This window comes from Rhamphochromis longiceps, linkage group LG5, assembly GCF_057381845.1.
Source record: "Rhamphochromis longiceps isolate RC_006_pf linkage group LG5, R_longiceps_female_GT1.1, whole genome shotgun sequence".
Taxonomy (NCBI): Eukaryota; Metazoa; Chordata; class Actinopteri; order Cichliformes; family Cichlidae; genus Rhamphochromis; species Rhamphochromis longiceps.
In genome coordinates this window covers 32637107-32925464 of record NC_140561.1, presented here as the reverse complement: position 1 = coordinate 32925464, position 288358 = coordinate 32637107, and the positions used below count along the sequence as shown (strand labels likewise).

The window sequence follows — 288358 nt, the reverse complement described above, 5'->3', positions numbered from 1 at the left end:
TCATTAGTTTTCCCAGCTCAGGCCATTCCTTAGTTCTGTCCTTACCACCCTTGCTTTTTGTTTGTACTTCACTCATTGTAAATAAACGCTCACTCGCATCACAGCCTTTGCCTGCATTTTGGCTCCTTTATTCATAAACACCACCGCTTGCCCCGCAAACCGCGACATTTTCTCCGTAAACACGAGAGATGATTGTGTGGGAAAATTCACCAACCACCATACCACATTCAAAGCCACTTAAATCACCCTTGTTCCCCATTCTGATGGTCAATTTGTACATCAGGAGGTGTTCTGGAACATGTCTACAGGTTTACATGGACTGAGTTGCTCCAGTATGATTGGCTGATTAAATATTTGAGTTAATGAGCAATTGTACCTAACAAAGTTGGTGAGTCCTCTGCTCTGAAATGTCAGAAAAGTCAGACTGGGTGTGTGTTATCAATTTTACTTTCATTTATTTTTCATTTATTTTGTTTGGATCTGGAGTGGTCTGGAGATCACAGCCCTGCGACAGAGCAGAGACCTGTCCAGGGTCCACTGGACGGATGGATGGATGCATTATTAATGAATTGCACGAAACACAGTGATACAAAACCATGTGTGACTTTCTCAAAATAAGTGCAAATTTTAATTTGGATGACTCTCGGAGGACATGTCATACATGTGCTGAGCCTTGTAAAACATCACATGCAAAAGATTTCCTCAAAAAAGTGCCAGCCCCCCCCAAAAAGTAAAAGTTTAATAAAGTGTGAACCAATCCCTAATGCCAGCCTAATTTTTGGCAGTGATAAAATTAAACTGAAGGAGTGTTTTGAAAGTTTAACATTAGGCTTTAGTTTTAAAATGTTTATGATGAAAATGATTATTAAGCTCGAAACTGATATAGATAGATACTGTCCAGTGCCTGCCAATATTTTGTCCTTCCAGGAGAACACGAATGATAAAACTCCCCCAAACAAACAGGGAGTACAGACTTCCTGTGGGCTTTACTGTACCAATTAAAGCAGTATTCTTCTGGGAGAAAACACATTAACCAAACAAAGTTAGACATGACTGCCTGTACCTTGGTCTACAAGCTGTGTACGACTTTATAGGCAGACTTACGAATAAATTAATGCCTCCTTCAGATATTGCTGAGAAGCTAAGGTGAGGTGTGACTGTCTGAATCTCTATCAGGTGTTATGGCCATGAATATCTCATGTGAAACATTTTCCAAGCATAAGACGGTTACCATAGAGGCATACCATTTACATTAGAGTTTGCATGGTCGTTTGATTATGCAACCACAGGCTTTGATTGCGACATACTGGAAAAGAATAGAAAAAAGAGGGGTGGGTGGGGGGTTTGGACAGGGAAAGGGTGAGCTTAGCGGAATACATCTTGAAGTAGAAATGAAATGCATGAAGAAAACTGTAATAATCTACACAACAAAATGACTCACAAAGCATAAAATAACCAGGATGTGACTAATAGCAAACAAATGTTTGGGAGAATTGTATGAGTCAACTGATTGAAGGGAATTCCACAGAATCTGTGCTGGAAAAGTATTGTGTAAAGTTGAAACTGGTGACCCAAGCTTTGTCCAGTCGCAGTTACCTAAGTATTACATTTTTATATCTGTCCAACATGCTCATAATGTGACTCAAGATCATCAAATTTCAGAAAATTGTTAGAAAAAAAGGTTTGGGAGCACACTGTGTCTTTTAAACTCTAACCAGTGTGGTAAGACCCAACCCCAGATGTGTAGTAAAAACTTAAAGACATCAAATAAAAGCTTTGAAACTTTAGGCTACGGTGTGTTCACACCGAACGCGATGGATGCGAATAAAACGCCCCAAACGCCCCTAATTTGACGCGTGTACATTCGCGTCTCAACGCGTGTCCAAGAAAAATCCATCGCGCGTCAAAATATCATATTTTGACGCGCGTGAACCGGAAATGTGGGAGGAATGTGGGAGGGAGTTGTGCCAGACCTGGTTTTGCAAGATGGCAGCTATCGAGCTAGCGCTTGAAGAGAGAGTCTCCCTTCTCTATGTACTGTGGAGAGCAGAGCAGCAGCGTAAAAGACGTTCTCGCCATACCTGGGTCCATCAGGTCCTCCAGAGGCATGAGCAGTTTGGTGAGTTTCACCACTTGCTCCAGGAGCTGCGCCTGGATGACGGCCGATTCCAGCGCTATCACCGTCGGCCAGTTTGAGGACCTGCTTTCCCTCGTCGGTCCCAGCATTGCCCGCCTAGACACCAACTACAGACGCTCAATCCCACCTGCAGAGCGCCTGTCCGTCTGCCTGAGGTTAGTAAAACTATTTAATACGGTAGTCCTTTATTGATATCTGTGCTAATATGCTAATCCATCCAGTTATACACTGCTAACATGGATGTGCTATGCTAACAGTGAATGCTGTCGGTGTTTACTGAAAGCAAACTGTGGTACAGAGACGACTCTTTATAATATTTCTAGTGATACTCAGAAGGTCTCATCAAGTCCCGATTTAATTCGATTTATGCTGTTATCAGTGTTTGAATGATAGCATGGCTGTGGTGTCACATCAATGTATGCGCTCGGTGTTTGCTGATATCAAACTGTAGCATTAGGACCACTGAGTTAACCTTTGTAGTGATACTCACTCCTTTTTATTTAGACCTGGTTTAATTCTGGGATAGTTGAATATTTGTATATAATCCCTGCAGCTGTCAGACTCTATAGCAGGGGTCACAGCCTTTATTAAAACAGAGTTAGATAAAACTGTGAACAGTTTGGTTCATCTCTAGTTACATGCTTCTATCTTGATAAGCTGTCTTATCACAGATTAATTTTTCAAAAATATTAATGATTTAAGCAAGGTAGGGCTACATGTCAACACACAACTCTTTATTTCTATTAATGTTTTACTTCATTCCTACCTGATTGACATGTTTAGGAATTATGAGTGATTGGCTCACTGTAGTTGTGAAAGTTGCTACCAATCAAATTATGATATGTTAAAGTTAAAACAAAACACAACTGTTTTAGATATTATCTAATATACATTTTGTAATTATCCTTATAATTACAAAAGGTTTTATGTAAGATTCATGTTTTGTGATTTAAATCTGACATCACAAAAGTATTTTGGAATTTGAATAATGTATTTTGTAACTGCAGCACACATAATACTAATTTTGAACAATTTTGTCCAGGTTCCTTGTCACCGGGGACTCCTTCAGGACCATCGCGTTCAGTTTCAGAGTCGGTGTGTCCACGGTGAGCCAGATCACCCCCCAGGCAGCGACGTCCATCTGGGACTGTCTAGTGGACGACTTCATGGCTGTGCCTTCACCTGGAGACTGGCGCTCCATCACAGAGGGATTCCAGGAGCGCTGGAACTTTCCTCTGTGCTGTGCAGCTCTGGATGGGAAGCACATCCAGACAAAGGCACCCCATATATCATATAGGAGACACACACATTGATATACACTAAATATTCATTTCATTTCTTTTTTGTGGTGCCCAAATTGATGCACCTGCTTGATTTTGTTTAAACAATTATTGCACACTTTCTGTAAATCCAGTAAACTTCTTTTCACTTCTCAAATATCACTGTGTGTGTCTCCTCTATGATATTTAACTGACATTTTTTATTGTAACAACCAACGATTTATACAGGAAAATAATGGCTATTAACAATGTTGCCCAAACTTCTGCATCCCACTGTATCAGTATATTTTGTCATTAGTATAATATGAAATAAAGTCTACATGTGTCAAGTCGTGTGCCAACATTTGCTGTGTAGTAGAACTGAGACATTAGTCATTATAAACATTTATTTAAAATAATATTAAAAGTCTCAAACAGAAAAACATTAAACATAAATATATAAAATATAAGAATTTACAGAGAGACAGGAATAAAAAGGACCAGCTGCTCTCCAGAGCAGGAACAAGGCTGAGGAGGAAATGCTCCATTGGAGACTGGTGTGGCCTCTTCAGGGACTCCAGGATGGCCAGCTCCACCGCCGATGGACTGTCCTGGGACCCGTCCCTCATCTGCCTCGGAGCCGTCCTCCTCTGTGGGCCTGTAAAACAGCACAAAACACAAAGAAATGAGAAGGCTGCTACTAGATTTTAATTTCAACATTGAAAAAAAAAAAAAAAACAATAACAGGATATAATCAGATTGGTTGTAGATATTTAGTAAAGGTGATCACAAGGGAATCCCACCGACTAAAAAGGTATCAGTGCTTGCTGTACATATCTGTGGGTGCAGCAGCAGGAGCTCAGGGACTGGGGATGCTCTGCTGCAGAATCAGTTGGTTCTATCAATACAGTATTAAATGTTAACAGGTTGGATATAATAATCGTAGAGTAGACAGTGGTCCCTCATTTATTGCAGGGGTTCTCAGAATAACTAGCCCCTGGTCACAGTTCTCACAATTGATTCTCAAAGTGCAAACCTATGTAGATTGCAAAACGTAAAAGTATTATTATGCCGCGGTTTGTCTTCATCTGCCCGCCACTTTCGTGCGCCTTTTTCCCTCACGGTGCAGGTGTCTATTTCCGAATGAGGCTCATAGTTATGGGTGTTTTTGTGCTGTTTTTTCTATTGGACGCGATGGTTATCAAAACCAAACGTGATAAATTTGGCAAGCGCAGGAGATTTGTCAATCAGGCTGCAGAATGCAATGCTGTACTGTGCAATAAAAAATCAGCGAAAAAGCAAAGCAGTGACGGATGAACAGCGGGACCACTGTGTGCTGTTTATTAATAAACAATAAAATATATTCCTAAATGATAACATGCATAAAAGCAGAACGGTATTTGTACGTCAGTGGGAAAATAGCGGTGGCTTGCTAGCTTTTGTGCGGCTTCCCCGGGTCAGTGAAAACTTTCAAAAGAGAAATGAATGAACTTACCAGGTTGCCCGATCTCTTCACATATCTTCCTCCAAGCTCGGTCCTTTTTATTCCTGTCTCGGTACTGAAAGCAGCTGGTGTTGTACAGCTCCGAGTTGTTTGCTACCGCATTGATTAGCCTTCCCCTCCATTGAAGTATGAAAGGCTTTGGCTGGATCTGCCCCTTTGACCTAGGTAACAGCCACGTCACCAGGCTCCTGATTGGTTGTCGCGGCGCGATTTGACGCTGGAGTTCAGATTTTTCCAACTCGAGCGGTAGACGCGAAACGCGCGTATGCACAAAGTGCAACACAAAAACTCACGCGCGTGGTTTTATTCGCGCGTCAAACGCGCCAGACGCGCTACACTGACGCGCGTTTCACGCGTTTTGGCGTTTTCGCGACGCAAATCTGCTTCCGAATTTTCGCGGGACCCGCAATCGCGCGTCATCGCGCCTTTCCATTGACTTTACATGTAAACCTGACGCTCTATTCGCGTCCATCGCGTTCGGTGTGAACACACCGGTTAAATAACTCTATATTGAAAAGCTGAATGCTCCTGTCATTATTTTAGATAGGGTATTGATTTACTTTCATAAGCCAAGATTATTGTATTTTTCAAGCACCTTCCAACAACAGAATACAAAGTGCTTCATGTAAGACATCAAGAAAAAATATGAAAGAAATGGAAGTGAATATAAAAAAGGCAATTTAAAAAGACACATCACTGTTTTTCCCCCATATTGAACTTTTGGTTTGTATGCTTCATCTCTGCTCTGATGTTCTTTTCTCGTACATTTCCTCAGAGCACAGCTTTCAAGTGAAGGAGAGTTGATCTCTTTTGTAGTCTCCTGGCTCCCCCCCCTCTGCCCTCTCCTTTTAGTCCTCCGTCACCTCCCCCACCCACTGTCTTGACTCTCCTACACAGCTGCATGCATAAGTTGATCCAAACAGTGAACGTAGTGCTATTCCCCTCCCCAGACCTTAAAAAACGGTGGGAGAGAGGACGCCAAGCCAAGCCTTAATGAGCTTCTTATGCCAGGAAACAGTCACTGCAATAGATTAACCAGGGCAATTCAGAAATCTGAGAGACTTCGGGCACTTACTTTTACAGATGGAAACAGTTAACAAACCTCTAAAAATGCACAAAAAGAGCAGAGTTTACAGCATAAACAGAGTCACATGTCTTCCAGTACACCAAGCCTACATAACAAGCCAAGGGATCATGAGTCAAAACTTGGCTGAACTAAAACTGTCATAACTCACCTTGTCTGACTGAAAAACAGCTATGCCTTAGTAGTTTCATTATTAGATAAGCTAACCTTTTGGTCTGCTCCAGATTTATATTAACAATCCTTTGGATTTTCTACATGGGATTAAGTAAAACAGGGAAGTTTCATTTTAATCTTTCACGTGACAATTTATGCACACTTGTCAGATGGAAGTACCAGATGTGTCTTTAACCAGCAAACTGAAGTCAGCAAGGTGGTTTTACCTGTGTTTTTATAAGGACTCAGCATTGATCTGTTCTGTTAGATGAGAAACTCACAGGAGATTCTTAAGGCAGGAAAATCAATCATCCAGCTCTCGCTCTACCACAGTTCTCCTATTGAGTAATGACACGTCTTGATAACAATCTGGAATGGTAGCTTTTAGATTTGTTGCTGTGGAGATGGCTTTTACTGCACGTCATACTTTGCCTGACCTCCTTAAACTCTCGTATTCATCTGAAAATTACTTGCCAAGTAGAGTTAGTATCCAATTAACCTGATTGGTGCATCCAAATGGTTTCTCCCACAGGCTTCTCCTGTTGATAATGCTCCCAATTAAAATAGAATTTGAAGCCTTTTCCTTGTTACATGGAAATGAACAGAAGGTCCCATTAGTCGTCAATTACAGATGGCTCCTAGTTGTTTATTCAGTACAGCAGCACATGAGTGGCTGCTTCAAACAGAGGGCTCTTTGATGGATGTTAATGAGAGACAGTTGGCATCCACGTATTTCTGACCAAACCTTGAAAGTTAATCATTATATATACAATCTTCCTTTCACTGGGTGGAAGCCACAGCAAAGCAAACCTGGTCTATAGCTTTCTGTTGATTAAACTCTAAAAGATGTCCGCTTCTATTTAACCTTTAGACCAAAGACATTTCTGGTGGATACTGACAGATTATGAGAAATCTTTACTTATTCGCATCAGTCCCATTCCTAAAACTCATCTCATCCAGCTCATAGAAGGACACAAATGTGCTGCTCATTCAAGTGTAATCCCATACTACTGAATCCAAACTTCCTATTAGTCCATCTGGCTATAAAATGAGATTAATTGGGAGAGAAAGAGAGAGAGGTTGGATTGGCAGATTTTCTTTCTCTAAATTGTATTTTCATGTTTTCCCTCAAAGATAACATACAGTATGATAAATCTAACAAGACAAAAAGACATATTTTGAGGGCATTAACAAGAAACAGAAAGGTACATAAACAAATCGTCACTCTCATTTCTAATAAGTAATTTTCTCATTGTTCTAAATGGCGTTTTAACCAGTGTAGACTGTTACATGAACATTTTGTAGTACACTATCATCATGCCCACCTCAGAAGTTGTGTGAAAATGATCTCTTTGCATGCATAGATACATATTATAATGAAGCTTATGTGTAAATTCAATAAGGCTGATCTGTAATCAGTCATCTGCCTGCTTTCCTGGGTGTTAGGCTGCTTTTCTGTTCTCTAAACGGTATCGCTGTCAATCTCAGTATTGTCATCATTACTCCATGTTCGGGATTAAACAATTATCAAACGCACAGGTGAAGAAATGACACTCAGACACTTTGACAGTTAACGTGCACGGGTGAAGACTCAGAGAGACTCACACCGAGTCGCAGGCGTTTCCTTTATTTAACAAGCATAGCAGTTCCTGTTTTTCATGTTCGTGTGTGGGTGCTGTTTGTGAGTCAACTTCTGCAAAACTCAGCTTTGTGTGTAAATCTCATGTGGTCTTATCATATGGCTTATATGGCTTACAGTTTACTGTTTAGAAGCTGGGCTGCAGCTTCTAAATATGAACACTATTATTATGAAGCAAAGCATAAAAACATTTCCCCATAACACTCCATTAGTCCAATCATCTTCTTGCCCGCCTTCTTTGGGCCAATCAGCCTCCACTTTGCATAGTTTAGATCCGTGATCACCATCACGCTCCCTTTCAGGCTTTCATTTGTATAACCCTACTCCTCCCCATCTCCACCTCACAGGCATCTCTGTCAGAGCTTGATCCTGGCCTCAGTCTTCATCTTCACCGCCAGTGTCTAGACTATGGGGGTGGGGGGGATTCTGTTTTGCCATGATGGGTCATCGAAGTCTAATCGACAAATACATTAATTTCTCTATCTCAGTAAATCATGTTCGATTGTTCCGAGTGATCTCTCGTTATTGGACTGTGATTGTGAATAGTTTTATACACTTAACAGTGATCAGTTACTAAAACATGAACCGATAAAGACAAAAACATCAGAGAAGGTAGTATAAATTAATTTCCATCCCTCCATTTTCTTAATCAGACAATTAGGTGGGTTGTGTGGGGCTGATGCCTATCGCTGCTGTCTTAAAGCCAGAGGTGATGGTACACAGGGGGAAACAGGGCAAACACCTAGAAACAGCCAACCTTTCATACTCGCACCATGGCTAAATCACAAAAACATATGTAACTGATCTTATTTTCTACAAAAATCTAATTTCACACTGCGCTGCTTAAAAAAGTTTAAGGACAAACAGTTATCAAGCAGAAAAGAAAATCTTATTTATCTACAGTAAAAGACATTTTATCCAGATGGCCAAATTACACAAAATTATTTTAGCTGTAATGCAGGTTTATTTTAGAAATAAGTTCTGCACCAGACTATAATCACCAGTGTTGGGCAAGTTACTTTGAAAAGGTAATTAATTATAGTTACTAGTTACTTCTTCAAAAAAGTAACTGAGTTAGTAACTGAGTTACAATATTCTAAAAGTAATTAATTACTTGAAAAGTAACTATTGCGTTGCTTTAAAAAAATGTTTAAGCCTCTGGGGTCCAGGGTATAATTGGCCATTTTTAACTACTTTTGATTTTCCCTCTACATTTTACCTTTAAAAACCGATTTACTTTGCCTTGTTTGGTATCATCCTTTTCAGCACAACCTCACGTGTCTGAATTTACAGTTATGTTTTCATTTTGACATACTGTATTAACACAATTGATCTAAAATCAGAAAAAAAACCCATAAAATCAGAGTAGAAAAAGTTATATTTTTTTACTGTAACAACCACAAACATGTTTAATGAATCATATTTCATAACTTTAAATGCGAATATAAATTGTCAATTTTAAAATCCTATGCACAAGTTTTGCAAACAACAAAGTTATTTGCATCCATTTACCCTTCACCTTGATTTTTTAAATAACCATTTCAAACTATTTACAGAACAATCAGCTGTTCTGCATTCAATAAGATGCCACACAAATTATTTGTGCCACTCCAAAAACATAATTTCTGTCCACTATAAAGGAGCCTGATACCTGCAGGTCTGACAGCAGCAGGTGTATCACTCCTTTTTCTACCTGGAGACAGCAGTCGCCTCATTGTTCTGACACACAACGCAAAACTATCCACAACACTACACACTAACTACTCAAGACAACACATGAACTACACACCCCAAAAACGCTAAACGTCACAAATCTCTCACATCTCAAAACTCTCTCTCTCGCCGTCACTCCTAAAACTTCCCCTGGTTTTTTTTGTTGTTGTTGTTTTTTTTGCTCATAAGCAGAGAGTGCTTGCTAGCGCAGCTGCTTAAAGCTGTAGCGTCCAGATTAGTTATATAGTTAGCTACTTCCGTGCAACTGATATAAAATGCGGTGAGCTGAACACAGCTTCAAGCGTCTGTTTGTTGAAAAATAGTAACGGACCGCATTTTCTTGTTAGTAACTGTAAAGGTGTTGTAACGATAGGAATAGTAATTAGTTAGATTACTGAAAAAAGTAACGCCTTTAGTAACGCCGTTACTTGTAACGCCGTTATTCCCATCACTGATAATCACCCACCTGTGCAAGTAATTTTTAAATGTTTTTTTTAAACAATATCAACCATATGGTGGTTTTAGATGAAATAGTCAGTTAACTTCACTCTGTTATGACTGTAAATGTATATAATTTCAAAGCAATGATTGTAAAAGCTTTCTGGCTCTAAAGGAGGATTTTGGTGTTTATTTGATTTGCGGTTTGCATAAGTTTGAACACAAAAAAACCTCTGTCTCAGTTTTCTGGATGTGTGTATGTTCCTATCTCAGATCTATATACAGTCACGAGAGAATGAAAAAAACCCTTTAATCACTGAAAAGTCTGCAGGAAAGGACTGTTTGCGTTGGTGGGTCAAATGTCTATCAGTGCATGCTTATGTTTTTCTTTCTGTGTGTGTTTGTGTGTTATGGCTGTGAAATTTAGCGGGCCAAAAGTAAAAAAGATTGAACGGTTGTTCAGTACATTCACTGGCTAAAATTTGTTTGTCCTTTCAGTTGCCTGAGCAAAATGTTGGTGTAAAAATCCCAAAAGAAAAATGTTTCCAAAATAAAGGCGCTTATTGTTTTAATAATCTAACGCAAAATTACATTAGGAAATGTTTTTAGTTTAGTGCTGCCAGCGCTGTGTTTGGAAAAAGTAGACTTAGTTTTATGCTCTTGTCTTAGAAACACAACATAATGAATCTTGCGCATTCTTTAAGCTCTGTTTCAGTGAAAACAAGCGTAAGATTCTCTAACCCTCATCGATTCTGGATGTCCCAGTACTGGGATCGCTTCATATCTTTCATAATATTGCAAAAAAATAACATTTTGAAATTGTTGCCAAAAGATGGCACATTTACCGAATACCTAATAACAGTAATGAACGTTGGCGGGGGCTTTAATTGCAGTTTAGAATTTGTTTTTTATAGGATGGAAGTAAAAATATCTATTTTTGCCAGGGCTTTTCATATCTGACTATGGTTTAATTTTCTGTATATCAAAAGTATCTCTTTTTCATTGAGCCATGATTGTTTCTTTTGGCCTTAAATTTTAATAGAAGAACATAAACATAAAAGCTATACTCTGAGGTCTGTTGTCATCTCTGTATTGTAAAAGAAACATACTTTTGTTCATTATAATATTTATTCACTAAAAAATAAAATTATCTGGTGTTTTAGCATGCGAAAACTCCCAAATACAAAATGTGCTTGATTACAATATCTCAAATATTTGTGAATCAAACTGCTCTTGTTTGCTTGCCTACTGACTATAAATTGTAATGTACATGTAATTAGATAAACAGATCCTTAGTCCATAGGTTTGAATGAAGCTGAAAGAGGCTGAAATGACAGTAGATTCAATGTATGTGGAAAAACTGAGATATATCTTTGTAATTGCAACCCTTTTATAGGCAGATCTGCTCTTACCTTGTTTTGAAAGTCGATTGACGTGTAAATAATAAATAACCTGAGGGTATTAGTACTTTCAATACAACAGACATTGGAGTCTTTGATTGTGTAGATTAGTATGCAAGAGACAAACATCTTCCTTTTATAATGTGTGTTGGTGCTGCTGTAAATATTTACACCTTCTGAGGTGCATCTGAGGACTGACTACAAGTCAGTGTCAATTAATTTATAATAATTATAATGATATGTGGGTTGACTTTTAAACAAGCAAGACTCGTTTATCAGATCAGAGGTAAAATATTAGTGCAGTATTCTTGAAATTAAGTGTACTTAAGTCATTCTTTATTCCAACTGATTGTTTCATCCAAGATCAAATGGTCAAACATTAAACTGTGATATATTAAACTAAATATTTATCAGGCTACGGATGCTGTGACTCTACGGTCACGCTTTTCTCATAATTTGTAGACAGCTAGGTGTACAAATGTTTGGATAATGGCAACTTTTTTGGGGATTTTGGCTCTGTACAGACGTACCACTATTTTTCGGAGAGTTTAACAAACAAATTGAATGAACTGTTTTGGAATTTTTGAAAATTTGATTCCCCATTTTCAAAGAGTCAAATGTAAGAGCAGTTTCACGGTCAGGTCAGTCTCTCATTATTTCATGACAAGTGTGACAGATAAAAGATCTGAAGGTGATTCCAACTGTTCAACTTGCATTTTGTAGCTGTTCAGTTCAACTCTTAATATAAGGTCAAAAGAAATGTTGATTCAAGCGAAGGAAGCCATCATTGGCCTCAAAAAGCAAAATAAACCCAATATAGAGAAAACAACAACTTCAGGGGTGGTCACATCAACACTCTGGTACATTCTCAAAAACAAGGAATGTACTGGCCAAACATCCTGGAAGATGACAGAAGACAACTAAAACAACTTCATAACATTTAACCAAGTCAAATAAACTTGGCAAAGTAGCCGTATCATGGTCAAAGTCTCCAATCAAGAAACATTTTCATTAATAGAAATACAGAGTGTTTACAACAAGATGGAAACCACTTTCTACACTTAACAACACAAAGGCCAGATTAGACTTTGTTAAAAAGCATCTAAGAAAATCTTTGGTGAGATGAAAGCAAGATTAAATTGTACCAGCATGATGGGAAGAGAAAAGTATGGGAAATGAGAAAAACAGGTCATGCTCTGAAGAATACCACATCTTTTAATCACGATATGGGGAATGTTATCATGAAAGTGGCCACTTTCATGAGTAATCACATATAAGTTTTTACTATTTCTTTTCCATATGGGATGGCATGGGCATGTATGGACGTGAGTGGAACCAGGTCACTATAGGTGTTTTTGATAATGTGTGCTGATAGAAGTAGCAGGATGATACAGGGCTATACATGTTATATATACATAGATTCAGCCAAATACTGCAAAGCTGTAATGGTGCAAATGGATTATGATGCAAAGCATACTGTGGGTATCAAAACATCTACAATTCCTGCAAAGTCTGCAGTTTAATCACTAATAAAAATATGCATTACATGGAACCCTATCATGATTGACTTCACAATATCATGACGTGCAATAAGAGCAATAAGATAACGCAGCTTTCCTCTGTTCCTGTTTGAGTACTGCAATGTTATCAAATTTATGATACAGAGTGACTGCACACTCATCTGAAGCCCTTCACTGCCTTTAGGTTAAATATCTGATAGCAGGAAAAACTTCAAACATGCAAAATGTCCCAGAATTTTGCCTTTCAGCATAAATAGACTCTGAACACTAAAAGAACTAAAAGTCTTCTGCTCAGCTAATAAAGAGATTTAGTTTTATGGGGGAAAGTTAGAAACATCCTTATTGTAAATCATGGAACAGATTTGACATAATGAGATGGCATGTTGAATATTGATCAAAGTGTGTTAGCAATTACTTCTTTTATTTTGAAAAATCTTATGCTGGTGTCATATAGAGACAAAGACCTGATGTTGCGGAATGTTGACGTAACATTTGATGCTCCAGGCAGCATTCAAGTCAGGACTCACAAAATTCCACAACCGCGCACTTTCTTTTATGTGCTCATCTCCTGGTACACAGATTTAATCCAGAAAACATCCAATTCTAAATAAATTAAAGTCGGCTCAGTCATGCTGTATCAAAGGAAACTATGTGCTGAGCATGTAGGGTGATTTAGCAATGACATGCCCTGTGATTCTGACACTGAGCATAAAGCCCTTCACCAAAGAAGTCTTGCCAACCCTCACTATGCTGAGCACGTAGCATGCATCTATTGAGAGCAATAGTCAGCTCAGAGTGCTCAGAGCTTGGTGGTGTTTTCAACCTCAAAAATAAAGCTGTAAGGAATGGATTAAACTCCTTTCACATGCAGCTGCAGTTGTTATCATAATCTCGTGTTCACGAAAGTGCAATGCAAGTCCTCATCCACCTCTAGTACTTGCTTGCTTTTATCCGCTTCTCTTGGGAATCAACTCTATGTGTGGATGAATGCTAAACTTGCCCATCAGGTGTAGAGGAGTATGGTTTGAGGAGGCTGAGGAGGAGGAGGCTTGCTTTAGTGCTACCAGATACCTGCTGAAATTATTAAATTTAACGTTGGAGCAAAAAAACAACAACAAAAAAATTGGGATGTGTAAAAGTTTGATTTATCTGTTCAGACCAACGTAAATGTTGAAAACAAGACTGATCTTCAATGCTGGGTTTGGTTCAAACTGGTGACTTAATTCATGATTTAGGGCAGCGGTCTCCAACCTTTTTTGCACCACGGACCGGTTTATGCCCGACAATATTTTCACGGACCGGCCTTTAATGTGTCGCAGATAAATACAACAAAATAAAACTAGTACCGGTACCGAAAAAAAGAAGATTTATTCATAACACACGTGAAAAGACCCAGGAAAACCGAGTTAACGATAAAAACGATAACAAAATAACGCTGAAAACCGATAAAAACCCTGAAAACCATACATTTCACACCTGAGCCTCAACTCTCGCGGTCCGGTACCAAACGACTCACAGACCGGTACCGGTCCGAGTCCCGGGGGTTGGGGACCGCTGATTTAGGGTACCGGTCGGTCCTTCAAAGAGGACACCTGATTGGAGGTGGGGATTCAGAGTTGTGAAAATCCAAAATGCAACTCTCACAAATTCCTCACAGGAGACTATTGGCTCAAACGGGATCCACTGGCTGTGGGGGCCTCGCCTGTGTTGACTGTGCATGTTCTCTCACAGTCCAAACACGTGTCAATATTTAGCAACTATAAATTTGCGATTTGAAGCTTTCCGTATCTGTGTTGACCCCGACAAAGACTGTCAACATCCCCTTTCTGTGTAAGTTTGTAGTGGAATGAGCTCCAGCAGCTCAACTATGAACAAGATAAGAAATACAGGCGTGGGATAGACTGTTTCTTTCATCCATGTACAGTGTTAGGAAGGTTACTTTCAAAATGTATTCCACTACAGATTACAGAATACATGCCCCAAAATGTATTTTGTAACGTATTCCGTTACGTTATTCAATGAGAGTAACGTATTCTGAATACTTTGGATTACTTAATATATTATCGTGCTTTTTACAACTACATGAATGTACTATTGCTGTGATTTATTACTATTATTGAAGGTCCGCGGCTCCGAACCGTAGTAAAGGGACCTCTGGCTAATCTGTCGGGTTCCATGTCGGGGTCCATACAGGTGGATTTCTCTCAACCTGGAAACCTGAGTACAGCGGCAAAAGGATAGATTAACAGAATTGGGACGACAGACAGGCCAAGCTTTGGCTCAAAAAAGAAAAAAGACACAAGAAGCCATTGATTGTTTATTGGTTAAATGCGTTTCATGTCACCCAGAGGGCATTTGTGTAGATTTAGGGGACAAGGTCTAGAGCAGTTTGGTTATGAAAACAATGTCTGTGCGTGATGTCTGTTTATGGCTTAAGGCCTCGACTGGATTCTTTACTGTGCTTCACACAGACTGATAAGGAGCAGTGGTACAGAGTGAAAATGATGAATTAACGGTGTGAGTTTTATTTCGGAGCACCACATTTTTGTGATTGAGATTTAATTGAAGGAGAAACACACTGAAAAAAAAAAAGAAAAAAAAGGGGCCTGCCCTTACGTTAAATGCACGTAAGCATTTCGCGTGTATTTAACACAATTGCCTCAGGCTTTAAAGATCTGTACGAAATTCTGGTTTCCAGTGTGAGAGAAAAAGTCATGCAGTTATTAGAGCTAGGTTAATTGATCATTCTAAATTATCTGTGAATGTAAGTGTAAATGGTTGTTTGTTTCTACACTCAAAAAAGTCAACTAAGGCAGTTGTTTGATTAATTCAATAGACATTTGTCTATTTAACATGAACATATTGAGTTTAGGTTTTTAAATCATTATCAGTTGTTGGTTTAACATAAAATAACAAAAAGTTTAATGAACTAGATTTGCATTCTTCAGTTCAATTAAATGTAATTATTTTAAATCAACAACTCTAAAACCGATGCCTAGTGCGCATGCTCAAACTTCCCAAAAGTGAAGAGGCGGGAACGCGGAGAAGTTATATGTGTTCAGTGGACTGCCATTTCCCTCTGCGGAATCTTCCACAATACAGGTAAGTAATAAATAACTCAAAATATCTTAGTCAAACGAAGTTGTTTTGTCCATTAATTGTTTAACAATGTTTTTAATTCCAAATGTGTAAGTTGTCATTAGACAGCGGGAGTGGAGCAAATACAGTGAAAATCTGGTATTAGACGGTGCCAATCGGTACCGTCTAATACCTGATTTATAATCCGCTCTGGGTATATTTATACTATTATTAGCATTTCCACTTCATTGTTTTTCTTTTTTTTTTTTTTACCCGTTTTTGCAGTTAGTCTTATAGTGTTTTTAGCGGTTATTGATATGTTTAATTCAATATTTAACACGTTTGTAATTCACTTTCAAAGTAAATGAAGTTAGCTAAAGCTAGTATGGTTGTCTCATTGAACTTCTACCTAGCTCTGTTAGCATTCACTTTGGTTTTAAATGACGGTTATTGCAAGACATGGTCTTTGTTCACTTTTTTTTATTATCATTTGCATTTTTTCTTTCTTTCTTTCTTTCTTTCTTTCTTTCTTTCTTTCTTTCTTTCTCTCTCCTTTTATTTTAACCTCTGGGTGGTCTTGGGTCGATTTGTGGCTATTTTCAAATTTTGATTACCTGCCATTTGCACTGTGTTGAATGGAATATAGCGAAAGTCTGCAAAAAAAAGTTTGGTCACATTTACTGTTAAAATTTCAGTATGACTTCCGGAAATTAGCTTCAGTGGCTAAGCTACAGACAAACTTACACTATTGGTCTTAGTGGTCGATTTGTGCCCCATTGAAACCCATTATAAACGCTATTTTTCACGGCAAAAAAATGACGGTCAAATCGATCGTGATCGGTTATGTTTCCGTTTCCGTTTGCAGTACTGGCCTTAGAGTTGTAATTTTTTTATTTGTCCACCGGGTGGCGCCCTTGCTCCACATTTGACCCCGGGCTGGAAAACAGCGGGCTGCTTAAACAGACCTGCGGGAAACGAAGCCTCATTTCCGGCGTGCAGCAGCGGCTTCGCCCGCTGATCGGGCGGGACCATTTTCGGCCCCTAGGACCGTTTGAGGGTGCTTTTTTTTTTTTTTTTTTTAATCAACAGGAAATGACGTATTTGTTGTGACGTGGTACCGGACGTGTGTGTTGGAAAAAGGGGTCCGACGCAACATGCCCCGGTCATCGTCGGGAGTTAACCCGGGAGGATGCACTGATTTCGGCCTAGAGGAGGAGCATTTGCCGCCTGGAGACCATTTTCTGGTCCTGGAAAAAAAAAAAAAAGGCGATCGAAATGAAGGTTGGTGCCAATCTTTAGTCCATCTAAAGGCCTAATTATAATAACAATCAAATATTACTTCAAATGTTTTTTTTTTTAAATATTTCGTTTTGTTTTGGGGGGCTAAAAAAACGGTGCGCTCATGTAATTAAACTGCGATTAAAAGGGTTAAAATCCGCGAAATGTAATTAAAACTTGACATGAATATTTCAAGGAGAAGTAGGTCTAAAAGATTGGCTAATTTAAAGTGGAAAAAAATATTAATATATAAATTTTTTATAGCACTTTTTATGGCGTGGTCGATTTGTGGCTCTAAGACCAATAGTGTATGCATTTTTCTAGGACCTCCCAGAGGTTAAGCATTCGGCCTCTCACAGTAATGCAAGTTAAACTAGCATGTGCGATTTGCTAAATATTAGCTGTGTCCAAATTCAGGGGCTGCATCCTTCGAATTGACTTGATGCTAGTGCATGGGAAAAAGAGCATAAACACGAGGTCAGAGGAAAAGGCAATGGCGGATAGTTATGAAAATTGCCTGTGGGACCTTTACCGCAACTACCAGCATCTTTATTGCATAGTGTGAAACACTGCTATTACATTTGGCAACAGATTGGATATTTATCTGTGAATTTTATATTGCAAGAGGTATTTATATGTATTTGTATTTTTTTTATACATTTGCAACAAAGTAAAAAAAAATCCACTGTGGAATTTTTATAAAATAATTTTTTCTGTTTTCTTTACCATAGTAACACCACAAAGAAAGCTGACCCCTTTTTCTGATTGTTTGTGCCTCCTCTTTAATACATGGTAAGCCTTTTACCATCATATATTTTTTATGATAGTTTTATGATTTAATCAAAGTGAAAAAAAGGTGCCAATAAAACTATCCTTAAAACTGCTTTTCTTTTTTTCTTTCAGTGACTTGTATGTGGCAGTGCAAGCGTTGTTCCATCAGGGAGAGTAGTAGGTACAATTATTGAAACACTGTACAGGGCTCGCAAAATGGCTAGCCCGACGTCCCAGGGCTAGCGATTTTTCCAGTCGGGCTACCAAAATCTATCTCTGCCCTGCCCGTCGGGCTGTCATAAGAAGGAAAAATATATGTCAATGCTTCTGCATTCTTTCGGAAATGTAGCTGGGTAATTATGTCATTGGCATCGGTGAGCCACTGTCAATATGTGACATATTGAAATCGCGTTTGAATTTGCGCTTGTTTTTTGCTTTCACTTTGCAATCGCGCGACCTGTGTATAGAGAGCGACAGCACTGATCTGTGAGTGATGATAATTTGTGCACCAATTCCTCTGACATCGTCTTATCAATCGTTAGCTTACTATGCAAACATGACAAGTGAAATCTCCCGCAGCTTAAACATGTGAGAGGTTGATCGCGCAGACAATCGCTGAGTGTTATGTGAGTGCGTGTGTAAAAGCAGCAGGATATTAATTGTAGTTCTGCTTAGCCAAATAAGACAGGTCAGGGTGAAGAAGTGACAGCCAAAGAAAAGCTTACCACAAAACGGAAAAGTTATGACAAATCAGACTATAAGGCAAAAAGAAAGTGCAGCTTTATGGTTTCATGGACAAAAGAATTTCTGTGGCTGCAACATGATGAGCTAAATAACCAGGGCTGCACATAAGTGGTCCGCAGGTGCGCATTCGCTGTCAAAATAAAAAACGCGCACAAGATAAGAAGTTGCAACGCGTGTTTGCATACATAAGATTTTCTGGAGGAGGACATATTTGTTTAGAACTCTTAAATATGTTGAAGAAGCTCCTTTAAGCAATTACTTTGGTTTTCCTCCACCTCCAAAGAAATGTCAGAAGGAGTCCGAACCACAAAAGAAGCGCGAAAGTGATTGCAGGAGGTGAGCTGGCTTCAAACAAATGATGAACACACAGATGTGGTGCAGAATGTGCCGTGAAAATCCCACTCTAGCGGACAAAAACAGTGCCTTTTATATGGATGCAAACGTGCGTTGCAACTTCTTATCTGTTGCGCGTCTTTTATTTTGACAGCGAATGCGCACATGCGGACCACTTATGTGCACCCGTGTAAATAACATAATGTTCTGCCGGGTGTGTTGTTGGTTTTCCCTCGATTTCTGAGTCGACAAGCGCCTTTGTTACTGGGACCAGTCATTTTAAGAAAGGCCCCCATTAGAAATGGATTATTGCTCAGTCTGCAATATCTTTCCCAGAACAAACACCAATTGCAAATAATATACTAAAAATAAACCTGAAAAATCTGTTTAGAACAGCATACTGTGTTGCAAAGAGTGAACTACCACTGGTGCAATTTAGCAGTCTTTGCAAACTTCAAAAAGCAAATGGCCTAGATCTTGGTTCCACTTGCCTCTTACTTGTGACTTTAGTGGAAATTTCAAATTTAGTATCTGACACAGACTGATTCATGTCCTACACAGACAGCACTGATGTCTGCATGGTCTTCTAAAAGCAGCTTTAGTCAGCTTAGATGTGAAGTGAGTGAAATATACAGTTGCGTTTTTAATCAATGTATTTGTTCTCTATTGCAGATTGAGAAGGAGTTTCTGCGAATCACCACAAAGCCTCTGCTATCTACTTTCTTTGCCGAGCTTGACCAATACGCGCCACGCTTAATGGAAATCTTTCTGACCAAAGGAGGGACACGTGGAAAGAAAATAAGAGGTCTCATGCTTGCCATCTCCAAGGTTTGTATTAGGATTGAGTAGACTTTGTCATAGGCAGCAAAAATAACTTTTATTTGGAGATGAAGTTGTCAATTTTGTTTCGGCTTAACAATTGGTACATGCCAGGTTCTAACCTAAAGAATAATTATGCAAGTTAACTGATTACCCTAGCTTTAAGAAAAACAGACTGGTTTTGGCTCATATTATCTCCTCCTCCTCTCCAGCATGACAACATCCATACCAGACGAGCATGCATCTTGAAGTCTTTGTGCATCCACCTAAACGAAGACTATGAGAAGTTAATAAAGGAGTACTTGGTGAGCCATTGTGACAGCATGTTGTCTGTAACATTCTCATACAAATTGTGACGTTGCCTCAAATGCAAATCATTAAAATTAAAATTTTGAGATTAGCAACAAGACACCTGGTATTGGGGAAAGGATGTCTTGAATACCAAACAGTATTAAGCGTTGCAATAAAGAATTTCTGGAATTTGGTATTGGAAGGAAAGAAATTTATGCCTACTTAAACTTGATACACAAACATACAATGCATTTAACATGCATCAAGACTATATTGCTTTTGAATCTGTACTTGGATTAAAACAAGTCCTGTTGTTTTTTCATTGTTATGGTCATCAGTATTTGTAAATAGAAATGTCTATGAACTTTGAGCTGTTTAGTACTAACACTTCTATACCTGTTTTATTTTAGCAGCTGAGTTAGCCTTTTCTCGAGTCCTGTCCCCCTAAGTTACTCTTGCTACGTCCGACAAACAAATGGTTTCCTCTGCGCACCAATGGGTACCCGAATGTGCGAGCAGACATGCTTCATAATGTTCGGTACATTTACCTGGGAATGGGGCCATACACACTGTTTAATCCATTCACGTTGTTTTTGACTTTGTGAATGGAAAGAACACAACTCCTCCAGACACAATCTCTCGGCATATCGGTGGGCACACCGCTTCTCCATCTTGCTTGAGGTTAATGTTTGTCAGACACAGTAACGGTTGCTATAATGTGTAATTGGACAATGGCCCTTTCGGGGGAGGGGCCGGTGAGAGGTCAATTATGCCACCTCTTTTGACATGAGAGGTGTATTTTATAATTTATGTATTGGAGTAATTACTAACAACTACTTTAGTGGTGTAATTTTCTGTTTATTACTTTGACTACTTGGATTTTATGAACAGCATAGAAACAGTTGTTTAAACAATCTCTTAAATTTTACTTTGTTGTCTTATACTTTTTCATGTAGGATACGGACAGCGAGGCAAAAAGCTGCATGGAGCAAACTGTGATGGGGGTGTACGTCATCCAGAAGGAGGGTGCTGAACCTGAAGATGACCCAGAGGACGTTGGTGTCGTGATTGAGGGTGTGGAGGCTAACACTGATTTGGGTAACATTGCACAAGCATGTGCTCTGTTGTTTGGACTCATATACCGTTTGAACCTGAGCTACCCACCAGAACTTAAATGCACCTTTGAAGTCCTCCAGAAGATACTTTTAAATCTTGATGGACAAAAGCTGTCTTCAAAGGTACAGTTTCTGAAAAACAAGCTTATGGGGTGAGAGCACTTGAAAATGACTGATAGGTCTTGAATGGTTCATTGGTGCAATGGTGATTTCCAATATATAATGTTAATATTTGAGTTGTTTATATTTTTTTTCTTTCATTTAAAACATTTTTTTTTAAGTTTTTGGATTCTCTCTGTTGGGCAATTCACCTTTTATACAGCACTGCAGATGATTTTTGTTTGTCCTTATATAGATGGCTCAAAATGGATCAGAAGTACTGACAGAAGTACTATGTTGTGTTTATGTATCAAGGTCCTGTAAAGTTTAAGACCACTGCCACCTGTTAAGTTCACTGTATTATTGTTTCCATTTTGCTTGCTAGCATGTTTTAAAACACAGCAAAACTATATTGCTAGCTGTGGAGGACTGCAACCAAAATTAAAAAAATAAATACAGAAATATAAAAATTGGTCAAACTAATAATTATTTCAATGAGATACACCAAACAAATATAGATTTTCATCACCTATGGAATTTTTTGTTGTTGTTGTATTGCCCCCAAAATATTTCTAATTATTTTTATTTTATTTTTCCAAATTCACACAATTCGATTTTGTCACGTTTTAACTTGCCAAGTGGGAGATGTATTTTTATCTTTTAGTTTAATTTTTTAAAATGCAGTCGATATATTGAGCAAATTTTGCATCTGTTTTTAGTTGTGGAAGCTTTGGTTCCAACATATTACCTATGTAAATAAGTATTCTAACATTTTACCTTTTGAAGTATATGCTTGCAGGTGTACAAAAATGGTAAGCTTTTATATTGTCCACTAAATCCAGTTAATAAAGATAATGTTATCATAATCTGATTGTGACTTTTTTTGTAAAGTAGTGGGTTTCTAAATGTGTAACAAATGTAAACAAATCTAATTGAAATAATTTGGTTGAAATGAGTGAGATCATTGCCTTGATTAACAAAGTAGTTGTTGAAACAACAAGATTTAATTCTGTTTTCCTAAACTTTTTAAATTGTGTAGAATGAATTAAAACAAATTTCACTCTACATACTTACATTGATTTGAAGTGATTTATTTAAGTATAGTATGTTGATCCAACGTAATCTGATTACATTAAACCACCAAATGCTAAATGTGTTGGTTTGACATGATCGAAAAGGGTTTATTGTACTTGGTTAAATTGTGTGCAAAAAGGGTGCCATGATTAAATTGTGTTCATCCAACAACAGATTTTTTTGAGTGTATGTGATAGACTGGTGACCTGTCCAGGGTGTACCCTGCCTGGTAACCTATCACTTCAGGGTTATTTCCCAGCCCTGCTGCAACCAGGATAAAGATAGGTGGATGGTAGTTGTTGTAGATCCATTCAATTTTTATGGTAACCAGGATCTAGACTTTGTTGAACCGTATGTAATATGAAGACAACATGTGGTATTTAAGTGACCAAGTAGTATTTGGATAAAAGTTATTGAATAGTGTTGAAATAAAATGACAGAATGGTGAAGGATTAAAATATTCCAGGAGCTCAACTTACTCCATCTGAACATGTTTCAATTGTGTTTTATGAACACAAAATGCACAGGTTTACTGAATATGAAAAGGTTGTGTTGATTTAACTCAGTTGTTTAAGTTTCTGCCAAAGCAAAACATTTGTGTGCAACCAGTGTCCACTATTGAATCAAGTAAATCCAACATGTTTTTTTTTCAGTGCAAAAAGGAGTTACAGTACCTGTATTCCTACACAATATTGTCCAGGGAGGGAGAAAAAGTTTCTGGTGACGTTTTGGTTGATTTTGGGGTTTTGCTTAACACTAGGTTTATTTTATTAGTGAGGTTTGGATTGTTTTCTTTCTCTAAGAGAGAGAAAGATGGTTTTATGCTTGGACATGTTTGCAACGGGCCCCGTTTTTTGTTACAGTGCACTGAAATAAGAACATCTGAGAGGTGTGATCCACTGGTGGTGATATTTTGGTATTTTGTGAGTTCCTGATTTAACAAATCAGCTCTTTAATCCAGGCCTGAGAGATTGAACTTTAAAGCGCTATAAAATATTCTTACTGGAAACAGTCGCAAAGTGTTTTTCTCCATGATTATAATGGGCTCTGGAGAAATTCACTTATATGGGACATTGATCACATGAGAAGTCCTGAGCCTAAAAGGATTGCAGCGAGTCAATCCAGTCCAAAAAAACAAGGAACTGTTTTCCTTTAAAATTATGACGTCATCTTGCTGGTGATGGATGCTCCAATAGGTTGCGCGTGAGACTCCATTATCAGCAATATCTGGTATGAATGTGTGTGGATGTATGCATGTGACTGGACTGTGATGGACTGACGACTAAAAGTTTTAACTGACTTGATACTGAGACAAAAACGGTGCCGACTTTAGGATTAGTAAATGTCCACAAACAATTCACCCAGCCTGTAGAAGAAGGGTGGATGTTTTGTCTTGCTTTGTTTTGTTTTTACAGGAACAGAAGGATGACAGAGACTAAAGGGGGAGACTGTAGCTTCACATGAGTGTGAACTGCAGACTTAACCCTTTGGTTGCTAATTTTGAGTTACTGATGTTTGCATTAAGAATTTTTTTATTATTATTAGCTGTTTTAATTAAGGTATCACATTATATTGTTGGGAATGTTAAATGCTAGAGTGAAGAAAAGCTTTGATTTCACTCATGACTGAACATGTTATTATTAACCATAGCAGGCCACTGTAAAGAGTCAATTAACTTTTATAGAGGAAAAAAGCCAAAAAAACTCTATTAATATCTATGGATAACAGGGAGATGGTAGACTTGTCACATTCAAAATGGAGATATGTAATAATAAACACTGGTCCCCATCATTTAGGTGCTTTCTTGAAATAGTCAGCAATTTAAAAGTAGGATAGAACCGACAGGGGCATGTGCTGAGAGGTGGTGCTGCACAAGAACAAGAGCAAAATAAAGAAAAATTATTGTGTTTAGCTTTGATAAATTAAAATTAAAATGTGCCATTACACTCAGAGGATCAATATGAAATTCAATATATGCTAATTTTGTATGAAGTACATGACTGATAGCTGTTCTGTCTTGAGCTTTTGTTTTTACAGCACCCACTTGACCACACCAACAGTTTCTCACCACCAAAAGGGGGTACTTGCAAAGAATAGGGAGGAATATCATCAGAAGTGGGAAAGGTAAGCCCCGATGGGGGTGATAACACCATTAATTTCACGTATGGTCAAATTCTTGAAATTTGACCCCAAACATGAAAAATTCTTCAAACATTTAGAGACAGAGTGGAGTTCTAGATAAACATAATGTAGCAAACCACATAGGGATGGAGCGTTGGAATCAATAAGATGGTGAAATAACACGCAGGAAAAATGTTGATCATGTTGATTATGTTTATTCCAGTGTGCAGAGATTGGCTAATCTGACCAGGAAATGTTATAAAATGGATTGTCGGAACAGTCAGCGTTAAAGTCACCTTTGACAGTCCAGACTAAGATGGCGTTGGACATCTTCAGGGCGGAAAAGGGTTGGTGTGACCAAGGTGTGGTTTGGCTTGTTGTATGTATACAGGGAGTGCAGAATTATTAGGCAAATGAGTATTTTGTCCACATCATCCTCTTCATGCATGTTGTCTTACTCCAAGCTGTATAGGCTCGAAAGCCTACTACCAATTAAGCATATTAGGTGATGTGCATCTCTGTAATGAGAAGGGGTGTGGTCTAATGACATCAACACCCTATATCAGGTGTGCATAATTATTAGGTAACTTCCTTTCCTTTGGCAAAACGGGTCAAAAGAAGGACTTGACAGGCTCAGAAAAGTCAAAAATAGTGAGATATCTTGCAGAGGGATGCAGCAGTCTCAAAATTGCAAAGCTTCTGAAGCGTGATCATCGAACAATCAAGCGTTTCATTCAAAATAGTCAACAGGGTCGCAAGAAGCGTGTGGAAAAACCAAGGCGCAAAATAACTGCCCATGAACTGAGAAAAGTCAAGCGTGCAGCTGCCAAGATGCCACTTGCCACCAGTTTGGCCATATTTCAGAGCTGCAACATCACTGGAGTGCCCAAAAGCACAAGGTGTGCAATACTCAGAGACATGGCCAAGGTAAGAAAGGCTGAAAGACGACCACCACTGAACAAGACACACAAGCTGAAACGTCAAGACTGGGCCAAGAAATATCTCAAGACTGATTTTTCTAAGGTTTTATGGACTGATGAAATGAGAGTGAGTCTTGATGGGCCAGATGGATGGGCCCGTGGCTGGATTGGTAAAGGGCAGAGAGCTCCAGTCCGACTCAGACGCCAGTAAGGTGGAGGTGGAGTACTGGTTTGGGCTGGTATCATCAAAGATGAGCTTGTGGGGCCTTTTCTGGTTGAGGATGGAGTCAAGCTCAACTCCCAGTCCTACTGCCAGTTTCTGGAAGACACCTTCTTCAAGCAGTGGTACAGGAAGAAGTCTGCATCCTTCAAGAAAAACATGATTTTCATGCAGGACAATGCTCCATCACACGCGTCCAAGTACTCCACAGCGTGGCTGGCAAGAAAGGGTATAAAAGAAGAAAAACTAATGACATGGCCACCTTGTTCACCTGATCTGAACCCCATTGAGAACCTGTGGTCCATCATCAAATGTGAGATTTACAAGGAGGGAAAACAGTACACCTCTCTGAACAGTGTCTGGGAGGCTGTGGTGCTGCTGCACGCAATGTTGATGGTGAACAGATCAAAACACTGACAGAATCCTTGGATGGCAGGCTTTTGAGTGTCCTTGCAAAGAAAGGTGGCTATATTGGTCGCTGATTTGTTTTTGTTTTGTTTTTGAATGTCAGAAATGTATATTTGTGAATGTGGAGATGTTGGTTTCACTGGTAAAAATAAATAATTGAAATGGGTATATATTTGTTTTTTGTTAAGTTGCCTAATAATTATGCACAGTAATAGTCACCTGCACACACAGATATCCCCCTAAAATAGCTAAAACTAAAAACAAACTAAAAACTACTTCCAAAAACATTCAGCTTTGATATTAATGAGTTTTTTGGGTTCATTGAGAACATGGTTGTTGTTCAATAATAAAATTATTCCTCAAAAACACAACTTGCCTAATAATTCTGCACTCCCTGTATTTCAAGATGATATGGCTCTGGATGGACCAGTTAGAATTAGAATTAGAATTCAACTTTATTGTCATTGCACATGCACAGGTACAGGGCAACGAAATGCAGTTTGCATCCATCCAGAAGTGCTTTAGTGATATAGATATATTACAATATATATTAGCAATAATATAGATATGTGAGTATATTACCAGTGCATGGAAGGAGGACAGACTCATTAAATGAGGAGAAGGAATTTTCTGGGATTGAAGATCCTCTGGGTGAGTGGTTGACTAAAAGCATGCATAAAATAAAAGCTATTTTTTGTTATTGATTGGTAATAGATTTATAATTGGCCACATTTACAGCTGTATTGACTTGTTGTGGACGCAGTCTACTTCATGTTCAAGCACTCTAATTAACTGATTGAACATAGAGACATTAAAGGAAGAATATGCAGCGCCACCCTGTCAGATGCCAGTGACGGTGGGGCTCAGTGATGAATCGGGTGAGCTGCATTCATGGATGAATCAAAACATAGATTCCCCTGCTGTGGTCAGTGAGGGCAAAACAGGGGGAAATAAAATTTAAAAGAGGCATTTATAAACGTTTATGTGTGAAGTTTATAAACGGGATAAGAAGGGGGTGTTTTACTGTTATTTTAGCATCAGCATTATTGTTACATCAGAATCATATAACAAGCATTGCATTAAACATTTATTGAAGCTATTGACATTACATTAACATTTGTATTACAGTAATTGTTATAACCTCAGGTTAATCTTCTATTTACAGGTGTCAGAATAGTCATATGATCTTTCATTGCAGGTGTAACCATGATCATCTTTATACATATTGCAGTTTGTTGCTCATTATAGAGTTGTGCTCAAGTTAATAAGGGTTAAAAGCTACAGTCAGCGCGATGTCTGGCTGATCTATGGAGTGGAGTGACTTCGAGCATAGAAGGCCGGACGCGCTTACATAACACTGATATCATGTTATTCTTTGTGATCTTTTATTCAGTTATATCGTTTGTTAAGTTTTAATTAGTGGCAGTTAATTAAACAACATTCATTTTATATTACATACCTGATTCAGAGCATTACACACAGATCAACTTAACAATCTGCAAAACCTTGTAGCTGCAATGTTGTGTCTCCATAAGGGACAGTTGGCTCCAGGAGATAGGTGGGAGTCAGTGCCTGTCCTCGAGAAGGAGAGAATGTTCCTTTGCTGTGTCAAAAGTAGTCAACAAGTTCATATTGAAGTGAAGTTCATATTAATACAGGTTTTGTTTCTTGGCAATTCTGCGGACGTAGGCTCTGGGCGGAGCCAGGAGTTGAACAGATCTAACATGACAATTAAATTGATTTCATTCCCTGGCACAGGATGACAGGACTGGAGCAATGACACTGGATGGGAGAAGGACTCATACTTTCTGAGATACGAGGTCACTAACCTTTTCTTTTAATTTTCTAGCTCCGTTGAATTGACACAAGGTACCGAAGCATTCGGGCACGCACATCCAGACTGTGCAACAGCTTTTTTCCACAAGCCATCCGTCTCCTCAGCAAAAAGGGACTGACTGATAAACACGCACACACACACATACACTAACATTATCACTCAGCTTAACTCAAATACCTCAAAACATTGAGACTGGACTGACTAACCAACACAAGCGCAAACACACTGACCTACACCACCAAACCATCGCACACACCAACCTGTAAATGCTCTTTTGCACAATATTATTACTAGATATATATATATATATATATATATATATATATATATATATAGATATATATATATATATATATATATATAGATATATATATATATATATATATATATAGATATATATATATATATATATATATATAGATATATATATATATATATATATATATAGATATATATATATATATATATATATATAGATATATATATATATATATATATATAGATATATATATATTTTTTTTTTTTTTGCACTAACTTGTCTTGTAGCACCTTGGTTCCTGGAGGAACGTTGTTTCGCCTCACTGTGTATTTTTAAACTGTATATGGTTGAAGTGACAATAAAGTTGAACTTGAACTTGAACTTGAACATGGGAATGTATCAAAAAGGGGGGAAGTTGAGTTTTAACATCAAACAAGGGTTATATGAACATTTTTATGACTTCATTTGTGTTTTTGATAACTTAGGTATGGTAAAACTTAAGCTAATAATGACCCAAAAGGTTTCCAGGCTTTTTTAGAGAACCAGTGAGAAGCATAAATCATTATTTCCATGTTTAAGCGTTAATCATTGAAATGAACTGAATAGCGTTTAGAAGATGAAATGCCTGTGTTCATGAGAACCTGAGTACCACACTGGAGAGGAAACCGTGGGACGGTAGGCGGAAGGAAACACATGATTTTTGTGAAAAGGGGGAGGCACATGTTAGAATTAAAAATGGCTAATTTGTTTTTGATGTCTTTTGTTAAAAGCTCCTCGGACAGAGGTTCTAGTCTGAGTACGTCTGAAGGGTATAAGGTAGCACCAAAATAAAGCTGTGGGAGAACTGGGGAGTGATGAGAGTGTCATCTGTACCTACTATTGTTGTTGTAATAATAGTTACACCAAAATAAAGCTGTGGGAGAACTGGGGAGTGATGAGAGTGTCATCTGTACCTACTATTGTTGTTGTAATAATAGTTACACCAAAATAAAGCTGTGGGAGAACTGGGGAGTGATGAGAGTGTCATCTGTACCTACTATTGTTGTTGTAATAATAGTTTTTCTTGCATCTGAACTGCGCAAACACAGAGGTCATCTCACATATGGTCCACCCAACAGGGGGACAAAGGGCCTCAGGGGTAAGAAGAAATGAACCCGGCAACACTGGATTGCAGGGTGTAGGTGAGCTCTTTATTCTAAAGAGCTCAACAGGGGGAGTGTGGGATTATAATATTATTTTATGCCATGTTAGACCCCTAATTAAAGATTGTGAATTAGTATGTAGTTTTAGTTTGCATTATTCTCCTGAATTAGAAGAAGGTGATAACTATTACATTTGTTAAACTGTATTACATTAGACTGCTGATTTATTGTGAATGAATGATATTGTTTTATGATGCATTATACTGCTGAGTTATAAGAAATACTGTTCGCAGAAAGTCATCGCCTTATTTGTCTGATTAGAAGAGAACAGAACATACTGGAGTTTTCTGCCCCATCTCAGCAGGAGCAGATAAACAGGGAGCCAAGGTCGTAGCTTAGGCGCCGTGTGAGAGAAAGAATGTGAATGTTTAGGCTTTTATGACTAGGTGGGGGCCACTAGAGGCTATAAGAGTTTGATCAATGCTCCACCATTTTGAGATCTGATGCTGTCTGCGTACGGTGTCCATCTCCCACGCGTGTGATCATTAAAATCATCGTTTGACTCAACCCGGCCGGACCAGTGTTGTTATTTTGGTTTGCACACTTGAGGTTACTTTGGCACTGTGAACCATGCAATGTAAAGGCAGGCACATCCTTGTGCACACTGGATGTGTTTTTTAAAGTCTTTTAAGTAGGTTTAAGAGTTTGTTGCTATGGAGACTATTACAACATGCTCTTACCTTGGATTGTGTTTATTAGCTCATAATTAATTGGTATTTTTATATATTTTGAGGCATTATTTCACAATGACAGTTTGCAAAAGATGCTGGCCATCCTATCTCTGTGGACTAGAAGATCTTAGTCAGAACTTTTTCCAACTTCAAATTACTGTTATTATTTGTAATTAAAGATATGGTTAGCTCTTGTGCTGAACAAATTATAATATTTGCAGGACTCACCTCCTCCAGGTTGCCTGCTCAGGAGGACGGACAACAAAAGAGGTCAGACCATCTTTCTGTTTTCTTTGCAGTAGGAGAAGCTATTTACTTTTTCTTATCTAAATAGATTTTACAATATAGTTGCTTATAGGTTTGGTTGGTTTTGATGTGTGCTGGCATTGATTTCTGTTTCATAAAGCCCTTTCAGAGGTCTACTTGTCACCATGTAAAGCAGGAAACTGCATGGGCTTGAAGGAGGGCCTGATAGCTGGTGTACTTTAAACTAGCTGCAGTGGCAATGAGCAAAGTTTGAGAGAGAGCTGATTTCTGTGATGTGTACAGGCTGAAAGAATGCAGAAGGTGCAATACTGACACTTGCTGGAAAATAAATATATGCATGGAATATGCTAACAGGTCAGCAGCATAAGGTAAAAATAGTTTGGTGATGTGTGCCCTCTGGTGGACGTTGAGTTATTTAGAGCTGCTGCTTTATGTGAACTGCATTATATTCAGTCCTCAGCAGTGTTGGTCAAGTTACTTGAAAAAAGTAATCAATAACTAATTACTGATTACTTCCCCCAAACGCAATTTCATTGTTCTTTGACAATGACAATAAATAAATACTTGACTTGACTTGACTTAAAGTAACCCTGTTACTTTACTGATTACTTATTTTCAAAAGTAATTAATTACTTAGTTACTTTTTAAAAACACGATTTACAACCTGAATAGGTAATAAAGCGATAGATCTTTCAGCCCAATTCTACTTTTTCTGCATAATCCATCATACAAAATGTAATCAAATGGAAAAGTCTCTTTTTAAAACTTGTTTTGTTAGTTTTAATCTTTTAACTTTATGCATGAAGCAAAAAGTTAATAACATGCACCATTCTCTGACTGGAATAAATTTGTTTAACATTTAAACCTATTTTCTGCACATTCCAGCACATAAAATATTTTTTTGTGTTTATATTCACTCTTTCAAATAGATGCAAGTAAAACACAGCAGAAAATAAATAAAATCAAAGACTAGCGGTGCTTTTGCTCTATTTTCACCTGTAAAGCAGGAGTGGGGTAGGCGGAGGTTTACCCTGGTGCAGGTGTGCCGCAGCGGTCAGTGGAAGAATCTGCGAGTTTCTCTGTGAATTTCCCATTATGTCGTAGCGCACTCCCGGTGCTTGCTTGGAAGTTTAGGGGTTTTTTTCGCTGTAAAAAGAAGTTTTCTTTCCACGCACAACGGACGCTAATGTTTTTGTCCCTTTTTATGGTATCAAACTCAAAGTAAGCTCAGTACTTCCACGCTTTAAATGCTGCATGCTCATACTCTCCCGCACTCGATATATTATCCATTGTTGATCTGCACACAGCTGGTGTCGCGATTGTCGCACTCGCTTACGTCACTGTCATGAGACATTCTCGCAAAAACATCACGGTTTTAGTAACGCAGTAACGCAGCGTTCCTACGGGAAAGTAACGGTAATCGAATTACCGTTTTTGCAATAATAATACCTTACTTTACTCGTTACTTGAAAAAAAGTAATCGGATAACGCGTTACCGCCCATCTCTGGTCCTCAGTTAAACAATTCACTGTTAAACTGTCATAAAACAGTGAAAGAAAAATGAACAGATGGATAGGAGAAGCGTTATTAACTGAAACACTAATTTTCAAGTTTAAGCCTCAAACAACCAGGCTATTCTTTAGAAAGAAAAATGGTATAATTATGCATAAAATATGAAGTACATTCCTCAATATTCGGATGTAATTAATTGTATTTCTTAATAATTGGCATGCAAAAAAGCATGAACTGTTTTTATCAGCCTTTGGGCTTTCTTTATCTGCCTTGAGGCTTCTGCAGCAGCCATGGTTGACTTCTAAACATAACAATGTAATGTTTGTAACATGTCTATATGCACAACATGTAAAACCTTGAAGGAGATGGGCCACAGAAGCACAAGGCCACATTTTTAAGTTAAGAACAGAAAACTGAGGCACAGGCTCACTAGACTTGGACAACATATATTTGGCAAAAATGTTGCATTCTCTGAAGAGTCTCAATATGTGCTGAAACATTTGGATTATAGTGTCAGAGTTTGGCATAAGTAACATGAAAACATGAATTCCTCCAGCCTTGTATCAACGGTTTAAACTGTTGGTGGAGGTTTTATGGTGTAGGAGATATTTTTGGCACTCTTTGGGGCCCACAGAGTATTGTTGTGTACTGTACAGTGTACTGCTGATCTGTGGGACCATGTCTTCTCCGGCAGAATGAAACACCATTTCACAAAGCTCAAACTAGGGCTGGGTATCGTCACTGATTTCTAGAATCGATTCAATTCCAATTCACAAGGTCCCGAATCGATTCGATCCACGATTCGATTTAATTCGATTCGATTCGATTCGATTTGAATCTGGGAAATTTTGACAGTCAGAAATATTATAATTCAGATCAGTACATTTACATATTTTTGTATCTATTAAAAGGAAGCTGACACACGCAAGACTTTATCAAAGGTGTGAGCATCACAGTAGAGGCCTTTGTGTCAAAGTAGCTGAAGATAAAACACAGAAAAACATGAAGTTGATTTTCCTGGCCTGGGATTTTATAAAAATAATCTGCAGTACATCAAAAACGAAAGAAAACCATTAATCAACACATGAACATTACCTCTGAAGTTACAGCGGTTTTAAAAAGTTTAAATTTGTTCAATATTGAACGGCAGAAATTAGGTTTACTTTTCGGAAGTAAGTAAAAGGGGAAAAAAAAAACGTCGGCCGACAGCGCTGTAAACAACGGTAGACTTGTGCGTAACAAGCAAGCGAATAATGCAGAAAAGAGAGAGAGAGAGAGAGAGAAAGAGAGAGAGAGAGAGCTGTGCATGAAGTGTGATTTTTATCCTGAAAAGTCAGCAAAAGTCAGAGGGAATTCATGACGATGTTTATGTGAAGCATAGTTTGGATCTTCTTTTGCTGCTGGTTCGGTCAATATTGTTTGGAGAGAGATAAAACTAACAGCCATATGATCAGCGCAAAAAGGGCGTAAACACCCAGCGCGGACCCGCGGATCAGAATCAGCGAGCTGTCGGCTTTCAGCCCCGACCGTCAGCTGAGAAAGGCAACATCTCACTGATTCTGATCCGCGGGTCCGCGCTGTGTGTTTACGTCTTTGTGCAGGAGCCATGTACCTGCTCTCATTTACTGTCTTAGCTGTTTGGTGGTTGTTGAAATTTTGTGATCTTTCGCCTGAGATTCTGGCATTTCGGGCAAAATAAATTAATATTAAAAAAATCGATTCAGGATTTTAATGAATCGATTTTACGTTATCCAAGCCAGAATCGATTTTAATCGATAAATCGATTATAAAAACCCACCCCTAGCTCAAACCATCTCAAACTGGTTTCTTGAGTATGACAGTGAGTTCCTTGCACTCAAATGCCCTCCACGGTCACCAGATCTCAATCTAATAGAGCACCTTTGTATTGTGGAACAACTGTGTGATGCTATCCTGGTACTAACAAGTCATCAGCTTTAGACATTTGGGATTTTTTTGACTAAACCTTTTTATAGGCTCGTCTACTTTTACCTTGTTTTTAAAATGTAGACAGATAAGTGCACACAAACTGCACAAACCAATGAATAGCTGGGTTATACATGACTCATTAAAGGTAAAATCAAAGTTTTAGCTTTTTCATTTGATAAATGTTAGGGCTCTGGTAACCTTAGTAAATGAGTAATCACCTTTAATAGGCAGGTTAACACTGCTGAAAAAGTTAATTCTTCATTTGCTTTAGCCTGGTGTTACTTCCAGCAGACAATATGGAGATATAGTTCACATACAGCCTCAACACATCTCAGTTTTCCTTCTCTTCCCTGTCATGCATTCATAGATGTCAAAGTGGCATAACTGGTAATTCAACATCTATCTAGTGCTGTTGTAGAGCAGTGAGCACAAAAGGAGTAACATTTTTCATGTGGCAGGTAATTTTGCTTACTTCTTATGTCCTAATTAATCCAAATGTGCGAAACACCTGTTTACATACTGTTGAATTTAGTTGTCTAAATCCACAAACAGCATGTGCAGAGAAACTTATTTATAAATGAATATTTCCCCTGCTCTGCTGCACCCTATCAACCCAACCAGCCCACCCATGGGCTTCCCTCTCCTGACAGTAGGCAATATTAGAGGGTTATCTTTTGAGCAAACTTGTGTAGCATTTTTTTTTTTTAAAGAACAGAGGGCTACTTTAATCTATAGTGGAAGTGTGACAAAACGCGCTTAGAAAAATAAACCTGAGGGACTTAGACATTAAAGCCTATGGAAGACGAACGCAAAAAGACGAGGGCTCGTCCGGGATTTGAACCCGGGACCTCTCGCACCCTAAGCGAGAATCATACCCCTAGACCAACGAGCCACGTGATATCAATTCAAAGGGACACCAAATGAAACACTAGGGTTTAACAGCTGGTCAACGTTGCCAGAGTACAGCTGACGTACACTGAATTCTTGCGGATGTGTAAAACAACCGAACAGAAACGCGTCTTTTTTAAAAATAACGCAATCCTGCCTGATACAGAATATATTTCTATGTGAAAAATCAGCCCGTTTCTACGACACTTCCAAGGTTTCGTTCACTGGCGGCTGTTTTCAAAGTTAAATGATTTGTTTTTCTCCTTAAAGACATAAATACGGAGCTATAGGGTGAGATGAACACCAGCTTTCTCTTTAGCCTTATGAATAATTCGTGTTTTAACGTTCAATGACACTTATTCGTCGGATTCGCGTTGGTTTATTGTTTAAGTCAGTTATTTGATCACAAACCGCTCGTTGTAATGTTAGTGAAACACCGCGAGAGGGCGCCAAATGTCGTCAAAAAGAAGAAGGAGCAGAAGAGCCGAACGAGACAAGAGCATTCGCTCCTTTTTATTTCCTTTTTCGCTTAGATCCCGTTGAACAGGTGAGACTTCCTTAACAAGTGAGGGTCTGTCATTGTTTCTCTTTTAAAATAACACATATTTAAATTAACGATTTTTGTGATGATCTTTCATTTTCTTGTTATTAGCCAGGATATGCTCTTAACTTCCTCTAATTATAATTTCATATAATTTTCCCAGATTTCATATCAATTCTGCATCTGCAGCAAGTTTATATATCCTCGTCATGAACATGAATGTCATGGTAATTTTAATGATTTCTTTGAATTGCTCTTTTCTGAGCATGCTGAAAGATTGTGCTGCATACATATTATTTTACTTTTAAAAACAATAATTGGATTTGAATTTATTTTGCATTGTTTCAAATACACACAGCCAAAAGGATACATATAGGCTCAAATGTATATACTTTTCACTTAAATCTTTTGATAAGTGGTGCTCATGGCTCTACAATATCTTTCAACCTGACATGGCCAAGGCCTGAATTCCAACGCGTTGCCGTGACAGGATGTCACCTGTGCAGCGAGCCCAGTCACTAGTTATCAATCTCAACTGGTAGTTTCCCTTTGCCAGCATAAAAACGATTTGTTTGACATGACTCACTGGTTTCATCAATATTCAGAACACTGGGAAAATCTAAGGAACTCAGTGAATTCAATTGTCCGTAAGTGTAAGTTATCTGAATGTGTTAATACATAAAAAGATAACCATCTGGCCACAATAACCTTTTGCTGCCATTGGTAGTGGTACACCTGCACATTGCAAAAATTGGAAGGAATAATAGAGGATAAGGACTTACCAGAAGTTTGACATATGTATGTATCCGTCTGTTTGTATCTACTCAACCCAGCACATACTGCAATGTGATACTACAATAACAGACTTGAAATACATTATGGACTACAATATTTGTCACCGTTCATTTGTAAATGGCATGTAATATTGTAGGTTTCAACTTTATTTCCACTGAAACATCAGTGCAACCACACAGACATGCAGTAACTGTTAAGGCTGGTCACCGTGATCAAAGCAGCCCATTAAAGTGATCCATTAAACTAATTATTGGAGGTTTTAAAGATCAGTGGATTCAACTAAAAACCTGTCCAGACAACAGAGCAGCTTTAAATGATTAAAAATGGGTGTTTCTCTAATGACTGATGAGAGTGTGTGTGTGACAGCTGTGATGGCTGCAAAACACAGGGGCCGGAGAGCATTTCACGAATCAGGTCGTGCATATTGATGTCTGAAGTGCAGTGATGCACATTCCCTGCTGCTGTTACATAAATTAGCTGCACTACTGGCTAGTCTGTTGGATACATTTTCATCGTGTCATATCAGACACATGGTAGATCCTGGCAAAATCAGTCGCGGGCAACAAACAAAAGCAAACAGATCGTGTATTTGAAGAATTACATTAAAAGGGTGTTACCAGTTTGGTTAAGTGGACGAGTTTAGTTGAAGCCAAATGATTTGTCTAACAAATAAAACATTTTTGAATATGACCCCTTCAGCTCACTCACTTTAGACTTGCTTTCATTAGACTTGCTTAATACCCTTTACTTTTATCCCAGTTCAGTGGCTTTGAAGCATCATTCTTCTTTTGTGTGCATGCAGGTTTGTGTCTGTAAATATATATATTCAGTTAAAAACATTCTTTCATCAATCCAAAGGATTTGATTATTATAAAATTGCCTTAAGGAGTTTTAAAAGTTTAACAGATTTGTGGCCTTAGTAACAAAGGATTGTATCTACCAAAGCATAAAAAATGGTAAATCCGATTTTTGTCACTTTAATCCAAAATCAAGTACTTTGACCACTAAGACCTGCTGGGATTAAGTGAAGTTGTGGTTTGGTGTGTCCGTGGATGCTTGTACATAGAAATGTTTGTCCATTTTGTTTCTGTCTGTCATAACAAAACAAAAAAAAAGGAAAAAAGAAAGAAATACACTATATTACCAAAAGTTTTTACTCACCCATCCTAAATTATTAAAGTCCCAATCACTTTCATAGCCACAGGTGTATAAAATCAAGAACCTAAGCATGCAGACTGCTTCTATGAACATTTGTGAAAGAATGGGTCACTCTCAGAGCTCCATGAAATCCAACGTGGTACCATGACAGGATGTCACCTTGTGAAATTTCCTTGCTACTAAACATTCCACAGTAAACTGTTAGTGGCATTACAAAAAAATGGAAGCAACTGGGAAAGACTACAACTCAGCCATGACGTAGTATGTGTCATGTAAAATCACAAAGTGGGGTCAGCAGATGGTGAATTGCATAGTGTGTAAAGGCCACAAGCTTTCTGCAGAGTCAATCAATAATGACCTCCAAACTTCACGCAGCCTTTAGATTAGCTCAAGAACGCTACCACTGGACTCTACAACAGTGAAGACTTGTTTTTTAGGAGTAAGGAACTCTACGTAGCATACCAAAGCATACAAAAACATTTCGGACTTTGTAAGACCAATTTGGGGACAGCTCCACTTCTGACATTACTACAAAACAAAACAAAAAAAACACAAACAAGCTCCGTATGGACATGGATGAGCAAGTTAGGTGTGGAAGAACTTGACTGGCCTGTGCAGAGTCCTGTCCTCAACCAGAGAGAACACCTTTGGGATGAATGCCGAGAGAATACTTATACAATATAGTGTACACAGAAGCAAAAGCTTCAATATTGCACTTACCCCTCATATATAATACAATATTTAGCCAACCAAAAATGGACAATGTGACCAAAAGCCCCCCATCAAAAAACAGTATGTCATAATTACATTAACATAAAAATAATTGGTTCTTCTCAACCGGAACAAATCTTGGATGCCTGGAGGTAATTGTTTTTTACTTTTTACATAATCGAAATAACTGTAAAATCTCTTAATAATAAAAAACACAAATTTTAATGTATTCATCCAAATGAACAGTGGGGTAGTGAAATGATAATAATTTGCTGTCAATACTATTTTTAGTTCTTTATCTCGTAATAAAAATATTAAGTTGGTGATCATTCTATATGCATTTCCGAATACTTCTGCCCAATGGGTCAAATATGGAACTATGAGTGTGCAGTCTGTCTTACTCATTTATATTTCTAACCTTTCCAATAATTTGTCAATGGTGTCAAATGCTTAAGTCCAGACATATTAATTTATTTTCATTCTTTGTAAGGTCACTTGGGTTCCTGTCTAGTGTTACAGTGTGAGTGTCTTTGGTGTAACGGAGGCCCTGTGCCATGTGTGGTGCGGAGTTCAGTGCACACTGTCCTGCTGTTACAGTATTATTTTTGTTTTGTCCGTTCCTCTGAAATATAGATTATGGCTCTCTATATCCAGCTAACCTGTTTCTCTTTGATTATTGTTGGGTGTTTTAATTGTCACAGCTAGTTTTGTTCCTAGATTTACAAAGAACTCTTTGATTGCCGTGTTCCAGTATTTGCAATGAAATTAGAATATCAGAATATTTCAAACTCTCCCGGTGTTCTGTATGCCTTACCTGTATTTGTAGTAAACTATTATGTGTTCTTTTGCTTATGATGATCTTAGTATCCATGTTAATTTATTTTTATACTTTTCATATTCATTTTTAGACTCTTTTGTTCTAATTTTAAAGAATTCTTTAGACCATAAAGTTTTCTTTCTGCAGTTTTTATTGTATGAGTCAGTTATTATTTCCCCCAAGTTTTCTATACCTCATTTGCATCTTCTGAACAAGCTGCTCCAGGCTTGTTTAATCATATCAGCTTTAACTATGTCTAATACATCTTGTTATCCTGCTAGTTCTGACGTCTTTCTCAATGATATTTCTATTTTCTACATCTAAAAAAATGGCAGATGATCATTTATATCATTCATGGTTATACCCCTGAGAATTTTCTCAACTACATCATATGAGAATATATTATCTATGACAGCATCGTTTACTTCTATCCTAGTTGGATGTGAAATTGTAGGAAACAAACTTATGCAAAACATTATGTTATTAAATTCTTCAGCTTGTGTGTGTCCTTAATGATTGAGTAAATCATCATCGAATCGCCAGAGAAAAAGAGCATCTTATTATTGCATATAATGTCACATAAACCTATAATTTTGTCTATAAAAACTTGCACACAAGCTCCAGGGGATCTGTATATACAGCTTAGCATTGTTTTACTTCTCCAGCTTAAGTTCTGCAGTTACACATTCCACCAGATTTCCATTAAATATCCTTTTTATCAACAGTTTTGCTTTGCAATGAATTTATATATAACACAACCCCTCTTCCCCTTACATTAATTAACAGTTAACAGTTCTGAATACTTGAAAACTTCTTGCTGAGACTCCATGACTCCCAGATGTAGAAGAACAATGGATGATGACACCTTAGAGACTCTCAGGGGAGGTGTGTGTCTAGCTGACGGCAGCCTCAATATCCACATCCATCGCAGGCGGGGTTGGCACATATCTCACACTCATTCATATTTATAACCACTAGACAGTGCAAGAAAAAACATAACAACAACTTCAGCGATTATTTTAATAATCCCAATTAGAAAAAAACATTCCTTATTTTACCCAATGGCCTGCTTTCCATTTTGAAAAATTACTCCTAATAGTGATAATTGGATGTTATTACAGCAACAAGTGTCTTTTCTGATGACTTTTCTGCAAAGCCTGGTGTTATCCTTCCAGGCATTTTGTGGTGCAGCACTTGCTGGATGTGTCTATTACAATGTGAAAACATTGGATTCTATGAATCCATTTGAGCAACTCAACTAAACTTTATGCTTGTTGTCTGTGTCTTTAATCTTGAGTCCTACAGAGTGTTTGTCTGAGTAATAAAACTAAAGATTAGATGGAAGAGCCTGTGCGTAATTGTTTGCTGTTTAAATTTGGCAAAAGGATACTGAGACTGGCTCAGCAACTGGAGTTCAGGTGGTTGAGCAAGTCATTCATATAAAAGGGAAAGGCTAATGTGTGGGAACACATAAAACATCCAGCAAAACCAGCATACAACAAAGCCTAAAAACAGGGGGAAACAACTAACCAACAAACTGTCACGCAACATTTCACATGCAGATTGACATATGAGCTTTAGAGGTGCTCCAAGACATATTTTGATATATTAAATAGTGAATTTGCCACTGCTTCGAGTGTGTGGGAAACTAATTGGCTTCTCTAGTTAAAATGCCAGTGACATTCTCATGTAACAATGCATGCAACAAATACCATCTACCATTCCCACAATAATAGTAGTAAAGGTGTATTAACCCTCTGAGTCTAATAGCAAACAAATGTTACATTTGCAAAAAGGTTTGAAGGAAAGCATCTTGTCTGTTTCAGGAAATTTTGCTTACACATTCTGTAAAATTAATGGCAACATATGGCATCTATGACAACTGGAATTTGTCCATTTTTGGACTGAAACTTATTATGCTTAATTGAGCTTGGGACCAGCTATTATAGATTGAATAGAGAGTTGGTAAACAAACTGATTTACAGACTAAAACACTGTTATTGCTTTTGTCCTTAAAAAATGATTGCAATATATTACACAAGACTGCTGTTGCATAATAACACATAACACACTGTTTGTTTTTGGTTTGGGATCTTGCTTTAAGTCATTAACACTGGTTGCTCAGAGTGTGCCCAATGAGCTACTTGCATAATTTCTTATGCATGCAATACCCTTTGCAGTAAGCTGTGGAGAAATAACGATGTGACAGGAACACACTGTAATACCGTAATGTGTTTGTGACCAAAATAATCTGATCTCCCTTTGGGCTCTCCTTACTTAGACTTGAGAAAACGGCTACTTCTTCATCCTTTTGGCACACTGGTCGAAACACCTGCGGCACAAGAGGGTTGGCACACACAGTCTTGAAAGTGTGTGCGTCAGAGTGAGAACCAAGATTTTCATCTAATTCCATGATTTTCTTGAGCTGCTTCACAGCCTCCAGTGGGAAGCTTTTGTCTCCAACCTGTGGGGAGAGGGACAAGAAGTTTCCATCTGGGCCAGTAAAAGTTTTGTTAATGTCGTGTCAAAAATTTTCATTGTATTCGCAGAGATTAATCAGAGGAAAGGACAGGACAGTCATGTCATGTGTACTTTTGAAGGACACACTGAACATAAGTGGGTTGAGTGATTTCCTTGAAGTTAATGTTTTATGTAAGAAGATAGCCTGAATATATCAACCATAAGCTACTGTGCCAGAAATGCATCGAAATATACAAAAAACACCAAAGAGACTTTAAAAATGAGCCTTGGATCTATAATACTTCCAAAAACAAATGATACTTACTCTGACCCATAGTCCTTGAGGTACACCGCACACACATCCCACCAAAAAAAGAGCAAAGAGGACTCTCATTTTTCAAGATGATGTGAAGATGCCTTTCGATTTATGATTTTCTTCTGTGGTTGATGATGTTGAGACACTAGAGCTGGAAAAGGTGAACCGACCAAGAAACAGTGAAATGGAAAGACTTTTATAGATATTTTCAAAAATTAGGGAGGAGACTTGTAAACACAATACAAACAATGGGTGGGGGACAGTAGCAGGTGGGAGAGTCTGAACTACACTTTTTTGCCATTATAAAGTGATAAAATGAAGGCATTCGACAACCAGTTGTGAGTTCAAGCATGTTGGATCTGCTTTTTCCTTTATAAACACCGTCATGTAATCTGTTTATAACAACTACCTGTGTTATTACCTCCGTCGGCACAATATTTTATGTTTTGTGACTTTTCACACCACGCATCTGATATCTCAGTACCAGCTAATAAATCTCATCCCTCATCAGTGCTGTCTGATAAAGAAGCAGCTATGTATGTACACATGTGTAAATTACGACATTTTACAAACTGGCAACAGATGGGAATCACTGGAAAACAGATAAGCATATTTGATCTGAAACGGCACTGTTTTGAAGTCTGGCAGTCAAATCTGTGAGAGTCTGAGAGACAATTCTGAGAGCTGCCATCAACAATGAATTATAACTGTCTTTGTAAACTTTATTTCATAAAATCAAACCTATATCTAGTTTTATATGTTTTACTTTTGCTGAATTAAAAGCTTAAACCTTTTCTACTTTTTATTACCTTGAGAAAGATCACAGTTTGAAGGCTTAAGATTGAACTGTATGTGATTGGGGACGACCCATGAGTGAGAACCCAAAAAGTCGAATGTTATTCATGTTCATTGATCAATGCTCATGGCAATTTACATATTAATGATTGAGAAAATGACCTCACAGCCCACTGTTGGCCAGTGGTGCTAGTTTGTAGTCATTGTGCAAATGTACTGTTTAAAAGGTTGGGGGAGCCTGCAGTCAGCTGAGATTGAAGAAGTCACTTGGATGAGTGAAGAAATGTTTCCCCCAGTGAAAATGCTACCTCCAGATGAACAGAATCAGCTTTTTGGGATTTCCTTACCTGGACGATTGAGCATGCATTGAGAGACTAAATGAATAAAAGCAGTGCATCAAAGTTAAAGTCCTTGAAACAGCTTATTAAAAGAAGCTGAAATTCTCTATTCAGCAAAATCTGTCTTGGTTTGACTTTGATACTCTAGAAGCCAATTAAAACTCCTAATGAGCAAATATGCTTCTAAGTATAAGGGGAAAAAAATACAAAGTTCACAAAATAAATTAAATACAATTTTTTAGCATTACAAAAAAATACATAAAAAATAAAATATAAATCAAGGAAAATCAAAAGAAGTCAATGCACATTTGATTCAGTGTTAATATTTGTTAGATAATTTGATATTTAGCAGCAAAAAAGAAAATCCAGGATGGCTCAAAACGTGCAGAAAAGCAGATGTTTTCATTTAAGTTTTATTTAATGTATGATTAGGGATTAAAAGAGAAGCCATCAATAAATTTGTTGTAAAGGGGCTTTTAGGGCAATATTTAAATTACAGCTAAATTAATGTAAAATTAGGATTTGAAGACAAAACAGGCTTTACAGTTCTGACAAAGCATCTTGGATGAGAAAAGTCTTCATGAAGTTTACAGAACTATAGGTGGTTTTTTCTCTTTAAGAATTACCTGATCAGTCGAATGTTGCCCTTTTTAATGTTTTTGAGGAAAAAAAATAAAACAACAAACAAAAGGGAACAAAAGGATGCCACATCAAGCTACATAAGGATGAATTCAAAGACACTGAAAATCAAAGTGAGAAATTGATGCGGCAGGCTCATCCATTTTACTAAAATTTCTTTGCATGAACTCAAAAATTGTAATTAGTTTTTAAGAGCCAGGGGGCCTGTCAGCGGTATCAGTTTCTTGATCCTCCAAGAACTGTCCGGGACGAGACAACAGACACCCAGCATTGCAGCAGAAACCTGAGAAAGAAGAGGCACAAGAGGAGGAATCATCATGGAATGACAGTCACGCTATGTAGCACCAGCAGATAGAGGAATGGCTGACATCCAGAAATCCTACCAGTGGCTGGACAAAGCTGGACTGAAAGACAGCACAGAGGCACTAATCATGGCAGCACAAGAACAAGCTCTGAGCACAAGATCCATAGAGGCTGGGGTCTATCACACCAAGCAAGACCCCAGGTGAAGGCTGTGTAAAGATGCCCCTGAGACAATCCAGCACATAACAGCAGGGTGCAAGATGCTAACAGGCAGGGCATACATGGAACGCCATAACCAAGTGGCCAGCGTAGTACACAGAGACATCTGTGCCAAGTATGTCCTGAAAGTTCAGAGATCAAAATGGGACATGCCACCTAAGGTGGTCAAGAATGCTGAGCTAAGATCCTGTGAGACTTCCAAATACAGATAGACAAACTGGTGATGGCTAACCAACTAGAAACGCAGAGGAAGATGTAGTGATACTGAGCGATAGGAACTCAAGAAGCTGCAGGAATACCAAGGGCTGAAGAAGTCGAGAAGATTTGGAGGGTGAAGGCAACAGTGGTCCCAGTGGTAATCGGAGCAGTCGGTGCAGTGACCCCCAAGCTAGGCAAGTGGCTCTCGCAGTTGCTAGGACCAACATTCGAGATTTCTGTCCAGAAGAGCGCAGTCCTAGGAACAGCAGTTTTTAATGCAACAAGCTGCAACAAACATTGTTAAAATATATATGAAAGCACATCTTGTAACCATGGCCCGTCTGCAACTGCATACACTTCAGGAATTCTCTGAATCCTGTTCTATAATCCATGTTTCATTGCAAAACTGTGCAGCATTTTAAAATAATGTCAAAACAAATAAAAATACATTTCTGGGGTCATAAGAAAACTGTGCATTTTAATTCCATGGTTCATGAATTGTCCGGGGCAGACCCAGGACACGCTGGAGAGATTATATCTCTCGGCTGGCCTGGGAACGCCTTGGTGTTCCCCCGGATAAGCTGGAGGAGGTGGCTGGGGAGAGGGAGGTCTGGGCCTCTTTGCTTAGGCTGCTGCCCCCGCGACCCGGCCTCGGATAAAGCGGATGAGGATGGATGGATGAATGGTTCATGAAGTATGAAACTTTGCATTCTCCAAATTCATAGTAGGAAACTTAAAAATGTCACAAAAGCAATCGGACACTTGAAGGTTAAACTACACCCACATGCACAGACTTGGCTAGAACCATTAAGTAACCAGCCAAGCATTGTTGGGAAAATCAATAAAGAATGTGGTAACTTTTCATTGATTTTTCACACTCAATAAGTATTATATAACTGCTTTCTGGCTGGAGCACATACAGCAATAGGTAAAAACGGTCAAATATCAAAGCAAAAATGCTTTTGATGATAAATCCCATGACTAGTTTTAGCTTATTATTGAACTCTTTCCCTGTCTTTTAATCGGCAGCTGTTTGACTTGCTAACAGTTTTTCAGGATTGTTAGCAAGTAGGCTGATTTCATTTTATGTGCATTTCCTACCAACTAACCACAGATTGACTCCTTTATTTTAAGATGATTATTAGATTTTAGCTTGGTTTTACACAGTTCCCAGTTTTCTTTATGGAAGTTAAAAAGAAAACAAACACTGAACCTAGTTATATGTATCCACAATTTTTAAACATCAAGTCCTCATGCTCTGAAGCTGCTCTCACCCCTGCAAACAGGCTCAGTGAGAGGGATGGGAGCTAATGTATTAATTGCAAATCTGAAACAAATCCAATGCACTCGTTTTAAGTGAGCTTTCCAGCTTTCATGAGAGACAAACAAAGTTGTAATCGTGTCCCATGCATCAGTGCTTTAATACAACTTCTCATTTAATGTGCTGAAATTTTTATGTAAATATTCATAGATGTGAGTAATATTGCAATCATGACTTATGAAGGAAACTGACCGAGTTAGTCAGACATTACGTTGACAAGTTCAAATGTCATCTGATTAATGGATGGGAGTGCTTGTCTAAGAGGAGATTTATTATGTTTTTTTCCTCTGAAGTAGTAACCTCACTTTTAACAAGGCACAGATCTTAACTGCGTGCAGTCACATAAAAGGATAGACACACATAAGATTATAACATACTGTCCAATGGCAAACACTGCAGTCTCACCTATTGTCATGAATCTAGGAATAACAGACTCAAACAGATTCATGAATCCGGTAATACTTGTGGGCTTATTCCATAATTAAAAGTGGCTTGTGTGTCAAACCTGCTGATGCAGCCCTCCAACACTTCAGATCAAACCATAGCCTTTATCCATAAATTAAAATAGGCCTGGCTCCCAAGGAAACTAATGCTAAATACAGAATCGCCATATGAAACATTATAACCAAACCAAATGCGTGGGTGCACAGTGCAGTAAAGGCTGTAAATTGTCAGAACAGAGCTTCCAAACCTGATCATCATCTGTGTTAGTTAACAGAGTAAGAAGACTAGCAGCATTTATCAAAGACGCCACACACCCTTGCTACTCACTGTTTACACCAACAATTAGTGTGTGATCTTATTAAGTAAACAGCTTTACCCCAAGAGTTAGAGCCTCAATCACACCCGTGTGTGAATAGGGAACAGACCAAAGGATCTGCAAGTGCGCGCACACACACACACACACACAAGCAAATATCAAGAACTGTGACCCTCCCCCGTCACTGGCTGTTATCACAGAGTTCACTGAGTACTGTTGTAAATAAGTAAATTAAAGTAAATAATGCTACTAAAGAAGTGCCTCTTGTCTTTTTAAAAATAGCTTATATATAGCTATTTTAAAAAAAAACTAATTTTTGTTGTGCATTTACAAAAGAGAGCAAAGATTAGTGAACGGAGAAAAATACAATAATTTTTTCACCTATAAAGCCCCAAAACCCAGAATCCGCCTTCGTAGCAACTCATTACTAGTTCATTATTGTGCAGGTGGCAGGGCTGGTATGCTCAAGAGTTCACTGGTGTCCTGAACTGAGAGCATGTCTGTTTAACGAGGTAGTTTGGCGGCATAAATTAAATTATTCACACTACTGAATGCTGATAGGGTGCATATTTGAGTCTGAAATGAAGGTGAATGGTGCTTGAGCAGATGTTGTGTTACATCCTGATGTAGAATTGGGTGAAAGGAAATTAAATGTTAGAAAAATTGCCTGTGCATTAGTTTTGAAGTGTTTACCGGACCTGTCAGCAAACGCAAATAACCTACAAGTACATGCTCCTTGAATATATTAAAACTGCTTAATATATTTACAAATGTCAATGTGGATGAAAAATACACCTGTGAGACAAATTAAAACAAAAAAACAAACCTTTATTGAGGCGATAATCCAAAGGGCAGCCAGTATCAAAGTCCAGTTAAACCAATAGAAGCCACACGAGGGCCAGTAAATGTGAACAAGCAGTACAACATGACATATAACTGAGGGGAGACAGAGGCTATAAATACACAAGTAATTAGGAAAAACACCAGGGTATACTACCGAAACTAATCAGTAAAAACACACAAATTAGGTAAAATTAAATATAGTGAACACGAGACACGACCCAAACTGACTCAGATTTATCGAAAGAAACTTCAAACCTCTGCAAAAGGATCAACACAGCACCAACGGGGTTCGTACCAGCACTGACAAACAGGCAAAATAATAACAGCTCCTCTATAGCCATACAGATACAGTGAAAATGAAAGTGTTTTTGAATTTTATTTTCTGTAAATCATTTGATTTATTTAATAAATTAAATATTATATTTTAGAGGCCGTTCTAATCTGATATTCCATTCTAGGCAAATTGACAGCAAATAAAACTAAGTACACTTTTAAAACTTTTTTTAAAATTCATTTTTATTTGAATTCTATTCAATTTTATTTATATAGCGCCTAATCACAACAACAGTTGCCTCAAGGCGCTTTCTATTGTAAGGTAGACCCTACAATAGTACAGAACCCAACAATCATATGACCCCCTGTGAGCAAGCACTTTGGCGACAGTGGGAAGGAAAAACTCCCTTTTAACAGGAAGAAACCTCCAGCAGAACCAGGCTCAGGGAGGGGCGGCCATCTGCTGCGACCGGTTGGAGTGAGAGAAGGAAGACGGAATAAAGGACAGAAAAATGTTATAATGTAATGTGGTGAAATTATTATCAACCAGGTGGTTCATGAGACAATTATTTTAAAGTAGTCTGGTTTTAACATTAACAATGAAGAATTATAATAAAAATGTAATGCATCTAGGCTACGTCCACATGTACCCAGGTATTTTTGAAAACGCAGCTTTTTAGATGCAGGTGTCAGGTAAACTTTAACGTGCTCGTGAGAAAACCCTAGAGAAGAAATTAGGTCTCTTCAATGGGGCATTTCTTTTGAAACTTTTGACAATCACGTTTTCAATATTGTCTTGGCCATTAAACATTAACTCCAGGACAGTGTTTGGATTTTTCCACTTTTGCCGGAGTTCATTGTACACTTTCACACTGACTTCTTCAGTGTTCTCTAAGGACATTTTAAGCTTTTGGGACAAAATTTTAGCCCAAATCCTGTGGGTAAACCTGTTCATGATGGCTTTATCTGCACCTGGAGGCAATTTCCCTGCCTCATTTGCGTTGCTTATAGCGTGCAGAACCAAATCTTTAGTGAAGCTTTCAACAACTTTTACGTACTCTTCTCGGTTTTTATATATAGTGAGTACTCTTTTTGGTAAGGCCAACAGGTGTTTTGTAAATGTTGGGACAGTAATATCGTCAAGCCGTTCGCTCAGATATAAAATCAAATACTTCTCCCTGCAGTTATGTGCTTTGCAAAGATTGGTGAAAATGTCCTTGTTGATATTGGTCAGCCTTTTTGGAGATAGATCCAAATCCCTCTCGTCAATCTGAGGCCAGATTTTTTCAAGCAGACGATCGCTGATAGAGTCGGAGTTGTGGCACCGTGTGAAGTCCTTGTATTTAGACGAGGCTTTGCCTGCGGCCTCTGAAACTACCAACTGAATAACTTTGTAAACACACATCTTTTCTTCAGACAGATAATCAGATGCCAGAGTGACATCATAAGAACCAAAATCTGAATCAGACTTACGGACTGACCTATGTAGTGTTTTCTTCACAGGCTTTTCCAGGGGGGAAGCTTCTATGTTGTCCAAGTCTTTTGTATCAGCTGAGTAGTTTTTCTTCGGTTCTACTGTGGCTGCGGTGAGGGTTTGAGGAGGAAACCTCTGGGATGACACAGACGCTTCTTCCTCAGATGACTCACAGCTGAAACCTATTAAAATATCTGGATATATGCAAGGTGGTGCAGGTACACGATGCAGTGTTAGAATTTCTCTGTTTTCACTGTCATCTGTGGATGTTTCATCAAGACTGCTCTCCTCTGCAGTCAAATGCAGCTTGAGGTTTTTTGAGTCTGAAGAGTCCTCCAGTCCTGGAGTTTCTGTTTCTTCATTATCACCGTGGTCATCTACAGAAATTTCTTTCAGGATGCTGTCCTTTGCTCCTGTTTCTTCTGTTTTCTCAGGGGACTCTGTGTGCACTGAGTGAAGAGAAGGCTCATTATTCTGCGTGGACACTGCATCTCCCTTCTTCACGGTTGTGTCCATTGCATCCACTAACATGGAACAAAGTTTCAACATGTCTTTCAGCAAAGTGGAAGGCAGCTCAGTGTTGCAGTACTCTGGGTTGAACTGCAGAGATTGCCACTGTGGTACAATTGTACCAAAAAAGTGGTCACTTAAGGACTTCCATGTTTCCACTGAGGTGTTACTGTGTGGAGTTGTCATGTTTAAGTTTGTATTACTATTTCTCTGACTCTGAAATGTAGAAGAGGAAATAAATTGTTGGCTGGTTGGAGTTGGACTAGGCATGTGTGCTCTTTGTAAACCAAATGCTTGAGAGTCTGGACGGCTCCTTTATATAGGTTTAAGCCCCGCCCACGTTCGGCTGCAGCCACTGTGACGTCATCCACTTTCCTTTGAAGTTGAACCTTCAAAGGTTTGGGGGCGGGGTTTAAGCTAATCTCTGACACAGCTGCATGACATTTAAATGGCATAAACTATTAATTTAAATTACCCATTGTAAATGTTGTTCTTAAAGCAGACTGGTTAATAATAATTTCACCACATGATATTTTCAAATTATTTTGTATTTGCTTAAATAAATGCATAATTCAAAGACTGTAATTTTTCATTGTATATCAAATTACAGTTGGACATTTTAGGTGTTCCCTAAATTTTAATGTAGGCATCAGGAAATAGATATTTTTTATTTTGCTTCTTTTTATTCAGATTCAAGCTGAGTACGATTAAAAGTTGTTGGGGTTTGTTTTTACTTAGACTGAAGTTTGTATTCCTATCTACTGATATTAATTCATTGTTATCTTAATATAGCTTAAGGTGGGGTGCATGCATACCCATATGGAAACGATATATATATACATCTTATAAAGTCTGTATCTGTCTTGTGTGAAACTTGTATGAAAAGCATACAAGAGTGAAAACAGATATAAGATCCCTTGAAAAATTATATACATGAAACTTGTATATTTTGGATACTTACTAAAACAATATATGAAAGTAATGAGAAAGTGGCCACCTTCATGAGTGAATCGCATAAGCCTTATATGATTCACTATATGAAGTAGGCCACATCTTATGCAAGTCTTTTATAAGTTTTTTCTATTTCTTTTCCATATGGGTATACTTGAGCTTGTATGTATACTTTTTACCCTGTGTGAATAAATTCAAACTTCTGCACCCAATTCTTCCTTTTTAAAGTCATTAAAATGTATACTGTAAAGTTAGAGAAATCATTAAAAGCCCCAAACTACAATATAATATTCATAATCATTATAAGAGCCTCTAAACTTCTCGCCACATCTGTATGAAACTCCTGGCACCATTTTTGGTGATCCCAGCATCTGTTGACAAATTTGGGGCAGACATCATAGTAATTTAACCTTAGTTATGGTTCATACTAGGTTTTGCAATATTATTTTATAATTTTACACATTTGACTTTCTTATATATTTCATTATTTTACTATCACTTACCACAGACCAAAATAAAACCGGGAATAACACAGCATGGGCTCATCTAACATTGAAACTGCACGAAAGTACAGAAGTGCAGGAAAACTTAAACTTAATTACAAATTATGAAAGAAACTGCAACCAAAGTAGAGAATAAAATAACAGAAAAATTAACAGAACGCAGAAATAAAAATTACAAGAACAAATTGCACAAAACACATAATAAACACAACTAAAATGTTAAACTCAGAATGGACCTGTATAAATGAAACTGAATTGTATTGAATAGAATGCAGGGTTGAAAGCTCAGAACCAACAAATGTCTTACATAAAGCCACTTTCAGGTCAAGTCAGTTTTATTTGTAAGAAATATTTCAGAGGCTTCACAAGAACAAAACATAGTAAAAAACACGCCTCTCACTGTTCTCTATGGGTACTCCTGCTCCCTCCTACAGTCCAAGGACTTTTAGGCAAATTAATCTGGCTGAATGTGAACGTGAATGGTTCAAGACTGTAGACCCTTACTGTCACCCTTCAGAAAATGGTTGGATTGCACCAATATAATAAAATGGAGAAATAAGCAAACAAACCAAAATACTTAAAATACACAAAATGTGTGCAGTAGAGTTTTGAATAAGGTGTATATTCTCTTGATGACTCTGCAGTGGTTGGATTCATCAGCAGGGATGATGAGACAGAGTACCGGGCTGTGGTCGACTCCTTTGTCACGTGGTGTGAGCAGAATCATCTGCAGCTCAACGTGGCAAAGACCAAGGAACTGATCGTGGACTTCAGGAAGACCAGGAAACACTTGACCCCTGTTTCAATCCAGCGGGTCAATATTGACATTGTGGATGACTATAAATACCTCGGCGTATACATTGACAATAAACTGGGCTAAAAACACCACAGCACTTTACAGGAAGGGCCAGAGTCGTCTCTATTTTTTGAGGTCCTTCAACAGTGGTCGGACAATGCTCAGGATTTTCTACGAGTCTGTTGTGGCCAGTGCGATCCTCTATGCCGCTGCATGCTGAGGGAGCAGATTGAGGGTTGCTGATGCTAACAGACTCAATAAACTGAGGCCAGCAATGTTGTGGGGATGGAGCTGGTCTCTCTTAAGGTGGTGTCGGAGAGGCGGATGCTGTCCAAGATAAAGACAATGTTGGATAACACCTCCCACCCACTCCATGACATGCTGGCTAGCCACAGGACCATGTTCAGTGGGAGACTGAGATTACCAAAAAGCACCACTGAACGACACAGGAAATCATTCCTGCCTGTGGCCATGTCCCTGTACAACTCATCCATCTAAAACACTGTATACTGCAATAGCTCCACCCTTTTTGCACATGCTCTTCTTTCTTATTCAGATATTTATCAATAAGTGACTTATATGTATGTATATATTGTAGTCTTACTTCTTGTAGTGTCTGTCTTTGTTACTGTTTGTACTGGAGCACTGTAACCAACATAATTTGATCAATAAAGTATTCTGATGCTGATTCTGATTTTAGGGTATTCCAGGAAAAACAGCATTGAAATTAATGCCTGAGCAGGTTTTTTAGAATGGCACACACACAAAAATGGCCATGTGTTAATATCGGTTGAGGTGTTATGATGGTGTGCAGTTTGTAGAAATGCAGAAGTCTTTATACTTCTCTGCTTGTGAAGTGATGGTGTATGAATCTTCTGAGTTCCTGCTGCATTCATTAAGGCTGTTGGCTATTTAATGGGCTGTAATGCTTTGTATCATGGTTTATTTAATATAAACAAGCCCTTAAACACAAGCAGAGGTCACCGTCGGCCTCTCCAGCTTTTCGTTAGCACTATTGATTTGTAGCACTTTTAAGCTAACTTTATGATTTAACTACAGCCCATGCACTCACGGTTTACAGACACCAAATATTTGAATTCTTCAGATAAAATAACTTTAACTGAGATTTCAACACGTATGTGAGGTTTAAGATCAGGCATTTTCCATAGCGACTTATTCAAAATATACAGCACCATTAGAGTATGTACAAATTTGACATGAGGACAAAAAGTACAGTGTAAGTTTCCTGTTTTAGGAACAGCATCATATATTAATGCTGATGCTGATCAGGGAAACACAAAGACTTTAGACACTACTGAAAAACTTTAGACCGTCCTACTCTCTCTGCAGGTGTCCGAGGGATCTTCCAGAACATTAAAACTGCCTAGTAAAAGAAATGTGGAAATCACTTTAGTTTGTTAGCAGATCAACGTGAAATTAATTTATTGCACGGGTATTCTAGGTGTATGCTCTGTGTTATTGCAGCTGCAATTCCAGCAGTGTAAAACATACTAAGCAGCAGATTAAAGTTTTTAAAGCATTCATACATTTTTCTGAATAATAGACATTTCCCTAACAATGCGATATACAGTTTGCAGTTCATTCAGTGTCTTTTAGTAAGATGAGGCTTAAATATTTGCGCATATAAAACATATTTCCCCAGGAGAGAAACTTAAAATGTGCCATGAATAAAAGAGAAAATGTGGTTTTTCTAGATGATTTGAAACCAAAACTCATACCATAACCTGCTCCCAATCAGTTTATGTGTACAGCATCAGTCACCATGATTATGCTGAACACAAAAGGCCCCTTTTTACTTGGCATTTAGCCAGGTACAAAAGAGCCAATTCCATGACACAGAAAACTCTGATTTTCAGCTCCCCGAAGCTTGCTAAGCCATGAATTGTGCTTCTCAAAAAAACTCACATGAAACCTCAATACAGATGGCAAAACAGAAAAGATGAAATTAGGTACAAACTGGAAACTATTATCATTATCATTTTAGAATAATAATGAAATCCATGTAACGATCAAGAACTTAAAAACTTCGAATACTAGAATAATATTCCCAAAACAGAAACCCAAACTCAAATATACTCACAAAACCCTCAAAATTCAGATACATAAAAGCTCTGGGTCCATGTCATCTGTGATGACGAATTTCCTGCTATAATATTGCATGAAATGAAATCACTTTTTTGTGTGCACACAGGTTCTGTTTACATTTATTGCTCCTCCACTTCCCTGTACACTTGACTGAAATAAATTACATCATGCCCTAGATCAAGTATTTAAAGATCTAGATGGGGATTTTAAAGGGGAGTCTACATAATGCTGGATGTCTCAGTAAGTAAGTGTTATAAAATGTTACAAGCCATTTTCAAAATATATATATATATATTGGCCAGTTGCGATTACACAGTGTAATGGTTCAGTTCCACAGGCAGTGTTGCCAACTCCTCAGTAAGGAAACCATCTATTGGCTGTCCTAAAAGTAGCGAAAAGTCGCTAAATAACGTCATCACCTAATTTGCATAATTGGTCATGCTAATGTATTTGTAACCTACGTTGTAGGAGAGAAAAATAACATCGTGGAAGAGACATAAAGTGAGCTAAAAACGTCCTAAATGCATTTAGAATTTATTTAAAACTACAAATTAAATTTCTTTTAGCAATTATTGTTTTATTTTTAATGTCACAATTCCAACCCTGCTCCAAAAGTGACTGGTGGAGTTACTTTGTGTGTGTGTGTGTGTGTGTGTGTGTGTGTGTGTGTGTGTGTGTGTTTATAAGTAGTTTTAAACCTTGTGACCCACAAAACAACATAACTGTCACGGACCCAGCTCTGGAGGACTCGGGGTCCGTGAGCAGTTTTGACTGTTGATGTTATTGTTGTTATTATTTTTTATTTTGGTGATGTGTGTGTTTTTCTGCACTGTGCTGTGTTAGTCTGTGTCCCACTCATATGTATAGGCAGGGTATGGGTGTGTATGTCTGCGGGTGTGGCTGGAGGATGGAGCTCAGCCACCTGCAGGCCTGAGGGGTGTGGCCCTGCGGAAGGACTGGCCACACCTGAAGTTCATGCCACACCTGTTGGTGATCAGGGCTCGTCGGGGGAGCTACTTAGGAGAGAGTTGGAGCTCCCACCGGCGCGGGATCATTGAGTTATCTTACCAAGTCAGTGTGTGTTAGCTTAGGTCTGTGCTGTGCGTATATGCCCGCCGAGGGTTAGTGTTGACGGCTGCGTCTCTGGTTTCCCTACAGGAGGAGGAGTGGTCCGGAGAGGCAGCACGCACGGGGGTGCGGAAACACAACAGCGGGGAGCACGAGCACAGATATCGGAGGGAAGCACGCACACGGGGTTCGAGGGAGCAACGGGGAGTTATTGTATTTACAGCCTTTTCACTGTAAATAAAGAGCACTGTTTGCATCGCAGAGTCTGCGTTTTGGGTCCTCCTTTCCCCACATCCCCACGGTCTGCCAGCCAGACCATGACAATAACAGTAAAAGAAGAACTGACTACGTTACAGTCAGTACGGGAGTATCGGCTTTGCTCATGCGCGATTCATTTGCAGTTTGGACGCATAGATGGGAACATCTCCTGCCCTGATAGCAGCTGGGGGAGGGTTGCTGATAATTGGTGCCCACTGCAGCACCTGCTGCTTGTTGAGAGTAAGAGCGATATGCGCTTTCACGTCAAAAAGTCGTCATAAATGAGTCTCCAATAACACCAGAAAAAGACGCCAGATTTGTCGCTAGTCGCTTTTTAGAAAAAAAGTCGCAACACTGTTCACAGAAAGGGCATCTAGCATTAAACTGTGCTGTAGTGATGCCCTGTGACGAGGAAAGCGCTGAAAGTAGCTTTGGTAGTCAAATTTCCATTTAAAATATGGGTCAGATGTTGTTACAACTAACAACATGAAAATAATATTTTTGCTACCTTACCTACTAGTGTGTTAATAAGAATGGCAATAGCATATTTGCATTTGTAGAATAGACCACAATGTACACGTCATCTATCAATGAAGGCTTTTTATTCCAAACAATAATAATAAAAAGAAAACATTTCTTTAAATATGAATATAAAGCAAGGCAAGATGGAAATGTAACAAACGAAAAATCCAAAACAAAATGCATGCCAAAGAATTTTGCAGAAAAATAAAATAGTAAATATGCTATATTATGCTAAGTAACAGTTTGCAAAACATTCCCCATTTTGTCAGATTCTTTTTTTCTTTTTGAGATATTTTTAGTCTAAATTTTTCAGGCATCCAATGGGCCAGAGTCAAAAATGCAGAGATAAAGCCATTGGTTCATCATTGCATGTGGTTAAAAGTCGAATTTCCTTAAAACATTTTAGCAGGGGATGAAAAATTAATCACAAGTAAGCAGGATGTTTCTGGCTTGCTTTGTTTGTTTAGCAACCAGTGCAGGCAGCAAATGCGCAGATCTCACAGATGTCCAAGGGTACAGCAGCTAAAATGAAGACAAGAAATGGAAGCAGATAAGGTACACTGCTGAGTCATCTATATTTAATATTTATGACCTAAGATGTTATGATTCAGGCAAACTGAATTTATAAATGCCTTACATAATCTGACAAGGGAAGCAGATGCTCCTCTCTGCCTGCAGAGTGGCAGAAACTCCTGTGGGAGCATGGGGTCAGCACAGAGGGACATGGTGTTAGCCTTCAGTCTTGGGTTTTGTTGTCCTGTCATACCGTTACTCTCCGACATCTCTTGAAGCCGCTTGACAGCTTCCATTGAGAAAGACAGTCCGTTCTCCTGAAAGAGAAGCAATTGCAGTTACAAAGGCCCTGCAACTTCATCTAAAGCTTCAGAGTCTACACAGTTTCAGTATGATTTGTAATCCATGAAAGTCCAGAACAAAAGTTAGTTTAATTTCCCAAAATTTGAGCTTCACTCTCTCTACTAATGAGCAGAAAATTGCCATTGTTCAAGCCTGCAATCTCATCATGAACACATCAGTCATGCAATGATGCTAAGGAAGGCACTTACTTCAACTTGCACAGCCTCAGAGGTCCAGCCCAGAGCCAGGACGACGAGAGCGGTGATGGCAAATGTGGCTTTCATGGTGACAGTAGACAGCAGTTTGTCTTGCAGTCTTTTTGCGTCTTATTGTAGATGTGCTCAGCAGGTGCTCAGTTTGATGTTTCTGATTTCCCTGTGCCTACAAGCCTCCTTTTATACAATTCTACCCAGCAGCCCCATTATCATGTGACCAGATATGCTGCAAATGAGAGCAACGTTTTTCTCACGGGTTAATAATTAGTGAGATTAGAGTTAGTGTTTTACAAGGCTGTAAAGAGAAATTCATAAATCCTACTTTGAGCTCATCGTCTCTCTGATTAGATTTATGGATCTCTGGCTCATGTGTGCTGCATCTTGGGTTGGTTAAAGAATTATCTTGAATTCCTCGGACGATAGTGACTCACAGACCCATTGTTAGAAATTGATCCAAATAATGGGCTTTGTTTAATGTGGAAAAATGTCAGACAAACAGTTTTTATATTTAAATAGGCCTCCCCCCACATAACGCGTTGTTTATTACAGAAAAGGTTTATTTATGTCAGTGTCAGTACTTTTCTTTCATATCTTTGATTTTCTTATCAACAAAAACACACCCAAAAGCACTTAACTGTAGTGATGGGATTTCCGGCTCTTTTTAGAGATCCGGCTCTTTCGGTTCGGCTCACTAAAAAGAGCCGGCTCTTTCGGCTCCGAACCGGCTCTTCAGGTTGTTTTGTTGCTTTAATTAATTTATTATTAACAATAATATAAAATTATGCACAAAAGGAATTACTAACGTAAAAACAAGTGGTTTTATTTATATATGTTTATATATAAATATATGCGGTGGCCCCTAGAGACAAAACACGTATAAACTCCAAAACACATTTCTAGCATGAACTGAACTTCCAAAGCAGAGCTACTAGATCACTTAAATCACACAATTGAAAGCATGTGTGTATTGTTTGTGTATTTATACACAGGCACTCATATATATATTCAAATAATTTAAAAAAAAGTTCATTTACCTGTTATTACCACACACCAAATCCGGTCGTTGGTACTTGCTGGCTTGTGTAGCCACAAGATAACAAAGGCTCAACACTGTGCCCAGCATCCTGGAGCACTTCTGTTGTCTTTTGTACGTGTTTTGAGTTTTTATGTGCTTCTGAGCTTTTATATGCTTCTGAGTTTTTACGTGCTTCGGAGTTTGTACGTGTTTTTACGTGTTTTGGAGTTTGTACATGCTTCAGAGTTCGTACGTGATTTGAAGTTTGTATGTGCTTTGTCTCTAGGGGCCACCGTAAATATACTTTTATTTATTCACTCCACATAAAATGTAATAAATAAATCATCTAATACAAAAATCAACTATTCACATTTCAAGTTTTAACTATTTAAATTTTCAGCTTTTTCCTTTCACAAATTTAAAGTGAAAAGAACACAAAACACTGCAAACCACAACACAATTAAATATAAATTATAATATGAAAACTAAAAGAACATGCATATTCTCTGTCATATGGACCTGCATGAATAAACTTTCTCAATCCTTTATCATCTGCAACCGAAAATAGTTGTGGATGATTACTATACCTTTCTAATGTTGTTGTCCCTGCCTCTCTTTCTCTCTCTCTGGCTCTGTTCCTGTGCTACTGAGTGTAACTACCGCCCCTCCCCCCTCTGCCCAGCGTAAAGCACAAGGCTCGCGTGCAGAGTGAAGCGGGAAAAAAGTGCGAGAGAGAGGCTGAGAGAAAGAAAAAAAAAAAAACCCACGTGACGGCTCGCGATAAGGAGCCGGCTCGCGTCGTTCACGTCAAAGAGCCGGCTCTAAGAGCCATTTCGTTCGCGAACGACCCATCACTACTTAACTGGACTACAGCTATAAGCAAATAGTGTTCTCTCCTATGTGAGGTGTGTACAGAGATCTTATTAGCCCCTGGCTGAGAATACTCACTGAATACTAGTGCAAAAAAATTGACTGCTTTTCCTGCTTCTGCTGCAGAAAACAGCTGAACAGAGTTCAGTTTTATTTATTTATTTATTTGTCCTTGACAAGCCTGCCCTGACTTGAATTAATCATCATTAAAAGTGCATGGTCATGCTTTCTAAAAGGATTTTTTGACATGGTGCGATCAGGGTTGGTATAACATAAGTCGAAAAAGGCTTCAGGCGGTACAGAAAAGTTTGTACCTCACTTGTTTATCTATGGAAGTATTTCTCTACAGGCTATAGTGTGCATCAGGATCTCTAAGAAACATCTGACCCTCCATTAATAAAACAAAAAAGAGATGCAAGTAAAGTTAATTGACTTGCTTTGGAATGGCACCAAATGTGCAATCACGTACACGGCAGTGGGTGTGGCAGCCCAGAGACACAGCTGGCAGGATTTTAATAAGTTCATTAAAAACAATTTTTTTACCCGTAGCATGAAGGATCAATCTACCCAGTGAACAGACCTGCTGTGGCGCAGTGCATCTCAAATATATTTTGGTCATCTTTAGTTTGAGTCTGAGCGATTTATCAGGTGATTTCAGCTAGAGCAGGAAAATGAAGTTATTTTATTTGTTTTTTAATTATCACTCACTTCCCTGAAGAAATCTAATCTAATAACAAATATATTATGTAGCTCATTTCTTTACTGTCCCTTATTACACCTGTAACGTGAACCTGCTGCATTTCTGGCTCTGTGTTAAATTTTATATATATATATATATATATATATATATATATATATATATATATATATATATATATATATGTATACTGGTGCTATAATTGGACCTTAAGATGAAGCAACTTTTTGTCTTCTAGCTCTTTCATTGCTTACATGACCAAAATTATTCTCTAAATTGTTTGAGTCACAGCTGTAAGCTTTAATTTGCATTGGAAAAGACCATGGTGTACATGCATTTTGTCCATGACGAGCAGGTAAAAAATTAACAGTAACATTAACAATTTAACCTAATGAGCTCAGAAAGAAAGTTACTGGACTTCTTTAAGGTAATCTGTGAGTATTTCTTCTGGGTAATTTTTAAAATGCTTGTATTTGTTTTAATTGAATTGCCCAAATCACCAAAACATGCTTATCCTCTGCAGGATAAAAAAAAATCTTTACGGCCATTTAGCGAATTAAACTATTTTTCTTCCAGCTGTTGGAAATTGTCTTAGAGAAGAAGAGAACAGCAGTGGCTGTTGCTAATTGTCCTGCTGTTTTTTTACATTACAGGGCATTTATCTGTTGGTGAAGCAGATACTGCTTACAACTGGGAACTGAATACTTTGACGTGGAGAATCTAGTCGGCTAAGTAGCTAAAGGGGGTTGCTTCAGCCGCCTTGGTGATAATGAAACAGGTGCACTAGAGGGGCAACAAATCAGGAATGGCATTAAAGCTCAAGGCCACTGACATATCTTCCTTCCATATTTTTCCTACTGAGTGTTTCTTTAATGTTTTGAGCACTGTACTTTATTTCTTCCTTACCGGAGGGGAAAGTCACCGTTTTGTCTTTACTCCTGTGAATTCAGTGGTCTTCAGGTTTCTTTATTACTGAATTGACTTTTACAACAGTCCGCTCTATTGTTTATGACATCTCGCCTTATTTGATTTATAGCCACACTCAGACTGGTGTTTTATCCACTTCTGTTTTCACAGCTTGGTGATTGCCTCCAGTCAAACTGCTGTCTTTGCACTTTATTGAAGTGAGTTTATCTTACTGCTGAGCAGTCACACACGTTTAATAGCAGAGGAGAATGAATACTCATTCATGCTAATTTATGGTGTTTTCGTGGGTAAATAATTTTTACCCACGAAAACACCCACTTCACACCACGGTTGACCAGCTCTTCAGCTTATGACAGTAGTCTTTTCCTTCTCTACATTAAAGTGCTGCAGTTTGACAAAAGCTGTTATAAGAAATAGTTTTCATTGAGGATGTCCTGCCCTTAACCCTCAAATGAAGGTACTTTGAGCCGCTCCCAAATTCCCTAGGGGTTCCCACAGCGGATGGATCTGTCTGCTTTGATTTGGCACAGGTTTTATCCTGGATACCTTTCCTGATACGCCTGTTCCATTTTTTCAGCTTTAGGGCTGGCACTAGGAGAACACTAGCTTTTTACTGGCTTGAGTTTGTGTATCCTCAAACTAGGGTTCTTCTGCCTGTAAGGCAAATGTGATAACCTTGGTGGAGCCATGCTGTAACCCTTAACTGACCAAACTTATTTTATCAACTAACATTATTGTGTAAATTAATCTAATAGATTACATAATAAATTAAATTCAAAATCACATATTACACATTAATTATAAATTATATCGTGTTTCTAAATTAATATCTTTTTTTTTTCAATAATACTTGAATTAAATTAATTAAAAAAGTTGAGGTGTCTATGAGGGAATTCTGTTTTTTCAACAGAACAGTAAAAATGAGAACAACATAGAGGAAACCACCCAGGGCAGAATCAAACCCAGGCCCCTGCTGTAGCCTTTGGCATTGACCACCTGCTCAACCTGCTTCACTGACCTGTAACTGTACTGGCACGGAACCTATGAAACATTTTTAAGATAAAAAAAATGTTACAATGGCACATAAAAATATGCCTAATGTGTATATTCAATGTTATCACTCACTTCCCATTGCTGGTAAATAAGTTTGCGTTTTATGTTTTTGTTTTTTTCTCAGGTGTGCCACATTTGGTGTCACTGACATGCTGGAAAATAAAGTTAGGAAAGAGTGAAAAGCAGCCTGGAGGCCAGTGTCACGGTGGTTTAGTTTTTATATATTTCAAACTCGACTGAACAATGTCTGAGTGCTGCTTGAAAGGAGACAGTCAGGGATTTTTGGCTGAAATGACAAAGGATCACAGGTGTTACTGATGGAGGCGACAGCTTCATCACGCCTCATGGCATGGTGTTAAAAGGCAGGCGAAGATTAGTCTGCCCATCTAGAATATAATTTTTCCATCACTGCTGATTGGAATTGGAGCTGAGGAATGTTTGTGAAAACTGGAGAGTCATTAAAGAAAAAGCCAGATATTAGTAGGTGTGTGTGTTTCTTTGTTTCTATGTGTGTGTGTGAAAAGGGTGTTAGGAAGGACGTTAGGATGTTATCTGTCTGAATGTGTCAACAATTGTGACATACAGGAAACCTGTACTATATGCCATTCACACAGTTTATGATGGCACTGACTCAAGCCAATTGAGTCACTGTATGATGTAAGCAGGGGTAATGATAACTGGGAATGTTGTGGTTCGGCACTATATATATAAAATCTAATTAAAATGTAAAATTATGCCTATGTCATCATTTAAAGGCTGAGTTAGTCAGTTTTTGCATTGCCTTTATCATACAGCCAGTGTAGAAGGGTGGTACTAGTACATGAGGCTAAGCCCGCACTGTTAATCAATAATCTTCACTTCAGACAGGAAAGGATTCTTTTCAGTCCAACGGGCTGCCACGTAAGGCTGTCTGGCGGAAATGTGTGGGCAGTACAGTGGGTTGTAAAAATATTGGGATAAATCGATACATGTTAATAATTTAATAGTGCTGAAGCATTATTATGGGCTGATTTGATGTGACAAAGTGTTGAGTAATAGGTTAGAGTTGGTGAATTTAACTGGGTCTGGCATTTTACTGCACAAAGTGACCTCTGTTAATCGCAAATAAAATAAACAGACCAGACTAAGAGGCCCAGTTAAGAACTGGTCAAAACCTTTTTTTGCATCACTATTTGTCCAAGCTTGTCAAAACAAACAGTTTTCTGTTTGCAAAAAGTGAATAATAGCCTCCAAGTCATGGGAAAGGGCAATTATTCACACTAATGGCAGCAGTTTAGGGTGGAGAGAGTAAATCATCAGCCTGAGAGTGAATAGAATCTCTTCAAGTAGAGTGACTTCTCAACATTTCACACTCAAGTGGGTCAATTAAACTATCCGTCAAACTTCTGCAGGCTGCTAAGATGTATTTGTGGACGTTAAGACTAAAAACACCCCAGCATGAAAGTAAACAAACAAATAAATACACAATAAAGGCTCTCATCAATGCAGGACAAGAACAGGGCCTAAGCACCAGAGCCATATTGATAGAAGTCTGCTCACTCTTTTCTACCAGTACCAACTTGCTTTTACCCGACTCAAGGCGCTTCTCTACTCGGTTTTAGACGTTTTTCATTATAATTGAGTGCCACTTAAAATGTACATTAAGTCAAGGTCATTACAGCAATACAGCTGAAAGTCCTGTGACATCATTTGTATGCGACACAATAACACAGCACAACAATGTACAACATTGTACCTGCTGCTTTGTCACACTCAGGGACTTTGCTGTAATTGATGCCCATTCTGTTCTGTGCCCTAGCAGGAGGTCCAGTTGTTGCTTTTCCTGCCATAAACTTTACCATTTTCTAACTTGGAACAAATATTTATGTGTCTAAACTACTACTGACTCTTTATGATTATGATTTATGTTTTTAGGGCTGTAAAACATTTTGAAATCATGTCATCCAAGCATATGGTCATTGAAGAAATTTTATGTCGAGAAATCCAAACGTGCCACGGTTACTGCATTTCTTTACTGTTGGATAACGAACCTTTGCCCTTTTTACGCATTGTTGCAGCTAAATGCAATTTATTATCTCAAAATAACTCTGACTCATTTATCCTTTATCACAACAACATCAAGATAAAAGCATTCTGACTGTTTATCACTGTGACTTATCAGTGTGGGTGTGACTGAAGGTAAGACACTGCTAATTTGAAAAGTACTTTACTTTTGTGTTTGAAGAGGTTTGAGTACATTATAACAGTTACTGCACCCATACACAGTAATCATTTGCTCTCTGTTGTTAAGTAGTTAATAGTAAACTGGTAACATACTAAACTGAACGCTTGATAATATTTTTATTTTTTTCAGTTTCCATGTTGTTGTTTAAGCTAAAAAACAACATGTTTATTATAGGATACTCTCAGAGTAAAGGTTCAAAATATTAGCTCAGAAAGTATTCAGACTTTTAACTTTGTTATATTGTAATAGGGTCTATAATGTATCCATGATCAGTAATCTATAATGGCAAAGTGGACTTTGACTTCATGGCTTCATCTGGTTCTGACATACAGGACGCGTGAAAATATCGTTTTCTACCAGTGGAGTCCAATCAAGAAATAACAACATTGCAGTCATATTGAATAATAGTAAACTAAACTGACAACTAAAATTTAATCTACTATGCAATACTTTCTGGTGTAATTGACTATAATAGATTGTATGTTAATCTTGTGATAACAATAACTGAAATGTTCAATTTAACAATTCACAATAACAGTTACCTCAGTTGGCATTTTATACTCTAAAGAGCCAACAATTTTAGAGAGAAACCCCAGCAATCGGGGAGCGCGGTGGCGTGGTGCATAAAGTAGCACTGTTGCCTCACAGCAAGAAGGTCCTGAGTTCACCTCCGCTGTCTGTCTGGTGCCTTTCTGTGTAGAGTTTGCATGTTCTCGCTGTGTTTGTGTGGGTTCTCTCTGGGTCCTCTGTCTTCCTCCCACAGTCCAAAGACATGCAGTTAGTGGGGTTAGGTGAATTAGTAATTCTAAATTCCCCATAGGTGTGAATGTGAGTGAGAATGGTTGTCTGTCTCTCTGTGCTAGTAGTGCGACAGATTGGCGACCTGTCCAGGGTGTACCCCTCTTCTCGTCCTATAGTAGCTAGGATACTGTAGGCTCCAGCCCTCCTGCAACCCTCATAAGGATAAGTGGAAGAGAATGGATGGCTGAATGAAAACCCAGGCAAAAATACAGCCTCATATATCTTGTACTTGGTGACAGGGGGAAGGCGACAGTCTTCTGCTGCTTAAAAAAAGAAGAAGAAGAAGACTATAGGAAGCTAGCTGTTTTCCTTTGTTTCTGTCATGAATCGCTGTGCGGCAGGCAGGAGTTGGACCCAAAGTGCAGGACTCACAGACTCAGGGAGGTGAACTCAAAACTCAGCTTTATTTGCTGGCAGGGAAAAAACATACAAACTAATCTAAACTGGGAACTTGGAAAACTCACAGAGCGACACACAGGGAGATCCACACAGCAAGAGGGACGACGCGACACTGACTCAGAGAAACACAGGGTTTAAATACACTGGGAAGTAACGAGGGGAATGAGACACAGAAGGAGGGCACAGCTGGGAGAAATCAGGACTGACGAGACAAGCAAAGCAGGACGCATTCACATGAGACACGGACCATCAAAGTAAAACAGGAAGTATCACACAGAGACGCGAACTTGACAGTGGAGACAGCAACTAAGAAATACAGAGACATAAACCATAAGGCAGAGGTCTAAGAACCAAAATACACAGGGAAATACTCAGCTGGGAACACAAGAGACTAGACTAGAGAGAGTAACAAAAAACCAACCATGAGAACATAATGCACAATGCAGAGTGACAGAAAACAAGAAACTCATACATGCAAAGACACACAATTACACAGAACAGAGGGGACACAGAGAGACATGAAGGGCAAGGGATCAAAACTAGAAGCCATAGAATAAATCACACACAAGTACAATAATACAAAAATCACAAAGAACTAAAAACGCTGGGTCAGGAGACCCAGGACCGTGACAGTTTCCAGTCTACATACCGAGGTAAAGTGCCCATCAGCTGGGTGTGGTGTGACTGGATTCCAACAAACTAAGTTTCAAATACTATACATGTTCAGAACAACATGGGATTTATTACTAATTAGGTAGGTAGGTGGTTAGATATCTAAGACAGGAATCAAACACACAAATACTGCAGGTTTAAGAAGATAAGATAAACCTTTATTAGTCCCACATGTGGGCAATGTTTTAAAAGTAGTAGTGTTTTGATCAGAAAGTACAAGTTAAGAGCAGTAAAAATTAAGAACAAAAATAATAGAATAGAATAAGATAAAAGAAGAATAACATACTATACAAAGTAGAATGAAATACTTGTTATATTGAGAAGATTGCACTTGGTACTAATGCACGTTAGGAAGACAGGGCGAAAGTTGTGTATGTGATATGTGTGTTTGTCTGTCTGCACGTGTGTGGTCATCTGCAGAGACTTATCCTTAAGCTGTGACATCAGTGCAATGCAAAAAAATGACCTTTAATGGCCACATGGTAGTCTTTGCACACTTATTTGTTTTTTATAGCAATAACTGTAACTGTACAATAACATATTTCAGTGTTTTGTTTTAGGTTTTAGGAGGTTTTAGGTGAAGGAGGATACCTACTTGGCCTTTCTGTCTGTAATTCAATATTTACTTCCCATTTATTGTGGAAAGAAAAGCGAAAAAAAAAACACCTAGATCTCTTCCTTTATTTAGACAATGTAAAGTTTTATAGACATTTCAGTCTTACCATTGAAAAAATGGGTTTAATATATAAACTCAATGAACCTGGATACACATAATCAATCAAGATACAGGATATAATCTAGGAGTCGTGATTCAGGTGAAAGCGGTCTTTCTTATCTGAGCCTTTGGGTTTTAAAAGTGGACTCTTTCTGACGCATCTAAAGTTGTAAACTGAATGAAGAATAACCATCAAACATTATTATGTCACAGCATAGCCAATAAAAAGATAACGAACTACACCCTGAAATGCCAAAACACTTGAAAAACCAATGGATCATATTTCATCTGGTGGCCTAATAATAGAAATGCAATTGTAGAAATGTCAAGTGAATACAAACAAAATGATTCCGTGACTGGCCTGACAGAAGCAGAGCCGGTCATATTACTGATCTGTAAAAAACAAATATTCATTCTAGTTTTTAATGTTATACAGTTTGCAGCAGTGAAAGCGACTATGTCTAACGAATGCTGCAGAGCTACATAGTTAAATGTAATTCAAAGGGCTGCATCAGATTAATTTCGAAAACAGCTTGAATGTACAATATTCACTATACACTTATTAGTTACACCTGTACTTAATACCTAGTACCTGGTCGGACCCCCTTTTCCTTTTAGACCTGTCTTGAGTCTTTGTGGCAACAAGGTCGTCAAACCATTCCTCAAAGATTTTGGCCCATATCAACATGATAGCATCACACAGTAGCTGCAGATTTGTCAGCTTCACATGTGTAATGTGAATTTCATGTTCCACCACATCCCAGTGATGCTATATTGGATATGTCATGTTCACGAAACCAGTTTGAGATATTGTGAGCTTTGTGGCATGGCATGATATCCATGCCATCCAATTATTCATTGCACTAACATTAGCATTATGTCATTTGTCATAATTACTTGTACTGATAGTTGTGTTATTTTATTTTATCTGCACTCATTTTTTCCTCTTGCTGCATTGAGCATGTTTACGACAAAAGAGATTCCCTCGGGATAAATAAAGCTTTTCTTATCTTATCTTATCCTGCTGGAAGCAGTCATCAGTTGATGGGTGCAATGTGATCATGAAACGATGGACAGCAATAACATTCCGGTAGGCTGTGGAATTTAAATGATGCTCAATAATAAGGGACTTAATGTGTGCAAAGAAAATACAGATCACAACAGTTCACTACAAAAAGCCTGAACTTACAAGGCAGGATGAATCACTGGTTGCGAACTGTACCATCTGAAAGCCATACCAGAAACCAAGATTCATTAGACCAGGAAACATTTGTCTAGTCGTCTGTTCTCCAATTTTGGTGAGCCAGTGCAAATTATAGCCTCGGTTTCCTGTTCTTACTTGACAGGCGTGGCACCCTTTGTGGACCTCTGCTGCTCTAGCACATCTATTTCCTCAACATGGCATTTTTGTCCAGATAACTCTCGCTATTTTTTTTCTAATTTATTTTTTGTTTTGGCATTATTTTTGACCTCACAGGCTTATAAGGTCAATAAGCCAAGGGGGTTCCATTTCAGTGCAACACCATCAGGAGTAGAATGACTCATAAAAAACAGTCTGAAAACCCAGACAGACTCCATTCATTAACTATGAGCTGAATCAGTCACACTCATTAAATTGAAACTCTTTTTATTACACAATGTGAAGCAGGCGCTGTGTAATTGTAATTAAACTGACAAAATCTCTCATTGTAGCGATTAGTACATTCAGTGCTACTGCAGATTTACTTTATTTTGTGCTTTTGCATTATTTTCTTGATATATATTAATCTGTCCACAACAACACAGCATTTTACAGGAGGAACTTGGATATTAGGAGAGTGTCAAGTAAGAAGAAGTAAGAAGAAAGTAAGAAGTACAGGGAAAAAATAAAGTTATAGCTGTATAAATAATCCTCAACAAATATAATAGATTTTGTTCCCAACCTGCCGTCTGTATCAACTTTGAAGGTCATTTCATAAAAGTTAATTCTATTCTGGAGACTCATTGCTAATGATATGTCTCCTGCTTTAATTTATACCCCTCTAGAGTCAGCAGTGACAGCTTTGCTGCAAAGCTATAAATGGACTCAACCGCTTCCTGCAGACTATCCTTGTGGAAATTCATCAGGAGTGTCAGATTTACGCATGACTCATTTAATTGTTTATGTTATTCTAGCTAGTACTGTGACTACTACCAAATTCTCTCCTCGTATAGCTCCTTCAAAAGGCTAACATTTCATAAGAGTGTTGAACAAATATTACTCAAAAGTCCTGCTCCTCTCTTTAATAGTAGAGCTTACATAGAGACTGGGTCTTGGAACTATACCTGTCCAGAAGGCTGTCAAATACAACATTTAGACAGATGATTAAAATAGCAGGTATGGTAGTAAATGCAATAGTGGCCACTAAATAAGGCAAGGTAGGAAATATTAAAACAAATCTACATTGGAAGAAAATCTCATTATTGTGAGTAAGCCAAACACAGTTACAATACATTACAATTTGTTTAACAAAGGCATCTTTTTACATGTTACATATTACTTGTATATTTCTACAAATCAGGCTAAGCACACACTCCTTATATTATTGTCTTTATTACTCCCGTTATTGTTTGTATTATTCCAGCTATCGTCTATATTGCCTCTCCTGTAAGGTCAGGGTTCAGTGTAAAAGTCTGAGTCTGAGTGGCAACGCTTAAGAGTCAAAATTGTAGAGAGTAGCAGACTGTTTCCAGCCATTGTTTAATTAGCTTATACTGCCACAATCACATGCAAAGTGAAATCTCTAAAAAGCAATAAATGTATAATAATTAATAAATTACATGTAGTGTGCGTGGCGTAACATCACAGAAGATTTCTGGACTGAACCTCCTGGTCGCCTGGGACCCTTCTGTGTGGATTTTGCTTGCTGTGGTTCCTGCAGGTCCTTGGTCTTTGCCTTCATTGTTCAAAGGCAAGCACATTAGGTTAAATGGTGATTTTAAGTTAGCTTTAAGTGTGGATATAATAGTATGTGGTTGTCTGCCTCTGCAATGGACTGGGGATCTGTCCACCATCTACCCCACTCTCACCCTGTCAGATTTGGAATAAGTGCCTGCCTCTCAATGAACTTAAGTTGGATAAGCAGTTATACAAACTGATTATCGGATTCATACAATACAAATCAAGAAATGATTGTCAAAGCGCAAAATAAAGTAAATCTGCAATAACACCAAACACACTAATACTTACAATGAGATGTTGTCACTATAATAAAAACTACACTGTGTGTACTTCACATTGTGTAATAAAGAGTTTGAATTTAATGAGTGTGTGACTTACAAAGTACATTGGTTTTTCATTTCAGACTCAGGAAATGATAGGTAGCATGCAAAAACTGCAAAATAGGTCAGTCTTGCATAAAATGCTTTTTGTTTTCAGGCTTTTTATTCTGAATCACTGAATAATGGTACCCATTTTACCACAGTTGACCTTTGTGAGCCTGATTCAAATAAATAAATAAATGGGAGGAAAGAAAACAGAGACTACTGTAATTAAAGTTAGATAATGGATAAAGGGTTTAAACTGGCTTTCATGTCATTTCAAGATTTACAAAGGAAAAAAGAACTGAGTTGATTTGTCCAAAAATGTATTTCTTTATTAATTTCTTATAATTGGCCACTTGCACACATGCATTTGAATTCAGTGTTAATGTTATCTTATCTATATTTGGAATGAAAAAAAGAGACACCCATATTTTGCACACAACAATCAGTCAATGGAGTGCTTATCTAAAAAGACACCACTGCAGCTGCACGTCCATCATGGTGACACTCATACTCGGACTGCAGTGTATTTTTCTTTTGGTATATTTTATTGATGTTTTGATACAAATACTTTACTAATCAGGGACAAACATACCATACTGGTTTCTGATTCTGCTGTTTTCATAAACAGAACCACTCTTGAAGGAAGGTCCTCTTTTGTGGAATGAATTAGCCTGAGGGTGGAAAATATAGAATAGAGATACACAGAAAAGGTTTGCAAGTCTTTGCTGACATTTCAGTTACATATTGATTATCTTGAGGACTTTATTGGCCCTAATTATCATTCAGTACAACAGTTATGAGCTGATTAAATTCTGGTTCCCAAACAAGTAAGCAATACATGAAAGAAAATGATACTGACCATACTAAGCAATAACAGCATAATAAACTGATGCCAGTAACGATGTTATGTTCTAGTCAAGGGAATAATTAATGTGAAAGTGGGATTTTTCAGAAACGTTCAAGGTCACAAATTTCAAAACTCAATTTCACATGGATCATATATGCTGTCCCTGGAGTCTCAAATAAATAGTGGTTGCAGGTTGGAAACAGATGTTCAGTTGCAATAGTCTAATTTTACTGCTGTGAATTTACTACTCTCTTACTAAGGAACATTTTCTGTTAATATACATGTATAAATCAATCCCACTTTAAAATAATTTGACACTTTTCCACTCGACTGTAATGGATCAGGCTAAAAATATCAAGACTTTAAGTTGAGACCAAATAACTGCATAGCTAAGTCTTATCAGAATCAACTCTACTTGGTCCCAGTTAACACACATTTCTATGCTGACACTAAACTGTAGTAATATTGTACATGTGAACATCATAGTTACCAAAACATTAACATGTTTACAGCAGAAGTATATAATAAATTACATTTTAGCATGATTTAAATGCTATTTTTTAATTAGCATTTGTTTATTATTCTTTAATTTTAGTACAGTAGCTCTGACATGGTCTTTTTTTTTTTATTTGATTATTTGTCAGAATTACTGTCTTGTTGAAATGTGTCCAATAAGCCTAAATAAAATCTGTTCGAGCAGCCATTGTAAGTTGGATAGATCTTAAGCCATGTAGGTTGATCAAATTCTATGACTGTCATATTTTATGTGTTTAATGTGTCAAGTGCTGTCAGCTTAGAAGTGATTATGTTCTGTCATGTGTTACCACGGTTACTGCCATAAATGCACCAAAGGTATTCGTTGGACACGGTGTCAGGTTTCATGGAGATGAGTGCGAAGACTCAAATGCTGATATGGAAAAGCAGATGGTAAACTGAAAGTGAGCCAACAAAAAGCAAAACATAAATACAAAAGAAAAACCAGGAACAAACAGCTGGAAAAAGAGCAGGGAGAAATCAGGAGTAATAAGACAGTGGAAGCAAAAGTAAATACGTGAGACAAAGACTATTAAAATAAGACAGGAAACACATCAGGGACAAAAACCCAGACTCTAGACACACAAACTTGATGCAGGAAGAGAATAATAAACACATAAAAGACATGAGAGGGCAGACAGAGAGAGAGAGAGAGTGTGAGACACGCATACACACACACAGAGTGAGACATGACGGGCTGGGGAGTCCAAAGGTAAACAAGCACAGAGACATGCCATGACAGGCTTAACATATATAGATACCAAGGGAAGAACCACAGAGACAAGAGTGAGAGAAGAGGAAGTAAACTCATAACACTAAAGTCATTTATGACTGACCTAGAGATCTCAAATAATATAGTAGGGAACTAACACTGAAAAGAAAAACTCATAAACACAAGGGATCAAACACAATGAATAGAATCAAGGAACAAGTTCACTTCTCAAAATCAAAGCAACAATGAATTAATAAGATTCAAAAGGTCCAACAACACGAAACACTGGCCTTAAAAACCAAATGACATTCAAATTGTGTGATTATTTGATGCAGAGGCCAAGGTCTTATCTGAGGATAAAACAGCCACACATCTCTACTTAAAGTTTTCTCATGTGATGCAACTAATAGCAATGATTAAACATGTTTTACACTGGAGATATGTGCTCTTTTTAGGCAGCCTGTGGGGTTTTTTTGGGGTTTTTTGGTAAATCATGACTTCAAAGCCTCTTTGATTTACATCTGCAGTGCACTGTTAAGAGCAACTATGGAAAAAACGTTGTGCAGCAAAAGGCCAGTCATGTTTACATGACAACGCTAAGGGGAAGTGCTCTAAGAAAACATGTGAAAGCTACATCATGTAAGATGAATGGCCCTGCTGTATGTTTACTGAATCATGTTGGATGAAGTTTTGTACATTTATTACTCTTTGCGGACATAAAGTCTATGTTTAAACTAGATGTCACTTTACACCTTGTCTCATGTTGCCTACGCTTGTTAATCAATGACAGAATTTCTTTCTAAAAGAAAACTAGGCTACATCTTATTTTACTTGTTAAGATTCAGTGTAGTTGTGTGAATGAATATAAGTCAAACAGTCTTAAAAGCAGCTACAGCAGACTGCATTCAAACACATACGTCAGATGTTTAACACAAAACAAATATCATTTTATGACATCAGTTATATTATGTCACTGTAGTAAAACTGGTTGCATTTCCCTGCATTAGTTCCAAAAGTTATTTTTGGTCAAGCCATGAGAAACCAAGATGTGGCTAAAGGGGACCATGACCTCTTGGCATCCCATACAATAACAGAGGAACCAATTGAATAGTTATGCACACAATCAGAACAATAGTTACATCTTTTTATTCAGATTTTATTTCTTTATTTTTCCAGAAACCTATCTCTATCATCAATGTCCTCACACTGCATTTTCCCACCTCAACAAAGTGTTTAAGTTGTAACTATTTTAAGAACTTTAACAACAATTAAATAATGAAAAACTTTAGCACCTCTTCCAAGCTTTTATTCATTTGAGAGTTATTTGACAAAGTATATATGAAACCTTATGGTTTATTCCACTTCTACATGGAATAAATCAGTTTCCATACTGCACAAATTTAAGTAATTGTCTCACTCTTACCACCTTCATAAAAGTGGGGTAGTTAACCCGAGAAGTCGAGTGATGAGATCTACATCAGTACACACTCTAGCATAAAATTGCAGTGATGATTGGAGGTTACAGCAGGCCAATCAAACTTATAAAGGGGAAATCAGTTCCTTCAAAATTAGAAAACCATTACTTTGTAGAGAAAATAGCAGAAAGGCTTAAATCAAGGGACACCATTATATCAATAATCTTGCATTAACTAACTGATTGATTGATTGATTGATTGATTGATTGATTGATTGATTGATTGATTGATTGATTGATTGATTGATTGATTGATTGATTGAGTGTCAAAAATACAACTAGTGAACCTATTAACAAATGTGCCTATCTGCAAAAACATTACATTTTCACAGTTTCATTTTGAGCTACCTTGCCAATAGACCTGCTCTATTTTGGTCTCCACATATACCTGAGGGAAATTTCTGGCTCTTTAGCTTCTAAATGCACACAATTTAGTTGTGAATTTTCTCTGCCTTTGCCATGATGGGTTTAATACTGGGCTCTGAACTTTATTGTTGCGCAGCTGGAAACAGGGCTATGAGAAAACCAAAAACAATAAAATTGCAAGCCAGAAACACTGTGTGGAACTGAGGGGAAATGCAGAGTGAGTGTCGCCACAAACAACTTAACTGTTTGTATAAAGATGTAAATTAGTGCAGAGTATTTTACAACTGCAATTCCAAAAAACACTGGAATGCAGTGTAAAACTGAAATAAAAACAGAATACAATTAATTATACTGTGTAGCATCAATCTTCTTTTAACCACAGTCTATAAATGTCTGAGAAGCGAAGAGACCAGCTGCTAAACTACTGGGAAAGGAAGGTTTTCCCATTCTCATTGTCTCATATAAGATTATAGCTATGTTTTCAGTCGGTGAAAGGTCTGGATTGCACAGGCAGGAAGTTCACCAATCTGACTCTTCTACTACAGTGTTTCCCAACCACTGTGGGACATAGGTGTGCCATGAGAAATGATCAGGTGTGCCGTGGAAGATTATCTGGTTCCACCTGATTAGTACACTATGCGACCGGCATGAGTAACGGGCAGAACAACTTCCACTAGAGGGCAGTACAACTACCTGCTCTAATTAAATGGGTTGCCAACTGCCAGTAAAACAGAGGAAGACAAGAAGAAATTACATATGCTGTGAGCGAGACAAGGCAGCCGTAATAGCAACAGATAAATATTTGAAAATTTTTCAAACCTGGGTCCAACCTAGATGAAGGCCCTAGCATGAGTAGTGGTCAGAAGAAGGCAAAAAGGGTATACTGGGGACAAACCCATGTGGTGCGAGGGGAAAAATGATCAATATGCTTTTTTTTAAACATTTTTGTTTGGTGGTGTGCCATGTGATTTTTCTAATGTGATATATGTGCCTTGGCTCCAAAAGGTTGGGAAACACTGTTCTACTACAAAGCCACACTGTTGTAATGCAGAATGCATTACAGTTACATTGTCTTGCTGAACTATGAAAGACTTGATCTGGATGGGAGCATATGTTTGAAATCTGTATGGCTCTTTGGGCACTGACAGTGTGCTCCCACACTTGTCGATTGAACAGGCACTAATGCGCCTGCACATCATCAGAGATCCAGTCTTTTAAACTAAGCGCTGATAGCAAGCTGGATGGTTGCTCTCCTCTAGTCTGGAGGATGGGACATCCATGTTTTCCAAAAAGAACTTGACCACAGAACAGTTTTCCACTTAGATGCGATGCTTTTCCACATGGTAAATGAGAAACTGAGAAACTCAGCCTCTCTAAGATGCTCTCATTTTACCCAACCATGTTGTTAACCTGTCGCCAATTACTTGGAAATTGTTCCTCCAGCCATTTCTTTTTATTACCATTTAATTTTTCAGCCTTTTTCAGTCGACATTTGTCATGAAACTGTAAAATGTCTTTGTTTAAACATGCTATCTTTTCTATTATGGGTTTATGAGATTTGCAAATCATTGCCTGTTAGTTACATTTAGCACAGCGTCCCAACTTTTGGGGAATTGTAGCTGCAAAAGAGCATGTAAGAGCACCCAGATTTCCAGAGTTTTTTTGTTGGACACTTCGACACCACCTTGTTAACTGCTGCATGATAATAACTAATATATATTTAGTTATAGATATCACACAGCTGTCATGCTTTCCAAACATCCGCAGTTGCTTTTGTGGAGGTGTATCCAGTCAATATTACAACCTGAACGTGCTGTGCCCTCTGTTGGCAACTTCAAGTGTCAAGGGCAACAATTGTTTTTCTCTCCAGCTGGGATATCATCTGAGAGACCACTCAAATCCTGTGAGACAATTGAAATAGGTGCACCTAGATTAGTGGATGAAAAGGAAAAAAACATGTTATTATCTCACATGGCACTGAAAATAATTGGAAATGATTGCAGTATGCATGAAAGAAGAATATTTTTTATTTGTTTCTTTTATTGTGGTGAAGTTTTTTTTAGTGTAGCATCTTTTCAGCTAGAAATAATAGCAGTGATTCAGTGCTTTATCAAAGGCTATAGACGACATCATCTGGCTCTTGTTATGATGTGACTGTGTAGAAAAAACACTGTGCTTTGTGTAGAACATTGCCTTTTATGAAAATTATAATGAATTTTTTAAGGTTGAATTGAATACTTATTTGTGCTGTAATTGTTCATTCACATGTTATCTGTAGCTTCATCTTCTTTATTTTAAGTTGAGCCAAAACAAATATATATTTTTAATAACTATTAGATTATAGCTGAATTACAAATACAGAGTACGAGTGTTGGGTGAGGTTTCATAAAAGGATTTGGCTTGGTATTTCTGTGCCATCTGCCATCAGCGATATTATTCAGGAAGGGCTTTTGGTGGAATTCTTTACTTACATTAAGGGTTGCACTTTTCCCCAGGTGCCCCCATTTGTTGTACAAGTGATCCAGAAATATTACATTGCACTAAGTTGCAGTGTGGTATTTTAAAACCTTATATATTTAGGATTGTGCTTGGTACAGAAGTGTAATAATGAAGCTAGATCTTCAAGTTCCTCATCCCTGCAAGTGGTGCAAATTACATTCTTGTTATAACAATATGTCAGACGGATAATTTAAAAGTTGTCACCAAGAGATAATCACTGCAGGTCTCCAGGAGCTTTCCAGCTGAAACCACATGACTATTGTTGTTTTTTGGACTTTTTCTGATTGACCATCTGAGTGCTCTGAAGTGTGGCCACAGCAGGCAGCTGTTTTGAACAAAAAACGTATAAAAGCACTCAAGACTGACTAGCAGACAGACAAAATTACCGACTGGCAAGTCAGCACATGTGGAGCACAGACAAATGGCACAGACAAGCAATTTTATTGTGTGTACTTTGAGCAAAGAGAGTGTGTCACCACATGGAATAATAGAGAAAGCCATACAGGGACTGAATAAGAATCACAATTTCCTGCATACGACTTAAAAGAATAATAGTCTTTAAGGATCAAATGAAATTGAAGTAAGAAGGTCATTCAGTGGATTACAGTGTAGCTGAAATATTTATACATAGCATTGCAGCATTTAGTCTATTTAAAATGGACACCAAAAAGTTGACAGAGCAGATTAGTGCACATTCTGTTTTGGTGATGGTGGTAATCCTTCGTTCCAAACTGAGAACAGAAAAGCCTGATGTATTATGTATGAATGGATGCTTCTGAATTGATTGAGCTTGTGCATATAACCTTGCTGTCAGAAAGAGCTGCAAGCAGACCCAAAAGAGCAGACTGAATCTATCATTTCTTCCATCTAACTTTAAATGCTTACATTTATTCATGAAAACAGCTTTGACTTTATTTCACAGCATATATTCATACAAGCATATATTTACCTGATTATCCAGTATGTGCAGCAGAGGTACTGTGCCACAGGTTGCATCTGATGTGTTTTCATCCAAGAGTATTTGCCAGAAGCCATTGGCATCACTGCAATACAGACAAGCTATCCTTTCATGCGTCAATGCAGCAGTCATGGCATTATTGTAAACTGGGAGTTACTGTCTCAGTCCTGTATTAGAGTGTGTGTGTGTGTGTGTGTGTGTGTGTGTGTGTGTGTGTGTGTGTGTGTGTGTGTGTGTGTGTGTGTGTGTGTGCGCGTGTGTGTGTGTGTGTGTGTGTGTGTGTGTGTGTGTGTGTGTGTGTGGATGGCAGGCAATTTCCCCTAAGCAATCACTAAAGAACTAATATCCTGTATTATGGAATGTTAATTTTAAGTTAAGTGCAAGATGAGTGCATGAGTCCTTACTCTACAACAGGGGTGGCCAACCCGCGGCTCTCGAGCCGCATGCGGCTCTTTGCCTGGTTTCATGCGGCTCTTACGTTCATATCAAAGTTTGTGTTTTGGGGTTTTTTTGTGTTGTTGTTTTAAAATGTGCACGTTCGCTTCGCTTGAGTTCAATACGGTATTTTCATTAAATGGCCATGTGTGTGAGATGAAAATACCGCAAAGTTTCCCAGTAGGAGCAAGTTTGCCCTTAAAATGGCAAGGAAAAAATACACAGCAAAAAGAAAATATGAAGATGAACACAGGATGTTTTTAACAGAGTGGGAGAGTTTATATTTTTTTGTTGAACGCAATGGCAAGCCATTCTGCCTTATATGTCAGACGTCATTAGCGCATTTCAAAGCTTCAAATCTTCAGCGCCACTTCAGCTCACTCCATGCTAACATCGACCAGAACCATCGACCCAAAAGGGACTGAACTTCGCAAGCACGAGTTGGCCACTTTGAAAAGTCAGCACATACAGTTTTTCCAAAAATTTACGAAGCGGTCAGAGACCTTAACACTCGCATCCTATCAGCTGGCTTGGAACATTGCACGGGCTAAAAAGCCATACGATGAAGGGGAGTTCGTTAAAAAATGCCTCAGTGACGTTGTTGAAATCTTGTCTCCTGAAAACGACAAATTAAAACGCATGGTATCAGACGTCCAACTGTCCCGCCACACTGTTGAACACAGAATATCGGACATTAACACGGCTATTGAAACACAGTTGCACTCTGACCTTCAAGCATGTGAGTATTTTAGTGTCGCATTGGATGAGAGTTGTGATATACAAGACAAGCCTCAGTGGGCAATATTTGCACAGTCTGTGTCAAACGATTGTGTGATCAAAGAACTCCTGGATATTGTGCCATTAAAAGACAGAACCCGTGGCACAGATGTGAAAGAAACCATGATGGCTGCATTAGAAAAAGCAAATCTGCCCATAACGAAATGAACTGCAATAGCCACGGATGGAGCACCAGCCATGATGGGATCTGTGAACGGGCTTGTGGGGCTGTGCAAAGCTGACCGAACTATTCCTGACTTTTGGAATTTCCACTGCATCATCCACATGGAGCAACTCGTGTCTAAATCATTGAATTTAGATAACGTCATGAAGCCTGTGATGGAAATCGTCAACTATATCCGCACACATGTGCTTAACCACAGTCAATTCAAGAATCTCATTGCTGAGCTGGACCAAGGGCTTCCAGGTGACCTGCCGCTGCACTGCGAGGTGGCTGTCAAAAGGCCAGGTACTCTCTCACTTCTTTGAGCTTTTGGATGCCATGAAACTGTTTATGGAAGAGAAGGACAAGGACTATCCCGTGCTCTCGGACCTCAAGTGGATTATGGATCTGGCCTTTTTGGTCGACATGCTGTGTCACTTGGACAGACATAACCTGACCCTGCAGGGTAAGTTAAAAATGCTGCCTGACCTGGTGCAAAGTGTGTTTGCGTTTGTCAACAAACTGAAGCTGTTCAAGACACATATTCAAAAGGGAGATTTAACGCATTTTCCCACTCTGCTAAAAGCCAAGCGGGCAAGTCACCAGCGCTGCCCTGAGTAAGCAAAGAGCCAGATATGCAACGCTGATTGAAAACTTGCACGAAAGCTTTGTGACCGGGTTCCATGATCTACAATTGAAAAGGCCACAGATTACGTTCCTCGTCGACCCATTGAATGCAGAGACCGGCTGTTTGAAAGTCTCGCTAGTCACAGATAAAGCTGCGGCTGAGTTGGAGATGATCGATCTTTGTGAGGAGGACCAATTGAAACCTGCTTTAAGGGAAGGGACCATTGAGTTCTGGAAAAAGTATGCCAATGGAAAAATACCCCAATGTCAAACGGGCTGCGCTTAAGATACTGTCAATGTTTGGGTCAACATACAAGGCAAGGAATGCCAGAAGTCCCATTAAACAACATGCATTGTAAAAGTAAATGCTATTGTAGATTATTATATTTTTGTTTGTGGACTTGGTTGAACTGAGAGTTTGTGTGTGTGAGACAGTGCACACAATTGTTGAAAATGACTGGCCTGTGGTTTTAGTACTGTAGGAGTCATTATCATATTAGTGTGTGTGTGTGTGTGTGTGTGTGTGTGTGTGTGTGTGTGTGTGTGTGTGTGTGTGTGTGAGAGAGAGAGAGAGAGAGAGAGAGACAGAGAGAGAGGGAGGAAAGGATGGGTGATGTTCATGTGTGCCCATGTGTAGGATGTGGCTCTTTGCGGTAACACAGTAAAAAAAAAGTGGCTCTTGGTCTCTGACTGGTTGGCCACCCCTGCTCTACAAGTTTGCAAAAAGTGTAATAATTTGTTAAACTTACATTATTTTTGCTGCCTGATAATATAAATTATCAGCCACCAATCTATGAATCATTCAAGAATAAAAAAGGCGCTGAACTTCAGTGATGCACCAGTGTTGTGCCCTCACATAAGAGGGAATTTAGCAAAGAACCAATTTGACATATTATCTGTAGGCACTTTGTTACTAGCAGCCATTCACAAAAAACTAATTCCCCTCATAATGTGTTAAAACTGCAAAAAATGCAAAAAAATATGATACAATTTGACACGACATAATAGTATTTTTTCATGAACACGATGGTTCCCAAAGACCTATTAACCAAAAAGAAGAAGTGACAGACCTAAAAAAGCTATTAATAGCAGGTGTCTGAAAGTCATGTCCTTAAGAAAAAGGATGAGGTGCATCTGGCCCTTAAACTGATTTAGTTTACTACTGTTAACTAAAGATTAATCAGAAATAATCTCAGCCAGGGGGTGGCTGTCAACAAGCCATTCTTATAAAAGGAAACGGGGAGAAAAAGCTGAGTTATGGTAAATTTGCAAGAACTGGTTTGAAAATCTGTGGCAAAAGGCCTTTTGGAGTAAAATTGAAAAAATGAGAAAGTTTTGTTTCAACCCATCATCAGTAGCTACAGAGGAGGGCAGGAGAGATGCAATAGTGAGTGTCTACAGTTATCTACAGGGTGGGGGAGGCTCTGCTGTATTTTGGCTCTGCATTTCAGCCAGTGGTGTTGGGATCTTGTCAAAATTGATGAATAGCATCAGATTCTGATCCACTTTGCAGTACCACCTGGAAAGCATCTGACTGAAAGTGGCTTCACTTTTCAGCATGATCTCAAACACTCTGCCAATGCAAGTGGATAGAAGAAACACACAATGGAACACTATCAGTCATTGACTGGCCTCCCCAGAATCCAGACCTCAACATTATTGAAGCAGTGTCATCATCTTGACATCTTGACTTGATATTAAAAGTACTACTTCCCTTCACTTTCCCCTTTTCACTCCAAGTGTGTTCAGATGCCACAAGTTTGTCTGCTCTCCTCTGTAGTTTGTGTTTTGTCTTGCTTATTTTCAGCTTTGGTCTGCTGGTGATTACTGTGTGATGGGTCCTACCACCTGCCTCACGTTACTCATCATCATAAAAACAGAAAGTCTCCACAAAATTATAGTTGTACACAAAACTCAACCAGACAGATGGGTTTAGTAATAACTTATAAATCACTAAACATCGCACATACCAGCTTTAATTATGATGATTTATTTAATTACAGCCACATTACAAATAAGTCAGGAGTGTGAGAATGAAAATTAGATACTGTGTGCTTTGTAGTATCTTCCAGACACTATTTGAAACCTAATTTTCAGATGTACTTCTGTTAGATGCGCTGAGGAAAGTATTTTACCCACAGGCACTTAAAATTCTGCCCGACATGCTTTTAAACATTTTGTACTTCCACACAGTTTGACCACAGGACAAACAACTCAGTCTCCACCGAGGTATAAACATAGGCCTAGGCATTGTGAAATAATTGTTTTGGACGGCCTTCATAAGACGGCGGGTGTTCTATAATAATAATAATAATAATGGATTGCATTTATATAGCGCTTTTCGGGACCCCTCAAAGCACTTTACAATACCACTATTCATTCACTCTCACATTCATACACTGGTGTATTCTATAATAATGACATTTTACTTTAATTATTTAGTCAAAATGTCACTTAACGCATCAGGAGGCTGTTTACAACATTAAAGCTAACAGGGCAGGATTGCTTGCTGGACAAGTTCAAAACTCAAAAAGTCCTTACAACTTTTCTATGCAACCTTCACACTTAAGGCTGGGTCATGGCGTCTGAGAGCTGATACCTAAGACATGCTGTTGAACCATGTCACAAATCAGTTGTTGTTGTTTTTTTTCCAGCTGAATAGGAAGGTGGACTTTGAAAAGCAGGCTCCCATAGCATGGGAGAAGAAGAAAAAGTGACAGAAAAAAACATCACTGGCTTTCAAGAGGAATCACTGCAGCAAGCAAAAACGGTTTAAATGCCCATTTAAGCACTTCACTCAGCAACATAAAAACAGTAGAGTGGCAAGAGTGACATGTCCCCATGAAAATTAAGCCAGGTCAGTTGTTATTTTTATAGGTGATTTTCATGACCACAAAAAAAAATTAGTTGGTCTAAGTGTTTATTTTAGAAAAGCAAAGCTGTGCTAACAAACTACTAAATATGTGTAACAAAATAAAGGAGTAAAGGAGCTGCAAAGATTTATACCTTTACACATGATTAAATTCTATTTTCACAGCAGGAGTTAAAGAAAAAATGTTAGAAATACGATTTAAAAACGTTACAGTAAGTTATGTAGGCTTCTATTTAAATCTAGCCTTGATATAAGCACACAGACCCTCTCTCTGTTTCAATTTAAGTTCATCTTACAGGAAAATGTCATCTCACTGGATCACAGATGTTATGTATAAAGCTTTGGGGTCTGAAGATTGAAACCAGTGCAAAAAGTGCTTTAAACCTCTATTCTTTCTAATGGAAACTCTTTGGGTTATGAAAAAGGTATGTCTGAATAGAAATCTACAGAGAAAATCACACTTTTCCACGCTTGTCTATGACCTCAATTTTGTGTATTACTTTAAGGTCTCAACTGGTAGTTTCAGGTGCTATTAAATACAACATCTTGCTGTGCATTAAAATGAAAATGATGATCGCCACTAGAGTCAAAAATAAGGATAAAGAAGGGAATGCTCCACAGCACACAAGTCACTACCATATAAGCATGTACTCGCCCTCTGTTTTTGGGTTGCTTTAGCTTCCTCCTCCTGTCCAAATATATGTATGCTGATTACAAATTGGCTGTAGGTGTAGTTGTTCGCATGAATGGTTGACTGTCTTTCCATGTTAGCTCTGTAATGGCCTGACTTTTACCCAATGTCAGACAGGGTTCTGCCCCCATTTGACTGACGGAGGCTAACAAGTTTTATAGCATGGGAATACGAGACTGGATCCAAATCCAGTTCTACTTTGATTTGCTTCTTCAACTCACACCTGTGCTTCAGTAAAAATAAGCTGCACTTTCCATGAAGGATGGCTCATGTAATAGTAAATTAGGTGAGCTATAAGAAGAATGTGCCTCGGGTTTACATTACAGCTGGTGAGCATAGAGGAACAATCCACTGAGAGAAAAGAAAAAGACGTGACTGCACTTCTGAATGAGGAACTCCAAACTGAGCTTGCCAGCTGAAACCCCTCACATAGTTCTAAACCATGGAAAATAAATCAAGTCCAGAACACATGTACAGATGCACTAACACAGCTTGGATAAGCCCCAGTGAGATATTCATTGGCTCTTGTATCCACATTAATTCAATTTTTTACTTAACAAAGACAACAAATCAAAGGATTTTCTTAGTTTCATGAGACAAAGTTGAACAACCTGATTTCTTTAGTATTTTTACATTTTAACTATGATTTTTATTACTATTATTGTTATCATTTCTAGCCAGGCTTTCCTTAAAGTGGGCAGAGTTGAATGACAATAAGGAAACATGAACTACTATCATTTTCACTGGCTCTCACTTTTTTGTTCCTTATTTATGCAGTCCTCTATGAAAGAAGGGATCTTTTGTATCTGCTTGGAGCTTTATGCGAACTCATCTCTTTACAGTGGACCATTATGCAGAAATTTCAATTATATGCAATCCATAGACTCAATGACGCAATCCTGAAACATAATTGTTCCTGCTGAAACAACCCCCTCTGCTGTCTCAAAAAATGCACCGTTAACCCTTAAGTGCAAAAACAGAAGAAACCTTTAACAGTTATATTTCTTAATTCTAATGCCATAGAGTGCTACAGTAGATTATTACTTCCAGTGGCTGGATTATTAAGTGTAAAATTATAGGTCAGCCCCTTTCTTGGCGTTTTTTTTTATGAATGAAAGCTTACGCACGCCCTTTATGATTCAACCCTAATAGGCTAACCTAAATAAATAAATGAAGCAGATGTATGGTCCCAGAAAACGCCCCCCCCCCCCATCCGCTCTCTCTTTCTCTCTCCCTCCCTCTCTCTCTGTGTGATGGGAACGTGGCTGCAGCGCATTTACAGTCTCCTCCCCTGTGGATCCTCCAAGTATCTCCTCTCCCCTCAACCACCGACCAGAAGCGTGTCAAACAACTTTTCATTCAGCATTAGGCTGATATATGTATATATCTATATTTCAATTTGCTTCGTTTTTGCGCTATTTGATTCGTCATTCTCAATCATGAACGCACAGAGAGCGGATAGTCAGAAACGACTTGCAGATGAGCAGAACCAAGGTGAGAATTTAATTCTACTTTTACATTGAACTGTTGTTTTAGTTTTTGGGAAACTGTTTAGTTGTCTGCATCTAGTCTGCTTTTGATTTTTTTTTTTCACTAGTGCTTGTAAGTATTTTAAAATGCGCAATTAAGTCCGTTCAACTTAAATATCCAGTTATTAATAAAAAAAAATTGCAACACGATTTAAAGACATTAAACACAATTTCATTGGAATCTTTTGTTAACTGCAGGCTGGTTATATTTCCTAATTGACATGTCAGATAAATATAATGTTCAACTCTATTTAACGTTAATTCTCATAATGCTGTCCATACCATATTAGTCCAATAACCTTGGAGTTGCCGAGTAATACATGAGATTTGGCCACATAATTAACCTTTGAGATGAAGTCATTAGCATCTCTCAGTGCAGAGTGGTAATTATCCCAAACAGTCATCCGCTGATGAGAAAGAGTTTAGTAATATTATTTTGCCACTAAAAGCAATGCTCTCCTGTCCACGAGGGAATCTGCAATCTGTAAAAAATGTATGATTTTTTTCTACCTATGCAGAAATGACAGAAAATGTTCTTTTTCTATAAGTCTGTGGAATTTCAGTTCTTTACTGCTACTGCTATTTAAAATAGAAGCAACAAAGTCTCCTTTAACAAAATGATGCAAATACAAACAAGGATGTGTCATACCTAGTTAACAAGCTTAAAGTTTCCTTTATTTGTTTCGAATGATATGCCACTGACATCATCACACTAATTAGTTTATTCACTGAAAAATCTTGGTTCACACACTCCTTGATGCATCTTAAGAAACATCTGTTGTTTGTTTTAGACATAAAGGATGCCAAAAACCGAGAGAGACAGAGAAGATAATAGAATAATAGAAAATGCATGAGCGAAACAGAAACTGCATTAGGTTAATAGTTTTCCCACCCAGAATGAAAAAAATTCTGCTGTTGTCATCTAATTGACTTTAATCTGATGAAGTTTTGATTCAAACTGATGGTCCCTTGAGGTTCTCTGAGGCAAAATGGAAATGTTTGCTTTTTCAGAAATATTATGGACAAAATCACTCAGGAATCCCCCAAAATGGCAACAATAATAACTGCCAAGCTTTTAGGTTAGATAAAATTAGGTCTCATGTTGTGGGAATTTATGCATTTGTCGAGAAGTTATTCATTAAACAAGATGAAGAAATATTAAGCTTACGTTTGACCCCAATAAGCAGCATCAAAGAGCTCTTAAACAGAAAAAAACCCCTCTTCTGATCACGGCACTGTCTGTTTTATCTTCTTATTTTTCTTTTAATAGCAACACCCCAGCACTGAATACCCCAAGAAACCAGCAGAGGATGTTTTGACTCCTTCATTTGTGCCTCCAGCCTTCCTCTCAACAATGGACCTCTTTTTGCAGGGATCCTCTTTAAACTTATCAAAACTGCTCCACAATATCAGCATTCCTGTCAGTGCCTCTGGGAATTATACTAACAACCAGTTCACAGAGGTCAACCTCTTTGAAATCCTGGGTCCGAAACGCTCTCCCTTTTTCTTCCAAGTGACCAGTGTTTACCTTCTCATCTTTCTCATTGGCTTGTCTGGAAATCTGCTCACATGTGCAGTGATTGCAAAGCACAAAAAAATGCGTAATCCTACAAACTTTTACCTTGTGAGCCTGGCTGTATCGGATCTTCTCGTGCTTTTGTTTGGGATGCCCTTGGAGATTTATGACCTGTGGCAGAACTATCCATTCCCCTTTGGTGAGGGTGGCTGCTACTTCAAAACGTTCCTGTTTGAAACTGTGTGCTTTGCCTCCATCCTTAATGTCACAGCTCTGAGTGTGGAGAGGTACATAGCTGTGGTATATCCACTCAAAACACGATACCTGTCGACTAACCAGCACGCTAAACGGGTCATCACCATTGTGTGGGTGGTTTCGATGATCTGTGCCATCCCCAACACCTCACTGCACGGCATCTTCTACCTGCCAGAGAGAATGGAGGAGTCAGCTATTTGCACTGTGCTGAAACCTTTGTGGATCTATAACCTGGTCATGCAAATCACAACTGTCTGCTTCTATTTTATACCCATGATGGTTATTAGCATGCTGTACTTAGTCATGGGCCTTCATTTGGGGAGAGAAAGGCGCCAGTCCAGTTGGAACCTGGGAAAGAATTGTTGCAGCACTCGAAGGAAGATGAGAGTGGAGAATGGCCGAAGGAGACAGGTCATCAAAATGCTCTGTGAGTTTTTTTTCTCTCTCTTCAAAAGGCAAGCATTGCTCTGTCATGCTGCTCTGACTTGAAAGCATATCTCCTCTAATCTGTATTGTCACTGCCAAGGCATGATCCCATAGACAAAACATGACGAAAACAGAGAGTAAATAATGACACAGGATTATCAGCAGTTTGGATGGATCATTAAGATTCGGAAGGGCTTCCTTTTGAGTCGCATCTCCTAATTCTGCAACTTGACAAGATTACACGTTAGTGTAAGACCCTTTTGCTGTAGCTATTTGTTTTTTTACATTGAGGAATTTCCCATTACATCCATCTAAAGATTCTCACACTACGAATGGCAAAAATAATAACTGGCAAAAAATAGCATTAGGAGTCAATCTGAAAACCTATTTTCTGAACCAACTGGCAATTATTGCAAAGAGTAAATTATCAGAATATCCATTATGAACACAATTAGCAGCGTGATAGTGGTAATGTCACAGGAAATGTCTGCATTTAAGCTTTTGTCATAGCTCCTCTCAGGAGTTTAGAGTGGATGTTGGTGATGCTATTCTCATTGTATTTGTACAGCCAGTCATAATTTCACAGCATAGAGATTAGTCGTTACTTTTTTTTTATTATGTTTTTATTTAAAAACCTGCAACAAACAAACAATATATCATGAATTTCTAACTGATATTGCAGTCACAAATATCTAATATTTCAAGAAAAGGCCTAAAGGTGAATTTTAAACTGCTTCTTTAGCTAACACACTGGTGATTTATTTAATGAAACGCTGGAAACTAAAATTATACCCTGACCTTTTCTGTACTTTTTGAGATCCGTGCTGATATTTGAGAGTTAAATAAAAGCATATAACCAAGTTTATAGCCATCATAACAACAAAAAAACATCTAACTGCCCCCAGCTGCATACAAAATACCAGCAACACTTAAAAATAAAGACATTTCCTTATTCTTATCTTTGCATCTGTAGAGCTGCATATTGCAAGAAGATATTTACCTCATATGTAGCACATTCCGTCTGAGAGTTATTTTTCCCAGAGCTCTAAAAGCCAAATAAATTGTAGTAAAATTGTGGAGTTTTCTTCAAAACTACTAAAAGTTGTGTTTACGTTCAATGTTACTCTCCAAGGTGTGAAATGTAAATTCATGAGGCTTAATGGAAGTGCTGAACGCATGGCTTTTTCTTCTAAAACATAACAGCTTCCTCTGCCTTTGTAGGCTCCGTGCAACACATCTCTCTGTGCAGTTATGTTCTGTGCAACTGCATGAGAGTTGCATGTTCCTAAACCTTATTTTCACAGTGCGGCCATTTAGCTCACAAACCAGACCAAACAGGAGCCTACAAGCTGACAAATTCATATAATGTCAGCAGCAATGACAGAATAACAGTAATTTAAACCCTTGGGCAAGAACATGCTATTCTTTCAAGTTTTGCTAATGCAATGTGTGCAATGGCATGACACTGACTGAACACACCAGAATACCTAACTCTAGTCCATCCATATACAGCTGTTTTAAATGAAAATGAGAAGAAGAAAATCTCCACAAACCTGTGTACTCCTTATAGAAACGTTTGTCTCAGTTTGTTTAAACAGGTTTTCAAATAAAGTTGAGGAGATAAATCATTTTATGGCTGGATCGCTAACAACTGATAAGAACTCATAAACCGCAGAGTGGATTTTTATAAAGGACCACAAGCCAACAAGTTTAATTTTAACATTCAAATCTGTTCTGCAAAAATAAATGTATTCATCATCTTTCTCTCCAGCAATCGTGGTGGCAGTGTTTGGAGTCTGCTGGGCACCCTTTCACATCGAGCGTCTTCTGTGGAGCTCTATCAGCCAGTGGACCGACTTGATGCACAACATTTATCAATATGTCCACATCCTGTCGGGCGTCTTCTTCTACCTCAGCTCTGCAGTCAACCCTATCATCTACAGCCTGCTCTCCACGCGGTTCAGAGAGTGTTTTCGAGAACTTGTTTGTTCCCAGGGGGAGGACAATAACTCTGTCAGAGACTCCCCTCCTTTTCCTAAAATTTTGCTGGATCCCTCCGTTGCAAGTTCAAGGGGTCAGGCCGAGGGGAAGGACTCTAATGCTTTCATCCCTTTGCTGTCCCCTAATATGACACTGAGTATGGACACTGAAATCCTCACATGTGCTTGTACAGACACAACGTGCAAGACCTCTGTATTCTGACATTTTATTTGAACAAGCTAGAAAGCAGCTGGTGCAGAAATATTGTAAACTGACAGGTTAACATTTTGGATCTTAGGTTTATTTGTTTCCAGAATTTGCTGACATGATGCTGTATGATGAATACTGCCAGAAGAAAATGAGCTTAGCTTAGAACGGAGACTTGAAACAAATGAGGACAAGTAGTCTGTGTCATAATGTAATGAAACTGTCTCATCTGCTTGTCTCTGACCCTTTTATTAACATTGGCTCATCTCAAAAGTAAAAAAAAGGTTCTAGTTGATGAGCCATGTAAATCCAAAAGTTGCTTTCATGTTGTATTTTAGTGCAAAGAGAGATCATTTGGAAGAAAATAACAAAATCTACTGCAAAATCATGACACTGGAAATGTATGAATTTTTGGCAGTTAGGCTGATGAGACTATGGAGCATGATGTTATTGGGGACTGGGACTGGACCCCCTGATGTTTAGTGATGGTGGAGGAAAAATATGGTTGACAGGATAGGAGGTTGAATGTGAAAGAAACCCCCCTTTTTTTAAATATCAAGATACCGTTAAAAATACATTGTAAAGGTAAAGGGCATATATTTGTTTTTTAAATCTTTGAGAGCCAAGCTAACCGTCCCCCTATATTTACAGTCTTTAGTTGCTTAGCTTTCCTGTAGCTCCAGTATCATATTTAGCAGTAGTATTATGGATATTCTCATATAATCCTAGCAAAGGATGTGGATAAGCATAATTTCCAGTATGTTTTGCTATTTTCTTAAACTTATCACATGTCACTAAAAAGCTTGGATGTAAAATGATTATTTATCCTTTGTTTGAAGCTTTGAATCATATTTGACAACAGTGCCTTCACATTTTACCTGCTGTCTTATTTTTTAACTGCTGTATGCCTTATGTCAGAAAGTGGAAAATCAGATCGATCTGAGCCAAATGATTACATGTTGTAATTGATATGTTGTACCTGAAAATTAACGTGATGCTAATTTGCAAAAAGAAGTAGTATATGTCTCTGTGTTTCAGTGGGACAAAGAATGTGATAATTTATTGTGAGCTGTTGCTAATGTTTTTGGGGTTTTTTCTCTTGTTGCATGGCCAGCCGGTAAGCTGTTGTTCACTGTGATTGCAAAAATGAAAACTGATTATGGCTATTGTGCAATGGCTAATTCAAAAGCAAAATAAATATTAAGCAGTCTATACATAGCTGTCACATGCTTGAACTATGTAAATACTGGAAACACATGCTGTCATTTTGATTACGGAACCATGAAACTGAAGAGTTTATTCATCACCGTGATTGCATTATGAAATGTCTTTTTCCACAAGAGTTTATAGACCTAGTGTGGTTTGAATCAAAATAATAAGCTAGGACAGATTGACTGGTTGAATGTATTGTGTCTTTAGAGTCACTAGTAAGTTGTCCTACTGCCCTTGTGTTGCTGGCCTAAATATGTGGTAGTCTTCACCAATCCCACCACATATTACAGGCTGTATACCCACCTCACTTAGCAATAGAATATGTTATTCTTACCTTTTTGCTTATTATTTAGGTATCCTTGAACCAGTTATCTCTTTTAGGCCCATTGGCCTCGCTGTTGGCTTTCCAGCAGGTGGTTTTCTACACTTTTTTGTTATGAATGATTACTGTTGAAGCAGGGGCACTGCATACACGCACACACACACACACACACACACACACACACACACACACACACACACACACACACACACACACACACGCACACACACACACACCTCTAAATATACTGACAGCTGTTATTATGGTTGAGAATTTTCAGCATATTGGCCAATCCTTTGAGCAATGGTTGAGAATTGATGCATGGTATAATACGTGTTTTGTTTTTTTGTTTTTTGTTTTAATTTTCCACTACACCGCACGAGTCAAATTATATTTTATGCTTTCCACTATTGATCAGAATAAGCTTTAATCAGTCAGCTGTGACAACATTGAATTGAATAGCAGAATGGCAGTTCTGCAAGCCACAGCAGGATGAAATGGATACAGTAGGGAGATTTGCATTCACATTCGCTCACTTTCACTCATTGGACTGGATGCTTGAACACTAAACAACATTTTCAATACAGATTTCATTTCCATAAAATTCTCAGACATGCTGTCTAATACAAAACAAAATATCGGCCTTTGCATTATACGTTACTTTTGTTCTCTTGAATGTGTTATCTTCTCGCAGCATTCAGAGTGGAGTATTCATATTCATATTGGTGTTAGAGGTCGGTATGAATGAGTCCATTTTCAGGGATTATACAGAAAAGAGTCACACAGGCACCCAGAAGTGTTCCTGTCCTTAATCGCCTCTTATTGTGGAGCAAAAACAATTTGTACCTTAGTGACATGTCGGTGCTTGTTTGTTGCTTTTAACCCAGCAGTTTCAAATCTGTGGCAATATACCTATTTAATAGGTGACATTCCAGTTTGCCATTTAAATGTTCTACTTCTACCTGCCATGAGTAAAGTAACACAAACACATTGTTTTCCAGAGAAAGATGAATATGTATGAGTGACATATTTCATCCAACTTCAATCACAGTTTAAGAGTTGAATATAGAATGAATGTAACTCTTCATGTAAATGGCCACAATAAGAGTTGTTCTCCAGTTCTGTCTGATGAAAACTCAAGAAAAGAAAGACACTACGATGTGAAATTCAAATGAAGCACAGGAAAAAAACACAAGCACTCCCACCACAGTGCGAATTGTTTAGTTCTCAAGTGTAATGAAGGGCCAGCGTGAGAAGGATATTCATATGCATTGTTCAGAAGTGAATTTAATACATTTTCTCTGAAGGACATTATACAGCTGGATGAACATGTCATGCTTATCTGTGCTCTCTGTATATCAAAAGCAATATCATGTCTTTGACCTCTAGAATAATCGCAACATCTCACTTCAGTCTTTTGATATTTTATAATGTCTATTTACATCCCCTTACACATCCCAAGGACACAACGTTTGTCTTTAGGCCACAACACGGTTGCAATTCAGCTGGAGAAGGATGGCCTACGGGGTATTCTGACCACGTTATATGTGTTCAGCCCTGGTGCATCAAAACCTGGAGATAAACCCTGCTTATTAAACACGTAGAAGTTAAATAATTGGCCATCTTGAGCTTCCAGGGACACTGAAGCGGTGCCGACTCGCAAAACACAGGGGTACTCTTTTTCAAACACCACTTTAAACACACGATCAACCAGGTAGTTAAGTTTTATTGTCCTGTACTTCTCTGGTATGAGCTCTTCAATCTGAGGACCAAACTGCTGCATGATAAGGACTCCGTCTGGCCCTACTTTGATCTCATAGAAAGTGATGTTGCTGTAAGTGAAAAATCCAATGTAATGATCAGGGTTTGGAGGAGCAACAAGGACCTTTTTGGCCTCCCTGAAGGCTCTCTCTATGGCTGGGACAATGTGGTTGTAGGCCTTTGTGACCACATCCTGTTTCTGAGATCGGCTGCCTGCCATTAGCACCACTAGGCCAAGCTTCAGTCTGGGAACCAGAGAAAAGGTGGCAGAGTAGCCATCCAAATCCCCATCTTTACGCAACAGTTCATAGCCCATCAGCTCATTCACCTCCCATGGCGTTCCAGTACGGTTAGCAAAATAATCCTTATCGCACCTAAAGAGTGGGGTCAGCATAATCTTCAAAGAGTCTGGCTCCAGCAGCTTGCGATGATACGCACCCAGCAGCATCATGGCAAGCTTGGCCAAATCTGCAGCTGTTGAGAACATCTGACCAGAAGGCCGATACCAGCCGAGGTCATAGAGTGGGGCTGGTTTTCCATTTGAGTACACTCCAACAGCCAATTGGCTCTGCATCCCTGGGGTGAGGTCAAAGCTGGTGTCTTCCATCCCCAGCCGGTCCAGGATGTTCTCTGTGATCCATCGCTGGTAGTCAACTCCGGCCACTCGCTCTGCCATCACATGAGCGAGTAGTGAGAAGGCAAGGTTACTGTAGTGACATCTGCAAGAACAAATATAAAAAGCATTGGGAGAATGAAGAAGAATACATGATAATTCACGTTTAAATATCACCATACTTGAAATATTCCATGTAATTTAAGTGAGCGCGCTCTTTGGACAGAAAATGCAGGAAGCCTAGCACATAAAAATCCCATTCACTAGCAGAGAACGCAATATAGACTGCAGCATGGAGCTAGCAGGTTAAAGACCGATTTACTCAAATATTAACTCTTGTTTGTTTCATCGGGACAAATATTAAAGAATAAAAATGACACGTTGCTTCCAAATCATATTTGATGGACTATTTCTTAGTTGAGCTCAGGTCCCTGCAGGTTTAATACAAACACAATGTGGTGCTGGAGATATTAAAATATCACTTGAAAACACTTGTTTACTCAAAGGTCAAATATTTTACTAATCAGTGTAATATGTAGAGACAGGTACAGTATGTGGAAAGACCTGAGCTAATTAAACTTGACATTTAATTATACATCCTCCCCAGGTAAAATCTAAGTAGCATCAAGAGGGATTATTGTAATTACAGTTTTTGTCATTACGAAGCAGAATGTAGTTCTAATGTAAGAAATAAGTAACAGAATAATATTTGTACACTGCAGGAACACTTATTTGCTTGGTTAGAATTTCCCCATGAAAACACTGATGTCACCACAATGAAAGAAATCATACTTGGTGCCTGGATCCGCGACGAGGACATCATCTTGTAGAAGATTGATTGCAGATTGAGTTTTTCCTTTCCAAAGCAAATTTGTAGCTCGGAGCCTCCTGGGCAGGCCTGGATTAAACAACAGCAAAACAGTGTTAAATTTAAAAAAATAAATAAAATGAAAAGTAAAATTTGTAAATAAAAAAACAAAAACAAAGGGTGAATTGCATTAGTATACTTTAGCCTTCTCAAACACATATCATCACTTTATATTTCACTCTAATAGTTATTTCATTTACCTTATAACAGCACTTTCTTTGTACGTGATATATTTGACCAGTTGTCTATAAAGGTTTATGATGTTCAGCCACTCTGACTTGTTGACAAATTGTGAGACATGGTTGGATATTTAAAGACCTATTATCCTTCCTTGCAATAGATGAGCGTCTCATATTTTAATTCTTTACACAGACAGAAGTGTTACTTATTGAAAACTTCTTCAGATAAACCGTTTCCTGCTTAGGCATGTTCATTACAACTCTTATCTGAAGTCTTATCTGAATAAATGTTACAAGTCTAAACAGCACCTGAGGGTTGGATATTTTTTTTACTGCAAGTAGTGCAAGCGCCTTTAAATGTCTGCTTTACTTATGCATATCAATGAAAGTGAAAAGATCATAGATGTTTAACATTAAATTAGAAGAACAGTAGGAAGGGATTTTAAATGGCTTTAAATGACAAAATGGTAAATGGTCTGTATTTGTATAGTGCCTTACTAGTCCCTAAGGACCCCAAAGTGCTTTACACATCCACCCATTCACACACACATTCACACACTGGTGATAGCAAGCTACATTGTAACCACAGCCACCCTGGGGCGCACTGACAGAGGCGAGGCTGCCGGACACTGGCGCCACCGGGCCCTCTGACCACCACCAGTAGGCAACGGGTGAAGTGTCTTGCCCAAGGACACAACGATCAAGACTGTCGGAGCCGAGTCTCAAACCGGCAGCCTCCCTATTACAAGGCGAACTCCCAACTCTTGAGCTACGATCGCCTCCGCCATAAAAAGGGAGGTCAAACCAGCTACATTGTTTTTGTCCTTCATTCATTAATTGTTTGTCAGAATATGTCAGAAAATTGGCAACTTTCTAAAGACACCTTCATATTACTGAGGGGTCTGAACCACTCTTCAAAATCCAGACGGACTGAATTTATTGTGCTGTGGAAAAGCACCAAATTCTTCATTGTGACACAGTAATAGTAGGTTTACTGCCACTTGGCTCATCAGTTCATGAATCATTTGCTTCAGCTCAAAATCAATCCATAAAGCATCATTAGTCTCCAGAAATATTATTGCCAAATAAATAAATGGATATTGTCGCAGGAATCAAGCATGTAGCAAGAGCTTTCCTAGAAACCTCTTTCGTCTCTTTGTTCCCTTCTATTGTTCCAGCTTGATTATAAATTCAACCTTGAAGTGGCAACAGCTAATTTTCTTTGCTTTAGCTTTTGATGTTAACTGCAAGCTAATGGCTCTTGGGATTCTTTCTTCCTCTGAAAGGAAATTATCTCAAGAGGTTTTCCATCAAAAACTTGTTTCTTGAGGCACATACTCTCAAAGTTGGTCTCATTTTGTTTTTCTGATATTTTTGATAGGAAACTGGAAGAGGCGGAAGAGAGATAGAAAAAGAATAGCAGACCTTTGATAAACATTCTCTCAAAGGAGAGGGCGAGACAATATTTCTGCAAGTTGGACCACTGGCAAAATCAGCCTCCTTATTAGGCCGGTATGGAAAACCATACAGTCATGTATATGCTAATCAGGCATAACATTATGACCACTGACAGGCGAAGTGAATAACACTAATTATCTCTTCATCACCTGTTAGTGGGTGGAAGATATTAGGGAGTAAGTGAATATTTTGTCCTAAGAGTTGATGTGTTAGAAGCAGCAAAAATATGTAACTGAAAGGATTGCGAGTGAAATTGTGATGGCTGGTTCCGGGCACCTATAAAACCATCAAAATTGATCCAAGGAAGGAACAGTGGTGAACCAGCGACAGGTTCATGAGGGGCCAAGGTCCATTAACACACATCGGGAACAAAAACTGTCACCTGTTGCCTGATCCAACAGACGAGCTACTTTAGCTTAAATTGCTGAAAAGTTCATGCTAGTTGGTATCTAGCTGTGGCTGCTTTGACTAGGATAACGTGCCCCTGCCATGAAGCAAAAATGGTTTAGGAAAGGTTTGAGAAGCACAACAATGAGTTTGAGGTGTTGACTTGGTCTCCAAATTCCCCAGGTGTCAGTCCAATGGAGCATCTGTACGATGTGCTGGACAAACAAGTCCAGCCCACGGAGGCCCCACTCAGAGCTTGCAGCACCCTCAATGATCTGTTGCTAACATTTTCGTGCCAAATACCACATCACATTTTCAGGGGTCTAGAAGAGTCCATGCCGTGGCAGGTCAGGGCTGTTTTGGTGTCACAATAGTAGCTGGTTGAAATTATTTAAAGTTCAATCAGATATTTAACACATGAATTATAGATATAGATAAATTTGTGATTTATAAATTTCTGTTTATTAGCTGACAAAAACCTGTTTCATGCAAACCCAAAAGTCAACTGCCGCTTTGCTGAAGCATTTTGTTTTCTTTTAACAAGAAAAGGCTAAAATTCAGTGTTATTTTAAGGTCATAGGGATATAGTATAAATATGTACCCGAGAGCTGGCTAGCCATCCTCCGTAGAGTGACTGAAGACGAGCGGATCTGAACTTCTCCACTGTCGAGAAATATCAGGCCATCTGTCACATATTTCAACTCGGAGTCTCGCATCTTCCCCAGAGGGTTTTTGATGGTGAAGTTCTCCACATATTTCTCCAGAGGGTCATCAAGAGAGCCAATCTTCCCGTCCTCCCACAGCTTGTACAGCATCAGCGTTGGAAAAAGTTTTGATAAACTTGCAATTCTAAAAGAGAGATAACAAAGCAATATGATATGATTTTATTGTAGCAAAAGATAACTAAGGTTGAAAAGGTTTTTTTAATCACACACTGAGGCATATTGTTTGTATTCCTCCTTGGTTTCCTTTTCCCTTCCCTGGCTTATATTCAGGTTTTTTGTTTTTTTTTAAGATAGCGACACTAAACATTCCCCCAGGATGAACATGCAATAACTGCTATATTCTGCATTTGCTGCAGTATCACCCATCCATCCATTTTCTTCTGCTTATCCAATTCAGGGCTGTGGGGGAGCTGGTGCCAATCCCAGTTATCAAATTCACTTTATTACTGAGTGAAATTTATATGGATTGTTACTATTAAAGCAGCTATTCAGGTGTGGATTTAGCTTATTATTCTTTGTTCTTTTTTGCTGAAACTGCCTGTGTAGAAGGCTTTTCTAAGCTTTGAGGTGAATAACTAAAGCAAATACTAACGAGAGTGCAGGATGCACTTTATTGACAGGGTAGGGTAAACAGGGTAACCTAGAGGGCTATCTAGGCAACCGGAGACTGGAATTTCTGCAAGCAGCCAACCATCAACCACAAAGTGATGTGCCATGAGCAAATCACTCCTTGTGTGGATAAGGAGTGACTAAACATATTTTTCCAAAATGTTGAGCTATCCTTTCAAAAACCGACTGATCAGTCCAAGCTGTGTGCACAGAAGTTTGAATTTTGAATTCATTTACACTGATATGTGGGTTTGGGATTTTATTTAATAAATTCCTGAAATGAATTTGCAATTTAAAGTATATTCTGACTGAGATGTTTTAATGACTTTGGTCATACTGATAATAATATAATAAAATAGTTGGTTTAAATAGTTAATAGTTTAAGAAAATCTAACTGTTAATTAAACAAACTATACTTCAAAGTACACTAATACAAATTTCTCCAGTCAGTGAAGTGGTGTTAAAGCCAAAACAGCCTGTTGAAAAAATTTAAATTCTCCATATTTGGGGCTTATTTCCTTGAACCTCATACCTAAAAACAAAACAACAAACAAAAAAAATAAAAAATAAAGTGCCAAAATACATAAAGTGCAAAACATAATTGGAGAAAACAGGGGCTCAAAGAAAAAGGAAATCTGTCCCTTCAGGCAGATGCTGCCAAAGGTACAAAATCTTCTTCAGCACCATGATCATAGCCAAATAATGGTGATGGACACAGTGTGCAAGAGCAGCAGAGGGAGAAAGCAAGATGACAGCGAGTTATGAAGGAGAGAAAAGTGATAAAGCACCCATTTATCTACTGGAAATCTACACTATTTATTATAGATTTTTTATTATTAATGTATAAGGAAGATTTAATGTTGTAATTGAGGTTGACCTCTTATGTAGAGTCCTTGGAACCTTTTTGAAATTCTTGGCATTCTTTTTAAGGATTCATTCAAGGAATTTGCAGCATTCTTTCAGACTTACCCTTTGTTATCTCTCTGGAGTACACAGAGAGATAACAAAGGGTAAGGTAAGGTAATTATTTTAGGAGTAGAGTATAACATTTTCTAATGCTGTATTCTGAAATTATTTATTATGTGTCCTCTGTTGTAATCTCCTTTGATTCATGAAGTAGTCCAGTAATTCCACTGGTAGTAGGATATTCAGTGCAGTATTATGTTGGTGAGACAACAACATTTTCAGTGGCATTATTTTAGTTATTTTTTCTCATATCCATCCCCAACTATCACTGTTTGTTTAGACCAAACTCGTCCTCAAATCTGAACAACTGAAAAAAGGTCAATTTTTTTAACCATCTTTTATTTTTCTTTCCAGTTTTTCTTCTTTGATTTTAGTTTGCCCTTGTGCTTTATCACGTATCTTTTTTTCTTGGGTTTCTTCAGTAAACCAGTGCATCTGTCACGGGCTGGGTCTGTGACCCAGCATTTTGAGTTCAGTTTTTATTTTTGACGTATGTTATTGAAGATATGTTAAATTCTGGTTGTTGCTATAATTAATTAGGATCTGATTTTCCTTGTACTTTGCTATTCATTGTTTATGTTAAGTTAATTTAGATATTACCTCCTAAATTGCTCTGTTTTAGTTCTTTGCTTTTTAGAGCCATTTGTGTGTTCGCCCCCTGTGGTTAGGCCTTTCTTGTTGGTTCATATCTTAAGCTGTCATATTTCATGTCTGTGTGGTTCATATTGTCAACCATGTTTCTTGTCTGCGTCCCGTCCCGTCATGTTTCCTGTTTATTTTTAAAGTCTCGTTTCCATGTTCTATGTGCTTAGTTTACACTTTCCCTATCGTGTCATTATGATTTATTGTGCCGGCTGTTTCCTCATGTGTTTCCACTTCCCATGATCACCCCTTGTGTGTACTTAGTCTGTGTGTTTCCCTTCAGTCTTTGTCGGATCGTGCTATTTTTCCCATGTCAAGTCACAGTTCAAAGATCATAGTTAATGTCATAGTTCACAGTCATAGTAGTCACCGTCATCATAGCTTCCTTGTTAGTTCATAGCCTTAGTCTTAGCACCATAGTTGATTCATAGTTTTCTTTGTGAAGTCAGAGTTTCCCAGTCTTTTTGGGCTCTAGTTTGTTTTCACTTTCTTTTATGTTCCACGTATATTAGCCTGAAATAAAGGCTCGCCTTTTGTTGGAACAGTCTGTCTCCTTGCCTGTGTCTGCTCCTGGGTCCTCCTCACACACTCCACGGCGGTGCAATCTATATACGTCTTTTTCTCGGTAACTTTTGCATTGCTATATATGATCACACTCCTACCTCCATTCTACACTGTCCGTGCTACGCATTCACTGAGGTAGTTCACAGTGTGAGCCCCATTTTTTCTTGGTGTCACCCATAAAAACAAACAAACAACCAAATATTTTTTTTATTAAAAAATAATTTTTATTTAATTTAATTTAATATGATTAACTTATCAAACTTCTTTAGAAAACGCATGAAGTTGTGTGCAAAAGACCAACTGAGATTTATTACATGCAGGTCGGAGTTACGCATTTTTCTTCACACTATCTAAGCTGTCACAGAAACTCTGATTTCCACTGGTGACTGCCGTGCCAAATCTAAAGCACTGCCTGTCGAGCTACAGATTGCACTGTCTGTGGTGTCATTTTAGGAAGACGGCGTCTTCAGCTTTGATTAGTCGCACTGTGGCTTATTTTGTACCACCTGATTACCGTTGCATCTGTGTTTTCACTCATTTCTACTTGATCACTGATCTTTTTGTACACTCTCAACTTTAAGACATCTTGCAATTAGAGTTTTTTCACATCTTTTGGTATTTCGTTTCAATGTGGGTTAATTTTTTGAAACTGTGGATAGAAGAAGTCCATCAGCACAAAACTGAAGAGCAATTTGGCTCAGTGGAAAGCATGGGTGTACACTGATTTTAAATACATTTCTGGTAATTCATTAGAAAATAAACTGTACTTGTGTATTCGACTAGCTCTTAGTATTTTTCTAACTGAGTGATAACTAAAAATTGGGCTTTGTTATGTAAATAAAGAGAAAACTTCTTAAGTGTGAGACAATAACCTTTTATCATGTAATGATTTTTCTAGCATTGGGTTTTTAAGAGAAAGACTGCTTTACAAACTTGAACACTGGGGTTTCAGATTACAGCATGTATTGGGCAAAGAGGGTCTGATGAAAGACCTTTGACATTTCTATAGTTAAAACGAAGGACGCCAGCTTAGCAACTTAAAGTCCGATTTGGAGGCTTTCATTGATTGACTCATCTGTCTTTCTCAAATCAAATAAGTGTTAGAGTCCAATTTTAGATACACTGGCATTCTGGAAAATGGTCAATTACTTTAGTTAAACCTGACAAATTGTGACCACCTTTGGATGAAATCCCAAGAGGATAAATTGTGATAGCTTTGGAAGTAGATCTTCGCATCATCCTTAGCTGTTAATGCCAATTTTGAAGGTTCTCCCCTTGTGGGTTCTCTCAGGGTACTCCAGCTTCATAGTCCAAAGATTATTGCTTATCAAATTAATTGGTTACTCTGTGAGTTAGCGCTGTGATAAACTGACAGCCTGTCCAGGATTCACCCTGTGTCTCCACCTATGACAGTTGGGGATATGCCCCATCTTCCCCTCATAAGTGGTTAAGAAAATGGGTGGATTGAAGTTAGCTAATCATCTCATCTGATTAGCTGCTTTTACTACTAAGTACAGCTGAATTAAGCATTCTAAAAGTGCTGTAAAACTTTAAATTCTCACCCTCAGCACTGGCATAGATATTAAACAGGTCTGATGAAAAACGTTCAAGTAAAATAAATAATAATAATAATAATAATACATTTTATTTAAATAGCGCCTTTCAAAGCACCCAAGGACACTGTACAACAGATAAAAACTGGAAATATACACAATGATAAAAATAGAAGATAAAAGTTAAAACATACAGAAATTTAAGAATAGGCAATTTTAAACAGATGAGTTTTGAGGGTGGACTTAAAAAGAGAGAATAAACTAATATTTCTGAGGTCCGGGGGTAGGGAATTCCAAAGTCGAGGGGCAGAGCAGCTAAAGGCCCTCCCTCCCATTGTGATCAGACGAGCAGAGGGAACAGAGAGAGAAAGAGAAGATGAAGATCTGAGGCAGCGGGATGGGAGCTTCATCTGTAATAAGTCAGAGAGGTACGGTGGAGAGAGAGAATGAATAGCCTTGAATGTATACAGAATTATTTTAAAATGGATGCGAAATTTGACCGGGAGCCAGTGAAGTTGCTTCAGGATTGGGGAGATGTGGTGGGTAGAAGAAGTCCTAGTAATAATACGGGCAGCAGAGTTCTGGACACGTTGGAGCTTGTTGATAGATTTTTGTGTAAGGCCAAATAATAATGAGTTGCAGTAGTCAATTCTAGAGATAACAAGATTATGGATGAGAATGGCGGTGGCGTGAGGTGTGAGGAAGGGGCGGAGGCGATTAATGTTACGGAGTTGGAAATATGCTGCACGTGTAATATTATTGATATGTGAGTTAAAAGATAATGTGCTATCGAGAATGACACCCAAGCTTTTCACAGAGGGAGAGATAGGGACCAGCGAGTTATTGATGGTGAGAGAGAAATTGTTAATTCTGGATAGCAGTCGTTTAGTGCCAACCAGAAGAAGTTCCGATTTATTGCTGTTGAGTTTAAGAAAGTTGGAGGAGAACCAAGAATTAAGTTCAGCTAGACAGAGGATGAGGGAGGGTGGAGGAAGAGTAGAGTCAGGTTTGGTAGAGAGATAGAGCTGGGTGTCATCGGCGTAGCAGTGGAACTGAATATTATATTTACGAAAAATATGTCAGAGTGGAAGAAGGTAGATGATGAAAAGAAGGGGCCCGAGGACAGATCCCTGGGGCACCCCAGTGGATAAAGGAGAAAGCTGAGAAGTGAAGGATTTTAATTGAATGAACTGAGTGCGGTCAGATAGGTATGATTTAAACCAGGCTAGTGGAGTGTGAGAGAGACCAATAGAAGCTAATCTGCTAAGGAGAATGGGATGAGAGATGGTGTCAAAAGCTGCACTCAGATCAAGAAGGATAAGGATGGAGAGGAGACCAGAATCAGCTGCTATAAGAAGGTCGTTTGTTATTTTTATAAGAGCAGTTTCAGTGCTATGTAGAGGACGAAAGCCAGACTGGAACTGTTCGTAAAGGTTATTATCAGTTAGGTGAAGATGGACTTGTGAAGCAACTATTTTTTCAAGGATTTTTGAGAGAAATGGTAGATTGGAGATAGGACGAAAATTATTAAAGTTGTTGGGATCTAGACCAGTTTTTTTCAGAATTGGGGTAATAGCAGCAACTTTGAAGGAAGCAGGAACAGTTCCAGTGGTGAGTGAAGAGTGAATAATAGCAGATATGAGGGGAAGGAGAGGGAGTAAGCAGGCTTTGACGAGGACAGTGGGGATAGGATCGAGCTGGCAGGTAGAAGGCTTTGATTTATGGATGAGATCAGCAATATCAGCTAAGGATGGAAGTTGAAAAACAGAGAGGAAGTGAGAAGGGGGAGAAGTTAGGACAGAGAAGCTACATTGAGCATTAGGGTCCAGGTCTAAGTGTATTTTATGAATTTTATCAATAAAGAATAGCATTAGAGCATCACAGAAGTTAGATGAATAGAGATGAGCAGGGAGAGAATCAGGTGGCCTGTTAAAAGAGTTGAATAGTGAGAAAAGGGTCTTGGTAGAGTTCTCACTTGAGCAGACAATAGCAGAGTAATAAGCAGATGTGGTTTGACTAATACATTCCTGGTAAAACAGAACGTGGTTATTAAACATATCCTTATGAATAGTAAGGCCAGTTTTCTTATAGAGACGTTCAAGCTGTCGGCCTTTAGCTTTCAGTAGCCGGAGTTCAGGGGTGTACCAGGGTGCAGAGCGAGAAAAAAGTACAGTTCTGGTTTTTTGTGGAGCCAGGGAATTTAGAATACTACTAAGGCTATGATTATAAAAAAGTACCAGGTCCTCTTGAATAGCTAAGTTGTTAGAAGACAAGCAGCTAGAAAAAGCAGAGGAAAGGATATCAAGATTTATATTCTTGATATTCCGGAAAGAGATAATACGGGGATTGTTAATTACAGAGAGGGTCATGTGAACATTAAAGGAGAGAAGTAGATGGTCCGAAATTAGCAGTTCGTCAGCTGTACAGATGGAGGGGGTAAGTCCAGAACAGCAGACTAGGTCCAAAGTGTGGCCCTTAATGTGGGTAGGGAAGTTTATGTACTGTTTAAGGCTGAAGCTATCAAGGCAGGATAGAAGGTCCTTGGTAAGAGGATGGTCGCAGTTATCCACGTGAACGTTAAAGTCACCCAGCAATATTATATTAGGGGAGACAGTAGCTAGATTGGTCAGCAGATCGGCAAAGTCACTGATAAAAACAGAATTAAATTAAATAAATAAATAAGTACAATTAATGCCCCAGAACACAAAGTAATGGTCTAGAAACAGAAATGAATGAATTGCATGTGTAGTGCATGATCCCTTGAGTATTTCACAAACTGCTTGTGTTTGCATGGATAACAAGAGGAGATGTTTCCACTGAAATAGAAAATTATTTGATTAAAAACACAAAAGAAACAAAGAAAATCATGAAAATCTGATCTGCTGCATTTTTTGACTTTGAACATTGTTAGAAGTTATAAATTTTGATCTCATTTCACTTAACCTCTTGAGCTAGTGTGGACTGTCATGACACTGATACTATCCAGATGTGTGCTGGCTGAATTGTTTGGTAACATGATCTAGCCCTCCACCTGTTACCCAGGTAGCAGCAGTGGGTGCATCAAGGGTCAGCACCATAGAAGGCATCCACAACAGGTAAACTAAATCAGACATTTACAGGCAGCAGCCAGTTCCAATAAATAGGCATTCGGCAATCAGCAGCTGGAACTAACAGGCTGCAAGAAACCAATCGAGCAAACTCCTAAAAAGCTTAACGAGCACAAAAGAACGATGTGGTTGTGTGTGTGTGTGTGGGGGGGGGGGGGGGGGGGGGGGATCTTGGAGCCACTGACAACTAGGAACTAGTGTTTTGAAGTGATGTAGTCAGGTTAAGAGAACTGGAGGGAAAGCCCGAGGACATCTGGCAAACAGCTGCAAGGCAGGTCTGCGGAAACATGAGCAGCGGGCCTGTTGCCAGCAGAGCTGCAGACTGTAACATTAATAGTGGAAGCAGTTGCACTTAACATTTTAGTAACAAAAGATGGCATCAGCTGTTTGGCAATAGATCAGACAGAGGTCATGCCTTCTGAATTATAAATGTGAGACTTTCAATGAGCTTGAAGGAAGTTCACATTTGAAAACACATACATTTGTTATCTCTGATTCCAAGACTCTTGGACTCATTGTATGTAAGTATGACTAGTTTAGAGCTAAATAAACAAACTATAATGATATTAGATTTAAAGATGCTTTCACATTTGACCTTCAGACACTTTTTGATGATTCATGTGGGACTGGAAATACTGCTTATATATTGTGTGCGGCAGGCAAACACGTGATGCACACACTCGACTGCTATATCGGTTGCTGTATTCACACATTTGACATGGACTCTGTATAGGGGAGCTGGTTAGGGTAAAGAGTGGCTAATGCCTGATCTGACATTTGCACCTCTGTCGGGTAACTCCCAGAAAAGGTCGGGGCTGCAGTGCCTGTGTGAAAACAGCTTAATTTAGTTTTGGTTTTAAGAGGATTTCTATAAAGGACCTGCTCCAGCTGCTGCTCCAAGAATATATAATTGAACAGGTAATGTACACCTCATTATCATTATGTCATTATTTTTTGTGGACCAGGGAAGACTATTCTTTTCACCAGCTGTTATGAATATTTCCTTATATTTTCAATATTTTCTTCTTTAATCAAGCAGTTTAATGAAGTTTGGACTTTTATAGACAGGATCATAAGACCTATGAATGAGCTTTAAGGCACTCACCTGTAGATTGTGTACTCATTTGTTGGTCCTGAGTGAGGGTCGCTGGCATTCCGCTTTCCAAAGTTGCCTGTCCACAAAACAGTGTCATTTAGGATTACGATGGCCGACAAGGCAGGAAGGCTGATAGGGTTGATGGTCTGCCGAAGCAAAACGTCCACCTGGGTGAGACACAGCAAGAAGTGAGTAGTTAGTTCCAAAATATTTCCAGTTAATGAACTTCTTATTCTTTGCTTCATGTTAGAACTTTATTTTAAAGATACGAAGGTGGCATCTATCTATCTATTAGGGGTGCAACAATACTCGTATCGATATTGAACCGTTCGATACAATGCTTTCGGTTCGGTAGGCATTTGTATCGAACAATACATTTTTTAAAATTTATTTTATCAACTTTTCTTCTGACGATGTTGTCTGTGTTGAGAGCTCAGTGGATCTGCCTTCGACTACTCCGCCTAGGCTGCACTGTCGAGCGCAGATCCACTGAGCGCAGCACAAGCTAGCAAGACAGAAGCTAAGCTCGTTGCAACATGGCAACTGCCTCAACGCTACCCGAAATTGAACCTCCCCCACCCTCATTCAGATCTGGCGTTTGGAACTATCTTGGTTTTCATGTGAAGCATGACCCTGATGGTAAGCGCGTCATGGACAAAAGTAAAACAGTATGTCAGATGTGCCACGCAGTGCGTTAGCGCAGTTAGCTTTTTAACGTGTTGACACCGTCCAGGCCCACACACTGGGGTAACTCGTTAACGGAGATTTGCCGCGTTATGGCGTTAACGTCATTTTAACGAGATCAATACTGACAGCACTAGTGAGAACACAACGAATATGAAAGCACATTTATGCCGACATCATCCTAGTGCAAAGACAAGTGGAAGCAGACAAAAACAAGCACGCATGCTACAAACTTTACCCGAGTCATTTAGACAGCCGTTAGCACATGATTCTCCTTATGGGGACCTGATATGATATGCTGCTGAGAGTATACCCCAGAAGAAGCGTATGGTATAGCTATCTTACTACAATAATTAGGAGAAATGACTGAATTTGATTACTACACTACATTAGTATGTACAGGTGAGAGGGTGGCAATGTTAGCACAAGAACATTTTCAATGTAATCAGATCAAATGTTCACATGTCTTTTATCCATTTTCTGTTTGGCTTTGGTGGCTGCTGAGATTACAGTAAAAGAAGCTTTTCTCAAATGATAGAAAATACAAACTAAAGTGTAAATGGCAATCATCTGCTCCACCTTAGATTTACCAGACTTTATGCTCATTTCAGTTTATTTCTGTGGTTACTGCAGTTATGTTCATCCACTACATTGCATTCCCAAATTCTCTAGTGGGTGCTACAGTGCAACCTCCTGGCTACAGTAACACAACCTTTTGCTCAGACAGACTCTCAGATTTTTCATCCACTATGTCTTTAATCTCCCTCTGTCAACTGAACCGACATTTGGTGTTAAGGATTACCGGCCAGCCTGTAAATTTACTCCGACTTAAATGGACATGCTGGAAAAGCGCCTGCAGATTTAAGTCTGTGGTCTGTGCATGACATCACCTTTTCCAATGCTTCTTTTAGACTGGGGATAGGATGCTCCAGAGGTAGAGGCTCTGGGAAACGGGGACACATCATCTCTGATTTGGCACTGCGACCCATTCCTTCATCTGGGTGGTATAGACAGTACAAGGGGAAAAGAGAAATAAAGAGCAGAGGGAGAGGGTAGACTACTGGAATCACCACTTGATACTGTCAGACAGGGCAAGTATAATGTAGTCTAAGTGAGCTGGTGGTTCAATAATTCTCTGCTTTTTTTAATGAACCTTATAGGATCCAATTTCACAAAACGTGCGATACATAACTCTTTCATCAAAAAGCATGTGACCGCGTCATGCATTAATGTAATATTTTAATGGATTTATTATTTCCCTTTTAATTCTAAAGAGCTGATTTCTTTCAAAAGACCTTTCCCATTACTATCCTCTTTATTGATGTAGAATCACATTACATATCTTGTGCTGGGTTTGCTTTACTGCATTAAAGTTCTTAGCTTACCTTACCTGAAGCCGCTTTCTGAGATTTTGAACTTGCAATGATGCTACAAATGCTCCCACTAAGAAAGCTACTGGTACATCTCATAATTACAAGATAAAGATCATACAATTATGAGATTGTTTTATCTCATAATTAAGAGATCTGTATATCTTGAGTGTCTCATTTTTAAAATCCCTAAATTGTGACTTTTTTTATTTGCATCTGTGTTATAATTAATATAATGTTAATCAATATAAATGTGCTTTGTTTGAGGTTTTTATTCACCGGACACCAATCACGTGCTCTCACCTGGCTGGACTTTTGGCATCTGATATTGCCAGAAGAAGCATCCTGTCATCACCAGTGACAATATGAGGAAGAACACCAAACCCAGCTGGGTCCATTTCACCTTCATCCTGCTGGTTTTAGTTTGTCCTTCGAATTTAACAGCAGCAGCAGCAGCAGCAGCAGCAGGAGGAGCAACAGCAGGGGTTGGCTTATGCACAGACAGACAAGGCACACATGAACACAGTAAGTTGGCACTGAATGTGTCAGTTTGTTATCTTACACCGTCAAATTTACACAGCTTCTCATGTTTTTGGAGTCTCACACATAGAGACAAGATATTGTCTTTAACACTGACTTCAGTTGTACAACAAGTGAGAAATCCTTTGGTTAATATGTAAGTGTTTCCTGTTGCAGTTCACAGTACTCACCACCTGATGCTTCACAGGTCAGAGCAGGATTACCAGTGACACAGAAATCTTCTTAGCACACAATCAACATCCTAAACATCTACTCAGATTGATTCTGCTATGTAAGCAATCCCTACACCCCTAAGGCAGTAAATGGTATCCAGCAGAGGTTTTCCTGAGCAGGAGAAAGGCACAGACACGGACTCCCATCTCTGACTTCTCACTCACTGCGCTGTAATTCTGGGCCATCGGTGTTCCGTCCGTCACAATTCAATTTCCTCTCCTGCAGCCACAGGCTGTCGACATCATAATCCCCAGATTTACTCAACCAAAGCAGCCAGGGAAATCTTAATCCCTAATCCCAGTGAAGCAATGCACTTCAGTCTAGCTTCGTCTTGTGGAGCCCACCACTGAGTCACAAGAGCTTACAATGATGGCACCCAGTCAGCAAGAACAAGTAGAGATTGGGTGTTAGGGTATGACTTTTAGCCACAGCATAAGTTGAAAAGTACACTCACTTGGCACAGGAAATTTGGGTCAGCTAGGTTAAGGAATGAAAGAAAATTTGGGGCACTGAGGGGAAAGTACAGTAGATGACCAAGGATATTACGCACTGGAATAATAATAATAATAATAACAACAATAATAATAATAATAATAACAACGTATATAACATTTTAAAACACACAGTTTTAAAGTGCTTCAAAGTTTGGATAAAAAACAACAACAACATTCCACATTAAAAAGTAGTGTACATATTTATACATGTGAACACAGTCTTTCATGCATACACCGTCCTTTACACATATATTAGGAGAAGAAAAGGCTACAGACAACGGGCAGCAGCCTTTAAAACAAACCACAGATTCATTTGATCTGATAAACTGAGGACGTCTGTTTCAAAGTTTAGGTGCTAGAAATTCAAAAGTCTCTTTTAAAATATGAGCGTGAAACACTGAAGCAAAGACAAGGACACAACTGAACCAATTTAAGCGAGTCTGGAGAAAAGGAGTCTCTTTTCCAATAGTTTTATTTTTTATTTTGTTTTGCGGCTTTTTGAGATTTAGGTCTTTTTCTTTTTTACAGTACTATTCGATAGTTTATGCACTTTTTAATTAGTTGAAGATTGGAAACTTTGGGTTTTAGGGCCATTGTGTGGTCAGCTTAGGCTACGTTCACACTGCAGGTCTTAATGCTCAATTCCGATTTTTTGATCAAATCTGATTTTTTTGTCTGCTCGGACTTCACGTTTCCCAATTTTTGCCTCAAGTTATTTTGTTATTTACATAATAATGTAGATAACCTAATAATTATCCTTATTGCTGTTTTAGAGAGGAGCGGTGCTTCAAAGGATAGTTGCAGATTTCTGTCAGAATCTGCAGATTATGCAGTACAAATAAAATGTTAACGTTTCTCCAACGTTGTCTTCCCAGCAGTTTCACCGGCTGGCCAGGAAGCGTTCGCGATGTCTTCTCGGGCGCTTCTCCGGCGCTGATAATTGGCGTCTGTCTTGTGTCACTGACGTAAAAGACTGATTTAATGCGACTTGACCGTTCACACAGCAGTCGCTTTCTGAAACATCGGATATGTATCGAATTCAGTACCACATACGAAAGTGACCCAGATCGGATTTGAAAATATCGGATTTGTGCCGTTCACACTGTCATACCATGATCGGATATGGGTCGCATAGGGTCAAAAAAATCGGATTTGATGCGCTTTCGCCTGCAGTGTGAATGTAGCCTTAGACTCCTACCTTTTTAAGGCCAGGCCCCCAGGCTCTTATAGTTTCAGTGATTTTTGTTTTGTTAATATAAGTTTATACAGTGAATGTGGCCTCCTCTTTATGTGGTCTTAAACAACAGCTGTCTCTAACTTCTGTATCTATTTAAAACAATGCTGAGATTCCCAAAAAATTCCACATGTCTATTTCATTCAAGATCCAGTATATTAAGGTACCCTTTAAACATGTTTTAAGCTCTATAAATAATTTAGCACTTTTGTGATTATCTATCTCCGCATTCTACCTAATTAAATAATTTAAAAAGTTAATATCAAAATATTATTTGTTTCAAATGTTTCCCTACTGATTACAATGTGTGTCCTATTTCACTGAACTGTTTTCCTACTTATTGCACTGGTCCATCATTGGATGCGAACAAGTTGTAATGTCACAAACTCCTGCTGGTACATGCCCTTGTTCAGGGTGAACTCGCATTTAATATTATGGTAAAGCTGAGCTTTAAGTGAAGAAAGCACATTTCTGCGTGCAGCAGGAAATCATTATAAACATTTTGAAATATTAATTTAATTCTGTGCATCCTGCTCCAGGAAGCGTAACACTATCCAGTTCCATTAGACAGGGCATGAAAGGAACAGCAAAGAAAAAGCACAATTTACCCTAATGTGAAACTCACTGAACTCATTGAAGAAGTGTAGAAAAGGAAATGCTTTTAATTCAGAGGTCTCACTTTTGAATTCTCACAAAGCACAAAGACTTCTGAGTTGGAAAAGTAACAGAGGCCTTTGATTCAAAGTAAAGTCTCTGGCAGAGTTAAAAAAGGAGGCACTGTCTGACTAGAAAACGCTTCAGCAAGGTCCAACAACAACAACAGCAGAGAGCCATTTATTCACAAAGCCATTACACAAGTGCATCTATTTTTAGTATAAATAATTAAATGAATACTAACTCTGAGGCCTCATCAAATTTAGTAAACCTTCAGTTACTTAGAATCCAGTTTGTAAATGGTCCGTTTTTCATACTAATAGTTGTTTCTAAACAGAGTAAATTATGGTGATAAGAAATTCAAGCTCTGTGAAATTAGCAGTTACTTTTTTGTTAAATTTGTTCTCTTCTTCTTTTTGATTTCATTATATCTGGCTTCACTGTTTGCATTTAAAAAAAATGACCCAAAGTGATGATGGTGCCAAAAGATTTTTTTTTTCTTTATTTATGGCCGTTAATTAAAACATCTCCCACGGCATTTGGAGAGATTTGCTGTGTATAGGGAAAAGTGCAAGAAAAGTGTGAAGATTTATCTGTAAAATGTTCTTAATTTACTTAAAAAGTTACAGTACAAAGATCACACTGGAAATTTGATCTAGCTACGTCGGTTCTTGTGAGAAGTTTACATAAAGATATAATGTTTTTTCTTTTTTTGAAGAGAAAATAACTGTGTTTCTATCCATCACTCAGAGCAACTCTTTAGTCCTGTTATTAATGGCTAAAATGGATTTTCCTAAGCACAGTAATGTATTTTGATGATTATAGGTATGATGGAGGGATGTGAAAAAAAATTGAAGTGTGAAAGGAAGCTGTGTCTGATCTGGTTGCATAACCTGTCATAGCCAGTGAGTACAGCAGCTGGCCCATTTTACCAGGAAACACATATTTTTCTAACCACCAGAGCATTAACACTCACAGTAGGGTAATGGGTTTTTACAGAACACACAGATATTATATGTGTTTGCCAGTTAGGTTCTGGATGTGTTTGTGTGTGAAGGTTGTGTGTTGTGTTCAAGGTGGCTGCTTTTACCTGTGCTTGAACCCCATCCACAGAGGTTTCTATGAGAACTTTACTCCCTGACTTGCCCATGGTTTTACTGCACCAGCTGTTATATGAAGAAAAATAAACAGAAAAAATCAATTAGTGCTTCTGCGCAGAGCCTGCGTTCTTTGCTGTATTACTGTAAAGTGAAATATTTTTGTAGTTTTCAGTATAGATGAGGAAGGGGAAGTGACGCAACATTAAGGGTATCAATAGCCTTTGTGCTATGGATGAGCCACAGATTTAAAAAAGCAAAACAAAACAACAACTTCACCAATAACAGCTGTAAAATGTAAGTGTGGAGCAAAGCTTGAGTGCAAGACAGTAAATTTATTACAATAGCTCAGAGCTGGAGAAGGAAACTAAGACCTGCAACATCATGAATAAACATTTGAGAATCAGATGACCTTTTGCTGCAAAAGCTCAAAAAGCCGATGAATTTACCAATGAACAAATAATCAGTCAAAATTTATGAAATAGACAAGAGTCAAAAAAGGAAGTGTTAATCACTGATGACCTGGAATGACCTACTTTGTTCCAAGTATTACTTGAATAGTGTTCTATCCATGATATATATATAGTGTATATCTCACAAATGTCAACACTAAAAGGTGAGGTGATCTGTCATCACAGAGAGGGGTGAGACGAGATCAGACTCTCATTGAATGAAGTCATATATTGCACCTGGTTGTGCTATCTATAAAATAAAGTGACTTGAGAGCAGTCCTGTAATAACCTGTCCAGAGTGTGTCTGGTTTAAGAGAACTGGGATTGGCTGGATTCAGAATTGAGACAGAAGTTTAAAGTCTACTTGTTTCTACTTGTCAGCCACACTGACCATGTGCTGTGTTTGCAGTTCTGAGAAAAAAATAACAGGCAAACTCCGAGTTCTGACATCAGCAAGGCATAAGGTTACAAGGATTGAGACCCTGGGATTGAGGAGCGTGTGTCTATAATAACACTGACTGAATGCACACTTACCAATACAATCCAGCCCAATTTATAAATTTATTCCATCAAAATATTGAATTTAAATGTTGTTTATATTTTTCCCCAGACAATGCAGATAGCTACTTGGATCAAGAAAACAGCAGCAAAAGGTGCAGCTTTGAATCCAGCTTTGATAGTACAAATTGCTGCTGGCTTACAAGTAAAGGTAAATGTCAGTGCAGGGTACTGCATTCAATCAAATCATGGAGTAAAGTTTAAACTGCTCTTCCCCACTCTCAAGTGGGGAGCATGTTATCTAAAGGTTCAGTGTATGTTGCGGCTGAGAGAAAGGAGAGAGGCTGATTACTCTGAAGTGCTTTGAGTAACTTACCACTTCCAATTTCAGTAAGCGTATACTATGTCTTTATTGTACAACTTTTATAAGGGCCTAAATCATTGACTACAACACAAACATTTACAAAAGCAAAACTAAGGTTTTTTTCTTTCTTTTTAAACAGAATCTGTTGATTAATTTTTTAAATTATTCATATATATATATATATATATATATATATATATATATATATATATATATATATATATATATATATATATATATATTTGATGTTTCCACAAAGTTATTCCAATTTTAATGTGATGTCATAGCTACATATATACACATACATGTATTGAGATAGTGCTTACTGGAGATTCCTGTGTTTTTCTTTATGTTACACGCTTGCCATTCGACTAAATGTCTTCAGGTCAGTCAAGGATTTTCTGCCTTTGTTCAAAAGCAAGAAGAAGAAAAAAGAAAATAAAAAAAGCACATCAGTACCAGAAAACACGAGAGCTGATCATAACAAGGCAGGATATACAATAACATTGTTGTTTCTTGTTGAGCCCTGAGTTTAGTGCTAAAATAAAATTCAAGCATCTGCTGATTAATAAACTAGGGTGACACGTGAGGGGGAGGACTTCTGCATCTCAGTCATCAACTTGGATTACTGAATAATTTATTGCATGGATGTTGCTTTCTGGCAAAAATGATTTACTGATATTGAATGTGACTGTAAGGTCACTCAGTCAGTCTAGAGAATTACACTGGATTATGCATGTTTACCTTTAATCCTGTTGCAAAGAAGCACACAAAAAAAGATTGTAGTTTGCCCTTCGTCTGTTGGTCTCCAAACCAATTAAAACTAAATCAGATATTCAGTGCAGGGCTAAAACATGAGCTGGCAGTTGGGTCGGTGTACCAGGGGTAATAAGCTGAAATTACTCACTGCTTACAGAGCAGCTATATGTGTTGATGAGGCTGCATCGTTTCAGCAGTGTCATTAGTCTGATATCAGAATTGATGGTTCGGTTGTTGAAAAAAAAAAAGCTTCTGCTGATGCAATAAAAAAAGAAAAAAAAGAAACATAGCTTGTTTCAGAATTGCAAAGCTGTTTCGAAGTGCTGCTGTGCCTTGGTAATGCTAACATGCCAATATGGTATATATTTACACAGTCTGTACCATTACCATTGCTGTGTATGGGCTGTCATCTTCTCCACAATGACTTTGTAGGGTTTGCTACATGGACTTATCAGGAAATAGAATAGAATAGAATAGCCTTTATTGTCATTGTACAGAGTACAACGAAATTGGAGTGCCACTCCCTTGGTGCAAGTTTCAATAATAAATATAAATGTAAAATATAAAAAGTACAAAAAAAAAAAAACAATCGTAAGTACTCAAACAATAGTATGTACAATATATACTATGGAACGCCAGGACTGCCATAATGAATTAATTAAATACACCATTAAATAATTAATTAAATGTGGCAATAATTAATTAAAATTGGAATTAATTAATTAAATAAATAGTTATGACACATGTAATTAATTAATTATTGACACATTAAATTAATTATTTATGTATTTCACATTTTAATTAATTATTGACACATTTAATTAATTAATTATTGACACATTTAATTAATTATTTATGTATTTCACATTTTAATTAATTATTGACACATTTAATTAATTATTGACACATTTAATTAATTATTTAATGATATATTTATTTATTTCATTTTGGCAGTCCTGACGCCTGGCTCTCATCATGAAATAATTTTATCTGTCAGCCTCACCCATCAAACTCAGGAGGCGGGGTTAACGCTGATCGAGTCAAAACCATTGCTTTGGCCTGGTGGCCATTGTTTCTAGCACACAACAACCGGCATGTGGAAGCTAACAGAACTGAGCTTTGAAAAACCCTGTTTGTGTGTCACCAAATACCGTTTTAATATTTTTTTAGCCGAGAATGTAGTGGTTTAATCTTCATGTGTCTGGTCGGTTTGTCAAGATACAGCCTCTTTGCAAAAGTGTTTCGATGATTTCGGAGATGTCTGCCCAGTCTCACGGCAAAGCGTGGGATAGACCCGCTCGCCTCGCAAGCAATCCCACCGACAAAGCGCAGGCCCCGGTACACAGCTGTAGTAACCCCCGCTGACTTCTTTTACTGAGGTTATATTTATCGATGTTTTATTTCCTGATGTTCTTATGTGTCCTACGTGTTTCAGTCGCCAATTCTGAATTATAACTAACATTAAAAACATGTTTAAGGAGGAGAGAGAGCAAATAAATCTGTTTAACATCTGATCTTTGGGTTTTTGTTCAGTAATCAGCGTGACCTGTGTATAAACGCATAAAAGAGATAACGTTGGTGTTTCCGTCATGTAGTAACTGCTGGCTTTAACTGTACAAAGGTTGTTCGACACTATGAAACACATACAGACTTCATGATGTTCGGCTAATATTTTTATTGTGAATATTAATCATGCTGACCTCGCTCTGTACACCACGCAGCGAGGTCAGCATGTCCACGATATCCACGATATCCTCAGCTCCATGAGTTAACACAAAGTTTCCCACCTGACTATCTAACTTCCAACTATTCCAGAGACGTGAAAATATACAGCATAAAGAAAAGTGTAAGAGACTCAGCAGCAGATTAGAATAACAGTTATAGATTTAATAAATCACCAAATGAATCCAAGAAACGAGCAAACCTGTTCCGACAATTTGAGTTTGTATTCCCTCAGCTGCAGACTCGCTGCTGTTTAAATGTTTGAAAAGAAAGATTAGATATAAAAAACGTCAAACATAGACTCAGTCTGCCTTCACATTTGATATGAGGCCAGCACGTATAGTGGCCTCAGCAGGCTATTACTGAAATACACGTGCTATATCATAAACTATGATATAAATAGGGAGGTCCTATTAACATGTTTAGTTTTAAAGGACACCTTCCTGCCTTTAGTCTCATTCATGAGCAGTATTAGTTTTCTTCTAACATCCAGAAGTCTGCACGATGTGTTTCATAGTTTGTAACAAGCCTTTGACAGGTAAACATAACATGACCGAAAAAGCAAAAAAAAAGAAAAAAAAAAAAAGAGAGAGAGAGAGTTGACATAAGAAGAGAAAATGCTCTCAATTATGGAGACAGGCAAATGGTTCATTTATGTTTGATGTGTGTTTATTCCTCCCTAAATATCGTCGGTGAAGTTCGCCATGCATGTCAGATTTTCCTGCGCATTTTTATACCTCTGCCAACAGAGAGAGAAAAAAAATCACATTCTAACAGACAGCTGGTGCTTAGAATACAGTTGAATAACTATTAAAAAACAGATGATATTTAGATGATAGTTCAGTCTAACACATGTGCCAGTGAACCATTAAACGTCTGTGAAACTATGCAGTTATGAAACGTAACTTTAACCTCAGCCAAACCGATTTGCTCAGTTGTAAATAAAACAGCGAAGTAAACGTGACCCGACAGACAGAACCTGAGTGAATGAAGTCCAGCGTTTAACCACTGAGAGCTAAAACTCAGCTGAGGTTTCAAAGCTGTGTGCCGGTGATTGGACATCAGCCGCTGATGAAGCTGTTCGCCTATAAAGTGCTCTGTAAGGAAACAAGCTCCAGCAGCTCTGCGCTCGGGGAAAACACTATATTTACTTATCTTGTGCAGAAAAATGCGCTGACATTGCGTTATATCGAGCACCGGCTGCCCAGTTAAACTGTGACTATCACCAGGTAACTAGGCGTGTTTCTTGAATTAGCAGCAGGTGTTAAACAGCTGACAGATGAGGAGGAGGATGCATGCAGGTAAACTGAGGGTCTGTTGAGCTGATCGCTGGTTTCGTGAGAAAAATGTCAGCTCGTTCTTTATGTTACAGAAGCACAGAGACACAAGACCAGACGGAAAGAGACGATCGTTCGGTGAAAATGAGAATCTGCGAATGCAACATGTGGAACACGGAGAGTGGAATATGTAAACAAACCGGTTAACGTAACCCCCTCGGTGCACTCTGCATGCTAATTGTTAGCAGAGCTAGTGAAATCTCTGAAAACATCTGAGCACTTTTGCAAACATATTCTATGTTGACAACCTGACCAGACATACGGCGCGACATTCGCGGCTAAAACACTGTTAAAAGTGTAGCTGGTGACAGAAAAACGGGGTATTTTAAAACTACACCACCACCATTGCTGCCTGTGATTTGATCTGCATTCTGGGATACCTGGCTGCCCCAAGTCTACACAAGCAATCGATTATCTAGGATCGACCTGTTTTGACTTACTTTGCACGGCAACTAATCAAATGTTAGAGAAGCTGCATGGGCAGCGTTAACCCCGCCTCCTGAGTTTGATGGGTGAGGCTGACAGATAAAATTATTTCATGATGAGAGCCAGGCGCCAGGACTGCCAAAATGAAATAAATAAATATATCATTAAATAATTAATTAAATGTGTCAATAATTAATTAAAATGTGAAATACATAAATAATTAATTAAATGTGTCAATAATTAATTAATTACATGTGTCATAACTATTTATTTAATTAATTAATTCCAATTTTAATTAATTATTGCCACATTTAATTAATTATTTAATGGTGTATTTAATTAATTCATTATGGCAGTCCTGGCGTTCCATAATATACAGGATAGCAGCATTAATATAATGACAGTATGAATAGCAGCATAATATAATGACAGTGACGGTATGGAATAGGTTCAATTGTTTTTGTGCTTATTTACTACGGTGATAGCTCTGGGAAAGAAGCTATCCCTGAATCTGTTTGTCCTGGTTTTATGTGACCTGTACCGTCGGCCTGACGGTAATAGTTCAAACAGTTGGTTGCTGGGGTGAGAGTGGTCCTTGATGATATTGCCAGCTCTGCTGAGGTACCGAGAGTTTGCAGTGACCTCCAGGCTGGGCAGAGAGCAGCCAGTGATCTTCTGGGCTGTGTTGATGACCCTCTGCAGTACTTTCCTGTCTGCAGCTGAGCACCCTGCATACCATGTTGTTATGCCGTACGTTAGGATGCTCTCTATGGTGGCTCTGTAAAATGTCACCAGCAGCCTCTCCTCCAGGTTGTTCCTCCTGAGCACTCTCAGAAAGTGGAGACGCTGCTGGGCCTTTTTAACCACCGCTGTAGTATTTGCAGTCCAGGAGAGGTCATCAGATATCTGCACGCCCAGAAACCTCATGGAGTGTACCCTCTCCACACAGCTCCCGTGAATGTAAAGTGGGGCCGGGTCTGCTCTGCCCTTCCTGAAGTCCAAGATAAGTTCTTTAGTTTTTGTGGTGTTCAGTTGGAGGTTGTTAACTGAACACCACTCAGTCAGTCTGTTGACCTCATCTCTGTAGTCCGACTCATCCCCCCTTGAGATGAGTCCAACCACTGTGGTGTCATCCGCGAACTTTATAAAGGAAACTTTATAAAGAAATAAAGGCAGACAGGTGCTGATGAATTACAGACACTGCTTTAATGTAATATAATTATTGCAACATAATAACTGTATGTGCAATTATCTCTGCTGCATGCAAACGTTGAAATATCTGCACTGCATGGACACTGCAGCATTTACGAATACGCTATGATAATGTGTTATAATTCACATATTGCTGCACTGAAAAAAAAACAATAACTGGATTTAATTTCAATTTTCTCTAATCCACATAGGGCCGAAAATATACATACAAGGTCAGAAGCATATATTACCTCCCGCTTGTATTTGGTTAAATGTCTCTTAGCAAGTTGCACCTTGGCCAGGTGCTTTTGGTTGCCATTAACAAGCTTCTGGCATAATTCTGACTGGATATTTCATCAGTCTTCTTTGCAGTGGAATTCATTTAAATTACTCATTGCACAAAGTGATTAGAATAATGAAGAAGGAAGACTACCTCCAAATTCTTCAACTTCAGCTCAGCTCAATAACTAGACAGTTGAAACCTGGACAGTCTACATTTAATTAAACATATCTAAGACAAAAAGGTGTGATGTACAGTTTCTGAAAATACTCTAGAGGTCACATTCATGCTAATATGGTAGAACATATATAATCTTAAAAGTTTCTGTGTGCTGCACCAGAAACCGCCTTGTGATTGCTTTAGCAGATTACAGTTACCTGTAGTCTGAATGAGAGACATCGACTAGTCTTTAAATATAGTATTTCTTCACTATGTTATGAAAAGTGTTGGTCAAGTTACTTGAAAATAGTAATTAGTTACTACTTACTAATTACCTCTTATAGAAATTAATCCTGTTACTTTATTGATTACTTAGTTTCAAAATTAGTTTCTATTACTTAGTTATTTAGGTAACATTATATTTTTTCTGCATAGTCCATCATATAAATGTGAATCAAATTAAATAGTCTATTTTTAAAACTTGTTTTATTAGCTTTAAACTTTTAACTTTATGCACATTGCATCAAGCAAACAAAATCACGGTTTAGTAATGCAGTAACGCAGCGTGCTTACGAGAAAGTAACAGTAATCTAATTACTTTTTTGCAATGTTAATCCTTTACTCATTACTTGAAAAAGTAATGGGATTACTGTAACACAGTGGTTCCCAAACTTTTTTTGCTAGACCCCCCTTTGTTTTACAAGAAAAATGTTCTTTTCATACCACGCCCCCCCTGCAATGGCTCTGCACCCCCCCAGGGGGCGGGCCCCACACTTTGGGAACCTCTGCTGTAACACGTTACTTTTAACACATTACTGCCCATCTCTGTTTATAAATGTTATGAAACCCTTATCGTTTTGGGCTCTTTTGGGGTGTTTTTTCGACAAATGTTGCTGAGGATAGATAATTCATTTGCTGCAGACCCAATTTACCCAATGATAACAAAAAGTAGCTTTAGGTGACTACAGTGTATTTAAAGTCATGAGAACATACTATTGAATGTAATCTGACATTTTTTATTCATTCATTTATCTTCAAATATGACTGGCCCACCAAGAGTGTGACCTTAAAAAATAATTAGCCTATCGCTTATGTGTCGCTGAATGTGGTATTTTACAAGTAATTAATACAGTTATTCCCTTATTTAATGGAACCTTTTGCCAGCAATGTTTCGATGATTAATACATCATATTGATTTTTCTAGGACACATTGCATCTTGAGAATCATTTTCTTTAATGCTGTAATAATGTCATCGTTAATTGCCTCACTTACTTTGCCTTCAACATCTGTTTTGTTTTCCTTCTGTGCTGTATGCTGCTGCAATGACCCAATTTCTGTCAAGGATCATTAAAATTTCATTTCATCAGTCAATCTAAAATCGTCATGTCCATTGGCACGCTCACATTTCCCCCCCCTCCCCCTCATTTTTATACAAGGCAACATGTCATGCTGTGAATGTGGAATGTTATTTTACGCTCTTTGCAAGCTGCAGGCAGTGAGGGTATGATCCTGAATTAAAAGTGCTTTTGCAAAGTATAAAAGAAAATTCAAATGTCAAATGACAGAACTTGACCACATTTTCAGATAATTTGAGTATCAAATGCAGAGGTTTATTAAACTTTATAAAGTTAAGAGTGCCATCTACATTACACTGACACTGCAACACTTCAAATATAATAAACCACTTCTGAACACTTCAAACTATCTGCATTTAACCCTCCTGCCATCCTTTAAAAAACTCACACCCATCACCCTAGGGACCATTCTCAGCCACGCCATAAAAAGACCATATATCCATATTTTATTCCACTTTAAATTAGCCAACCTTGTAAAACTACTTCTCCCTGAAATATTCATGTAAAGTTTTAATTATATTTTCGTTGTTTTAACCCTTCAAATCCCAGTGTTATTACATGAGCGCCCTGTGTTATAAGCCCCAAAAACCAAAAAACGAAACTAAATATTTCCACAAAAAACCAGTTGAAGTAATATGTGATTGTCATTATAAGTAGGCCTTTAGATGGACCAAAGATTGGCACCAACATACATTTTGACCTGCCATTATTTTTTTTGCATTTTTTTTGCAATTTAAAAATTAAAACTTCAAGGCCCTGAGTCTTCATTGACATCCAAGAAAAGAAGAAAAAATAAAATCATATGATGATAATTTGGGGTTGAAAAATAGCGTTTATAATGGAAGTCAATGGGCAGAAAATGGTCCCCAGGGTGATGGGTGTGGGGATTTCTGCTGCTCAGCCATTTTAGGCTGATTTAAGGAATTCACACTGGAATATTAACATTGACAGGTAAAAACTATCCTGTGGCAAGTTTGGTTATATTCCACTGAACACAGTGGAAATGGCAGCCATTTAACACATAGCAGTGGCACAAAAAGGTCCCAAGAAGGCAGGAGGGTTAAGTGTGCAGTTGCAAATTTCAGATGATATATGCATTTATTGTCTTCAGCTAATTGTAAAAGATGATAGCATGAATGTCATATTGAAATCAAATGCATCCATGATGGGAGCAAAACAACACTTGAGTCAACTTATAAAGTATAACCTTTAAGCCAAGTTGACTAATTAAAACACAACCCCATATAGCCTCTTTTCATTTAAAAAAATCAACTAAACAAAAAACAAATCAGAATACAATTTTACATTATCTTTGAAACAGTTAGCACTGGTTCACCTACTGAGTAATGCAGTGATAATAACAGTAACATTTCTATCCAGTCTATTAAATAAACTATTAATTCAATGTTATTTTAACCACACACACACACACACACACACACACACACACACACACACACACACACACACACACACACACACACACACATATATATATATATATATATATATATATATATATATATATACTGTCTTTGAAATGTCTAAATGTCTCCACCTTGTCCAGTATACTTGTAACTGCATTGTCATACCTGCTTTTATCAGTATATGTATTAATGAAATGCAGTTGTATTTACTGTCGCCTGAATAATATTTGTTAAAAACATAAAGAACATTTGTCAATTTGAATCTATCACAAATACAAAGCATGTAGAATCCGAATTGTGGAAAACATATTACATAAGCGGTAGTGAATCAGGCACCTCTTTTTCTAGGCCATGGAACATCCTACATTGATTAATTCCTTGTGCACTTACCTCAGGTTCCGAAACTATTAACTGCCTTTCCTCTTCTTCATCAAAATGGTAAGAGAAAAAATATTCCGCTTTTGTACTGCCTGGGTTAGAGAGCTCGAAAGGGGAGCCTGACAGATGTTCGTATCATGGTTATGGCTAAATCTCCTTGTATCAAACCCAGTATTCTGGATTAACCATCACAGCCAATGGCCACATCTGCCATAGCTCAAAAATAGGTGCCCTCTCAGTGTGTGCGGCATGTGCTTTATGTGTGTGTGGGTTTCTTTTTTTTTTTCTGCTTCTTCTTTTTTCTTTTTTTTTTTTTGGGGCATTTTATTTGTATTTGCATTTGCATGGCACTTGGTTTTTGGAGTAAAAGCTTACTCAACAAAATAAAAAAGCCAACTGGAGCTATTTGCTTGACTCGACATAGTTTTAGTGACAGGAGAAGATTACAGCCCATTAATGAGGTTATGGAGCTTGAGGTTGTTTGTGCATCCACCAGGACATGAAAGAACTTCAAAAGATTCATTAGATGCTAAAAAAAAAAAAAAAGTCTTTGGTGGCCCAATCATGCAGTCTTACCTAACTGCAAATTGTTCAGATCTTTTTTTTTTTACTTTTCCTTTTTTGAACCTTTGCTTCACTGATTCGCAAAAGAATCTGGCAAAAAAAAGAAAAAAAAAGAAGAATCTAAAGGCACCCAAACTCGTTCCCCTGGCTGTGGATTTATAGAAGACATCTGACCTAATTCTCTGCAATGTTCTCATTTCATGTTAAACAGAAACATGTAAAACATCTTGTGGGTCAGCTACACTTTAATGCAAACATTAGATGAACACAGATAAGCGCTCAGTCTTGCCCGTTGTCAGTGACAACCAGAATGTAAAAAGTGGACAGTTGTAGTTCTGTAAATCCTTTCATGCCTGCAAGCAGGAAGGAGCATGGATGGATTTATACATTTTAAAAACAGGGAAATGCTCTTTGGGCACTTGCTGCAAGAATTGTGAGGAATAAATATGTAGATAGCTCTCTATAGTGTACATGGCTGTGCCCACTGTCTCTTTGTTTACGTGCAAAATCACTGGTGACATGAGATAGTCTGCCATAGGGTCACTATAGCATCTGTGTTATGCAATGCTGACACTAAACCCTTATCTGGATGATGGATGTGTAGTTACACGGGAACGGATTATCTCAGATGCTGTGGACAAAGAGGAACATGCTTAGGCTGTTTTCTGTGGTATATTCTAATGAAATAAAACAAAACAAAACAACTATTTGCGTGCAGCCACAAAAGTACATAAATATATAAAATGATCTTTAAATAAAAGCCTGCAAAATAAAACTATGCCCTAGGCCACAAATAAATATTCACAGTGTAGTGTGCCTTTTCCTTCCATCTTGTTCTTATTGGTTAACCATACCATCAGATCTAACTCTGAACTCTAATCTAGGTATACAATCCTGTGGTCTTTAAATGCTACATAATGTAAGATTACTATGCACTCTCCATCATTAATCTTTAGAATTTAGCATTAACAGTTTAAAGCTACTGGAAACAGAAAATGTAATCCTTTGTTTTCCATCAACAATTTCAGATAATGGTCGCATACATTACAGAAATGTACTTATGACCTCTATACATATGGTATACACAAAGACACCCTCATGATTCAAATAGTGTAAACAATTTTAAGGAAAAGGCACCATGATCTCATATAATGTTAGTGCATAAACTATTGTTTCTTACCTTTTTGACATCATTAAATCACTTAGGGTATTAAAAAAATTTATCCATGATTTAAAGGCTCTTTTAGTGAAAATCTGAAGGGTTAACAAATTAGTTACTCTCTCTAATATGGCAGATTCTTGAGCGAACAAATATCCAGCTATTACACATGCTGTAAGAACAATTGCTGGATCATTACTGCATCTGTACTCTATAATCTAATTCTAAGAGGATCTTTGTGCTTATTTTCCATAACATAAGATGTAAGGGCGCTTTTCTGTGAATTTTGAGCTAATCAGACTACCCATTGTAATCGTTATAAAAGGTCACTATTACAGTTGTTCCATGTTAATTATTATATTGCAAATCTACATGTGTTACTTTCTTTCTTCTTGTTGTGAGATTAAGACTCCAGCAGTCTGTGCTTTTGCAGTAAATGGAAAATGGGCTATATAAATGCCACTCACCTTTTGCAAATCCAATTCAGACACTGGATCTATTAAGTATTTCAAATCTTTTTGTCTTAGCTGTCAGCTTTCTAATCACTATCATTATATTTCATTTGTTTTTTAAAAAGCTGTTTTTATTGTTTTACTTCAAACTTTACAAGCCAAGACTTCCTTAATCTTCACTTAAATTTGTGGGGAACAAATGTAACTGAGGGGTGTTCATCTTACCCACACATGGTGTGATGGCAGAGGGATAATGGTTTAGAGTAGGGGTGTCAAACTCCAGTCCTCGAGGGCTGGTGTCCTGAAACTTTAATGTGCCCCTGCTGCAACAGACTTGAATAAAATTAGTAGGTCATTAGCAAGACTCTATAGAACTTGACTGCACCTCTAACGAGGTGACAACCCCTAACCCTACTCAGGTAATTAAAAAGAAATACTGAAGTAAATGTAAGTGTTTGGAAAAATGTACTTTTAAAAGTACTTTTATTGCCCCATGTTCACTCACTCATAAGCTGCTGTAATATGAGTCAAAGCCCCCAAGGACTGGAGTTTGACACCCATGGTAGAGGCACTGGAGTTTGATTTGTCAGCACTGACAAACTCTGTTCTGTTTTGACCTGGTTATACTGGCATCTTGTGGACAAAGTGCATATTACAAACATGTCTGTAAGTAAATCCTGCAGAGATTTTAATTAAGATCGTATTCTAGCCCTGTTAAATCTTTAACACATAACTTTATTTTAATTAGAAATGTAGATGGCATTATGGTGTTAGAACTCTGAATATATTTTAAATTCTAGTCCTTTAAATGGATGATGGATGATTTAATAATCCTGTTTCCTGTCGTAAGTTTGATGAGCTTCAAAGCAAATGTCAGGGCTAGTGAAGAATTATCCTTTTTAAATTCACCAAGCTTTGCAAGACTGATTGATCTGGGTTCTCTTTATGTGCCACCATCAATGTCTCGTCTTTATGAGTTCAGCAGACAGATAAATGCCATCAAAGGTTTTATATGAAGCAAATAAATTACAGCTTTCATTCTCACCTTGAACTCACGAAGTCAAATATGTAATCCTTGGACAAGTTAAATTACTACAATGTCTTAAAAGAGAGTTTCATTTAAACACCAAATGTAACCGTTTAAACATTTGAGAAATATTAATATAATCGATTACTGATATTATTCAAAAGTCTTTGCCTCCTTTTCATTGTAAGACATACAGTTATTCAAGTAGACCCTAAAATAAAATTGCGAGTCTTTAAAGAAGAAGAATTTGGAACTTTTTAATTCATAATTCGACATTTGGATTCTCTGTTAGGAAATCTGAGAAAATTCATATCAGTATTTTCTTTCTATATTTGCAAAAATAACCATTGGTGCCAAGGGTAAGTGGTGAGAGGAACCATAGCAGGATGGCAAAGTGACTCTGGCTGTTGCAAAAATCTAAAAATGTACAAAAACCAAAATAGGAAACAAAAGTGGAAATCACAAAAGGATCCAAGAGAGGGGAGTGGAAGACACCTGAAGCACAATCTGACAGACCGACAAAGGGAAGACAAGACTATTCATAGAGGGTGGAGAACAAGACACAGGTGGAAATAAGCCACAGGTTGACAAAAACCAGGGATAAAAGGGACAAAATCAAACCTTAGGAGACACAAGAAAAAGCAAAGAATGGAAAAAAAAAAAAACAGGAAGTAGAAAAACAAAATGCCACACATACAAAACAGAGGGAGACAAAGCCAAAAAACACTTGGGGTATTAGAAAAATATGAATACAAGGAGAAATACAAATATAATTATAAAAGGTAACAAAATAACAAATTTATCACACAATCCCAGAACCATGAGAATTAGACCATTAACTGTGTTTATTGTATAAAGTGTAAACAAACAGGAAACGGCTTCTTCAAAAGCGGACCAGCTCAGCACCACTTGAGCTCACTGACAGGATCGGTATTGTTCATAAACTATTTCAGTTAACACAGTGTGACATTTCCAGAGCTCATTAAATGCATTTATTTTTATAACTTTAATCATATCAGTCTGGCCAAGGTCATCCCCATATCATTCTGACAAATAAGATATGCTACTGATGGCTGACATGTTTTGACAGATGAAGGTGTTGTTATGCATAATCAAAGCTGACATTAAAAGGCCATGTTAAAGACATCACTGACAGGACAACAGCAGCCTGGGCATTCCACCACACTTGTTGGGAACAATAACAGAAAAATGTATGCACTTGTTTATTACAGTGCCTTTAAAAAGCAAGCATCAAAAAAAGATCAGCTCAAGGCAAAGAAACCTAGAAGAATAAATAATGACTGTTGATAGGTGAACTTTGTTTGGCATTCAGCTTCAGGTTCTTATTCAGCATTAATGTCGGGGTCGACTTACATTATAATTCAGGCTGGAAATTGGACCCCATCCCTGCCGTCTATGTCAAATCAAATCAAATCACTTTTTATTGTCACATCACATGTGCAGGCACACTGGCACAGCACATGCGAGTGAAATTCTTGTGTGCGAGCCCCACAAGCAACAGAGATGTGCAAACACAACAACACAAACGAGCAAAATACAAGAATGGCCAACCTGAAACTAATAAATATATGTACAATATATAATAGTGTATGCATTTCTGGATGTGTATACTAAATATTTTCCTACGTGTGTGTGTGTGTGTGTGTGTGTGTGTGTGTGTATACACATTTTACAAATTAAATAGTAAAAAATAAAATAATAATAATAATAATAATAATAAAATATATAAAATATACAGAGTTGAATATGTGCAAAACAAGTGGCATTTATATACAGTGTGGAGTGCATAATGTTGAAGTTCCAGTAGTGAAGCTGAGGTGTCTATGACGTGTTCAGCAGTCTGATGGCCTGATGGAAAAAGCTGTCTCTCAGTCTGCTGGTACGGGACCGGATGCTGCAGAACCTCCTTCCTGATGGAAGCAGTCTGAACAGTTTATGGCTGGGGTGACTGGAGTCCTTGATGATCCTCCCCGCTTTCCTCAGGCACCGCTTCCTGTAGATGTCTTGGAGGGAGGGAAGCTCACCTCCAATTATCTGTTCAGAGCACCGCACTACTCGCTGGAGAGCTTTGCAGTTGTAGGCGGTGCTGTTGCCATACCAGGTGGTGATGCATCCAGTGAGGATGCTCTCAATGGCACAGCGATAGAAGGTCCTGAGGATGCGAGGGCTCATGCCGAATCTTTTCAGTCTCCTGAGAAAGAAGAGGCGCTGCTGGGCCTTCTTCACTGTTTTGTTTGTGTGTACTGACCACGTAAGATCCTCAGCCAGGTGTACGCCAAGGAACCGGAAGCTGCTCACTCTCTCCACAGCAGCGCCGTTGATGGTGATGGGGGTGTGTACTTCTCTGCACCTCCGGAAGTCCACTATCAACTCCTTTGTCTTTGCGACGTTGAGGGTGAGATGGTTGTCTTGACACCAGTGGGTCAGGGCGCTGACCTCCTCCCTGTAAGCTGTCTCATCACTGTTGGTGATAAGACCCACCACTGTAGTGTCGTCCGCAAACTTCACAATGATGTTGGAGCTGTTAGTGGCTGTGCAGTCGTAGGTGTAGAGTGAGTACAGGAGAGGGCTCAGTACACACCCCTGTGGAGCACCAGTGTTCAGTGTGATGGGGGATGAGGTGATGCTGCCCAGTCTGACCACCTGGCGTCTGTCAGACAGGAAGCTAAGGATCCAGCTGCAGAGGGAGCTGCTCAGTCCTAGATCCTGCAGTTTCCTGTCCAGCTTCGAGGGAACGATGGTATTGAATGCTGAGCTGTAATCTACAAACAGCATCCTCACATACGTGTCTCTCTTCTCCAGGTGTGACAGGGCAGTGTGTAGTGTCAGGGCTATGGCATCATCAGTGGACCTGTTGTGGCGGTATGCAAACTGTAGAGGGTCCAGTGAGTCGGGTAGTGCAGAGCAGATGAAGTCCCTGACCAGCTTCTCGAAGCATTTGCTTACGATGGGGGTCAGGGCTACAGGTCGCCAGTCGTTCAATGAGGAGATGGTGGAGGATTTGGGTACAGGGACGATGGTGGCCATTTTGAAACAGGCTGGGACTACAGACAGAGAGAGGGAAAGGTTGAAGATGTGCGTGAACACTCCAGCAAGCTGAGCCGCGCATGACCTGAGGACGCGGCCGGGAATCCCGTCCGGACCAGTAGCTTTGCGTGCGTTCACCTTCCTGAAGCACTTCCGCACATCCTCCTCAGACACAGTGTGCGCACTGACGTCATCCGCGGTGCGCACACTGTCCGGTCTCATGGTGTTCGCTGTGTCGAATCTAGCGTAGAATACGTTTAGATCCTCACACAGAGAGGCCGTGGTCTGCGGTGTGCTGGTTTTCCCTCTAAAGTCTGTGATCGTGTTTAGTCCCTGCCACATACTCCGAGGGTTGTCAAACTGTTGTTCCACCCTGTCCCTGTACTCACGTTTGGCTGCTTTGATCGTCTTCCGGAGTTGGTAATGTGCGTGTTTGTAGTCCGATGTGTTCGCGGAGGCAAAGGCGGTGTTCCGTGCCGCCAGTGCCGCGCGAACATCTCCGTTAATCCAGGGTTTTTGATTTGGGAAGGATTTGACTGTTCTGGATGGGACGACATCTTCCACGCATTTCCTGATAAATCCACAGACTGAGTCTGTGTATTCATCAATGTCTCTGGCGGCCACGTGAAACATTTCCCAGTCCTATGTTCACGCAAACCAAGAATAAACTCATCTACATTTTGATTAGGGGTACCAAATACCACAATTTCTCTACAGACTTACTGGGGAATTCCCATATTGTTTTGATGTCTTGGGAATATAGGGCTAAAAAACAGTAATGTTTTAGTCCAATCAGTCTTTAACTTTATGTTTTGTTTTCTGTTTTCTTAAAATTAACTAATAAAACATAATAATGAACTTGTGTCCACAAGTGCAAAAAACAAAAAATATATAAAATATGAGTGTGTTTTCATAAATACTTTTCAAATAACACAGCTATCATCAAATGCAGCAGGCTGATATGTTACATACCCTTAATGTAACAGGAAAACGACTATAGGTTTGTGTACAGTGCTCAACTGAGAGGAAACCTTTATGAAAAATAAAACGATAAAAAAGGGACTTATAAATAAGTCAGTATGAATACTGAGTATTCGTGATGCATTATAGCTGTGGTTGAATGAGCAAACATAGCTATACAAACAAAGCAATTAAGCTACACTCGTTTCAGAACTAGAATGACACGTTTTTTACAATTCCTTAATAATTATATATATCACATTTAGAAAGCGTCACATACGCCGCAATGCACGGTGGCTTATTTGTGTGCCAAGTCTCCACAGTCTTGACCTGCTCCTCGAGGTTCCAGTGTCTTTTAGCCTTTTCTCTTTTCAGTCTCTTCCTCTCTCCACCACCTTTCCTTTTCTTTTGTCAATCGATCAACTGAAAAAAATACTGTTGGCTTGCCAGTTCGGTGTGGTTCAGAGAGACCGCAGGCGCGCATTATGTGTGCGTTTGGTGCGTATTCAGGAGAGGAGAGCATGCTGTCTTTGAGCATGAGAGTCGGGACGAATGTGCGAGTTCTGAGTTTTCCGTCCACTTACTGTAGCTTATTATCACTCGGCATGAGTTATTTTTTTACTGCAGGCCAAAATGACCCCAGCAACATGCTTTTCCTGTTATTACATATCTAAGTAGTTGTGAATGGATGAATACGGGCTTACATTAGCATGAAATGATACTATATTCCTGCTTAGCAGACATTTCTTCTAAGCCTGGATTTGTGGTGATATGCCCTTGACACTAGATGGCACTAATGCTCCACTCCACTAACTAGCTAGTTTACAGCATCTTTTGATAAATACAGAAGAATGAAACAGGGCACTGTGTAAAAGAAAAGTTGCGTGATGAATTATCCTAAGACTGTTTTATCAATTTGCTGGTAATCCCCTTCTGTTTACTGTCATCTGTTTTCCACCAGTGGGGAAAACACTATTAAAGTAAATAACACTGTTGGCTTGTGTTGCATCTTGGCTGTGTTTCTTTTAAAATATTTGTGTGCCAAGTCGGCAGAGTCTTGCCAACAGTTGCCACCAACACAAAACCCACAAGACTTTCCATTGCTGATACAAAATTGCAATCAAGTTACGTCCCTGGGGAAAAGTCAGGATGCAGGCATCTCAGATTGTGATGTTCTGTGGATGGATATATATGAAAAAAAGGAGAAGGTTGTGCTGCCTGCCAGGATGTGAAGCCAGGAGCATAAAAGAGGGAAAAGTGGAAAATTAAGTGGTGCCGATTGCCAGAATGCTCACATGACTGTAACATATGGGAGCAATGGTGAGGACGGTTTCTCGAGGCACGATCCAGCAAATGCACCGACATGTGACACTCAATTACAGTATCACACAGATCTTTGGTGTTTTTCTTCTTTACTTTTCTGGCAACCCCAAAACCATGTAAACAACCCAGTCAGCACACTGAAGGTCAAATATGATAATCAAACAATTACAGTGCGCTTCAGGGCTGTGATTAAAACGAGGGAAATATCTGCCTTGGACCATCTGAAAACTTACTTTGAAAAAAGAAAAGTCCTTACTTACAAAGAAGAAGATTTTGCAAGTAAAACAAAAGATCAGTAATCAGACAGAAAGGTTTCATGACAGGAGTCAAAGATAACCAATGTTTCTAACAGCTCAAAAATCCAATGCAGCTTTGTGAAGTTGCCTTCTTTGTTCTATGTTTTAATGCTTTAAATAAACCATCTCTTTAAAAAAAAAAAACCTTTAAAAGCAATGTTATAAACGACCAAAGACCAGCTAGGACTTGTAATTTAAGATTATTGCTTTCTTATTTAAAGAAAAGACCAAGCAAATGCAGTAAAAGGTCGAGGCCACGTTAAGCAGTATCAAAGATGACTAAACCAGGTGAGCACAATCTACATATAAAACTACAGATTCATAATTATGGTAAATGGAGCAGAGAGAACTCAAAGAGTAACTTTACAACAAAACTTTGTTGGAAAGCTTATTATGGCCAACTAATTAAACATTATTAGTGGCCGATATATAGCAGTGCAGCAATGTCTTCAAAGCACACAATTCTTTCCCTAAACACGATACACAATTAAATGACTTCATCTGTGCAAACTGTGTGGATGCAATGCTGAAAAAGTTATGCGCTGCTTGTTTTTTCAGCAGTCAACAATTTGATGTTTGAAAACAGAGCTCCTCGAGCACTTAGATTGGCTAAGACCGGTGCGATTTTGGGCTACTCAACATGACAGATCAAACAGATTAAAGAATTGTTACGATATCTCTGGTTCTGGCTTCAACCTGGTGAAACTACATCCAGCGAGGGAGGTTAAATGTAGAGTATTCACTATAGTGAAAGATATCCTCTGACAATAATCAGACAGTATCTGAAATTTGGGATAAACAAATGGGACTGCTAATACTGAAATTCCTCTGCTGAATTCACTTCACTTACAAAGAGATGGTAACTCTCAGCTGCCTCAACAGATTTTCTATAGGATTGGTGTCTGGAGAGTGTGCACTCCATGAACTTAGTTTGCTTCTTCTTTGGCTACTTCTTAATTGCCCTCGCAATATGTTTTGGATCATTGTCATGGGAATACCTATCTATCACTTATCTTCAATGTCCTGGCTAAAGGAAGGAGGTTCTCATCCAGGATTTTACAGTGCATTTGCCCTGCAATGTGGTGAAGTTATCCAATACCCCTAGCAGAGAAACAGCCCCAAAGCATAATGTTTCCACTTCCGTGCTTAACTGTGGGGTTGGTGTTCTTTGGGTCATCCTCAGCATTCCTCTTTCTCCAAACATTGAGGTTCAAGTTGATGCCAAAGAGCTCAATTTAGTTTAATCTGACTACAGCGCTTTATCCCAAGCCTTCTCTGAGTTTATTCAGTATTTCTAGTTTTGGTTGTCTTAGTTAGTATTTGGTGCCGTTTATGACTTGGTCTCTCTGTGTCCTGTTTTTCTGGGTCTTGATATGACAGGTTGCCCTCCATTTGACCCAGGTTAACCATATTCCCTGCTTCATTCATAGCTGAAAAAAAAAAGGGAAAAATCTGACTTAAAATATTTTCTTTAAAGTGCTGACCTTTTTTTTCAATTTGTGTTAGAAGCAAGGAACAAAAATGCTGTACAATCTCATATAGAGTGAAACACCTGGTGACACTAAATGCAGTATGAAAAACATTTCATTTGGCATATTGACCAAAACAGACATACTGCCTTCATATTTTTGTGCTGGTTATGCAGTTAGCATAACATCAGTTATATGGTTCTCTGTGCTGTTCAGATAGGAAAAGATATAACAGGTGTACCATTTGAAATTTAGTTTATTTGATATCACACGTTTGGTTTTATGTTTCCCATAATTGTAGCTTGTTTCTGAAATGTTGTAATAAATTTCTTGTTGACACAATTTCTATTTTGCAGAGAATCAACAACGGCATGTTGAGAGCACATAATTTCATCAAATTTCTTTTGTAAACACAAAATATTTGAGTGACTGAAATCACTCGATTGTTCACTGCTTCCTTCAGCTTATGACATACACTCAGTGGTTGACTCTGTAACGAACAATGAATTTATATTTCAAACTCAGACACTCAGACACTCTTATGTTTATGCATTTCCTGACTGTAGCACTCTTACCCAAGCCGAGCCTGCAGCAAACATGGCATAAGGAAACAGCTCAGACTTTTTGTTCTCTTCCATGATGCTTGTTGCTGATTGTGTGAATCCCATTCTTTCATTGGTTTTCTCCCGACCTCTGACCTATTTTCACTCCCGAGCAAACAGAGGGGCATCTGGACGTAGCGTTCCCATCACGAGTTACTCAAACGCTGCTGTCTATATAGGTCAGCAAATGGCCTTCACTGTGACACGAACAAACCATAAACAGATCAAGAATGCATGAAAGTGTTGGTGTGCTTGTGTGTGTACGTGTCTGCCTGTGTGTGTGTGTGAAGCAGAGAAGTACAACTAACTGTAATTGCAGGGTTGTGTTCCATCTGTTTCCAGTGCCTTTTCATGCTTCATGCTTGTTTAGCCATTTATCTGGTTGTATAATTATTTATTTTTGACATGCATTACATTATGTTTAGGTTAATAAAGTCTTTTATATTAATGGATACCCCTGGAAGACATTGAGTTTATCCACCATGAGACACCAACATGAAATACAACATGAAAAACCTCTTACTGGTTGCTGAAACAAAAAGAAAAATAACTTGTGTTTGTTTCAAACTGTATTTAGATATTTTGACCACTTGGGGGCAGACAACCTTAAAAAAACTCAACAATTTTGAAAGACATTCTTAATTATCTATATTATACATTTCAAGCAGTAATAGGTTTTCATGTACATCTCATTCTTTTTTCAGAACAGTTAACTGATAATCCAGTCAAATTTGTATGTGGCTCTTGGTTTCTGTTCTTCATCCACAGTTTGAATCTTGCAGTGTGCAGCCATCTTGTGAGACCTTGAGCAGTTTCCAAGCAATTTGGCTTGTATCCTATTTAAATACATCCTAATATTCCAAAAAGAAAAAAGGAAAGAAGGAAAAAAAAAGAGAGACAAAGGGAAGAAGGGAAAAATGGAGTGCAAGAGGGAAGGAAGGAATCTAGAGAAACAAGTAGTAGAAAGTAACACACTTTTAAAATATAATTTCCTAAGTACTTGATTTGATCTTCTCTCATACAGGAACGTAACTATATTGTGTAACTGGGAGTAATAGGAACTCTCACATTACAAATATAATTAAATTCTGGGGTAATATCAATGTTTTGGGTTCACAGTGCTTCATATCACTATGATGCTATACATGTAAAGCACTCACTGGACCTTTAAAGCTGAAGCAAAGCATTGCAAAGAGGTCACTGACTGTGTATATTTGTGTCTGTCCTTACCTAATTCCACCCTGCAGTTTTACACTTAGTAGATTCTGTCGAATGTCATTTACGCAGCTTAATAAGTTTGGTTGGCCCATTGATCGGCCTCTAGAGGCGAACAACTGATGTCTCTCATGATTTTGCACTGCAGAGGAGATGCATTGGGTTTACGTAGTTTGACACAGATTTAGCGGGCAGCAGTGCCTCGAGGGGTGCAAGCATTGATGCTTGCATGCTTCAGTTAACATCAGCGAGTTCAGACTACCAAACTCTTCATGACCCCTGTGTAACACTCTAGATCCACCCAGCCATGGCTTATGGTGAAGCTCGAAGCTGGGTAAGCACAAGCACTTTACCATCCAGTGTTGGCTGTGAACACATCATATAACCACAAGTGACACAGAGCCTAAACTCAGTCTCACAGGTTTTGTAGTTGATATTTTCTGTGGATTTTACGTGTGTACAAACACAGTTAAATCAAAAGAATTAATCATGAATCTAATATTTGCTGTTTTTTTTCTCTCAGTAAAAAGCCACTAATAGTCTGAAACATACAATACATTTACTGTTGCTGTTTATCTGTCTGTCAGCAGGACTATGTAAAAACTGAAAGGGCAGTTGTCATTAAACCTAGTGGTAAAGTGGAGCACGATAAAGGAAGAATATATTACATTTTTTTCCTTTAGCAGATCCAGATTGGTGGGATGGTGCATGCGCACTCTCAGAGTGGGTTTACAGGTTTACATTACATTTCTACCATGCTGAACATTTGGCCCACCGCACATTTAAAAGACACTGGTTTGTATGAGAATAAAAATATTTTCAACACATGCACAAAAAAATAAAAAAAAATGTAAAAAAACGTAAAATCATAGTTTTTCAGCCTTAAAAAGGATTTAGCTGCATTAAAATAAAATATATTGTATAGTTTAAATGTCCATTTTGAATGTTTTAATTGTATTTTAACTCTAACTCAAGTCCATCCATGAAATCATATAAAGAAGCACCTGGGACTGTCAAGTGGTAAATTCTTTCATACTCTTTTCCCTTCTGGTCTCTATCAGAGACATTTGTCCTTATCTGCAGGTCTTCTCACCAGCCCCAGTTGTCAATGTCCTTTGTGGTATCAGGACTGACAGTGTGTTGACAGCGATCGATTTTAATGTCAGCAGCTTCACAGTATCAGGGAAAGTAACCTACTGAAGAGCCACTTGGTGGAGAGAGAATAGCTCTAATCTTGGAAATCACTGTGACACAGGTCGTGTCGCAGCCGCAGACCTTATTAACAACTGAATTTTGACTTGTTTGAGCATGTGCATAGCTGCTGCTAATGAGAATTTCTTAGTAAGCTTATAACAACAATGCACAAGACCAGGTCCCTGCATGCCTAAAATAATTTCAGTCAGTCACAACTCATGCTATTTTTTTTATCTGTGCTTTACTTGCTGGAACAAGTTAGAAAGTCTGCTGTGATAAACAAGCATAAGCTATAGGTTTTCAGTCAGTAAGCTGATAAATGTTTTTATATGCTTTAGATAGAAAAAACTGTGGGAAGTGCCACTTTTTAAGAAAGATTAGTGGACAGAATATTTTTAAATCAATTGTTTAATATTGATTATCTTGTTGTTACCCATTTAAAAACATATAATTATATTGCCATAAATTAAAAAAACAAACAAACATGAGACGTTCAGTTTCAATGGGATTACCTGTATAAGTAAAGGTTGAAAAAAATTAAAAAAATTCCAACATTTCTATGAATGTAACACAAACTGTGGTATTACAGTGGTAATCTATATAAAAGCAACAGTACAATAAAAATTATGATTCACTAAATTCTTCATCCTCCTGATGTTAAACCTCAGTGAGATCTAAAGAAAAACACTGTGTAGCAAATACCTTTATAATGTTTTCAGCAACCTAATCTTTTTTTTTTTTTTAAATTAGAGGTTTGCTAAATTAATAGCACAAAATTAGAACTAAACGTTCCTGGCAAAAATTCAGCAGGACACAAATGACAAGGGACAGACAGGAAGGTATTTTAACCAACTTAACTATAACCTCACAAAAACTTTTGCTGTTTTATTTTTAGGTTAGTAAAAAGCAGGCTCTCCAGTCATAGCTGGGAGAGGAGGAGGGTGTTCACTTTAGAAACCTCAGAATAACATCCCTGCTTTTTGCAGATGATGCGGTTCTTTTGGCTTCAACGTAGCATGACCGTCAGCATGCACATGGAGTGGTTTGCAGCCTAGTGTAAAATGGCTGGGGATGAGAGTCAGCACCTCCCAGTCTGAGGCCATGATTCTCTGATGCCCCAAGCAAGGGAGTTCAAGTGCCTTTACATCTTATTCATGTGATGTGATGTAGAGTGTGAGCTATACCTGCAGATTGGCGTGGCACCAGCAGTCCTGCAGGCATTGTACCAGAATACATAGCATCCTGTCACTGTGAGCCAACTTTATATAAGTATAAGATAATGGATGTGTGGATGATTGTTCTTCAGTGAAAGAGCTGCCATGATTAGTTAATTCAATCTATGATGAACCTTCAAAGATATAAATAACCTATTTAGAAAAATATCATCAAGAGCAGCTTTAAATATTATTTTTTTAAGTAGTAAAGCAAAGGCTTTTTATCCAAAGGGCTCTGGTTGGTTTGATGTTTAATGATATAAAATGATCATGACCATGAATACTAAATATTTTGTAGATGACAGTTTCTCACAAAAGAATCTAATATGGGAAAATCTGTATACTGATAATCACCCAACTTTAAGGATAGCTAGAGGATGGTGAAATGAAGAGATGTTAACTTTTGAGGTGAGTGTCAAGAATTAATTATATGCAAAGAATTTTTTGAACAATCAGGAATACACCCATTGAAGCAGCTTGAAGTCATGGCTTAGTTATGTCCTCCAAAGATGATGTTAACACTGATAAAAACAATTCTTTCTCCAAGTTATTGTTGCAAAGCAGTGACTGGATTGTAGAAACATGACCTGTAAAAATATTTTATGAATTACATTCCTTTTATACAACAAGGTCATCAAAATACAACAGTGCTGCAGAACTGTGTTTCCCTTAAGTAACATCATTTTTTGTATGCTGTATTTAAGATAAATCATCATCAAAATAAAAATATTTGAATAAAATATACAATATATATGCAATAAAATATGAATGCTACTATGCAGGAATATAGCCTTAAAACGGCATTTTTCCAAATTTTGTCAAATAGATTTTCTCACTCACATGACATTGTGATGTGGTGTTATACACAGCTGAATAACTAGTACTGTTAGGATTCATGTATCTGTAGTTTCCTTGTCCTGGGAATTGTTTTATGTTCTATGCAAATACAAGGATCTGACTTTGTGTGTGTGTGTGTGTGTGTGTGTGTGTGTGTGTGTGTGTCAGTAGGATGATCCCATATGCAGTTGAAAAAAACATAACTACACTAGATACAGCAGGGCTGTATCTGACACTACCATTTTTCTCATGAATATTATTTTGCATAATTAATCATTAAACTCTACTGAAAAGCTAAAATTTACAACATCTAAAATAAGTCTTTACGTTTCTCAAGTAAAAACAATATTATGTGACAACAATAAAGACCAAATTATCCTTTATATACTCACAAAATGATTTTGAAGGAAATCTGTAAGTACAGTGCTTTTTGACAAGGTGCCAAATTGTGATGCTAGATGAGTGGATTTAGAGTATCTTTAAAACTGAGTGGTATTTCTAGTCGGCAGTGGTCAGTATATATCAAAAGTAGTCCAAAGAAGGAAGAGTGATGAACCACTAACAAGGTCATGGGTGGCCAAGGCTCACATGGGGCGCCAAGGCAGACCCGTGTCTGATCCGACAGACGAGCCACTCGAGTTTAGATTGCTGAAAAAAATAATGGTGGTGCACTGTGTACTCTGGCAAAAAGGTGCCAGAGTACACAGTGCATTGCAGTTTGGTGCATATGGGGCTGCACGGCCACAAGCTACTCAGATTACTGGTGCTAACCCTTCGTCCACCGCAGAAAACGGCAACATTGGCACATGAGCATGTTATTATTATGTGTGTTTCAGCTAAATAAAACAGTTTAGGCAACATTTTCAAGAGGTATTGACTTGTAATTTACAGCTGCACTCACTGAGAAAATCACACTTTTTATGCAGTATATTTGTGCAGCACCTTTAAGTGTTTTACATGTAAAGTACATGCACAATTCTGGTGAGAAAAGCCCCAAATCAGATGATCCCCTTTGCACAAGCACTTGGCAACAGTGAGAATTAAGACCTTACCTTTAGCAGGAAGAGACCTCCTGCTATGCTCAGGGAGGCGCAGTCACTTGCCAGTTGGGAAGTGAGGGGAAAGAGAAAACTGAAGAGACAAGAACAAAACAAAACTATAAGAGAGAGAAGACAAAAGTAAATGGCATTGTTATGGCCCGTCACAATAGTTCATTTAAACACAAAGGGTGTAAAGGAAAGGAAATACTGAGGGCATCATGAGAGGTCACACAACAGTCTGAGTATATAGCACCATCATCCCTCACATCTGAGGGATGTGAAATTAAGGGATGAGATTGATCAAAAAGGAGGATTTTAACCCTTAATCTTAAATATAGAGATGATGTCTGTCTCCTAAATCCAACATTCGAGCTGGTTCCACAGGAAAGGAGTCTGATAACCGAAAGCACTGTTTCTTAGCCTACTTGTGGAAGATTTTGGAACCCCAAATAAGCAACTGAGAGGAAAATGCACTGTTGTGTTGACACAATATTAAAAGGTCTACAAGAGATGATGGGGCCATTCATCTCAGATTTGTTAGGGGGAAGGTTTTTAAATTCAATTCTGGATTTAACATGGGCTCAGTGAAGGGAACTGAAGAGCTTTTATTACTAAAATCAGTAAATACATGAATATATTTTTCAGCTTCACTCTGAAACAAGATGTTCCTGAATTTAGCCCAATTGGATTGATAAAAGAAGAGACTGCATGACTGATTTTTATCTGTGAGGAAGACTTCTCTCCCACACGCCATTCTCGCTTCCAGACTTCCAGTGGGAAGGAGTAAGGAGTTCATGATAATCTGAAGCCGCATGTGACTGCTGGTGGTCCAGTCTGCATAAGTTTATGTGTGCCTTTCCCCACTCATAGATTTAATTCCAGGATTATAACATAACCCTCAAAATTTCATCCACAAAAATCCTAGACTGGCAGTGGTTTGTTCAACTCTGGTTTCTGTTTCTCCACTATTTCTGCCCAAAGGTCATAGGGCTAAACAAGGACTGTTGTTGAGCAGGAGGCAGTGTAAGGACTGAAGAAGAACTGGACCATAGACTGGGTTACTCAGCAGCAGAAGCTTTGTACCAAGTCATAATTGCTGTGGCCCATGCTACAGACCTAGCAGCAGACTTCACTATTGGTGTTGCAACATTTTGCTGACAACACAACTCCCCAGTTTTTCAATCCTTTTACACATCTGATGATTTAGTAGGAGTTAGTGGTTACGTTAGAAGGCTTGACTTGCAAATTTTGAATAATATTTAAGAGTAACACATTATGTGAACTAACACTTGTGTTGCATGGTGCTAATGAACCGAAACCCAATTTTGGATCATTTTTAAGAACCGAGAGATTCACGTTTAAACAAAATGAAGAATAATCCCCCAAAACTGGTCTCCCAGAAGCATTTCCTGGTAAAGACATGTTTTGAGGTTGGTGGCAATGCATCATTCCTAAGCATCCTTGGATGAAAGTTGATGTACAGTCTTGGCTACTCGTTGGTTTTCCCTTTTGACTTTCTCCCCCTCCCCCTTGACAGATCACTGTCCGTATCCGGGCCAGGATTCTGAGTGGAGCACGCTCTCATGTTCCAGATATTAAATTACTCATGAAAAATTTGCTCGGCCTTCAGGCTCCACTGCAGCTTGCTCTGAAACTTCCACTTAGCCCCTGAAACATCTCGGAGTGCAGGCTTGTGTCACCTCTCCAAGGAAGGTCAATTTTTTCAATTTATAAACACCGCATTACAGGCCACTTCAGATTGCATTAGTGTCAGAGTTCTGCTCTTGTCACCTTTTGCTCCTCCATCCTGTCTTACTTCTCTTCCATGCGTTCGGACGGGTTTCCTAAAACAAGCAGTCTGAGAGGTTGAACATTGCATGATTCAGTAACAAGAAAAGGTCAGATCACTCACTTTGTGTGCACTTCGCTGTACCAGAAAGTTCCATCAAGCCATGTTCCATCAAGTTCCCCTTGAAGACATTTTAAAGACACAGATGCAGAGTTTGGAACAGTACAGCTAGAAACAGTTCATACAGACTTGGTATGAGTCAGCCTTATACTCACAACATTAGTCATAGGATTAGCACACTGCCACAATATTTTCTCTTTTTATTTATGCAGAACAATCACAATGAACAATATAATTATAGGCTGTCAATCAGCATTGTAACATAGCAATATAATTTGGAATATAATGCAACAATAAAGCTACTCATCCTCTGCAGACAGACATCGTTGCCTTTAGTTTTCACTAAGCTCTTATGTTTTCCATTTATTTTATTTTATTTTATTTTATTTTATTTTATTTAGTTTAGATTTATTTTGGTGAATAATGTGAAATGACTGTGATAACACTGTATTGTATTGATTTCCCTTATTTAATATCTACTCTTGCAGTGTCTCTCACCCTCTCTCTCTCATCCAGTCATGTCTCAGTGTTCTGTCCCCCTTACCTGTTTATTCCCATGTTCTTCTTCATGTTTTGTCCTTGTCTCCCCAGTCTCTCTTGTGTTCCCATGTTTGTTTATCCCCGTCCTGGTGTCAAGCTTGTGTGTCCTTGTCTGAATCTTGGTGTGAGTGCTTCTTACTGTTTTATTTTGTCAATCCCTCATCTCATGTACATTGTGTTCAGTTTTGCTTCCCTGTTTTGCTATGTGCTAATTTGTCCCTGTTGTGTTCCCATGTGTTTCCACTTCCCTGATCATCCCTCAGTGTATATATTGTCTCTGTTTTCCCTGGTCCTTTTTCAGAGGGTCTGTTTACCCACTCCTGTGTCTCCATGCTCCTGTTCAGGTTTCCTAGTGTTTTCCCAGTTTTGGTTTTAATAATTAATTCCTCATTCAGTTTGGTTTTCTTATCTTTGTACTGTTTGCCAATCAGCCAAGCCAATTTTGACAATCTGTTGTGTTTCTTAAGGAAATAATTCATCAGATCAACCTAAAGGAGTAATATTTGTTAAGATATATTTAACTTAGTGTATCAGCCAAATTGAAATGACTTAAGGACAGAAGAAATGTACGAAGTCGTTGTAGGAGGGAAAAGAGATAAGACAGTTGACTCTGACTAGATGCAGTCATGAGTCATAATTGTGCAGGCAGACATCAAGACCAGTGACCAGTTTCCACTAAAAGAAAGACTGAGCCCAAAAAATAAGAGTAACATTCACAAGTAATCCTCTCAATATGTTCAACTGAAATCAGAATGTACAATAATTTCATTGCTGAAATTTTCTGAATATTTACTGAATGTTTTCTGTTATTCATAACATACTCCCTCCAGTTCAATTCATTCAGGTTTATTTATATAGTGCCAAATCACAACAGTTGCCTCAAGGCCTGTTATCCACCAAGGTAAAGGACCCTGTAATATTGTTGAAGAAAAACCTACAAGCAATGAGTAAGCACCATGTGACAATGGGAAAGAAAAACTCAGTTTTAAGAGGAAGAAGCCTCAGGCAGGGGCATCTGTTTGCTGCGACTGGTTGAAGAGAACGAGAAAAGAAATAAAGAAAAATAGAGCACAGAGAGACAGAGTTAGGGCGAAAAAGCCAAGAGAAAAAACAAAAAACAAATAAGTCATGCTTCATTCTAGACCGCTGAACTGGTATAATTTTATTAACACCTGCAGGTGCTGTTCTTGAATATGTTGAGCTGTCTAAAATTACATTCCATTTCCATTTATTTCTAACACTGTAACAGATCCATCACCAAAAAGAACATATAAACACTCTTCATACTGCAATAATTTGTCATATTTGGCTTTTTAAAAATAATTACAGCAATTCTGCTAAATATACACTGGTTTCCTTTACTTGGGTGCATATAAACTGGACTGGGCTAAAAACACCACAGCACTTTACAGGAAGGGCAAGAGTCGTCTCTATTTTTTGAGGCGACTGAGGTCCTTCAACATCTGCCAGAAAATGCTGAGGATTTTCTATGAGTCTGTTGTGGCCAGTGCGATCCTCTATGCTGTTGCATGCTGGGGGAGCAGGCTGAGGGTCGCAGATGCCAACAGACTGTTAAGGTTCAAAATTGAGGAGGGAGAGTACAAACCACTCTTGGTCCAGAAGGTCTTTGGTCAAACAATGATTTTAATGAACACACGTGTGGGAAGACACTCTGTACGCAGACAGCCAGTAGTCCTCGACTTAATCAAAGCATGAACAGATATTTTATAGCATCAGGGTTTGTTTACTGACGCCCCTTCATGCGTCACCGGTACATTTTATACATAGATCAGATCAACACCAGAATGACTTTTCACCTAGAAAATCATCTTCTATTTTCATGGCTTGGTACTTTCCGTTCTTATCTTAAAATGAATTATTCCTCTTTCTTGCCGAGACAACAAGGACGGTTCCTCTAAATAAATTTAACTAATGTGTGTGTATGTGTTGACCTCACATGCTCTTTGTGTCACCTCTTCACCTACTGTCTGTGTCTCGTCCTCAAATGCTCCTCAAAATAACCTGCACTTAGACTCTGCTTTCGGTTTCAGTTCTGCAAAAGGCACACTCTGCAAACCTGCAACTTCCTGTCAGCCTGCAACTTAGTCTCTCTGAAAGACACACACTGTTTAAACATCTGAATGCAATATAAACTCCAGATTATATTATTAATGCAATGGTAATGATGACAATTATTTAACAATAGCAGTAAAATAATTTCCCTGCTCCACAAGACTTAATAAACTAATCCGTAAGGCCAGCAATGTTGTGGGGATGGAGCTGGACTCCCTCAAGGTGGTGTCGGAGAGGCGGATGCTGTCCAAGATAAAGACAATGTTGGATAACACCTCCCACCCACTCCATGACATGCTGGTCAGTCACAGGAGCACGTTCAGTGAGAGACTGAGATTACCGAAAAGCACCACTGAACGACACAGGAAATCATTCCTGCCTGTGGCCATCTCCCTGTACAACGCATCCACTTAACACACTGTTTGCTGCTACAGCTACACATGTTTCTTTTCCAACTATTTATTTATGAGTGACTTATGTATGTATGTATGTATGTATGTATGTATATATATGTATATATTGTACTATTCTTAGTTAGTGTATTGTCTGTCTTGTCTTAATGTTGGTTTAAAATGGAGCACTGTAACAAAAAATAATTTCCCCCAGGGATCAATAAAGTATTCTGATTCTGATTCTGATTCTGATAAGATGCAGATAAGGCAATGAGAAGCAGATGTAAAGACTTGTCTGACTTCAGAATTCAGGCATTCCCATATGGCAGCTCAAGGTCTCACAGTTGAGCTGTGCCTTCATGTATAGATCTCAGCAAAAAGGTGAAAATCCAGTCACCCGTGATTATTACCAGCTCACTCATGAAATCACAAACCACGGGGCAGTGAGTGAGTAGAGATGGTTTGAGATCAGGAGCAGTTTTCTATCAGACTGAGTTTGACCTGAATGCATAAAGTGTAATCAGATAGAAATGCTATTTATGTTGCACATTTCATTTCATTTATCTTAAAATGATTTAAACTGAAAAACAGAAAAAGATATCCATAAACATGGGGGGACATACATTAGACACAAAAAATATAAGCAAAATATACAACCTGAGGCAACAAAAAGCATCCATTAAATATGCAGCAAAGATACCACACATAACATCTGCTTTATTAATGCATAAGTGAGTGCAAAGAAAATTCAGATGATCCAGACCATGAAACAACCCCAACTTAAGCTAGGATTTAAAAGCTTAGTTCACAATGATGTATCTGTGGGTGTGGGTGTTTTTTCTTGTGTCTGGAAACTATTTGCAAAGGCACATATAACTACAAGGCCCATTTGATGATGGCCAGGTTCCCTATCCCAATATTCCAGGAACATGGTGTATGAATCATTCATATCATATCTGTGTTTCTGCTGCATGACCACCGGCATCTAACATCCACATCCAGAAAAAAAGCTTCCCTCAGAGTTTCTCACACTGGTGATATTGAGGTCATCATGAATTACATATGTGTGCAGATGATACAAGAACTTTGGTAGGGGCATTATAATTCATTTAAACATTGTGAAATACCAACACGCAATTCCTGTGCAATCGGGAATTTCTCATTTCCCTTTGTGGGGTTTCCACATCCCAGACTAGTAATGTTACATGTCCTAAATTTATTCATACTTAAATAGAATTTTGCAAACACATTGCTTCTTATTGAATTTTCAGATATCACAAGTGTTAAAAAATGCTTTTTATCCACATTTGGTGTTGACTACTATAAATCAGAATCAGAAAGGGTTTTATTGCCAAATGTTGAGCAGGTTTACAACATTAGGAAATTGCTGCGGTACTTAGTACAAACATACTGTCAGACAATGCTTAAATAAACCTAAAAATAAAAATTAAAAGTACTAAGTAGATAAGCTAAGCTAAGAAATGGCACTAGCTCTCACAAATACCAAATAACTGTTAACTCTGCTGTTGTGCAAAAGAAAAAAGAAAAAAAAGTGTGTATTTTGGCTTGAAAAAAGATTTAAAAAAAATATTTCAAGGTAACCTTTTACCAGCATTATATCTTTTAAATACTTAAAAAACCTTATTTTTAATACAATATTGCAGAAAAGACAATTTAACATTACTGACATGACCTAGAAACTGACATTCACATTTATATTTTAATGTGAAAATACTGTGCATGTGATCATTTCTGTAATGTTGGACATATTACATTTTTGGTACATGTGTATATTGTTTAATAGACGTAATCAGCATGTGTAACAATGCAAAGCCATTCTTTTGCTGAATTGCTCTTTTATTGTATTGCATTTAGCCAACCCAACAGATCAATATGATGGTGCTTTTTATGCTTTGCTTATGCTCTCGATCTGTATGTGTTCCATAATGACGGACGAAATGTACATTTGTTTACATGCCTACTTAACGGGTCAGTTCATCAACTTGTCTTTTAAAGCAACCATTGTTAGACAGCTAAGCTGACTGAAGCCTGAATATATACCAGCTTGCCAGTATAATTTATGACCTAAAAGTCAAGCCAGATTAGACCTGATTGGATCACTGGTGCCATATGTGACCTACAATCTGTGCCCCCGCTTGCACTGCAGGGCGGGAGGGTCAGTGATCTCCCTGGGCAAAGGTTGCCATGGGAACAACCTCTGGATGTTGCGTTCTGCTCTTTGTAGCCCTCACACATCTTAGGGCAGAATTATCCAGGATTTCTTTACGTCAGGCCTGTATTCTTCTGCTCTATTTCCTCACTCTGCTCTGTACTTCAGCTCTCTCTGTTCCCTCTCCAAATACAGACGTTTACATGGAGTGGCATTGGGACACTTGCGTACATGCTTATACAACGCATAAATGTGTATGCCTAGACACTAATACACAGTGCAGCGCCACCACCCACATTTGAATACGTCACTGTTTGTACTTATTCTTCATATAACCAGGACATGTTTGTGTATTGGCTTGTTAAATCAAGTACATGTCCAATTTGTTGTAATCACATACATTTTAAATTGTATGTTGCTTTTTATAGACTTCATAAGCATTAAATATAATTCCTATATATTTGGCAAGTTAACTCTGTTGAACATCTGAGGATCCTTAAAGCCTCCAGACAAATTCTGGTCTGGTCTGTGGTCAGCGATTTGTGCTAGACTGCAAAGAAAAATCTAGCCACAAGCTATTGGGTTTGGAAACCTACCACGTCTGTTCAAGCTGAAACTTTATGACTGACTGCATGAAAAGTTATGGCTGAATTCAGCATGATGATCTGCAGGGGAACTGTTCACCACTGAATTTGGAGTTGCTCCGGGCCAACCTTAAAAGACAGCGATCATTGTTTATAGCATGAATTGAATAACAGTTTGCGAAATAGAATAATTTACCTCGAGCACTGACCTGCTACCACAGGCAGCAGGACAGTCCCTCATAGCCTGTTATAGTGGTCGTTAGGTAAAAACTATAAAATGAAACAGGATAAGGGGACCAGAGAAATGATCCTTGAGTGAAATAAGCTTAATTTCTTATGTCTACTGAGATAAAATCAGAAGAAAATAAAACAGAAGCAGGAAAAATGATCTTGCTGCAAAGTCATTATATTGCAGAGAACACAGGAGAAAATATAATTGGGTCCCCCAGGAGATTCTGAGTTTCCCTCCTTCCTCTTAGGGTCTAGGTTAAATACAAAGGAAATACAGTAAAGAGGTAATATCCCTCAGAGCAGCAACCAAGTTAAATTAACCATTTTTATGTTTTCCGACAGGAAAAGCATCTATATCTAGATCCCCATGAAGTCATTACATGACTGTAGAACTTTTATTAGATATTCATTGAACTGTGCAAGTGTGAAAACCTACATTCGCCTTAGGAGGTCAGTCAGTTGTGTGAAATCACTAATGCGACATGGCCTAAAAAAGTACAGATATAAGGTATAAGATATAATGCTTTTAACTTAAATTTAGTCAAAAATAGTATTACAAAAGCTAATAAAGACATTTATGTTACTACTGTGATAAACTGAACTGCTACATTACTCTGGACAGTTGGTAAAACTTTTAATGTGACCCTAATAACTCGGGACTATCCCGATAATCATACAAAATGCTGGATATTTCCTCATAAAGACACAAGATGATGTGTAAGTATATACATCTCCTCTATTTATGCCGATTTACATACCAGGTTACCATAATCATGCAGCATGTAAACACCACTTTGAATTAAAAAAAAAAAAAAAAAGTTAAAACTCACTATTCAGTCACTATGATTAATAAAGTTCTAGCTTCACCTGTATGTAACTATATAGCTTTCTGTGCAAGTGAAAAAAACAGCTCGTTTTTCGGTGCATGGAGATAAAACAGATTACAGGCTCTGTGTGCCATGAGAGAGGGCTTCTGCAATAAAAATGCGGCCAGAACACAAGAAGAAATCAAGCGTCTGCCCTCAGTTGCCTTTTTTTAAATACAAACTTTCGGAATATCTGTATGACTGAAGTAATAAAATACTTTACATTCCAAAATGATAAAATTAATCCATATATAGTAAATATGTTACAGCGTCTCACTGTACATTATGTCATTAGTAGAGCTCGAAACAGCACATATTACCTCAAATTTGTCATAAATTATTTTTGATGATTTTTCAGTTTTTTTTCTGATTTACATCACTCGGTTGCTGTCATGCTATTGAGACGGTAAACAACTAATATTTTATTTTCCTAATTAAAAAAGTTACTATTAATGATAATGGTGGTGCATCCATAACAGTAAAAAAATGCTAATTGTGTTGTAATGCTAATAAGAGTCAATGACCAAATATTTATCTTTTAAACTTCTTTCTAGAAATGATTCTTTGTAGAAATGTGAATATCATAATGTCTGCCTGCATATTTGTTCACATGCAGGAGCAAATATTCCTGCATTTGATATTCTAACTACAAGCTGATGTGAGGGAACCACTGCTTCTTGTAAGGATGTTATGGTAGTCCTAAAGAGACGAGAAAATTTGATACCGGGCCATTAACATGCAAAGAGCTGGAACATACCTTAGAGTTATTCGGGTAACGTCAGAGTTCAGAGACTTAGGAGAACACCAGTACTTTCTAATCCCACCCGGTTACTTATTTAAATGTTATTCACAGCAGATATGATCGGGAAATTCTGTTTGCCAAGCAGGTCAACACGGGTAGTGGTGGCTTTTAGAGGGCTTAACCATCAACTCTACACCAGTTCCAGTAAGCCATTTGAGCTGGGTCACGATGAAAGAGTCTGTCCCCACAAAAATGTCCAGAGTGACAGGGAAAGAAACAGGAATCCTCTTAGAAGCAATATCCTGTCGTGCACCTCCATCTGTTGTTCTGTGATGGCTGACAGTCTAGATGGAGAGAAAAGAGAAAAAGATAAGACATACAGTTGTCTGGTTTTTATTTAAGCTTGCTCAGCTTGCAACATCCAAAGTCAATAAAACATGCTATATAAATAATGTAGTTGTGTAAATGTCATTTATTACGGATACATATTTTTTACGTGTTGTGTGATAATTCCCATAACATATTCTCTCTGTTACATCATGCCACTCGTATGAGATAAATAAAACATATTATTTAGTGATTGAGACAACAACTACTAAAATGTACCCAGTACCACTTTTTTCAGATATTTTACAAATAGTCCCAAACCCCAAAGCATCAAGTTTAATACTAGTATATATTTATATATACATGTAATCTTGTATTTATTTAAAGCTATCTTGAAGACAAACAAATTGACTGTCTGTACACCAAGAGAAGTGAGCGAAAAAAGAAGGAACATTTTTGCTTCTTGACTTTTTCCTTCTCTACGCTATGAAAATTTAAAGGTGTTATATAGAAGTCACTCTAACTAGGCAACAGTGATACGACCGCTGTACACTAAAGAAGTTACCTTTATTGTTTATTTTTTAATTGAGACTTTATTTAAATATATTCCTAAGAACAATTTTAGTTTTTCCTTAAGAAAGAAAGCAGTTCATTTAATGGTGCAGATCTGCATGTGTATTCAGCTCTATATGCTGCTAATGGTCATTTCGAATAGTGTTTGAAGTCTGGACTCATCTGCAGTCAGACCTCGGCTATTTTTAGACAGTCCACAAAACAATGTCAAGTTAGTAGAAGTGAAGATATAAGTGAAAGTATGCATCCTTAAATTTAGGAAAACGTTCTAGTTTGTTTCCAATACAACAAAACTATCCACATTACAGGAGAATAACTACAACACACATGGACTCCAACTTAGTATGTGTTATGGGAAAAATAAAATCTTTAGTTCCGAAATGCAAACCACAGTGTCAACAGCATGCAGTATCAGTACACAGCCGCTGATTTATGTGAACGGTTCATATCAATTAGCAGAGAGCTTAGAGGGGACGTTAGCATCCAAAACCAAAGTCATGATTGATGACTGCCATTTTATCAAGGCATTCATTTCATCATGACTGTCAGCTGAATCACTTTTTACTGGGTCTCTGCTTTACAGCAATAGATCTAAGATTTATTATGATGATAAAAAGTGTTGTCTGCCCTCTGACAGGCGTACACCATTCAAGCACATTTCCATCTGACTATAAGCCAGTGGACCAACATAAACCAGACTTCAGCCTTCACTTCACCTCAAAACTCAACTCAGTTGTTGGAAATGGTGTGATTTGATTTTAAAAAGTTTAATAATAATAAAGAAAACCTTCTATCAGGTCCCGGCAGTATACTAGTGAAAGTTATACAGTTTCTGTAAAGTTCACTTAACGAGAAAGTAAATTAAACCCTGCCAAGGCTTTTGGTCTATTTAATTAAAGCTGGAGCAACTTAGCTGGATTGAATTAAATTTTTGGCAGGGGTAAACCAATGCGCTGGAAAGGTGGTGGCGGGTGATAGGAGTGCAGTGGGGGGGGAGGAAAGATAAGCAATAAGACTATCTTTTGTTCGACTCCACTAAACAAATACTTTCTTTTCAAAACAACTACGGTATATTTAGATCCTCTGTGACTGTGTTATTTCTTCTTTTCTTTTTTTAACAAAACAACAAAAATTGTCTTCACTGCTCTGACAATTTAAAAAATAACATTTAAAATCCTGAACGATCCACATTAATTTTGGTTTCCCTGCTTGTCAGAGTTCATTCCAGCCAACTCTCCACCGCCTGGCCTTGTCTTAACTAAGGTTAATCCACATGCAAAAGGTCTCCCGAGATTAGAGGAGTTCGCAGCTTTTTCTCGGCACAGGGTCAGGGATCACACACCAACTTTTATGGAGAGCATTTTATTTCCTCGGTCCTTATCCAGCTGCTAACGCTGACTGGGTGCAGTACTTCCCTGTAAGCCCTTTAAGGCTCCAGGTGAAATCGATTCCAGTGCAGTGTGGCTGTTTTGAATGAACCTAAGCGCAAGTATGTAAATACGTACACTATAGCTCTTAACTATTACAGCGTAATATTTTGCACGATATTATACATTTTTATACTTTTATATAGATATTTTTTATTATAAGTCTAGTAAGAAGCACAGTCGGGGGGGGAGTACTTTTTAGCCGGAAAAAACATTTCACTGTGTGTTGTACTAGTTATAACTACATGTGACAAATAAATAAAGAATTGAATTGAATTGAATTAAATATTCCAAAGGATAAAATCAGCTTATGAATTGCAGAAACTCATTCTCACCCCCATGAAGTTTATTTCATTTTCACCAATGAAAAATAGCATGTCTTTAAACATTAACGGGTTCTGTGATAGGCTGAGGTCAAATGAAATTTAAGCTAAAAAATTTTCTTTGGTAAAAATATACAGTAAAATTAGATTATTATTATCATATGTCAACAAAACAAAGTCAATGACAATAATTGAAATTTGACTGAAAACGTGATTTAAAACTGAACTAATTGAACTTAAAACACAAATAACAAACAAATCTTTCTTTTTATTCCAGAGGTTGTTTGGATATTTAGTGTAAATAATCATGCAAGTGAGGTTTGAATTTCTGATTTCAAAAAATCTTGTTTTAAGACCATGAAACTTTTTTTTTTAATTTATGAGTCTAATTATCACAATAGCAAAATTTTATAACTGTAATTACAATAGAAGCTGCACTTTCAGGCAAGTGCGAAAAAAAAGGTTGAACTAGACTCAACTCACATTACTACCTTAGACACTTTTTTGGTATACATTTGCGGTGTATTCAATAACAAGGCATTTGTCAATGGTGTGAGCTTTTAAACTCTAGGTGGCAGTGTCGATGCAATGACGTTTCATATCATTGGAAAAGACATCCACTACTGCTGGCCAAAAATATAATATATTCTTTTGTTCTGTTATTCTGTATAAAATTATTTTTTCTATATTATGACCTTTAAAACATTTTAATTCCTTTAATCCCTTCCTTATAAATGTATACACAAAATATGAATGCCTGCATATTGTGTCTCTAAATCTGAGATCCCTCATATGAATATTATTTACATTCTCATCAATATACAAAATTATATTGAATTAATAAATATGAATATATTGTTCATAATCAGTATGTATATTTAATTTTAAAAAAATAGCACATAAAAAGCACCGTACATTTTGATGAATATAAGAAATTGCCAAAAAAGAAAAAATATATGAAATTTACAAATAAAAGTGAAATGTTCTCCTAGTTTTAAGTAAAATTAGAAAATTAAAATAAAATAAAAAAGTTAAACTTTTTTACTTAAAGTTCTGTTAATTATTTACTATAAATATAAATGCAACTGTTAATGTCATACAAAGGATGCTCAGAAATCTATATTTAAATTACAGTTTTTTACACTCTATATTAAATATTATTTAATCCTAGACTTTCTATTTCTATAACCGCATTGATAAAATATTTAATATTAAATGAAGAAAGGAATAGTTATTTGGTGATATTAAATATGTAACAAATGCCAAAAAAAGCACAATCACATAGAATAGAATAAAGTAAAATATTAGTGTTAAATTAAATCAGTGAATTCTATAGGAAATATATTAATAAATAAAAAATATGTTTATAATTCATACATATAATGTTAAGCAATGCCAAAATATCATTCTGATGAATATTTATTTGTTAAAAACACACAAATTGCCCGCACATAATATGTATTCAGTGGCTGCACCTTAGCAAGCTGAAGGAACTTCAAATTAATTTCTCAGTGCACCTTTTATGCATTGTTAAGAGAATAGTTGTACATAATTTGTTGCATATGAGTTATACTGTAGCTTTTATTTAATATCATCTGCTGTGGTCAGTGTTGTTTTAGCTGTAGCACTTGTATGTTGCGTTTTTGTGGATAACAAAGATGTAAACAACCATAAGAGTATTTCTGGCTAATGTTAAACCTCTCTGCTCTGCATTACAATATATTACAGACATTGTAGTCATCATAACATAGCGTGGAAGAGAGATCTCTGTGTAATATTAGAGAAGTATTAATATCATTCCTTCAACATCTTTCACTTCTTTCCTGGCTTAAGTCAATATTGAGCTTGTATGGAATTCATTATAAGGAAAAGCTGCTTTCTCGGTGCCTTGCCGTTGTGTTCCATCTGTTTTGTAGTCACCTGAACATGATCTGAAGTCAGCCAGTCAAGTGACCTGGAATCAATATAGTTGAGCTCAGTGGAGGCAAATAAATCAGCCTGGCTCATTTAACCCATGAGAGTCCTGCTGCATAGCTGCAGGATTGTGGAATGTAATAAAAAAAAGGTATGTTTGATGACAAACAATTTATTATAAATTCTTGTTCCTCAGCCAGCTTTAGTAACTTCATACTTAGTATCTAGGACATATCCTCCTCATGCAAGTTTACTTTCGACTGGAAATGTCATGAGGACATCTGCAAGACCGCTTTTGTTTGTCCTACAATGTTTGGTACTTTCTTTATACAAAGAGCAAATTAAAATTATACATTTTTTGCCTGGCTTTCTCTCTCTCTGAATGCATTTCAGTGTATATCGTTATGTTGCTTTTAAAGCAAAGCGATCATTTTTTTAACTTTTCTGTCGTTTCTGCAGCTGTTTTAATGTATCGCTGTCAGTCCCCATGCCTGTCATTGTGTCATATAAAACCAGTCTGTGTTTTAGTTTTTACACAGTACCTACAAAGACACTGGGATTTTTACTACCAACTCCTAGAACAGGAAATAAGTTTTATACTACTCTCAAGAAATTAAAAAACTGTAACTATATCTCACAAGATGCTCAATAAATTTTGACTTGGTGCCAACTATGACTGGCAACTCGGACCTGCTTGGCAAAGCGTAATCCCATTAAAACAGCAGAAAATTCATGAAAGTTGAAGGCAGTATGATTTTTGATACGTGTATTTATTTTATGTATAGCATTTTTATTGATAGATGGCAATGATTGCCAGGAACAGGGCTGCCAGATTCTGTTGTGCCAACTTAAATCAATTTAGTGCAAACACAGCTCAAAGTTAATAATTGTGGAAGATTAATTGTGTCATATTTTTGAAGTACTGAAACACTGAGCCAGCATCACATCAGCTGATTTTCTTTTTATGATGATTTACATCATCTGATTTTTAAATGATTGGAGTCAGATTTTATTATACATATTTGACTCTTTGGCAAGTTTTTAAAAGACTACTGTATGTTCATATGACATGTTCAAATCAAATTATTAATTTTACATAAAGTATGAAAGTGATTAACACACACACACACACACATATATTTTCCTTAACAAAGGGAGGGGAAGTAATATAAAGTTTTTAAAACACTGTTACTCAAATGGTACTACTCATAATTTGGATTATAATATGCTTGTATTACATCGTTACATTGATTAATATAAATAACACTTTTTCTTAAATCTGGAAACACAAAAAACGAACTATAATTGCACTCAATGCGAGCATTTGCTTGTAATTAAAATATTACTAATGCTTACACGGTGACTTAACATTATGAATCACTTTTCGCTGAAACCGCCTGAAGTACAAGGTTGTGGAAAAGTATACATTTGAACGCAATCAAACGTCTTGGAAAGAAAATATATTAATAAAGAGGACATGAAAATGTTAAACTTACTTCACATTTTTCTCTCCTGTTGGTCACCTGTTCCAGCGCCAGAAAGCTGCGGTGAAGCTGTTCTTACTTCCCTATAAGAGCCTCGAAGTGTACCCCAAATACATATTCAAGCCTGGACTGATAAAGCAAAAACGACTATTTCCACTTCGAGCAGCGAGGCAGTGAAAATAAGTTGCTCCATCTTTTATAAATGCCCCACAAAAACTTAATTATCGCTAGGTAAGGTACTGTGGACCGTCCTTCTGTCGATGACTGACAGCCGGGTAAATTGAAGTAGATTTGACGGGGATGAACAAACGTGTTGATGAGCGTTTACAATGACGAAACTACAAATTTGAATGTTTTAACCTTGATTATTTACATTGCTGTTTCTAGAGTATATAGCACTTACTGGACTAATATTTTCCTGAAAGACAGAGCCGTGTTTCTATGTTGCTCAGTACTCCCCTCTGTCTGTCGGTTGTTTGGTTTCGCCCAAACTTGGTTCAGATTTGAGTTCGTAGTCTCTGCTATCTGGGATCGCTCTATTGGAGGAGAAGGACTGCCTGTCCCCTCTCTGCCTTTGCTGTCAATGGCTTTCGGAACATATTTTATTTGAATGTCTGGGACTTTTAAGTAACCAATAATGGATATTCTATGGATATTATGGACCTTACCGGCCGTAATAGCTATTGAAGGTAAGCTAGTGTTTTCATCCCAACGCGTAAAGCCGCATCATCTTACCGGCTTCGAGTTTGAAACAAAGCGCGTGATTTCACGATTTAATTTTCGGACTAAATTTCCATCCTCCTGCCTTCATATGTGTAAATTTTAGTAGTATTGCATTTCTAGTACTTAATTCTAGCAAAGACAGAGTCGGTTCATGCAGAGGGATGGCCGTGGGGCATAAAACATATGTTCCCGCATCTCGCAGGTGCGCTGCGGATGTTATCAAGCGCTAATAGCCTTAATAAAGAGAGGAAACATACAGCCTTTTGTGTTGCACAGGTAGCTCCAGCAGAATATAAAACATGAGATCCCATTCAGGTAAGGCGCATCCGTTTTGTCCGTGGAGGTGTGTCACTGTTAGTTGTCCAACAGTTGGTGACAAAAGCGTAACAAACAAAACAAACGACAAACAAGGACTTCTGCTTAAATTATTTATTTGTTTGTTTTTTAGGCTGCCGGAAAACAATTACAAACATAAGCATTGAACATCCTGTTGTCAGACTCACAAAAGGGCTCTGCCTGGTCACTATGCAGTCATTTGTACGCAAAGCCTGGCTAAGCAGGAAAGGGTAAGAGTCATCGTGGCTCAGCGCATAATGAAACAGGTTGAATGGTGAAAATAATCCCCGTAATGTGTGTTTACTGTTGTATGTGAGTGATGCTCCAAAGTAAGGTTTCCCCACATATTATGCAGCATAATATACAAGTGCTGCAGCAGAGAAAGACTGTATTAATGTTAGATTCTTTAAACTTAAATAAAAATAAGCAGACCTAAACATCAGGAAACCATGTTTCCTTTTAATTTAAGAATTCCAGTCTTGATTTAAATTGTAATTTTCAGTTGTTTTTGATTTGATGGATTCAGGTTGCTTTGTGACAGGTTAGGAGACTCAGCACTGAAGAATGGAAAGCCCAGTTATTTATTCAGTCTATTTTGAGGATGCTCTCAGAGAACAAATGCATCTTCCTCCTCTGGTCAGTTTAACTAAACCTCATAATTACAGGTGGCGAAAAGAAACTATTTGGAAAGTCAGCTGAATGTTAGAACAGGATGAAACAACAAGAAAAAGAAAAACATGGAAAAATATTCACATCACTTGTGCATATGTAACAGGATGCCAGATATGTGCAGAAAGTTTGGAGGACGTGCCAGGTTCACTGTAGGACTGGCACAGACTTTGACAGATGTCATGCGTATTTATGCAGACTACTACTGACTGTTCCAGTTTATGGTTTCAATGTAGTTAACATATCCAAGACCTAAAAAAGAGAGATCTCAACAGCTTACATTACATTTCCTATTGGCAGGTTGAACATTTGTTAGCTTTAATTTAATTTTTATTTGATTTTTTTTTTTTTTTTCAATTTAAGGTTTCATCAACCTTGTTACTTAGGTAAGTTAGAGATGCAGTGCACTCAGCATTACAAAAATACTGGAAATGATGTGCAACCCGTATTTCATACAATACATACATTGCATTTTTGTTTTTACTTATATATATTTTTTTCTCTTATGAACAATATAAAAACGCTTAGATATGTTCACATTAAAACTGTGCAGATTAAAACTTCATGTCCCAAATTCATTTTTAATAATATATTTATAATATATATATATATATAAATTTACCAGATAGTTATTTTATGTAGACTATATTCAATAAAACAATTTACTGTAAAACTAAATACTGTATTTATGTACGTAATTTTAGGTTTGCTTTTGTTCAATGACTTATTATGAGTGCTTGATTGCTTTCATAATGCTTATTTATTGTTTGATTTTTATCTGCTCTATTCTGTCGATGAGTGAGGGGTAACACAGGATATGACAAATGCCAAAAATAACATCAAATTCACACTACAGAGTGTTCCACTTCCTCTTGTCTTCTCATTTTCTCTAAAAAACAAACATGTCCATGGATACTGTTTCTCTACTTGTAAAATTTAATGTGAAAAATATGTGAAAGTAGACAGCGTGTATTGCCTCAAAAAGCAGTTTGCACGTCCTTCAAACAGCCATTGCTGTGCAATTATGCGATTTCCCCAAGAATGATGCTGTTAATATTTCTTGATAGTACTTACGGTAAATACAACATTCATGTTGCAAGTACCGTTTGGGACTGTGGTACTTCAGTTTTGATGTGGAAACCAGCTAGTCGCATCACAAGCCGAAGCAGCCCCCCCTTCACCGCCACCCTCCATTTTATCCCTTGAATCACCCTAGCTGACTGTCCAATGAAGTTGCAAGAATGGTTTACGTAGGTAAAATAAAGAGTTGAAAAAGAGGTCACTGCAGCTCTAATCCCAAAAAAAAAAAAAGAGCCCCATCCCAGCATGCAACAGAAGAAATCCCTCCAGTGGACCATTTTGACCGGGACACAATTTTTTTTTTTTTTTTTTTTTTTTTTCAGTAAACGGGGAAAAACATGTCAAATGCATTTATTTCTCAATAGTCCATGTTGTTTATTTATTGTCTGCTATGTTACACTGTCCCGTGTAATTTCAATATGTGTTGATCGCTAAATCACGTTGTTTTAGTTGGTTTTTTTGTTTTTTTTAAAAAGAAATATTTAAAATAAAAAGAAATATATAAAATGAATTGATGAATGAAATTATAGCGTCTTCTACAGCTTCTACAGCTGAATGCGTAAACATGAAAATACTATTTGTTGTACAGAGAATCAAAGAATCAGGCAAGGGTCACGTTGGCAAGGATTAAAACTGGGGCTGAACTCCAGGCAACCAAATGTGTACCAAGTGATTATTTTGCGAAAAGTATACTGCAAACGATGTTAAAGCTATCGTATCATCTTTTTTCCCCCTCAGCGTCTCATCTCTATTCGCTATGTACTCCCCCGGCTTCAGTTAGTATCACCATGTTAGACAACTACAAATGGCATTCATTCATCAGCTGCAATCAGCCAGTTTTCAAAGGCATTTAATTCACCGCGTGGAATGTGAAACAACTCTAAATTGTTTATTTGTGTTAATGTAAGCTGATGCCATGTCTTATTGGTTTAGTTAACAAGAACAGACGGGCTCTTTTCGGAAATTAATGGACATACTACTGCCTAGGAAATTAGCCTAGCTATGCCAAACATGTCTATGAAAACAGTGTGGATTTATCTCTTCATTAGTTTGGCCATTCATTGTCATCAGTGTTCAGTTGACAGCCACACTAACAACGATGGCGCTCATCTAATTCTGCTGAGTGGAAATTCTCATATTCATACTGAGCCATAAAATTCGAGTCGCCTGTTTTGTTTGTAGGAGATGAAATTTACAAGACAGATAATTTGGCTTTTCCGTTTGGCCCTTTCTGTTGTGGTGTTACAGTTTGTGCAGTGCAGCTAGGAGGATTGGTGTTGCTGTGATGCAATAACAACCCCATCTAGACATGTATGCGTGGTGTTCGTGAAGTTAGTTGGAGAATAGATCACACTGATATAACTTTTTTCCTCCTGTTTTTCTTTGAAATATATAAAGGGACAGAAACCACAGTAGAGGATGCTGACGTGGGGCAGAATGACATCACAGCATGGAGTCTTCAAAGAATGTCTTACAGATTTGATTGCATTTCAATATGCACTGGATTCCTTCAGTGCTCTATTGAACACTGGAAGACTCAGTTGAATGTTGGCAAATAGTGGCAAAGTTGATGTTTGAAATGGTTTCCCTTTTTAAATAATTATGCAAGAATGTACTTTTCTGTGTATTACATTTGGATTTTCTATCAGTACCATTTTTCTTCCACAAAATAGGATGACCTGACTCTTCGGGACAGAGTATGACTCTTAATGTTTAGAAAATCCTGCCAAGTTTGCTTAAAAAATGCTTTCATATGTAAATTAAGTGGCTGTTTCTGACCGGAATTATTTTGTAAGGAATCGATGTGTGAGTGTAACATGGAAGCATTATGTCTTGTGGAAGAGTAACAAAAGACTGACGGAGGCGGGTTCTGAAATGGGATTAGATAAAGGTAAAATGAGCGACCGTATACAATCCAGTGTTTTCTCAGTCCACCCAGTGAGCAGATGCAGGGAGCTGGCCTGCACGCCAACCGGCACAGTAGGCTTTCACAAAGAATCTGTCTCTATTCAAGCCTTAATCCATGCTGCCGAGGGCCCAGGCATTGTCACTTTGCATGCAAAATTTCAATTAGTGCTGGTACCAGTTGTTTCACTTGAAGCAGGGTGTCACATTTCAGAGACATCTATGGCTACCTTTAGGGTGAGATTATGGAAGTATTATTACTGATTTGCTTGAGAAATTTTTGTAGTCCTTGCAAAAGGTTACAGTCACTGCAGTGAGCTGCTGTATGTATCAAACCTAGACTTTGGTCACATTTCTGCAAGAGTGAATATACGGACATCAGTACAGAAACATCTAAAAGTTAAGCAGAAAACCTCCAAACAAGGTTTTTTTTGTTTTGTAAGCTTTTGTTCCAGTTGGCTTTGCAAGCAAAATAGTTGTATGTTGTTCCTGGCTTTAGCTTGTCTTAACCAGTTTAACTTCGAATTCAGTTCAGTGCATGATGGGCTGTTTGAAAGTGTTTCCATGCTTTTGGCTGTTCAGCTCTACTTCTGTGGTTTACTATCTGAAGCCAACTCTTCATTCCTTCTAGTCAATACACATTTTGTCCTCTAGAGGTGATGGTAAACTGACATTTTAGTATTTCATGTGTAAACTGACATGAATTAAAATTAATGGTGCATCCATGATACCACATGCGTGGACTTGGAAAGACTTTTCAAATCTGGGGTACTTTCAGTTCTTGACAACAATACACTTCACTGAAACAGGAAGGTGTAAAGAACGACATGTTTGCCAAACATCTTATTTGTTTACTTTATATGCTCAGAGTATTTTATATCTTATTCTCTATTGCAAAGCACTTTGTGAATTTTGTTCTTGAGAAGTGGTATACAAATAAACTGTACTTAATTTCTGACTTGCTTATACATGATGTATGTGAACAAAAATAATGCTAACTCCTCCTCAAAAAATGTATTTGACAAGCACTATACGTATTTTATATATATATATATATATATATATATATATATATATATATATATATATATATATACCTCTACCAGGCCTCTGGTAGAGGACCCGAGCTTGAAGGATAAACCGCCCGCAGGGGCGTGCTGGGTGTTATATATATATATATAGAGAGAGATATAGAGATATCTATATATCAGCTGCTTATACAATGAGTCTCTTATCCTGTGGACAAGGTCCAATTCTCCTGTTATGGACTGTAGCTAGCACTGGTAGCGTTTGTTCTGCTCTTCAGGCTCGGTGAACTCGGCAAAGCAGCACATAAAGCAGTTCTACACCATTGCCAACTGCAGTCCAAGATGGTGAAGTACCTCTGACTGCATGACAAGATCCTGTCTGGGGATACTGAGGACTGTGGGAAGGAGTGGATCTAGCTTTCAAAATAAAAAAAAAAGGGTATTGTCGTTGTACTCTTTGACAGATTTAAAAAAAAAAAACAACAACAAAAAAAAAAAAACTAGGTAGCATCCCTGAAAAATCTATGTGTGGGGAAATGCACATGAAAGCACTGCAGAGTTAATAGTGGAAGTCTTCTTCCTTTAACATACTGGGTAGTACTACATTATACATTAAAAACACAATATGACCTACTTAAGAAAACCCTCACTAGCCGAGCACAAAAGTGTTCTGAGTCTCGCTGCACAAATTCCACATACTGCACCGAGTGACTTTACTTACCGCAGAGGTGTAAATGGTATGCTTGAGGTACTCCTTAGGTAAGTCAATAATTTTTATGAACCTGCTGTTTATTAACAGGCTCTGTATCCAAAACTATCAGGTCCGTTACACTTTTCATATATTTTGAAAAGGAACAGATATCACTTTGTTCTAAATCAGGTCAGACTAGTTTGAGAAGAACAGATATTACTGCTTTTCGATGGTATCTGATAATGGAAATATTTTCAGAGTCAACAGGTGTTTCTAGTTTTTCAGTGTGCTACCCAGCGCGGCCAGTGCTCAACAACTGGAGGGAATTCATTTAAAACTGAATATTTTGCACGCATTTCTCTTTAGCCGTTAGACAATCACAGGAAAAATGAAAAGGTACCAACAAATTCCACATCAGTGAGTTCATATTTACAGACACTTTTATGATTTAAAATGCCCATAACTCTTAGATTAACAATTATTTATTTGCTGTGAGGAAGTTCATCTGTTTGTGCATACATTGTGGTGTTATACATTTATTATTAGATAGAATTTTTATTGCGAACATGCAAATATAACTGAAATAACAAGAGAAAAAACAAAACTTAAAAATCATCAAGTTTTCATGTATATGTCTATGTCTACAGAATATGTGTGTGCTTGAAAATATATTATAAATAGATGCTGGACCTTGAACTAGAAATTTGGATTGATCTGGTTTAATATCTTGCTGTAATCAGTAGAAGAACATTTGAGTACTTGACGCATTTAGGTTGCAGTAAGCATTATCAAATGATCCTTAACATTAATAGAACATAAATGCATGAAATACGGACAGCTGTTTGTTAACAGCAAGTGTCTGTGTGTGTGCATATCGTACATCTGTCATGTATATTCCCTAATCAAGTTTGCAGACACATGCCATAAATTAATTTAGCAACTCTAACTCTTTATTAAATGAGTCATTTGTGGGCATGCTTCAGACCGTGCGACAAAGACTCCATATAGTATTTTATTGCTTAACTGGAAGAGACTTTTTTTGGATAGTTGTGGAAGAAACTTGCTTTACCTCTCTGTAACCTTTCTGATATTTCACACAGGAATCTAGATCAAGGATGTTCTTATAGGCTGCTATCTTAATTAGCACATGTTAATTGGCAATGCGCAGTCTCTTGGTAAGTCATATTTATTAGGGAGCGCCTGATTCATCCCAACCCTTTGGGAATGGAAATCATTAGGGGACAGTGAAATGTGTTTCCAGACATTATTCATAATATGAACCGTGTAAGCACTCACAATCAAAATGGCTCTGCAACATGTAGACCTAATTTTCATTTTTTACACAAGTCTCAGCTATTATGTGGAATCAGTGAATTTTGTGTCTTTGTCACTCTATAATTCCTCATTTTATCCAAGCAGTGAAATCGCCGTTTATAACAGAATTTTCTTCAAAGCAAGAATAGAATTAATCAATGCAACCTCTGTTTATGTCACATCCCTAACGCGAACATGGAGTCATGCACGTTAACAATTCGGCACTTAAATTTTTTTTCACCCCAGCAAAGCCAACTACTGAGCTAGGATGAGAGTAGAAAGACAGAAGAAAGCAAAGGCGGAGGGAGAGTACCCTGAGAGAGGTCAGACCTCGTTTCAGAGACCCCCATCCACACACACCCCAGGTACTGTGACACTGCTTTTATGAGTGTGGCTGGAGAACACAAACCCACCGGATTAGTGTCTGTCTCTCAATGTCCCTGGGAGCAGAGCCCATTGGCCGAGACAAAGCGGGGCTGATTGCGTTGTCATCTGCATCACAAAGGGAAGCCTTTTTCACCTGAACCACTGCCTGTGTGCCATGCTATGCATCACTTCTATCGCGAATCTGGGCCCACGTGACATCTGCCTTTTTTTTTTTCTATCTCTGCCTCCCCCTCCATTCTATCCTTTCTCTCTGCCCCACACCGTCTGTCCACCACAGTCCATGTCAACAACAAGACCCCCTCCCCCATCTCTTCCCAGTAGAAGCCAGCGTTTTAGTCTGTACCAACCCTGCCGTTTTCTGGTTTTGCCGGTAGTTATGTGCTTAATGCAGTATGCAACAGCTCCTCTCGCTACAAAGACCCACTAACACATTTGTTGTCTATCTCCCACTGGGTCTGGCTGGCTAGCTGGATCTTAGATTGGTCAGCATGCATATATATGAAACCAAATCCCAGCTTCATAATATCAGACCTTAATGGGTCTAGCAGTCTCATTCAGACAGACACCCCAGCTGAGGTGCAGATGTGTTTTATCTGATTAGTGTGCTGGGAAAACAGGCTCTGTTCTTCTGTAACTGATGACCTGCCTTGCGTCGCTGACCTAACCGGCTCCAACAGCCACAACAGAAACAGATCAAGCTTCTGTTTTCAGTTCAACTTCTTAAGCCTGTGTACATAATAAGTACATGCCTAAGCCTTATTTTGACTTTTTTCAAAACAAGTATTTACATGTTTCATCACTATCAAATTACTTTTCAAAGTTACCATCTTCCTTTCATATTTTATGACCTGAATTGGCACTTTTTCTCCTGCAATAAACATATTTGGAAGTGATATAAATAGAACAGAAATATCCCGAGCACAGGATTATGAGATAAATGCTTTTTAAAAACAAAAAACCTTTCTATTTAAGATGCTTTATGAATAAATTCAATAGTTTAAACTGGGTGTAACATCTGAAAAACAGATGGAGGGAAGGGAACCAAAATGACTTTTTGTGTCCTCAAGTGTGATAGTTGGTTTTCTTTTCACAAGTAATTGCATTAGCTCAGAGAATAGGGAATTAACACAAGGCAATTAACTGATTTGGCCTTTGGCTGTGACTTGTCTGGTTTTAGAGAGCTGGAGTATTTTCATAGATTAATTTGGAAATTGCATTCAGTCAATTGCAGAAACCCTGGAACTGGATATAATTAATCAAAATAAATACATTTAACACTGACGAGTGGAGACAGACAGTATCCATTCTGGTAACATTTGGTTACCTTTGATAAAACTGAAGAAAATGAGCTTTCTGGGGGGGGGTGAGGGCTGTCAAAGGCACACATTATGACGACGGCACGGTAAATGCACTTCTTCGTGCTTAACTGCCTGTAGTCTAATTACAGAACTATGGTATGCCTGAATGGCTGTTTGTTAACAGTAAATTTATAATTATGATTTTAACTTTTAGCTGGAGACTATGATTATTTTGCAGTGGTACTACTGATGTCCACATACACCATATTTAATACAGTTAACCCTGTGACACTTAACATTACATGCTTATCTGAGTGGTGGGTAGTAAAAGAGGTCTGTTCACTTATCTGTGCAATTAAATCTTTCAACTCTCATAAGCACTAAATTCTGCAATTTTTGACTTAATGAAAATTGAATACTTTGAGAGCTGATATGGGCAGTTTTCATTTTATCAGGGTACACCTGCCTAGCAACAACTGTGTTTTGACAGATCCTACCAATCATTTAGTTTATACTGTTTGGGCTCTTTGTAAAATTCAACAAATTTTTGTCTTTTTCAAAACTGTAATTTAGCTTCATTTTTATTAATGAGATTTATGTTTCTAGCCCATTCTCAGCGGATCAAGAGGTCAAGATAATAAAAACACGAATTAATTTGCAGCAGATATCTAGCAACTGATTGGCAGAATATGTTTCTTTAAAAAAAAATGTATTTCTATTATTCATTCTTTGAGCATCAGTGGTGAGTTTGTTGTCTGGAGTTAGCTGAAGGGCACAAATGATTTATGTGATATTATTGATGGTGATGTGTGTCTCCCTAGTGAAACAGAGCTCAACCCAGTTACAGCCATACAATAGATTTCAGGTTACTGTGGAGTGACACGTGGCCCACACAGTGAACATGGTTTTGCTGTTAGGCCTTTTCTTCAAACAATAGTGTAATTGGGACAGACGAAAGCTAGACTTTTTCCACTTGCTGGGGTTTTTTTTGTGTTTGTTTTGTTTTTGTTTTTTTTGTTGTTGTTTTTTGTTTTGCCTTGACCTCATGCCATCAGTCCAAAACCAACTACTTCTCCAAAATCAATAACCCAGACTCAGCAAAGATTAAACTCCTATGATTTTGTTTATGGAGTCTTATCAATTGACACTTCATTATAGTCAATTCATATTCAGCAAAGCCCATGATAAACGTTCCATTCGAGCAGAGAAGGCTTACCTGAATTTACATAATCACTTGTCTGAAATGGATCTAGTGGAGGGGAGCAATCAGCAGCATCTGCCTCACTCACACTTGTAAGAGCTCCTGTTATTGCAATACCATCTTCCCCCCTCTTCTTCCAGCTAACAATTCATTCTTATTATATGCTAATTTCAAACCTGTTAAAGATTTCCAGCAGGAAATACTATCTGCAAACCATATGGCCACAGTTCTGAAGAGCTGCCAAAGAAAGACCGATACATGTCTTTTGGGGTCAATAAAACCATGTCTGGATTCTCAATACAGCCATGAGGTAACGTGGCCTACCAAACGGGAGCCAGGTATACAAGGAGATGGTGAAATGATGACTGTTTTCCATGCCTTTCAGTGGCAGGAGCCCTTTGGGTACAAATCACAATGGATCATTTGGGAGGGCAGCTGGAATATCCATAGAGGATCTCAGGAGACCTACTGTGCCTGTGAAATCAATACAGAGGTCCAGCTGAGACCATTAAATGAAATGAATGTCACACGATAGGGTTAAATACATAGAATATTATTATTCATAGAGTCCAAATAGGTTTTTCATCTGCAAATAGTACAAGAAGGCACAGGCATCAATAAGGACACCTCATATATGCATTGCACAGTCCACCTTTTTCCACCTGTTTTCTAAGATACATAGAGATGCAGTGTGGTCACGTTACATAAATGTAGTATTTATTTTATGTAAAGTTGACTTTTATGTAGTTTCTCTAAAGATGAAATATAGCAGCAGATAACAGTTGTCAGCACTCAGGTAGCACTAGGGCTGCTCAATTAATCGAATTTTAATCACGATTCCGATTCTGGGCTTTCAACGATCATTAAAAATGACTGAGCTGATTATTAGCCCCTCCATCGTGCTTTACTATCGTGCTGCTCCATGTGGCAAATCGAGCCCACCTCTTTGCATTTCGAACACACATCACAACAATTAAGAGGACCCGAGGGAAGCTCGGAAAGCTAAGCAGAAGTTATTTAGAGAGGAGAGTGACTGCCGTTGGTTGAAAAGAGGTAAAAAAAAACTTCAATGGTGTGTAAACATTATGGGTTCGCGGAGTCAGACGTGGATCAAGTAGACCTAGTGTATAAACTTTGCTACAGTGTCATAGCTGCACCACAGAGCAACACTGCAAAGTTCACTAAACATAGATGTTTACATTTTTCATTTATTTTTTATATTGCAAACATTTGCACTGTTATCAGTATTTGCACACTATTTTATATTATTTTTTAAAGTCATTATTCAATACATTGTTATTGTTAACCCTTTACATCCCTGTAGAACCGGAACCGCGTAAGCTAGCGCAATAATTTGTTTTGCATATGAAACCGGAGGACTTGTCTTATGCCATCAGCTTGTCCTCGGTCACGGTTTCCTTCCACATAAAGCTTTGCAAAAACGGCATAAAAAGTGCTTGCAGGAACAAAAACATAATATTCCAGAAACGCGCTTTGCCGATCCGATCAGCTGTTCGTAACACTTCCCACATTGAAACAGACGTCAACTCGAAGTATCGCATGTCCGCCATTTCCTGTCCGAAACCGGAAGTGACGTCATTTTCGTGGAAAATGTAGTTTTTTACTTGTAGGCCTTAAAAGCCTATACTGGTGTTTTTATAAGTCATGTTTGACTCTATACTTTTCTGAATAGTTTCTGGGATGCTTAGAACTCGAATTGCACTGCTGGAAATATTTTATTTTGATGCACATGCTGTTTTCTTTGCAAATTTGCATCATAGGATTGTTTTTTGTTTTTCCTGCAGTATATAAAAATTGCTGTATCTCCAAAATAAAACTATGAAGACACTCAAAATAAATTTCCTGTGGTGGGAAACTATTTTTTGCAACTTTTTTGTATTTAAAGTTTTGAGGGATAAACCTCTTAAATTTCCCCAAGTAGAAATATATGTAAAAACAAAAACGATTTTCAATTTTTTTGTAGTTTATTGCACTTTTTTGCAATTAATGTAATTACTATGGACTTAATGCAGACATATTATTAAAACATGGGCTATAACAGTTGTATTGATGTATATCAACTTGAAATGCTCCCAGAAATGGCACTACAGCATGTAAAAAAAATATATATATAAGCTCTGGCGGACTTAGTTCTATGGTAGGTCTTAAAGGGTTAAATAAATATCGTCAAATAATCGAGATCTCAATTTCAGTGAAAATAATCGTGATTATCATTTTTGCCATAATCGAGCAGCCCTAGGTAGCACTGTCGTATAAACTCAAACCACCATCAGCTATGGGTTTGTCATTTTCTGTCTCTCCTTTAGCACACATCTCCTAATCTGGAATAAAACAGTTTCAAATATATGATGTAATTTCCCTGATTAAAATACTCTTGAAATATAAAACTGACCTTATTAATGTTTGTGATTAATCCATCAATTGCTGTTTAATAACACATACAGATGTAAATAAATATGGGTATTAAATACTTGTACTGAGAGGTTCTAATGTAGAGTGAATAGTTAGCAGTAAAGCTCCTAGCATGGTCTAAGTGTTTTTCCACTGCACTGCACAATAATGTATGTTGTTTACCTGGACCCCTGATGAAGCTGTATTGGTATGCACAGTGCATTTCTAATAACTAAACAACAGGAGCAACTCTGGCTCAGCAATGGAAGATATGTAATAGGAGGCAAAAGGAACTGTTTAGTTTGCATCACAACAGAGGCTGATTTCAGAAAGTAAAAATATGTGGGAGTTAAGATTCAGGTAGATGCTCCAGCAGAACACAAAGAGACTTATACTAACAGTCTCTCTGTCTCTAGCACACTTGAGTTGAGATGCCGGTGTCAGGCTTAAGAGGAGACCATTACAGTTGGTTGTGGTCAGACGTGATACTAAGCAGGACTCTGCAGTGTGGTTCAGCATGGGTAACACCGGCTGTGCGCCTGTACTAGAAATGTATGTTATCATGGATTGAGTTGGCAGGGAATGCTGAGAAAGCAACTTAGACTAATAGGAAACCCTCTTAAGTATTTATTCTTTCTTTTGCTATTGTTTGCCTAAGCCATTACCTTACTAATAATTTGTGTTGGAACTAATTCTGTTTTTCAGTTCATCTGTATGATGAGCAGTACCATCTGTGTTTAACCCATGTCTGCTTTTTGAAGCAGTCATTTCGTAGAATAAAACGGGCATTTAAAAGAACAAAGTATTTAAAATTTCTTTATATCTTTAGATATACTAAACATGTGAATCATTTCCTGCATGGTTTCATTATCAGTTGATTTAGTCATCAATCTGGGTGAAACCATGCAATAAATGATTCCTAAAGGACATAAAGTAACAGTTACATTTGTGGCATGGGTGGCTCAGCAGGGAAGGAACCCCCGAATTGGCTACAGTTACTCCCATGCTGTGCGTATGGTAACACCTCAGACTGATTACACCTCTTCTGAGCACTTTCCAAGCTGCTCTCCTTTACAAATGGTTTGACACTTTGTAGTGGTCAGGCAGGCACCATGTATGCATGTAGTGTCTGTGTAAGTTGACTGAGCTGCTGTAAGGAACCCTGCCTGTTTGAGGTACTGAAAAGGCATGTTTGGGATTAGTGGTCTGTCCTCATCTGTGTGACACTTGAGGGGTGTGAGTCTGGGGGTTGCACTGCTCGCTGAGAATGCCTCGGTGTTGAGTGACTGACTAAATTGAGTTGGACCTCACTACTTTCATTCTACAGAGAGGTAGCCTCTTACAGTCGCATATTCACAATCTCATAAACACATTTACGCACATTGCCAGCAAGCACAAACACATAAATTTTATTCCAAATTGGTGACAGGAGCCATTTTTGCTGCCAATTAAGAGCAATACAAGAAAAACAATCATTTAAATCCTTGCTCCAGATTTCCCGTGGGCAGGTTAAATTCAACAGTTTTTAACATGAAGAGAACAGTGGTTGTTGTTTTGAGTTTGCCTCATTTTTTGCCTCATTTAGCAAAATGTAAAGGCTTTAGGTCGTTTTACTGTGTGATTTAACTTTTTTGTGCCTGCCATAAGAACCTGTAAAACAGCATATTATGCAAAAACAGGTTTTCCTTTGATCTCGGTGCCTACAGTAATATGTCCCATTTTTGAGAAACAGAAATTGAGACCCGTAATAGTGTTTAGTGGTTTTCTTCTGCACAGACAGATTTTTGGCTTGAGCAGTACTAATCTCTATTTCACAGATACTAGCATGCTCATTTTCTCTCTCTCTCCTTTCTCTTTCTTGCTTTCTCTCTTACACACACACACACACACACACACACACACACACACACACACACACACACACACACACACACACGCACGCGCACACAAACAAACAAACAAACAAATGTATGAACATTTTTTTCTCTGAATTATTTCAAACTCAACACCTGCAGGGTTGGCCTGTGAGGCTTTTTTTTTTTTTCTTTGACATTAACATGAATATGGATTACTCAGGAGGAGGTGTGAACACAAGGTTTTGGGGTAAATATACTAGCCCTTCAGCTAGTGTTTTGTCATGTCCTTTTACTCTTGCATGTCCTATCACAGTGTAGCAGCTGTCTCTGGAAGAAAAAGTAATCACCTTTTGCTGTTTACATTTGCTGTTGATTCCAGCTCATGTTAAAGCCTGAAGGATGTGTCTTGAAGAACCTTAAGTTTCCTTGTGCTTAGTGCAGACTGCAAGTGGCAGCTTCTTGATGATCTTGTTTTAACTCAAGGTTAAAATTTCTGTTAATAACATAAGTCCTGTGCTGAAAATGGCACTCGAGCTAAGCTGGGAGTTTTGCAATATCCATGATATTAAATCGCAGCACAGATGACAAAGCATCTAGCAACAAAATCATAAAGTTGGAAATGTCACCGTGGGACCTAGCAACCAAAACTCAAAGAATAGGAGTTATTATTAGATTATATTTCTTTTGTCATCATGAGAAATGCAACATGACAAACCCAATCCATTTTTTTAAAAGGAGTATTAAGAGGATCACAAACTTCAATAAACTTTGCTGTTTTGAAAAGGCAGTGTCCCTGAACTTCATCCACCATTCAAATGTGTAGCATCAAGTAAGCTTAATGAAACATGGATTTAAAGTTACATGATACTAAGTGCTGAGAAAAATCTATTGCCTTAGGAGATTAAATGTTTTCACCACTGAGTATCTGCAAACACTACAGCACATATGACTTATTGTTGTAGATGCAAACTCATTAATCGTGCACTTTTTGTCTTTCATTCATTCTCTAACAAAAAGTAACCTTTGTATGTTTAAGTCAAGCCATACATTTAAAAAATTGGTCACTTTTCAAAGGAAAGCGGTCATTGTGAAGGTTTTAAGCTTTTCATTGTGGGAAGGCTATGGGACAAAGAAAACAGAGCACATAATCCTCCAGCTGACACAAGTGTGCTGAACTCCTTACACTTCTTATACACTCAGGTAGGTGGAGGGCACTTAATGGCTTGCGCTCACAGCTTTTATTTCAGAAAACATTTGCTGCCATCTTCATTTCCTTTGTCCTGCGCCCAGCCTGTTCCGTTAAAAAAAAACAAAAAACAAAAAAACGGCTTGTCTTGCTATTCTTTTTGTGACCAGCTTCCACCTGTCACCCCAATGCTAATGTGAAACATTAATAGCCTGGGAGCCCAAACAGAAACGCACCACTTCGTAGAAATACATTACCTGTCATCCTGTCTCTGGATTAGGACCTCACCAGTGTCAAGTGATTTAAGGGCCTTTTTTAAGGTTGTCAGGAGGGACATAATTGTGCCTGCGGCTATAAAGAAACATATGTGCCTCCTTTTTTTTTTTTTCTTTTTTTTTTTAAAGGCGTCAGACAAGCGGCACCAGATGTGTGTGTTGAATAGTGTTGTTTTCTTTTTTTTCTCACTTGAGCGTGTGTCTGTCTGCTGTGTACAGCTGCGATGCGGAAGAGCTAAGTCAGTTTCACAGGGAGTGAGGAGGAGGTGAGAACCAGCAGGTCTAATTGAAGCAGTTAATGGGCTGTCTGAAACCATCATTCTACCTGACACTGCACGTGGAGAAGCTCTTCATCACTGAATTGAATCTGATGAAAAAGCTCTTATACGAAAATAAGCTATTGGGGCGGACAGGGGATTTTTAACGATGTAATGATATTTGCTTTATGGATATTGTCAAACTTGAGTCTTTTGCAGCAGATGTGCAATATTTAGAGATTTGTTCTTTCTTCACCCTTTGAAACATCCACTGCTGAAAACTTTTTCTTTTTATCTCCATTCACACAACTTTCCATCGAAACAAAATGTCTACTTTAATTACCTGTTTTATCTTTAAAATTAAGTGTTCTTCTAAACAAAATCTGCTTGGACATGATTTAATTAGCCTTGTTTCTGTTATCTAGTGGTATATTCCTGGCAAACAAAAACTGGCTGCTTTTTTTTTTTTTCGCATTGGATTTTTTTTTCAAAAGAAATAGACTAGCTTTGGACACCAGATGAAAGATGTAAATTTTCCTGTCACACTGGAACACATGTTTATGCGTTTTCACTGAAAACTGCTAAATATGGGGATAACTAACTTATATTTTTGCTGTTTTCCCATCCTTAGTTGGTCCCAGACGTTTTCTAACCACATCCCGCCAAAGCCCCATTCCTCTCTGGCTGCATGGCTTTAGTCCCAGGACAGTCCTTCTTCCCAGCTCTATCGCTGTTCCTCCCACTGTAGCCACAGCCCAGATCCCTGCTAAATTCTAAATTCCCCCCAAAAAACAAAAACAAAAAACATACTTGATGGGAAGAAGACTTTATACACTGTGCACACACTGAAACATTGCAGGACAAGATATTTCAGTAGAAAACTGTGGTGATGGTGTTGAGCAACTCCTACACGAGTGCAGGGGGTGCTATGACTTTCTAAGGGCCATCTCAGTTGAAATGTGATAGAAAGCACTCTTTGTTCATTTAACCCAAATGGTTTGTCTAGCCATGTTGTTGCCACTGACTTTTTTCTATGTGTAGGAGTGCAAGTGTAGGAGTGGATGGGGAGCCTTGAACAGGTGGGTTTGTAGGTTGGTTATATTTAACATCCCTGACAAAGTGAATTGCTCCTTTGGGATGTACGCTGGAGGAGGTGCAAGGTTGTGTCAGAGGCAAAGTGTGGTTGGGTTTAGTGAACAGACATCCATTATATCAAGGCTCTGCAGCTGCATCACATAAGTTCTCAAAAACCATGGCTGGCGCTGTCTTGGAGGTCCACAGGGAAATTGGCTGTGTGCAAATCATGCCTAAATATATAACAAATGGACTTGAGATGAGATGCACATGACATATGAAATATATTGCTATGGGATGGATAGCAAAGGTAAAAAAAAAAAAAAAAAAAAGTAAAAAAAATATGAAAGATTTGTTTTAGTTTAGAACATAGTTTAGAACAACAATATCAAAAGTATGTAAAGAATTAACATCTATTACATTTTAGGAAGCTCCAATCCAATTTTATTTATAAAGCACTTACCCAGCACAGGACCAAGGTGCTGTACAGAAAATAAGTTAAAAACAATAGAATAATAGAAAACAGCAAAAATAAATAAATAAAACACATAATACATAAAAAATAAAACAGCCCTATAATAAAAAAAAAAAAAAAAAAAAAAAGATAAAACTGCATAGAATCAACTAAAAACGACTAAAATAAAACTAAAACTAAAAACCAACACCTCACATGGTGTCAGGAGTGATTTAAAAACAGGTCGGGAAGAAGCCTGTCTAATCTCTAAAGGGAGATTGTTCATATAATATGACGTGTTTCAGAGGTGTGTAATGGAGTTGGCTTACCTTTGCTTGAAACCACAATCTAGCATCCAGTCTGGCTTCAGTAACACGAGAGCAAGATGAAGTCAAAACGTCCAGAGATTGTATCGTTCGTTTATATAGTCTAGGATTTATTATCTGTTATACGGAGGGAGAGGCCATCAATGAACTACACAGTAAATACAGCAGTAACTGAAGCTCTTGGAAAGCGGCCTTTTGAAGAGCAGCATTGACAGAGGAGCTAGCCAGCTACAGTTTGTTTTAGTCTTTTACCTTTTTGTTACCTTTTGATCTTGCTTTAATTATAATAGTTGGGTTCATATGTATATGGACAACAATGACACAATTAGTGTAATTTCTGCTTCATTCACTGCCTCTGTTGATTTGCGGCATCAGCTCAAAGGGTTTAACAAATGTATTACATTCACTTTTTAAGAATTAAAGCCATTTCTATACACAACCTCTCCATTTTCAGAGCTCAATTGTTTTTAGGCAAACTAATATTTATTTTAGTGGACTGGAGGCTTGGCCTCTGCTGTAAGATCGATTGATTAATTAAAGCCAATTAGGCTGAGAAACAAAAGTAGCACCGCTTAGGATCCAAAGTGCTTGCTGTGTAATATAGTCTTTTTTTAATTTAATTTAATTTGTATGTAGTGCACCCTTAATGTAAAGTAATAACTTAAGATAAAGTCATGTACCTTTTTTGCAGCATGTTGATCTATTTTTGGAGAAAATAATATGGACAATAGGGAACAGAATGATACACTCTTAAAACGCATTACTGAAATTTTGTTTTTCTTCACAAAAAGTCAGATGGATAGGAAGAGCAAATGATGATTAAATAATCTTAATAATAATAGTAATCTTTATACTGAGCCCAAGGCTTTGTTTTAACCTCTACATTCAGGTTTGAGATGATACAGCAGAAGATCTGAGCTCTTGTTTTGTGGAGTGCTCTTAAAGCTAACAGGCTTTTTTTTTCTGTATTGTTTTTTTTATTTGGCAGACTTGTGGCAGCGTTTTGATTCAGCCAAAAAGCCTCTTACAAAGTGCATGAATGAATTGTCAGTGTGTTAATTCATATAATCTCAACAGCAAGTGCTACATTAAAGGAGACGATCTCATTTTAAATGATCTGCTTTTATTTTTGTACTTGTATCTATATCTATCATAAAACAATTGACATTGTGCTTGCCAAAAGGGTGTTACATTTATCTATTGAACATCGTCTTGGCTGAAATAAATGTAACAGTCTTTTCTTACAGCCATGGTAAAGCTTTGTGGTGACATTTGACGGGGAATAGCTAGACGGTATTTCAAGAGGCCAGAACTTTCCAAATAAACTAAAGTTTAGTTTCTGAAAGTATGCAGTTTAATCATTGTGTATGTTGAAATGCTAAATGTTATGAACAGCAGTTTTTTTTTAATCTTATATTTTCCTTTTTATAATAATTCTCAATAATATTTTAGCTTTCTTTTCTAATTTGGTAATGTCACGCTTTGGGGAAAAAAAAAAAAAGCAAGTTCAGTATTTCATTGAAAAGTGGAATAAAAAAACATTTTGTTTATAAATGTTATGTATTTTATGTCTTTCCTTAGCTCCTGCTAATTTGCATAGTGAGAAAGTCAATGAAAATGTAGACTGGCAAATATGGTATTTTTAAAAATATTTTTATTCGGTCATATGGCAGTGATGGCACCGATGATGTCCCTTATTGCTGTCTTGTGCTTGCGAGTGGCTTTACAGCCCCTTGGCCGATGCCAACAGGAGTTTACACGGCTGAGTAAGAGTGGGATTTGATTTTCATGGAAGACCATCTGCACAGAGAATCTTGATGCTCGTGCGAGCAGCATATGCTTTGGAATTTGGATAACAGGGCTGGTAAACATGCTCGTTCCTTGAGTGAATTATACTGTCAGGCCACACTTCATGTTGTCCTCCCTCTTGGTGGGGGCTGTCTGACAGTATGGGGTTAAGTCTCAAAGCCCACCTTTCTTTCTTAAATCATATTCTCTCACATTCACTGAGCCGCTCCATCAGTAGACCATGAGTCATTAGTTCCTTTTAGCTCCCCGGCCAGTGGACTCGAGCTGATTGCATATGCCTGACTCAGGTCTAAGATTGCTGAGGGACTTACTGCAAACAATAATCACATATTTTTGTTGGACTGCATGATCCTGGATTCACTGCAACCAACGGCTTTTTCCTTGTCAGCAGAAGAATTTAATGTGGTGATTATTGAAGCCAGCCTTGGCAGGATGTAGCCCCAGCAATTTATTACACAGGCATGATGGAGTTTGGTACAAGAACTGAAGGGAGGAAAGTCATACCTAATCTCCTCATTAAGATTGCAGAAGTCAGCATATAATTTCTGTCACGGTTGTACATGTGTGCTCCCCTTTTCACCAAATGGCAGCCAGCATTAGAAGATGAGCTCACTTATGTTAAGGTATTGGTCATTTCTGGAAACGGAAAGAAGATGTGGTTGTGCATATTTTGTCATGATCAGCACATTATCTGCTTTTTGGGAGTCAAGTAGATAATTTATGTGTATTATACAGCTAAGCAATTTTATGGATTTAGGATCTTCACTGGAGGATATGTGTCAGACTTAAGATATGTTTATTATAGCAAACAGTAAAGTAGCAGTAGCAGGTCAGAGGGTGAAAAGAAACTGTGGGGGATCTGACTTGGTTTTGAGCCCTTGAGGACTGGCGAGACTATATTATTAAGTTGTCTTGTAATGCCTCCATTTGTTGTTGACCTCCGTTTTATTTGTAGTTGGACAGATAATACTGAAGCCTCAGAGGAGGGCATAGAGCTATTTCTTCTCAGTGTTTTTTTTATTTTTATATAATACAGTAAGTGACATGTCTGCTTGGGTTAACATAAGGAACCTAGCCCCATGTTTTTCCAGTGCTTAGCTGCTTTCATGTCAACTATAAGCAGACCAGCAGGGGATTTGGCCAGCTCCGCTTAATCATTTCCTTCAATCATGCACTTCTTGGAACATATAGCTATGCTTAAACTAAGATGTTTATGATCTCTGTATGAAATCTAATCTACAGATTACTGCAGAGATTTGACCTATAAGCCGCAGAAGGGCATGCTATTTTTTTCCTGTGTAAGCAGAGATGTTGACTCTGTTGTAGTGATTTTCATAAAATGTTCAGAGATGACAAAGAGTCTTTAAGGGCTGCACCCTGACTTTTATTGTTCTAGACGGCTCATCAAGTAGCTATTCAGCCCACTAAATTGCAATTCAACAACCTGAAGAAAGGTTGCCGCTTAAATCACTACTTGCTTAGTGGTTTTAAAAAAAATATTACTAAAACAAGGCCAAGTAAGTTGAATACAAATGGTAAGGGGACTTGATGCTTTTGTATTTCATGCAGATTTTTTGTATGATGAATAAAAGGACCTTTTTAGTAATTAAAACCATACAATAAAACCTCTGACATCTTGTTACAATGCAGTGTTCACCTAGGAAACCTTGTGTCCAGACATTCATGCGGATGTTAAAAGAACCACGTACTTAAACACTGTTGCAGAGCAAGCACCATGACGTAAACCATAGGAATGAGATACTACAGAACACCTCCAAATTACTGTGTCAGAGCTCTTTTTTAAGGCAGGAGGAAGACCTACACAATTTTATTGTTGTGGCTAATCTTGCCTTATTCTGTACTAAAAAGCAAATATTCGCAAGATTACTGCTTTATTGCAGCACTGCTGATCATTCCTTTTCAAGACAAGTCTGCTAAATTACTCCTACTACTTAGCTATACTGATTAATGTAAAATTAATATGGATTGCTGCATTGCTGACTTATTAATTGAAAGCAGTCATGCTTTTTTTATGTAATTGCCCATTAAGCCTTGGCTAAGCAACTGACGTTTTGTCTCTCCACTGCAAAATAAACACACAGTGTAAATGGGACTGATGGGAAGAGGAGCCCTGACCCCACTCAAGTCTGATTGCTAAACAAATGCACTAGGATGCATGTAAATAAAGAGGTACATATCATACTCAGAGCATTTTCTTAAAGATCTGGCTTACTGGCATAATTGATGGACATGTTAGAGATGTGAGAAAGGGTTACTTACTATACACTGAAAACGTTGATACAACATATTGTGTACTTGTACTAAATATATGGGATTACTCTTTAAGTTGTGACTTTGCACCCTTTTAGTCTAAACTACAAGTGAAAGTGTAGCTAAATGGCAAATTACAGTGATTTTGACTCGGTGTGCCTTTCGGACACCAAATGTTTATTGAAACAGTACAGACTAGTTCAGTCTCATTTCCTTCTGTCTACTCTTTCCCTAGGCCAACAGTAGAGTTGATAGTAAACTCTTGGCAGCTGCATCAGAATATTATTTCCTGCACTTTTCCTTCTGCTACAGTTAAAGTTATACAAATTAAAAGTCAAAAACTCATTATAATCATTACCTTGATATCTTTGCTTTGACCTCACGGGTGCTCGTGACTGTTAGCAGAATGATTGTCAGTATTCTATCAGTAATAGAACTGCAGTCAAGGATTTGAAAAGTCTTTTGGGACAGAGGTTTTAAAAACACAATTAATTTTAGGATTAAAGCTGTTGTGGAGCACTGTGAGAAGAAGTTGCTAAAAATAGCCCCAGTGATCCATCCAGAAAGTTTCCCTGCAGTGAATGAACCTTGGATGTAGCATGGTTTGTGTCTTTCTTTGTTTGTTCTTCCACTCCTGCAGTGGTCACAGTGTAAAGGTAGCAACTGTTAGGAGAAGACGCAGTCAAATGTTGCTACATGTTGATGTTATTCATACATTATGATCTTTACTGTAAACTTAATGTGCAGGTTAGTCCTATACAGTATGTCAGCTAAATAATGGGTAGTTTGGTTAAACCATACCAGTATGATCAGTCAGAACAAAAGGTGAGGACATGTATTTGGATTTCATAATTTCCCCCTGGAACACAGAAGAAATGCAAACTCATGTCTTACAGCACTGATCTGTACATTAAGTCCAATATTGACTTCATCTAAAATGAACATTAGTTGAGTACCTTGCTGTTTCTGAATGATCCCTCCCCCCTTTTTACACACAGCTTGGTGTAATAGCTGGTATCCACAGAATGAAAGCATTTAACTCCAATCAACAGGATTTATGGCTGCTTTAAAAGGCAAAGGTGTCTTTTCTCTCTTGAAAGTGCTGTTTTGGCTGTGGTCCAGCTTAGATTGGACCAATAGCTATGTATGATGAATTATTATCATCCTGGCTGCTGGCTTAGGATTCACACTTCTTTCCAAGTTTGAAAGGGATGCAACGTCTTCCTGCATTTAGCAGCAGTTAAGCAGCTTTGAGCAAAGTTTTACTGTCCAACTTTATGTTGTGTCAAAACCAGACAATCATAAACCAAACAAATGTAACTAGAGCCAAATCTTAACCTTACTTATGTCTTTCATTTTTCACATGCATGCCTCCAAAGTTCTTGAAGTGGTATTGGTGTTCATGAAGCCATTAGGCAGTGAGTTTGCCCAATATTTTTTTTTAAACAGATTAGCTCACACAAGCAGAATAAATTGGGAGCAAATGTCAAGGAATGAGTACTGTCTGGGTTAACAACAATTTTCTCTGTGGTTCTTTTCATGTGTTGGCGGGGGGAAAGGAATGTACATAAAGGTTAATGCCAAGAAGATGGAGCGAGTTGTTTTATCAACTTCAGTACTGCTTTTTTTTAAGTAGCTGATGACTTTGACATTTTGGAGTTCATTTCTGTCAATGAGTAATATGAGATGTCTTGTAGATCTAAGCCATTTGCAGTGACTACACATTTTATTAGATTCTACTTGTAGGAGTAAATTAGGGGATATGGAGGGCAGGGTGATTCAAACAAGAGATGAAATACTAGTAAAAGATGATGTGTCTAATATATAATTTATTTCTGTTACATTTTTTAGTTCAAAATGTATTCCCCATGTATTTGCCCAAAGACACAAAGAAGTCATTATAAATAAGTAATTTACCTGTTTGTTTGTTTGGTTATTTACACTAATGCAGTAGCTAGCACACTTTGAGATTACTGACTGTTGTTTTCCCTCATTTTCATTACTCAGCTCAATCTATATATAGACTCAGGTATTTATAAAATCCTCTTTTTTTTGTAGTAATTATTTCTGAAAAAGGAACTGTTTGATCGTAAGCTTTATGTCAGACGTAATGTGAACACTACTGAGAAAACAAGATGTTCGTTAAAGAGAGATATACTACAATTTAGTTTTAGTTGGATTTTAGTTATTAAAGAAGTTCTTGCCAGTAGCCTGTAGTACTTTGTTTTGATTGGCTTGAATAAAATGGGAAGTCACTTGGTGTAAATGTATTAAATGGTCAGCATTTTATAATGAAGATAAATTACATTTTCCATTTAAGATGAATTGCAGAGTGAATTTTCTTTATTTGAAATTTGCCCAAATCGTGATTGGCATGTTAGACAGTTTAAGAAAACTGAACTTTGCACTTCTGTTTCCACATTTTTCTACATTTTCATTTTTGAATAAGCACAAATCCAATCATATAAATTTATGAAACTGGATCCCTGATATAATGACTGAAAACATTTATGGGGCACAGCAGATAAACAGTGATTACTGCATTAGTCAATGTTATGTAGTTTGTTAATTGGTTGCTGAATAATTGTTTTATTTGTGTAGGGCTAATTAAAAAGAGTGTTGAAACCCATATTGAAACTAATTCTTCATATCCCAACATACAGAACAACATTCTAACCTCTAAAAAATTGAGTTCTCAGCAAAAGCTTAAAAGAAGCCACAGATTCAGCCGATCTGCTGCAGTGAGGAAGCTATAACCTGGGAAGCATGGCCTTCTCTGGATTTGAAACAGCAATGGCAATCAAAAGCTGTATAGCTGAAAATGTTGTTTGGTGCATCCCTATTTTTACCTTACATTAACTAACATATCTGTGTGTCCAGCCAGTTGCAATATGTAAGCCATAAGTATGGTTTAGGGTGAAATTCACTTGAGGGGATTTTTTTTTTCCCTTGATGTGCTGAATGAATTCAAAAATTTAATAAAACACTAATACTTGTAATTCAATAACAGTGCAGTTGTGTATTAAATCATTCAAATCAAAATCCGATAAGGTGATTACCACAAATTCCCACAACTATTGATCCATAGTTTCACGGTTCCTGACATTTAACCCTCTCTTAGCTGACTACTACTTCTTGCAGTGACCAGTGGGAATACAATGAGGTTAAGAGTATTGGAAAACCCAGGGAGCTGGAAGGAGGTAGAAAGATATAATCAGCTTCACATCTCTCTGAAGCTCAATACCATACTGTTTCCTCGTATAACTGTGCTGTGGAGTTGTTAAACTGAAATGTGCATAGCTGGGATATCGTCCAAGTTGGGATATGGGACTCCCAAATATGAGATTTCATTATCTGATAAAGAAAGAATGGATTTTCCCAGTAAATGTATTTATTGTGTTCAGTAAGGAAAGTAGAAATGGAATGCTTACAACATACACCACCATAAATGCACCAGCTCTTGGCAATATGGGCATGCATATCCTTTTGATTTTCCTTTTTAACTACTGCTGAATGCTGCTGTCATTGAAAACCATCTTACTTGTGTAGTTTAATCATTATGTTAGAAAATACAAAATAATAAACCTACATTTCTATTGAAATAATTCTAAGTATAGATACATTTAATGATAAGAAAAGGCAATACAGCATTCAAAAAGTGACAGTAAAAATCAGATTACTTAAAAATAAAATGGTGTGTTTCTACAAATTTAGCACAAACATTCACATGGAGTTGAGGAAAAAGTCATTAGATACTGGTGGTCAAAGGTATTGAGGTCGCTGTGACCTCTTGTCCTGACCCCATCTTCTGTCCTTCCCATTCTTGTAAATGCAATATCTTAAGAATGCCTTAAGGGAATTTTACTTGGACCAAAAAAGGAAAGAAAAAAAAATCTGATTAGATTTTGGTGGTCAAAGGTCCAGGTCTCTGTAACTTCAGAAATCACATATTTGGCCAAAACAGAAGTACTTCATCACTTTGTGAATAATCGCACTGATGTCTGATAGGCTAAAAAAAAAGTATCCAAAAGACCAAACATAAATGTTACTGTTATCTCTCAGTTTCTTGCAATCTTCTATTCAAAGTAGGCTGTATTTTTGTGACATAAATCTTTGTTGCCAACTATCAATTTCTTTGATTCTTCAATACATGTATTACAAATGTGAACAGGCATGTATTGTATGTAAACTGAAACTATAATGGATAGGACAGGCATGTGTTGCAAGTTGGTAACTCTGTTTATACAGAAATTTAAATTCAAGAGTAGGTTCCTTCTTACTATGAAATTAATAGGTTAAAAAAACTTTACACTGGGGGGAAAAACAACAACAACAACAAAATTACTTTCTTGCTACTCTGTAAGCTTTTTGCAGACTACAGTCTTTTCCCACGCTAAGTGATGAAGTTCACTCAAGAATAAATGAGCAGTAATGTATTAATTCATGCTTCATTTGAAATGACAGGAAGTGATTCAATTGATGCTGAATTATGTTTGCTTTCCATGTGATGTGTTTTGTTCAAGAGCCTTCATTTTCTGCTGTATGAAAGGATTTGCCCCACTGCTCAAGAATGAGCTATTGTTATGAATAGCAATGCTTATTCTGAATTTTGGGTGAATTATAAAATAAAGGGGAAAATATTAATATTTTAATATCCACTTACTGTAATTGCTGCTCATATCCTGTCAGACTACAATTTTAGGTTATATAAGAAAGCAAAACAGTACTTACTATGTACTTGTAAGTTTTTGTAGTGAATGTCGGGATTGATTTTGAAAAGGGAGTGGGGTCTGGGTTGCTGTCTATAGACTGCGCTTGGGAGCTCATTTGCCTAATCTTGGGAACTAGAGTGGAAGCTGTGTATAATGAGGACTAAGGCTTGTCTGGGATGGCAATGTGGGGTTGGGGTAGGGGGGGAGTCTGAAAGACATGAAGGTATTAATCGCACAAAGGGGCAACAGAGAAGTTTATGCAGAGAGTGAACGCCTGTGGAATGGTCAAACATTTTTGCATTTTGACTGCTTTTGTTCAAGTGCAAATCAAAGGACAAGGGAAGAGTGAGAGAAAGGAGAGAATGGAGAGAACCATTCAAGTGTTCTGGAGACTCATCTTGAAAACGTCTTTTCCGTTACTGAGCTTCAGGGGCAAGCTGTGATGTTGCAGATCACATGCGAGAATTCAGATGAATTTAAAAAAGAAAAATACATATGAAATGCTTTTTATTCACCACAAATACATTTAGTGATAGTGAGGACCTCAACCTTAAATATATGTAGAGTGATTTATTAGTTTCTATTATTAATCTATTCACAAGCACGTGGTGAAGGTGGGAATAAAGAACTCCCTTTTAACCTTCACCTGAGGGCAAAGGGAAGACAAAGGAGGGGGGACAAGGAGGGATCAGGATACCAACAATAAAAACACCAAATACATTTTTGTATTTTAACAGTTGTTCATAATATTAAATCAGATGTTACAAGTTCCATTCTCCTTTTAGTTGCTTCCTTAATACACTGAGAAAAAAAATTGGCATTTTAAAATTTAGAAAGCTTGCTTGCCATGGTTTGCTCTGTGGACTGCCATATCTATGACATGCTTCATTATGAGACTGGACTCTCCTGAATTATCCTTAAAAATATTACAAATGTTTAACTGTTAAAATTCCAAAGGAACTAAAGTATACTGAAACTTAATTGAGGAAATGAATGTAATTGTTTGTCCAAATGTAAAAACTACCTTGTGAGATTTTATTTGATCATAGAGAAGGAGAGGAGATTAATTAACACATGACCCCCATGAAATGGTACAGCAGTTTTATTTCAGTGACTCGTACACTATTTTGTTTCATATGCATATGAACGTTACAATTAAAAAAACACTCTCAAGATCCATAATTGCCTCCACAAACAGACAAATGCAAATCCTTTGTGTATTGATACATGCCCCAAATACTATCAACACCAAGACCAATGTCAGCCTAATTTAGTAATGATACGGGCATTATCCAGTGCAATCTACCAGTAAATTAATTACAACCCACAATTCCTCATTCCTCTCTTTGCATTCCCTCTGGAGCTCACCGTAGCGACCCACTGTGAATCTCTGCTACCTTTATAGATAGACTGGCGACTGTCAAAAATGTATAACAGGAAGCTCTACAAAGCATACATAATCAAAGAGTAGCAGGGAAAACCACCAACCATGTAACCTTGGGAGCAAAAACCTGATCAAATATTCAGATTTCCATTCGTTTGCATAAAATCTGCCAACGGTGTGAATGCATTACTGCGTTGTGTCCTACTGCCAAGGTCAGCATACATTTCAAAGTAGCCCACAACTTTCTGGAAATTAATTCTCCCTCATAAATAACAATTAATTACAGGGAAGTTTGACTTTGCTGTAATTAGTTCGAAAAGATGCCCTTAGAAAATGTGAGAAAATGTTGTTTAAACATGACATTGGAAATCTTATTAAAGCTTAAGGGTGAAAGTGGCTTTTAATTGATGTAAATGTAATCATTGTCAATTTGTGTGCTCATCAAAAATTCGGGTGATGTATGAGGCTGTAAGAGACAACATTGTCCTTTGCATAAAGACACAACTGATATATCATTTTGTGTATAGGGAGGATAGACTGAATGCAATTCATTCCCCAGCTCAGTTCTGTTTCGATGCCTTTGTGTTTGTTGATGCCTTAAGTTAGCAGCACAAAAATGGGGGGAAAAAGCATACAAATGGCAATGATTTTCGTGCTCAGCTTCAGGGCGGCTGTCTGCGTGCACCGTACTGACAAAAAAGCCCTCGTCGAATTCGGCCAAGTAATCCAAGATTAAAATGTATATACACCCATTATCAAGAAAGAGCAAGAGAATAGGCCAGGTTCCCCAGAGCGCTGAATACACACACAGTCGCACACAGGGACATAAGGTCACAGCACTGGGCCGGCAGAATGTGCTCAACGTATGCAGGCACATACCCCAGCAGAGAGAATACAGAAGAAAATTAATGCACACACACACTATCTCCCAAAGATAAGCTGTGGCAGCGTGTCGTCAGGGGACTTTAGCCATCCATATCATCAAAAAAACGAGAAGGCTCCATTAAAATTTAAGTCCTTTAAGAGCCGAGGCTTATAGACTCTAACATTACATTTGTAATTTCTGTTATTTATTTGCTGCTGTCTCGGGAAAGCAGTCAAAACAATGTTCCCTGTAACTTTCCAAGCGTTTGAATAACCGATGCTCATGCAAAACAAAGATAACACAAGCATAGCTTTAGCTGCCTACATGACACTCTCACTTTAGAGAGCTGCACACTTTGCATACAAGAGCTGTCTGACAGTCTGGCAAAAAGAATCTGCAGAAATAATTGACACAGGAAACGAAGCCAGACAGGCTCAGGCTGGCATCGGCGGAAAAAAAACAACTTGAAAAGTTTAGCCTGGATATCACACTGTTAGTCAAAGATGCATTATAAGAGAGCACACTATGATCCCTTTGGCTTCATCTCCTCTCTTGATGTGAACTTCTGTATGTCAGTAGTTTCACACAGAAACTTGTGCGAGGGAGGTATTAATCCTCTGAAGTCTTCTTCACGGTGAGCAGCCCTATTTCTTGTTAGTGGAGGAGTGGCTTTGTCCTATTCTAAATTTAACAGAGTCTGATTTTTACAGAAGCTCAGCAATTTTAATGCATTCGTTTCTTCAGTCAGACTAACACTGTAACAAAGAGAGCCGACTGACTGAGAGGCACATTGTTGTCTGGACACAAGCCTTGTTCTTCTGAGCCTGTACAGTTCCAGACACATTTTTGCAGATGTGGTTAATTACATACTGCTTTGGACAATTAGTAAATGAGTCTGACAGTAACCTCCATGCATTAATCACAGTAAATTACACAGAGGAAGGCACAGCACAGAGGTTCAATTAACCTTTTAGCCCTTGTCTGAATGTGGCGGATGGGACTGGTTATTCAGCGAAGGCCCTAACACTCTCTCAGGTCACCAGGGAGGGAGAGCCACCCGGTGCCACAGTGGGCTTGTCAGAGATGCCGAGTCAGTCACCACCCCCTTCACCGCCACCACCGCCACCGTCCTCGCCAGGCCAGACCCCACCCTTGGGAATCATCGAGCTGTCTGGAAATCAAAGCGACCTTTGTGTGTGTGTGTGTGTGTTGAGGTTTTCTCGCAACGGATCTGGCATTTATTTCCAAAGGAGTTGTGCCAGAATTCCCCAATTTATTTTGTTTATTTTAGCTGATTGTTAAATCTGACCTTGTCATAACCACCAACGCAACTTGACAGCCCTCTGAAGAAATCGGGAACCAGTGTTGGGGATTCACAAAGCTATCTACAATGATCTGCGATATCTTTAGAGTGCTGCGATTGGAAAATATGAAAGACTTTAATGTCACTGGTTTGGCTGGTTGTATGTGCTTCAGAGCAAATGTTTCAAATTATTTTGTGGCTTTTGACATTTAGTAAAATGTGAAGAAGATATGCTTCATTCAGTAATTTGGTCCAATATGTGACCTCACGATTGTGTAGGGCTTATTAAAAGAGTGTTGAAACTCATATCAAAAATAATTCTTCATATCCCAACAGGTTTAAGCGATTGAGTGCTGATACCTTTACAAAATGCATTTTTGCTATTTCACGCATTTAACACCCTTTGTTTACTGACCTATTTGAAAGCTCATTTTCGCTACTGTGTTTAGCTGAGGAATTTGCATTTTGTAGGAAAAATACTCTACAAAAACAGACACATGCTATCAAAACTGCTTCAGCCTCACTTACAGAAATAAACTTGCCTTCAGCTGATGTGAAAATTTTACTTTGAAAATAAAAAAGTGAAAGCTTGCTACACATGTAAGTGACTGAGTACTGAGCTTTCTGATTCCTTCTGTTGTCTGGTGCTTTTTTTGTCAGTTGTCTCCAGTTTTGGTTCTTGCAAGGCTCAGTCTTTTGCTTTGGTAGCTTACAAAATCTTAGCTCTTAGTTCTCAGTGCATCCCAGCAGAAAAAAAACTTTTATTATTTTATGCAAACAGATGGAACTGACTTCACTGACTTACCATAGAAAGTCAATGAAGATGATAATTGTTCTCTCCTCCACTACAGGCAGGACTCAATTGTACTCTGTCCTTTCTCTTTATCTCTAATATGGTTCCTGAATGACAGTGTGGATTTTGGCTGCACTTGCAGTGCTCGGGCAAAACAAAAGGATGAGATGTCTTTTTGGAATTGTGTTATGTTTCAATTTATAGACCTAGCACAGCCCTGTGAAATATTTTTCATCAAGTTCATGTAATATGAGTAAGTTCTACATCTCCAGACTGCTGTAGACTATATAAGGGCTGAAGTTACTAGTAAAAAAGATGCAGATGCTACAATAATTTCCTGTATGCTGGCAGTTTAATTGAAAAAGGAACAAACACTCTTTGGCCTGTTTCTGTGTAAACGGTCGGGCCTGTTTTTACTCTTATAAAGTGGATCTCCTTACAAAGTGTACTACCTACACACTGCTCTCACACCTGCTGTAGTGAATTTCATTAAGCACAACTTAAATGCAGACCCAGCTTTAGAGTAAATCTGTGACATTATTCTTTAAAAAAAAAAAAAAACAACTTTCATATCATTGGTCTCTTGATTTACACATCAATCAGCAGTTTCTGATCCCTTTTGCACTCCTGTCTAGCAGGTTAGAAATTGTAGTGTTATGATATTCAGTTGCCTTGGTAAACATTTACCTTTAATAAAACTGAAACTGAAAAAACTGGATTTAATGTTACCAAGGGTAATACTATATGTCTTGATATATTGCTCTTCTCCTTTCCTTCACTTAGTCAAAGAGGAAATGCAACTGCTTGGTGTCAGTCCAGAGGTGTAACCAGAGAATCTCAAATTAGCACTTACGCATTCTTCTACCCCCATTTGGTATTTTTACACGTAGTACCTTTAATAATTACAGGATTTGCAACCTCACCTGAGTTAAGAAAAAGAGAGGGAGAGACGTATTTCCTTCCTCTCCCTGCCATCAGGATAGACAACAGAAAACCGAGCCAGACAGAGGAGACATGCAAACAGATAAATGAGGAGGAAATGCGCTTCACTGTCATTGAGCCAATTCCCAGAAACAAGTTGGTACAGTGCTGCCTCTGTCCTGCCTCGTTCAGGCCAGTTTGCACTTGTGGATTGATGCTGATACTTCAGGACTGATTTGTCTGCATTCAGCAGTGAGGCACCCTGCACAAACAATGAACAGCCTTGCAGGCTTAACACGCTGCCCTCTTGTTTCTGACTGCCCAGTGCTTCTGTGAGAACAAGTGGTCACATGACCTGGCGAGTCATAGACTAAGCAAGAGGGGCCTGCCCCCCACCCCACCTCCCCAAACACTTCCTTGCGGTCACCCCAAAATCCCTGCTCCCTTGGGCTCAGTTTTCTTTCTTACCCGCACACATGCACACGCGCACACACACACATACACATGCTAAACCACTGATGTTGTTCCTTTGTGTTAACACACAAGTTTTCATAGCACACTCACATCAGCTAAACAGAATCCACATTCGCATTCACTCATGCGACACCTAAATGTGTACACACATATATACACGGTCCACGAGCACTCATACATTCACGGCCACCCACTTGGACAACCGGCAGGACTGACAATAAAGCACAACCTTAGGCTCCCAGATGCCTAAAAGAACACGACCCTTTGTCATCCATACTGGGAACCTTTCCTCTAAGGGAGGAGCACTTTTTGAAGTTGAAACATGATTTTGCTTTAAAACTTTGTCTCAAACCTTTAAAGGGCCTCACAAAGACCTTCTCAGACATGCAGCCAAACGCACATCAAACCCCTCGTCCCTTTCTTTCATTTTTATCTATGCCTCTCAGTCTGCCATAGTCCACATGATACAATGTTGCAATAGTTGAATCTTTTTTTTAAAGATCTAATGTAAAAGTGCTTCTTTACTACCAGTTTTCACTCCAAATGATGTGTTTCAGGAAGAGAAATTCAAAATACTTTTTCAAAGAGGTGAACAGCCTAAAGAGTGACTTTACTTGTCTTGTAGAAAGATGGGGAATTACTGCATTTCCATTATCCAGATATTGTGTAAAACAACTAAAAGATGCTTCACTTTTCATAAATAAATACACAGATCAGTGCTGCATTCTGCCCAGTTGTGTGTGTGTGTGTGTGTGTGTGTGTGTGTGTGTGTGTGTGTGTGTGTGTGTGTGTGTGTGTGTGTTACAGTTTCATTTATAAATTAGACTACTAATGATCCCTAAAAAATGAAAACAGAACCAAGTGCAGCCTTTTAATGACCATTTTTTTTTGCAGTGCATGACTAACAGCCACCCCCCACACCACTCCTGTTGCTGCTCGGCTGGAATTCCTCGCGGATCACTGCCTGCGTCCTCTTTATTCCCATTCTCTTCCTCCTCCAACACCTGGCCGTTGCCCCCCCACTCAGTCCTCTGTGCCCTCTCCCCTCTAGCCCCTCATTAATCTGTCCTGATATTGAATGCTGGCAAATGACTGCCTGTGAAGGCCCTTCATGCACCCGCTTCTCACCCTGCCTGTAACCCCGCACAGGCTTGATTTGCTTGCCAACCGTTCACCACGCTTGTGAATCAGTCTCTCTGTGCTTCAGCTGGCTCAATCCTTCAATCTGTTTATCTATATCATTTTGTTCCTCCTGATCCCCATGTCTGCGCCTAATCTTTAGGTTTGTCAGGATTCTCCTGGCTGTATTTTTTTTTTTTTCATGTTTGAGCCTGTCTTTAATGTTGAAATCTGCTACCTATTGATGGCTTTTTTATTACGAGGGTTTTTAAGATTTATATTAAAATTTTTCCACAAGTAAAGTTGTTACAGAACATGCCATTCTGCAACGATGTGTGATTTCATCTGATTAGCAGGGACAGTGCATGTTAGTGGTTCACAGTATGGAATAATAAAATGCAAAAATGTCAGATGTAAGCAAAACTGCAACACATCCACATCCAGAAGTCTAGTGGCGGGTCACAAAAGCACAATTTATAAAAATGACATACAGATGTAGAAACAAAAGACAGAGATGTATACGAGTAATACATCATACTAAGTTAGTATAATAATACGTCACATGTTCTTTCAAACACATTACCTAATAATTAATTCAAGATACACAAAGTCATTGTTTCTACTACAGCTTTTATAGTCACCGGAGTTGAACCAGTTGAACAGCGAGTGGAGATCTTGGCCTTTTATGTTTGGCTGTTTTTTCCTCCCTAGTCATCAACACATCCAAGCAGGGAATTACTTTTTGGAAGAACACTGTTTCTTTGTTCTAGAAGAGTTCCAGAGAAATGCAAAAAGGAGCACTGGAGCTGTTTTGGCCTTAATAATAAACTTTAGGTTGTTATGGGGTTTTTTTTCTCTTTGTCATCCATTTTTATATGTACACACATGTGTGTAAATGTAAAGATGATGCAATGGAGTGAACACTGTATATTCTGTTGTGTGTAGATGTTTATATCCCCTTCTCGTCTCTACTTCTAAAACCCTTAGAAACTCCCATCGAGATATTTCAGTTTGAAATATAACACTTTTACTTTTGTGACATTTTTATTTCCTGCTCATTCCCCTTCTTCTATTAAAGCTATGAAGAAAGGCTGGGCAGAAGTTCCCGACAATGTGTGTTTAAATGAATGAGATGAAGTGACGCTGTTAAGGGTAAATTTGGTTAAACTGAGAAATAAAGTGGTTTCGAGGGAGACATAAGATCTTCAGGTAGAATTTAATACACTGTGTTTTAGATTTTGTTTTTGTTTTCAGGGGCTGAATGAGGTTTGATTTTTAAGGTTTTAACAGCCTAACCAAAACCAGGTGGAAGTATCTTGGTTTAGCTTTTACTATGCAGCTCTGCTGACAATATTTTTAGAGGCATTTAATCTTTTCTGTGGTGTGTCTGAGGGTTGAATATCTGGTTGTTGAGAGCACTGTCTGTAATCATGAAGCTCAACACGTTTTTCCCCGTCTGATAAGCAGTTCCACTTTATCACTCCCTCCTGTCCTCTAGGTGATGTTATCTTGACTAGAAGAACTAAAGTCTTTTAAGTCCTTCTTGTATGGGCATGCATGCAACTCAGTTCATACAACAGGACACAGGATACGTTTCTAGTAAATGAGTTACAGATCAACACACAGAGCTCCTGTGTATGTTTCTGAAGGTAGTTGTGGCTGAGACGTGATAACTTTTGGGTACAGTCTTTGCCCTGCAAAGTATGCCAGCTACTTAGCATTGTGTCGGTGTTTATCCTTGAGATGTGCCAAGTTCTGGAGTGGCCTGGAGCTGGAGATTGTTTCTTTTCTGCTTTTCAAGTACAACAGCCAGACCTGGGGCAGGGTTTTTGTTCAGTTCAAAATCATCTGCTTGTCATTGTATTTTTTCATGATGAATTATTGAAGTATATATAATGGGGAAAAGGCCTGTACAGCCTTACGTCGAACTAGGCATCTATTTTATTTCTTCTGGTAATTGCACTGCATACCGTCCACATGGTCACAAACTTTGGGCTGAAAGTTGACGTTGACAGTCCGCTGAGCCTTGGACACCCTTGCGTACTTGGGAAGATGCCATACTTTACATCCTGCAAACCCATATGATTATTATGGATAGAGAAAGCAGGACGTGGTCTTTACTGTTAACAGAATTCTAGAACAGTTATTTTCTAACCTGCACAGAAACAAGTGTTGCTCTGGTTTCTTGAAGATACTTTTATTTCTTGACTTTGAGTAATATCAGTAAAATCACTCAAACAACAATATTTTCTTTTCCTTTGACTTACTGCTAGTCAGCACAAGTTCTGTTTGTATGTCTTACTTCTGTGTTCAGCTGTCAGAGGCAGCACTTGGCACTGAAATATGCCTTTTGTCTTTTTCCTGTTGGAATGAACCTTAAAGTTGCTCACATAAAGAAGCTTTTTTTCTTAGTTTCTGGGCAAGCAGTCATAAAAAACAATCTTTCATGTGTGTCACAAGTAAATATGGCGATAGGAGTTAAACTCAAGGTTGAACAGATGCTGAAAATACACTTATGTGTTTTAGCTGTTGAGGAGATAAGGGAAACAAAGTACTCTGTCAGGCTAAGTGGCTGTAATGGCTGTAGAACAAACAGAAGGAGGGTTCACTTCTTCACAGGAGAGAAGGACTTTGCATTCCACAGAAAACCACAAAGCATCTCTGGATTTAACTTGAGCCAGACGCTGTCTGTTTACCTTGCAGGTTGTAATGCAAACATTTATCCAAGTTTATAGGCGAATGGCCAAGTCTGGCGCACACCTTCCTGTTCCCGACATAATGCCACATGACAGATACACTAAGCCAACTTGCTATGCGAGTACTATGAAACCTTAAAAGGGGGATTTCTTAAAAGCAAAGAATCTTTGCTTTAGGCAGAGTTGTGTTGGTACATTTGCAGTGGAAAGTGTTTTTAATTGTATGGCCAAATAGAACGAGAGTTTATATTTTTGTTCTTTCTCAAATTTTTATTTGTTTTATCCAAACCTTGTTTATATCCAGACAAAGTGCCCTTTAGCAATAAAAAATTAAATTCTTGAAAATATTGAAGTCTGCTTGTAAAGTTAATCATTTTAAATTGTAATAATTGTGTAACACTATTCTTATGCAGTTGTTTAACTTCTTGACACTTTTGTGAAACAGTAGCAGGCCTTTGAGACTTAAAGTTTCTTTAAAAACCCACTTTAAGCAATTTAATATGCTCAGGCTGGCCCTCATTTCAGATGAAGGGTACACTGTCTGAGGGCTGGCACAGATCAGGGAAGAGGCTTTTGCCTTGTATAAACAGTCTCCAAGGTAGCGCTGTCTTGCTTTCTTTAAGTCCCCTCCATCTTTTCTCTCTTTTTTCCCTTTTCTCTCCCCTTCTCTCATTTAGCTTCTGTCTTCTTTCACAGCTGACCACCGTGAAACCATTAGCTCTGTGTTTGTGCTCCACTGGTATCCAATGTCTCCCAGTGTATGTTAGTTTGACTAACAGTAAGTCCTCAAGGTGCCTTAATGGTTGGGCAACACAATTTCCATTGTGCCGTGCAGTTGTTGATTAAGAGGATGTTGATTGCTGGGGCTTTAGGGGTGCCTGTAACCGTAAGTGATATTTGGGTTATTCTGTGGCCTGTTGTTGCTCTGTGTCTGTGTGATTGGATGCGGTAATGGTCCCAGCAGTGAAGCAGGCATGCAGGCAGGAAAGTATATGACTGAGGTACTGCCTTCCACTGCCTCCCACTGCCTCCCATTCTCTGCTTTATAGACCTTCAGAAGGTTGTGACCCCACCATAACTCTTCCACAGCTAGAGAGGGAGAGGAGCTAGCTCACAGGCCTGGAATCCGCCAGTATGCCTTTCCTCCCGTGTGATCCCCCTTGCCTTCCTCTTCCATGAAATGTGTGGTCCTCATCAGGAAAAGCAGGGTGGGGACAGACAGCGGTGGTGATAGTTAAACAGTCATGCCTGTTAGGAGGTACGCTTTCTTTCTCTCTGGGTCACAGAGTGTGGGGGATTAGAGCTGATAATGGGGTGGATGTAATAAAGCAATGTCAGGTGGTAGCAGAGAGGAAACAATACCTATGATCTGGGGTGGAGATGGGACGATGGGGTTCAGATGAGGTGGACTGTAGGAAACAGGACAGTCAGTGGAAACAAGAAAAGAAAATATGGTAGAGAAGGAAATGAATGTAAATGAGGATAATTGCAAACAGGAAATCTTTGGTGTACTGCTAAAAGGAAATGAATCATTACTCTTCTTTAGCCCTCCTCACACAGCAACAGGCCTTGTAAAACACAAATAAAGATACCCATTAATATACATTACACTCCTCCATCTACCCTCCCTCTTTCACATGATCGGTCCGTAACATCCTTAACAGCACCATTTTATTGTAAGTTGCTCAACCGCATAGAGCATTTTCTTTTTCTGCACCTACCTCATTACTTTTTAATGTGCATACATTATTTAAAGCCTCTTATCTTAAGTATCATTCTTTCCATAACATTAGCAACAAAGAAGTGAGAAAATATATTGGCTTAGTACCCCGTGCAGTTGATTAACTAGCATGGGATTTGGGTGGTGTGTGGGTCTGTCTACATGTGGAGGCAGCAATATCTGCCCAGACAGAGAAAGTCTGATGTGATGACTTTCTTGGCAGACAGGCTGTATTGACTGTCAAGAGATCAGCTTCCCTAGTTTGACCTCTCACACATCAATAACGCTGTTAAAATTCCTCCAGATGACATGCAGGCATGAAATGTTGTACCTGGAAGCTTAACAGAAAACTCTGGATGGAAAAGGGCAGATTTAGTTGAATGGCATTTTTGACGGTGACATTTCTTCCCCCCCTTCAATCTTAATTATTTTGATTTATTTATTGATTCCACCGTGTGTGAATTCATTGACATGCTTGAACAGTGTCTTGAATTCCAGTAAAGTTAACACAGCAAGTCAAAGCATGTTCATATAGTATCATGCTAGCTTCTAATCTCATATCTTAACATAACAACAACATTTTTTGAAAAGATTTGATATAATGAGCAATTATAATATTATTTGTCTTTCCTGATATAATATAGAACTTGAACTAATAGAACCAGTGTTTAAACGCTGGTAACTGTAGCAGACAGTGATTCTTCATATCTCCAAAGCTATTTAACAACACACACAATTTAAAAAGGTAAGATGATAAATAGAGTTGTTGTTGATGAACATGGATGTGTCATACAGGGAGCATATTGGTGTCCTTGTGTAGATAGAGCAAGGCCACATCTTACAACCTTGGTTATTCAATAGCAGACAGTTCATGAGCTATCAAAGGTGAAACACAGAAACCAGGTACCGGTATATTTCTTAAATGACTTCAACGGTTTGCTGTGTTTTCAGACTCTCTTGGTATAAATGATTTTTAAATTATTAAATGTTACTGCTTTATTTTGTATCCAACCTCTTCACAGATGAAGGTTCCTGTTTGCGTCCTTGATTGCTTGTAATCACAACTTAGCCTGTGACAAATACTGTTTTGCACCAAGGAAAAGCTACTCATTTATTTAGGTTTTGTGAAACATTTACAGCTCCAGATGAGCTGCATTTATCATTAAACACAACAGTCTTAGGGGTCTTCTTGTTTTTTCCCCCAGTACTTGACCCAGAAATCAAATTAGGGTGTTTAAAAAAAAATCTGTGTTGTTTCGCAGATACACTTCAGTATATGAGAACTGCTGCAGATTCTCACTGTCATTTGTGGAGCTGTCTTGATATGTCTTGATTAGGGCTTAATGCTGCTGAAAAAAGTCATAATTCAAACTAAATACTTAAAAGCCGTCTTAAGCATAGAGATATAAGAAAGATTACTGGAGAGAAATATTTACTTTTAAGTACCATAAACCGAAGCCACTGTCTTGCACATTTTGTAATGCACGTAATGGTACTGTACAGCATTCTTTGCTGTAATTCTTATTAAATGTTTATCAATCTGGTGTCAATCAGTCCTGTTCAGTTTATAAGTTCCCTTTTGTTGGGACTATCTTAGTGGAGCCTTCAATGTGACTGTAAAAACTATCAAATGTATTTTTCAATGAAGCTAATTAGTCTTTGGCCAAAATCCAGCTCGGAACTTAAGGGAACCTTATCAACAAACCTCAAATGATAAAGATCCAGTGCCCATGCACTGGAATTTACAACCGGTTTTAAAGCAACTTTCAAAGGACGACAGTCTTTAAAAGAATGTAGAATAGGTTGTAAACTAAATTTGTTTGTCAGACTTTAATGGCTTGACTTGGCTGGTAATATATAGTAGAATCCTTTTTATCAGCCGAGCAAGGACAGGCCAGCACAATAAAAAGGGTACCTACCTCGCTTTCACACAAACATACCTAGACATACACTTTCTTTTCAACCCAGAGTTGAACTCTGGGGGATTCTCCTTGTATTAAATCTCCAAAGCATTTTTTCTTGCATCATATTTTCCTCATTTTTGCCAGAGCTGCCAATCAAACTGGTAGGCATGGAGATAGCTGGTCCCTTGACTGCCACAGATCTCATCTCATGTAGGGCAAATTAGGAGGGGGAATTGGTCCCTTTGCTTCCACACTCTCTGAGTATATTTTAAGCTGGGGGGGAACATCTCATCTTTAGGACTAATACAAGCATATCGTGATCACACAGCTCCTAAAAGGCCTCTAGGAAGATCAAAAAAGAAAGGAGAAGGAGAGAAAACTTGTTTTTCCGTGAGCATTGTACGTTTTTAATCAACCGCTTTTGACTAATGGCTTGTAGGCAAGGTGTGGGAGGCTGGTGGTGATTATTTCCATCAAGTCAATTAGTAGTGGTTTCTGAAAAGCTGTCACTTTGATGAAAGGTGATTTGTGCATCCCTGTCTAACTTTGCTGCAGGTATTTCAACCACACTCATGGATGAACACCAGAGTGCTCATACAACACTTAAAATGATTGGATGGTTAGAGGAATGTCACTAGTATGGCCTCTTTTTTGAGTCATACACATGTTCACTTCAGCTGCTGCTTATAAAACTGCGGAACCACTTTTACAGAATTTTCCGCTGCAAAATTTGAAATGTACTGATTGTTTAACCAGGTCTTGTTGGAGTGTCAGGCATTTTTGGGAAATATGGAAGGCGTACTAATAAATCCTCAAGCGTGTGTTATTAGCCAGGTTTCTTTCAGACGGCTTATGTGAGGCCAGGTGACTGTTCCCGCTCACAGTTTATTGCTTAGATTGACGTATCTCTACCATGAAATATGGTGTCTTCTAACTGAACTATTTTAAGGGTAAAACGTCCTTAATGATGCGCCCCTACAGGTGTCACTGATAGCAAAAACATATCGTCTATGAAAATCTGCACTTTCGCATGACTGGCACAACAGTAGTATTGTAGTCAAAGGTAATGTGGGGTGGTGGCAGTTGTTAAATGATTACAAAAAACGCCCTCTACTTTTCTCAACGTCTAACTAGTTTGGAAAGTTTTTCTGTGAATAAAAGACTTCTTTTACTACCTATCCAACAAAAAGTTAGGATTCATTACTCGTGAAACATTTACTATATATCTATAAACTCTAGAAACCTGCAAGCCTACTGACATAAAAAGCCAAACATGCTTATTATACCTATAGTATAGTACTTTTTATAAGCAGGCCCATAAAAGGCAATTTAGTTATGTTTCCATGCTACTCTGCTTGTTTACATTAAATAAGCAAAATGGATTGGCTAAATAAGAAAATACAAACTGTGTAGGGAGATACAGCAACTCAAAGAGTACCTGGCTGTTTTTACGTTTACAGTACAAACAACCTTAAGCTGTCTTCTGTCATCACAAAAATTAAAAGAACCCATGAGATGCTAAGTTTGTTAATGGCAGGCCGTTTGAGAACCTGACATACGTCAAGTCACAGTTTTTGCATCTCTTACATTTGTTTTTTGGCTGTTGTCCCATGGCATTGCTGACAAGTTAAGTTACATTGACTGATAACACAGCTTGGCTGTGTAGGGATTACTGTCGTACATCCTGCTTGAGGCCTCCTGGGAATGCCATGCTGTATCATTCTGTCAACCATTAGTGCTGTGAGAGTGCTCTACTTTCTGTGTGTCCGTGTTGTCAGTGTTGTACTATATTTCACTCTGCACCATGCTCTGCCAAAATCAACTGCCCGGCTTCCTCCCTCATCTTTCTCTGCCTTGGAAAACCCAACACTCTGCATCCTTGATGAAGTGGAGCTGAATTTTGAGTCCTACCCAAGACTGAAAAATGAAGCCAAAGCAGAAGAGCATAAACCTGTAGTTCCTCTAATGACCACTTGAGGCTGGCTCCAAAATAAAGGCAATCCCGTGTTAAAGTGTCCATCATATGAAAGATACTCTTTACAGCCTATTACAAGTAATGGGTTTTAGCCCCTACGGATATATTTTTTTTCCTTTTTAGTTTTTTTTTTCTCCTTTAAAAGAACTCACTGGACACTGGTTTGGGCCATGGGTGCTTTGTGTAGCAAGTAGTGTAGCAAGTAGTGGTAGGCCTTGTTTCTGCTAATTAAAGTTACTGAACTGAATCTTTCTGTCATGTTTGTGCTGTTAGTGCCTTTTGAAAATGTTTTAAATAAAATTACCTGATAAATAGTATCTCTTGCTGTATAGTAGAGCATCTGAAAAGTTGGAGCTTCACTCCTGTTGAGTAAAATTCTTGTGTTTTTATGATTCTGTTACATATCACTAATTAGCAGATGTGTATGCTTTAGAGCCATACAGCTTATGAATGTTGTATAGCTAACCTTACAAGCATTAACATGGTTAATGGTGTCTATCTTATATATCAAATCAAATCAAATCACTTTTTATTGTCACATCACATGTGCAGGCACACTGGCACAGCACATGCGAGTGAAATTCTTGTGTGCGAGCCCCACAAGCAACAGAGATGTGCAAACACAACAACACAAACGAGCAAAATACAAGAATGGCCAACCTGAAACTAATAAATATATGTACAATATATAATAGTGTATGCATTTCTGGATGTGTATACTAAATATTTTCCTACGTGTGTGTGTGTGTGTGTGTGTGTGTGTGTGTGTGTGTGTGTGTGTGTGTGTGTGTGTATACATTTTTACAAATTAAATAGTAAAAAAATAAAATAATAATAATAATAATAATAATAAAATATACAGAGTTGAATATGTGCAAAACAAGTGGCATTTATATACAGTGTGGAGTGCATAATGTTGAAGTTCCAGTAGTGAAGCTGAGGTGTCTATGACGTGTTCAGCAGTCTGATGGCCTGATGGAAAAAGCTGTCTCTCAGTCTGCTGGTACGGGACCGGATGCTGCAGAACCTCCTTCCTGATGGAAGTAGTCTGAACAGTTTATGGCTGGGGTGACTGGAGTCCTTGATGATCCTCCCCGCTTTCCTCAGGCACCGCTTCCTGTAGATGTCTTGGAGGGAGGGAAGCTCACCTCCAATTATCTGTTCAGAGCACCGCACTACTCGCTGGAGAGCTTTGCAGTTGTAGGCGGTGCTGTTGCCATACCAGGTGGTGATGCATCCAGTGAGGATGCTCTCAATGGCACAGCGATAGAAGGTCCTGAGGATGCGGGGGCTCATGCCGAATCTTTTCAGTCTCCTGAGAAAGAAGAGGCGCTGCTGCGCCTTCTTCACTGTTTTGTTTGTGTGTACTGACCACGTAAGATCCTCAGCCAGGTGTACGCCAAGGAACTGGAAGCTGCTCACTCTCTCCACAGCAGCGCCGTTGATGGTGATGGGGGTGTGTACTTCTCTGCACCTCCGGAAGTCCACTATCAACTCCTTTGTCTTTGCGCCGTTGAGGGTGAGATGGTTGTCTTGACACCAGTGGGTCAGGGCGCTGACCTCCTCCCTGTAAGCCGTCTCATCACCGTTGGTGATAAGACCCACCACTGTAGTGTCGTCCGCAAACTTCACAATGATGTTGGAGCTGTTAGTGGCTGTGCAGTCGTAGGTGTAGAGTGAGTACAGGAGAGGGCTCAGTACACACCCCTGTGGAGCACCAGTGTTCAGTGTGATGGGGGATGAGGTGATGCTGCCCAGTCTGACCACCTGGCGTCTGTCAGACAGGAAGCTAAGGATCCAGCTGCAGAGGGAGCTGCTCAGTCCTAGATCCTGCAGTTTCCTGTCCAGCTTCGAGGGAACGATGGTATTGAATGCTGAGCTGTAATCTACAAACAGCATCCTCACATACGTGTCTCTCTTCTCCAGGTGTGACAGGGCAGTGTGTAGTGTCAGGGCTATGGCATCATCAGTGGACCTGTTGTGGCGGTATGCAAACTGTAGAGGGTCCAGTGAGTCGGGTAGTGCAGAGCAGATGAAGTCCCTGACCAGCTTCTCGAAGCATTTGCTTACGATGGGGGTCAGGGCTACAGGTCGCCAGTCGTTCAATGAGGAGATGGTGGAGGATTTGGGTACAGGGACGATGGTGGCCATTTTGAAGCAGGCTGGGACTACAGACAGAGAGAGGGAAAGGTTGAAGATGTGCGTGAACACTCCAGCAAGCTGAGCCGCGCATGACCTGAGGACGCGGCCGGGAATCCCGTCCGGACCAGTAGCTTTGCGTGCGTTCACCTTCCTGAAGCACTTCCGCACATCCTCCTCAGACACAGTGTGCGCACTGACGTCATCCGCGGTGCGCACAGTGTATGGTCTTTCCTAACACACCTACACCATCATCTCAATTCTGAATAGTTCTGGAACTCATTAGTAATCTACACACGCTATAAATCTCTCTGATATGTCTCACTACTGACACACCTGTACACCCAGGGCTGTATGCCAGTCTGCCTTGTACACTTTGAGAAAGAAAAGCTGTATTTCTGGTGTTTGGGTCCATAGTGCATGGTCCATGGTCCACAAAGCCTGTTTCATTGTAAAAGTGGGATTAAAAATTCATTTAACACACAGGGATAAGCTGTTCTGTGACAGTGGTGGGAGCTCTACAGTACCTTTAATGGGCCCAGCTTGTGCTGACAGATGAGTTGAGCTAAGTTGCTCTAGACCAGGGGCTCCATCCACTTCCTATTTCTAAATGAAACAGACTGTTATTATTTCCAACAGGCCATACAGTAGCCTTGTCCATCATTAAAGCTATGAATCATGTCTCTGCACTAGCAGTGGCTCCCTCAGGGGTATATCATTCCCTTTCTCCTTAATCTGGGCAGATTTCCGTGCTGGGTCCACTCTATAGGATTCTGTTTTTAGGAACAGCTTGCTCATGTTACTCTACAACTGCAGTGCATACTACAATCTTCCCACATTTGCCATTAAATATTGTGGTTTCAGGTGTTCGGTGTAGTAGAACGTGATACACATGCAGAATTCAACAGTGGTTAAACTGAACTTTACACAGCTTGGATTTTATGAGGAGAATGTTTAGCTGCTTTTTAGCTCTGTTAGATGACATTATCACAGCAACGGAAAGAACCATATGCGGTTTATGCCGATGCTGAAGTGAGCGTTGAGGGATTTGTTCCATTCAAAGCAGAGGTTACAGTTCTGGTTGCAAGAAAGATAAAAAGAAATCTTACTTCTAAGCTGCTTCATGCTGTTTTTAGAGGTCAATTGCATCTTTAAAATACTCACATTAAACCTAAAGGGTCTAAATATAGGCTAGTTTGTTTGGGGGGGGGGAACAATCTGTATGTTCTCTTTGATTCTGTTTAAAGCTACCATGTCAGACTAATTTATATGCAGGATTTTTCTTTCAGCAGTGATGTAATAAGCTGCAAAGCAATTTGTCAATTGGGTTCTTCATGCTGCTAAAAGAAAGTGAAGGAGAAATATCTCACTATATAATTACACATGAGCGTGTAACAGCATGTACACTATGTACTTGTATGTGATTGAAAGCCAGGAGACGGCTTTCTATTTGAAAAGCTGTGCTCTTTGTGTTACCTGCCCTGGGAAAAGGTGTACAGGTTTAGTTTAAAGATTAACTTTGGCAGGAGAGCCATCTATCACTCAGATTGCGGGATTCTGTCTGTCTCCTCTAACTAATTGGTTTTCTATCTATCAAAAACTGATTTCTATGCCCTTTGGCCAAATCAAACCGACTGTGAAAAAGGGGAAAAGGAAATACCTGGACCACAACTTCTGCAGAAAAAAAGAATAATGCATGAAAAGATTTTACACAGCACCTATCAATGATATCATTTATTCCTCTCATTCATTAGTGCTTGAACACAATAGTGTACACACTAGATTCCTTTCAGTCTGAAGTTTTCAGCACACATTTGCATGTTCAAAATGTTTATTTTCTTTCTCGCTATGGTTGTTTCAGCTGAAATGTCTTTTCTGTGAACAGCTCTTCTCTGTATCCCTCATTGAAAATGCTGCTGCTTTCTTTAGAAAGCTGAGATGCAGCGTTGACCCCTCTTAGAGAAGAAGAGTGTTGTTATAGTACCACTGCCCCCCCCCCCCCCCCTCCACTCCCCCCGCCTGTCACTTCAGACAGCCTCTCACTGGAGAGCTCTCTCTCAGATCAGCACTAAACTCTCTCCTTAGTCTCAGGAAGTGTTGGAGGAAGCACTCTCAGCCTAGTAGGCTTTTCTTAGATTCCTAGGTCTCATTGCATATTCATAGTACCCTCCAAAGTCAAGGGTATCAGGTTTGAAATGGGGGGGGGAAGACATCCAACATTTAATTATTTACTGTCAAATTGTTATCGCTGTCTGTGATCTGAGAAAGGTTGGCTCATTAATGCTTCATATTTGAAAGCATTTCTTTGTCGAGAGAAATATCGTTGCTGTTTTCGACCGCCAACACGGTGTCCATTTTCCCACGAGCTGCATCCCTCAGCTGCCGCACAAACAATACAAAGACACTCTCTGCTGTAAGTGGGAAATTGAGAGGCTGCAGTTTGTCATCAGATCTGTGTCCTTCTGAACAACAGATTCTGGTGTTGGAAAAATCCATTACACAGTTTCCAGTGTTAGGGGGATATATTGCAAAATGCCAACTTGTTTGGTAATGAAGAGATCATCTGGAAGACTTTCTGGGGGGGGAAAAACCTACAATCTTTTAATGACTATTTAAGTTTAGAGAGCGATTGGGGGGAAGTCTCTTCCCATGCTAAATTTTTTTCTCAATTACAAAACGCATGTCTAAAAAAGTTTTTCACAAAAAAAGTTTTTTGTTTTGTTTTGATTTTTTTTCCAAATGAAGAAATAATGTACACACCAAGTACTCAGTCACTTTTAATATTTAATAAGCCCACATTGGGGTGCTTTTAAATTTGATAACATTTTTCACAGAACAGGAAATATTCTTCAGTCAAATACAGCAAAGAGAATAGTCATTATTTAACACATATGTTTCAAATATACCTTGATTGATATCCTGTAATTGAGTTAGTTGACAGACAGGTAATTTAGACTTCCAGTGTAACGTGAGCACCATGTGTTATTAATCTGTTTTTTCTATTAAAGGCCTAATGGAAGTCTTGTGAGGTCTGTTAGGCATTTTAAATCATCTAATTAAAGGCCTTTAATAAAACTTGCCCTGATTGATTGTACCTGATTTTATACTTTTCTGTGATCTGTTTTATTAATGGTCATTTTTCTTTCTTTTGTTTTTTGTTATTTTAACTATTTAAAAGTGGCAGTAAAATCCAAAACGAAGCCTGTCTGTTAATAAGCCTTAACTGTATGTGGACCCCCAACTTGCCCATTCTGAGGCTGGAAACAACCCCAATGGTACCGATCATAACAACCAGATGAACCAGCGGTAGCTTGATATCAATACGTCAGTGCTATTCCCAAGAGTGTCAGAATTCAAATCCTCACACTGTAAACAACTGCCCACAAGAACAAACCAAAATAAGTGATTCCTGTTGCTGGATTTAGATGAGAACCTCTGTACCATGTCCTCTTTTTGATTAATAGCCAAAGGGTCGTGCTGAGCAGCCATGCTCTGCCACAGCTGGGGGTTCACACTGAAAACGAGGCAGTGGCTGACAGTGGAGAGCTATGTGCCGCTCTGCTCCACGGGAGGTAATGAATCGGTGTGGCTGCCGCGGACTGGAGTGTAGACAGCAGGAGGAAGAAAAGTGATCAGTCTTTCAGGGAGAGGTTCTACTTTTCCAGCATGTGGGCTGCTGATAGCTGGAGAGTCTGAGCATAAAGGAGAGAAGAAGGGGTTGAGAGGAGGTGTGCTATGAGAGAAGGAAGAGAGAGAGATTGGAGAAAGAATGAAGCGGTATAGTGTGACGGGAGGGATACTGAAAAGCAACAAATGGAGGGAGAGAGAAAAAACAAGAAGAAGAGAAAGAGGAGGCTGGAGTGTTACATTCCTGGGGAAATTTCCTCCTCGTTCCCCCACAACACTCCCTAACCACCACAGAGGGGGTTCATTATTCTCACTTTACTTTCCACTAATTATCGTTATCATTATGGGGGATAATTACCATTTCACTCCCTAACACCCATGTAGACTCCTCAGCTCTGAGTCACACACAAGGTTATCAATAGATGCTCAATTGCAGTCTTATCTGCCTAATTATAAGATTTAGACTTTGTGATAACTGAATAGGATGCGAAATCTGGTATTATGTCTTCTGAGTGCTGGTGCGATGCTGAAAGTCAGCACAAGGCCCTGAAATAAACCAGCGTGTGTGGAACCTGTTAATTAAAAGCTGCTGCCTTTGCTGGAATAAAAATCAGAGAAAACCCAGGGTTATGAAACAACTTTAAATCTCCAACATTTCTTGCAGGCTGTTACAGAGCTACGGATTTTGTTCAGAGTATGCACAGGGCTGAACAAAGTCCTGTGAGACAGAGATCCTCTCTGGCTTTGATTTCATTCACTTATTACTCGTAAAAATGAATGAATTAATTTAAAAAACAGATCTATCTAACCTTGACTCTACTTTTAATTAACCCACGCTGTTAGCACCTAGTCCATCAGTCCATTCAACAATGATAATGAAGAGCCACAGCAAGCATTTGTCTGCTGGCCCTGCATAACAATCACTGGCTGTGACTTATGTTAAGCTTAGTAGCCGTGTTTGTCAAGGGGGCTTCTAAATCCCTCTGTGGCATTTTGGACTTGCAGCTGACGCCTTGAACCTGATGAATGGTCTCTACATCTGCTGCAGTTCAACACTAGTCTACAAGACAGACACAGGCATAATGAGCTGAAGAAATTCATTAGACCTGCCCTCTGTTAAAGTGTGTGGCACAAGTGAGAGGAAGTGGTGGAAAAGCAGGCGTGACGGCATGGGTACAGAGATTAAGCAAAACGAGCAAAGGAGGCGACTGTGCCAATGGCTCAGTAAGCATATGACAGACAGTTGGTTCAGGCTGGAGGAATGTGTGGCACAGATGACCTCATGACAGATAGGAGGCACATTTCTGTTTGACCCCAATTACCAGAGTTGTTTCTCTCCCTCATATACAGTGCAGTATAGGGTGTAGCCTCTATTCTATGTCATGGAGATTCTATTGTATTTGTTTTTTGTTATTCTGAGCTCTAAGCTCTATTCTTTCTATAAAGTCATACAAATAACACCACAGCTGTTATGAAACTTATAGCAATGTAACTAGTGTTCTTTTTATTGACTAGACAAATGAGAATGGGAACAGAAAACATTCGACATCCTCCCCCCTTTTTTCCAGCACATTTAAAACAGTCCTTTATAATATAAAGAAATATTCAGATGTTTCAGTAAGCATTACAACACTTTGACATTTCATACTGTAGACTTCCCCTTAAATTGTTTGTCTGACTCAAGCAGTTCATATTCAACCCCAGTAATATTATGTTTCTGCCATCTCTTCTTATGGCTCTCCACAGAGACACTCATGGACTCCACTACAGCCACGGCGGAGCTCGGCTGGACTGTCTACCCTGTGTCAGGGTCAAGTGACAACAGTGTAAGTGCCTGCTTTTACTTTGTGCCACTTCTGACAGTGAAGATTTCGTTTAAGCTATTATTTAAGTATTTATAAGTGTGGCAAAGATTTTTTTTAAATGTAGTTTTTGGTCACATATTTACATTGAAATAACAGTCACAACATTACAGTTATCACAGTGCCACAGATTGTGCCATGTAGCACTTTTTTCAAGAACTAAATAGAAAAGTTCTCAGTTTGACATCAGTGTTTCAATCAAGAAAGAAGTACAAAAAAACAGAACAAGGAATCGTCCTAGTTCTTTATTAAATAGATTTTCCCTCCCAGCTGTTCTATGATTAATCTGTAATAGCCTCTGTTGTACTTAGTGCCCCTGTCCTTTCTTTAAAAGTCGATAAGGTTAATTGTTTAAATGCTTTTAATTTTGCTTATTTGCTCACTCTCCCATGAAAGCTTTTTTTATGATGGTAGTCAGTGTTTTTGTTTCTCACTCTCAGGCCAAAAGATCAACCACTGAGCCTGCCTGCTCTGCAGAGCGGGAAATCACTTGAATTTAGAAATAACAAACTCCACACACTTGTGGTGTTCTTTGTACGTTTTTATCGTAGCATTTAAATATTCATACCATAGCAGTCCGTAGTTCAGATTTGATTGCTTTCTTTTTAGATTCTTTGAACAGGCACAGAAGAACGAGTAGCGATAGCCAACAAAGGATCTTTAATGCAGTGATTAAATTTATCACGGCTCGGCAAAACTGCAAAGCCCTCTAAATGAAACCACATTTCTTTGTTAAAAACACAGCTCAGACATAAAAAAAAACGCAACAAACTGTAGAGGACAAGTTCCTCAATGAGCCATGAGCTAAAAATTAGGTTCAGATCAGTTTGGTTCAGATCTATTAATATAGTGTCAAATCACAACAATAATTACCTGAAGATGCTTTATACTGCCCTACAGTTTTCGAGAGAAAATCCTAACAATCGGACAATCCTCTACGAGCAAGCATTTTGTGAAAAAACTGGCAGAACCCGGCTCAGGGAGGGGCGGCCATCTGCCACAACTTGTTGGGGGGTGAGGAGAAAGAGAAGAGAAAAAGGAATAGGGAGACATAGGGAGACGGGACAAAACACAAACTATGAGAGAAAGAGAAGACAAAATTTAATGACACGCTGCAGTGTTATTTAACACCTTGGAAGTGAAAGAGGTAAGCCGAGAAGAAACGCTCAGTGTCTCACAAGTCCCACAACAGTCTGAGCCGATACTACCATAACTAAGGGACCAGGGTCACCTGATCTTGCCAAAAGCATATGAGCTTTATCAAAAAGGAACATTTTACCCCCCCCCCCCCAACCCCGTTTTAAATCAATAAAATGTTGATCACAAAAAAAAAGGAACATTTTGAATCTTAAAGCTCAAAGTGGAGAGGATGTATGTTTCCAGTCTGAAAGCTGAAGGCTCTGAGGGCATCAATTAGCTGAAAAGAAAAATACAACTTCAGTAAAGTCTCAAAATAAATCGCTGAATTAACATCAATAATTCACATAAATCCTGTAGTTATTCAAAAGTAACAGGCGGAGGGAAAATATTCCCAAAATAACCAAGCCAGAGTGTTGCAAATACACACAAATTAACAGATGCAGAAGCTTCACTGATGCAACGGTAGATTACAATGAAAGTTATCAGTGAAACAAGGAGACAAAAGTAGCACGAGCACCTAAATATATTAGGGTCCAGAAATACATGCCTCAAAAAAGAAACAAACCTACAAGATGTCCCATCACTGCTGTAGAAACTCATTTCTTACAAACATGGAAAACAAGGGAAGGGAAACCCTGCTAAAACAAACAAAACCAACAACACGACTATTTGGATTCAGCATTGTCCCCATAGTTAGCATTAGTAAAGTAAATTAATAAAACCCAAACTGAAAACGGGACTTCCAACTCATTAATAAACAAAATTATATAAGCAAAATTATTATAAGCAAAAAAAAAAAAGGAATAATCCCGGTGCTGATAGAGAGATGAGGGGACCAGAGAGAATGAGAGAGAGTTCTGACCCCGTGGTCTTCTCTGGCTTTTTATGCATGCAGGACAATCTTTGCAGCCAATCAGCACTAGGGAGAGGAGAGAGCAGGTTAAGTATGATGACAAAAAAGACAATAGGCAGGTTTTAGATGTGCTGGCAGACTCGGAGTTGGAGAATGATGTAGCTTTTTTAATAAGATGTTGTACATTTTAGCCTCATCTGAACTTTCTGGTTCAAGGCAAGCACTTTATGGGTGAAGTATGTTCATTTAAAGCTAAATATGTGTGTTCTAATGCCAGACTGGAAGCAATGTGTTATGAGCCTTGTTGGTGTTTGATGCACAGTATTTCCACATGGTTTGCCAGCGCGTTGGTTCCTCCAAGCCACATGCGAGCCAGGCCCACTTCAAGCAGCCAAAACCAGAGTCTCCTCCACTTTTTTCTCCACCACAGACTTTTGCCTTCCTAGAATGGATCCAAAAGAGAGAGAAAAACATTGTAGGCTTATTTGCTGGTGCATTTCAAAAAACCTCTGCCGATTTTATTCAATTATTTATGCTTCTGTGGTTTGTATTAAAGATGGTTCAAATTATACTCCATCACGCTGTGTCTGTTTGCACAGAAAAAAAAAAGTTAAAGAAAATGCAGCGATGAGAGCTGGCCGTCAGCAGTTCCATGATACAACTTCAAAGCTCTACGGTAAAAAATTTAGGACTGCTTCATCTCTACCAACCTGAGGGCACATTGTCTCTTCCCATGCTAATTTTTTACAATCAATACCAAAACATTTTCTCCTGCCAGCTCTGGATTCAATCTGCAGAGAGCGAGCTAATGCAAACTCCAAAGACAGTTTACATCACATTTTTCTTTCATCTTTGCAAAATGTTTGATTCAGCAAAACATTCATTCACCATTTTTTTTTAATAATGAGATTTCATATTAAGTGGAAACTCTAGACTAAGAAGTTGAATATTTAAAGAAACATGAAAAGGTCCCCGTTGTAAACTCTGTGCATGCAGTTAAAATGTTCATGGTTGCCAAAATAAGTAAAACTAGAGTCTAAACATCAAACTAAAGACCTCTAAGCTCTTCAATAATCACATGTCTTCCAGTTAAATGTGGTGTAATGCCTGAGTTTGTGGTTATTTTCTTTTCCAAATCATATTCAGTTTTATGAATATGATTTTCTCTCTCTCTCTCTCTCTCTCTCTCTCTCTCTCTCTCTCTCCTTTTTTTTTTTTTTTTTTTTTTTTTTTAGTTTGGGCTCTTATTTTCCCAAATCAGTTCTTGCTTCCTTTGGAAAAGTTCCACATTGGGAGTGCAATGAAATGTAAAGTCCTTAAACCCTTGGATTTAATCAGGTATAGCTTGGCCTTATCGGTGTGGGCACTAAGGCTTTATGATGATGTGGCTGAGCTTGGCCAAAGCCTGGGCTGTTGGAAAGCAAAGAATGAGGGTGATGGAGATAGCCTGTCCCTTAGGGGCCAGGGCAACAGGTGTGGAAACAGAGCGTACTCCCCCCTCTCAGTATAACAGCAAGAGGTGCTTTACAGAAGCTATTGTCTTACACATATATATGCATGGCTTCACGGGCTTAGTTCGTGGATCAGTAACATCCAGCAGAGTGCCGCACCAGCAGTTGGCTTTCACTGTTCTCTGTAGCTTCATGAAATACTCTATATCCTAACATGGCATGTGATATGTTACAACAATGGCAATGCAAACAAGAAACAGTATGATATTACTGAAAGTCAGAAATGTTATGGCAGTTGTTATTATTCTTATCTTATTTTACAGGATACTTGAATAATGTCTGTCAAATTATTATTTTAAAAAATTCGTTCAAATGAAGCCACAAAATCGTCATCCCACAGTGGGTCTTTGGAAGTGATTTATATGAAACAATATTACGCTTCGGGATGTGTAAATCAAGTTTTATAGCTCTCTCTGTGTATTGCCAGGCAGCTCTCCTTTTTAATTATGGAAAATGACAGTCAAACAGTATATTGTGCCTAAGACAGCCACATTATTCTTGATAGTAATGATAAAAACACTAAGAATCAGTATAATATTTACCAAACCAAAGTTTAGCTAGGGGCATTTAGGAAGTGTTGAGGAAGTATCTCCTAATAAAAAGTCCTCACATTCTGGCAGTAAAATGCATTTCCCATGCCTAAGCACACCCACACATGAAAACCCCTGCACTCGGTGTACAGTACTTAAACTGGGTCTTTGGGCAGCTTTTGTGAAGATGGCCACAAGGAAACTGACTGCACAAAAGTAATGGTAATATGTAAATGTGTAGCACTGTTTCAACAAGTTTACACCTTACTTATGCACTTCAAGAACACATTATTAGGATAAACAGCTTCAAAGATGTGCTGCAAAGAAACTGATGTGGCTGTGTTTTATCTAAAGTTACCCAGAGAGCTTGACCTAATGAAAATCAGCTATGAAAAACAGCACTAGCAGAGCAGGGTTAAGTGGTCAATGGTTTTCCTGTCAAGTGGAGCTGAGAGACGTGTGAACATCAGGTCAGACCTTCTGACCTCTTCATTGCCACGCTGAAGTACTAACAACAGTAGTCATTTAGAAATAGACTTATGGCTGCATGGCGCACACACAGCTACTGTGGAAGAAAAACTGAGGTCTCCTGCGTCGGCAGAGAGCATAATTAGGTACTCTGTGGGTTAGGTTATCATTATGTATGTGTCATAATGTGGTGCTGTACCAGGATATATCTCGTGTCATTTAGGGACACACCGCAGTGCACACTTTTCCAGAAAGACAATATGCAGCACATGTTGCAGAATGTTTGTAAAAGAAATTTGTTTCCTTGTAATTTATCAAAGATAACTAAGAATTCCTTTGGAAATAAGAATGCGGCTGCTTACGTGTAATTGTGTGGTAAACCAACAAGGCATGCTTTTTCTAAACATAAACGAGCAATTTGTAAAACACAGGGATGCTGTTTACAGTTTACAGTGACCACCGATTTGTTGTAATTCACAATTAAGTCTATGAAATTTTGGAGTTATGTATAGAAATATGCTAACGTAATCCACATATAACTTTGTGGAATTGGGGTAAAAGATGGAGTTGTTCTCCAACTTTCACATGTTGTGCATTAGTAATGGACAGTGGCGATTAGAGTTGACTGCAGCAGACAGTTCTACTTATGTCTGTGTGTGGGTTAGTCTCTCCTCTCGGTGAAGCCCAGTCTCCTGCAGGATTTGGCTCCCATGGCCTCTCTTGTAGTAATTGAATGCAGAGAGTGGGTGTCATTTGTCCTGTGTCCCTCTAGGGAAGCCACTCTTGCTCTGACAGATTTCCCACAACTGCAAATGGCTCGACTATGCCCCGGGAGTTTTCCACTGGGTCTCTTTCTCCATGTTTGTGTGAATAATTTATTTACTTCTGTCAGTGATAGAGCAGTGATGTGTTATGTGGCTCAGGACTGTGAAACTAAATCAGTTTAATTCAAACATTGTAATGACAAGATGCTATAAACAGACAGTAGATGTTATGTCAACCTATGAAACTGTTAAACGTTTTTAGAGTTCTGACAGTACGTTCGTCAGTGATGTGTCACTATTCTCACCAGTTTTGGGGTTGTTAAACAAGCTGTTTAGTTCTGCGTGTCTGTTTTGCAGCTAAACACTTATCTATAATGTATTTTATTTCTTGGTTTGCCAGTAAATATCTATGATAAAATGACATGCTTTTAATCATTGAAAATGTGCAGATAGCATATGAAAGGTAAAATAATCTTATGCATGACCTTGCTGCTCGCTGCAGTAATAGGTGCAGTCATTTTTGATTTTTCATGTGGTTGCCAAGATAACAGTTTTAAAGACATTCACACAGCTTCGAATGATTGTAATGACAATCAACAATCTTCAAATTGTGCTTTCCAAGCAGAACCATCTATCAGAAATCTGACTGCATCAACAGCAGTCCCAAAGAGCGTGTTTGTGGTAGACTATTTGTAGCCAACAAATGTACTGACTGTCTGAATGCTGGTTAAATTTCTCCATTTGCACAGATCCAGAGGAAAACTTTCTGCCAACTTGAATGCATTACATGCAGTTTGAATATGTTGTACAAGCATAGTAGTCCTACTAGAGAAATATAACAGATGACATAACACTTGTGTTTTTGTGGAAATCTTTGGAAGCAGTTTAGTCACGAGGATGATTTTGAAAGTGAAAGGCAGCATTAGCACTAAGTAATATTTTTGAGTTTTGTTTTGTGTGCTTTCGTGTCAGTGTAGCTGTTTTTCTTTCCTTTCCAAACCACATTTATTAATAAAGAAAAGTTAAAAAATAACAAAGTTGACCAAAGTGCTTCACATGAAACAAATGAATACACACACACATGCACAAACACATCTAAAGAATCACAAAATACAACACTAAATACCAAAGCGTTCACTCTGAAAGCTGAAGAATAAAGGCATACTTTACAAAATGACCAGCCTAACATGTGGAGGTAACTCATTCCACAGTTTAAGGACTGTGGCTGAGAAAGTTTCTTAAATCTATTCTTTGGTACATGGAGGATTAGCTAATCTGCAGATCTGAGACCTTGAGGAACATAAGGTGTTACGAGATCAGCAAGATAAGAGGAAGCCAACCCATTAAGGGATTTATAAACTTACAATAAAATCTTAAAATCAGTCCTAAAATGCACAGGAAGCCAGTGAAGGGATGCCAGAACAGGGGAGATATGAGCCATCTTACGGGTTTTGTTAAGGAGGTGTGCAGTAGCATGTTGGAAGGCTTGAAAGTATCACTGACAGAAGTAAATGACCATTGTAATGTGTAAAGGGCATTACAATAGTCAGTTGAGTTGTTATAAAAGCATGTGTAACTCAAAATGATTAAAAGATAAGAAGATCTTGAGTTTGGGGGGAAAGGCTCAATTGGTAAAAAACTGATTTCACAACAGAATTAATCTGTTTGTTCAGTTTAAAGTCAGAGTCCATTTTTACACCAAGGTTATTTACACTGAGCTTAACTTAAGGATCTAGTGGGCCAAGGTCCACAGGGTTACTACGTTCATGTTTTACGGAAAGATGCAAGTGCTGTTCTTGAACACTGGTCACGCAACATGACTATGACTGTTCTGCTTCAGACAGTTTAAAAGACGGATTTAGCAGACAGAGTCTGAAAAATGAAGCTGGCATGGAAGTGCCTTAAAACTGAATTCTTTCTAAAGAGCACTTGGGGGTAACTTCTGTGGTTGCAAAAAGACTTCATTGTAAAGAAGCCGGACAGTGATCTCAGTAGTTTCCTGATGAGCTCATGATATCAATCTGTAGTTTCAGATAACTTTAGAATATGTGAAATCTCTCTTTATCTCTTCTTTGTTTGCAAACTCCTTCCAGACCACCAGGAGTTGTACAGCCAAATTTGGCACATCTTAGATCACTGAATTTTTTGTAGCAGATATTATTATGTCATTATGTTACCTAGCAACTACCTAGCAATGGGCAAAAATGACCATTTAACACTTCCTATAATTTTTTTTATTTCACAACATCTACTATATAGCCACAAAAGTTGAATTATGCATGATGCATTACTTGCTTTTTATATTCTGTGTACCTATAACACCTAATGTAAGCTTCCTATTGTTTGTTGAAAATAGCGTCTCTTGTAGATCTAGAAAAGTTGACTCATGCATACTTAGTGACTACCTAACAGTAGGCTGAAATGGCCCATTTTTAAAATATAAACAATATCTATCACTCCTGATTAAGTAGCCCCCATCAGTTTGAACATCATGAACAGGCCAAACAGTACAATAGCATGGGTATGCACTAGTAGGCATCAAGTTCTTTCTTCAAACTTTGTTCATTAATAGAGTTAGAAGGATTGGTGGAAGGGTGTGCTAATTGGCTAATGACTTGTCAATCACAAGTGCAGTTCTCAAATAAGTTAATGTAATCAAAACATCACATTTCATGCCCAGATTGGCAGCAGCTGGTTAAGCAGATTCAAATACAGCACCTTGATTCTGAGGGTTTTGCAGTCTGGTCTGGATTTTCCATGGCAGGATCCTTGAAATGTTTAACATCCGCACTTAAATTGGTTGTATTTTGTGCAATTCTCTGCCCTTTTACGTACCTTTTTATATTTGCAAAAGTTTAATATGGCACTTACACAAAGCCATAACATGGATAAAAGTTTTCTTAAATCAGAAATAGGAGAGTGGGGTTATTTATTACAGCATAAACATAAACAAAGAACACCTGTGCCTACTAATTGTGTTTAAATTGTGTTTAAATAAAGTTACTGTTAAATTACACGATAAATGGATACAAGAGGTAGTATACAATATCTTTTACATAATGTACATAATTTATATATTTTTGCTAAAAAAAACAACAACTTATGAAGAGATATGAAACCATGGACTTAAAGAAAAGACTGTCTTTAGTTAATAATCCGAGCTGTAGGGCCTGCTCTAGTCAATAATTCAGCCTTGTCGGTGCGTTCCGCCTGGCTTTACAGATAAAGTAGAGACATACTGTCATGAAGAGACATGGATTGCAGGTCAGGTGAACTTTTCTTTCTCTCTCCTCAAATGGCACAAGAGATATTGATTCTGGGCCTCACTCTCAGTGAGCTTCACTGAACTGGAGCACCTTAAATAACTACAGAAGAAGAGGGGAGCAGCAGTCTCGAGTCCAGCACAATCTACAATGCTGTGTAAAAGTCTTGTGCCAACCCTCATTCCTTCATTTTTTGTGTTGCAAGGAACCAGACTTTCAAGTAATTTTTAAAAGAGTAATAATTGTCCTGCCTTTCTAGACGTCCTGGAAGTTTTTCTTTGGACACTGGCTATTTTTCATATATTTTCAGTCCAGTCCTTGTACCTGATATTTTCAGAGGAAAGGCCTTTTTTTGGTTTTGTTTATTTGTTTGTTAAGCTCCTTAACAGTGACCTATGAATCATTCAAGTGAAATCTAGGAAAAACAGCAAAAATAACTGTCTGAACATCAAGGTGATTTCTAAAGAGACATTGGCCAAAGTCTTGGTATATCCTGGCATGGCATGTTGTGTCGTTCCTTGGAAAAACTTGAAGAATTTAGAGAAGTTGGAAGCCTAAAAAAACTTCCTACAGCAGCTGAAAAGTATCAAAAAGTCTTGATCTTAAGAATTAGGGACGAAAATCCAGCAAAGACTACGTAAAATACCTGAGAGATACATGTGGCTCTGCAGCAACTACTGTTTGCTGAAGACACATCAAAAATGGTCCCAAAAGAAGAGTGACTATCAAGATAACACTCTAAAGGAAGGGAAATGGGCATAAAAGGCTAAGGTGTGCCAAACTGCAAAAGAACTGGACTAAAACAACACTGGCAACAGGTCTTATTGAGGGATCAGTCCAAATTTGAAATATGTGTTTTAAATCATCATTGTACAGAGGAGATCAGGAGAGCGATACAAACATGAGTTCCTACGATCGTGGCTCAATAGTTGGTAGTTCGCCTTGTAATCGGAAGGTTGCCGGTTCGAGCCCCGGCTCGGACAGTCTCGGTCGTTGTGCCCGGTGGCGCCAGTGTCCGGCAGCCTCGCCTCTGTCAGTGCGCCCCAGGGTGGCTGTGGCTACAATGTAGCTTGCCATCACCAGTGTGTGAATGTGTGTGTGAATGGGGGGATGACTGAATGTGTAAAGCGCTTTGGGGTCCTTAGGGACTAGAAAAGCGCTATACAAATACAGGCCATTTACCATTTACAGCCATATTTAAAACACCGTGGTGGCTCTGTCATGGTTTGGGGCTCCATTTCAGCCAGTGGTGTTTGGGACCATTATTGTACTTATGGATTCATCAACACAGAAAAGTACCATCAGGTTTTGGGCTGGAAAATATCTGATTGTTTCAACATGACAATGGTGAAAAATTACCAAAATGCTGGCAATTAAGCCTGGAGAACTATTCCTAAAGACTACTTCAAGAAATTATAAGAAAATTTGCCTGAGAGAGTTCACGCTCTGAAGCTTTTTTTTTCTGTTTAAGACAATAGTTTCTCAGTGTTGCTTTTCCAGAGTAATCTAAATCAGACTCCTCGGCAGTTAGTGGACCTGTAAATAGTTTGTTAAGAAAACATAACAACAGTTGGCAGGAAAATAGAGGTTCTGTGTAAAGTACAAGAGCAATTACTTGCCTGGACTCTAGTACACTTCATGTAACAAGAAGTGTATTTGAAAAGTAGTTAGACTGTGCCATGAATGTAACAATTTACTTTCCTATGCCACTGCTAGGGATTCTCAAAGATTCTATCATAGTTTTTAAAACCTGCTTTTTGTCAGAGTAATCACTTATTATATGCAGGTAAATACTAGTGTTTGTTTAAGTACGTTTGGATTAACCAATGAGTAACATCCAGCAGGTTCAACCAAACATAGCAAGCTATTTTCTTGCACCATTCGACCCAAGATTGTTCGAGCTAGGACCCCAACGAGAGCAATTAAAATGCAGAACAGTGTGCTTTTGTTTGGAACCAGTCGCGCATTCGGTTTCACACCATTGGTTTTTCATCATGAGAGGATGTTTCTCTGAGGAAGGAAGCATGTGTACCGTGAAAAACCATTAGTTTTTGTTTATCTTGAAGCAGTATCATGTCTAACAGTTTTGAAAAATTACCCCAAATCACGCACAAATGCAAAGGAGCTTATTTTACGGTCTATTAGTGTACTGTTCAGTGCGCTTATTCCATTGCTTGTTGACTTTTGCTGAGAAAACTTTGGCCAAATGTATCAGGATCTTGGTACAATGAGTAGGAGTTTTTGTTTCCATCGTCATCTGAGGGCAGCTCATTCCCTCCATCTAATCTCTCTAGACATCCTCCATCAGTGCTACCTTCACCTGCTGTACTCAAAACACACGACCACCTTTTACAGCATTCTCCGTGAAGAGCCAGTGCAAAAAGCTGTGAAAATGAAGACGTTTCTTCTAATTTCACACTCTGCGCTTGATCGTTAGGGTCTTATTATGCCCCATTTGCTTCCCTCCACTGGCTGTGATGAAAGCAGGGCAAAGAGGCCGTGACAGGACAAAAAGGGGCCCTTCATCAAAACACATTTTGTTTGGGGTCTTTTTTAGCCAGATTCAACCCTTCCCCCACATCTCTGCCAACACTTTCCTGGAGTTTCCCCTGTCTGCATCCCTCATTAGTAGCAACCCCCACCTGTCTCCACATTCATTTTATTAAACTGTGATTGCCCAATGCTCTGCTCACTACAAGCAAGCTGTCCGCTCTTATTTAATTGGCCCACAGCCTCCCTACTGCTCCTCAACAAGTGGGAAGGTCAATGGGTGCTCATGACCTGGGATGATGATGTCTGCCAATACTGGGCAAAAGACAGATTTTTTTCCTTCCCTGTTAACCATACCCGTGAACTGTAGCACATACATCCATGCCTTCCAACTAATTAGGTTTTAATCTGATCTCTAAAGGTACCGGAAGGAAAATCCTCATAATTATAGTGAGATAATCAATATAAGGATTAACGCTAGAAATTCATTTGTAAATAGATAGTCAAGAAGAGAAATATAAATATAAATTTCAATTGAAACACTTTTTTTCTTTTTTAATAGGGAGACTTCAGTTTTTTTCAGTGCTGCCTGGATGACTGGCCCATTTAAGCTTTTATTAAATTTTTTAATGCAGCTTTTTTTCTCTCTCTCATTATTAGTATTATTTTTGGCTGCACATCAGACTTTTCTGTTTAGGTTGGCTTCTGTGATTGTTTGGGTCACGCCAAGCATTACACTAGCAATGATTAACTGGGACATGGGAATTAAGAACTAAAGCTGCTTTAATTAGTAAAAGTGTTTGATAGAATGCAAGTTTGTAACAGGAGGGGTGACTTTTTTCTCCCAAACCGTCAAAATCTGTCAAAATCCTCACTAAGTGGGCACTAATTTGAGAAATTATATCAGCTGTGAAGTGAAGAGTGAAGGGGGAGGAAGAATGGTAGAAGCCGTAGCAGGAGCAGCCAATGCAAAGTGGTTCATGGGGGTGAGAACTGGATTCTTTTCTTGGCTGAGATGCTGGGGTCAAGGTCATGGCCTGCATAGTGGTTAGAGTACATGGTGTTTAAAGCTGGTTTGATCCTTAGCCAAGGGGCAGGAAATCCACAGAGGCTGCATCTGGACTCTGTATAGCTGGAGCGAGAACTTAAATTGGTGTGCAGAATGTGGACTTTGAAGTGGAACAGCATGCTGAAAAAACCTGGAGTAAAATTTGCCCCCTGATTATTCTTTATATGATTACCTGTGTAATATGATTATGCCAGTTTAGTGTGACTTTGATTGTGGAAAATTCATGTCATGTTTTCTCAGTGCTTCACCATAGTGAAAGGCGCTTTCACTACATTTTCAATACCCCATAACAGCATGTGCTTTGAATGTGTCCTATTAAGTTACAATAAAAAAAAAAGTAGGACACGCTATCATATAAACCAGAGTCTCTCTGCTGTGTTCAAGTGACTAATGTCACATCTCCAATTTCTCTTTGAGCGGTATAGCATGTGAAATATTCCTTTACTGAGAAAATGGGAAGGAGCAGTCGAATATAAGAAGTCTAAGCCTGTGGAAAAAGATTTCCTTTTCAGAATCAGAATCAGAATCAGAAACTTTATTGTCATTGTCATGAGAACAACGAAATTAAGAATGGTCCCCGATCATTGCATCATCCCTAGCAATATCAAAATATAAATAAAACAATAAAATTCAATAAATAAAATAGATAGAATACTTAAAATACTAATAAGATATAACAGTAAAACATTCACATACATTCCCACACACATGCTTCAGACCGTGCATAGATTAACACAAGAGTGGCGTGATGGACATTTTTTTGTAGTATTCAGATGTGTTATTGCAGTTGGATAACAGCTGTGTTTGAGTCTATTAGTCCTTGCTCTGATTGCCCTGTACCGTCTGCCTGAGGGCAACAGTTCGAACAGGGAGTGGCCAGGATGTGAGGTGTCTTTTATGATGTTTTGGGCCTTTTTAAAACAGTGGGCGTTGTGTAGAACTTCCAGTGTGGGGAGAGGGCAGCCAGTGATCTTTTGGGCGGTGTTAATGATCCCTTGGAGTGCTTTCCTCTGAGCCCCTGTGCAGCTAGTGTACCAGAGGCATATGCAGTAAGTTAGAACACTCTCAATGGTGGCTCTGTAGAAGGACACCAGCAGTCTCTGTGTGATGTTATTCCTCCTGAGAATTCTCAGGAAGTACAGTCTCTGTTGGGCCTTTTTCAGCAGCTCGGAGGTGTTCACACTCCAGGAAAGGTTCTCCTCTATATTGACTCCCAGGAAGCGGAAGCTTGCCACCCTTTCTACACAGTCCCCATTTATGAATAGTGGTTGGATCTCTGCCTTTTTCCTTCTGAAGTCTATTATGAGTTCTTTGGTTTTTGAAGTGTTGAGGAGGAGGTTATTGGCCTTACACCATGACGTCAGCTGCTCCACCTCGTCTCTGTACGTAGACTCGTCTCCCTTGGAAATGAGCCCCACCACTGTGGTGTCATCTGCAAATTTCACAAAGATGTTGCTGTGGTGGCGAGGAGTGCAGTCGTGTGTGTAGAGAGAGTAGAGCAGTGGACTGAGCACACAGCCCTGGGGTGAGCCAGTGCTGAGACTCAGGGCTGAGGATGTGTGATGGCCAACTCTGACTCTCTGTCTACGGCCCGAGAGGAAGCTATTGATCCACATGCAGGTGCTGTATGGAAGCCCCAGGTCTTGTAGCTTGGCCACCAGTTTGTGTGGAAGGATGGTGTTAAAAGCTGAGCAGTAATCCACGAAGAGCATCCGCACATAGCTACCATGCTCTTCCAGGTGAGTTAATGCAGCATGGAGTGCTGTGGCTACAGCATCTTTTCTATAACCACCCAAAATGCATTTATTTTCCCCAAATGAGATTCTTTCTAAAAGTTTAACACGTACTCTTAAATGCTATATTTAACTCTTGACAGACTCTACCATGCAAAAAAACTGCTGCCCGATGAAGCTTGAAACTCAATTCATACCCTGACCTAAAGTATCCAGAAATTAAGCATTAGGAATAACCGAGCAACGTTTTAGAAGCCCTGAAGAGTGAGCCTTTTTTCAGTAGAAGAAGTTCTTTCTATTACTATTGCTACTATTGTTTTGAAAACTGTTATTTTATTGACTGTATCGAATGAAATTAAGTTAAGTATGATTCAAAGTAAGCATGAAACATACTTTAATTTCTTAATAATTACCTTGAGAAGTTGGAGAAGGCTTTTCCTTTTCTCAAGGTAATACTCGTGTTTGAACATGCTGGGAGGGCTGGTTCTCATTTGTTCTTTAAGCTAGTGGAATGCATCCTTGTAAAGTTATTAGAGATATTATGTTTCCTCTTACCACGAAGTCATTAGAATCAAAATATTGTTTTAAGCTGATTACTCCCAGTAATTGAAGTTATTAGAAGTGAATGAAAACATACCTGTTATTGCTGGAAACTAGGTAGCTCCGGGACTTGATGATAATTTCTGTTATTAGAAATGATCAGAAAACATTATTGAATATGGCTTACGAGTGTCTCTGTTGCAGGTTTTTTGCTTTATTTTGTTTTAATGTATTTAAATCAAAGTGTTTTTGAAAGCTGACACAAAATTTATTCCATGTCTTTGATCAACAGTGGGAAGAGGTGAGCGGTTATGATGAAAACATGAACACCATCCGGACGTACCAAGTCTGTAATGTTTTCGACACCAATCAGAACAACTGGGTACGGACAAAATACATCCGGCGTCGCGGTGCGCAGCGAATCCACGTGGAGATGAAGTTCTCTGTTAGGGACTGCAGTAGCATTCCTAATGTTCCAGGCTCCTGTAAAGAGACTTTTAACCTATATTACTATGAATCTGATTCTGATTCAGCCACCAGAACATCACCACCGTGGATGGAGAACCCCTGGATCAAGGTTGACACCATTGCAGCAGATGAGAGCTTCTCCCAGGTCGACCTTGGGGGCAGAGTGATGAAGATTAACACTGAGGTTCGAAGCTTTGGCCCAGTGTCACGGAATGGCTTTTACTTGGCCTTCCAAGATTATGGCGGCTGCATGTCTCTCATCGCTGTTCGTGTCTTCTACCGGAAGTGTCCTCGTATAATCACTAACGGGGCATTATTCCAGGAGACCCTATCTGGAGCAGAGAGCACCTCCCTTGTGGCAGCAAGAGGGGTTTGTATCCCAAATGCAGAGGAGGTGGATGTGCCTATTAAGCTGTACTGCAACGGCGATGGAGAGTGGATGGTACCTATCGGGCGCTGTATGTGCAAAGCTGGGAATGAGCCTGTGGAAAATGGGACTGTTTGTCGAGGTATGTTTTGCTCTCTGTTTTCTCCTAAGACTAGTTAATCAGTCTTCTCTGTCATAACAGTGTACTCCATCAACTAAAGGATATAGTCCTTGCAATTTTTATCTCTTGTAGTGCACTAAGCTGTTCCGAGATCTATTTATTACAATGTAATTGACACTATAAAATGATATTAGGTAATATATCAAGAATATGATGGGAGGTACATATTCTATGCATAGCTTATTCAACATTGGGGCATTTCCATACAAAATATGATCCTATCCTTTTTCCAGCAGAAATAATAGTTGCTGGCGTTGGATCTTAAACTACACAGCTACTGCTGGAAGTCATGACTACAGAACATGTTGAGTTTTTCTGAGCTGCCGTAAAAGGATGTGAATCGCAGCACCAAACAACACAGGTGTTTGGTTTAAAATCATAACTGCTTTTCAAAGAAGCAGTTGTTTATTAACTTTCCTGCTCTGGAAATTGCAGAACATTTAGAGTAGACCTTAAACGAATCCTTAAATTATACACAATCAGTATGTGATTTTGTTTTGTTTTATCTCCTGTATGAATACATTCTTTATTCCATATGTATATATATATTTTTTATTAATATTAGTGCTTTTAAGCATTTGAGCTTCTTCCCAGAGAAAAACACATCTCTGTGCATATTGTTCACAGTGATCAAGTTCAACAGATATTTAAATAAGACCACACACACACACACACACACACACACACACACACACACACACACACACACACACACACACACACACACACACACACACACACACACACTCAAATGCTAGCAACAATTTTGAATCTGTAAAATTCTTCTGCTTGTAGTATGCCTCCTCTCAACCAGTGGGACAAAGAGGACATTTTTCAAAATTGCACACATTTTCCTGTCAATTGGAATCCCTCTCAGGCAAATCGATTTGGCTTTTCAAAACATCAATGCACCCAACATTTACCTGTGCCATGCCCTATCCACACTCTGCCAGGTGGCATTTGGTCAGCGTGCTTAGAGATGCTGATCACTTGAAGCAGCACAGCAGCGTGTAACCTGCGGACTGCAGCAGTGCTGATCCAGCTCAGCACAACAAACCACCCACCTGCATTTCAGAGCGGTGTGTTGCTGCCTCTCTTATGTGCACCTGTAATTACAGCGCATCCCCTAGAGCCTGTGTGCTGGGAGGGTAAAACCTGATGGGTGCTGCCTCCCCAAACACTGTCAGGCCTGTTCAAGGACTACTAATGGGGACAGGCAGCGGCTCCTCCTTAAGGAATATGGGCCAATAAGAGGCATGTGAAGATGGTGCAGCAAGCTACTCTGATCCACATCCATGCATAATTACACTAATCTGCTTGTTTTCTGACCTACATGTAATTCACTGCATGTGGTGGATTGGAACATCTCAGGGGTGTCCTCAGTCATGGTGTATTTTGAGCTAAATGGGATTATACAATTAAATGTTGTCCACTCAGGGAAAGTATGTTGATCCACTTCATATCCTCACTGCGTTTTGCCTGCTCTGTCTGATTGCCTCCATATTTATTTCTCAGTTTCTGTTCACTGGCTTTGTTGGTCAAGATCAACTAGGATAAAACCTTTTTAATGGCCAATTTTCCCTTTTCGTCTTCAGCACCACTTAGGCAGTGAAAGTAGATTTGGGTACTGGCAGTTATTCTGGCAAGCATATATACACTACATGAGCGCAGAATTTCACCATTTTCTTTTTCCCTCTGTTTCCCTTGATCCTGTGATGCATTGACTCATTATTAAAGCTTTATGTGAGGGATGGATTATCTGTGAGTGCAGCTGTGGAATGCAGCACAATGATACAGAGATGGATTTTATGGCTCTATACAATAATTATGAGCTTCAGCACAAACAATTGGGAAGTGTGTCCTTTACCAAGAAAGGACATAAAACCATTACGACTAAAAAAAGATGTTGTGTTGTAGTTCCCCAATTGGTTAGAAGCCTTTTTGGATGGAAGACTGCCTTCAATTCATGTGCTCTTTAGTCATCTTCCTGAACACTGCAAACTGATATCACTACATTAAACTGTGGTCTGCCGCCGCCTTTCAGCTGCCAGAAGTTGGATAATGAATTGATCTATGAAAGATGCACATATGCCAGCCGATATTATGGGGTAATGAATTGATTTGTGAGAGGTGCCCTCAGAGGGTTCGTAAGGTATCCTCTTACATGAGGGGATTATGGAGCTGTAGAGACAGCATAAAGGAGGCAAGATGAAAGACACTATTTGTCCTCTAATAGTAATAATGCAACCAGTGCTTTGTACCAACATCTCCTCAACTAAACGTGTAATTACGCATGTAACAATTAAACCCTTGGCAGGGATCCCGGCAAATAATTATGCTGTCATGAAATCTGTCAAAATATTGACAGCAGAATGGGGTGCTTACATCGAATTGCTGAGGCCTTTTTTTTCCCTCTGCAATTGTCTTATAAGTGAGATTAAGTTTCTTCTCTAAGAAGTGCCATGAGTGAAGAAACCATACCAGACCCTTTCAGTAGAGCTGGCCCTGACGAGAAAGATCTGATTTCCCCTCAGAGCCTTGAGGAGATGGTGCACCACAGAGACACATGAGGTCCTGTTTGCCCTAGAATGAAAAGCATTCTCTTCAGTGGGGCACAATGAGAGCCATGTTCATGGGTGGAATTGCAATCTCCTTTAACAATGCCCATGTGTGTTTTCCTGAGTGTAATCTGATCATCTAACCCCATGCTATTGTGAGTTCAAGGGTCTCAACTGTGGGAGTGTGGCTCATGTTATTGAGGAGTGAAGATTCAGATGGAGACAATCTGTCACAGTGATAACAACAACTTGATTTATGTCTGGCAATGATTTTGATAGTCACTGTATCTAAGGACAAAGAAAAGTATTGTAAAAGAAGTAGCAGTTTGTGTACCCTTGTGGCCCAGATTTGTTGGAGTAGTAATATTCTGTAACTCCGATATCTACCAGATTTATTGGCAACTACTCCAGTATTTAGACATACTGTTTATTAGAGAACTTCTCCCAACTAATAGTAGAACTACGTGTTTTAGGTCACATTGAAAAGAATTGGAAAACAACACAAGTCTGTCTCCTGGTGAGGTCTGCATCATCGGTAGTAGGTGCTTGGAAGCAATGTTCCTGGAGTTACACCAGAGCAATTAGATTAAGGAGGAAAGGCTTCAGTAATTCTTCAGCCAAATGTGGCTATAGATAAAGAGAGTTAGGGGGGTCGAGTGCAAAGGTAGGTGCTGGGCGGACATGATTGGATAGACATGATTGCATGGAAAAGTGGTGGGGAGGAGGCGAAACCAGGAAATGAGTCCCCCTAACCCACTGTCAGAATCCCAATTATTGCAGCCTCTTCATCTGGAGAGGCTTTAAGGATGGAAATCAGCGCAGCACAGACAAATCCACGCCGCTGCCTTTATTTCCCTCGGTGCCTCTGCCTTTAATGGCAGCTCTAATTGACTAACAGTGCACGTGGGGAACAGCCATGCTGATGACTGGATGGCTGTCCTCTGTGTGGAACAAGACACAAAGCAAAACAAAACAAACACACCCCCTCAAGGCTTCTGCTGCATTGTGCATTGTGCAAACAAAGATGAGGGAAGGTTTGCATTGGGCTGCAGTAACGGAGGAAAGCGAGTGAGGGAGAGAGAGAGTGGGAGAAAATAAGGGAAAGAAAGAGAGACCAAAATGTCAACAGCCTGCCTACACAATAGGCATTCACACAATATTATATTAAAGTAAAAGCCTCTCGTATTCTTGTGGATTGATGGCTACTTCGGCTGCTGTTAGCTGTTTAGTTAAACATAAGGAATACAAATTAGTGCCTCAGCAGATGTTCATTACTGCAACATTTGCCTGTTAAATGGCATTACAGACAACATGACTTAATATCTGCATCATAAGCAGCATCCCTTAATTTCCATTACTGGTTTCTTTTTTACCCCCCTTTTCTTTTAAACACGGATCCAATAAAGGATTGTGATGTGTGTTTGATAGAGGCGGCCTCTTTGGTCTATACACATTGTAGGATGTTGTAACAGCAGGAGGTGAATAGACGAGCTCTAAGACATGTCATTTTGTTCCCAGAGGGCCCCAGGGAACATTCAGGAGCCTTTATTCCTTCTTCCCCACTGTGATGGGATTTCAGTATGGCCAGGTGCTTTTTTTTTCTGTCTGCTGGTCTTCTATTTCTCTGTCTGTTCTCCACCCTGCACACATCCATATAGCAGCAAAAAGGGTGAAAAACAAGAAGAATTAAGGGAGCTTCAGATAAGGGAAAGAAAGAGTCTAATAAGACAAAACTGTCAAAATTCAGCCGTGTTGTTAGTACACAAATGAAATAACAGTAAGCAGTCATTTGTATACCCATACACATGCACTTTATTATCCTCATTTTCACAGCACATTTATCATATGTGGATGTGATAACGTGACCCGCGATCCCTGCGAATCTCTCAGAATTCAAAGATCATGGCCTGTTAAGCCTGCAAACGTTTTCCACATGGTTTTGCACATGCCGGGCTCTGCTCCATATGCCCCTCCGTCACACTCCTCATTATCCCACACCATCTTTTGAATCTCAAATTCAGACAGTATGACCTCTTATAATCCTGGCACCTCTTTTCACATTATTGGCCTTCTCCTTGACTGTAAGGGCTTCCTGTTGGTCTGCTTCTTGCTTGTAACACCTCTACCTGTCTCACTCTGAGCCCCAAGATACTATAGGTAGTTTTCTGGGATTTCTCCATGAATGCAAGGCAGAGTGACAAGTCTGAGACCTTATGGATTTATTTGTGATTAATTTGCCTTGGACAGGCAATTCTGGAAATGAGAGCCGTGCAGTGCACAGATCCATCCATATGGGACTCTTTCTCATCAGAGACGAGGCCGGGGCTTTGTCAAAACATCCCCATGTGTTGTCTCTCAGATGTCCTCGACCCGTGTCCTGTTAGAGGAATCCTCGCTCTCTCAGCTAAGGGAGACTGATGGATAAAGCATCTGTCTGGTAAAAAAAAAAAAAAAAAAGAGAAACAATTGAGCTCACTGTTTAAGACAGGAATCCCTCTCGAGTATCAGTGACCTTGTTTTTTTTTTTTGCTTCTTTCAATGATATATTAGAACTCGGTCAACACTGAAAAAATTGTGGTGTCTTGTGTTGTGTGCTGTTGACCTACATTGCAGCTAATCTAAAAGTGAGAGCAGAGAAAAAACAGTGTTCATGTCACTGATTAAAAGTGCTTAGAAGTGCCACATGTAATTTATGCCCATAGTGTGTGCATGCTTGTTCACACAGAGGTAAACCCTTGATCATTTTAGGAGGGTGACCATTCAGTCTCATACAGCATCACAGTGTTTCAGACTCAGAAGCTCTAGACCACTCTGAGTGGGAGCACAATGGGAACACTGCAGCATTATAGACAGGTGTTTTAGTTATAATCTAACAGTCATTTATTGTGTTGCTTTTTTATTTCATTCGATATTTGCTTCCTCCTCTGCAGAGTCTTATAAACAATAATAGGATCTAAAATGAGAAGCATCACCGAACAACAAAGATCTCTCCCCTGCTAAACTTCACTTGCTTAAAGATTAAATAGCTGCACTAGTGAGGCCAAGAGATGGGAAGGGAAAGAGATAAATGGAATTGAAAGGCAAAGTGTAGGTGGGACGTATTAACAGGGACAGGCTAGAGCTAGAGTTCGTTTCTCTTCTTCTCCTCTTATCAGTGTAACATGCCCCAATGCCTGTCAACATGCTGCACTAATAACCAAGAGAGATAATCTCCACTGAGCAGCCGAAGAGAAAGATATCACAGGGAGAGAATATTAATGCCATAAACTTCATAATTGCGGTATTTTGTCATTCTGATGTTTTGACTTCAGCTTAGGGATTACTTGGTCGTACGCATTGAGATGAGACGGTACAGTTCCTTTCAAAAACACTTTATATAATATGAAAAACTTTGGCTGTTAATATGAAAATAAGTCTGCTTTCTTTGACTTTTGAACCATAATTCATAATATGACCAATACGGAGAAATAAGCATTTTTTTTTCCTTTACATACAGTGACCTCCAGTACTTGGATTTAAAAAAAGAAAAGAAAAGTAATTTCTACAGTTAAGTGGTTTAAATGTATACTTATTTATCTGCTTGACACTATGAGTGCCACTTAACTTTGTAGCATGAGTCAGCATGCACTGTAAATCTCTGTGTTGTCGATATATCTCCCTTGCAGTGTCATTAAGATAAATTCCTGTGCATTTAATTAGTCGGCAATCAAGGCGATTTAGCTTCAGAAAGGACTTCCTGCTGCTGTAAAGGAAAACAAAAAAGATTGAGTTAATTTAACGACTGTTTCCACAGGCTGAGACTGAATAAGAAGAACCAACAAACAGAAAATATCCTTGGATTCAAGGGCAACATCTCTGTCCATCTCAGTGTGGTGATTGTGTCCACGCAAGCTTTACGTAACCCCCGGAGCCTCTGCAGAGTTTGGGCAATGTCAACAACCAAATCAAGGAGGTTATGTTGATATTTATTTTATTTGTGGATTTCATTCCATAATGTTTAGAAACCATCTGGTTAATGTCATCCCAGAAGTTGGACTCTTATAGCAAAGTTTTCTGTCATCGGTCTCCCAGGAAGGTGTTTGAGTCTTAAACTGTGCACTTCCACGCAAAGCCCCATGAAAAGTTAAGCTCTCCCCTGTTGAGAACCACTGCTGTACAACTGTGCTGTGTTTTCTTAGCCAGGTTACTACATGTGTCTTCCCGACTTCTGGCTGAAATCCACCTCACTAATATTGTATTAGGTCATTCACTATATCAAACATCACACCTCAAGAATGATCTGAAAATGATCTGAAAAACGATTTTAAAATTAATGATTTAAATAGAACTAGATTTGATCTCAAGTGTAACTTTGTCATGTTGCCGGATGAGGATCACCTAAGTTAGTGCAGTTTAAACTGATGGTGGTAGGAAAATGTGCTCCAGAGTTCAAAACCACAAACAGTAGTAGTGCAAGAAGAAAAAAAAGCTCATCTCCAGTGTCATCATTTTGGCTTCTGGAGCCATGAATGTTGATCTGAATTCTCTACTAGCCCATGTACTGGATGCTATATCAGATATTTCAGAGGATAAGCAAAAAGCCTGAACTACAGATGACAGTAGAAGAAAGTGAGAGGATCTTGAGGCTTCATAGTGAGAGAACTGTGTATATCTGCACCTAATTTTAGATATCTTAAGACTATCTATTCCTAGAACCTTGTAGCTACCAAAAGTAAAAATAGTCACAGCCAGAATCACTGCCATTACAAAACACAGATAAGCAGCGTCTGTACTTGACACTTAACTGCGTATTCTCTAATTCATGTTTTTTTTCCAAGATCTATTTTATTGTTGGTTTCCTACACACACATTGTCACTCTATCCAGTACTAGTACTTCAGCCAAAATACTGGCCTGGTTTAACTGTTGAAGCCACTTTGAGGGGGATGGTGTTTCATTGCTGCGGGGGACAGCTCTGCTTTGTAAATGGGCTACTTACAGAATTTTCTGGATGTTAAAACTTTTTTACCTCCCATCGGGCTGCTGCTAAGCAAATAAATTACTCAGTATAATGAGCTGTTCCACTCTCCCGTGGAAATTCACAAGCTATCGGCTAAAAGGTATGGTTCGACACGGTTTTTCTCATTCTTAGCACTCTTGTAAAGAACTGGGTTCATCTAAAGGATACAGATTTTTTTTGAAAACATGCCTTGGAAGATGAAAGGCATGGCACAATCCGCTTGGCTAATCCTTATCTAGTCAGCTAGAATACGCTTTCCAGTTCATTATAATATGTACCCGTGGTTTATGGGTGACAAATCTCACAATGCCCCACTCTTTCGTGTTCTTCCTCTCTACCTCTAGGTCTTTGCATTATGATTAGTTTTATTTTCCCACAGGTTATACAGTAAACCCTTTAGGGATTTTAGTTGGGGTTTTTTTTATTGGTGGCAAAATAACAAGCTAATAAGAAGGCTGCTGCCTTGTGTGGGGGTGAAAAAACATTGCTTCCTTTGGACCTCACAGCATGAGTGCAGTACTGAGATATTATCAATTGTGTTTTTATGTCCCCATCATGCGTGAAAATTGGACAGTAATTACTTCTTAATTTCCTTTTAATAAGCTGAACTGTAGCCTTTTAATTCCGTGGAATGATAACGCAAACACGTTAGCAGTTCATACTTTGCACACTGTTAAAATAGACTCAGCTGATACACTCATTTTACCTAAGGAAGTGATTGATATCGCCACTTCTTGTTATAATGAACAACTCTATCCACTCAGTATCATCTGAACCTTTTACGGTTAATTTATTTAAATCTTGATACTAGGATTCCATGCAAGGAATACCTGAATACATTGGTTGCTGAAAACCTATTAACTCAACAATAAATACTGGATTTTAACACTAACCTTAAAAAAAGAGGGAACTATAAGGTTCTTTAGGTCAAGGTTTGATTTCCTGTTTACTCAAAGCGTAGCCTCTCATAAAGCTTTAGTGGCTCAAAGAGAGAGAAGGATTGGAGAATAACAGGCACTAAAACAGAGACACACTCAAGGGGATAAACAGAAAAATCACGTACCCTGCTCCTCTAGTTGGACATTAACCACCCGCCAGTGTTTACTATAAAGCACAGATTGGCCTTGCAGCGTATTGATGCCTGGGAAATGCTCACTTCGTGCTGGGACCAGTGTTCTGGTTTATTGTGGTCATCTCAAGGCTGTGTGGTCTTTACAGTGTTTCACTCGCTTTTAAGGTGGGTGGGATCAGGGGTGGGGGTATCCGTGCATTTTCATGTGCAGGGTGTTTTCATTACACCCCACCAACTGACTTTGTATGGCACCATCTCAGCACACATTGGGGCCACTACTGGCTCCCCCCACAATATAGGCATCTCTGTTCTTCTGAAGTAACAGGCTTAAAGAACTGTATGGAATATATTAGTCACAGTTATTAATGAGGCTGTTTTGATTTTTGTCTCCCTCTGTCTTGGCTTTTTTTTCCCACTGTGCGAAGTCATCGCGATGCTGGGGATTTTAGCTGAAACGAAAAGACAGATCTTGTCAGCTCTCAGGGAGACAGACATAGTTAAAACTAAACGGTGATTTGGCAAGAGGAATAGAACAAAAAGAGACTTAGAAAGAAAGACTCAGTGTAAACTTATGCTATGTCTCTGCTTATCATAAACTTCCTTTGGCAGGGGAGTGGATTTGTTTTGTTTATGGGATGATATTAACTGTAAGATATATAGGATATATATATGATTTATAGTTAACTTACATTATGAATTTTGCCTTTGTACAGCCACCCTTCAAAAGAAACTAATTTCCGCTGCTTGTATCTGCAACCTCATTCTTTAGGTTATGGGTGAGGGTGGGGACAAAGAACCACTGTTAAATTGACAGCTTTGTGTTTATGCTCAGCTCTCTCATCACCTCTCTTCAATGTGGACGTCCCCCCAATCCTTTTGGCAGTCTCCCCTCACTCGTGACCAAGACCCCAAAATACTTACTAACCCAGGTTAGAGGTCGTGATTCCCATAATTCCTGCTGCTTCACACTCGGCAGTGAACTCTGTATGAGCTGGAAGCCACTACCTGATGAAGCCAACAGAATCACGTCATCTGCCAAAAGCAGAGAGAAGATCCAAGGATTATAGTTTTTAAAATTTTGTTTTATCTCATTTAGGTAGCATCTGCGCATATTACTAATATTCAGAAGATTATAATTTAAAATCGACAACCCACCTAATTAAATTATATAAAACATTAAATGTAAACACTCCCTACGAGATATATTCTGCATGATTTAAATACAAATGAGAATACTGACAATTAGAATAAGAAAGAATATGTCTCTGCACTGTATGAGTGTACCATCGTGAAGGTTAATGTTATGACATTGACACTGAGCAGAATGTGACATTTTCAGCCACCGTAAGGGATAGCTCAGCACTCCACAGAGAGTAAGCCCCAATAGAGAAGACATTTTGAAGCTATCTGAATCCAAAATGAGCAGGCCCCACTCAAGCACAGCACTGATACATCGATGTCATTCATTCCTTCTAGAGCCTTGATAACTCCTCCTTGCGACCTTCTTACTAAATATAGCAATTCACGTATTGATTTGGGGATGTGGCGCATTCACAGCTTGCCTCCACCATAATGACCTATTTCAACAGATTGCTTGTAGTTAAGTAGTTTTCTTTCAGTGGAGCCTTTGTGTCAAGTCTACACAAGGAAGAAGACAGTCAAATTTTCCTTGTGGAGATGGACACAACATTTGCACACATCCATTGTCAATGTAGGAATCCTGCACAAGTGTAGTCTAGAGGATCTGTTTTTAACATTTTGATCACAGCATTCGTTTATTTGGTCATGCTCTCAATGTCACGGTCCGTGGAGATAGACCGTGTGGGAATGTGTGTGTTGGACCCAGACGCGAACACAAGCGAAGATGCAGGAGTGGATTAAACAAAAGCGAGCCTTTTATTATGGCTGATAACAGAACAAACCAGAGCGAGGGCAGTATAAGGGTAATAGTTCAAACAGAAAACCTAAACTGGCCATAAACTAAGAAAAAGCTATGGCTGGAGATACGGAACACAGGGGGTGGTAACACAGACGACGCGACACAGACTACATGAAACACAGAGACTAAATACACAAGAGGAATGATCAGGGGAAGTGGCCACACATGGGAACACAGCTGACACAGATAAACATAACAAGACATGGCAGGAGTAAACAACACTGACGGGAGACTGTCAAAGTAAAACAGGAAGTACACAGGTGCAAACAGGAGGAGAGAGAGAGCACGGGCATAGTGGGCTGGGGAAACATGGAATGAAACAAGGAGGGGAGATGAGGGCTCACAGATACATAGAGGGGCACACAGGGGATAAAAGTCACAAGGGGAAGTCAAATAAGGAACACCACAACAGGACAACGTAGGAAACATGGCCTAAATAAGGAACGAAATACAAAAATACAAGAAACTAAGAATACTGGGCCCACATGGCCCAGGACCATGACACTCAAGGCCCTCAGAAGATGTTTCCTTAACAACATGAAAACTTGTGAGATTATGAGAGTCAATTTGGCCTGCAGGCAGTGTGATTAAGTACGGATCATTCACAGTATTGTACCTCATTGCTAATAAAGTGTGGCAATGGGGAAAAGAGCCAATGAAAACTTGGCAAAAGGTGGTTTAAATTCCATCTGCTTGTACGCCATGCCAGCAGGCAGGTTTCCCATTACTAAATGACTGACTATGATTGAAATCATGGCTCTGACGCACCTCATTATCTGTCAGTATTATGTTGCAAGAGGGATGGGCATCAACAGGATCACTGTTATTCCAGTCAAATCATCAGCGATCCAGAAATACTGTCATTGTTTCATCAGAAGACTTTTATCAGATGTGCCTAAACACTTCACTGTTTATCTTTTTGGTCTTCCAAACAAAACAGAAGCCCAATCAAAAGTGATGTATAAGTTCTTTCCTGTAAATCCTTGAGTATGCAAAAGAAAACAGCACATTATACTTAATATATTCCCAGTTTCAATCTTTCATTTTAACCTCATCTATCAACACTAGATTTTCTGTAAAACTCATTTCAGGATTTTGACCTCAATGGAAGTAATTTATTCAGTAGAGTTTCTACAGTGGCATTGTCATTCACCTGAGAGATTTTATCAGCCACATCACAAAACCCCTGAGAACATAAGTCCTTCCTCCTCCGTTAGTCATTCATTGGTCTTCTAGGGATAGCCACAATTGGGCCTTTGTGGGCCTGGCTTGTCTGTCATCTCCCTGGTTCTGTTGATATGGGACTTGTGCTGAGAGCGTGGACTTCTCATACACTGCACTAAGCGCTAGCTAATTGAGCTTGTCGAGCCAGAACCTGTTAGTGTGCTGATAAGAAGGTATTTGACCTCTTAGGAGGCCCGCACTGGTTCCCAGTGGAACACATTGTTACTGTATTTTATACTTTTTCTGTATTGAAATAAACTTTCAAATAAAGTTTTATTTGTTTAGAATTGAACAGTTTTTTTCTGACACCTTAATTCACAATAATAGTGAATGTCAGGCCAGGGTTCTAGAGATTGTACGTTGATAAAGAAAGACCCCTGAAAAAAATCACAACATAGGACTGCAGGTTGTTTTTTTTTTTTTAATGTATTCAGTATATTCTCCCTCTGGTTAAGAGAGTTGGAAGAGGTCTACAAATCAATGGCTTTGGAAGGCTGCCCTTCCCGTTTCCTCATCAAAGTTCCAAGCAGAAAAGCAAGAGTAGCAGTGTTTCCACCGTCCTGTTTTCTCATTGTACCAGATCTTCTAAAATAGTTTTGGCACTTCATCTCCCCCCTGTTAATAGTAGGTTATTCGATTTTCAGAAACCTGTACGACTAAGACACAGATATTACACAAATTTACTTTAGCTTTGTCTGGCGCTTTGTGAAAGCACACCTCTATGGCATTTCTGACCATCTACAACATGTGTAATGTTTCTTGTTTGTTTTTTGTTGGCTTTTTTGCACTTGGCATTTCATTTATGGGTTCTGTGGACAGGGATTTTAGTCTGAGTGAAACTGACATGACCCCCGCTAGCCTCCCTAGGATAATCCTGCTGCCTCCAGGAACCCAAGACTAATCTGCCAGTCGTCCTTTTGCAGGCCCTAACTCATTTGAAGCTGCCTCAACTTCTGACACTCTAACTTTAGAAACCCAAAAGTGGATCTGACTGATGTCTTTGTTTTTTCTTTTTTTCTTTTTTTGCGCATAGGCAAGTTTATACCAGTGCTGTAAATTTCTCACAAATAGATGTGGTAATGATGGCTCACATGACTGTCAGCTTATGGCTACGTACAGTACAGTAGCTATTCCTCAGACAGCGACTGTAGGCATCTTCTAGGCCTTTATATTTGTACAATGACCTTTTCAGTACGTTGGCATTAATGTCAAAGGGGATATGTGTTGGTTTGTGTGGGTATGTCACATATGTGGTACTGGAATGTGTTGAATTGTGCCAAGTGGAAAGCTATGCTTCAGGCAAGGTGTGCTGAATTAGGGTTTTATGTGTGGCATGTATGCATTTCAGTCATACTATTAAGCGTCTCTAACTGAGGATGATTGACTAGCCTCATCAGAGACTCTCCAAGACGTGATGGGCATACATAAAAAATCTCATCTAATAAAGATGTGATTAGTTTTCGCCACAACCCATAATGAAACAATTTGAATGTTGGGTTCAAAACCAGTATGCTGTAAAGAGAAAAGATGCTATTAAAGATACAATGAAGTGATGCATTTATCCATTAACGTAGTGTAACTGCACATCCCATTACAGCAAATGTTATTGTTTCTGTAGGGCTGACAACAAAATTAAAAACTAAAATACAGACTGAAACCAGGCCTTCATTCCTCCTTAAAAAGTCCAAATTGCTAACACCTGGCATAGCATAGAGGAGCATTTCCTGAAAATGAAGAGGATTCAGGATTCTTTGAGTAGATGCTTTGCAAGGGAACATGGAAGCATCAATGGTTATCCTTATATACAGTAATTATTTTCTTAACCCCCTTTGTAGTTAATCGCTTACAAACATTTTTTTAGAAAGGTCTTCGAACTAGATGTAATGTGTTCAGACCTGCCTGTCTCTCTTTGGCTTTGCCATTCTGTGAACCACAAAAGAGATAATTACAGTATAAAACCATTTATTTACCTCAGAGATTTGAACCAAGAAAGTGCTAGAATATGTTAGTGTTAGTCATGTTAGTGCTTTGTGTGAATATATTAATACTTTTGCAAGGAGCATCCATGGTAAAGGGCAAGTACTTCACACAAATCAGTGTTAATATGTTTTCAGTGGTTCTAGGCAATACTGTCTATTCAATGAGCATAAACAAACACCAAGCATTCATGAAAAAATGTTAAAAAGTATGTTTCCATGAACAGGACACAGTGCGTAACTATTCTTAGAGAGCAGCTGTTTTGGTGTAAGCCACCCCAACAAGGGAAGACTTGGCCTGAAGGCATAGATTGGAGAAACTCAGGAGCAGACTAGTTACCAAGGTAACAAAGGGCTTGCCTATCTCTCCCTCTGCCCCAGAATCAGCCTGATCCTCTGTGTGAGCTGGATACTTAATTTCACTGACCCCCCGGGTCTTGGCTGAACAGTCTCCATTGATTAGGACAAATGGAAGGGAGACCAGCCAGCTAAGCCCCTCCTTTATCGGGGTTAAGGATGTAGTCATAGAGGGGGAGAAGATGTAGAGCAGGCAGATGAATAGCTCGGAGATCGCTTGTTTTAGATGAATTAATGACATATTTAAAGGCTAATTAGTCGATGTATTCACTCAGTATAAATATGCTTGGGCCATCACCTCACTCCGCAGCCATGATTGGTCTATTTAATGTATTCCACCTCTAAATGGCAGTCATTAAAGCCTTCAAATGAATCTCCTCCCAACAATACCACTCTTTTCAGGTGCAGGTGTAATGGAGCAGGGAGGAGGTTTTGGATGTGTTTTGTGTAGGTGCAAATGTCTGATTTTGCTCCTTGAGGTTGCATCTTTTGAGTCGGGTAAAATTGTGTTTTGGTGATTTGTCTTCCGTGGCTTGTCATGACTTGAATTTTTATGAACTTATTATCCATTTGACAAGTAAGCCTGATTTGAGTCACGCGATCAAAGCAGAGAATATATGTGAAACGTACACCTTTTGCCTTGTATTATTCTTGGCAACTTACAAAGTCTGCAAAAGGATTTGATATTTATTTATCATTTGCAAGAAGCTGAACAAGGTTGAAACGTGTCTTCCTACTGATTGACAGGCTGAAAGAATAATATTTTGTCTATAAATGTATTTTTAAAGTAACGTTTGTTTGTGCAGACGTGTGTCTACGTGCTTCATGGATGCGAGCACAGGTGCCAAATAGGCACGTTACAGCTGTTTTGGGAGTTTTTTTCTTCTCTTGTAGATGAAATGGATAATATAATTCACTCGGACTCCCTACTGCCTCATTAAATGCTTGTGGTCAGAAGAATTGATATAATCTTCAATAAATACACTCCAGGGAGAGATGGTTGTAGATATGAAATCCAGCCCCTGAAAATTATACCCACGGTCCAGTTTGGGGCACTGTTTATCTATTGTGCTTTGTATGAGGTATGTCTTTGTGTGTTTGTATGTGTGCATTGGAGGGTTACACAGGGACAGTGGCAGGATTCAGCACCAGCTGCTCCTTGCAATGCCACTCACCCCACTGCCCCTCACACCCACCCCCACCCTTCTGCTGTGACACCTCCCTTGTCCCTACTGACTGGACAACACGCAGCCCCTTTATGCCACCTGTCCATCAGCTAGACTGCACCTTAGGGAGCCTCTGTCGCCGAGCTTGGAGCTGCCGCTTTCTGCCTTTGTTTGGATTTTAGTAAAGCCTCCCTCCTCCTCCCCCGTCTTTCCTCGTCTCTTTCTCTCTTGCTCGGTCTTGCTTGCTGTTGCTCTCAGTGCTGTCCTTTACAAACACAGACACACAAAAAGACATATACAGACCGGTGATTGCCTCTGTCAGCTATTTCCTACATCTGCCTCCAGGCACAAAGGACTCTACCGCCTCTACCCATCTCCTAGCTTGCCTCTCACCTGTACCGGCCAGGATGCCAGTTACTGGGGCTGTTGTGCTGTGCAGAAAATAAATGCTGCCTGTTGAACTAGATAAGGAAGATTAAAGTCAATGTGAAGCTGATGGTATTTTACAAATTCAGACAAGCTCCAAAAACAGTCGGACAACTTTAATAGGTTGTTTATTTCACACACTGTGCAGCACAAGTCATTCTGTATTGCTTATCTACACGAAGATGAGTATGTGAATTCTAGGCCAACGTGCTTTTTGTCTTCAGTGGGTCACTGAGGTTATTTATCATCCATTCGTCCCACTATTCTTCTGCCTCTTCCTTTTCCACCTCTTATCCTCTTCCTGGGCTCACCGAGTCCTACTGTCATCAGCAGTCTGAGACGATCGGGGCTGTAAGGTCTGGGTGCAGCCTGCGGAACGGAGCGGGGAAGCTGCCTCACATAGCAATGGCTCCTGTTGCCCTAGCAACTGGCTGTCCTTGAGAAAAGGGCACATTTGGGGGTTTAGGAGGCCATAGCACTAACAGCCCCAGTCAAAACTCATAAGGAGTTCAGACACATTGATCTTTACATCTCAAGAAAGCACGTAGTGTAAACACAGTCCTCCAGAAATGCTTTAAAAATAGATGTCTGATTCATAGCCTTAGAGAGCTGTGATATAGAGCATGAGTAGTTTGGAATGTATTTTCCCCCCTATGTAATTCTCCATAGGGGGGGAGGCAGCAACTCTGCAACCACTGTATAGTCTTGCGTTTCGAGGGATGCTGTGCTTTTCAATGCATCCCGTGGTGCAGCAGGTGATCTGTTCCCACGAAGGTGCAGGCGAGGGTTGGTGGAGCCTGCACACATTCTTTTGTTTGCCTCTACGATCACAGCTCAACGGCCTGACATCTGATCGCTACTGTGTCTTCTAATTTCCTACCCATCTCAAATTTGAAACAGTGCACACTCATTCAGCTGGTACGTAAAAAGAAAGGTGGAGCTTTTTTCCTCTGTCATAAACACCGAGGTACTACAAACACAATAACTGGTATGCCGTGTCAACTTACAGTAAAAGTTCAGTGTCTCTACTTGCAGCTTGCATGCAATGTTAGGTAAGGCTGAGGGAAAATAACTTTATGCAACAAAGGTGAATTTAAACGGACTTTTAAATAGTTTTGAAAACTTTCGAACTATTTAAAGACAGCTGTGAAATGATGGTTTAATGAAGAACAACTGTAGCAGTGATTAGTAAATATGCAAAAAGCTCATTAGAATTCAGCTATTTGAAACAACCAAGCAAAGTGCATACATCTGTGAACCTTCTGCAATAAACCACAGATTTTTTTTTTACTGAATTAATTACTTTTTCCAAGCACAGACATTTAATTAGTGGCCAGATTATGAAGTACCATGTTCTAATTTCAAATTATATACCATTATCTGCATTAACGGATGTTTTTTTTCCAGTCTTGTTAATGATCTGTCACTACAAATAATAGGACACATTTTAGCTACCTTCTGTGTGATGTGGATCCTCAAGGCTGACAAGCCATCTTAAATAGAGATTAATGCAGACAATGGGGCATGCCTCCTGCCACACCCCAACCATCTGCAACCCAATGTACCTAAGAGGTCCACCAGCAACCTGATTGGACCTCTACATCCTCTGGAGAGCAAGCTGTCAAGTGATCTGCCTGCATGAAATGACCCTTTCCGCTTTATTCCCCCCAACCGCCCACCCTCTAGCCTTGTTCATGTTTCGACCCTGTGTGTATATGTGTTGGCTCAGATGCCTGTAATTTCACCATTTGTGCTTCTTCTTTTTTTCCCTCCCCTACTGAAAAAAGTGGGAAAAGATGAAAAAACAGAGTGCAGTGAAAATTCCAGACATTATTACTGTGCAGCATGCATGGCTCCAGTGATACTTTCCTTTCATCTCTGTTTCCTCCTTTATTGACAGATGGTAGTTATCAGACAGTATGGAAATACTGTGGTTAAGATAGTTTTCACTGATTTTTTTTCCCCGCTTTGGTATTTATGACCCGATGATCGTCTTGAGAGCGTTGTGGTCTTGAACAGAGGGCCAATCTGCCAATGTTGTATGAGTCAAGAAGCTAACATGTGCCACATGGGAATGATGTTCTGCAGAGACGCTGAGTGTTTGAGTGCAGTGGTGTACTCATGGTGTGCGTACTTTAGTGTTGCACCAAAGTGTTGATATATGACTCGAGTTAAAAATTTAATTAATCAATTGAAAGTACATCAGTTGTTTGAAAATATTAAATTTGGAAAAAAGCCTTTTTTTTTCCGGTTTCTGGTTTCTCAAATAAAGATTTTCAGCTTTTCTGTATTATGATAATTTAAACTGAATATCTCTTGGGGGTTGGGACTGGAACCGTGTTGAGGCCTTTTTCAACAGAAAATTTCTGATGTCTTAAAAGAATTAAGTTGAATAGATTAATTAAAACATATCTGTCCAATTAATTGGAGCCAGAAAGAAAAATCCGTTTTATCCCCAGCTGCGTACATGTATGCAATATTTTCCAAAAATCAACTGTGATTATAGTTAACAAAATACAAATTACTTTATCAAAATCTGCTTTATAAAAAATTCAAAAGAGACCAAAAATACTTGAGCGTAATATGTACTATATCTGTGCCTTGTTGCTCCCCTGTGTTATTTATGGCCAACGTTAAAGAGATAATAAGAAATAAGGTCAGTTAGTTGGAAATTAATTTACACCAGTTGTTACATGATGAATATTTCCCTTGCAGAATATTTTTAGCTGCCGCTGACATTCTGAAAACTTTTTTTTGTCCTTGTAAATACCAAACCTTGTGATGGTGAGCCTCATATACGTGGCACATATATGAGGTTAAGCCCTTGAAGTATGAGCTGAAATTGTCCTTTGGGCCATGGCCAGATGGGGGTTTATTAGTAGCTTTCTGCTTTACGGCCTCTACTTATTTATGTGTTGATGTATGTGCATCAGAAGAAGATGGATTAAATGAGTTTCCTGGGAGTAGGTACGGTACAGGTCCTGTTTGTGTGTATGTGTGCTTTGGGTCTTAGCCCTCCTAAGGTGCCTACACCCTCGGAGCTCATTTCCCAGGTGCCCCACATTCCCAGCTAATCTGCTCCTCACTTCGGCTCCTAATCTGTCTCAAAGGACTCTGCTGAAGGGAGGGGGATTGGGGATCTGAGCTCTGTGACAACTGCATAGGAAACACAGCTTAGAGCAAAATGCTGAGGTACATAGTGGGAAAAATCATTCTGCTGTCCTCTCATACCCCAGGATGCATGAGTCCAGTCACCTTTGTGAGTACATAAGCACACAAAGTCGCAAAAATGTATGTATGTAAGATCAGCAAACGTGTATGTTTAGCCTCTTCACCCATCTAGTGAATAAATTTTGTTATAGTTTTCCTGACCTGCCTTAGTTATAAAAGTTGAATATCAGACAGGAGTTTCTTACAATATACCCCATTTAAATGACCCTGTGGTATCCTTGAGTTTGAGTGTGGGTTGATTTACACCTTGGAGTTCATCAGTGGTTACCCTCACACACTGGCACTGTCCTGGCTCACAGTGTGAGGAGCCACACAGAGCCCCAGACCTGTTAATTGCACCAGACATGGAAACCTACAGGGAGAAATGAATATATCATTTGTGTGCCAGTGTGTGTGTGCATATGTATGTGTGTGTGGAGTGAAGCGAATGCCAGTTGTCTAATAGCTTTCACACAAGCCTGATTGAATTAGATGGCCAGGAGGACTGCGTTCCTAATTGAATTGCAGAGACCCTGTGTTGCAAACAGTGCTGTCTAGTGTTCCCCATGGAAGTGCTGAAGCAGAGGGGGGCAAGCCGGTTTGTCCTCGGTCCCAAGAACAGACACGCAACTCGTGGCTGCTCCACTATAGTTTATCTGTGGCTGTGACTGACATTTCACAAGGTTACACTCCACTCAGATGTGACCAGTTCAAGGGCTGATAGTCTATATTTGTGGCTGAATGATAGTAAAGGTAATGAGAAAGCCATTGCAAAAGCTAACAGGTTGTCTTAATCTAATTTAGGCCTTTGAATGAGCGTTGGTCTCTCTTGTAAAAAGAACAAATCTCTTTATATAAGCCTCTAATTTGTCCCGTCAGTGATTCATGTAGTTTTTACGGGCAGCACCAAAGCAAATGGAAGCCCAAACTTGTCCATGGCTCGCTCTAGGGGCCTCTTTGGTCACAGAGGAATACAGGGAAATACCCCCCCACACACACACACACACACAATCCCTCTGACGCTGCCCATTTTCACCGCTTTCAGCACTTTTTCCTGCTGTGCACACAAAACCTAGCACCTCTGTCTTTTTTTTCTTTTTTTTTCACCCCTCCAGCCTTTTCTCTTTTACACCTTGAACACCACACATGAACACACACCCCTTGCCTGTCTTTATCTCCCTTGTCTATTCTTTGATGGTGTGTTCATCAAATAAAGCAGTTTTGGGGAGGGTGGATTGGGCCCTGAAAAGAGTGAGTTGGGAGGGGGCTTGAAGGGTGTGCTGTTTTTGCTGTGATGGCCCATCCTCCTGGACAAAGAAGGCTGCTGTTGTGCACGCTATAGATGAGAGATGGTGGGAGACGGAGGCTGGAGAAGTGCTGGGTTGTTTTATTTATTTATTTTTAATCTTTTACAATAGATATGGGGTTTATAGACTGGATTACCTGTATCTCCCAACTGATTGTCTGGTTGTGACCAAATTCCCAGGAAGCCATGATGGAAATGTCAAAGGCCCTGATTTTGTTTGGTCTCTTTGTGTGTGTGTGTGTGTGTGTGTGTGTGTGTGTGTGTGTGTGTGTGTGTGTGTACTGTGTTGGTGAGGACCAAAAACGTCCCTTATGGGGACAAAATGCCATTTTTAAACCATTATGTCAATTAGATGTCCTCATTTAGATATGAAAGTGTGTGTGTGTGTGTGTGTGTGTGTGTGTGTGTGCGCGCGTGCGCGCACGAGAGAGAGAGAGACATTTGATTTGGACAAAGGGGACAGGCCAGCGCAGCCATTCATGTTGTCATTGCCACTGAAAACAACACTCCCTTCCTTTCTCTGTCATACTCTGAGCTTTCAACCCTCTTCTCTCTTTTAACATGGTTCCCTGCTCCCTCCCACATATAAATACATGCACACACAGTGGATTTAGCTACAGGTCTCCTCTTCAGTGCGTTATAAATCTTTCGGCTATAATATTCAGGAAACCTTTGAAACAACCAGCAAATTACCTGCTGTAAAAACTGACTAGCACCCTAGCGCAGTGGCTTACCTTACCCCACAGCTCCAGCACAACTATTTTTATTCAGTGAGTCGAGCAGAAAACCCTAATTAAAGCTTTTATGTCACTATATATTATTGGAAGCCATAAACATAGGCAGACACGAGCAGCTGGGGGTTTGGTATGTGTGTATGGGGCAAGGTATTCAGTTTACGATTTAAGACTTACTGTTAGATTAAAGTAATGCAATACTCGTTCTTCAGATGAACACGTAACATAACAAAACTATCTCGCCCTGCTGGCAGAGGTTTTCACGTATTTTTCAAATTTGGGATTTAAGAGCGAACGTGCCTGCTGTGTGCCTGGAACCAATTTTAGGGGTGATCTGGACCTTTTGACACAGCTACCACTAAATTGAGTCTGAAGTGTTTATAAATTCCCTTAAAGCTTTTCTATGCGGCTTTTGTTCTTGACTTATTGCCACGTTTTATTGTGTGTCCCATTTCCAAAAATCCACGTTCACAGTCTCCAGAGATCTAATAGGAAAACTTGGCATGTTTGATTGCTGCCATTGATGATATTAATAGCAGTGTGTGTGTGTGTATAGGAAGCAGGAGCAACAGAGGAGCCCTTTTCAATGAATATTCTTGCAGTAATTAAACCTTTCTTGCCAGAAGGATATCTGAAGTTTGAAGGAGCATCCAAAATAACAGCCTTTAGTTCTCACATGTTGAGCAAGACTGCCAGCATGATGATCAAACAGCTCAGCAGCAGCAATCCGGGCAGGCAGGGAGGTAGGGAATTAAAGCTCTGATCTGATTTTTAATCACTGCTCTCCGTGTCTCTGCTTCTCTACATCTGACACCAGACAACTGTGCAACTCTTAAAATCTGTCATCCGAGAGTAAAATGGAAATTCCCTAAATATTTCCCCAAAATAATGGCCCTGGTGAAGCACACAGGAAAGCCAAGACATATAATTCAGTGTCCTCTTGAAATGGCATAGGATGTTTTTTACAGACATTTCTCCTTGTAACTTGAATAGGTGTTAACACAGTGAGCAACGCTGTTGTAGGTAGTCACTCGAAGTGGAAATGTTATTTACTTGCCCATGATGAGTTTTGTTCTGCTCTCATGTGATTGGTTACAGTTTGACCTTTTGTGGTGTTACAGGAACTTGTAAGTGTGTAGAAATGTTTGAAAATTGATGAACAAAGAATGCTTTTTTAAACTTTTTCCACGCCTAATTGAATGTGCTTACAGTAGACAGTAAAAAAAAAAAAGATGTTTGATGGTTTGGGACTTGGTGGGAAAATAAGAATTAACTACCATTTTGCCATCCAACAGCTGCCACAGAGTATTTAAATGCAACCACTGTGGTAGCATGGCATCATGTGGCTTTATAAGTGCTAATCATTTAAATACTTCCATTTTTCTCCGCAAGTCATTGTTCTGATTGTTATGCACCGTCTGCATACTGTTACAGCACATACTGTACGTTCACTGTGGGCCCAGTGATGCACTCGAATCCTTGGCTGAAAACCCTCCAAACACAGCCATTCCCCACATCGCCCCTCTCCTTTCTTTGTTTCTGTCCTTACGCCCCCACCCCGACTACCTCTTTATGCCTTTTCCTTTGGTGTTGCTCCTCAGAGCGCCTCGCTCTCATAGACCTCACTGCGCCGCTGAAGTTCGATCGCAATTCCCCGCATAGCTGTTGCCCGGGCCTCATTCACAGACCCCGTTGACTGGCAGGGTGAATGTCCAGGCCTCATGTTTCACGCTGTACCCCGAAACATTTTTCAGCCATCAATCACGGTGGTAGAAAAACATGTCAAAGCTAATACTGAGTGAGGAGATGTTTAAGATTGTCTCCGTTTTGTTCAGGAATAATTTTCTGCCATTCTGGCGTTTGTGCTATTCAGTAACAAAACACTGTTTTTTGTTTGTTTGTACTTTTTGTCTTTACGGCGTAACTTTTTCAGTGAATGAAAGAAATGATTTCTTCTGTTTCTTGTTAGTTTTAATGAAACTAGCTTTCACGGTAAACTGTATTAATGAAGCTTCTTTTAAAGTGCCCCCTCGTAAAGTAGTAGCGCATGTTTTACTCTACTGTCTGTAGGTGATACGGCTAAACTATTATGATTTGTTGAACTACAGAGAATTGTTCTTCATGGTGGTCGAAGGTGATGGCTCTGAGAAATGTATGTCGAGTTCCAAAAGGGAAAAAGGCCATTAATCTGTGGCCTGTATGGTCTATGAGTACACTGGTGTCTGCATAATCTAAACATTGGGATTGGATCCGGACTAATTCTGCCTTGTGAAATGACCTCCTTTAAATGGGAGTTGCAGCTGCTGATATTTCCACATTCCAGATGCTACAGTGGAGCTGTAATTGCCAGTATAGTCTCAGAATGAAATAATGGCTGTGTTTTTATAACTTTACAGTGTAGAAATGGCAGTCGTGTAATAGTAAGGCTTTTAATACTAGTAGAAAATTGGATAACTTGTTTTCTTAATGAGGAAGAGAAATTGTTTGAAGTGCATTTTAAAAAAGGACCCTATATAAATCAACAGTTTTAAATTTTCAAATAAAAGAAATATGCAAGGAAGCATTCATCTTCTGTCTTTTGTTTCTTTTCATCGCACTAAATCCATTTTGCTTTCTACCCAGAAAAAGCACCGAAAGACCCGAGGGCTTTTAACGTACCGATATGCAGTGTGTCCCGTGTGTAAATTTTTCATGTTACTATTTCATGTCTCCGTCTCAACACCTCTATATTCTTTTATCGGAGGGGCAGGTGGGAGCTGGATTACCTGAAGCAAAACCGTAGCTTTTTTGGCCCGAGATACGAGAAAATCTCTCGACATGGTGCAGGTGCAAATGCTGAAAAAAAGGCTATTTATTTTTATTTTATTTTATTTATTTTTTTTAAGCAGTGAAGGTTTAGGTGGAATGTGACTGGAAAGGGGAGGATAAGGGGATTTCATAGACAGCTAAGTTAGTTTGTTTATCGCAGCAATGAGTGGCGCTTGTGGCAACACGCAAACAGATGTACCCAGTGGTAGAGCCTGTGATTCACCCACACAAAGTCAGATGCACAGATAAAACATTTAATGGCTGAGCCGTGTGTGTGTTCATCACAGTCTCTGTGATAAATGTAACTTTCCTCCCATGTTTCCAGAAAGAGGCCCTTAAAAGGGATCTTAACAGGAAGCGGGGCACTTCAGAGATTTCTCAGGCAACTACAGCGTGGTGAATAATTCAGAGCAAATGTACATGTAGCCATATCTGCAGTGGCATGCAAGAGTGTGTGTTTATATTCAGGGTTGCTCTGATATATCTTTGTTTGATTTATGGTGTGTATGTTTTTGTTTTTAAATTTGATTTCTGGTAACTTGATGGATTTTCTTTTATAACACAATATGAACTATGCATTGGCAGTGGATGCATATATACAGGGAATTACATGGCTACCCTTTTTAAGACTGCCACAATGATGAGTATAGTATTATAGAAACCTAGTACTTCAGTCATACAAAAATGTATTCACATGCAGTCTGCTTTTTGAAAATCAGCTGCTTGTGATTTTAAAAATTCTTCTCTTCTCTCTTTTAGCCTGTCTGTCAGGCTTTTTCAAGCCGACTCAAGGAGATGAGCCCTGTATGCAGTGTCCCATCAACAGCCGTACCACCAGTGAAGGTGCTATTAACTGCGTTTGCCGAAATGGATACTATCGCACCGACTCAGATCCTCTCCAGATGCCTTGCACAAGTATGTATGGTACTGAAGCTGTGATATATGAACTTGCCAATTACTTGCACATAATACACAGACATGAATGGAAAACGTTTTGGCGTCAGATATGAGCTTTCTGACACACACATGTCACAAGCACAAGCAGAAGCGCTCCGGGATCAAAGGACAGTGGTAGTCTGTGTAACTCCAAACAGAAACCCTGTCAGAGCTGTCCCTCACACGAAAGGGATGCTGACATGCTCATAGTGTGGCTGTCCACAGATCTGACCCAGCACACAAGCTTCAGCTGCCCCTCCTCAACATCACACAGTCCGTACTCCAAACCAGACCAGAGGTTACTGGGACAGGCCGCATAGCTATGTGAGGGGGCAGACTTGGAGAATGAGCTGAGGCGAGACCCTCTCTTGTCATGCCAATGAAGCTGTTTGAATTTGAATTTGAGACTGACATAGAGGTTGGACGAGAGAGACGGGCCGGGGATAGACCTAAGCAAAAGTGAGCAAGGGAGGGGTAAAGTGCGAGGGAAAGACATGCAGAAAGACACGAAGGAGGAATTTGAGGGAGAATGGGTGCGTGTATTTGAAAAAGACGGAATTACTGCATAGAGCGCAGTCTAACTAAAACAAAATGGGAGAAAGTGGGATAAAAAAGCCTCTATCAATGCTTCGATAGTATTTTTTTTCCTCACACTCCCCCTCTGTCTATTGAAACAGAGAGAGGAGGGAAAAGATTTGATGGTCTCCAACAAAGGAGATTTGCATAAGCCTGGCTCTGGGAGTTGAGCAGCTGTTGTGAATGAGAAAGCAACAGCGTCACGTCACCCGTATTAAGAGCAGCAGGGCCCGGCCTGATTAAAGCAAGGGAATGGGCCCATCAGAGCGGCCCGCCAGCTAATGGGGCGGATATTAGTCCTCCTCCCCAGGAAGGAGATGCCAAGGAGGAGTTATGTTTCTATGTATAAGAGACACCAAGAAGGGCACTCCAGTGGGCTTTCTTCCAGAGCCAGAGATCTGTTAATTGCTGCCAATTAAAACGAGGTTAAATAAGAAATGATCGATTCAGATTTTAGGATGTTGTGCGCGGAGTGGAATTGTTTATCTCATTAGTCCTGGAGGATACGTCTACCATAATTAGGTGCACATGTCTGTAAAAGCTAAACAGTTCTCATTGTTTGTTTGTTTGGCCTGTCACTCAACATGTAGCACCATGTGGAAAGTTTCCACTCTATAATGCCTAGCTGCTAAGAATGTCTCAATAGGAGAAACAGTAGGTTTCTCTCCGCTGCAGTAACTCTATACGATGCTCCATGAGAAAATTGTCAAGAATAGATGTTAAGAAAACACTTGATGGAGTGGACACCAGCATTGAAAATGAGAAAGTGTAAATGGGCATCCCGAGGGAAGAGGCGCTGCCAGCTTGGAATGCAGTCAGCACGGACCTCAAAATGACTGTACAGTATCTTTGCGGGCTTTTTCTCTGCTCCTGTTTAAATAGGGTTGGTAATTTTGCCCTCCACACCATCAAGGACACAATACAACTTCCATCCCAAAATTACACCAATTCTATATAGAACTAAAAATGTCTTTAAAGGTTTGGCTTGAATAACATAATGAATAAAAACACATTTCATCGTCTTTCTTTCCCTTTTTTTTGTCCATGATCCTCATACATCACTGGTCCACCTAGAAGCAATTTTCATTTAATGGCAAACGCTGCAACATTTGTGTATATATTGCAATGCTATTGCAAATCTCTATAGAATTTTTTAATCACTGATTATTAGATATTAAAAAGTGACAATGCACAATACAAGTATTGTGCTAGGTACAGCTGAAAGCTGATTTCCATGTGTATTCTTTGGGTGGGCTCTTTTGGGAAACCACCACTGATGTTGCATTAGTAAAAAAAAGAAAAAAAAAGTCTTATCCGAAAAATGGAAAAATACAAAACAAAAGAACGAGAATCGAGAAGATGATGTGCCAATGCTACAATTAAGCTGTGTTTAAGATTAGGAAAATCCTTCTGGAAAAATGATGATTTATATTAGAAATAAGTACGCAATGAGTTTATGTTTGGAAAACATTTGTTTTACATTTAAATTACTGCTTTGTTTGGTTCAGGGGGCTTCGTATTATAATTTCAATAACAAACTTCATGAAACAGGACCAACTCTACATGAAATGATAAAGTTAGCCTGTTAGTCGGTAAGTCTTGCCTGGCTTCATTTTTGCATCAACTTTATAGTTATTATATTTTTACTTTGCTCCAGTTTGACCCCCCCCCCCCCCCCCCCCTTTCCCACAAAAAGTAAAGGCTGTAATGTGACAAAAATTGGAGTCAAGATAGTGACTTGGATCCTCTTTACATTTTCATTTGTTTCTTGAAGTGTTCTTTCCCTTTTTATTGATTAATTTTTCTTCGCACTTTTCAGCATTTAGAATAAATGCACACATTTATGTGTTTTCCAGCTGTCCCCTCAGCGCCGCAAAATGTGATCTCCAGCGTAAATGAAACCTCTGTAATGCTGGAGTGGATGCCCCCTCGAGATTCAGGGGGCCGCGAGGATGTAGTCTTCAACATCATCTGCAAAAGCTGTGGCGGAGGCCGAGGAGGGTGCACCCGATGTGGGGACAACGTTCAGTTTTTACCCCGCCAGTTGGGCCTGACAGAAACTCGGGTCTACATTAGTGACCTGTTGGCCCACACACAGTACACGTTTGAGGTGCAGGCTGTCAACGGGGTGTCAGATCAGAGCCCCTACTCCCCTCAGTATGCCTCAGTCAACATTACCACTAACCAGGCTGGTAAGTGGACCCATCTGTCTTTTTCTGCACATTATACTCCCCATGTGGCTTCTCTTCTCTTCTCTTCTCTTCTCTTCTCTTCTCTTCTCTTCTCTTCTCTTCTCTTCTCTTCTCTTCTCTTCTCTTCTCACTGTGTTTATTTCTGTACTTCTCCCCTTTGTCACACACTCCTTGTAGAGAACCTCTTCATTGCTCAAACCCCTCTACAAGCACATAATGCAGAGCACATAAAGCTCCACTATGTCTGTTTCTTTCCTGCATGGTGATGTATGCAGATTAAGGGCTGTAAATGGGAAGGAGAGTGCCGTTGATGATGTGACAGACAGAATGTGATGGCCTGCTGGTCTTTACAGTGTGACCTCATCACCATGTATTTCAGACTGAGGAGCTGAGAGCAGGCTTGCTGCTGTCTCCCCACTTCATCTGCGGTTCAGTGATTACAGCTTTATACGCATGCAGCCACTTGGTTGTGGAATTATATTTTAAAAAAAGTAATAAAAGCAAGGCTAGTATCGCAATGTATGAGCTACCTTGTAGACTAAAAAAACCTTCATAAATGAACGAGAAACCAGTATTTTAGTATGTTAATATAAAACATCTTGATAAGTGGGGCAACGTTGTAATCTTTAGGATTTTATAGAAATCAAAATCTTATTTAATCATTCTTGTGCAATGGTTGGCGCTTTCCAAGCTTTCCACTATGCAATTGCAGCCAAATTCAGCCACCGCATCTCTGATTATTTTACCGAGGCAGCTGAATTGATTTGTTCTTTAATTGTGTCTATGAAACGCATCATTTGGCGGGCTAAGCTTCGTTTCCCAAAGCACTGATGAGCGGAGGGATACAGCCTGCACTTAATCTTTGCACTGGCTTTGCATTCCATTGGCAGCAGGCTTAGGTGTCTGTCATCACTCATCATCCATGCCTTTGCACTGCAGGCAGTCTTATAAATGCGCTTCTTACAGCACCATGTTGGTGCCCTTCATTTTTGAATCATAAATTCCTTGTGCCTTTTTAAAAAAAAGAAAAACAACGAGAGAACTGTATGCAAGTTGAATGATGATATCTACAAGAGGGAAATCCTTTATTTAAAGTGACCCGTTGTAACAAACGTATGTGATTTGTTTGTTTAAAAGCTCCATAAAGTGCTCCGTTACAATGCTGAAACTCTGTCACACTAAAACAGAGGCCTTTATTCAAGCACAGACCTCTTTTTATTGTCTGTTTTGATTTGAGTCACTGGTGTGGTGGGTTAATGAGGGCCTGTGAGTGCAGTTAAGCGTTGTAATGAGGCCCCTGCCCCACTCTGTCTCACTGGGCCACAATAAGTCTGCCACCCCAACCCTTGGCTTCTCTGCTTCTCCTGCCGAGGGGTCCTGGCGGAAATTGGGGGGCTCTGTGCCCTCTCCACTGAAGTGTCCGTCACTTTGGATTAGGCAGCGAGAGCTCCCGTCAGATGGAGCTGTGAAAAGAACTCAACTCTTGCTCCCCCCCTGTCCACGTTCCCACCTTCCCCCATCACCTTACTGCTCACTCCAGGGACACAGGATTGGAGTTTTGCCGTGCTACGCTACAGGCTGGGGTCACAGGGACTGGAGGCCATAATTGCGTCTGGTTTGTGAGGCTTGGAGGTTACATAAACATCGTGTCACCCCTAATTAACTCAGGCAGTTTTATGCCTCCCCTTACAATGAAAATGAGAGCGTGAGATGGAGAAAACAAAAGCCAGAGTCTATGAATTTTTGTAGATACATGCATGTAAATCCGACCTGCTTTGGACCATCGGCTAGAGCGTTCTGTGAAAGCGACAAAAAAGAAAATTTGAAGCAAGTGGCGTAAAAGTGTGTCTCATTACTTGTACGGATGGCTGCCTCTTCTGCTATGACTTGTTGGTGTAAAGGGTGGTGGGGTATGGGGGGGGGCGTGAGCAAAACTTCTCACTCTCCATACCCAATCAAGCACCCACCACACGCTATTACCTACAGGGCTTATCCTCCCACTCTGTAGGTGGTTGGCGACAGTTCCTCTGTGATAAAGGACATGATTGCCCTGGAAAGTGTGGCGCTTGATTACACAGTGTAATGCCACACAAAAGCAAATTCTGGGCTGAATGCCGTTTGAGCCTGTTTTATAAGCGTATGACTAATTCCCCAAACCTTGTATTGTGTGCAATACGCAGAAGCCTTGAAATGTGCCTCTAAGCCTTTTTTGTAATAATGAGTCACACTTAAGCCATTTACTTTGGCTTCACTGTATTTATATGTTACTTATATGGGACATGAAATATGCACTGGAAATCAGGCAGAGAATTGCAAAAGAGATGCTTTACAGCAGCGAAAAAGCCATTTCTGGGTAATGCATCTGTAGTTATGCCACAAGACCATCCTCACAAACATTTTGTGGTGCACTATATGTATACATATTCTAAATTAGTTATACTGATAGTTGATACTGGGTGTGGAACAATATTATAAATGAAACCAGAGCACTCAGAGTGCAACTCCCCCTGCAGGACAAGGGCTATACTAAAACTTTTGATATTTCTAGTTTTTATTATTACGATATGACGATGTCAGCCTGTTATGGTGCCATTGTGATGTCATAGGGTGTCATATTGAAAAAATAAAAAGGCTCTCTCCATGCCCTTCCATATGATATATTACTCAATATCGTTTGCTGTGATTTATTTTCAAGCCAGTTCTGACCTTGGGTGTTAACTATGCTTAGCCAACAAAGGTACTTGTGACCACCAAAGCCTGCTAAATTGTTGTAAAGTGTGAAGACAATACGTGGGTAAAATAAAGTTTTTACTGTTTCTTCAAATTTGGTGTCACCTTGACCTAATTTTCACCAAGATTAAATCACCTCGAGCTGTATCTACCATCGCACAAAATTTGAAAATGATATCTTGAAAACTAGGGCTGCTAGAATGTTAACAAATGGACAAACAAACAAGCACAACCGATTACATACTCCCTCCCTTCCTTTCAGGGGGAGAATAAAGAAATTGAGGGTCTAGCTCAGGAGTTAGTGGGTATACAAGTAAAAGTTTCCTTTGGTAAAATACTGTATTGAACTCCAAATATCCCAGGATGCCTCCATTAGTCTGTGTAACAGCAGGGTGTGCATAGAATAAAATAGTGTGTGAATGTGTGGCTTGTACTGCCAACACAAGGCCAAGAAAAAAAGTGAATAGATTTCTTGCTAGCGTATTCAGTGCCTGACTTAGCAACAACTTAGTCGTCTACCTTGTCTTCCAAAAAATATGAAAAACATCTGTATATATCACGTTCACCATTGGCCTGCAATTTCATTTATTAACTGCAGTTTCTTTCAAGTCACTACTCTGTGCAAATATTTTATGGGCAAAGAGTTAGACAGGAAAGGGAAGTCATGTTTATTTATTATTTTTTAAATAAGTAAAATAATCATTTCATTACATTTCATTAGTTAATCTAACCTAGGAAGGAAAAAAAGAGGCAAACAGACGTAAACTAGACAAATGCCCCAAAATAGTTCAGCTCTTTTAAAGAGATTGCTCTTCTGTGCAGTGAACATTATGCGGTGAGGATAGATTTTATATTTGTCCATCTTATGTTTGGTAAGAAGATTTACAACAAGTGTGTCATTACCTCCTCTAAGCAGTGAATTACTGAACACGTGCATTGTGAAAAAAAGAGGTTATATCCAGCAAATCCAGTTTTTGTCAGTATACTCATGACTGTGCATGACTGTCCAGAGAGAATTTCTCACTCTGCACCAACTTGCAGTTTTGTTTTACATCTCACTGTATTCTTGGGGAGCTTTTCATTTGTCTGACTCAATCTTTAACTTAGTAGATTTCAGTCAAATGAAAGTAGCAGTAAGGTGAAGCAAAAAGATGTAGCAATAAGGCAAATTACATTGTTTTGTAGTAGCCACACAGACAAATAGCAGCGTTATCAGTATATTTTAGATGTTTTCATTTCCTAGGTTTTGTGATTTTTGCCTCATTTTTTAAATAAACCACCATTGCCAAGCCAGAGTGACCAGGCGGCCCTTTAAATTGGTTCTGCTTGAGACTGGTTGAAGTTGGGATTATGTCAGTAGGGATTTTATGAGAAATCCATCCAGTTATTGTATGCAGACAAGACATGAATAAATAATAGCTAAGAACAGAACTGACATTTATGTTATAGCTTACTCTAGATATGCTGTATCATCAATTTCAGTGCATAGAATAGAGATCATCTCTTACCTCAGTGAGTACTTATCGGTATTCTGCAGACAGATGAATGAGATCTCCATATCCTCAGTGTGTTTGCCATATTGCATTCTGGTTGAGTATATTAGATTTCAGAGGACATATTTGTTTAGGCGTTTCATTAACTCAAGGTGAGCTGCTGCTAATGCTATTGAAAAGCAGAGGAACTGAATTGGTTTCTTATCAGGTGAACTGGCTGATTGTGCGAGGGAACCCGGGTGGGGTGGCGGTGGGGGCAGCGTGTAATCGGGTGCAGCCTTTTCATATGGTCTAGAGAAGATTTATGACTTAATTATGGTCCAAATTGCCCAGGTCCACTGTAACCAGGCTACCAAGTCCTTTGCTGCTCCATTGGGCCATGGTGTGAAAAGCACTGGTACAGAGCCAGCTGGGACCGCCAGAATGTGTCAGTACACCAAAAAGCCAATGTGGCTACTACGTTGTTAACTTGAGGGCACTGAAACCCGTTACAAAAGATATATTATTTTTGGGCCACGGCCACTGATTGACTGCCTTTGTTTAGTACAGTGGCATTTTTATCGATCAGACTTGAAACGTAACATTTTAAAAAAGTGTTTCTGTTTGAAAAGCCTTATGTGTGCTTCATTCACTATATAGTATCTTAAAAAGTTATAATACATCCTCATGCATATGCAGTTCACATCACTAACAGACCAAGGTAAGAAAAAAAATCAAACAAACTTGAGATAAAATATTTAGAAATTTTCTCAGTGGAGCAGCAGCTCAGTATCAGCAAAATGCCAGAGATGCAAGCTGAAAAATAGAAAATAAACTGAGAGTCAGACAGGGACCACCGGTATACATGCCACGCAGTGTGACAGTGACAGAAGGTGTTGAGAAGGGCACATATGGTGGGTGCCAGTGTAGGTCAGCCAGGCAGACAGACAGGAGGCCTCAGCATGCACCTGGACCTCAGTACTGACAGAGCCTTGAGAGAAGGCTGTTCTGGTAGTAAGCCAGCAACCCATACATAAACCACATTCATGTGCTTGTTGATACTGAGCCAAAAGGAGGAACTTGGGGTTCAGTGTATTGCCCAAGGACACTTCAGCATGTTGAGAAGCCACGGATCGAACTGCCAACCCTGCGATTATTGGAAACCCACTCTACCTGAGCCACAGCTACAGGCTTTAAATAAGCAATAAGAATTTAATTATGACTCCCCAGAAGAGAATTAGCACATGGATTCTCTAAATTAGTTAACTAATTGATTTTATTCATAAATCTTTCAGTAGTCATTTGAATTTTTTTTTTTCAGGGTAGATTTTATGGATCTTTTCCCTCTCATTTCCATTTATACAGGAAAGCAGAACAGAAAAAACACCTCAGCTGTATATGCATCTTGGTGAAAAGGCCATGATCTTTTGGTCTGTGGGCTGTCAAACTGAGCGTAACGTGAATACATTATTCATTAACATTGAGTGTATTAGCTATACACTGAGGTGCATAAATGACTGAGCGTGCAATCATTTATTTACTTTTTACATTCAAGAGCATGAAGCTCTGATAATTAAAAAAGATAATAAATAAAGGTCATGAAGCAAAAGGGGGTGACAACGTAATCAGCTCGCTGTTTTCTAAGTGATTTTCTATAAACTTTATGGAGTTAACTTCGTCAATTAAGCAAATGGATTTATGATAAACTCGGTGCCACTCCCCGCTTTTGTCTCTTTTGACTTTCTCCCTGATCCTCTCTTTTTGTGTCCCCGCTCAACCTTTCTGTTTACAAAACACACTCAAATTCCTGCAGTCATGTACACCAAGTATTCCTTTGAAGGCGGCTGGAAAACAAAGTTGTCACTGTCTGAGCAACTGTCTTCTTCCCGTCTGGAATTTCTGGTGTGATCGTGACACGCCACCTTCCCCCCGCTCCTGCTCGCACGTCATGAATACCTCTCATTTTTTAATGTAGCCTTGATTCGCTCGCACGGATCATACTGAACACACAAGCTGCAGACTCTCATCCACTTGAACGTATTAACTGTAAATTGGGGTCAGGAACTTTATAATGTGAGATGATCTTTTGGAAACTGTGCTATTGTGCGCCACTCATTATAACAACTTCATACTATGCAGATAAGAATGACTTCAATGTAAAGACAGAAGTCATTGCTGCTCATTGACACAGAAATGAAGCAGGTGTAGTAAATGCAATTTACACATCTTCTTTATTTTAGATAATCATTACTTCTGAGCTACTGAGTGGGAGTGACAGGAACTGACAGAACTTGTGTAAATCCTCGTACATATTCAGATTTGTTAAATGAGAGTGATAGTAAATCAGGACACTGCTTAAATCGCTGTCAAATAAATTATCTTTAAACAGATCTCCATTTGAAGGATGTCACACCATACTGGATTTCATATCTTCACGTTGTTACACTATCCACTCTTTTAAACACATTTTTATCCCAGTGCATTACGTTTTTGCTCTTCTCTTAGATGTTACTTGGGTTTCAGATATGCACACAAGGTGTCCCACGGTGTAGATAATTCAGTACACTGAAAGCAGAAAGATATTAAATAAAGTTTGTATTTGGAGATCAGATAGGTGCTGGTGGATTAAGTCCTAAACATGTCAGGAGACTGCACAATACACACTATTTCATATTTACTTGCATTTTTACTTGCTGGCTAGGTTTAGGCACCAAAAACTCACAGTTAGGTTTAAGTTCAAATATGCCTCTCATTAACCATGCCCTGCTTTAAATGTGATGCCAGGGGATCAGATTTAAATCACTCTTTCCACAGCCTGGTTCATCAAGTCCCTGATGCCAAAACACACCTTGTGCGTATCTCTGATGCCAGCATTTTTAACTACAGCAGTGTATGGTGCCCAGGGAATGAGAACAGCCTGGTCATTCCAACCCTGTAAAACACTGACATGCTTCTGGAGTTTTTCTCCTTGTAGATGGCAGTTTAGAATTTGTTTAAATACATTTAAATTAGAGTGCTGATTAAATGGAGTTCCTTCAGTTCCTCTCAGAGCTGTGTGTGTCAAGAACTTACTTCCACACCTGTGGAATTATATTTGTCAAAAGTGGTGTGCGAGGAAAAACAAAATCAAGAACAAATCATTTCATTTCACAAGTGTGGATATTCATTATCACAAACAGTTAAATTACTTTGTAATTTCCTGTACATAAATTCAGCAACTCGTATGGACTGAATTCAGAGAGAACTCATCATTCACATGAGTGCGCCTGCTTGGCAAACTCTGCAGCGGATTCACACTCTCGCAGGCAGCTCTGATCACGAAGCTGAATTCTACTCACGCAGATCAATCTGACTTTTGAGAGTCGGGAGGGTGGAGCACTGAGGAAGAAGGAAACTAATGTGATTCGTCACTTTCGAAGCAGTGACACCATAACCTCTGTGCCTGGTGCGATCAATTTACCATTTGAAAGTGAGATTCACTGGGTAGCAACATGGGCACTGTTTCATATTGTACTTCTTCACAACCTACAAAATAAAGTTGGTGAATTAAGTCTAAGGATCTTGGAAAGAAAAGCATCTGGACTTCTTTACGGACTTCTGGACTTCTTTCCAAGCTCCTTGACTGAGAACATTCACAGACATTTTGGTAGGAATTAACTATCAGCTGTTTTTTTTTTTTTTTGTGTGTGTGTGTGTGTAGCCAAGGAAGTGCTGACAATTATGACCAGATCACTTTAATACTGAAGAAATCTTTAAAAGAGACTGAAACCACTGCACTCCTATAGTCTGTCATGACAAGAGTGCACAAATATAGCATAACGCAGTTATTATGGCTTAACATGTTAACCTAAACCTGATAGACCTGTTTAATGAGACTCTGGATATCCACAAGATATCCGGAGCCAACTTTTTATTGTAATATCTGTACAAATGTTCCTAAATTTTGGCCTCTGACACGTCCTCCATATAATAATAATAATAATAATAATAATAATAATAATAATAATAATAATAATGATAATAGTAATAATAATGATAATAGTAATAGTAATAATTATGATAATAATGATAAATAAAATAAGACACTGAAACTAATAAAAACAAAACTAAAACTAAACTTTTCCAAACAATACAAACTAAACCGAAACAGGAAAATCTAACTAACTGAAACTAAACTGAGTTAAAAACAAAAAGGCAGTATGAAATAAAAGTATGATAACTCTGTTCTACGTGTACGGGCTGTTGAATTTACAAGCGAGGAATTGAATTCTGAGAGAGGCAATGAATACCTGCGTCTATGAAATGAAGTTATTTTCTCGTGCTCATGTTTTATCTCGCGTGCTGCTTTTGACACAAATGTAATTCCACGCATATCCTTGTGCCAGACAGCTCAGACTTTGTTTGTAATGCCCAAGTCTGCCCACAGAAGCAAACAACACACATATTGTATTCTTTAGTCCATCTGAAGTGTTTAACAGTTGAAATGGGTGGGTGAGAATGTACAAAGTTTGTTGTATTAAAAGAAAACTTTTAAGAATTTTAAGAATCTGTGTGATTTGGCAGCAGCTTTGACAGTTTCTCTTGTGTTTATATACAACACATGAAACCGTCTGGTATAAGATTGCCCTTGGTTTATTTTCACAGTCTATCAACTTTTGTAGTGACAGTCATTCACTACCATGCATGTCCTTGTTAGATCCACCAACATGCAGTCACTAAAGAGATGTACTGGTTTTGATTATAAAATGTATAAATATCCCTCCCTCCCTCTGTCCACATATACTAACCTGGCTTGCATTTCTTCTGCCTGCAGATTTTATATATTGGATTAGAATTAAACGCTAACCTCTGCAAGCATCTGAAAACTGGTCAAACCTCTGAATCGCCTATTTTAGAATTAGCTTATAGATGTGTGAGTGCGTTAAAGTCCGCAAATCTTTGCCAGTGCAGATGGTTTAAAGCTTGATGAACTGAAATCTCACTTTTGTAGCTTAACTGCGCTGGAAAATCTTTATAGATATAGAAGCCGCAATCCTTTTCAGCTGGGGAAACAGGGCAGGCTGCCAGCATGCTAAAAGTACATGCAAATATGGGCTTCTCTCTTTAAGACATCTCAACGTGCTGCTAATAAATGGACGGCAGTCGAGAGACTGGAGCAGTGGCAGCCTGTTTAGGAGAGAGCCTGGTAGAAGACCAGCTGCTTTGAGCCCTTTGGGAGAGATTGCTCTGCAGGGAAACTGATTTTTTACAATGAAAGGAAAAAGGGATTTACAAGCCCTGACCTGTTCTTGCTACCTCCCCCATCTTCCCCAAATCATAGCATGGTTCTCTGCAGCAGAACATCTAATCAAATCAGAGCCACATGGTTGCAGACACAGAGTGATGCAAGAAAGATGCAGATAAAAAGCCTCAAACATATACTTTCTCAGAAACATGATTCATGTGCCAGCGAATGTTTTTCACCTTTTGGCTGTGCTGCGTTGACTGATATAGAACAGAGTGAAAAGTATTAAACCATCAGGTGGTGTCATCTGTTAGCTGCAGGAAGTAAAATCATTATTTTGATTACTGTGATTTTTTTTCCCACCACTGCTCAGCCAAACATAACGCTATGTAACTCAGTCTAAAGGAGCTTTTTCAGTTCTTATAACCCTGAAGGAGGCCCCTGTCTGCGCTGAAATCGACCATCAAATATCTTAAAAGCCCCTTTTCTGTATTTCTTTAGTTCTAATTCAGGTTAGCTGCTCTCCAGCGCAAATAATGTAAGAATGTTTTTCCAGCACAGATAATGGGCACTTTAATAAATTTCATGTAATTATCAGCTGTGTAAGAAGGAGACTGCTTTTTAAAATAGAGCAGAACATAAAGAGATGGCCTGACAGTGAAGTTCAGACTTTATTAAGCTTATACCCTTTCCCCTAACACTTGCTAACTTGGGCCTTCACACACAGCAAAGGGATATAGACAGAAAGTTAAGATGCTGAAACAAGATTACAAAAAAGTAAAAGAAAAAAACTAAGCTGCATCTACACAGTTGCTTTTTCCTCTTGCCTCAGGTAACATAATGGCCTTATAATGGGTGAGTAGTTTCTTGGGCTGGTCATAGTAGCTGGGCTTATCAACTTTTCTAGTTGAACCCCTGCCTTTCCATTTTCATCATGAAACACATGACATGTGTAGAGCACAGCTCAAATCGCAACATCTATCTTGTTGGTTTTCCAGCTGTTCTATGCTGTGCTATTAAGTCAGGTTAGCATTCCTACTGCGAGAAGAAAAAAAAGCCCTTGAAGGTATGTAGCTACTGAGGGAGCTCTCCAGTGGGCATGTACTCTCTTTTTCACCAAAGCAGTACTAGGTCCTAATCTCACACCGGTTCCATGGGAAAGCCACACTTATCTATGTGTGTTAGCAGAAGCATGCCCCATTAAATTGCCTTGGATTTAAATGAGTGAAAATATCCCCCTAAACCCTGTCTATAATTGATTAGGGAAGTCGCTGTTATGTTAGAACATAACAGCGAAAGATCTATTAGTGATGTTAAGCAAAACAGAGCCTTTGTATTCTCTGCTTGTGAGCAAAGGCCAGAGTGTCATGCTAGAATAGACTCCAAAAGCACTGTCTTCCATATCAGATCCCAGGCTGGGTTAATAATGTGGGGTCTGAAACCTAATTCTCCTATAACAGCTGGGGCCTCCCATCTTCTCACAATTAAGCAATGCGATTGCACTCCTCCCCAGGCCCCAGCGTATTCATTATTTGATTTGATTATTAGTCTGATTATCTCTGAGCTATTTATAAGTTTAGTTATACTGGAGTTCAGGAAGTTAAATGCAGTCACACAAAATAAATAATAATCATACGAGGGCACAGAAACAGAAGAAGCATGCTTGTGACAAAGATATTGTATCGGCTGTGATTATCACTAACAGTCCTTGTCCTGGTGCCCTCACTATTCTGTAACGTATGGGAAAATAATAAAATACTCCAGTTAGGTCCCAGCATTTATCTTTTAGGTTCAGCAATCTAATCAAATTATATGAATGTGCAATCTCTGTCTTTGCCATTATAGCTGCTTCATTAGTTTTAAGAACATGAACAGAGGATTCATTGAGAAAACGAAAGCATCCATTGCAAGCGCAGCTCACTCACTATGAAGACATTGATCTTACTTGACAGAAAATTGGCTTACTTCGTTTAAATGGTAGGGAAGATTTTCACATCTTTGTTTTTAATTCCTAATTATCTTTAATGGAGCAGGATCCACATGATTTAAAAATAATTACTGTAACAACAAAGAAAATTGTTTGAAACAGCTACAATATGTATTTAGTGGCATAACTCAGTGACTAATGTTGACACAATGGAAACCAAGTATTTATTCAACCCTTCAAATTATAGATGGACTTGTGGAAAAGAATTCTCGGTACACTTTAAGATTTGGAATATAATGGAGACTTGTAGATTTGGAGTACATCAATGGGATGTCTGAAAATGGTTTTCATATGTGAATCAGTGCTGTAGCTCTTAATGCAATGAAAGGCTGACTTGGCATACTTCTACATTCTGCAGTCAATTGGTGGAACGTCAGCTTAGCTTGAAATGTGTGTACTGAACTGACTTGAAAAGTTCAGCACAGCTGGATTTATATTCATAAATGCATTCTTATTTTCCCTGCAAGCGTGATGTTTCAACACTTGGTATTCTTACTTAGTATTCACCTCAGTCATGTCATCATTTAATCTTAATCTGTTTGTTTTTAGTTGCACCGCCCCTTATCGGTTTCTTGAGCCCAGACATGGCGACTGCCACTCTGTCTGGAAGTTGTCCTTTAACAGAAGAAAACCACAGTGTTCCCCTCCAACAGCTTTCGATGTTGGCATGTGTCCATCCTCTGAACATGAATACATGAGCTGCCTTTGTTTCTGTGGCCCTGTATCAGGTTACTAAGCAAGGCTGCACTGTGTGTTTAATAGAAATGTTATGCAGGAAAGGCCATGTGGCAGTCTTGAATATATGCTATGTACATCCGTAATGTGATACTCGTGAGTCCTCCTTAGAGTCACAGTTTGCCTTATTAGGCCGTCGTCTTGTGACTGCAACCAAACTAGCAAAAGAACTTGGAGATGGAAGAGATTCCTATGACTGGTGTCCTGGCTGGATACTGTATACATTACTGTACCTCTGGCTCAAGGATAGGGGCATGATGTACTTGCAGAGTCACAGGCCGTCATGGTTTAAGTGCTTTGCTGAGATGAAATACAGAACCTCAATTTATTATCTTCTGGCAGTAATACATGAGAACATACTCATTGCCTTTAATATCACTGTTTATATGAGACATCATAATTTGTTGCATCAGAAGGATGCTTCTGTTTTGGTCAGAGGGCATTAACAGCTTGGCTGATTGGTTAATTATAATGAGTAAGATTAAAAATGGGACTTTTTAGTCATTGGCTCATTCAGTCAATATGTTTACTTATATATGATATTTTATCCCCTGCCTTAGGACAGTAGTTAGAAAGATGTGCCTTCCTGTTACTCACTTGTAAGTGTTTCACAACAAGAATGAAAGTTTTATTGAATATGAAAAAGCCACACACACACACACACACACACACACACACACACACACACACACACACACACACACACACACACACACACAGCCTTAGAGTCTTAGATTATAGAGGCGTGGCAGTTGTAGTTTTCCAGTCAGTGGATTTTCCATAGAGAACGCGTGCCGGTGGAGAGACTTTTGACTTTATTGCTGGGACTCTGGGGAGCCACTTTGTTGCTGGTTGAGGGCTGTGTGTGTGAGCAGCACGGGTCTGTAGGGGATGAGCATGGGGCTTGGTGTCCATAAATCTTGCCCAGCACCCCTCCTTCTCTGACACCCTAACCCACCCTACCCTTTCACACACACTCAGAGGAGCAGACATTAAGGCCTGGAGGCCTTGCCAGACTTCCCATACATTCCCTTTAGCTTCTCTTAGCTTAACACTGACCTGCAGCACCCTGAACTAATCATAATGGATGTTAGATGACTTGAGGTGTTCACGCCCCCCCCCCCCCCCCCCCCCCCCCCCCCCCCGGACCTGACAGAATTTTAGGTCACTGAGCTGTGTAAGACCAGAGTAGACCACCCATGATGTAAGACGTTTAAATTACTTTGTGACTCAGTTTGCTCGAAAACACATGTATGACTAAAATCAGGCAATGGAGTAAAAAATAATTTCACTTGTTTTGCTACATAAAAGAAAAAAGAACTTCACTAATGTCACAACCTTGAAAAATATTTTCTCTCTATGCCCAATAAGTTTTAAACTCACAAAAACAAAACAAATGTTTCAAAAAAATTCAAAAAACAAGCTTTGTTTTTTAAAGAATGTCTTTATGACACAGAGAATACTATTCAAGATAGACCTGACAAATGTGTGATCAAATATTAAAACTCCTAACTATATACTATTACCAGAGGGATTTACCTTTTAGGCCATTTACTTGTTGTTGTTGTTAGGCAAACAGATCAAAAGTTTTGAATATTTAACTAGAAAATGGATACTTAACGTTCCAGCCAAACAATTGTGCAGCATTCTTTAAAATCAGCTTGACTTAATCTTATTACTAAGCCAGTCCATCACAGTCAACAGTCAGCCTTATTTATTTTTTATAAATGGTGGAATTGCAAAAAATGTTGGCAGAGAAAACACCATTTTTTTAAAAAAAATCTTAATAAAACAGGAATGCGGGAGGACAAAAACAGCTTGGTAAGAATTTTGTGTAGACTCTTTGTGGCTCGTGTTATTTGCTCAATTTGTTTAGTTTATTTGGCTTCAAAATGTGCTTTCTTCATGTAATATATGATGGTCTGGTGATTTTAAAATGATTTATTTGTAGAAGGTAGTCTGTTATCAACAGTAAAACAAGCGGGAATTAATCCCATGAAAGTCACGGTTGATACTGGGAAGTCCCGTGACGCTGTTTATGTGATTTAGCTAGTGTTGTCACTTGCCAACTTGAAATGCTTCCTAGCCATGAAACTCTCCAACAGGAGACTCCACTTTATTACATTAGATTTTATAGCCTTACACCTTTGCAGAACCCAGTGTTTGGCTGTGACTTTAAAGATCCTGTAAAACTCTCCTGAGCATGACTGTGAAGTTGGTGGTGATTGATTTGCTTTTTACTTAATATGCTGTTGTTGTTATCTCTTTACAGCTCCATCGACTGTATCTATAATGCACCAGGTGAGCCGTACTGTTGACAGCATCACCCTCTCCTGGTCCCAGCCCGACCAGCCTAATGGAGTCATCCTAGACTATGAACTGCGGTATTATGAGAAGGTACAGCTCATGCACATTCATTTGAACACACACTCTTTACTCGTACTCATAAAAATGAATTCAATTTCTTTTTTTCCCATTTTAGAATAAATAAATACAGTCACAGGATGCTTGGTTTGATATAAAAAATTCTAATCAGCCAAACACATGGCAGCAACACAGAACATTTAGGCGGAAGTTTAAACCAAACATCAGAATAGGGAAGAAAGTGAATTTAAGTGGCTCTGGATGTGGTGTGGTTGTTGATGCCAGACGGGCTGGTCTGAATTTTTCAGAAACTGCTGATGTACTGGAACTTTCCCACAAAACCATCTCTAGGGTTTACAGAGAATGGTCAGAAAAAGAAAGTATCCAGCTCGCTGCAGTTCTCTGGGTTATACTGATGACCGAAGAGAATATCCAAACCTCTTTAAGCTATTGGGAAGGCAGTATCATCTCATTACAGCCAAGGTATGCAGAAGAGCATCTCTGAACGCAAATGTTGAACCTTGAACCATGGGCTATAGCAGAGGAAGACCACACAGGGTGGCACTCCTGTCAGCTAAGAACAGAAAACTGAGGCTACAATTTGCACAAACTCACCAAAACAGGACAATAAAAGATCTGAGAAATGTTGCCTGGTTTGATCAGTCTGAATTTCTGCCAGAATTTGGCATAAATAACATGAAAGCATGGGCCCATCCTGCCTGACATCAAAGGTTTAGGCTGCTGGTGGAGGTGTAATAATATGGGCACATTTCTGTTGCACACTTTAGAACTAACTGAGCGTAGTGTAAATGGCACAGCATGAGTCCAACTAGGTACTAGTAAGGTATATCTAATGGAGTGGCCAGTTTTTTTTGTTTGTTTGTTAATTTAAATTCAGAATGTCTGCCCACAGTAGATCATATAAAGCTTGTAGAAAGAGCTTGTCAAACCCTCTTTCATTTATAGAGAATGAGCAGACGTCACTGGGAAAGGAAGCCATGCTCAGGCCTGCAGTAACAGCCACTGGGGACTGATGCAGACTTGTGGTTAAAACAATGGTACACTGACTGCTGTAAAAATAGTTTTTAAGGGGCAGGCTCCACCAAATAGGCATACTTTCTCACAACAACGCTTGAAGTGAGAAACGTGCATTGATTTGAGCAGAACGTTCACTTAAATACATATAGCCATTCACAGACATAGCACACACACGTATTTGCACACACATAAGCAGCATTTGTCAAGCTTTTGTCTACATGCTGAGCCATTCCACTTTTGAGTATAATTCCTTTTTCTGACACTGCTGGAGAGAGCTGTCAAAACAATCATCTTGACCCCTGCTGTGACTCAGAAGTGTGCGCTGAGCACTGCATTGAAGGGAGCAGTTAAGAGTCTCTGCTCTCAAACCTGTCAGCTTTCGGGAGAGGAAGAGCGTGGTGGTGAAATACAACTCTGATCATCACAACGTATGGCTCAAAGAAGCCGACTGACCTAGAACTGCCACCAACTCTACCTTCTTAACTGCGGCTGTTGGAGCACTTTCAGTCATGCTTCTTTATTAAGCACTGCATTATTTTTGTGGTAGCAAATGATTCATATTAGTTCTCTTGAGGTTACCTTGAATTTAAAAGAAATGTAGAGAAGTCAGGAAATTTATCAGTGTTTTTTTTCCTCTGCACTGTTCCAGCTCCAAACATAGCAGGTACAATGTGATTAATATACACACAGTTTAAAACAACACAGCGTGATGAATGAAGATAAGAAAAATATACATATCTATATATATATTAAATTCCTTATAAGTGCTAGATGCTGCGCTTGTCGATACTATTGAATTATTTGTCTCTTCTGGGTTCTACTTTAAGAAGTAGTTCATAATTCTTATAAGACTGTTATTACTAATGTTCCCAAATTTAACATTTTGTTTTCTTTAACATGCTTTTTTCTTGCAGGACCAATCAGAATATAACTCTACCACTATCAGAAGCCAGACCAACACTGCAGTCATCCGCAGCCTCAAGCCAGGAAGCATCTACGTGTTCCAGGTCCGGGCCCGCACCGTAGCTGGGTTTGGACGTTACAGTGGCAAACTGTACTTCCAGACCATGACTGAGGGTGAGAATTCAGCCAATGTTCACCAGAGCACGCAGGGCTGTTATCACCTTTCATGCGTGGCCTGCCGACACACCATGTTGTATAGTATGAATTCAGACAGCTGCTGGAATGCGAAGGAAGCATGTTGTGGTGTAAACAATCCCAATACCCGAAACCATATAAGACAGGCCTTGAAGTCATATTCTTATTTCCATTGTCCTTTTTTCAGCAAGAGCAATCTTTAATATTTTATTCGTATAATAATTACTATCCTCCTTTTCAGCGCTGCAGATTTCTTTCCTTTGTGTTGTTAAACAGATTTCTTTATGAAAAGAAAAAATGTAGCTTTTTTGTTTTTAAGCTTTCAAGTCAAACACAAGGTACTGCGATACCTTATCTTTGTACTGCAATATAACTAAAGACGAAGAACATTTAGAAGACATCAGTAGAATTGTTTAATTTTAGAACCAAGCCTGGGTTTTCCCCCTCTGAACATCATATTTCCTGTGCCTGCGGTGCCGTCTTCAGCCTTTAATACAAATATCCTTGATGCCGTGCTAATGCTACAGGTATCAAACTGTCTCGTACCTGTAAATATTGTGTAAACATAGACTCTAACGTGTGTGTGTGTGTGTGTGTGTGTGTGTGTGTGTGTGTGTGTGTGTGTGTGTGTGTGTTTGAAAGAAGACGAAAGGAAAAATGACTAGCAAATGAAAAGTTAAACAGAAAAAACAGAAACTACTGTGCTTGTAACTATATTTTTGAAACTGGGGTTTCAAAAGAAAAGCACAGATGCTTTAATTAATTATTAAACTGTATTCACATCAAAGTTTAAAAAACAAATACAATTGTACAGAGAAATTATTACATCAGCGAATTCTCAGCAGAGTTCCAGCAACCTACATCAGCACACTATCAATCACTTGCACTAACTTTATTCTTGATGAATGATTGAAGACTCCAAAGAGTTTATTATATGTTATTAATGATTTAGGCAACACTTCTAGCCCCACACAACTTTGTAAATAATAAAAATAAATAATACAAACATGACGTAGTTGTAAATAACATCTTGGTGGTGAATATTGTTCATTAATAAATGTGGTTTTTTTTCTACTACCACCTACATTACATCGTATTATGAACTATTAACTATTACTAAAAAGCAGTGGGAAACTCACACACCCATTTGTCTGGAAGATTGCAAAGTTGTTTATCATTCGTGGTACTCAAGAAAAGAATCTGGCGCCGTGGCTGTGTGCACATTCAGTAGCTGGTTTCCCATTTTTGGCTGCCTGATCAGTCTGGGTCTCACCCAAACATGCTCTCTCTCACTTCACACACTTTCTGCCAGATGATTTGTCCATATCTGTGGCATCTGAACACATTCACTGTGCTTTGGAAAATGGTGCATGCAACCAGTCAAGATGCCAAAATGCTCATCGGTTCACCGAGCCGTATGTTTGTCTGTCACCCATTGCTCCCTCCATATGCAGTGGCTCAGACGCTTGCCCATATGTTTCAGCTTGTGACTCTGCGTGCGTGGGTGTGTGTATTTTTACATGACACATGTTTATCTGTGTTTATCTATATATCTTTTTTCTTTCTACAGCGGAATACAACACCAGCATTCAGGAGAAGCTGCCTCTCATCATTGGCTCAGCAGCTGCTGGGTTGGTGTTCCTCATCGCGGTGGTTGTCATCATCATCGTCTGTAATCGGTGAGTCAGTTCTGACACAGAGTTTATTAAACTGCTCGCTGATATAATGTCTGAACAGGCCTGCAACATGAGCACTTTTTATTTGTTGAGTTTTTATTAGTAAGCTTATTCGGGGTCATGGCTTCATAAATGTGATTTTGCAGCGATGAAAACAATTTGATTAACATATATTAATTCTTAATAAGTTTCAGTCTCGCAGCAGCAAAAATAATAAAATGTGCTTTAATAATAAAAGTCTGGATCTCTGAAATTAGAGCTCTTTGGATGCTCACACTCAGACGGTGCCAGAGGTTTATAATGCAAGATTAAGAATTCAGTTCTCATTATGGCCGCTTAAATTAAAAGTGTAGCCATCCACCTGTACAGCATTTTAATTCACAGAAGAATGGACAAGATTAATTTTTCAGTGTTCTATAGGAGATCTAACCCTTTTTTTTTCTTTTTTTACTATGTAGGCAGGCTATTTTGCTTAGACATGTCACTGTCATAGATCGTGATGACATACTGTAGATCAGGGGTGTCAAACTCAAATACACAGTGGGCCAAAATTCAAAACTGGAACAAAGTTGCGGGCTAATGTTAATATTTATTGAAATATATTTATTCCTCCACATATAAGAATGAATCTTTTCTTATGGACTAAAACACGTTTTGCTGAAAAACTGAATATGGAACAAGCAAAGCTTAATACTAAACAATATATATATTAGCTGTATAATACAAGTAGGCCAGCTCTAATAGTAATTTGGTATGGCTTCGCGGGCCAAATGTAATTAGGCTGTGGGCCAAATTTGGCCCGCGGGCCAGAGTTTGACACCTATGCTGTAGATCATACAGTGCAAAAAAAAGGTAAAAAGAATCTGATCTGATGTGCCATATATTAAGTTAAGTCTGTAATACTAAAAACTAGCTCAGTGGCTAAAACTATGATACAGAAACAGAATTTAAAAAATTGCTTTTTCATCTAACCGAAGTATAATCTTGTTAGGGTTTTGTTTGTTTTGTTTTGAGCCAGAACTTAGGGTGGCGCTCTGAGATATCTGGTTATGGTGGTGCGCTTAGTTACAAGTTGGATTCATAAGCAGAAACGATGAAGTGCATACCTACAGTGCTAAGTAACAGATACTCGAGTCTTAGTAACAAAAAACTTGAGCACAAATTTCTTCGTTTTCTGTAGCTGAATTTGGGGATTTTAGCAGTCAATGAGGGATTAACTTGTTTTTGGCGAAAGCCTCAAGTATTTATTGGAAGATCTGTAGGAATTGGCAATACCTGATATTTTTGTATTTATTTATCTGTGAAGAAGACCTCTGTCATGTTCTGTTTGAAGAGTCTCTGTGATGTTACCGATTACTATACAAGCTTATCTAATTGAAAATTGAGATTTATGTGTTTACCAATAACCCCCACCCATGTTATCATTATATGAACTTGGGGAAGGAGGGAGAGACATGCAGATTCATGCAGTTGCCCAACTGTTGTGTACTGGAAAGAAAATCGAATTAGTACGACTGCATAGCTGGATACTTTTCTCTGTACAGCAAAAGGCTTCTCTGCTCACCAAGTCCTGGCTTGCAGCAATCTCCTCAGTTTAGGTAGACCTGGGGGTGTTTGATTTGTTTCTCTCCTCCTCCCTGCTCCTTTTCCTTGAACCAGTGCTAGAGTTCTTTGTCTTTCCCCCAGGAGGCGTGGCTTTGACAGGGCAGATTCAGAATACACAGACAAGCTGCAGCACTACACCAGTGGCCACAGTGAGTAAACCACCACTCCTCTCTGCTTGCGGTCACCATTGTTTCCTCCTCCTGCACCAGACACACCTGTCTCCATGACTACCACGTCACATAGTCATCTCCATGGCTATCACTCAGACCTCATGCTGCCACACACACCTGTCTCCATGGCTACCACCTTGCATGCTGGTGTCCTTGGCTACAGCCCTGCACAGCACCCCATTATTTGCTCGTCCCCCACTTTGTTATTTGGATCTGCTCACTCAGAGCTTGGATTTAACCACATCAAAACCAGTGTTCCAAGTGTGTGCGTGCGTGCGTGTCTGTGTGTGCGTGTCTGTGTGTACTGTGAAACACATTTCATAGTTAACTAAATCCATTGTGCCAGAAATAGGTCAGTCTTTACTCACGTTAAGGCCATTAGCATGCTAATGCACGTGAGTCATTTGTCATTGTTAAAAAATTCAAAAGACTCTGAATGAATGAAATTACTCAATGATTTTCTTCGTTTTCAGGCAGTGCAATATCATAGGGACAATAATGCAGAGATAAATCTGTGAAAAAGGACTGAGTAATTTCACCACTGCTTCATCTAAGATCTTAAAGCTAATCTGTCTCTGTCCTGCATGATTGGAGAAACAGAGATCTGTTTTGAGCTCAAGTTTATGACCTAATCTAAATTAGTTTATTTTATTTTGTAATTACCACTCTGCTTCATCTTTTTTGTGTAAAATCCTCTGTGTGAAGAATTCTAGTTTAGTTCAGTTTCACTGTGCTAGTGAAAGGCGTGGGTATTTCACAGCTATTAACATCAGAAGCCAGTGTGCCTTTGTGCATTCTGTCCTCACACCAGTCACAGTTCAGACTTCTGCCCTTGCTCTTGGTGGTCTTTGCCATCGCATGAAGGTGGTCTGTTAAACAGTGCTACAGCTTGGGAAGAGATTTTAGGGTTTAGTAAATGGGGTGGGGGGTTTCCTGGTAAGATCGTCTCCATCTGTTCGTCTCTGCACCGTGTTTCTTCAGCGTTGTGTGCCAGGTTTTGAGGCAGTCTGCTAGCTCGGCTAGCTCTGCAGTGGACCATTAGTTCAGTATCCATTCAAATAGCCTCTGGCTTGATGTGTAGGTATGAGCTTAATAATCGGATTTAAAACTTGGGACACTTAAGTCCCTGAATGCTTAAAAGCCACCTTAAGCCAATTTACCTGGCACTAGGGCTTAGGATAGCCAATTTATTTCTTGGAGTGGGGCTAAGCAATTCTGATATATGGTCCAGGTTTCTTTCCTGGGTGTTAATGGCACTATGACTCACAGGAGATTATACATATATATTTTAACCTGCCTTATCATAGGACTGGAGGTACCATGTCCTTGCTGCCTGAATAGCCATGCACGATAGCCATGAGGCACTACTTATAACCTCTATTTGTAACTACACTACTGCTTCCATCTTTCAACCTTCATCGCTTGAATGTCACACCAGAAATCCCATAATTGTACAGGAGTGTGTGAATGCAAGGTGAATTGCTTGTTAATGTGCCTCACTGCATTTGGCTGTCAAGCCACAGCAGTGTAAGCATGACCACAGGAATCAAATATTATAGCTGTACTTTCCTTTTTTACAAGTGACTCCAGGAATGAAGATTTATATTGATCCGTTCACATATGAGGATCCCAATGAGGCTGTGAGGGAGTTTGCGAAGGAGATTGATATATCCTGTGTGAAGATTGAACAGGTCATTGGTGCAGGTAATGGAAAAATCTGACTGAAACGTGGCCAGAATACGACGCAATGTTTGCTGATTTCTAAATAGCAGTTGATGCAAACTTTAATTAAACAATTTTTTCTATGCAACCTCTTTGCAGGGGAGTTTGGGGAGGTGTGCAGTGGCAACCTAAAGCTTCCAGGTAAACGGGAGATGTTTGTGGCGATAAAAACACTGAAGTCTGGCTACACAGAGAAGCAACGGCGAGACTTCTTAAGCGAGGCCAGTATCATGGGCCAGTTTGACCATCCTAATGTGATTCATCTGGAAGGTGTGGTCACCAAGAGCAGTCCCGTTATGATCATCACTGAGTTCATGGAAAATGGATCTCTGGACACTTTCCTCAGAGTAAGTGACTACATGTTTGCATTATTTAGCCTGGGTCTCATCCGTGATAGATTTTTTTTTTGTCTCAATATTGCGCCTGTGATTTAGTCTTCTTCTACAAATTTTAATTTATGTGGTCTACATAGTACTAAATGAGATAATTATTGCACTGATTTATGTTTGCTGCTAGTTGCATGGTTAGCCGTATATTAATAATGACAAACTGGCAGTGAGTCAGACTGACTTATGAAACTGAAAGCTCTTTATTGCAGCTGTTTTGCTAACAGTAACATTAACTTCACACACTGACAAGATGAACTGCTTCACTGCTTTGAATCTTAGAGGTCTCAATTCAGGGCTTTTCTTGTGACAAGCCTAAAAACTGATGTGATGGTATTAGCAGAATGAGTTTTTTGACAACAGTGTCTGTTACACTAGACAACGGCTGTTTCCTGCTAACTACCTGTCAAAAACTGACAAGAGGCAATCACCCCTACTATGACAAGAGCATATTATTATCAAGAAAACAAGGTTTTCATTTTTTTTTTTTTTTAATTTTAGCTGCTATGCCAAATCACGGAATTAATGCTAATTAGCTTCACTTCAGTAAATTTACCTCCAATGGTTGTTGAAGAAATGCACAGTTGTCAGTTTGAATTTTTTTAGCATCTCCTGATTATTAATGCACTGTTAATTACAGTTTGTGAAGTTCTTCTCAAAATGTAAAATTGCAGCTTTTGCATTTTGTAAGTAGGATGGTTTTCAGATTGCAGTGTTAATATGAAAACATGAATCATTCAGTCATATTAGTTTGCTGGTTATTTAGATGCATCACAACCAAGAATACTAAATGGTATTTGCACATAGACACGTGCACGCAAACGCACACTGACAGTTACACAAGTACTTCTCAAATAATTTGATGTCATTTATGCACTTGTTTAGTCTTAGTTCAAGGAAATATTATTCATAAAATCTCTCCAGTATAGTCAGTGAGTTACAGTGTTAAAATTGTTCTCATCAATCATGCATCTCACACACACTGAATGTGTGTTCACCCCAGCACTAACATTTTTTACTCCGAGTTTCTCTTCAAAGTGAAACCAATAATAAATATAGAAGCATTTTAAGGTAGACTGCAGCACTGTCTGTGTGCTTTTCTATTTTTCTTGTCTTTACTTGTGTTTACTCTTTCTACTTAATATGCTGCAATGTGTATGGATGCACATACATATCAGACTATGGATACAAAGACCCTCCCACCAACCACTCCTTGACAAGAAATAAGGATTGCTCCCAAGATTTTTAATTTTCATAATCTTAACCAGAGAAGGATATTAGAATGAGGCAGGCATGCTCTGCCATTTACAACCCCCATAAATAATTAAGATACTTTGCTAGAGTTAAAATGAGATGTCAGATGTTTAAAAATGATACTGGATATGAGATGAGATATCAGACAAACCTTTACCATCTGTCTTGGGATGTGAGTGAAATAAAAATGCATCTTAGACTAGTAGATTTGTATATTTTATATGGATTAATCTAGCCTTATTGCTTAATTTCCATTTTCTCAGTGAACACCAGAACCACTGCCTTTCTTCTTTGTTTCCCATGGTATTTTTGGTTAATTATTAACTACCAGAGAACAGTCTCTATCTCTTTAAATGATATCCTCCAGTTTAGCTTTCCTAGGCCATGACTTAAGAAACAAACATCCAAGCTCCTGTCAGTATACTGCTCAGACTGGTTTCAAAATCTTTCTTTGCATTCTGCCTCTGACCTCTGAGAGGGAAAGGATCGTCTCTTTTTGGAATTTGATCTTGTGGCTCATGGTGTTTGTGTATATTTAGATCTTTGCTAAACATATTTGACAGCACATTGTACTCAAAGCAACAGGGAACACCTGCAACGCCTCATGGTGACAGTTTATGACAACAGTTGCTGACAGTGTCAAAGCCTCCGAACATGGTTTGTGTCTTCTCTGAGGTGATTGGTGGGCGGTTGTTTAAATGGTCACTGCAGTGAGCTGCCTGCAGGAGGACTGTCTCCCCTGCTGCCTTCTGCAGCAAACCTGCAGCAAGGTAGAGAAAGGAATAGATCGATCAAGGCTGGGGGTTGTGTCTGCAGCTCAATATGAGGTGAGAAAGTACAAAAAATGAAATTCTGTCTCTAATGTGAAACACTGCTTTCATATTAGTCACACTAGACCTTCATTCACAAATTCATGGGTATTACTTCCAGTTAGTCTGACCCCAAAGACTTTGGATGAATCTTTCCAATTAAAGTATATGCAAACATAGCTTTCAGATGAGGTGGCACTGTGTATTTGTGAGAAAAGTTTCATGAATAATGCATTCTGCTTAATTGCTGTGGTAGACAAGGAGGAGCAGCTTGACGTGAGGAGAAGCATCCACTCGGCTAATGAGCAGCAAAGTGTTTGAAAGAAAAATGGGCTAGAGGAATTTGGCTGTGCTCTGGGCCTTGTTTGCCTGCCCTTCCAATTCCACTTCTTAGCCTTTTTGTCTGTTCACACCCGGCTCTGAGCTCCCATGCACCATCCTGTGGAATCTTTTGTTTTCCAGGCAACGTGGTGGGTGGTGGGGAGAGTGCAGGTGTGCACAGTTGGAGTCACAGCTGCACCACTGCTCCAGACGCTCCCCATGTATGGGGTAAAGCCCTAACCAAACCAGGGCGGGGAACAGCTGTAGACTGCCAGCCAGACCTAGCTTAGTCCTGCCCGTCCGTGCTGAGCAGAGTTGGACAAACCCAAACATTGTCTTCCATGTGTTTTGTTAAAGGAAAGCCAATACGTTATAGTAACTTTCTACGCTGACATTATGGGCTCGGGTTTCAGGCAGATCTATACATGTTTTTTTTCTATATATAATCTAACTATATTAAACTAAAGTGTGGATTTGTAGCACATTTTTAGCAGAGTGTGTGGAAGAGTTAAAAGAAAGAAAATGACATTATTAACATTTTCATCTCTGAAAAAAGAATGTTTAAATTGTATGCAACAAAATAAAAGCTCTAAGCATAAAAAATGTGACATTACAACACCACTGCTCTTCATCACCAGTGGTGCTTGAAATGTCACATTTTATTTGGTGCATCAAATAGATAATGCCTATAGTGTATGAGCACAGCACCATGTCCCTTTTGGATGTATTTTTAGGTATAGTCTTTTTGAGTCTCAAGCTGGACACAACATTTTTTTTTAAGTTTAATAAAAAGTTTAAGGCAAGACAGTGAAAGTTTTTTTTTTTTTTTTAATATTAAACCATGACTGATGATCCCGAAAACACAATTTTTAAACTTGGTTGAGAATTAACAAATCTAAAGATGAATTTGCACTGATGGTCTAACTGTATGCACATATTGTCCTGCTGTGAACCAGAATTTCTCCTCTTTATGAACCCCTCCGTGCAATACGTGGTTGTAATTCAATACATCTCTTTTACAGCAAAACGATGGGCAGTTCACAGTGATCCAGCTTGTTGGTATGCTACGCGGCATCGCCTCAGGCATGAAATACCTTGCCGACATGAATTATGTGCACCGTGACCTTGCTGCCCGAAACATCCTGGTCAACAGCAACCTTGTGTGCAAGGTGTCAGACTTCGGCCTTTCACGCTTCCTCGAGGATGATACGTCGGATCCTACTTACACTAGCGCTTTGGTATGAAAGAATCAAGTCTTCCCTTCACCTAATGAGACACGAGACACACAAGCAGTCAATTAAACTGTGTCATCTAAATGATTTACATGATTTTGCAAATGACCACGTGGCTTCCATTCGTCTGCTGCTGGCAGAAAGTTTTATAGGTTATTTTAAGGGTTAAGTTAAGCTCTGGCGTGCATACTACAGTGCACTCCCAGACTGCTTTCCCTATCAAGACAAATATCACCCCTTCACCTGTTCTTTACTTCCTCTCTCTCCAGTATTTCATGTACCACACTTTCCTCCCAGGGGTTTTGTTATATCCATCTCCCAGTTTGGATTACCATCAGCATTGTTGCCATGAACAGTGTCTCTCTCCGGAGCCAGGACACTGTGACGGTCAGGTTTCGGTCTTGCGTCTTTTGCTGAGGTTGTGCCCTTTGTGTTCACAGGGAGGGAAGATCCCTATCCGATGGACTGCACCCGAAGCTATCCAGTACAGAAAGTTCACCTCTGCTAGTGATGTGTGGAGCTATGGGATTGTCATGTGGGAAGTCATGTCCTACGGAGAGAGGCCTTACTGGGACATGACTAATCAAGATGTATGTATTTAATTTTTGCTGAAATAATTTTTAAATTGGCTGTTCTTAATTCTTTAGACAAAGTTCCCCTTGAAACATTTTAAATGAGGCCTTACTACGGGTACATTTTGGTGTCTGAGTTTCATTACAGCCTCAAATTCCTTAGAGAGGCATTTTGCCATCGTATCTGCTTTCCCTTAGCTAAACAGCAGCTTTCACACATGGGCTTTATATGAAAATTTCCCCGCACTCGCCACAGAGACATAATCAGATCATTTGAAATGCACAGCCCTGCTCAGTGGACAATTTCTGCTCTTGACTGGAGCCTCCATTTTCTATCTCCCTCTGGGTAGTGGATGGGAGAGCAAATTATGGGGAGAGAGATAATGAAAATAGTTTCAAATTGAAAGTGAGAACACTAATGTGCTAAGAGGGACTGAGGACCTCAACAGTTATCTTATTAGCAGCTCCAGATAGTGTTTCTGCTCCATCGGGGTCCTCGTTTGGAGGTCTCATGAATGAGATTAATCTGGGTCTGAATGGAGCTTCTTTAATGGCCCTGATAATGAGCAGGGGATTGGGCATCCTTGTCACAAGTGTCCTCTGAGTTGTTTCACTCTGTTAGCCGTGCACCACCTCTGTGTTCTCCCTCGACCAACAACATCCATGGCACACGTCAGACATATATTTAAGGTGGCTTAATGGGGAGAAAGCATTAAATACATTTTAAAGGCCGGAGATTAAGTCACTGTTGGCAGAGTGTAAGGGGAAATGTGAAGTTGTTGGAATAAGGTTTATGTTCCTACTGACCTAACTAGAGTTTCACACCTCTTCAAAATCGGAATTAACATAGTGAGTTCTGTACAAAAATATTCCACATATATTATATATATATGGAATAACTGTAATTAAAAGTAATTTAAATATTTCAGCCATTACTTTGCACACTAATGCACAAAGTAATGGCTGTAGCAGTTCACTGCTTAACGGATGTTTTCATTTAATCAGAAATGAAAGCATCAGCGCCGGGATTTAGTTGTGTTAGATGTGGCTGTGATGAATTTTTACTGTGGATGGAGCATTACTCTATAAAGCTAAGATAATAATAATTAATAACTGTATTTGTAAGGGAAATATTGAGAATTCTTTTTTTAGGCGTGGGATACTACATCGTTAAAAAATTTAATTGATTTAATTTCCCAATAAAAAGCAGCTGCTTCTTATAACTTTTCAAAGTTTTATGAGCCATTATTTTGGCACTCTGAACAAAGATACTTTTCTTTTTCTCTAAGTCTTAGAAATATCACTAAATACATGTAAAGTTTACCAAAAAATAAAAATGTAAATCTTTTTTGTTTTTCCTTTTCCTACCTTACATGATTTTATTTTCAAAAGCACTGCTGCAATTAACAATCTAATAACGTAATGTATCATAATATATTGTCAGATAAACATCCATACTTTCAAATGTAGCCCATGTAATTCAGTATTTTAAACTATCATATTGTTATTTATAATTAAGGAAAGATGTCTTCACATCTTCCAGAATTGGCTCTTAAATCTCTTCTCCCTAAAAATCAGTTTCCTCCTTGTAGAGCCTCATAGCGGCCCTTAGAAATCTTTGTCTCCCCCTGCAGGTCATCAATGCCATTGAGCAGGACTACCGGCTTCCCCCGCCCATGGACTGTCCCAGTGCCCTTCACCAGCTCATGTTGGACTGCTGGCAGAAGGACCGCAACAACCGGCCCAAGTTCAGCCAGATTGTTAACAACCTTGACAAGATGATCCGTAATCCTAACACACTGAAGGCGATGACCCCTTTATCTTCAGGGTGAGTGAAAAACAGATTTTGTCAATGATAGAATATAAGCATCAGAGTCTTTCTCCATAAAAAGACTCTGTCTCTCTAAATTCGTCCTCTTGCTACAGTGTCATCCACAGCACCGTCAACTTTTGTCTCTTGTTTCCCATGGCGCCGAGCGGTTATGTAAATTAAAGCCTTGGTTTGATAGATCAGATCCTTCCCACGAATGCTTCAGGCAAATCCTCGATTGAAGCACTTTCAAAATTTTCAAAACATTTGAAGCGTTTCTGCTCTGGGTGTTAGTTTCCTTTGAGAGCCAGGGTTTACTGATTTCCATTATCCCCGTCTGTAGTTTAGTTTGTGGTGAACTGCAGGACCAAGGGCCAAATTTTCCACATAGACTGAGTGAATATATTGGCTCCCTGAAGCCTATCACTTCATTTGGAAAATACCCTTTATGAGGAATCACTTTGGAAAATATTGGTTCATGGATAAGGCCGGTGGGATTTTTGGAAGTTCCGTCTCAAATTTTGAAAATGTAATGTAATAATTCATCTTTGAATCATACCCAGGTGGTCTAGACTGGCTTTGATGTTCAAGCTGCCATTTTGTATTATCGTTGTTCTTAACGGGCCCTGCTTGTGTCCCCTTCAGTGTTCATCTCCCTCTCCTGGACCGCAGCATCCCAGACTTCTCCAGCTTCAGCACTGTGGATGAGTGGCTGGATGCCATCAAGATGGGCCAGTATAAAGACAGCTTTGCCAATGAGGACTTCACTACATTTGATGTGGTGTCTCAGATGACCATGGAGTAAGTGCCGATGATTGCTGGTATTCTGGATACGATAAGGAAAAAGGGGGAAAAAAAGATCACAAGAAGTGGGTTTGCTGAGTCTCATATATACCTAAAACTTGAACGAGCACCAGACTCTGCCTCTGGCCTGTTCGAAAAGACGCAAGCACTGCATGCAATTAGCAGATTGTAATAATGCAGTTGCAAGGCTGAACCATCGGCACAATAGCTCAGAGCTATAAAATCAGCCTTTATTCTCTGCCATGTGTTCAGCAGGCCTCTCTTTGACCTCACTTTAAAGATTAAGAGGAAACATCAGAATGTGGGGTCGGTTTCATGAAATACTAGGAGAACAATTACCCCAAACATATAAAATAGAATCTTGTTAAGAGTGCCACATGTAGAGAAATTGATTTAAAAAAAATGCTGTCAGTGTATAACAGTATCACATGCCTGACATTGTTTCACAGAAATGTTGAGCTTCAGTTCTTTTGAAGAAAACAGATGGTAATGGGTAATTCAACAACTTTGATTACTGCTGAGACTTAGCAGTAGAAGAAAGAAAACTAATTATTTTATGGATAAGAAACACATTATAAGCAAGCGATATTTGGGGCCGAAGCCTTGAGACAATGTGGGACTGGATATTTCAGCGGGAACTCATGATCTTTGTAACGGATGTTCTCTATGGTAGACTTTAGTGAAAAACATGTTGCGATTTTGGCATTGTATACATTCGATTTAGTGGTGAGAGACAGCCAGAAGACTTCCTTTACAAAAAAACAACTGACGTTCAAGCTTTATTTTTGTTTTATTTCTAACCTCAGTGCATGGACACACAACTGTGTCTTGTCAAAACCATTCATGCTTTCGTTCGATTACTGTCAAACCGTTTTTCATACATGTGTTTTTTTCAGTTGTAATGCTTGTGTCATGTCTTATGCTGTCATATTATACTGTGATATGTGGCGATATGTTGCTACCAATTTCTGACTTTTTTGGCAAATGCCCGTTTGTCTTTTACATGCATATTGTGGGTGGATGGAAAGATTGAAAGATAGATGGAATAATAGGTCGTGAAAGACTGTTTTATAGCCTGTGGTAACATCAGCCTAACATCTGCTTCTGTCTGTACTTCCAGTGACATCCTGAGGGTTGGTGTGACGTTAGCAGGCCATCAAAAGAAGATCTTGAATAGTGTCCAGATGATGCGGGCACAGATGAACCAGATCCAGTCGGTGGAGGTTTGACCCTCCCAAGTGGAGCAGAGGGAAAAATAAGGCGGTTGGGATGCAGGGCTCTGGGTGCAGAGGATGGAGTTGATGTTTTTTTTTCTTTTCTTTTTTTTTTCCATGTGACAATGTGTCTGGTCTTCCCACCAGACTGCCATTCATCTCCCATTCCCTTTTCCACTTCCCTCCGTGCTCCTCCTATCCCCTTACCCTGACTCTCCCTCCATCCTTGGGATCAGCTGTGGAGAGTTAGGAATACAAAAGTCCTTGTGAAGAAGCATCAGACCGCCCACAGCCAAACCACCTTTAGAGCCAGAAACATGGGAGGTTAGACGTGACCAGCAACGCATTTTTTTCAATCTTCCACCTTTTTTCATTGATGTTGTTTTATTTTATTTTATTTTATTTTTTGGTTTGCTTGTTCTGATAATTTTTTAAAGAATTTTTTAAAGAAAAAAAAAAGAAGAAAAACTGAAAAAGGAAAGGAGTTTATCTAAATTTATAGATGATATAAGGTTGAACACTAGATGAACTGAGTAGGAAAGCTACCCTTTAAAAGGGCAACAAAAAAGAACACAAGGAAGAGTTGAGGAGACTGCTCTCGACAAGGCCTGGATTTTGTTTTTTTGTTTTTGTTTTTAATTTTGGACATTGTTCAAAAACACAGAAATTCTCTGTGGTTTTCAGAAAGGCAAGGTGTGGAGGAGACTAGGTGATCCGATGTGTACACCCAACTGTTTCCCCGGGAAAGATGATATAAAAGAGTGAACTAGACAACTTTTGCCACAGACAATGTCAAAACCACTTTCAATCAGACTGATAAACAGTGAAATCAACACTGAAGAAAAAGGAAAAAAAAAATCTCATTGCAAGTAATTTTCTATATTGTGTGATATTTTGTGATGAAGACTCCCTCTCACCATGCTTCCTCTCACTAAAGAAAATTTAAGTGTTTTTTTCCTCACAGCCTGCCAAATAGAAGTATTTTGCACCCCAATCATGATCCTGTACTGTACATATCAAATGCACATGACCTGCCATAAAACGATGACTCAGAGATAGCTATTGTAATTAAACAGTTCAGGAGCAGAAGAACTGATTGCAAAGGCGGTGGGCTTGAGTTTATTTTCTTGATTTTTTTTTTTTTTTTTTTTAAAGCAAACTGAATACCTGTGTAGTCATACAAAAAGAGACAGGTTATACATTAGAATCCACGTGCATTAAGTCTCTGTTAAAGCTTCCTCACTCATGTTCATCTCCGGTGCTGTGTGTCCGCATGTGCACATGCATAACACATGCACAAAGAAGCAGTCGCTCCCGAAACGTCGGGACTTGTTTGATAGCATGCTGAGTGAGTGGTTAATTTCACAGTGCTTTGATTTGCTGCAATTACTAGAACTCTGTTTGGTAAGAGCTTAGATTTGACACACTTTACAGAGTGTAATGCGTCTGCATTATATTCGGTCTTCTTCTGCCAGTTTTCCTTTTCTAAACAAATTCGTACATTTTTCTTCCTCGCGCACACAATCCGAATCGTGAATGGACTTTTCAGCGAGATGTTGACTGAATGGAAAAACATGCAATGCGTTGTATTAATTTCTCTATTGGTATCAATGAACTGCTATTATTACTTTAAGATTTTTTTTCTGCACTGAGTCTACTGTGTGACTCCAACAAAACACTCTGGATCTTCCATAAATGCTTTGAAATTATTTTTGAATCATGTTGGTGCACAAAACCATGTAGATAAATGGCAATTTCATGTAACAGGCCTTGGCTTTATTTAATAGACAGTATATGCATTTATTTTATGGTTTCCTGTGAAAGGTACTGTCTAATGAGTTCAGAGCACTCAGTCATTGTTTGTGTTGTGGTCAGTAACCCGTTGGAAGGGTTATGGGGGGAAAGATGGAGTGTATAGCAATGCAGTCATTCTCCAGCGATGGTGAATGTTGAATCAGACAGGGGTTTATGTACACAGCCACTAAATGTTATCAGCAGTGGAGAGCTCCCACTGAGCTGCGCTCTGAGACCTGACAGCCAGACATGGATGTCCAGCTGTGAGCCATCGGTCAGATGTGTCTGGTCACAGCGGGGCAGCCGCACCCTGATCACTGCTGCTCTGTCCAGGCACTGATTCCTTCCCCGTCCTCTTGATCACAGACATGCCTGTGGGCCACCTGTCTGCCGCTTCCACTGATCTCCACACAGTCGGCTTCCAACAGTTGTCCGGTTTCATCTCGGCGATTTTAAAAGAATCTACAGCAGCAGGCGAACTGCCACTCATGAGTGGGGCAGTTGTGTCATGTCTTGTCCTAATGCTGCATGCCACTGAGTATGAGAGAAAGATTCCTCGGGACCGGACAATGCTTCCATGTTTGCTTGCACCAAATCCTCAGATGTAGACAGGAGTTCCCAAGACAGCTTTAGCACCAAAGCCCCTCTTAAAGAAAGTGAGAAACCTCAGTTACTGCTCCACTGTTGTTCTACCTTTCATTATCCCTGCCTGTCCAGAGAATTTAAGGCCAACAGTGGATGGTGGGATTTTCATTCTTTTTCTGCCCTACGCTCTGCTTGGTTATTTTCATCTGCGGTACAACACATCGAACAAATATTTCCCTGGAAGCTTTTCATAACATATGAAACTGAAGGAGGAGACTCATGAGCTGTTAAGTCATAGCTGAGAAGTGAGTGAGAAGTGATGCTGTGACCTAAATGCCACTGATGCCAACATGTAGTCTTCTTTTTTTTTTTCCTGAGTTTTGATTATCTTCCCTTTCCATTTCCCAATACTTAACAGCTCATCAGTTTTATTTAGTTGAGGCTGTACACTCTCATGGTACAGCAAATATGCTGTCGTCAGGAAAAACACTTAAGAAATTAGACTCGAGTATACACAAGGCTGGTGAGGTTTCGCTCCAGCCCCATTAAAGCTCATTCAGATGCTTGTCCTTGGATGCTGCCAAGACTGTGAGTTATTAATCAAGCAATTATCCTTGACGTTAGCTTCAAGGAAGTACCTAAAACAGGGTGGGCGGACATGCCGCAGTGGTGGAATAGTGCTGAAATTATTCAAATTTCTTTTGGTCCATACTATCTGTACTTCTTGCAGCTTAGAGAATTCTTTTTCTGAAAGTTTGGTTTTATTTTATTTTTCATTTCATATATTGGAGTTTAAATCTTTTGTTTGAATTTGGAGTGTTTGGAAATGCAGCATGAAGTGTCTGCTCTATGTATCTTATGATTCTCGTGGCACAAAAAAAATATTGTTGCAGATCAGAGCAGTGACCAGCGAGCTCGTATGTTCAACTTCTAGGCTATTGAAAAATGTATAGAAAATGAATTAGTGATTCAGCTAGTGCAGTTTTTATGACAGGCATGTTTCTAAAAGAATTTTCACTCAATGTGATTATTCTTTTATTGCCTCTGAAATCAGACTGAATATTTCATTTAAATGAAATTACTTTTCCATTTTTGTAAATGGTTTTCACAGTTCAGAAGTGCAGTAGTATATATCACAATATTCAATCACTTGGAAATTTGATGACTTGTAAATACAGAAGGGTCTTTGTGCTCTTTATTTTATTCACTTACTTATTTTTTCTTTCAGAGCAGTTGCTTTTTACCATTCACCTCCCCCCCAAAAAACAGCATGTATGAGTACCTCAACAGGTGTAGTCTTACCGCAGCAAAAATACGGCATCTACACATGCAGGCTCCAGTTTCCCTTGTTTTCCTCTGGGTAGTAAAGTAGATGCAGTGTGGTGGTGATGCCAGTGATGGTTTCACGCATTTTGTCTCTGCATTTTTCAGAGAAACATCTTGTACTTTCTCCTTTCACATCTGTGAAGAAAAGTAAAACCACTCAGCTCTGTCCTCACCGTGTGCCAATTTTTTGAAGGACGAAGAAAAACCGTTAAGCCTCAGTGTTACAGTTACGTGACCGTGTGCATAAACACGAGCTGTGCCAGCAACTGGGCTGCATATGGACGCCACCTTACTACAGTTTGGTCAGACCTTGAAGTCTAGCTCCTGTTGTGGCAGAAAATGGCTCCTCTTTAATGGCTGCAGACTGAAGTACCAGAGCGCCCTCTACTGCCGTGGTGGTCAATTGTATCTCATTGGGGTGACATTTTCAGGTCCAAGTAGTTTGCGAATGCTGCAGCAGCCAGATTACCAGTGTTTAGGACATTTCAGAAAGCTTCTGCTGATGGACAAATGCTGGCTGCTGCTCAGAGCAGGCCTGAGTCTTTCGCTCAGTTCAACAAGCTTTTCTTCCAGTATGGCATCCTGTCACTTGTGTTGCCTTCTGTTTCTCTCACCCTACCCCAGTCTCTCACTCCACCACTACCACTCTGGCTGTTGGTTAGTGCAGTCAGGGTATCTCTGTGTGCTCCTCTGGTCTGTTAAAGCCTATATTATAGACCAGTGCTGGTTCAGACCACTGTGACTGACGTGGGAGATCCTGTATTTCTGTATAAATGTATATTGACTGTAACCCTGTGAATGATGTAACAATTTCATTATTTGTAATATTGTCATTGGTTTATTTTCTAAAAATGGAAAGCCCAACTTGACTCTCCTCAATAAAAAAAAAACACAAAGAAAAAAAAACATCTGTAATAAAAAGAAAATGTCGATAAGGTTTTTTTTTCATTATTTATTGATTTTAAATATCATCATCATCAGCATTTTTAATGTCTGTTTTACAGTGTTTATCTAAAAATATGTGGTGTCACAAACATGAGTGGATGCTGGCTGTGGCACTGCCAGACAGATAATTACTGGTTAAGTCATTTTTTAAGGATATTTTTTAAGTTTACATGTAATAAAAATGTGTCTCTGTGGCAATAGTCTAGTCAGCTGGCATTTAATTTAATCAAGTAAAAAGCAGCTACAAATAAATGCTGTAAGTAAATATATATATTTATTTATATATATATATATTATACTTTTTATATTTATATTTTACTTTACTATTATTTCTTTTGCAATTTAAAAGAATGTCAAATCACTCAAAAACTAGTCACTTGAAATGCCGAGGATTACTTTTTCCTAGCATTAGATACAATTCTTATTAAAATTAAATATTAATCTAGAAAAGCAAAATGTGGTATTTTAGGTTAACATTATGTTTGATACTTATTTGCCTTTCAGAAATTGCCCAATAACATAAATTATTAGAGTAAATGTAAAAAATAAAATAAAAAATAAAAAACAATTTGAAAGCTAAGCCGGGTGACACTTTTGAAAACACCTAAGGCATACTGCCACAAGGAAGCTAGTGCACTGAGGGGGAAAAACAGCCGAAAAGAGCAGGTAAGAAAACTTCAGCTTTCATTTGTTTTTACCCCGATGATATATATATTTTTTAAAGTCATGGCTGACAAACCCAAAGCAAAACCTTAGTAATACATGAGACATTTAGTCATAATGAAAAGGAAAAGCTCAATTAAGCTGTTGCTATGGCTAGCTTGCTTACATTCAACAGCTAACATGGGGTTTGTTTGTGTTCTACATCGTTTTTTAAGTGTACTGCATGGTGGCCCCATCTACCCATGACAGAGCAGGCATGTAGATGGGTGAAAGATTAAAGAAAAAGCTAACAGAAGTTTCGTAGTAAGGGATTGGGCCACAGCATGCTGTCAGGAAATCTTTGTTAAGCCATTGTATTTACAACTTCCTGGAACTTCTAGTGGAGATGCCATTAATCCATTCACACTGCATTATCAGATGAAACAGAAATCTTTAGCATATGATTCACATAATGTTCACAGATCATTCAGGGAATTGGCAATCTGGAAGAGACCACTCTCATCAGGATAAGAGTTTCATCAGAGTACAACAGAGCCCCAGGATGCCCTCACTGTAGGTGCAAAGGATCTTTTTCTCACTCTCTCTTTTTTTTGCTTTAATATTCCACCTGTTAGTGTTTTTAATTCCTTTGAAATACAAGGTTCAAATCATCATAAGCTTCATTTTCCCCTTGTGCATGCAATATTTGGATTTGTGGCAATATTTTTTGCTGGGTTACGCAGCCTAAAAGGACAAAAAAACTGATTCATAAAAAATCATTTATTTGGTTTGGTCTGCTTAGTTGTTGCTTTCTGTTTTTGCTCAATAGAGTGCTGTTTTTATGTTGAGAATTCTAACATTTAAAATGCCTGACTGGGTGTTTTATGAAAAAAGAAAACTGTAAGAGAAGGGTTATTTAACCTTCAGTGGTACAAGTCCTACTCTGATGGGATTTATTTGAGCTCACAATGAGCTATTCTAAAAAGAAAGGGGGAAAAAAGTCCCGCAGGAAATAATTCAAATTCCTACAGTTTAAAAATTAAATCTTCTGTAGTAACTTCACCAATGCTAAAAGCATGGCTAAAGATTTAGTAAATGCTTTCATGTTCAGAAATGTCGCATTGCATACACATCAAAATGGACTTAGTCTCAAAAGCACCTGCAAATCCAGAGATGATTATTTTAGGTCAAATTAAACATTTAAGTTAGCATCACTTCTCTCAGTGTATGCCCGGAGCCTTCCTACTGCACATTGTTCTGTGGTTTTGTGTCAGAAGTGATTTGACCAACAGCGCTGCCATCTCTCCACAGCTCCGTTTCTTGACTGTAGGTCAGGCTCCTTTCACCTTGCTCAGAGAATTTTGAAACCTCATTAGCAGCCGACGCGTGAAAGGCTGGAGACCTCGACCTGACCCGCTGGAGAATGGCGTGTGTGTTAAACGGTTCACCCCATGAGGAGTAGGGGAGAGGTTCAGGAGTTCAGTGGAGGGGGGTACACCCAACCCTTTTCAACTGCTACCCTTGACCACCCATAATTTCTTCCACTTGGTTATACCTTGATGACTCTGGGCCCAGCACAGTCCAGCATTGGAACAAATTGATAGATTTTTTTTTTCTCTGAGCGGGGAAGAACATACAGTACACTTGCAAAAGTGGGTGCAAAGAAGATTATAGGTTTTTACGTGAGTGACGGTAGCATTTTTATATTGGAAAATTCATTTAATTTAGGAATATTTCAGGTACTTAAGCAATGTTGTTTTTTTGTTGTAGACTGAATTATGGTTGAATAGGGATAAGGGGGATTTGTAGCGGTGCCTACGGTCTTGTCCTTTGCATAATTCATTGCTACGACACCGTCCAGAGCCCTCCTTTGCACCTGGTGTACCAATTACAGAAAAGAGTTGCGAACCAGCCATGTTCATGTTGTTCTTCTTTTCTTTCATGAAAATAAGTCAGTTGTTGGGCTGTACTAGCGGCTTATTGCCTTTGCAGTAGTGTAAAAAAAAAGAACCTATATCCAGAAGGCAGGCATGCAGAAGAAAAATTGACCATGTAATAGTCGATTCAAATGTAGAAAAATCTGCAAAAACAGAATCCAGAATGCTAGCTCAAATAGTCAAAACAAAACACCTTTCCAAGAAACAAAGGTAGGCACAACAAGCACACACAGGAAAACAGACGGACTAAAAAGCACCAGGTGTTTATCTAGAGGGGGGATGTGGATGCCTCATTAAAAAGAATCTGAAAATCCCACCCAGTTATTATATTATATTTTTCCACCCTATCTCTTCTAATCAGATTTTCATTTTTTCCAAGCAGTGGAATTTTAGGGTGGCCTTCTCAGTATGTGTTATTTTTAAATTTAAAATTTTACAATTATTACTTATTTTTAGATGATAAATATTTGCAGGCATCAACAACTGGAAAAAATAACTTGTGAGCATGAAACTATATTCTACAATAGTTAGTGGTCTCATAATGTCAATGTTTTACTTCAGTTATGTGTACTAAAACAAAATGGACAATTACACTTACAATTGCAATATTTTTTGGCAATTATCAGTTATATTCATTTATAATTTTGCATGTTAGCATAACTATGCTGACACATACAGAAATGATAATCATACAGTTGTTTACAATATTATTGATTTATTCACACAGTGTCAATATTTATTAGAAGTTAGTGTTAGCAAGAGGTATTATTAAATTATTATTTTCACAGTGTAAGTGGTTACATACACACATTTTTTTATTCTTACCTAAACAATTCTGAATTAAGATTTCAGACCAACAGTTTTCACGTGTACAAATGTTGAATATGTCAAAAAAAACAAACAAACAACTTTTCTTATTTTAGAAAGAGAGGTCTATTTTCCCACACATTTCCTATTCTTTAATCGTATTCAACATAGGACACATACAGTCTGAAAGTTAGCAGACTAAGTTATTAATACAGTACAGTTTTTCTTCTGATTAGGTGAGATAAAGACTAATGTAAGGGTCTGATACTGTGTTTGTTAAATCTGATCATGGTGTTTGTAGAATGGTTTAAAAGCCTAAATAGAATAAAACTAACGTGAAACAATATATTTAGCTTCATGTAAACATAGCTAAGGAACAGATCTGTTTGTGTTGATTTTTTACATTTTTGTTCACATATTTTCTGCCATTTGAGCATTCGAGCATGCCTTTTATTCATATTTTAAAATTGTAATTATCCATTGATCCATTTTTGTGCAATTATAGCTATTTCTTTTCTTTTCTTTAAATTTAATACAGCATTTTAAAATGTATCCAGTGGCACTGTAGTGGGATTGGGAAGAATTTTAAGCTTTTTTCCACTCATCCGCATATGAAGGACTACATAATCCTTACAAGTCAATCAACATCACACTGAGCTGGAATCACCTTTTCGAAATACTTATGCAACATCATCAAAGTTCTGTTTGAAATTAAATAGCAGTAAGTTATGGTGAACCAGTTAGTCAGTTAAAATCAGTTCAAAAGGTTCACATACAAAAAAAAAATTCTGCCGAACATCTGGACGAAAGCCTGAGCCAAATAAACCAGAAAGAGTAACTTTATAACTTTGATTGGGTTTTCACTTTATATGAAAACATCTAGCCACCAGCTGGGAAAGTTCTAAATAAGGATCTTGGTCCAGATGTCAAAAGAAACAAAGAAAGTAACTAAAGATCCATGAGAGATTACGAAGAAGTAGGCATAGCGTAAAAACATTAAATACATTAAAAACTGGCACATGCATAGCCTGAAGCAGGTATGTTTTCAGGATTTTCTGAAAATTCATGCGAGCTGCTGTCCAGTATTTTCACATTGCAGAAAATGTCCCTTTTAGGCTGACGGATTTGGAAGCAGGAAATCACTGCAGATTTTCCATAAAGTTGGCTGCAAGATGAAAATCTGTATGTGGCCACCAAGGACATTAAGGCCAGTGTGAGTGAGGGAGGAAGAGTTCACCCGTTCATATTGTGTCGAAAGACCTCCAAATGGGTCAGAACTGTCACAAGCCATTTCCATCATGTCCTGCTCCAGAAACATGATGGAAAGTGGAATTAGAATGAAATAAGACATAGTGATTCCTCCGGGCACACGAGGAATGGATCTGCTTACCATACAACTGCCCTTAATTGGCAAGAAGCTCAAAAGTTTGACCCCAGGAGCCAGGTTTTAAGAGAGTTACGAGACAGTGGCTAATGCGGCACAGACTGCTTAGACCCTTTGTCTGGATTGATGAATTAATGTGTCCAAGAAATCTGGACATCTGGGCTTGAGCTTTGGCAAATTACATCCAGCTCTAACTGGACTCTGCTTAATACGGCCCAGCAGGTACAGTAAAAAAGACTCAGGGGTTAATGTGAACCTTGCAAGGACCTTGGTTATAAATAAAAACCACATTTGATCCATGTTGCACACTGCTATGGCTTGGCACTTTAAGCAACATTTAAACAGAAGCCGTTTCCCAAGGACAAGCAACAGCTTTGTTATCAGTATTAACGGTATGAAGCTGGCAAGGCATATAATCAAAAACTAGGGAAATGTGCCGGGTTTGCCATCTTGCACTTCAAGTGAAGCAAAATCTGACTGCAAATACACTGATTATATGTACTTAATAATATATCCAATTGTAAAAAGACAATTAGTTGCCACAGTTAAATCATGCAGTGACATTTGCGTAGCTGCAGAGTGCCAACATCAAAGTGTAAATTCACTGCAACACAGAGAGACACGTGAACTCCGGGTGACTGCTGAACCGCTTTTCTTTTTAATTCCCTTCCACTTGAGTTACACAACCCACAGATGCCACATCGTGTCGGGCAGAACCAAAGGGAATATCTTTCCCTCTTGCAGAAATGCTCACTGAGTTTTAGGCTGAGCTTCATGTCTGCCTCCAGCATGCAAAGGGAGCAAAGCATGAGGGCATGACTCAGAGGAGCTTAGAATGTCTGACCTACATGGCAATATAAATCATATATTCCACTACGTTCCTTATATATTGTTGCACTGGTTCTCATTTTATATGATGTTTTTATTATAATGAGATAGCATGAAGTCAAAGACTTTCCCCCCCAAACAGTGTACCTCAGTTTACTGTTAATAAATTAATAGTTTACTTAATATTGGTCCTGTTGAATAATATGGAAATAATATGGAAATTGTTGTGCTCTGGAAAGCTATAAAAAATAAAAGATCCTGAGCTCCATCTAGTGATAGAGATAAAGAGTTACATTATATCGCTTCTGCTTTAAAGCTCTCAGTATTTAGTTTAGCATGGCTGCCATAGTTCTTTTTTTTTGCTTCTTTGTTTGTTTTTTAGCTAAACAATGTGAAGTCCAGTTAAAAGTCCCAGATACTTCTAACATCAAGACAGAAGTATTTGCTCATTTGTATGCCTGAATGTATTAACAGCTTTTTCATACAGCACATTTCACACAAAAAGCAATCAAATGTGAATCACAAAGGAAAAAACATCACATAAACGGCAAGAAACAGAAGCATAGATCAACAAAGTGCAATTGTTCATTACCATTTGCTGTGAAGACTGGAGAGTCGACAGGTTTTCATACCATCCAATCACCACCAGAGCTGATTTCAGTGATTATGCATTCCTCTGTGGCTGAATAAATGTTAGTAAAATCAGCTGCTGGAAAGAAGAACTGCAGGTACCCAGGGCTTTGACGTTGGTGGGAGTAATGCTTGAGGGGATGAAGAAATGTAATCAACAAAAAGGCTCAGGCACAGGTTTCATTTAATCAGCTTTACTGACAAAAATGTGACGCTATAGTCAGCAATTTGATTTTAGTCAGTCTCTAAAGAGATGAAGCTAGATTTTTGTTTCGAAACATTTAGATGATATTACATCAAATGCTCCATGTGAACATGAGACGAAAGGGTTAGACTAGTCCAGTATTTGGAGTGCGCACGCACAAATAGTCATGTTAAGGTTAGGAATTGAAGCATCCAAAATAAATGTTATATTGCATTTCAGAACCAAAAATTGTCATTTAGAAAAATATGCAGCAGTAGCACATTCATGCAGTCATAAATTCATAGAATAATCTTTTATACTTATATATTCACATCAAGAGCCACAGTAGTAAAGTATTCTTTAAGATCTTTGCAGAAATAATTAAAGCTCAGTCCTTTAGACTTATCCAAACAAACAGTAACATTTGAAATTAAAATCATGTGTAGTTATTGTGCCAATTTTACAGATTTACAGTCCATCCGGTTTAAATTAAAATGGGTTATTTATGTGTTTCGTCATGGACAAAGCATTTCTTGACCCCTCCTCTCCGTTGTTGTTCAGTGAGCCCTCTAGTGTTAGAATAAGTCAACATATTTTGACTTGCCCTTAGTTACAAGGACCCACTCACGTGTATGCTACTATAAGATATTCTTTAATATCAAAAGTCATCACCGTAGTGGATGGAAGTAAGAATTTCACTTACTTGAAATATTTTGATATATTAATGATATATTAATTAATATATTATCATAAACTGTATACAAAATCAATCTTATGTTCCAGTACAGGAACAAAAGCTTTCACAGATATGAAAGTAGCTGATAATTAATAAGTTGTTCTTCAGTACTTCTCAAGTAACTCTGGATCCAGTTCTGTATAGTAGAGAATTATATTCTGGGAGATAGTAAAATGGTAAATTGCCTGTATTTGTATAGCGCTTTACTTGCCCCCATGGACCCCAAAGTGCTTTACACTACATTCAGTCATCCACCCATTCACACACTGGTGACGGCAAGCTACATTGTAGCCACAGCTGCCCTGGGGCGCACTGACAGAGGCGAGGCTGCCGGACACTGGCGCCACTGGGCCCTCTGACCACAACCAGTAGGCAACGGGTGAAGTGTCTTGTCCAAGGACACAACGACCAAGACTGTCGGAGCCAGGGCTCGAACCGGCAACCTTTACAAGACGAACTTCCAACTCTTGAGCCATGATCGTCCCGCAAGTCATTAGGTCATTAGGTTAGGTTATCGATAATACACAATTGTCCATAAAAGTGATCTAACTTTCCATGTTTTTCAAGAATTATTACTGATCCAATCCATCAATACTGATAAATTATTCATCAGTTGCTATATTTATCTCAAAACCTGAAGTATTATATTCAGCTCCTTGGTGCTTGTTTGAGTGAAGAGAGCGGATATAAAATTATTTAATAGTGAAATAATGCCAAACTATTTAGGGATTCTGCATGTACTAAGTACTTAAAGCAACATGAAACAAATGAAATTGAAAGTAATAAATAATAAATGAGTAGCTGCTGTTGTG

The 288358-nt window shown here is 38.8% G+C and overlaps 6 protein-coding genes, 1 long non-coding RNA gene and 1 other non-coding gene across 12 annotated transcripts; 3 read left to right on the top strand and 5 right to left on the bottom strand.

Moving 5' to 3' along the window:
• Positions 1 to 1865: 1865 nt before the first annotated feature.
• Positions 1866 to 3604, top strand: LOC146670388 (uncharacterized). Its single transcript, XM_085407257.1, has 2 exons — positions 1866 to 2292; positions 3180 to 3604. The coding sequence occupies exons 1-2, from the start codon at positions 2033 to 2035 to the stop codon at positions 3448 to 3450; spliced, it is 531 nt and encodes a 176-aa protein (XP_085263383.1). The 5' UTR covers positions 1866 to 2032; the 3' UTR covers positions 3451 to 3604.
• Positions 3605 to 34633: 31029 nt separating this feature from the next.
• trnap-agg (transfer RNA proline (anticodon AGG)) lies at positions 34634 to 34705 on the bottom strand. Its single transcript has one exon. It is a non-coding gene; the product is annotated as a tRNA-Pro (tRNA).
• A 4927-nt stretch (positions 34706 to 39632) lies between these two features.
• Positions 39633 to 41577, bottom strand: LOC146670386 (guanylin-like). The gene is made up of 3 exons (XM_085408064.1): positions 41509 to 41577; positions 41001 to 41187; positions 39633 to 39697 (listed from the first exon to the last, which is right to left on the bottom strand). Exons 1-3 carry the CDS (start codon positions 41575 to 41577, stop codon positions 39633 to 39635), a joined length of 321 nt encoding a protein of 106 aa, XP_085264190.1.
• A 13878-nt stretch (positions 41578 to 55455) lies between these two features.
• Positions 55456 to 56585, bottom strand: LOC146670385 (guanylin-like). The gene is made up of 3 exons (XM_085408016.1): positions 56441 to 56585; positions 56014 to 56206; positions 55456 to 55898 (listed from the first exon to the last, which is right to left on the bottom strand). The coding sequence occupies exons 1-3, from the start codon at positions 56513 to 56515 to the stop codon at positions 55840 to 55842; spliced, it is 327 nt and encodes a 108-aa protein (XP_085264142.1). The 5' UTR covers positions 56516 to 56585; the 3' UTR covers positions 55456 to 55839.
• Positions 56586 to 83398: 26813 nt separating this feature from the next.
• Positions 83399 to 89160, top strand: nmur3 (neuromedin U receptor 3). Its single transcript, XM_085408015.1, has 3 exons — positions 83399 to 83553; positions 84859 to 85786; positions 87557 to 89160. The coding sequence occupies exons 1-3, from the start codon at positions 83539 to 83541 to the stop codon at positions 87985 to 87987; spliced, it is 1374 nt and encodes a 457-aa protein (XP_085264141.1). The 5' UTR covers positions 83399 to 83538; the 3' UTR covers positions 87988 to 89160.
• A 1674-nt stretch (positions 89161 to 90834) lies between these two features.
• Positions 90835 to 110373, bottom strand: lactbl1b (lactamase, beta-like 1b). 2 transcript variants are annotated; one of them, XM_085408013.1, is made up of 7 exons: positions 110314 to 110373; positions 106392 to 106578; positions 105609 to 105715; positions 104044 to 104201; positions 95374 to 95621; positions 92673 to 92778; positions 90835 to 91986 (listed from the first exon to the last, which is right to left on the bottom strand). In XM_085408013.1, exons 1-7 carry the CDS (start codon positions 110371 to 110373, stop codon positions 91008 to 91010), a joined length of 1845 nt encoding a protein of 614 aa, XP_085264139.1. In that variant the 3' UTR covers positions 90835 to 91007. The 2 variants fall into 2 exon arrangements, with proteins under 2 accessions (XP_085264139.1, XP_085264140.1); XM_085408014.1 differs by having other exon boundaries at positions 110320 to 110373.
• Positions 110374 to 136475: 26102 nt separating this feature from the next.
• On the bottom strand, positions 136476 to 152772 carry LOC146670382 (uncharacterized). Its single transcript, XR_014911779.1, has 4 exons — positions 152637 to 152772; positions 146592 to 146920; positions 138982 to 139039; positions 136476 to 137160 (listed from the first exon to the last, which is right to left on the bottom strand). It is a non-coding gene; the product is annotated as an uncharacterized LOC146670382 (long non-coding RNA).
• A 359-nt stretch (positions 152773 to 153131) lies between these two features.
• Positions 153132 to 280359, top strand: ephb2b (eph receptor B2b). Of its 4 annotated transcripts, none has more exons than XM_085407255.1 (16): positions 153132 to 153313; positions 202555 to 202634; positions 217324 to 218008; positions 242581 to 242736; positions 245190 to 245525; positions 259946 to 260070; positions 261990 to 262152; positions 263744 to 263852; positions 265539 to 265603; positions 267215 to 267328; positions 267446 to 267693; positions 271139 to 271354; positions 271789 to 271938; positions 273555 to 273748; positions 274376 to 274531; positions 275655 to 280359. In XM_085407255.1, the coding sequence occupies exons 1-16, from the start codon at positions 153262 to 153264 to the stop codon at positions 275761 to 275763; spliced, it is 2958 nt and encodes a 985-aa protein (XP_085263381.1). In that variant the 5' UTR covers positions 153132 to 153261; the 3' UTR covers positions 275764 to 280359. The 4 variants fall into 4 exon arrangements, with proteins under 4 accessions (XP_085263381.1, XP_085263379.1, XP_085263380.1 ...); XM_085407253.1 differs by having other exon boundaries at positions 267206 to 267328; XM_085407254.1 differs by having other exon boundaries at positions 265536 to 265603.
• The last annotated feature ends 7999 nt before the right edge of the window (positions 280360 to 288358 follow it).

What these genes read in the sequence shown, in the direction of transcription:
- LOC146670385 (XM_085408016.1), bottom strand. Translation starts at nt 56,515, where the DNA reads ATGAAAGCCACATTTGCCATCACCGCTCTCGTCGTCCTGGCTCTGGGC. An exon ending in CTGAGGCTGTGCAAGTTGAA is followed by an intron (nt 56,207 to 56,440) that starts GTAAGTGCCTTC and finishes CTTCTCTTTCAG; the next exon opens with GAGAACGGACTGTCTTTCTC. An exon ending in TGCTTCCCTTGTCAGATTAT is followed by an intron (nt 55,899 to 56,013) that starts GTAAGGCATTTA and finishes TCTTCATTTTAG; the next exon opens with CTGCTGTACCCTTGGACATC.
- lactbl1b (XM_085408013.1), bottom strand. Translation starts at nt 110,373, where the DNA reads ATGGGCAAGTCAGGGAGTAAAGTTCTCATAGAAACCTCTGTGGATGGG. An exon ending in GATGGCTAGCCAGCTCTCGG is followed by an intron (nt 92,779 to 95,373) that starts GTACATATTTAT and finishes TGTTTAATCCAG; the next exon opens with GCCTGCCCAGGAGGCTCCGA. An exon ending in GTCGCGGATCCAGGCACCAA is followed by an intron (nt 91,987 to 92,672) that starts GTATGATTTCTT and finishes TTGTTCTTGCAG; the next exon opens with ATGTCACTACAGTAACCTTG.
- ephb2b (XM_085407252.1), top strand. Translation starts at nt 153,262, where the DNA reads ATGGATATTCTATGGATATTATGGACCTTACCGGCCGTAATAGCTATT. An exon ending in AAATGGGACTGTTTGTCGAG is followed by an intron (nt 218,009 to 242,580) that starts GTATGTTTTGCT and finishes TCTCTCTTTTAG; the next exon opens with CCTGTCTGTCAGGCTTTTTC. An exon ending in CTACTTACACTAGCGCTTTG is followed by an intron (nt 271,355 to 271,788) that starts GTATGAAAGAAT and finishes TTGTGTTCACAG; the next exon opens with GGAGGGAAGATCCCTATCCG.
- LOC146670386 (XM_085408064.1), bottom strand. Translation starts at nt 41,577, where the DNA reads ATGAGAGTCCTCTTTGCTCTTTTTTTGGTGGGATGTGTGTGCGGTGTA. An exon ending in CTCAAGGACTATGGGTCAGA is followed by an intron (nt 41,188 to 41,508) that starts GTAAGTATCATT and finishes CTCTCCCCACAG; the next exon opens with GTTGGAGACAAAAGCTTCCC. An exon ending in AGCCGTTTTCTCAAGTCTAA is followed by an intron (nt 39,698 to 41,000) that starts GTAAGGAGAGCC and finishes TGCACTGTCTAG; the next exon opens with TGGTTATAAATATGAATGAG.
- LOC146670388 (XM_085407257.1), top strand. Translation starts at nt 2,033, where the DNA reads ATGTACTGTGGAGAGCAGAGCAGCAGCGTAAAAGACGTTCTCGCCATA. An exon ending in CGCCTGTCCGTCTGCCTGAG is followed by an intron (nt 2,293 to 3,179) that starts GTTAGTAAAACT and finishes AATTTTGTCCAG; the next exon opens with GTTCCTTGTCACCGGGGACT.
- nmur3 (XM_085408015.1), top strand. An exon ending in ACAGGTCATCAAAATGCTCT is followed by an intron (nt 85,787 to 87,556) that starts GTGAGTTTTTTT and finishes CTTTCTCTCCAG; the next exon opens with CAATCGTGGTGGCAGTGTTT.